The 228,660-nt window shown below is 39.0% G+C and overlaps 1 protein-coding gene and 1 pseudogene across 7 annotated transcripts; both read right to left on the bottom strand.

Annotated features, from left to right (window-relative positions):
- Positions 1 to 5,543: 5,543 nt before the first annotated feature.
- Positions 5,544 to 221,344, bottom strand: SLC44A1 (solute carrier family 44 member 1). Of its 7 annotated transcripts, none has more exons than XR_004484063.2 (18): positions 220,952 to 221,342; positions 169,173 to 169,262; positions 158,311 to 158,453; positions 123,647 to 123,783; positions 110,779 to 110,872; positions 103,752 to 103,921; positions 101,715 to 101,804; positions 96,853 to 96,992; positions 95,471 to 95,657; positions 94,199 to 94,364; positions 93,110 to 93,266; positions 92,338 to 92,421; positions 75,389 to 75,526; positions 68,475 to 68,711; positions 66,560 to 66,640; positions 53,780 to 53,828; positions 52,492 to 52,602; positions 5,544 to 7,574 (listed from the first exon to the last, which is right to left on the bottom strand). XR_004484063.2 is itself a non-coding variant. In XM_033431229.2 (17 exons), the coding sequence occupies exons 1-16, from the start codon at positions 220,985 to 220,987 to the stop codon at positions 53,820 to 53,822; spliced, it is 1,959 nt and encodes a 652-aa protein (XP_033287120.1). In that variant the 5' UTR covers positions 220,988 to 221,342; the 3' UTR covers positions 5,544 to 7,574; positions 53,780 to 53,819. The 7 variants fall into 7 exon arrangements, 5 of the variants coding, with proteins under 5 accessions (XP_033287120.1, XP_049566922.1, XP_033287119.1 ...); XR_007477859.1 differs by having other exon boundaries at positions 52,492 to 52,599; XM_033431229.2 differs by lacking the exon at positions 52,492 to 52,602.
- LOC117201919 (Y-box-binding protein 1-like) lies at positions 160,436 to 164,000 on the bottom strand (annotated as a pseudogene).
- Positions 221,345 to 228,660: the final 7,316 nt, after the last annotated feature.

The following is a 228,660-nucleotide window of genomic DNA, read 5'->3' as shown; positions in this document are numbered from 1 at the left end:
TGGGCATCCAGCAGCCGGGTCCGTGGGGAGGGCAGGGGAAGGAAAGCTCCAGCTCTGGAGATAGATCAGCCTCTTCTCCATCCTGCAAGCATCTGAAGCACCTCCTTATGCTAGCCCTTGGAGAAGCAGCCAGGCTGACAGGCCCAGCGGTCCAGTGGGAAGGAAATGGCTGGGAGGGCGATGTAGTGGAAACATGGGGAAAGCCTGTAGGTACGAGACAGAAACTTGGGTAGACTGTGGAGTCTGGTAGACCTTTACCAGAGAGCCCCCTGGGAACCTTGCTCGCTGTGACTTTGAGCAACTACTCTCCCAGAGCCTGTTTCATCTTTGGTAAAATAAATAATTCTGACTTTGCAGAGCATTATGAAGATTAAATAACGTATTGGGGGCTTCCCTGGTGGCGTAGTGGTTGAGGGTCCGCCTGCCGATGCAGAGGACACGGGTTCGCGCCCCTGTCCGGGAAGATCCCACGTGCCGCGGAGCGGCTGGGCCCGTGACCCATGACCGCTTGGTCCTGCGCGTCCGGAGCCTGTGCTCCGCAATGGGAGAGGCCGCAACAGTGAGAGGCCCGCGTACCGCAAAAAATAAAAAATTAAAGAAAAAAATAACGTTTTGGAAGTGCCCAGTACATAGTTAATGCTCAGTAATTATAGTTATTGGTGGGAAGCTAGAACCTGCTCAGTCTGGACTGAGGGGACAATAGAGACTAGAAAGCTTGGGAAGGTACGATTCAAAATGTTCTTCCCCAAGTGGACAGGCCTCATCTTCCATTTCGATGACTGCAGAGGTTCAGAAAAGTTCAACTGGGCAATCACTCATTGTGAATGAACAAAAGGGAAAAATATATTGAGTACCTATCAGGTACCAATTCCACAGACTGAGAATCAGCAGTGACAAGGCATTTTACATACATATATATATATGTATGTATGTAAAATGCCTTATATGTATATAAAATGCCTCCTTACATTACATCTCTAATGTAAGGAGTTTAGACGTTTTACAGGGAAAAATTACATGGGATAAATGGAATCAGAGAATTGTGTGGGCTTCATGTTCGGTAGGAGAGTCAGGGAAGGCCTCTCTCGGGTCACTCCTGAGAGTGAGAGAATAACTATACAAACATCTGGAGAAAAGCATTCTAGACAGAAGAAACAGCAAATACAAAGGTCCTGAGAGGGCATGGTCTCTATGTTTAAGAAACAGCATTTATCCTACAAGGCTGTAATTATCTCTGTAGATGTGTCTCCCTGACTATACTTGTGGGTCAAAATTTCTTTTACCCATATCTGTATCGCCAGCACAGGGCCTGCCATCTAGTATGCATTCAGTAAATCCTTTTTAAACTGGACAGACATGTACAAGAAAGGGGTTGAAGGGAACAAAAGGAAAAACTAGTTCAGGCCGGGTGGGTTGTTTTTGAAGGTCAGGGTCCAGGGCCTATGTGCACAATTTTCCTCCTGCGTCTGAAAGTAGTGGCATGCAGTCTTGCAGAGAGATGCTCCTTTTCTTGGTATCAAGGGAAAGGAGCCTCCTCTCCAAGCTGCCCCAGTTCCATGAGGAGAGATGAGAGCAGCCAGGCACTCAGCGACTAGCCTGCCGCTGCAGCCACGCAGGCCATTCTCCGCAGTGCACGCGCACTGCAGCTGAGTCAGTTTCCCTTGAGGGAGAAATGCAGCCTCGGGACTGGAGAACATCAGAAGTCAAACCACCCTGCTGTGAGCTCCCCAGCCCTGCACCTGCCTGCCACTGCACGACCCAGTGAAGAAGAAACAGCATTTAGCACTGTCCCCAGTTCTCTTGCTGCAAGGACTTTACCTCACTACTGTCAGGGGGTAACTCCTGGGCACTCTGTGACTGATGGGCTTAACCCCCGAAGGAGGCAGAAAGAGGCTTTGGAGACAGTGAGTCAACAGCTGAAATGCGATCTCCAGATTCTGTCCCAGGCCACATCCCAGGAGCTCACTCCTGGCCCCTTGCCTCCCCGCTCCCCTAGTTCTTTCCCTGCAGCCTAGCCAAGAACCTGCAGCTTTTGACAAGAGTGCTACCCCATTTGACTTCTGCTCTCGCCAGATCTCTGTCTCCTCTGGCCAGTCTGGCTCCCTGCCCAGCTTCCCGGGCCTTCTGGTTTCCCTCATTCTCATCTGTAAACAGCTAGTGTCTTCTAGCTGTGACTTCTGTCTTCCCCGGCCCATACAGCAGGCACTCACCTAGCTGGGCACTAAGTCTGCTGCCTGACCCACTCCCACTGCTTCTGGCCTATGGGCAAGTCCTTTGCCTCTTCACAGCCAAGTCAGTTCAGAAATTTTCAAAATAGCTTTTCTAGTAAACCAAAGCCCTTGTTCTCAAATGTAATCCCCAGACCAGCTGAATCAGCAGCACCTGGTAACTTGTTAGTAGTACAAATTCTCAGGCTTCATCCCCAGACTTACTAAATCAGAATCTCCAGGGGGTGGGAGGGGGGTACAGTAATCAATGTTTTTCGAAGTCCTCCAGGTGATTCTGACGCACACTAAAGTTTGGTCGCCATTGAACTGAGAGAAAGCAAATTGTTTTTAAAAAAAAAAGGGAAAAGGGAACTACAGAAGCACAGAAACAGATGACTTTTCAACACAGGTTTCTGATTCTGAGATAGCATATCTGGTCATAGATATTTATTTGAATGAGGTTCCTCGGCCTTCAGGACTGCCTTTCTGACTAAATCCCAATTTAGGCTAGCCTCAGGCTTGGCACTGCTGATTTAAAGAGTCTGGCAAAATTGTCTCTTCCAGAACCAGGTTTCCTGTTCTCTCTTGCCAGGCATCGCCTGCAGCCCTGAGTTCCCTCATAAGTTCTGGGATCCCCCATCTCTTGGGAGAGAAAATTTCTTCCCTTAAGTTTCTTGCCAACAGTCTTTCCCTTTGGTATAGGGCCATTGCCCTGGAGTCAGCCATCTGAATTTTTTTCTTTCTTTTTTTTTTTTTTGGTGGTACGCGGGCCTCTCACTGCCGTGGCCTCTCCCACTGCAGAGCACAGGCTCCGGACGCGCAGGCTCAGCGGCCATGGCTCACGGGCCCAGCCGCTCCACAGCATGCGGGATCCTCCCGGACCGGGTTACGAACCCGTGTCCGCTGCATCGGCAGGCGGCCTCCCAACCACTGCGCCACCAGGGAAGCCCCAGCCATCTGAATTTTAATCCTGCCACTGCTACTTACCAGCTGTGTAGCCTTCAGTGAGTCATTTAACCTCAATAAGCCTCAATTTCCTTATCTGTAACATAGCGATCATAGTGGTAGTAATTCCCAGTTAGGGTTGTTGTGAGGATTAAAGGAGATTATGTATGCAAAATGCCTGATTTAGACCCATTTAACAAATGGTAGCGGTTACTGTTATTACTGCCTTGTACATCATATCCTTCTGTGCCACCATGGCATGGCTTTCTGCTCCTTGATCTCTGAGGTCTTAGAAGTCCTATTCTCACCCCTAACCAGTTTTCACTGTCATACCTGGCTTTTCTGAAACATAATCACTGGCCAGATGCAGCTCTTTGTTGAAGCCAAATCTTCACCCATTGCTCTCTGTTAATATCTGGCCTGAGTCTTGGCATACACTACATAGCCTCGGAAAACCCTGAGCTTCTCTAAGCCTCAGTTTCTTCAGCTGTGAAATGGGCATCATAACAGTACCACCTGTAAGGGTGGTTGAGTGGATTAAATGAGAGAATTCATATTAAGTGTTAAGCACAGTGTCTGGCATGTAATAAGCATTCAAAAAATATTATCTATTATCATCTCTTCCTAACCACAGAAATCTAACTCATTCTTTTTTTTCCTGCCCCCTTCTGACCAAAAATAAATTCACCCAAAATCCCTGGAACCCCTTGGAACTTGGAGTACTAATTTCTGATCCTATAAGTTCTCATAGGAGGGAAGGGATGGTTCTGGTCTGACGTGAGCTTGTGCTCTAACTCCATACTTGGAGAGCTCTAAGCAAAGCGGGAAGCAGTCAGTGGACACAAATCTGACAAAGGGCCTGGAAACCATGTGAGAAGAGACACAATTAAAGCACCTGTGAGTATTTAGCCTGGAGAGGAAAAACTCAGGGAGGACACAGTCATTTAGGCTTCAAATCTCTCTAGGGCTGTTGTGTGGAGGAGGAATCTGGCTTGTCCTCTAGCCTCCCCCAGATAAGAATTAGACCTGATTTGGTGGAAGCTACAGGAAGATAGATTTCCACTCAACAAAAAGTCCAATTTTCTAAGAGAACCGTACCGAGCTGGGATGGATTTTTGTTTGGTTGGAAGGTCCCCATCAGTGGAGGTATCCAAACAGAGGGCTGGGCATTTCCTTGTCAGAGCTGTTTTAAGGGGATCAGGCACTGGAAAATAACTGGCAGAGATAACCTTTAACATCTTTCCAAACCCTGAAGTTCTCTCATTCTTCAAACTAGAGGCCAGTTACTATGCATTCCCTTTCTGACTCAGCTTTGCAATTGTACTCACCTTTGGAATGCACTCTGAATCTCTTCTCCCCACCCTCACTCTCATAAGATCCATCACAAGAGGTCCCACTTTTCCTGGGAGAGAGCATGAGAGGGGCAGTTAACTAAACTGTAGCCATTATGATGTTACTATGTCACAGTCCCTTCTCCATGAATGATGGCCTGCTTTTATGCTAGGTCCCTGGGACACTGAGATAAGTGAGGTCTGGAAGACACAGGTGTTTCCATCACATCCTACCTTGGCTCTGGAAATGCCCCTGGATTCATCATGTTCAGAGAATGACCAAGGACACAGCAAATTCATCTGCCTCTTGAGCTCCTCTGTGTGAAAGGATGCTGGCCCCCAGCCAGGTCTCTCCAACACAGAGGAACAGGCTCACTGTTCCTAGTAAGAACATTGCTCAGCAGCCCCTCTGAGGCCCTCTGCATATACTCTGAAGATGGTATGGGCCCGATTGAGGCTGCGTGGTTGAGACTAGGGAGAGGAAGGGCCGTTGTGAGTTCTATTTCACTGGCTAAGCTCCAGGACTCTGACACCAGACTGTCTGAATTCAAATGCCAAGTCTCCCACTTATCAGTGGTGTGGCCTTGGGTGATTTCTTAACCTCTCTGTACCTCAATATTCTCATTTGTACAATGAGAGTATTAACAGGACCCACTTGAAAGGGTTGTCGGGAAGATAAATGACAATGTATATACAGTGCTTACGATAATGCCTGACATATGGAAAGTACATAGTATGTGTCCGCTATTATTCTTTTCTAAAATAAACCATTCTTGAGTACAGCACCAGGAAATAATGGTTTCTGAGCCCTTTGATACTGCAGTGCCATTGCAGTCAAGTTCAGATGGTACCATGTCAGCACCTTCTAGGGAAGTCTCTTGAAATCCGTCATTCTAAAGGTCAATCTGAACTCTCTCCTAGCAATCAGAGATTGAAGGGGGAAGGTGACAGGACTTAAGCAGACGGGAAAGGACAACAGGATCCTTCCCAAGCCAAGAAAACAGTCTGAGCAAAGGTGAAAAAGAAGGAGAAGAATAACTAGAGGCAATAGAGATAGGAGTTGAAACAAATGAAAAGAGCAACCTTTAATGTCCAAATACCCGGGCAGTATTAGGAAAATTCTGGAACATATAGGAGATGAAATATTCTCAGCCATGAAAAATTATCTTTATGAAAAATACACAGCAACGTGGGAGAGAGCTTATGATAATACAATTTAAAAACAAAACAAAAACCTTAGCTGGAATAGTTTTTTTCTAAACACAATTGGAGAGTGACTTCTGGTAACTGAAACATTTATAAACTTCTCTTTTGTTTATAACTTTTTGTTTTTGTTGCGCTGCTGGGCATATGGGATCCTAGTTCCCCCACCAGGGATCGAACCTGGGTCCCCTGCAGTGGAAACACGGAGTCTTAACTACTGGACCGCCAGGGAAGTCCCTGTTTATATAACTTTTAGCTTAGGTGAAGAATCAATACATCATATATGAGAAAGCTCAGCCTGGTTTCCTATTATCGCCTACAACTATTATATGTTTACTTTTCTGCTTACATAAAAGTGAATCAAAGACAAGTACATTGGCTTTGAAATATAAACCCAAACTTGGCGTGACTTCCTCGTGATTAAAAAAAAGAATAAGACGGGTGGAGAGAGAGATTCATAGGGGTCAGATTGTTTTGGTCTCTATATTCCCAGCTGGGGTGTTGGAATTTGAGCATTTTGTAAGTGGGAAGCCACTTACAAGTTTATGAGCAGTTATTTTAGGAGACTTGATTTGGCAGGGGAAATCGGAAGGACATGAGTGGGATGCGTCTGGGAGGAGGAGCTGAGTGGGGACCCAGAGGCCCAGACTTCCCCCTTCTCCTCCCTGTCCCTTAACCTCCGCTGGTTGGATCCCTACAGCCCCACCCCCGTGCCCCACTCCACCACCACCAGTGACGGCCTTAGCAGTACGAATCTTTAAGTCGTTTTCTCAGTCAAATGAAAAAAATAATTAATTGGCCTTAATAAAAACTATTGGTTCTCTTCCTAAGTCATCTAAAACAGGTGTCAGCAAACTTTTTCTAGAAAGGCCCAGAGAGTCAATATTTTAGGCTTTGAGAGCCATATGGCCTCTGTCACAGCTAAGCAACTCTGCCATTGTGGAGAGGAAGCAGCCTTAGGCAGTACATAAAGGACTGGGTGTGGCTGTGCTCCCGTAAAACTTAACTTACAGAAAGAGGTTGGGGGCTGATTTGACCCATAGGCCACAGTTTATCAACTTCTGATCTAAAAAAGCATTGTGTTATTTTTCTTAGAGAATAATTCTGTGATTTTTCAGTGCCTCTAAAGCTCCCTGACCCTCCCTTTCAGACACTTCCCATCACATACACTGCCATCCCCACCTCTATTTATGAGAGGAATGCCAGCGATGATATGGTGGGCTAGCGATCTCTGGAGCAGTGATGGGCAAAGCAGCGTGTTAAAGTGGGGGGGCTTTGGATTTCATCTCAATTTGAGCCCTGACTCTGCCAACTGTATGACCTTATACACAGCGCACAACCTCTCTGAGCCTCCATTTGCTCATGGGCAAAATGGAGATAATAGGTTCAACCTCACAGGGTTTTTGTGAGGATTAAATGTTTGTAAAGCACCCAGCCTAACAATTGGCATGGAACTGGCATTCAGTAAATAGTTACTAACCCACACGGGCTCTATAAATAGCTGTCAAACAGGACAGACCCAGCCTGCACGAAGAGAATTCCATTGTGGATCCAGCCTTCAGGTCAGTACTGGCACTGGAGTGAGAGGCAGTGGGATCATTAAACACACGCAAGGCTAGATACGAAAGCAACATAAATTTGAAGAGGCTACTGCCAGACACATTTGTATCAAATGCTTCTGATGAATCATTTATTAGGCAGCCCCACTGTACCAAATCCTCTTGGTGGGCTGGTGGTTGGGAACATGGTCCCAGGCTTCCATTGGAGTAATAAGATCCTGCTCTTCATCCACAGACTCTCAACAGCTGGTGAGCGGGAGAACCTCGTGTAAACAGCCTCCTCTGAGTTCATTCTCCCGGGCTCATGGGACCAGTCACCTTCCCCTCAACTGAAAAATAAACACAACAAGAAAATGAATGCATCTCTCCTAGGGGAACACGACACAATGAGAAGCAATCAATAACAAGAAATAGTGTGGGATCATCTTTAGAGAAGACACTGTGAAATGTAAGAAGGCTAAACACACACACACACACACACACACACACACACACACACACACACATACACGGGTTAACAGACAAGAAAGATCTGAGAACCTGGGTTCATCCTGATTTTGCCTCCTTATCAGTTGTTCATTTCTGGGCAAGTTATTCAACTTCTATGCCTACATTTCCCCATTGTAAAATGAAGATAATCACGGTAAGTTCCTTTAAGGTTTTTGTGAGGATTAAATGCATTACTAAGTAGACAGTGCTTAGAACAGTGCCTGACACTTTGTAATGAATACTAGGTTAGTGTTTGCCATTATTTGGTATCAGTATTACTCATTCACAAAGATGTTTTCAGAATAGCTGAACAACTGAGTCAAACACATAATGAATCAAATTCAAAACTAATCTGAAAAATCTGATTCTGTGGTACAGTCAAAGACCCAAACCCAAAATTCAAATAAAACTTCGGATTTTTCATTCCCATGACTGAGCGGTGGGAGAGGTCAGACCAGGATGACGGGTGTTCCCGTAGTTCAGTTCAATTCAAGGAACAGAATATCCTAATTCTTAGGAAATAGACAATGAAGTAGTTAGGAGTAAAGGGCCATGCTGTATGCAAATTGTTCTCAAGTAGTTAAAAAATATTAGATGTGCGTACATATATATATGTATATAGAGAGAGAGAGAGACAGAGAGAGAGAGAGGGAGAAATGTTTAACAATAGGTGTAACAAGAGTCTATGGTGTTCAGTGTATCATTCTTTTTTTTTTTTTTTTTTTTTTTTGCGGTACGCGGGCCTCTCACTGTTGTGGCCTCTCCCGTTGCGGAGCACAGGCTCCGGACGTGCAGGCTCAGCAGCCATGGCTCACGGGCCCAGCCACTCCAGGGCATGTGGGATCTTCCCAGACCGGGGCACAAACCCATGTGCCCTGCATCGGCAGGCGGACTCTCAACCACTGCACCACCAGGGAAGCCCCAGTGTACCATTCTTATTCTTGCAGCTTTTCTGTAAGTTTGAAATCATTTCCAGATAAGTTTTAAAAAAACCCATTAGGATGGGTTAAAAATAAAAAGAAGCATTGACTCAAGTTTGACTATCAAACAAGCACTGGGCTGCTATAGGACAAGCAGAGGTGACAAGGTACAGTCTTGACAAGACACCAGGAGAGCCTGGACCTGGAACAAGGAAAGTGGTTCTATGACTCAAATATCTAATGGAAACAGGCAAACTAAGATCGTCTGATACAGCTGTCTCCACAGTAGGCTCTGCTTGTCCCCAGGTGCCTAAAACAGGTTGTATGTGGCACTAAGAATAACATTGCTTGAAACCTTTGCCATAAGCTCCATTTTAGGGCTTTAGTCTTAAGATTTTTGTTTACCATTCCAGTTGTCGCCTCTTTGCTGATCCCCCTGCCTCAACTTCTCCCCAACTTCAACCCATTTTGCAAACTGCTCATAGAATAAATCCCTCAACTGTCACTCTCACTACATCACCTCCTCACTCAGGAAATTACAATGGCTTCCTATTTTCCACAACCCAAATCTAAACTTTGCTGTCTTACCAGTTCCATATTTTCTGATTTTTATGTATCTTGGTTTGCAGTTTCAACTTTTTTCCCTGTCGCTGAAAATAACAGAACCTGGGATTCAACTGATACCCGATAGTGGTTGATGCTTAGCTGCAGTCACGTGGCCTGAGCACTAGGCTTATGCCAAAATTGTGATTTGTCTGAGATTGAGATAATAGTTCTTTCCTCCTATATATTTTTTAATTTAAATAAACTTAAATTTTAGAATAGATTCAGGTTTACAGAGAAGTTGCAAAGATAAAGAGTTTCCATATTCTCCACACCCAGTTTCCCCTATTTTTAACATCTTACATCACTATGGTACATTTATCACAATTAATGAAGCCACACTGGTACATAGTTATTAACTAAACCCCATACTTTATTCTTATGTCATTAATTTCCCCTAATGTCCTTTTCTATTCCATGATTCCATCCAGGAGACCACATTACAGTTAGCTTTCCTCCTATTTTTAAATTTTAGAATATTATTTTAAAAGCCAAATGTAAACAAAGTGTATAGTCTAACTGAATAAGATTTTATATGACACTTTGATGCAATATCTTTCCTACTACCTTTGAACATGAAAAAACTCACAGCATCTAACTCATCTCCAGGCGTGATTAGAACGTTTATCCTGAGTTTTCTCTTTGTGTCAGATCCCTTGGGAACCCAGAACAGTCTTCTCAGATTTCATGTCCAAGACTACATCAAATTAGCTAGTCCAAGAAAGCTTTGCTTCCTATACAATATAAAGGAATTCTCTACACAGTAACTCACATGGAGATTCCTGAAATCTCTTGTTTGACACAAACACATGGTGGTAAAATGGGCTTTCACTACCACCTGTGGAAAGTACCTCAGAAACATCACCACTGTATTATTCCCACATGGGCCAGGAATACTAGTGTCCCGTATGGAAAACTATAGTATCAACTGCCCTTAAACAGGCAGAGACTTTTCTCTCATCAGTTATAGGGAGTCTACCTACCCCACTCACAGAGCTCATTAGCTCATGGAGCTAATTAACAGACAATGTTTAATGGCTCTTTCTAGACACCAATTTGATCTGCATTCTTTCCAACACCCTCATCTTTCTCTGCATAGCTGGAGTAGAAAGAAAACTTTCATGATAACATTTAACCAAGTGGCCATGTTTTTCCCATCAGGAGTGGGTAATTTCCCATTCTCTCTCTTAAGGAAGAGAGATAATACCACTTCCTAGAAAAATTTCTTAGATGGAACCTGAATTTAAGTACAATATCCTTTAGCATCCTGCTAAGGGCTAATAGCTATAAAGATTTCAGATAACAAAAATATTTGAAAAGTAACAACAATGCTTTCCAAATGAAATACTTGGCATAGAATTTTAAATAGGCAACATAGGATTTTTATCACTTTTATTAAAAAAATTTTTGATGTTTCCCTTGTCTGTTAAAAAACCCAATATAAAATTAAAGGGAATTTTGAAAAAAGAAAAATTAATTTGTAATTCTGCCATCCTCACATACCTGTTTTCAGGTTTATTACTTCCCTTTTGTCTTCATCCACGGCATGTGTTCCTTTCACCTTGCATTATTTTGTACACATTTCCTGTGTTTCTGGTATTCATGTAATTTTTCAATGGTTACATAACATTTCATTAAGCAGATGTATAATTATTATTTAAACATTTCCCTAATGTGCTCTATGAGGGCAAAGACTTCTGTTTTCATCACCTCTGTACCCTCAGTGTTTAAAACAATGCTGGCAAAAAGTAGACACTCAGTACATATTTGTTGAATAAAAAGTAAATTCAAATGGTTTCAAATTTTTACTCATATATTATTATTATTTTTCAAATTTCATCAGGCCTTCTTTTGACTTGTTAATTTTTCTCACTCTACCTCCATGAAATAAAAACAGTTTATTATGATGATTTTCTCTTTTGTATGTAGACAACATAGAGTGATCAGTTTTCTTTGATGATGATTGGTATGATTCCATGTAAATCCCTTGTGTATTTGAAATGTTTTTATTCTACCCTCACATTTATTTCATAGTTTGTATAGATTATAGAGTTCTACAGTGGAAATCATTTTCCCTCTGAATTTTGAAATTGTCTTTTCATTTTCTATTAGCTCTCAGTGCTCTCTTGAGAAAGCCAATGTTGTTCTGATTCTTGATCCTTTTTCTATACATAATGTTTCTCCCCTTCCCTTCTCTCTTTCTCTCCCTCTCTCCCGCCCTCTGTTCCTCCCCCAACCTCTTTTCCCTGAATCTTCCTCTTTTAAATAACCAAACTTTTTAATGAATACAGTCTTCTCTATCATGTACCTTAATTTAGTAATTTTTTAAAAAGTGTTCTTGCATCTTACAGTCTGTTTCCTCCAAGTCATTTTGTTGTTGTTGTTTTCTCTTTGTTTTGGTCTCTGTCTTTCATGGTAGAGACTTGCCTCAGGGGTCTGGTAATTCTTATTTAAGAATGGGGCACTAACTATATTCAATATCTTGTAATAATCTATAATGGAAAAGAATCTGAAAAAGAATATACTATATATATATAACTGAATCACCTTGCTGTACACCAGAAACTAACACAACATTGTAAATCAACTATACTTCAATTTAAAAAAAAAAGAATGGGGCACTAAAAACTAATCGGAAGCTTTTTATTTTTGGGTAGATTTTGGAATTCAAGAGCTCTACTACAGGGTCATCTCGCTGGGCCATTTAGTTGGAGAACTCTGGGTGTCAACATCTTTAGGTATTTTCCCTTGGCCTAGTCAGATTCCCCAGAGAATAATCTTCCAATCTCATGCTTGGTGGGTGAAGGCCTGGTTGCTAGATTTCTGGGAGCTCAGAGGGGGAAGGAGGCCTCAGGTCCTCTACTTTCAGTATGTAGACTTCCACTTAACCCCCTAATTTTACTATGGTTCCCTGCTTCTGATGCCACCCTACGTCCTGTTTTACCCTCTTCAGAGATTCCCTCCTAGTTGTCTGCTGGGGATGAAAAGGGGTCTGACTTCACAGAATAGAGGATGGTGTCTGGAAAAATTAATTTTTTTAGCATACCTTTAAAAATTTAATTATAACTTAAATACAATAAAGTGCACAAATCTTACATGACTAATGAATTTTTACACATGTATGTATCCATGTAACACCATCTAGATTGACATATAGGCTATTTCCAGCACCCAAGAAGACTCCCTCATGACCCCTTCCAGTCAAAACACTCTCTAAAGTAACCACTATTCTGATATCTTTTACCATAGATTAATTTTGCCTGTTCTTAATCTTGATTTAACCATTAAATCACACTGTGTGTATTCTTTTGTGTCTAGCTTTCTGCTCAACATTATATCTGTGAGATTTATTCATATTGTTTCAAGTTAGCTGTAGTTCATTATTTTTCGTTTCTGTGTAGTTTGCCATCATATGAATATACCACAATCTATTAATCCATTCAACTGTTGTGGAAACTTGAGGTGTTTCCAGTTTGAGGCTCTTAGAAATAATCCTTCCATGAATATCATTGAACTCATCTTTTGGTGCACATGTGCATGCATTTCTGTCGGGTACATAACCAGGAGTGGACTTGCCATATCTTAGGACATATATTTATTTTTAGCTTTTTTTTTTTTTTTTTTTTTTTTTTTTTTTTGCGGTACGTGGGCCTCTCACTGTTGTGCCCTCTCCCATTGCGGAGCACAGGCTCTGGATGCGCATGCTCAGCGGCCACAGCTCACGGGCCCAGCCGCTCCACGGCATGTGGGATCTTCCCAGACCAGGGCACGAACCTGTGTCCCCTGCATCGGCAGGTGGACTCCCAACCACTGCGCCACCAGGGAAGCCCTATTTTTAGCTTTAATCCTACAGCCAAACAAGTTTCCAGTGTGCTTGTACTAATTTATTTTCCCACAAGCAGTGTACGAGAGTTCCAATTGCTCCACAACCGAGTCAATACCTTGAATTTTAGCCATTCTGGTGGGTGGGTAGTCGTATCCCATTGTGGTTTTAATCTGCAAGTCCCCAATAACTAAAGATGTTAAGTATCATTTTATATGCTCGTTGGACATTGGACTATCCTCTTTTGTGATGTGCCTATTCAAGTCTTTTACCCATTTGGGTTACCTGTCTTTATCTTACTGATTTGCAGAAGTTCTTTATACATTTTAGGTGAGTCCATTTTTAAGTGCGTTTTGCAAATATTTTTCCAGTCTGTGGTTTACCTTTTCTCTTTTAATGCTGTCTTTTGACAAACAGAAGTTTTTGATTTTTATAATGTCCAATGGAAGGCTCAATTTTAAACAACTTAAAAAGGAATGATTTCATTTAAAAGTCTGGTCCATCTTTCTGAGTTCACTTTAATTACTGTAATAAAACTTATGCTAAGCAGAAAACCATCTTTGCTCCAGGGTTCGGGATGATGATTCTTGTTCCAGCTGTCATCAAGATTAAACATTACCAGACACAAACTATATTATGCTACTACAGGATCTCTGGCAACAGCAAAGAGGAAGAGAGGGGTCAGTCTTTGGTTGTTCTAGCAGACCATACTGCAACAAAGCTTTGATCTCTAAAGACAGACGGACAAAGCTTCCAGGCCCAGGGAATCATTGTCTCTGCCCTTTTCTTTATACATCACTTGTTAATAATCTGATATCATTTTGGATGTTTTATGCAATCCTGAATATTCCTGTGCCCCCATCTTCAACAAAGTGGAACCAAAAGACAAGTATTTTATTATACACAAACAATAAGATTTTATTACCTTTAACAAGGAGTGGCCTGAACAGATACTGCAGTTGGCCTACTAGCTAATTATTGACAAAGAGAAGAGCTATAATCAATGGTTCACAAACTAGAGCCACCATTCAACTGTTTTTGACCAAAAAATGATAATCTCATACAGTCAACGTACTGTTTTTGGTAACTTTGCAAATAGTTTATGTTAGAGGTAGGCCAGAAATAAAAGGCCTCAAATCAAAGCTGCTTTATCATGCATGGTACAGAGGAGGGGCTCAATAAATATTTACCAGATGAATTTGAGGATGCTGAGATGAGTGTATGGAGTTATATTTGCCTAAAATTGACAAGGTTTCAAATCTTTTAACCACACTATATGGGCTGGAATTCGGGCCTAATTTGTCAGTTTGTCTCTAAGCAGACTAGAGTTCCACCGTCTTTTCAGGTGCGTGTCCCTCTTATGACCCTCATTCTTAGAGGTGATGTCAGTCTCTTACCCACGCCAGGCAACAGGTAAGAAGCATGGGCCAGTGTTCAACTATACTCCAGGTACTTGTTAGAGAACAAAATGTATTCATTTCACTCCGGTATTCATCGAAAACTCAGCAGAGACATGAATTCCAATGGAATAGAACTGCAAGTCCAGCAGGAAACCCATACATCCATAGTCAATTAATTTTGGCCTTGATAAGACTGCCAAGACCATTTCATGGGGAAAGAATCGTCTTTCAACAAAGAGTGACGGGACAACTGGATACCCACATACAAAAGAAGAAAGTTGAACACATACCCTACACCGTGCACAAAATTAACTAAAAATAGATGAAAGATCTAAATATATAAGCTAAAACTATAAAATTCTCAGAAGGAAAAGACACTAAATCTTTACAACCTAGGTAATGGTTTCTTATATATGACAAGAAAAGAACAAGCAACCAAAGAAAAAATACATAATTGGACTTCATCAAAATTAAACACTTTTATGCTTTAAAGGACACTATAAGAAAGAGAAGAAAACAACCCACAGAGTGGGAGGAAAATATTTGCAAATCAGATATCTGATAAGGATCTGGTATCCACAGTATGGAAAGAAATTTTATGCTCAACAACAAAAAGACAAACTAACCAATTAAAAAATGGGCAAAGCACCTGAATAGACATTTCTCTTAAGAACATATACAAACAGCCGATAAATATATGGAAAGGTGCTTAAAATCATTAGTCATTAGGAAAATGCAAAGCAAAACCAAAATGAGATACCACTTCACACCCACTAGGATGGCTACAATCAAAAAGATGGAAAATAACACATATTGGCAAAGACGGAGAAACTGGAACTTTCGTACATAGCTGCCGGGAATGTAAAATGGTGCAGCTGCTGTGTAGTATGGTTTGGCAGTTCCTCAAAAAGTTAAACACAGTTACCACGTGACCTAGCAATTCCATTCCAAGGTATATACCTAAGATAATTGAAAACATATATCCACACAAAAACTCGTACACAAAGGTTCATAGCAGCATTATTCATAAGAGTTACAAGGTGAGAACAACCTAACCATCCATCAACTGATGAATGAATAAACAATATGTGGTATGCTATACAACGGAATGTTATTCAGTCATAAAAAGGAGTCAAGTACTGGTATGTGCTACAACTTGGTTAAACCTCTAAAACATTATGCTAAGTGAAAGTAGCCAGACAGAAGGGTCTACATATTGTATGAGTCCATTTACATGAAATATCCAGAACAGGCAAATCCATAGAGAAAAAAAGTAGCTTGGTGGTTGCCTGGTGCTGAGTGAGGGGAAGAGGTATTGACTGCTAAAAGGCACGGGGTTTCTTTTGTGGATGAGAAAAATGTTCTGGAGTTAGATCATAGACATGGTTGCACAGCTTTGGGACTATGCTGAAACCATGAATAGTACACTAAAATGGTAAATTTTATGATATGTAAATTATATCTCAATAAAAAAGGAGAAAAGAACTATAAAAAACCTTAGTAAGAAATTATTTACGCTCACATGATAAGAACTGTGGTTAAAGCACACAAACACAGACACATAAAGAGACACAAAAGAAGATTTAAACAAAATTGAGATAAAATCAAAAAGTTCTGCATGGGAAGAATTATTTTAAAAATTATTTTCTCCAAATTAATTTATATACCTAATAGTCTTCTAGTTAAAATTGCAGAGGCCTTTTTGGCAGATGGTAAACAGTTGATAAGAGATTTTATGTCAAAGGATAAAAAGTATTATACAGAAAAATGATTAAAAATTTCCAACAAACAAAAGTCCAGGACCAGATGGCTTCACAGGTGAATTCTAGCAAACGTTTAGAGAAGAGCTAACACCCATCCTTCTCAAACTCTTCCAAAAAAACTGCAGAGGAAGGAACACTCCCAAATTCATTCTATGAGGCCACCATCACCCTGATACCAAAACCAGACAAAGATACTACAAAAAAAGAAAATTATAGACCACTATCACTGATGAATATAGATGCAAAAATCCTCAACAAAATACTAGCAAACAGAATCCAACAGCACATTAAAAGGATCATACACCATGATCAAGTGGGGTTTATCCAGGGGATGCAAGGATTCTTCAATATACACAAATCAATCAATGTGATACACCATATTAACAAACTGAAGAATAAAAACCATACGATCATCTCAATAGATGCAGGAAAAGCTTTTGACAAAATTCAACACCCATTTATGATAAAAACTCTCCAGAAAGTAGACATAGAGGGAACCTACCTGAACATATTAAAGGCCATATATGACAAACCCACAGCAATCATTCTCAACGGTGAAAAACTGAAAGCATTCCCTCTAAGATCAGGAACAAGACAAGGATGTCCACTCTCGCCACTATTATTCAACATAGTTTTGGAAGTCCTAGCCATGGCAGAGAAGAAAAGAAATAAAAGGAATACAAATTGGAAAGAAGAAGTAAAACTATCACTGATACTTGATAAAATTTCAATTTTCTTAAATTTACCAAGGCTTGATTTGTGACCAAATATATGATCTACCCTGGAGAATGTTCCATGAGCACTTGAGAAGGAAGTGTATTCTTTTGTTTTATGGATGGAATGTTCTATAAATATCAATTAAGTCCACCTCATTTAATGTATCATTTAAAACTTGTATTTCCTTATTTATTTTCATTTTGGATGATCTGTCCATTGGTGAAAGTGGGGTGTTAAAGTCCCCTACTATGATTGTGTTACTGTCGATTTCCCCTTTTATGGCTGTTAGCATTTGCCTTATGTATTGAGGTGCTCCTATGTTGGGTGCATAAATATTTACAATTGTTATATCTTCTTCTTGGAGTGATCCCTTGATCATTACGTAGTATCCTTCCTTGTCTCTTGTAACATTCTTTATTTTAAAGCCTATTTTATCTGATATGAGTATTGCTACTCCAGCTTTCTTTTGATTTCCATTTTCATGGAATATCTGTTTCCGTCCCCTCACTTTCAGTCTGTATGTGTCCCTAGGTCTGAAGTGGGTCTCTTGTAGACAGCATACATATGGGTCTTGTTTTTGTATCCATTCAGCGAGCCTGTGTCTTTTGGTTGGAGCATTTAATCCATTCACATTTAAGGTAATTATCGATATGTATGCTCCTATTACCATTTTCTTAATTGTTTTGGGTTTATTTTTGTAAGTCCTTTTCTTCTCTTGTGTTTCCCATTTAGTGAATTTCCTTTAGCATTTTTTGTAGAGCTGGTTTGGTGGTGCTGAATTCTCTTAGCTTTTGCTTGTGTAAAGCTTTTGATTTCTCCATCAAATCTGAATGAGATCCTTGCTGGGCAGAGTAATCTTGGTTATAGATTCTTCCCTTTCATCCCTTTAAATATATCCTGCCGCTCCCTTCTGGCTTACAGCGTTTCTGCTGAAAAATCAGCTGTTTACCTTATGGGAGTTCCCTTGTATATTATTTGTTGTTTTTGCCTTGTTGTTTTAATAATTTTTCTTTGTCTTTAATTTTTGTCAACTTGATTACTATATGTCTCGGTGTGTTTCTCCTTGGGTTTATCCTGCCTGGGACTTTCTTCACTTCTTGGGCTTGGGTGGCTATTTCCTTTCCCATGTTAGAGAAGTTTTCAACTATAATCTCTTCAAGTATTTTCTTGGGTCTTTTCTCTCTCTCTTCTCCTCTGGGACCCCTATAATGCGAATGTTGGTGTGTTTCATGTTGTCCCAGAGGTCTCTTAGGCTGTCTTCATTTCTTTTCATTCTTTTTTCTTTATTGTGTTCTGTGGCAGTGAATTCCACCATTCTGCCTTCCAGGTCACTTATCCATTCTTCTGCCTCAGTTATTCTGCTATTGATTCCTCCTATTGTATTTTTCATTTCAATTATTGTTTTGTTCATCTCTGTTTGTTTGTTCTTTAATTCTTCTAGGTGTTTGTTCTTTAATTCTTCTAGGTCTTTGTTAAGCATTTCTTGCATCTTCTCAATCTTTGCCTCCATTGTTTTTCTGAGGTCTTGGATCATCTTCACTATCATTATTCTGAATTCTTTTTTGGAAGATTGTTTATCTCCACTTCATTTAGTTGTTTTTCTGGGGTTTTATCATGCTCCTTCATGTGGTACATAATTCTCTGCATTTTCATTTTGTTTATCTTTCTGTGAATGTGGTTTTCATTCCTCAAGTTGCAGGATTGTAGTTGCTTCTGCTGTCTGCCCTCTGGTGGATGAGTCTATCTAAGAGGCTTGTGCAAGCTTCCTGCTGGGAGGGACTGGTGGTAGGTAGAGCTGGGTGTTGCTCTGGTAGACAGAGCTCAGTAAAACTTTAATCCACTTTTCTGCTGATGTGTGGGGGTGGATTTCCTCCCTGTTGGTTGTTTGGCCTGAGGCAACCCAGTACTGGAGGCTCCAGGCATTTTGGTGGGGCTAATGGCAGACTTAGGGAGGTCTCATGCCAAGGAGTACTTCCCAGAACTTCTGCTGTCAGTGTCCTTGTCCCCATGGTGAGCCACATCCACCCCCCCACCTCTGCAGGAGACCCTCTAACACCAGCAGGTAGGTCTGGTTCAGTCTCCTGTTGGGTCTCTGCTCTTTCCCCCTGGGTCCTGATGTGCGCACTACTTTGTGTGTGCCCTCCAAGAGTGGAGTCTCTGTTTCCTCCAGTCCTGTCAAAGTCCTGCAGTCAAAGCCCACTAGCTTTCAAAGTCTGATTCTCTGGGAATTCCTCCTCCTGTTGCTGGACCTCCAGGTTGGGAAGCCTGATGTGGGGCTCAGAACCTTCACTCCAGTGGGTGGACTTCTGTGGTATAGTTGTTCTCCAGTTTGTGAGTCACCCACCCAGCGGCTATGGGATTTGATTTTATTGTAATTGCGCCCCTCCTACAATCTCACTGAGGCTTCTCCTTTGTCTTTGGTTGTGGGGTATCTTTTTTGAGTTCCAGTGTCTTCCTGTCTATGATTGTTCAGCAGTTAGTTATGATTCCTGTACTCTCGCAAGAGGGAGTGAATGCACATCCTTCTACTCCACCATTTGGAGCCCATCCACGGTCCTCACTTCATATAATATCTTAAAATTATTTACAGCTATTAAGATATATAAAAGATAAAGACATAAAACTGTTAAAAATAGAACATAAATTTTACCTTATTTTTAAGAAGAAAAAAATTGAAAAGATAGATAAGTATTTTACTGATTTAGGGGGTTAAAAAAAGACTTTTAACAGAAAAAAATATAGGAGAAAATAACACAAAATTAGTTATCAATTTGTTTATCATGAAATTTAAATCATTTACAGGTAAAAATATCACTAACAATATTAAAAGACAAATTATACAGAAGGAAAAATATTTTCCATAAATGTAACTGAAAAAGTCCTAATATATAAAAATCTTTTATCCAACAGTAAGAAAAGTAGTATCTCAGTAGCAAAATTGGCAAAGGACATGAATAGAGAATTTACAGAAGAGGAAATAAAAGGGTCGATAAATAAATGCAAAATATTTAATTTGCTAATAAAGAAAGGCAAATGAAAACAACCAAGGACTGTCATCTTTTGCTTTACGTTGATCAAAGGTGAATGAGAATAATGTCATGAGTATCCACCAGGTATGGGAAGACAGGGACATTCATATACTTTAGTACAAATGCAAAGTGGTAGAATCTTTCTAGAGAGTGATTTGGCAAAATGTATCAACCTTCATAAAAAAGTACCCTCACCTCTTGATCTAGTACTATTATTTCCAGAAGTCTATTCTAAGGAAATAATCAGCAGTGTGACAAATGTATCTCTACAGTAAAAGGGTTATAAGTAATCTAAAAATTTAGGGACTTCCCTGGTGGCACAGTGGTTAAGAATCTGGCTGCCAATACAGGGGACATGGGTTCGATCCCTGGTCCAGGAAGATTCCTCATTGCCGCGGAGCAACTAAGCCCATGCACCACAACTACTGAGCCTGTGCTCCAGAGCCTGTAAGCCACAACTACTGAGCCTGAGAGGCACAACTACTGAAGCCTGCATGCCTAGAGCCACTGGGGACAGACACCAAAAAGAACAGGAACCACAAACCTGCAGCCTGTGAAAAGGAGATTCCAAACACAATAAGGTAAGCAAAATGAGAAGACAGAGAAACACAAGGCAGATGAATGAGCAAGGTAAGCACCCACCAGACCAAACAAATGAAGAGGAAATAGGCAGTCTACCTGAAAAAGAATTCAGAATAGTGATAGCAAAGATGATCCAAAACCTTGGAAATAGAATGGAGAAAATACAAGAAACGTTTCACAAGGACCTAGAAGAACTAAAGAGCAAACAAACAATGGTGAACAACACAATAAATGAAATTAAAAATTCTCTACAAGGAATCAATAGCAGAATAACTGAGGCAGAAGAACGGATAAGTGACCTGGAAGATAAAATAGTGGAAATAACTACTGCAGAGCAGAATAAAGAAAAAAGAATGGAAAGAATTGAAGACAGTCTCAGAGACCTCTGGGAAAATATTAAATGCACCAACATTCGAATTATAGGGGTCCCAGAAGAAGAAGAGAAAAAGAAAGGGACTGAGAAAATATTTGAAGAGATTATAGTTGAAAACTTCCCTAATATGGGAAAGGAAAGAGTCAGTCAAGTCCAGGAAGCACAGAGAGTCCCATACAGGATAAATCCAAGGAGAAAATATGCGAAGACACATATTAATCAAACTATGAAAAATTAAATACAAAGAAAACATATTACAAGCAGCAAGGGAAAAAAAAAAACATACAAGAGAATCCCCATAAGGTTAACAGCTGATCTTTCAGCAGAAACTCTGCAAGCCAGAAGGGAGTGGCAGGACATATTTAAAGTGATGAAAGGGAAGAAACTACACCCAAGATTACTCTATCCAGCAAGTATCTCATTCAGATTCGATGGAGAAATTAAAACCTTTACAGACAAGCAACAGCTAAGAGAATTCAGCATCACCAAAACAGCTTTACAACAAATGCTAAAGGAACTTCTCTAGGCAGGAAACACAGGAGAAGGAAAATACCTACAATAACAAACCCAAAGCAATTTAGAAAATGGTAATAGGAACATACATATCGATAACTACCTTAAATGTAAATGGATTAAATACTCCAACCAAAAGACATTGACAGGCTGAATGGATACAAAAACAAGACCTGTATACATGCCATCTACAAGAGACCCACTTCAGACCTAGGGACACATACAGACTGAAAATGAGGGGATGGAAAAAGATATTCCATGCAAATGGAAACAAAAAGAAAGCTGGAGTAGCAATTCTCATATCAGATAAAATAGACTTCAAAATAAAGACTATTACAAGAGACAAAGAGGACACTACATAATGATCAAGGGATCGATCCAAGAAGAAGATATAACAATTGTAAATATTTATGCACCAAACATAGGAGCACCTCAATATATAAGGCAAATGCTAACAGCCATAAAAGGGGAAATTGACAGTAACACAATCATAGTAGGGGACTTTAACACTCCACTTTCACCAATGGACAAATCATCCAAAATGAAAATAAAAGAGGAAACACAAGTTTTAAATGATACATTAAACGAGATGGACTTAATTGATATTGATAGAACACTCCATCCATAAAACAAAAGAATACACTTCCTTCTCAAGTGCTCATGGAACATTCTCCAGGATAGATCATATCTTGGGTCACAAATCAAGCCTTGGTAAATTTAAGAAAATTGAAATTTTATCAAGTATCTTTTCTGACCACAATGCTATAAGACTAGATATCAATTACAGGAAAAAATCTGTAAAAAATACAAACACATGGAAGCTAAACCATATACTACTTAATAACTGCAGAACTTAAAAACTGAAGAACTTAATAACTGAAGATACCTGAAGAAATCAAAGAGGAAATCAAAAAATACCTAGAAAGAAACGACAATGAAAACATGACGACCCAAAACCTATGGGATGCAGCAGAAGCAGTTCTAAGAGGGAAGTTTATAGCAAATACAATCCTACCTCAAGAAACAAGAAACATCGCAAATAAACAACCTAACCTTACATCTAAAGCAATTAGAGAAAGAAGAACAGAAAAGCCCTAAAGTTACCAGAAGGAAAGAAATCATAAATATCAGATCAGAAATAAAAGAAAAAGAAATGAAGGAAACAATAGCAAAGACCAATAAAACTAAAAGCTGATTCTTTGAGAAGATAAACAAAATTGACAAACCATTAGCCAGACTCATCAAGAAAAAACGTATCAATAGAAGACTCATATCAATAGAATTTGAAATGAAAAAGGAGAAGTAACAACTGACACTGCAGAAATACAAAGGATCATGAGAGATTACTACAAGCAACTATATGCCAATAAAATGGACAACCTGGAAGAAATGGACAAATTGTTAGAAATGCACAACCTGCCGAGACTGAACCAGGAAGAAATAGAAAATATAAACAGACCAATCACAAGCACTGAAATTGAGACTGTGATTAAAAATCTTCCAACAAAAAAAGCCCAGGACCAGATGGCTTCACAGGCAAATTCTATCAAACATTTAGAGAAGAGCTAACACCTATCCTCAAATTCTTCCAAAATATAGCAGAAGGAGGAACACTGCCCAACTCATTCTACGAGGCCACCATCACCCTGACAAAGATGTCATAAAGAAAGAAAACTACAGTCCAATATCACTGATGAACATAGATGCAAAAATCCTCAACAAAATACTAGCAAACAGAATCCAACAGCACATTAAAAGGATCATACACTATGATCAAGTGGAGTTTATCCCAGGAATGCAAGGATTCTTCAATATATGCAAATCAATTAATGTGATAAACCATATTAACAAATTGAAGGAGAAAAGCCATATGATCATCTCAATAGATGCAGAAAAAGCTTTCTACACAATTCAACACCCATTTATGATAAAAACCCTCCAGAAAGTAGGCATAGAGGGAACTTACCTCAACATAATAAAGGCCATATATGACAAACCCACAGCCAACATCCTTCTCAATGGTGAAAAACTGAAACCATTTCTACTAAGATCAGGAACAAGACAAGGTTGTCCACTCTCACCACTATTATTCAACATAGTTTTGGAAGTTTTAGCCACAGCAATCAGAGAAGAAAGGAATCCAAATCGGAAAAGAAGTAAAGCTGTCACTGTTTGCAGATGACAGGATACTATACATAGAGAATCCTAAAGATGCTACCAGAAAACTACTAGAGCTAATCAATGAATTTGGTAAAGTACCTGTATACAAAATTAATGCACAGAAATCTCTTGCATTCCTATACACCAGTGATGAAAAATCTGAAAGAGAAATTAAGGAAACACTCCCATTTACCATTGCAACAAAAAGAATAAAATACCTAGGAATAAAGCTACCTAAGGAGACAAAAGACCTATATGCAGAAAATTATAAGACACTGATGAAAGAAATTAAAGATGATAAAAACAGATGCAGTTTTATACCATGTTCTTGGATTGGAAGAATTAACATTGTGAAAATGCCTATACTACCCAAAGCAATCCAGAGATTCACTGCAATCCCTATCAAACTACCAATGGCATTTTTCACAGAAGTAGAACAAAAAAAATCTCAGAATTTGTATGGAAACACAAAAGACCCCGAATCGCCAAAGCAATCTTGAGAAAGACAAATGAAGCTGGAGGAATCAGGCTCCCAGACTTCCGACCATACTACAAAGCTACAGTAATCAAGACACTATGGCACTGGCAGAAAAACAAAAATATAGATCAGTGGAACAAGATAGAAAGCCCAGAGATAAACCCACAGACATATAGTCACCTTATTTTTCATAAAGGAGGCAAGAATTTACAATGGAGAAAAGACAGTCTCTTCAATAAGTAGTGCTGGGTAAACCGGACAGCCACATGTAAAAGAATGAAATTAGAACACTCCCTAACACCATACACAAAAATAAACTCAAAATGGATAAAAGACCCAAATATAAGGCCAGATACTATCAAACTCTTAAGAGGAAAACATAGGCAGAACACTCTATGACATAAATCACAGCAAGATCCTTTTTTGACCAACCTCCTAGAGAAATGGAAATAAAAACAAAAATAAACAAATAGGACCTAATGAAACTTAAAAGCTTTTGCAGAGCAAAGGAAACCATAAACAAGATGAAAAGACAACCCTTAGAATGGGAGAAAATATTTGCAAATGAAGCAAGTGACAAAGGATTAATCTGCAAATATACAAGCAGGTCATGCAGCTCAATATCAAAAAAACAACCCAATCCAAAAATGGCCAGCAGACCTAAATAGAGATTTCTCCAAAGAAGATATACAGATTGCCAACAAACACATGAAAGAATGCTCAACATCATTAATCATTAGAGAAATGCAAATCAAAACTACAATGAGGTATCACCTCACACCAGTCAGAATGGCCATCATCAAAATATCTATAAACAATAAATGTTGCAGAGGATGTGGAGAAAAGGGAACCCTCTTTCACTGTTGGTGGGAATATAAATTGATACAGCCACTATGGAGAACAGTATGGAGGTTCCTTAAAAAACTAAAAATAGAACTACCATACGACCCAGCCATCCCACTACTGGGCATATACCCTGAGAAAACCATAATTCAAAAAGAGTCATGTACCACAATGTTCATTGCAGCTCTATTTACAAATAGCCAGGACATAGAAGCAACCTAAGTGTCCACTGACAGATGAATGGATAAAGAAGATGTGGCACATATATACAATGGAATATTAGTCATAAAAAGAAACAAAATTGAGTTATTTGCAGTGAGGTGGATGGACCTAGAGTCTGTCATACAGAATGAAGTAAGTCACAAAGAGAAAAACAAATACCGTATGCTAACACATATATATGGAATCAAGAAAAAGAAAGGTTCTGAAGAACCTAGGGGCAGGACAGGAATAAAGATGCAGATGTAGAGAATGGACTTGAGGACACGGGGAAGGCGAAGTGTAAGCTGGGATGAAGTGAGAGAGTGGCATGGACATATATACACTACCAAATATAAAATAGACAGCTAGTGGGAAGCAGCCACATAGCACAGGGAGATCAGCTCGGTGCTTTGTGACCACCTAGAGGGGTGGGATAGGGAGGATGGGTGGGAGACGCAAGAGGGAGGAGATATGGGGATATATGTATATGTATAACTGATTCACTTTGTTATAAAGCAGAAACTAACACACCATTGTAAAGCAATTATACTCCAATAAAGATGTTAAAAAAATAAAAGTTAATGGGGAAATGTATATAAAGACCCAACACGATGAGTCACTCATAAAAATGCTTTCAGGAAATAGCAGTTGATATTATTTGATTGTTATTTTTTTAAATGGAAAAGATTTAGGAAGCAAAGTAGTAGTGAAGGCAGAGGAATTATTTCCCGGCCAAGGGAGTTATTTAATTTCTAATTTAAAAATAAAAAACATAAAAGATATTACAATCCTGGGACCTTAAAGGAATGTAAATGTCAATGTAAATCAAGATCAAACATGAGGAAAAATAATAGGAAGAATGCAGTGCACGACGTAACCCCAGCAAATTCTCTAAAGCTTCTTAATAACTATGACATTGCCACCTTGTGGAATTAGTGATGCATTACACATCCGAGGAAATTTGAGTCTTTTTTTTTTTTTACATAGTTGGTATAGAAAGACTAAATTACACAAATATTCTTACAAAAGAAAATAACATGTAACAAGGTGAGATCATACATAAATTGTTCAAGCACATACTTCCTTTAAAAATAAAAAAGTTAACTGTAGAAAGTGATGTTATAGGACATTTGGCGAACAAACAAAAAATCAGAATTCTGTCACTTGAAAGCAATGACATCATTTAAAAATTATTTCTATTATTTCATGCCATTTTCTACTCACTTCTAAGTTAATATTATATAATTAGGATTTTCCATGCTGTGACATTCATCACAATGATTTTTAATGGCTGCCTAGCATTTTGTTGAACGGACGTGCCACACCTGCTTCAACATTCCCTTAATGCTGGACATCTAGACGGCTTCCAGGTAAAATGTCAGTTTACTGCGATGGTTTCTTTACAGGTAGATATGGGGTATTTATTTATTTATAAAAATTAAAATATGTTCTTATGAAGGTAATACACAATTAGTATTTTAAAAGTTAAGCAAAATTAAGAAAATAAACTACAGTCACAATTTTCCAACCCAGATAACCACTGTTACACCTTGCAGAGTTTTTAAACACACACACACACACATATATAATATATACGTAAACGTACATTAGCATACATTAACATTTATAAAAACAAAAACGGGATTATATTACTATATGACCTTTTTTTCATTTAAAATTCTATCATGTGCAATTTTCTATGCCAGTAATACCCATAGAAAACATTATTTTTGTTGACTAAATAGTATTCCATTATATATTGATAGATTACTTAATCGCATAGATGTACTATGCAGTGCTAACTTCTGATATACACATTATGAACACGGTGCTTACAATTTGATGAGAGGGAAACAGGCATTAAACAAATAAACAAGAAAAAGAAATATAGAAGCCTGACTTGTGATGAAATGCCATGAAGGAAAATAATAGATACTAGGAGGCAAAAATAGGGGTACACAAGTTGGTTGCAGAAGGTCTGCCTGAGGGAAAAAAATTGGACTTGAAGGACGAAGAATCTGTCATGTGATAACTGAGAAAGTTCTAAGCAGAGAGAGCAGTATATTTGAAGGTCCTGAGGTGGAAAAAAATTCTTAGGAAGCACTGGAAACTGAAAGGTGCTCACTGTGGCTCGCACTTAATGAGGCTGGGACAGATGCAGCTGGAGGGCTTCTCTGCCATGGCAGGGAGTAGGTACTGTACTTTCAGTCTGTGGCAGTCACATGGTCTGATTTCTATTTTAGAAAGCTCACTCTGCCTGTTCCGTGTTGAAGAATGGATTGCGGGGGAACAGTGGAAGATGGGAGACTAGTTAGGGGAGTACAGCAAGAACCCAAACAGGAGATGCTGGGGGCTTGGAGTAGTGTAGAGGTAATAGTTGGATAGGAGATATAATGGCATGGGGAGTTGGAAGTTGAAATTAATATCCCATCCAGTCCCAAGAGTCAGCGGTAAATATTGCATCCAGGGTGGCTGCTAACATTTTCAGGGCTGAGACAAGAGGACAAAAGAAGACCCTTCTCCCATTCTCTCCCCACCGCTTGCCCTAACACTTGCTTGTGGATACCTGAACCCACTAATCCAAGCTCCAACCACACCACCTGCCATAGCCAGGATCCACCCTTAGGAGGAACCACCTGGAGAAGAGAGCCATGCAGGCCTTGTTTGAGGAGGGAGTTCTGGGGTCCTTTGTGGTCTCAGGGGAAGGAAGTGGGCTTTGGGTTGACTTCTTGCCCTGTGGAAGGGGTCCAGAGGGAAGAGGGCAAGGGTGAGGACCCTGATGCTCAGGATCTTAAGGTGGTGCTGATCCCATCCCGTCAAAATTAACTTTGAAAAACCTCTTAAATTATCCATAAAGTATAGTACAGTATATATGTTTTATATGTAAAATCCTATATCACTATTTTCTAATTCTTCCTTTTCCGTGGCTCTCAAATTAATTTCATCTTCCATGATATTTGTAGAGTCATCAACTCCCACTTGCCTGGCTACTTAAACAATGCCTTTCATAGCTCTTTCGTTTTCCTAGTCATCTCCCAGCGATGTGCAGAGGATACATCTTCCTCTATTGGTGGTGAATAAACCCTTGAAAGCATTCAACCTTCCTTATATATTGGCTTTTAGGCTTGATGGCATCTATCACCTGCTTAAGTTACTACATCTACAAGACGATACCCTGTATATTTTAGAAAACGGCAGGACTCGGAATGACAAGTTGAAAGAGAAGGAGGGAAATTTTAAAATGATTCTAGGTTTCCAGCTTGAGCAACTGGTTTAACAGTGGTGCTATTTTCTGAGAGGAGAAAGACCGGGGAAGAACAGGTGTAGGTGTAACGTAATTCGTTGACCTGATTCTCTATATTTGGATATTTAGGTTGGTTGCGATATCTTATAACTAGGAACAGTACTCTGGTTTACGGCAAAATCTTTTCACACATCCTTAATTTCTAAACACTCAATTTTTGGGTTAAAGGATGTGCACATTCTTTAGATTTTTAATACACATTGCCAAATAAGTTCTAAAAGAACTGTTTCCTCACACTGTTAATATTAGGGTCTATTTTGAATACTGAGGTTCTCAGTATGCTCCCTCTTTTTCTTTCCTTTTCTCCTTACCACTTTTCCTTTGTCCATTCAATAACTAAACTTTTATCAAGTACCTACTATATCCCACACAGGGTCTGAGATAAATCTAGCTTTGTTCCTGGTTGGGGGCTGTGAGGTGACTGGGAGAGGAAGAGCTATAGAAGACGCTAGAGTTTTGAATTGGATGACTTGGATATCCCACCCACAAAATTTTTTCTCTCTGGATAGCAGTCCAAATTAGTTAAAATTCCTTCTTCATTTAGGTTGGTGATGCCACTCTAAGAATTTGGAAGAAAAAATGTTTACCTTTGAGCAGACTGCGAATAGGACACTGAGACCAGGCTTTTCCCCAAAGAACTGTAACTTAGAGGGTATCATTTTCCAATGAGCTTTTAAAGTATTATGAAAAATTTTACACTTTAGCCAATGGCCACATCACTTCTCCAGGCTTTGAGGCAGGGTTGCCCTAGCCAGGGATCTGTCTCCTGGGAGCTGACAGAGAAGGATGGAGGAGACCAGAGGTCAGGGCAGGAGTTCCCAGCATGAGGCCTCTTTGTGCACACTAGGGCCAACCCCCAATGTCTTGATCTGAGAGTATATCCCATACTACTTGGTTTGAACACCTAAGTCGCTAGATTTAACTATGACCTTGTGTTAAAACAGGCACCGGTGGACTTCCTTATTGCTGTAATTCAGATAGGAGTGTCCAACCCAACAACAATATCTTTTCTCAACGGGCACTTAGTGAAAGACTTCATTCAGCACACATAACACCATATTTATTACCAGTCATTGGCGACTTAGGCCCCTTGAAAGGCTGGAAAATAATGGCAGTGTACCTATGTGTCCAAGGAATTAAAAGGAGATTCCTGGAGTATTGTGAACCTAACACAAGCCTTGATCATGAGTACCACTGTTCTCTTTTTAAACATGGGCTATTAGAAAATCCCTGTAATCCAGAGTTCTAACACTTACTTATTTAAGTAACTTGCTAGAGGCTCTTTGACCTCTAGTAAGCTACCTAAGTCTCTGAGTCACTGTGTTCACATCTTTAAAATGGAAACAACATTCTAGTCTCATGATTCTTGTAAGCATTTAAGGAGCTAATGCACCTAAAGCCCATAGTAGCTTTCACTTAGTGAAAGTGTTTAGTGTTTAGTAAGTGGTGGCTGTTTCTGGAACAGTGTACACCATCATACCACATCTGAGTCATAAAATATTAATGCATTTTATTACTAAGACCATCTATTTGAAAGCCAGAGGAACCATTTCCAGGTATTGTTTTATAATGAAAAATAGAGTTTTAAAAGAATTAACAACTGCCTTTTAAAAATATATGATGTGGTTAAATCTTTGGAACTCTAGATATTTATTAGTTTATTCCACATTTGCTGAACACTTTTTATTTACCAAAATTATGCTATATATCTGTGTCTTTCTGAATGGGCTCTTGCAGTTCTTTTCTCAGTAGGATACTGAAGCAATACAACAGCAGATCAATCTAGACCATCCTACTCAAACATTGCACTGATTAAAATCAACTCAACATTCTGGCATTTTGCAGACTTCCTCACTTTGGAAGAAAAGAAAGAGATGTCTAAAAAAGGAATATGTGCTCTTCAGGGGAAGGAAAGAGTCTTTCTAATTCGCTCTCTCATACGCCACCGTACACACATGTCTCCAGGACAAATTAAAGAATGTTGTGATAACTTTAATTTTTGAATCCCAATAGGAGGCCAACATTTCTTAAACAATACAAGTTACAGACAACCATGACTTTTATTTAACCAAGTGCTTTAACTGCCTCCCTCTTCCTAAGAATCTAACAAGGAGTAAAACAGGGCATTTAGTCTCTCCCCTCTCATCATGCCAAAATGTTGGAGGTACTGCAGGCAACAGGGCATATTCCACCAGGATCAGGGGATCCTGGATGGGAAGGGCTCTGGTGAAGGCGGCATTTGTCCTAAATAATGGCAGACAAAAGAGACCTCTGATAAAATGATAGACAGCCTGTCAAATAATACAGGCACCAGCTGTTCCAGAAGACAGAGCAGGGAGCGTGTGGAGGGTTCAAGGCAGCAGACCCTGCTCTCTAACCATCAGGGCAGCCAGCATGGGAACACGATGCCTTCTAAGAGGATTCTGAACCAGTTAGAAGAATTACTAAATTAACTTCTAGTAATAATTAGCAGTTGACTGTACCTGCAAGTTAGGAGATCCAGAGCAATCAGGAAGCTTCCTGCAGTATAGGATGTTCAAGTCTTCTAAATCCCAGATTGGGACAGATCACCTGTCCAAAGGCTTTTTCTCCTGACTTGTGTATTTGCTGATATTCCCTTTGTAAAACTACAATGCAGATACAATTTTCTTTCCTACTCTTTGAGCTTATTAAAAGCAAAATAAAAATTACTTTGGGAAGAGCTTCAAGATGGCGGAAGAGTAAGACGTGGAGATCACCTTCCTCCCCACAAATACATCAGAAATACATCTACATGTGGAACAACTCCTACAGAACACCTACTGAACGCTGGCAGAAGACCTCAGACCTCCCAAAAGGTAAGAAACTCCCCACGTACCTGAGTAGGGCAAAAGAAAAAAGAAAAAACAGAGACAAAGAATAGGGAGGGGACCTGCATCAGTGGCAGGGAGCTGTGGAGGAGGAAAGGTTTCCACACACTAGGAAGCCCCTTCGCGGGCGGAGACTGCAGGTGGCGGAGGGGGGAAGCTTCGGAGCCACGGAGGAGAGCGCAGCAACAGGGGTGCCGAGGGCAAAGCGGAGAGATTCCCGCACAGAGGATCGGGGCTGACCAGCACTCACCAGCCTGAGAGGCTCATCTGCTCACCCTCCGGGACGGGCGGGAACTGGGAGCTGAGGCTCGGGCTTCGGTCGGATCCCAGGGAGAGGACTGGGGTTGGCGGCGTGAACACAGCCTGAAGGGGGCTCGTGCGCCACACCTAGCCGGGAGGGGATCCGGGCAAACTCTGGAGCTGCCGAAGAGACAGGAGACTTTTTCTTCCCTCTTTGTTTCCTGGTGCACGAGGAGAGGGGAGTCAAAGCGCAGCTTAAATGAGTTCCAGAGATGGGCGCGAGCCGCGGATATCAGCGTGCACCCCAGAGACGGGCAGGAGACGCTAAGGCTGCTGCTGCCACCACCAAGAAGCCTATGCGAGCACAGGTCACTATCCACACCTCCCCTCCTGGGGGCCTGTGCAGCCCGCCACTGCTAGGGTCCTGTGATCCAGGGACAACTTCCCCGGGAGAACGCACGGCGCACCTCAGGCTGGTGCAACGTCACACTGGCCTCTGCCGTCGCAGGCTCGCCCCACATTCTGTACCCCTCCCTCCCCGCAGCCTGAGTGAGCCAGAGCCCCTGAAGCAGCTGCTCCTTTAACCCCGTCCTGTCTGAGCGAAGAACAAACGCACTCAGGCGACCTATACGCAGAGGCGGGGCCAAATCCAAAGCTGAACCCCAGGAGCTGTGCAAACAAAGAAGAGAAAGAGAAATTTCTCCCAGCAGCCTCAGGAGCAGCGGATTAAAGCTCCACAATCAACTTGATGTACCTGCATCTGTGGAATACCTGAATAGACAACGAATCATCCCAAATTGAGGAGGTGGACTTTGGGAACAAAGATATATTATTTTTTCCCATTTTTCTCTTTTTGTGAGTGTGTATGTGTATGCTTCTGTGTGTGATTTTGTCTGTATAGCTTTGCTTTTACCATTTGTCCTAGGGTTCTGTCCGTCCGTTTTTTTTGTTTGTTTTTACTTAAAAATTTTTTTTCATAATAATTATTTTTTATTTTAATAACTTTTATTTTACCCTCTTTCTTTCCTTTTTTTCCTCCCTTTTATTCTGAGCCATGTGGATGAAAGGCTCTTGGTGCTCCAGCCAGGAGTCAGTGCTGTGCCTCTGAGGTGGGAGAGCCAAGTTCAGGACATTGGTCCACAAGAGACCTCCCAGCTCCACGTAATATCAAATGGCGAAAATCTCCCAGAGATCTCCATCTCAACGCCAAGACCTAGCTTCACTCAACGACCAGCAAGCTACAGTGCTGGACACCCTATGCCAAACAACTAGCAAGACAGGAACACAGCCCCATCCATTAGCAGAGAGGCTGCCTAAAATCATAATAAGGACACAGACATCCCAAAACACACCACCACACGTGGACCCTCCCACCAGAAAGACAAGATCAGGCCTCATCCACCAGAACACAGGCACTAGTCCCCTCCAACAGGAAGCCTACACAACCCACTGAACCAACCTTAGCCACTGGGGACAGACACTAAAAACAATGGGAACTTCGAACCTGCAGGCTGCGAAAAGCAGACCCCAAACACAGTAAGTTAAGCAAAATGAAAAGACAGAAAAACACACAAGATGAAGGAGCAAGGTAAAAACCCACCAGACCTAATAAATGAAGAGGAAATAGGCAGTCTACCTGAAAAAGAATTCAGAATAGTGATAGCAAAGATGATCCAAAATCTTGGAAATAGAATGGAGAAAATACAAGAAACGTTTCACAAGGACCTAGAAGAACTAAAGAGCAAACAAACAATGATGAACACCACAATAAATGAAATTAAAAATTCTCTAGAAGGGATCAATAGCGGAATAACTGAGGCAGAAGAACGGATAAGTGACCTGGAAGATAAAATAATGGAAATAACTACTGCAGAGCAGGATAAAGAAAAAAGATTGAAAAGAATTGAGGACAGTCTCAGAGACCTCTGGGGAAACATTAAATGCACCAACATTCGATTTATAGGGGTCCCAGAAGAAGAAAAGAAAAAGAAAGGGACTGAGAAAATATTTGAACAGATTATAGTTGAAAACTTCCCTAATATGGGAAAGGAAATAGTTAATCAAGTCCAGGAAGCACAGAGAGTCCCATACAGGATAAATCCAAGGAGAAACACACCAAGACACACATTAATCAAACTATCAAAAATTAAATACAAAGAAAACATATTAAAAGCAGCAAGGGAAAAACAACAAATAACACACAAGGGAATCCCCATAAGGTTAACAGCTGATCTTTCAGCAGAGACTCTGCAAGCCAGAAGGGAGTGGCAGGACATATTTAAAGTGATGAAGGAGAAAAACCTACAACCAAGATTACTTTACCCAGCAAGGATCTCATTCAGATTCGATGGAGAAATTAAAATCTTTACAGACAAGCAAAAGCTGAGAGAGTTCAGCACCACCAAACCAGCTTTACAAAAAATGGTAAAGGAACTTCTCTAGGCAGGAAACACAAGAGAAGGAAAATACCTACAATAACAAGCCCAAAACAATTAAGAAAATGGGAGTAGGAACATACATATCCATAATTACCTTAAATGCAAAAGGATTAAATGCACCAAAAGACATACACTCGCTGAATGGATACAAAAACAAGAGCCGTATATATGCTGTCTACAGGAGACCCACTTCAGACCTAGGGACACATACAGACTGAAAGTGAGGGGATGGAAAAAGCTATTCCATGCAAATGGAAATCAAAAGAAAGCTGGAGTAGCAATTCTCATATCAGACAAAATAGACTTTAAAATAAAGACTATTAAAACAGACAAAGAAGGACACTACATAATGATCAAGGGATCAATCCAAGAAGAGGATATAACAATTGTAAATATTTATGCACCCAACATAGGAGCACCTCAATACATAAAGCAAATACTAACAGCCATAAAAGGGGAAAACGACAGTAACACAATCACAGCAGGGAACATTAACACCCCACTTTCACCAATGGACAGATCATCCAAAATGAAAATAAATAAGGAAACACAAGCTTTAAATGATACATTAAACAAGATGGACTTAATTGATATTTATAGGACATTCCATCCAAAAACAACAGAATACACATTCTTCTCAAGTGCTCATGGAACATTCTCCAGGATAGATCATATCTTGGGTCACAAATCAAGCCTTGGTAAATTTAAGAAAATTGAAATCGTATCAAGTATCTTTTCTAACCAAAATGCTATGAGACTATATATCAATTACAGGAAAAGATCTGTAAAAAATAGAAACACATGGAGGCTAAACAATACACTACTTAATAACCAAATGATCACTGAAGATCAAAGAGGAAATCAAAAAATACCTAGAAACAAATGACAATGGAGACATGACGACCCAAAACCTATGGGATGCAGCAAAAGCAGTTCTAAGAGGGAAGTTTATAGTAACACAATCCTACCTTAAGAAACAGGAAACATCTCAAATAAACAACCTAACCTTGCACCTAAAGCAATTAGAGAAAGAAGAACAAAAAAATCCCAAAGTTAGTAGAAGGAAAGTAATCATAAAGATCAGATCAGAAATAAATGAAAAAGAAATGATAGCAAAGATCAGCAAAACTAAAAGCTGGTTCTTTGAGAAGATAAACAAAATTGATAAACCATTAGCCAGACTCATCAAGAAAAAAAGGGAGAAGACTCAAATCAATAGAATTAGAAATAAAAAAGGAGAAGTAACAACTGACACTGCAGAAATACAAAGGATCATGAGAGATTACTACAAGCAACTCTATGCCAATAAAATGGACAACCTGGAAGAAATGGACAAATTCTTAGAAATGCACAACCTGCCAAGACTGAACCAGGAAGAAATAGAAAATATGAACAGACCAATCACAAGCACTGAAATTGAAACTGTGATTAAATATCTTCCAACAAACAAAAACCCAGGACCAGATGGCTTCACAGGCGAATCCTATTAAACATTTAGAGAAGAGCTAACACCTATCCTTCTCAAACTCTTCCAAAATATAGCAGAGGGAGGAACACTCCCAAACTCATTCTATGAGGACACCATCACCCTGACACCAAAACCAGACAAAGATGTCATAAAGAAAGAAAACTACAGGCCAATATCACTGATGAACATAGATGCAAAAATCCTCAACAAAATACTAGCAAACAGAATCCAACAGCACATTAAAAGGATCATACACTATGACCAAGTGGGGTTTATTCCAGTAATGCAAGCATCCTTCAATATATGCAAATCAATCAATGTGATACACCATATTAACAAATTGAAGGAGAAAAACTGTATGATCATCTCAATAGATGCAGAGAAAGCTTTCACAAAATTCAACACCCATTTATGATAAAAACCCTGCAGAAAGTAGGCATAGAGGGAACTTTCCTCAACATAATAAAGGCCATATATGACAAACCTACAGCCAACATCGTCCTCAATGGTGAAAAACTGAAAGCATTTCCACTAAGATCAGGAACAAGACAAGGTTGCCCACTCTCACCACTCATATTCAACATAGTTTTGGAAGTTTTAGCCACAGCAATCAGAGAAGAAAAAGAAATAAAAGGAATACAAATTGGAAAAGAAGAAGTAAAGTTGTCACTGTTTGCAGATGACATGATACTATACATAGAGAATCCAAAAGATGCTACCAGAAAACTACTAGAGCTAATCAATGAATTTGGTAAAGTAGCAGGATACAAAATTAATGCACAGAAATCTCTGGCATTCCTATACACTAATGATGAAAAATCTGACAGTGAACTTAAGAAAACACTCCCATTTACCATTGCAACAAAAAGAATAAAATATTTAGGAATATACCTACCTAAGGAGACAAAAGATCTGTATGCAGAAAATTATAAGACACTGATGAAAGAAATTAAAGATGATATAAATAGATGGAGAGGTATACCATGTTCTTGGATTGGAAGAATCAACATTATGAAAATGACTGTACTACCCAAAGCAATCTACAGATTTAATGCAATCCCTATCAAACTACCACTGGCATTTTTCACAGAACTAGAAGAAAAAATTTCTCAATTTGTATGGAAACACAAAAGACCCCGAATAGCCAAAGCAATCTTGAGAAAGAAAAATGGAGCTGGAGAAATCAGGCTCCCTGACTTCAGAGTATACTATAAAGCTACAGTAATCAAGACAGTATGGTACTGGCACAAAGACAGAAACATAGATCAATGGAACAGTATAGAAAGCCCAGAGATAAACCCACGCACGTATGGTCACCTAATCATTGATAAAGGAGACAAGAATATACAGTGGAGAAAAGACAGCCTCTTCAACAAGTGCTGCTGGGTAAACTGGACAGGTACATGTAAAAGTATGAAATTAGAACACTCCCTAACACCATACACAAAAATAAACTCAAAATGGATTAAAGACCTAAATGTAAGGCCAGATACTATCAAACTCATAGAGGAAAACATAGGCAGAACACTCTGACATAAATCACAGCAAGATCCTTTTTGATCCACCTCCTAGAGAAATGAAAAACAAAAATAAACAAATAGGACCTAATGAAACTTAAAAGCTTTTGCAGAGCAAAGGAAACCATAAACAAGATGAAAAGACAACCCTCAGAATGGGAGAAAATATTTGCAAATGAAGCAAATGACAAAGGATTAATCTCCAAAATTTACAAGCAGCTCATGCAGCTCAATATCAAAAAAAAAACCAACCCAATCCAAAAATGGGCAGAAGGCCTAAACAGACATTTCTCCAAAGAAGATATACAGATTGCCAACAAACACATGAAAGAATGCTCAATATCATTAATCATTAGAGAAATGCAAATCAAAACTACAATGAGGTATCATCTCACACCAGTCAGAATGGCCATCATCAAAAAATCTAGAAATACTAAATGCTGGAGAGGGTGTGGACAAAAGGGAACCCTGTTGCACTGTTGGTGGGAATGTAAATTGATACAGCCACTATGGAGAACAGTATGGAGGCTTCTTAAAAAACTACAAATAGAACTACCATATGACCCAGCCATCCCACTACTGGGCATATACCCTGAGAAAACCATAATTCAAAAAGAGTCATGTAGCAAAATGTTCATTGCAGCTCTATTTACAATAGGCAGGACATGGAAGCAATCTAAGTGTCCATCCACAGATGAATGGATAAAGAAGATGTGGTACATATACACAGTGGAATATTACTCAGCCATAAAAAGAAACGAAATTGAGTTATTTGTAGTGAGTTGGATGGACCTAGAGTCTGACAGAGTGAAGTAAGTCAGAAAGAGAAAAAGAAATACCGTATGCTAACATATATATATGGAGTCTAAGAAAAAAAAAAGGTCATGAAGAACCTAGAGGCAAGACGAGAATAAAGACACAGACCTACTAGAGCATGGACTTGAGGATATGGGGAGGGGGAAGGGTAAGCTGTGACAAAGTGAGAGAGTGGCGTGGACATATATACACTACCAAACGTAAAATAGATAGCTAGTGCGGAGCAGCCGCATAGCACAGGGAGTTCAGCTCGGTGCTTTGTGACCACCTAGAGGGGTGGGATAGGGAGGGTGTGAAGGAGGGAGACGCAAGAGGGAAGAGATATGGGAACATATGTATATGTATAACTGATTCACTTTGTTATAAAGCAGAAACTAACACACCACTCTAAAGCAATTATACTCCAAAAAAGATGTTAAAAAAAATTACTTTGAACATACTTTAAAATCCTTCCAGTACAACCCAATTGAAAAATGGACAAAAGACTTAAACAGACATTTCTCCAAAGAAGTCATACGGATGGCCAACAGGCACATGAAAAGATGCTCAACATCACTAATAATTAGAGAAATGCAAATCAAAACTACAACGAGGTACCACTTCAAACCGATCAGAATGACCATCATTAAAAAGTCTACAAATAATAAATGGTGGAAAGGGTGTGGAGAAAAGAGAACCCTCTTATTTGGGTTAGAGGGTTGGTGGGAATGTAAGTTTGTGTAGCCATTATGGAAAACAGTGTAGAGGTTCGTCAAAAAACTAAAAATAGAGTTGCCATATGATTCAGCAATTCCACTCCTGACCATATACCCAGACAAAACTATAATTCAAAAAGGTACACACACCCCAATATTCAGAGCAGCACTATTTACAATAGCCAAGCCATGGAAACAACCTAAATGTCCATCGACAGAGGAATGGATAAAGAAGTGTGGCACATATATACAATAGAATACTACTCAGCCATAAAGAAGAATGAAATAATGCCATTTGCAGCAACATAGATGCACCTAGAGATCATCATACTAAACGAAGTAAGTCAGAAAGAGAAAGACAAATACCATATGATATTACTTATAACTGGAATCTAAAATATGACACAAATGAACATATCTACGAAACAGAAACAGACTCGCAGACATAGAGAATAGACTTGTGGTTGCCAAAGGGAAGAGGAGATAGGGAAGGGAAGGACTGGGAGTTGGGATTAACAGATGCAAACTATTATGTATAGGATGGATAAACAACAAGGCCTTACTGTATAGCACAAGTAACTATATTCGATATCCTGTGATAAACCATAATGGAAAAGAATATGAAGGACATATATATGTATAACTGAGTCGCTTTGTTGTACAGCAGAAATTAACACATTAAAAATCAACTATGCTTCAATAAAATTTTTTTAGAAATCACATTTAAAAACTTCTTCAAGTACAAATAAAGCAGGGTAATGTTTCAGCATCATCATTATCTCCCCACATCAGTCACTGTCTTGCAGCCACCCTTGGACATACATTTATACCAGCGCTATTCAAAGTACAAAAGCTGTGCAAACTAGCATGTTTCTCACCAAAAGTTTCTATGCTAACACAAGGGTTCTTCAGCTTGTGAGTCTTTTTCTTTGGTAGCTTTTCAATCTTTTGTCACTTGGCTCTATTTTGACTGTCATGTTCACTGCCATACTGTGTTTATTCACAATTTGCCAATTTCTCGGCATTTCCAGGACATTAAGAGTAGATGAGTACAACAGAACAGAATATGCGCGATGGGAACTGTCCCTGAAATACTGTCCCTTTAAGTCAAAGATTACCTTTGGACCAGATCTTTGAGGGTAATGTTCTTTAGGCTGTTGACTTGGCCGATGAGTAAGAAACCTTGGTCTGTTATGTAATATCTACCAATAGGAAAGTCATCCTTCAGCATGAGTGGCTAAGAGACCCTCTCCTGATTTGGGGGCGGGCCAGTCAGGCACCAGTCTGCTTATCTGTGCAGATGGGGGCAGCCCCGCCCACAGGTCAGGAGAGCCTGTCTTCGGGCATCATATCAGGGTTGTGGTCCATGTCCTGTGGTGAGCAAGTATTGACAGAACTGGATTCCTCTTGGAACTGCAAGGAGGGTGGGTGGCTGGTTAATGACCGTCAGACTCCATACTTGAAAGAGCTCAAAATCTTTTTGTTTTGTTTTTGTTTTTAATTTTGGCCACCCCGTGCAGCTTTGCGGGATCTCAGTTCCATGAACCCGGGCGATGGCAGTGAACGCGCCGAGTCCTAACCTCTAGATAGAGAGATTGGGACAGAAAATCTGTAAGCTAAGAAAAGGTCTCTAATTTAATTAACCCGTTTCAGAGGTAAACTCCATAGAACAGCACAGAACAGCAGGAACTAATGGTCACTTACCACTGTTGCAGTCTGAAGGCTGTGTGCTTCCTGGTCTTTTGATGACTCACTGGTATCAAGGGAAGGATAGAAAAAAAAGGGGGGAAAGCTAACATTTACTAAGGTCCTGCTGTGTGTTGGGCACTGCTCTCAGGTATTCTATACATATTTTTTCTCACTCAATCCTCAAGAGAAGATATTAGCTCCCTTTGCCAGATAGAGAAAGAGGAAAAGTTAAGTGACTTGCCCACATAATGGGGTGGGAGGTGGGGCAGGGAAGGACAAGATTCAAATTCAAGTCCTTTGGATTTCAAATTCCATGCTTTTTTCCTCTAGACTATGCCAAATGGGTAAGGCTATGCATGGCATGGCTGAAGACCAAGAGGAAGGGAGGCGGAAGAAACAAAGAGATTGTGTTTGTCCATCTTTCCTGATTGTGTAGCAGGGCCCCACGGTAAGCACCTCCTCCTGTTGTCAAAAGCAACATGCAAATATATCCATTATCACTTATTATATGTTCAAGGTGAAAAATTGTGCACAAAATAATGAATTGGTTTATTTCGTGCCTCAGGCTCTGAATATAAACCAGAGCTCAGCTTTTGGCCCTGTTAAGGACACCTGTGGGGGTTTCCTGGGGTCTGTGTGATGGGCACTGCTGCGTATGTGGCCCTGTTAGCACAGGAAGAGGAGGCAGTGCAGAAGCTCCAAAATAAAAGGCATGGAGAGCCTGCTCTGACTAATCGCTACAGTAAACAAACAAAGAAACAAACCCAAAACCGCCCCCCACCAAACCTCTGTTATAGTACACAAGCCAAATCTAATTACCAGAATGCTAAAAGTCTTTTCAAATGGGCGGGGGCTTTTTTGTGTGTTGAATATGCATGAAATTCTCAACTACTAGATACAATTTTTTAAAAAAAATTATTTATTTGGATGCACTGGGTCTTAGTTGTGGCATGTGGGATCTAGTTCAATCCCTGACCAGGGACTGAACCCAGGCCCCTGCACTGGGAGCGCGGAGTCTTAACCACTGGACCACCAGGGAACTTTAATCAGGAATTTGGACTCAGTTAAATTTGTTGACCATCGGATAAAAAGGAGGTGCTCTGCTTTGTGTATTGCTATTCCAATGGAATAAACAATCTGATAAAAAGCACATCTTAAATTTAAGCTCTTCAGTGGTTAGTCACAACCTACAGGGTGAAATCTAACCTTGGCAAGTGGGGGAGGTTTGGCCTGACTCCTTGGCCCCATTACCTGTCACTGACTTCCAGCCTCACACTTTATAAGGGCAAATTATTTGGAGGTTACCCCTTTCCTGTGACATTCACCCCGAATGCCATTTCACACCTCTGTGTTTCAGCACATACCAGTCCCAGCTTGGGACCTGGTAATGTCCACATAGGATCTGGAAGAACGAATCTTTCCCACATCTCACCTTCTTCCTTGACTCCGCCCCTTCGTCTCACTGCTTCTCCACATCACACACACTTCCACTGTAGGGACCACGCCTGCACCCTCTCCATCCCTGAGCCCCGAGTTCTCTGAGAGGATGGCTGGCATAAGTAGGTGCTCAGTAAAAAGAAAAAACCAAGATATCATGAAACAATTTTTTTTTTTTTATCTTGCCTGGAGTCATCAATGAGAGATAAAAACTGGCTTCTCACTTTTCCTCTAAAACAACCACAAAGAATAAGTTCCCCAGCCAAAGAGTTCAGTAAATCCTTTCAGAGGAAATCCAAGAGTTGGTAATGTTTCAAGTAAATGTGAAATAAGAATATTTGTTTTAAGAAACATGTAAGATAATTGAAGAATAATATTCAAATATATATTAATTCTACTTGAAGCTAGTGAAAAGAAGATACAAATATAAACGCATATCCCCTAGATACCTGGGGCTTTGGGTATATTAAACATCGCTGTTAGAATTCAGACACTAAAATGCGGCACCTTCAGTATCTGGGCCCCTTAAGAGAAAACACCTGTGTATCAATAGTTTGCGGGGTTGAGCCTTTGCTAATTGTTACTCTCAACCAGGAGGTGTCGTCAGAGACAAGCGCGTTTGTTATGGCTGCCTTCTTGAGGCTGATCACCCAAATCCTGCTCCAGGTGGAATTCCTGCTGCCTCCTAAGATCCTATCCCTCTGTGGAAGCTTCAGCTGGAACAGCCAGTATACACACCTGCAGTTCTCAAAGTGTATTATACAGGAGAATCACTCGGGGGCGGCGGTGGCGGGGGGGGGGGGGGGGATGCTAAAATGCAGATTCCTCAGCTGCAGCTGTGGAGATTCTGATTCAGTAGGTCTGGAGTGGGGCCCGGGGGTGATTTTCATCTTAAGCACCATCTTCTTCTCCCTCCAACCTCCCATTGTGATGCGCTTCGAGAAACACTGATCTGCACCTACATAGACTCAACTCAGAGACAGGCTGGAAGGGGACTCATTTGTTCACTCATTCGTCAAACACCTACTGAGTCCTTACAGCCGGCCAGTCACCACTGGGTACCTTGACAAAGTCACGCAGCTCATCTTCCTCTCTCAGGCTTGAGATCCCCATCAAGGGATCAATCATAGAATCCAGTAAAGACTTAGCCTATCCTTTCTTATGTTCACCCCCATCAAAGAACCTGGCTTCCACCATGATAGGGGAAAAAGCCCCCCTTTCGCGTACAGAACACTGCCATGTTTACAGAAATTCTGCCTCTAAATTGATCCCTAATGGTTATTTTACAGGATATCAACATTCCAATGATTTAGTTAGGAAGGAATCTTATTACCAAGATTCATTCTTTCAAACACAGACAAAAATAATAAATCCATGGTTTTAAAAACACAGACCAAAATAATAAATCCACATGTATCTGAAAATCAAAATGCTGCTGAGTATGTTTCACTGCCATGTTAACTTTGTAAGTCCAAGATAAATAAAAATCCTGGTAGTAAACAGTGGGATAAATTACATTACTATAAATAAAACATAAACTAAAATTCCATTAGAAATTTTAAATCACCATGATATGGTTACCCCGGGGGAGTTGAGGGAGAGCGCCTTCTTAGAAACTGTAATGAAAGTTGCATATCCCACTATAGTTTTTCAGGCTACAGCTGAAAAACACCATCTGTTCAGTGACCAAAACTTACTATGCAACAGTTCACCTATTTTTAACTTTCTGACCATCAGAAAAGTTTTTGTTCTAGAAAGGACTTTAAAGGTCATTAAATCCGACCTTTTACTCTACACTCAATACTGCTTTATAACATCGCAGCTGCAGAAGTGCCCTACAGCCTCTGCATGCATTCTATTCCTCTGTGGGTCAAGAGGGTCACTGCCTCCCTGGAGCTCAGCCCATCTTGGTACTGTTCCAGTTTTTCGCACTTTCTACCTCACATCCTGTCTGATAAGCAGAAAAAGCCAGTTTTGTTTTTTGGTTTTTTTTCCCACAAGAAAGGCTTTCCCCTCTTAGAGCAGGGTTCCTGGATTAGGATGGCATCTCGGCTGCATTGACCAGAAACCTGATTCAGTGCCTTAAACAAGGCAGGGCTTAATTCTTCTTATGTAACAGGAAACCCAGAAGACAGCTCAAGTGAGAGAAGCCGTGGCCTTCTTGGCCACGACTCTGTCACACAGCCACCTCAAACTTCAAGGAAGTATGGGACAGTGGGTATTTTAGCTGGTGACCAGAACAATATCTGGGTTATATCCACGAGGAAGAAGGTTGGGACAGATTTTGGGTAGGGCGATTAGCAGTCACTGCCACAGCCTGAGAGTAGTATCAGGTGACTAATATGCTAACTGACTGATGAAATCTGTCTTTCTAACCATTAGAACCCTTTAGGGGCTTAGGACAGGATTATAGAAACTTTTTTTTTTTTTCTGTAACATCCCTTCAGCTGTTTGCACACAATGATCATTTGTTTTCCTTTTCCCCATCCCAAGATGTCTCTTTTCCAAGTGATGTCTTTTCCAGGCTTGTCTCTGAAAACACTCCCATTTGTTTATATTCCAGGTGCGGCCTGACCTATAAAAAGTAATGCAGAGTCATCTCCTTCCTCCTGCTGTACACCATACTATTATTAACAGAGCCTAAAATCCCCTGAACTGAAACAGCCTGCTGTCAATTCATGCAGAGCACGCCTTGAACTCAGATGCTTGTGGGGAAGGGGTAGGGCCAAGGAGGGCACACATCACTGAGTACTTACCTTGTGACAGGCACCCCACCATCTCCTTTATAAGGCATCCATTCAGAAGACCCCACCAGGCCATATCAACCTCATTTAGCCATTGCAAGGCTGCTTTTATGGACCCAAGGAAGCACTTTACATTATCACTGCTAACCTCCATCCTCCATGCTATCAGGTTTAGTCCACTGCTCCTGAGCTCTGTCTGATTACCCCATGGACTATATATCTAGCATTTTTAGCTCTAAGTCACCTTAATATATGATTATCTTTGGTATTAGTTAGGATTGTGTTCAGCTGTAATGAAAAAAAAAACCCCAAATAATAGCTGCTAACATAAGACAGAAATTAATTCAAAAGTCTGGAACTTGTTAGCCAAGTTGACATGATGTGCCGAAGTATCAGGGATGCAGGCACCTTCTGTCTCGTTGTTCCATCACGCATGTCTTCCAGTGTCAAGGTCACCTTGCTGTCCAGAATGGCTGCTGAACCTCTAGCCATCACATCTGAATTCCAGAGGGCAGGGAAAAGGAAATTGAGGAAGGAGTAATGGCCCTTCCTTTTAAAGACATTTCCTGATAGTTACATGTCATTTGCACTTACATGCCACTGGCCAGAACTGAGTCACATGGTCACAATTTAGCTGCAAGGGGGAGCTGGGAAATGCAGTCTTTGTTCAGGATGGCTATATATCCATTTAAAAACCAGGTGACTGCTGTCATCAAAGATTAAGTAAAAAGATATTGGGAGACAACCTATAGTCTTGGCCACTCCTTCCATTCTTCATCCACATCAGTGGTAAAAACATTAAACTATCCAAGACAAAGGCAAAAAACACCAACAATAATAGGAGATAATATTTATTGAGCATTTACTATGTGCCAGCCACTGCCCTATGCATTTTATGTGTAATAATGTAGTTAATCATCACAAAAGCATTGTTAAGTTGGGCACTATTTTTTCTTTTTTTTTTTTTTTTGCGGTACACGGGCCTCTCACTGTTGTGGCCTCTCCCATTGTGGAGCACAGGCTCCGGACGCGCAGGCTCAGCGGCCATGGCTCACGGGCCCAGCCGCTCCGCGGCATGTGGGATCCTCCCGGACCGGGGCACGAACCCGCGTCCCCTGCATCGGCAGGCGGACTCTCAACCACTGCGCCACCAGGGAAGCCCTAAGTTGGGCACTATTATGTTATGACTCCCCTGAACTGAAACAACCTGCTGTCAATTCATACAGAGCATGCCTTGAGCTCAGATGCTTGTGGGGAAGTTGGGCACTATTATATTATTAATAATAATTATATATTATTATTAATAATATATATTATATAATTATATAGTATAATTATGTATAATTATACTATATTATAGTATAATTAGTATATTATGTATAATTATACTATATTATACTATAATATAGTATAATTAGTATATTATGTATAATTATACTATATTATACATATAATATATATATTATACTATATTATACATTATACTATATTATACATATACATATATGTATACATACATAATATACATATTATACTATATTATACATACATGTATAATATACTATATTATACATACATAATTATATATAGTATAATTATGTATAATTATACTATATTATACATATAATATATTATATATATTATACATATATACATATACTACATTATACATATTATACTATATATATACATATAGTATATATTATGTATAATTATACTATATTATACATAGGGAAAACAGAGGCCTAGAGAGTCTGAAGCCCAAGGTCATATAGTTCATAAGGGATACAAGTGTGCTTGAATTGGAGCTCATGCTCTAATTAATCACTATAATGCATTGCCTTTGGGCAATGTGTGAGAGATGGAAATTTCTGTCTTATTTTGGCAACTGTTGTTTTGGGATTTTTTGTTTACTCACATCTGGAGTTGGCCTCCTCTACTGGAACCTCCTTTGGGTTGAAATTAATTAGCAAGACTTGGGCTTGGTTCTTCAATTAATGACTATTCCACCAGTATACCTGCTCAGGTCTGCTTAGCTCCTAAGAGTCTTGTCCTTTGTAATTTGGATAAACAGGATCAGCTCCCAGAACCAGGCTTATGCTGAAGAAAAATGAGAGATATGACCTAAAAGACAGGAGAGCAAGTGTGGCAGCCCAGCAAACACATCATGGCAGTATGGAGGGCTGTATATAGGAGAGTTCAAGGGTTTTGGGTTGTTTATCTTTTGCTGTTGAGTGTTAGAGTTCTTTATATATTCTGGATACTAGACCCTTATCAGATATATGATTCACAAATATTTTCTCCCATTCTGTGGGTTGACTTCTCATACTTTAAAAAATAGTATCCTTTGAAGCAAAAATGTTTTAATTTTGATGAAGTCCAATTTTCTTTTGTTGCTTGTGTTTTGGTGTCATACCCGAGAAGTTATTGCCAAATCCAAGGTCATGAAGATTCACCTCTATGTTTTCTTCTAAGAAGTTTATAGTTTTAGCTCTTGTATTTAGGTCTTTGATCCATTTTTAGTTAATTTTTGTATATGATGTGAGGTAGGGGTCCAACGTCTTTTTTTGCATGTAGATATCAAGTTGTACAAGCATCATTTATTGAAAAGACTATTCTTTCCTCGTTGAAAGAATCTTGGCAACCTTGTTGAAAAATCTGTTGACAACAGACACACACTTTTATTTCTGTCCTTTTAATTCTTTCTATTCTAATATTGATTTCGATATCTATCTGTATGTCATTATCCCATTGTTTTGATTGCCATAACTTTTTAGTAAGTTTTGAGGTCAGGAAATGGTAGCTCTCCAATTTTTTCTTCTTTTGCACAATTGTTTTGGCTCTATGGGCTTCCTTGTAATTCCATATGAATTTTTGAATCACCATTTCCATTTCTACAAAAAAAAAGACGATGAGGATTTTGAAAGTGATTGCACTGAATCTGTAGATCACTTTGGGTAGTATTACCATTCTAACAATATTTGCTCTTCCAATCCATGAATGTGTGTCTTCTCATTTACTTATGTCTTCGCTCATTTCTTTCAATGGTATTTTGTAGCTTTCAATGTAAAGGTCTTGTACCTCCTTGGTTGAATTTATTTCTTGGTACTTTATTCTTTTTGATGCCCTTGTGAATGGAATTGTTTTCTTCATTTCCTTTTTGGATTGTTCATTGCTAGTGCATAGAAATAAAACTGATTTTTGTGTGTGGATCTTGTATCCCACAACAATGCTTAAATCGTTTATTAAGTCTACTTGTGTGTGTCTGTATGAATTGTTTATGATTTTCTACCTATAAGGTAATGTCATCTGAGGAGAGAGATTTTATTTCTTTCTGATTTGGGTGTCTTTCTTTTTCTTACCTAATTATCCTGGCTAGAACTCTCGGTACAATACTGAATAGCAATGGCAAGAGAGGCATGCTTGTCTTGTTATTGATCTTGGGGGAAAAGCTTTCAGTCTTTCACTATTGAGTATGATGTTAGCTGTGAGTTTTTGGTAAACACGCTTTATCGGGTTAAGTTTCCCCCACTGCTGTCACGGTGATTTTTTTCCTCCTAAAATGCAAATATCATAAAGCACTCCCTTGCTAAAAGTCCTACAGTGAGTCCCCATTTTCTTCAGCATGAAATCAAGTCCCTTAGTATGGCCCAAAGCCACTTCAAGAGTGTCTGATACCCGCTGACTTCTCCAGTTTCATGTCCCCACACCCTAGAGTCACAGACACATCATTTCCCCACACATGCCGTTCCCTCCGCTGGGAACACTACCTCCCTTTTCCAAAAGGCTTCTTTGCCACAGCCCCGTGTCCCTGCCCCTCCTGCCTTCAGGCAGTCTCTGTGTTACTCCTGAGTTAACGCTCAGAGCAGCTGGTACACTAGAATACAATCATCTGCTTACCCCTTTGCCTTCCTAAACAGACTATGAGGTTTTGGAAGGCAAAGACTAGGTCTCTCATTTCTGTATCCTTAGTGAATATAAGACTTCATAAATGTCTTTGGAATAAAGACTACTTTTCTGTTTTATTTATATTAACGAACATGTCCTATAAGTCCTAACAGAGGTGGATCTACATAAGGATGAGGTTACAAATTCAGTTAAAGAATCAGGAAGTTATATGCTTGGACTTTACCAGCTCAGCTCCCCAAGCCCCGTTCGAGAGCCATACGCAGATTATTTTTGTTTTCACAGTAACTTGAAGAATGCATATACCTTCTTCCATCAAAGGATAACATTCTACATAAATCTTACTGTTCTTTCTCTTTAGGTTGCTAGGACACTCAAAGTATTTAATGCTTCATTGTCCTGTAACTATATTAGTCCTAGAGTCTAGCATATTTGTTTCTTCCTGTTTATGTCTTTGCTTTTCTATTTTTATTTTAATAATCCTACTGTACATAAGCCTTTTTGGAAAAAAGTGGAGCATAAATATGTAAATATATATGCTAAAAATACATTGTATGTATTTCTTGTTAGCAGAGAAGCACACAGATTGTTAAGGTGACAATGCAGAAGAGCAGAGTTAGAGCCATTGAGAAAGAGTTTGTCTGCAGTGACTTTAGCTGTACAAGCCATTGTTAGGTTGGGGTCTCTTAAATGAAAACCAGAAATTAGGTAGATTTCCTTCATGAGGGAGTGGAAAAAAATTTTGTTGGCACAGAGAAATATTTTCAGGCCCTCAAACTCTTCTCCAAATGGCTCCTTCTTATCATTACAGAGATTTTGCATCAGACAGCACTGAGGAGAAAAGGTAAACATTTCCAATATTCAGTGAATTAGAGACTCAGAGCCTGGATGAACTTGACCATCTGGAGCAAGTCCCTATCTTTAAATGAAGAAATGGCATACCCCACACTGAGCGTACACCTCCGCGATTCCTCTTCCCTTCCCCCCAGATCTAATTAGTCACCAGGTCTGTAAATTTCCCACTGGGATCTTCCCCTTCCCCCTTCCCCCTCTGTCCCAAGTCTCCACAGGCTCTAGGTCTGATTGAACGTGCAAAACTCCCATATCCTCTCCGGAGTCACCTCTTGCTGCCCATCCATGCATTCTTGGCTTTGGATTTTCTAAATGACTGAGGTGTCCTCGTGTCGCTATATGATGGCCCGTGCTAATGGCCCGTGCTATTCCTCTGGGTAGAATCCTCTCCCTTCCTCCCTCCTGCCCTCTCATCATCTGGCTCATTCCCGCTCACCTTTCAGGATACAGCTCAGGCAGCTTCTCCTAATAACCCAGCACCTCCCTATGTGCTCCTGAAGCACCTTCACTGCTGTCTGTCTCCCTCATTAGGCTGTAAGCTACTTCAGATCAGGGAGTGAAGTTACCAGAGTCCCCAGAATATAAATCCTACTCACCAGAGCAGGTCTCAGGAAATGATTGTTGATCGGACGTGGACACGCTTAGCACACTGCTGTAGACACACTTAGTGAACGTGCATGAAACGGGCCTCACTCATAACAGTTTCCAGAGTATGAGACGTGGACCTCACCAACTTCCACCAGCCTGATGTTTCCCCCTCTCCCACCCCAATTCTTCTACATTTATTAAGTCCTTCCCACTCCTTCCTCTGTCTAATTAAAAAAAAAAAAATTCCTTATTCCATTTGGATTTGACTTAGATTTGTTTTCAAACTGAAAGCCAATTGTCCTAAACACTGTTTATTAAATGAATTCTTTCCTTTCTTATTCATTTTGAGGTGTAGCCTTAGCTCTTATTAAATTCTTATAAATAATAGAATTTGTTTCGGGGAATTTCTCTTCTACCCTATTGGCCTATTATCACTCGGGTTTAGTTGCTGTCATCTTATTATACTTACCTGGGTATTTGCTTTTCAACTTAACTATATTTTTTCATGTTAAAAAACTATAGAGCTTACTTCAAAAAAAAAAGGAACAATACAGGAGTATTTTAAACATATAGATAAGCAAAGAAAAAATTAAATTACCCTAATGCCATGTCCCAGAGATAACTATAATTATCATTTTGATGTAACAAGAGTGGTAGCTGACTTCCACTTAACCATCTTGCCAGATTAACTGACACCTCTAGTCCTCCGTAGAATGTGCTGGCTGATGTCCATAGCAAGCTGAATGGTCCCGGAGGGCAGCCTATGCACTGTTCTCAGCATCAGCGGACTGTGCTTAGCAAGAGTCAGGTGTGCTTATTCCAACATGTTATGCCAGGTGCAGTGGTTATTCAAATGGTATGATTATTTAAATATTATGTACATTGGGCTTCCCTGGTGGCACAGTGGTTGAGAGTCCGCCTGCCGATGCAGGGGACATGGGTTCGTGCCCCGGTCCGGGAAGATCCCACGTGCCGCGGAGCGGCTGGGCCCGTGAGCCATGGCCGCTGAGCCTGCGCGTCCAGAGCCTGTGCTCCGCAACGGGAGAGGCCACAACAGTGAGAGGCCCGCGCACCGCAAGAAAAAAAAAAGTTATGTATATTGATAAAAACAATGAGTATAAAGAGAGTAATTTCTAAGAAAAGTAAGTTGAATGCTTTGGAAAGACTCTATAAAGATAAGATACTAAAAATATTACTCAAATTATGTGTACATGAGAATTATAAACATTGGAAAGAAATAAAAATCTAGGAGTCTATACTCAGTTTGCTTCATTATTTAGCTTCTCTAAATTCTTGACCCATTTAAAGAAACCAGTATTTCACATTTTTACATTTTCTGGTGGTTACATTATTGGTATGTTTAATGCTGCCAAAAAAAAAAAAGACAATACACAACTTCAGAGGACTCAAAGAGTCATAAATAGAATACCTATGACAAAGTTTTGCCAATGATTATTTACTTGTTGTAGTTTTAAAAAACATTTCATTTATAAAGATTCTCCTCCTTAACCAAATTTTTCAATTAACCGATCAGCTACCAGTGCCCACAGACTTGGTTAAGAGAGCATGTATTATACCTTCAGTCATTTAAAAATGTATAAAGATATTGATTTTTACATAAATGAGATCATGCTATAAATACTGCTTTATCCCCCTTTTCACTGACTATATTGTAGACATTATTCCAAGTCATTAAAGATTACAACGTTTTTAATGCCTGCCCAGCTCCTCCTGCTGAAGTCCTATTTAACGTTTCCTTTTATTGGGCATTTAAAACTATGTACCAAAAATAAACAACCCAATCCAAAAATGGGCAGAAGACCTAAACAGACATTTCTGCAAAGAAGATATACAGATTGCCAACAAACACATGAAAGAATGCTCAACATCATTAATCATTAGAGAAATGCAAATCAAAACTACAATGAGATATCATCTCACACCAGTCAGAATGGCCATCATCAAAAAATCTAGAAACAATAAATGCTGGAGAGGGTGTGGAGAAAAGGGAACCCTCTTGCACTGTTGGTGGGAATGTAAACTGATACAGCCACTATGGAGAACAGTAGGGAGGTTCCTGAAAAAACTAAAAATAGAATTACCATATGACCCAGCAATCCCACTACTGCTCATATACCCTGAGAAAACCATAATTCAAAAAGAGTCATGTACCATAATGTTCATTGCAGCTCTGTTTACAATAGCCAGGACATGGAAGAAACCTAAGTGTCTATCAACAGATGAATGGATAAAGAAGATGTGGCACATATATACAATGGAATATTGCTCAGCCATTAAAAAAGAACAAAATTGAGTTATTTGTAGTAAGGTGGATGGACCTAGAGCCTGTCATACAGAGTGAAGTAAGTCAGAAAGAGAAAAAGAAATACTGTATGCTAACACATATATATGGAATCTAAAAAAAAAAAAAAGGTCATGAAGAACCTAGGGGCAGGACGGGAATAAAGACGCAGACCTACTAGAGCATGGACTTGAGGACATGGGGAAGGGGAAGGGGAAGCTGGGACAAAGTGAGAGAGTGCCATGGACATATATACACTACCAAATGTAAAATAGATAGCTAGTGGGAAGCAGCCGCATAGCACAGGGAGATCAGCTCAGTGCTTTGTGACCACCTAGATGGGTGGGATAGGGAGGGTGTGAGGGAGGGAGACGCAAGAGGGAAGAGATATGGGGATATATGTATATGTATAGCTGATTCACTTTGTTATAAAACAGAAACTAACACACCATTGTAAAGCGATTATACTCCAATAAAGATGTTAAAATAATAAATAAAACTATGCACCTTTCTTGATTTCCTCTTCGTGGGACTCACAGAAAACTTGGAGTTTAGTTTTATGTGCAGCCTAGGGTTTCTTATACAGTTAATCTCCTTTTCTCAATTTTCACATGCCTGCTTTAAAAAAAATTTTTTTTTAAAATTTGTGTTAAAATTGTTTCTTGTTATAAGTTGGGAGAATCCCTTCTGGCAGAGAGAATAGACCAAACACAAACCCCTAATATCCTGTCTCCAAGTGTGAGGTTATAGTATGAGTTTGGTTGACAGAAAGCCCTTTTGTTTTGCCTTGAAGGCAATTCCTTACTGTCGCCTCTCTGGTCTGACATAACCGGCCAGAGAGCTTATAACTACCTAGAGAGCTCTAAGACTTCTACTGAAATTGCTGATAAGCCCAGGAAGTGGTCTAATAGCTTAGCTTTGCTTTTTCTGGACTCCTGTATGTAACCTAGGTATATCTTCTAAAATTATTTTTCTCAGGATTTGGACAGTAAAGGAGGCAGAATATCAAATTAAAGGCACGAAGTATTCCTTACCTTCACTGCTACTTGCAACAACTGAAAAAAATTGACAATAATGTGAAGAGGCCTGGCCTTGTGGGTTACTTCCACAACACCTGGTCAAAAATAGGAGGCCAGGGCTTTCCTGGTGGCGCAGTGGTTGAGAGTCCGCCTGCCGATGCAGGGGACACGGGTTCGTGCCCCAGTCTGGGAGGATCCCACATGCCGCGGAGCGGCTGGGCCTGTGAGCCATGGCTGCTGAGCCTGAGCGTCCGAAGCCTGTGCTCCGCAAGGGGAAGGGCCGCAGCAGTGAGAGGCCCACCTACCAGAAAAAAAAAAAAAGGAGGCCAGAGGGCCTCATTAGGATGCTGGCTTCTTTCTGAAACTTTCGACACCTCTAGGAGCTTTGAGCACTATCTGAAGCTGAAATTTCAACCACAACTTATATATTATCCTAAAGTGCACAAGCAGTATGCCTCTTAAAAGAGACCCTGGGGAGGCTTCCGTGGTGGCGCAGTGGTTGAGGGTCGGCCTGCCGATGCAGGGGACGCGGGTTCGTGCCCCGGTCCGCAAGGACCCCACGTGCGGCGGAGCGGCTGCGCCCGTGAGCCATGGCCGCTGGGCCTGCGCGTCCGAAGCCTGTGCTCCGCAAGGGGAGGGGCCGCAGCAGTGAGAGGCCCGCGTACCAAAAAAAAAAAAAAAAAGAGACCCTCTGGATTTTTCTTTATCGTCTAAAATTTGAGATTGAATACAGATTATACTTTTCATAGCCAAAGAGAAAAAGAATATCTGGGTACCTTTTAGGAGATGTGAGGCTTTTCACAGGCTCTTTCATCACTAGGTGGTCTATGGAACAAGAAATTGTGTACGTTGGCATCAGGACCACGCCGCCAAAAAGAATTAACAGTCCAGATTGGTTAACATTCTTTAGTATCTCAAACACCTGTAGTGTCTGAGGACTCCTCACAAATGTTCTCTAACAACTTCTTTTGGCAAGCAGGTATAGATAAATAACTAGGGCTACGATCTGGGCATTGCTCACATTTGCTAATGAAAAGCAGTCTGTACAGCAGCCTCTCAAGAAAAATCCAAAATTAAAAAACAAATTGGGAGAGATTTATTGGTATTGCAAAAGGTCTTCCACTTAAGAACACCCCTTTCTTAGTCCCCAATATCACTTAAAATAGGATTAGTTTTAAATAAGCTTGATTTTTCCAAACTTTTCAAGCTTGTTGAAAAATCAACAAGCTTGGTTTTTCCATAATTTACTGCTTAAATTATGGCACGCCACAGTTTCACCAACTCACCAACTTAGCACAGATCCAGGCTTCCATTTATGTGCAGGGCACTGTACCAAGCACAACGAGTGATTTCCATGGTAAACGTTATCTAACAGGCTTTTCGTCTCTGCCTGATGATTGAATTCAGTTGCAACCTTAGTATTCACAGAGTGACTCGGACTCCAGCTAGGAAGTCTGGCTGGGCAGTGGATGAACTTTGTACTTCGGAAATTAGGTTTTATTTAGTACATTTATGTTTCATACTTCAGGGATCCTAGAACATGCTGAGAGATGCTGGAAAGAAATAGCTGGTCAATTCTAGGGCACCCTTGCCGCATATTGACCTAATCTGAAAACAAGATGTTGCCCACAATCAGTTTCGATTGCAGCACAGCAGAATACGCCACCCCCAAATATGACTGCAGGAGTTCAGGACATGCCGCCTCAAAAAAATGCCACTTTGTTGTATTACTGTGAGCTGAAGGCACTTGAAAAACAGCAAATGTGGGTGAGGTATTCTCTGAACTCTCCTTATCTCACTAGACAGATTCTCCAAAAAGAACTCAGATATCATAAATCCCCTTCTCAGGAGTTTCATCAACCAGGGGAGATTGACTCTTATCACAGGAGAAGAGCCTAGAAGTCGACACCACACCCAGACACACTTTGCCATAAGCTATCATGCCGCCCAGCTATTCCTCTAAGGGCCCATTCATCTTTCCTAAAAATCATTTACTCTCCCCTAAGAGGCCTACATCCTCTCTCCCCTTTCCCTATTAAGATGGTATTTAAATTTGAATTCTAAGCCACTTAGAGGAGTTACTCATTTTTCCTGGGTATCTCACATGTATACCTGAGGTATACATGTTAATAAACTTCTGTGTGTTTTTCTCTTGTTAATGTGTCTTCTATTACAGAGTCTCAGCTAAGAACTCAGAAGGGTAGGGGAACAATTATTTTCCCTCCCCTACACTATTCATCACCACCCTGGGCATGGGAAAGTGCTACAACACAGTAGACAATGACATTCTTTCCTATAAAATTTTATTTATTACATAAAAAAATTCTATACATTTGTTAGACTAAAATACAGTTTTCGTTATAGTTCTGGTAACTGAGTCAGTACACAGAAAACTTAGCATTAGATCAGCACTGTTTTTTCTAGTTCATATTTCTGCACAAGGAAAACATTTCAAAGCTCCATTTCATATAGGCTCATTGTACTCTGAAGCCAGATGGAATTCCATCCAATTCAGAGCTCTTGGAAGTTAATTTCCCAGCAAGATTTGATAACTCCAGAAAGTTAATTGCTTCATATACATATTTTTAAAGTCCTCTGAGAGCACAACACTCTGTAAATTCTGCAGTGTCAATAATGACAGTCACAAATACTACAGGGCTATGACCATGTCTGTGGGGCATGTTCAAGCACCTACATGTTTGTTTCCCCACCTGAATACAGTGTAGTGACACTGTAATAAAGAAATAATAATAAGGAAAAAACTCAAAATAATGCTAAGGTACAAGATCCCGAACCAGGGAATTCATGGAAGACTTAACCATGATCCTACAGTTTGTAATGGACAAAGACCGGACATGATACAAAAATCCATTTTGACACTGTGAATAGGATGCAAATAGCAAAACAAAACAAAACCAAAAAGACAAAAAAGGCCTCAGATTGAGAAATATGTGGCACCACAACATACCTCTTATGCTGGATTTCACAGCAGTGAGATGTCGAAACACACTGATGGGCATTTTCTGTTCAAATCTCCCCATACACTGGATGGGATCTGACTGGACGGGATGTTAGGCTCAGAGCCTGAGAGATGAAGAGCAGGTCCCTCTGCATTGACTGATCTTTCAAACTTGGCTGCTTTATTCTAGGAGCCTATTCTAAACTCAGGAGTTCAGGAAGGCTGTGCCAGAAAGTACTTAAAGTTGGACTTTTGGTCTTCAGAAGATATGCTTTTGTCTTTGGTTGTTTTCCCAGAGCCCCTGTCATTTTGTTAGGTGCCCTCTACACTTTTCTCCCCACTCTTGTGTTAGTTGTAGCAAATCGGATCAGCTAACAACCTCCTGAAGTTATTTCACTGGGTACCACATCTTTAGAAGTGCATTCAATGGTCAAGAATATTCTGAGACAGTGTAACTGAAACTTCATTATGGAGCTCCCAATACCCTTTTATAGGATGGACAAAATCAAGAGAACCTCAACAGCAACATAATCTAGTAGCACTAAGGCAATACAGTAGAAGAAAGGTAGCTTCCCCCCCTGTGATGTCTTTGAAAATCAAAACCAGCCAAAACAAGGGGGCCAAAGATTCTGGGAGAACACTGCTAGAACCCAGAGGAAGGGGAAAATTTACTCTGTAGTCTCTGTCTCCAATCATCAGTCCCAAAGCTGTCCTAGTATTGTTTCATTCCTATGAATCACCTCATACAATTTTGGAAAACAATCCTGGCTTAATGATCCATGTGGTAAATGAAGGAAGTGCTCACATTTTCTAGTGGCAGGTAGAATGGTCTGCAGGATGCTGGCAGGACGTTCAGCCCAGTCCTGTGTCCATTCATTCCTCAAGTCTTTTCTCTTTTTTTGTTGTTTTCTTTTTATTTATTTTTGGCCGCACTGTGCAGCATGTGGGATCTTAGTTTCCTAACCAGGGATGAAACCCACGCGGCCCCTGCATTGGAAGGGTGGAATCTTAACCACTGGACCACCAGGGAAGTCCCTCAAGTCTTCTTTTCAATGCTTACTTTACTCACATAGAATGATTTAACACATTATTCCTCAAAAAATAACTAAAACTAATTTCCTAGCTGATGGGATGGGTGGATCAGATTCCTATGTGAAACTCAGGACATTTCCTTTAGGTCATACACTTCTATGACAAAAAGACATCAAATATAGATACTTACACCGGACTTAGGCCCTTTTCCACCCAATATGGGAACTTCCACCTGTGGTCTCTTCCTTTGCTACTGTGGAAGGTTCAATAGAGCTCTTCTGGGGTTGTGGGGTGGGGAGGAGAGCTGACTTTTCTATTTTCTTCACCAGCCAATTAGGACATTTCCACTGCTTTCTTCAGCTTGAAAATGTAGGTAAGAGTTTGATGTCTGACTATAGGTCATGACCCCCTGGAATCAAATCTTAAAAAACCTCAAATTCCTTTAAGGATGTCTGCCTGCTTTTTCAAGGGCCCAGAGGACACTCCATATAGTGCAGCAAGCTTACCTAATAGTAAGGTGTAAATGTGAAGAAACCCACATGCTCCCTAAAGAAGGAAGGTGATGTGGATGGGGGGAGTGGAGGCACAGTCCCATGGACAGTGGTCCAAAGCTGCTCTAGTGGTGACCGGAAAACACTCAAAACAGGAGGGAACATCTCACTGATTTACGAAGGAGAAAAAAATAACTTTTGAATTTGTCCCCCCAGCATCTGCTCCTCCAACTTTCCACTAAAAATTTTTTGTCAACTATGTACTATGGTAAGTTTGCTAATTTATCACCATCTTCAAATGTTCTTGGTCGTGTTGACAGAGATATATTTTTAGACAGTGATCTAACTGCTAACACTATGCTACAGATGTCATAGCTGAGTGACAATAATAAAGAATCTAGTGTTTTGGTAGACGGATGATTACAGGGATTCCCTATTCATTTCTTCTTGGATTTTCTTGTCCATTGCAAATAATTTGGTACCTTGCCAAAAATTCATCATAGGACACATACATCCTTACACCACCAAGGAAAGAAATCTTACTGTCTTGAAAATTCAGTGTTGACGTCCTGTTTTTCATTCAGATTAGTGTGGTTTTGATTTTCAAAGCTGGTACTAAAAGTTTTCAAGTTATAAAAAGGATTCCAGACAACAAGGTCCTACTGTATAGCACAGAGCACTATATTCAGTATCCTATGATAAACCAAAATGGAAAAGAATATTTTAAAAAAGTATATATATAACTGAATCACTTTACTGTACAGCAGAAATTAACACAACATTGTAAATCAACTATACTTCAATTAAAAAAGAAAATGATTCCAGGTCTGAAATTGTTAAGTACCATCTTAAAAGAATCTTCAGTGGAGGCCTAATCACTACTTTATTTCAAAACACATTATCAAACCAACTTTACAGCAGCCTCAGACTTGTGTTCCTTAGGCCCTGAGGGGATGGGGGTGGGGTGGAGGCGGGCAGTCTCAGGGTCTCGAAATTCTATTAGTATTTTAAATGTTCCTAAGTAGGCTATGTGACTTTGAGAGAAAGGTAGTTCATTGCTTTCATAAGCTTCTCAGAGGGGCCCTTGGTCCCCTCAAAAGATTAAGAACCTGCTTTTGAATATCAAATACTAAATTTGGGTCTTAGCAAATAAAAGTGAAAGATTTCTGAAACGTTTGGAAATTACAACGTTTTCATGTTCAGCTAGATCTTGACTAGACCATGAGTAACCTGAAAGCTTTACTATTCTGAATTCCCTGGTCTAGAATGTTTATTCCTCAGGAAATCATTTATATTGTACAACTGGTATCAAAACTGAAGAAAATAGCCTAATATTTGGGTCCCTAACAACTGCATATCTTTTCCACAAGTTTACTAATGAATTTCTTTAAAAAATATCCAACTTAAATCTTGCTCATTTAATTTAGAAAAGTGATAGCTGTTCATGTGATACTGAAATGGAAGCATCATTTGTCTATTTTTTACACATATAAAAATCAAGGAGATGGGGTGGAAGAAAGCGTACTATAGTATTTCCATAGAAAAGAAAGGTTTTCCACAGAAATTCTCAAGTTTAAAAACGCTGCATTGAAGTTTTTTATAAGAAAGATATCTTCAAAGATTTAAATCTTGGATTAAAAATTTCCTCTTAAATTGAAATTTGGAGAATAAGAATTTGACTCAAATTTATGAAACGTGAATGGAGGAAAGCGTGCTATTTAAAATTTTTTGGTGTGTACAATGTGTTTAGCTTTTTATTTTGTTTTCTAAGTTTGCTAGCTTTATATTTTCTCTTGGCACATTCAAGCATCCTACTTTTTTCACAATTTGGGCTATGTGTCATTAAAAAGATAAGCTTATTCTGAAAGTAGCCAGTGTATATGAAGACTGCCTACTTTTCAAATGGGCTAACATGTATTCCTTAGTACACAAAGATACATGAATATGCATTTAAAGCAAAAGGCATTCTGCACTGTGATTATAGAATACACAAAGCTCTGCTTTATGCATTTACTTACGAACCCACAATTTTCCAATATATATTCACAGACCACATCTTAAAAACTCTAGGCAAGCCATTATAGTGCACTTTTATCTATCAGATGGAGTATATGAAAAGAATACAGAGATTAACGTGGCAGGTGCATTGATAAGCCTCCAGATTCTGAGGATTTTGTTTTTGTTTTTTTAAGTGGCGGTTAAAACGCAGTAGAGAACTTATTGAAAGGTGAAAACTTTAAAAGACCTTTCTGAAGGAAACTTCTCAGAGGCTGTGTTAAAGGCTATTACTGGAAACTCCAAAAATTCAAGAGAGGTTACTGATGAAAAATAAAATAAAATGTTCAGGTCACCATAATTGGCAGCTCTGGTTTCAGAACTGACCCCAGAATTCTACTTTGAAGGCCAGGAGACCTCTTAAAATGGCCTTTATTAGCTATTAGTGGTGCTTGGTGGAAATGGTCGGGGTCTTGAGGGCACTAACATGGCCTCACAAATATTTGGTGCCTGTAGTTTCCATAGCTGTTTTAAGGGAGAGGGTGGGAGGAACATTACTCTGGTTTCAAGGGGCTCAGGACCCCTATAAAAGGGGTCACCTCCTAACCACCCCCTACTGGGGTGAAATCCTGAAACTGCCCTGGGAAGATAAGGGAGCCCTTGGCAGATACCGAGGTCAGTGATATTGGGAACTGGCAGCTTAACGCCCTTGGCTGAAAAAATGACAAAATTAGAGTAAGGGAGCATCTCTACAAAGGAAAAACTTATTTGCAGCTTAATTTTTAAATAGACTCAGTGAATGCCCCCTCCTCAACCATTATGCAAAAAGTTTAGGAACCAACACACAGTTAAGCTACTTATATTGCAGTAACTTAGGACTTAATTATGCTATAGGATAGGATAAAAGCTTTGATCCTTAAACATTAAACATTGCATTAAATGGTTTAAAGGAAGAGCCTGCTTTGAGCTGTGCTAGTCCATGCAGAGATAATACAATCTCAGCGCTCTAGCTAAATTCCTAATGTTTACCTAACGTACTGGTAAGCCTCCCACAGAAGATGGGTCTCTTGGATTTATACTGAAATATAACCTTTTCCCTTCCATATCATATACAGCAGAGCTTACTCTTGAGGCAGGAGCCTAGAAAGTCTAAATCAGGCACCAGAACCTTAATTTTCCAATGGCAGCAACGATCACAATTCTCTTCTCACTGTGATCACCACTGACAACCGCGGATGCTAACTGTAACTCTGGAAGTAGGCGTCCTGAACACAATTTTGAAGATCCACCGCAGACAAAAGACAAAACCCACCACACAGAGCCAGTGGTTGATAAAAGTATTCAGGTAACCACATTTCACAGACGATTTTTGTCCTTCATGTATTCTCACTTGGGCAGAGATGGAGGCAGTGAGCGAATAGCAATAAGGCAGCCCAGGGCCAGCTGAAGAACGGATCACGAGGAATGACAGCGGCAGCAGGTCTATCCAAACATAGCCTCAAAACCTTCAAATATCACTAAAAGCCTCTGTGAGGCTCTCTGAATTGCATCAACAAATGAAGCTCATGAGAGAGTGATAGTCTATAAGTCAAATATCTCTGTGTGTGTGTCTGTGTAATATATATGCATATCTGCATATATCTACCTATATGGCACACATATTCACTTAGGGGAAACAGCCTGGCAATTAATTTGGAACTCAAATGACATGGTTACACATAGAGCATAATTTCTAAACACAATGTTAGTAAAACAAAATTTATTTGTAAAACAGGACCTGTTATATAAAATGGCACACAATCAAGTTATACAAAAATACAAAATTTCTTTCTGATTACAGTTCTAGTTGCAAATGATAATTAGAAAGCATTCCTGGTGGCTTCCAAACAGCTGAGATTGCGAGCATATGGAACAGGGAGCAGCAAGAGTCCATGGTGCTGGGATGGCCAAGTGAGTAGAACCTAATTTCCAAATTCAAGAATTCCACCAGGTCACTTTGGAGGGACACCTCCTAAGATAAGTAGCTCCTGTAATGTCTTCTGTTTTGATACCCATCTTCCATACTTTTGCCAAGCCTAAATTTAGTTCCCAATGTTTCTTAATGCCCACAATCTGTGTGGCTATGAAACAGAAGGTAGACTGAATTTTCCTACATGATTTGCTCTCTCACCTATTTGGATAATTGTTAGTTACATAATTATATTTATTCCATTTCAAATGATATAAAAGAGTACAATGATATCGTTTAGTGACATCACATGTTAGAATGTTAACTTCTGGACAATTATTGTTTCAAAATAGCTACTCTCACAATATTGTTTTCTGTGATCTTGCCAAGACGTGAGCTCCTGTTTCTTTAAAAAATAAAAATAAAATAAAATTCCGGACTGTTATTGCAAATATTCTGAAAAATCAGAAATATTACACGAGCTTTGAAAAGAAACCGAGGCATTTAGCAAATTTTAGCCTAGCTAGAGTAAAGAACATGGATACTTAAAAAAAAATACAATTTACCTTTTGCAGCAATTTAAAGGTCCAACCCTTTGAAAGGAAGCACATTAGCAAACAGCTGCTTATTAAGCCCTAGTGACATTAATTGTACACATTTCCATAATACCGGTCTAATTCACTGTCTAATTCTGGTAGGAGGCAATGCTTTCTTTCAAAAGATTCTCCTTCCATGGAATGATAAAATGCTGAGGCTTTTTTTTTTTTTGTACAGAGCCTATATTTAGTGCAATAAGTTTAAAAAATCTGCTCTGAAATATTTACTTTACATTAACAAAAATAGCTTTTTTTAAAAAAATTGTAACAAAAAGGAGTTATCGCATAAACAGATCATGAATTATTCTTAGCAAATTACACTTTTTTTTCTTAAAGCATTCACCATTACAATAAGCAGAACAATGAAATATTAGCCATTCATATCTGGTAAGCTTCAGGAATTAAAAAACCCCCCAAAACCCAAAACCCATCCCCAAACACAAAGAACGTTCAACACTTGAGGATCAAAACATTAACCAATTCTTCAGTTAAACATTGTAGAATTCTGGATACTTAATGAATTGCCAAGGAGAGGAGCACCTGCCAGTATGTTTTCAGATTTTATAGCAAGCATTTGAATAAAATGGCCATTTAGCCCTAAGCCATTGAAGTTCCTCTGAAGCAGAAGCCCAAGTACCGGAATTTTCAATGCTTTGTGTTTCATGTTTCTCTCCTTTTTTTATTCCTTCCAGCATTACTTAGTCTGCAAACCTATACACAGAAACTTAAAGGCTAAACTTGCTGGGTACCCCAGCTTCCTTTCAAATCAGGCACACAAATGTGTGGAGGATGCTACTAACGTCAAAATGAAAGAAAGACAAAATATAAGAGAAAAGTTTGCATAAGAAAGATTATCTACCCTTTCCTTTTTTACCTACTCTCTTATAGAAGCATTAGGGTAAACTACAAATACCTGAGGAGTTGGTTACTTTTTAATGTTGGCTGACAAATGCATGAGCTATTACGAAAATTCCCATATTGGGTCCACTTGTATGTTTCTAAAAGGAAAATGACATGGCTTCTTTGATTGGGGAAAACTGAATGGAATAACTCCTTATTTACCTGAAAGCATATGCCTAGTCTCATCCCACTAGGACTTATGCATCAGTAAAATAAGGTCTTGATTTTATGCACGCATCAGGGAAATCACCCCTGAATAAACTTTAGACAGAGAATTCGGTACAATAATTTTACCTAATTTAAATAACTAAAGTTAAAATCTCCTCTAAGTTATTAAAAATGTTAATCAGATATGAATCTTAACATTTCCATTAAGACAATTACAATTGAAAACATTAAATGACGGCAGTTGCCTTGTAAAAGCCACCCGTATGAAAGGAGTACATGTTTGACAAAAATAAGCATAAAAAAGGTATTAAATCCCTGTTCCTGTTCTCTGATTTTGGCTGATTATGTGTGTGTGTGTATATACATATACATATATATACACACATACATATACATATATACACACACCCACACACACAAATACATAGTTATGTGTATATATTGTTTTGGAATGTCAATGGGTTCCATAACGGTCGGCTAGGTTCAAGCAGAACTTGCTCCCGAAGCCTAGAAAACAAAGTCATACAGAGTATAATCTTAGACAATTACCATTAAAAGGAGATCATGAATGATGTTACAAATACACAGATGGTCACAAACAGCAATAAAGAAAAATGGATTGAGAATCCTTCTCCCCCAAACCTAAATTCCAGGGTCTGAAATTCCTGTGATTGTAGAAAGTCACACTTCCCTCTGGGTCATCTTTGAGATATGCAGAGAATTCATCTCTAGTCTATGTTGCTATAGTGCCCAGGTTTTTTCCTCCATTTTCTCTGTAAGTTTTTCCTGTATGATAGCGAGCAGATTGCCAGATGTCTCTTTCTTAAACTTCTACATCACATTTGGTAAATTTTTCTAAAATAATTTTCAAAGATTTATAGAAAGACCTTACAAACCTTCAAAGTTTCCTTAACTAGTGAGGCTCTCTCAAAACAAAAAAAGTCTAAGAGGAAAGCTGGAAGTACTTATGTTTAGTTTAGTGATGCCCTGTCAAATGTAAAAATTTAAACCTCGTTTTTCTGAACATTATTTTATAGACTTAAAAAAAACTCATATTAAACTATCCCATTAAGGAGACAGACAGTGAACTCGAACAGCAGTGTTTCTACAGATGCAGCAAAATAGTTATGACGCTCTGTTAACAGAACTTTCATCTATGGGAATAACACGTGAATTAAACCAAGCAAACACAAATAAGCAATCGTAAATTCTACCAATCCCCAAACTCTAGGAGGGAGTTTCTCAGGTACTTCTTTAGGGACACACACAAGATGGTGGTGGTATTACGGGTCAACTCTTAACATGCATACTTCGAAAGAGAGCAGATTTAGAGGTACTGATATGCTTGAAAGATTTAATTATCCTGTGAGCAACAATTCATACATCTCTCATGGGGACTTTCTGAACCACTTAAAACGTTGTTCTTAGAGATCAAATGCTACAATGTCCAAAGGACCAGAAAAACAATGCACACAGAAGATGTATTTTGGGACACGGCAGAGGGCTTTGCCATTAATCTGCAAGCAACGAACAACATAAAATAAAAGTAAAAGTGGAATGAAGATTTTAATGTGGTGTTTGAATTAAGGGACATTAATTTAAAGCTGAAAGTAATATTAGGGGGAAAAAATTTCTACATTTTTGGCTTCTGATAAAATGCCACATAACCTAGGCAATTCTCCTACTATTAATACCTATGAATCAGGGGTTTAGGTAAGAGAAGGTATATTTGCATTCTGGTCTACCACAATTCAGCTATCTTTCCCTCAAGAATAATACAGAAATACATGCCAATTCATGGTCGAAGTAGCTAGTCCTAAACCTCTAATTATTTCTCCCTTTCTTTAAATGCTTGTTACTGAAGAGTGCTTTAATGTACGCTTCAACCACTGGAAAGACAGAAAAGGGGGGGAAGGGTGGTTTACATTTTAAGATTTTATATGTTTTTTAAAAAAGTTTTAGGTTTGAAACCTTATTTTCTGAACAATTAGGACAACCAAGCAGTGGCAAGAAGGAAACCTTCCTCATTTTTCCAGGCTATCTTAGGGTTGGCAGAATTTTCACTGTGGTCCCCCTCAGCCCACATGAAGTAAGAGGGATGCAGAAAGAAAGGGCAGGGAGGCAAGTAACCTGACAGGAGGGATTGGTGATTAGCACCCCTTCCCTGTTCATCCAGTGCTGTCTGATGCACACTTAAAAATAAGAGTTACATGGCCATTCTACACGCTCTTACTTATGATTAGAGTGATCTGTGCCTTGGGAATATAAACATTGAAGTTTTGACTTTATCATCATCAATGCTATTAAGAGCAACACCAAAATAGGCACTGGATGGGGTTACAGAGAACAGTTTATAGCTAAACATTCTGTTGAGGCTTTAATGTAGGTTGAATATGCAGTTATTTTGCATATACATATACCATCCCCCCACCCCCGCAATGAAGCCATTTCCTTCATTCTTACATACTTAAATGGGCTTGTTTTATACTACATATTTCTTAAGTTGGACACCTATAAATCAAACCATTTATTAAAGTATAAAGGAGAAAGAAAAGAGAGTCTTCACCTCTCCTTTTTTTGGACATTATATGCAAAAAGAAGGCACATTGTTTTAAAATTAAGTGCTTAAGGATGTAGGCAATTATATAATATTCTGAAATAAACATGTTATTTAAGAATAATACACTTGTAATACAAGCAGTAATTAGACCAATATAGCTAAAGACATCTGTCATTATGCAGTGGTGAGAATATATATGGGAAAAGCTACTCAGGATTTTCTTATACTGGTTAATTTTAAGTTGCTTTTTTCAAATGAAAGGAGAGTAGTTATATATATATCACTGACCAGAGGTAATTTATCTTTCTCACATTTAAACTGAGGCTGGAGAAGACCAGATTGTCTTTTTGAGTGGGAATGTGGGTGTAGACGGAAATAGCCTTGTTTGCTACTGAAAAATAGCTTAAGAAACAAAGAAAGTACAATCCAGGCAACAGAAGAAAAAGTCAGCAAAGGGGAAAAGACAGCAACATAAACAAACCAATATTAAAAGAAGGGGGGAATATGAATTTCAGCAAGTTGAAAGGAATTGCTATCATCACTTCTAAAATAAGTATCAAACCGTCAGTTCAAGTGCACAACCAAATGTTCAGTCCCATGAAAACTAAACACTGACAGTTAAAAAGAAAAAAATGGAAACTGCAAGTTCACCTCAGGGACAAAAATATCCCCTGCCCCGCCATGAACACTGTTCCTTTCAGCTTACTTTTACAGAAGGTGGTCTCAGTTGTGACAAGAATTCTGCCATCCAAGTGATGGGTAAACACACAAACAGAAAGAGCAGCACGTCCTGCGTGACACAGATCACAAAAGCTTCTCCTGAAGAAGTGCAGTCAGTGAAGAGAGAGAGAGAGAGGAAGTGAAAGTGAAATTCTTGGAGGGTGGCCACCTCCTCATCTCCACCTACCATCGGTTTTAGCTCTCTGGCATCAGCAACACCTCCCTTCCCAGCTTCTTTCATTGCTTTCCTGCTGTTTTCCACAAACTCCTGCAAAACAGGGACCAGATTACATAAATTCTTAGATCCTTTCAGACTTCAGTTGGTAGATGATTTCTAAAGAATATTTACATTTCTGACTCAGTAATGGTAAATGGATGGCCTAAAAACATAGCAATAAGTAATATTTGGTACCACACATAAGAGCAGCTAAATTTGTGGGGATGCAATCTTGATATAAAATCTTTTTTCCCACCATTCCTTGTGACAATCTCACTTAGGCTCAAAGAGATGTCAGTTCTATCTGAAAGAGAAAATACCTTTCGTTTTTTAGAAAACACTATTTTTCTACACTTAGAATATTGTTTTATTTGTTGTGTTACTTTTTCCATATCAAGGTTAAATGGAAAAGCAACAACATTTTACTCTATAAGCCTCCTCTTTAAAATAACCCTAGGAGGTAAAAGAAAGCATTGATACTACTAAGTATAGTATACTGTTTTTACCAAGCCATAAATAAGCTATTTGAAAAAAAAAAAGTCTATCTGGCCTTGAGATTACTCCATAAAGCAGGAAGACAGGGAGTAACAACCAGAACCAGTGGATAGAAGTAGTTAAAATGGGATTATGCCCTGAAGGAAACATTTCTATCCTGTCAAAGTTTATGGAGTACTTCCTCGTTCAATATCCTCATCATTCTTATAGAGAAAACTAAAATAATAAAAACTATATATTTTACTCTGCTTTTCTTCAGTGGCTTAAAAAACAAAAACAAACCTCTCCTTCTAAATGCCTTAATCACACAAGAGATGATGCTTCTAGGTCAAATTCCATTATGAAAATAACAGTTATGACGCTCTGTTAGCGTCATTATAGGATTGGAATTGAGTTAGGATTATAACTGAGATTATGAAAATGTCCAAAATGTAGCTGGTAATGTTCTTAGTAAAAGAGATAATGAGTACCAAATAGGTCAGTTGAATCACTTGGAATTTTCGAGATTGAAAAAAAAAAAGAATCTAGTTTATTTATTAATACATTTATTTTAGATTTAACTAGATAAACCATGTTTCTGGAAGATGGTGTGTTATTTCAAGGTCTAATGTTTAATCTTAAATATTATCCATTCTTGAGATAGGAATATTTTATAGCTTTATTAAAACACATCTTTAATTGGGCAGCATTTGACATTGAAACTAGTATTTAAACCATTTTAGAATGGTTTCTAAATTTTTTAAAAAATTTAATTGAGGTTCTAATATAGGGAAGCTGCAGAGGTTACGTAACTATAAAGAATCTGAATATAATATCTGTGTAAAGGTTCAGATCTTGACTAATGGGAAACAATACCATCTACCAGTCATGGGTCTGATAATCTGTATTCATTACAAAACTCCTTCAGTTTGGCCTGGAATACTTAGGATAATGAGTTTTAACAGGGCTGACAGCAATAATACTTGGAAAGGTGGTGGATGGAGAAATACAGATAGGTACTACAACCTGGGAAATAAAACTTTTGTCTTTGAGTTCTGATTCAGGAAAAGGCACTTAGAAGACTAGCTGTCCAATGTTCCAGTTCAAGGGCTAAAAAAGTCGATTCAAGTGTATCTAACTGGAGAGATGGAGAGAGCAGTATGGAATAGTGTGAACTCAGGACTCTTAATGGGAAACTGCTCTAGCAAGATAGATTTGAAATGGTCTCGTTCATGCCAAGAGGATCTTCTTCCCTGATTTCCCCAAGACTAACCTCATTCACGGGTGCTGAAGGTTTAATTCTGAATTACTCAGTTTCATATAATGGGAATTAAATACAGAGAATAGTCTACAAAATATTTATATTAGTATTTTTATCCTTAAAGCAGTAGAGGGCATTTGAGGTACTTACCATCAGCACTTTATCCATATAAAATTCTCTGCCTGGGCTCCCATCATTGTATTTTGTATCAATGGCAAAACACAAGAACAATACATCCACTACCATTTCGTAAATGGACAGGAAGCAATGAGCGACTAGGAAAGCAAAGAGGCAGACGATGATCAGAGGCAGCACCCATACTGTGTAATCTTGCTGGTAGTTGAGCAGCATAATCCCAGCCAGACCTGTGCTGCAGACTATCAGCACCTAAAGCAGAGAGAACAAAGATCACATTTAATAACCTCCTGCAGAAAACCACTATTTCTTCATCATTTGCAGACTTCTCCATTTATAAATGATGGTTGTATGAGTCCATGCCACCGCAAGTTAGAAAGCATAATCCATAAATACCCATATACATGTACATCATATAACATAAATATCATCCTTGTTGACACTAAAAATAATCAAGTTTTCCAAATGTTATGCTTGTTTCCTAAGACTTCACTTATTCAGCATCTGTGGCAATTTTTAAGATAAATGTATACATATCTTAGAAAAAAAATTATACACACTGTTAGCACTCAGAAGGAAATTATTGACATTTCAGGGTATTGCTATGTATTTTTTCTAAGCATTTTTACATATATGAAATAGTATTATATAAACATATCATTAAAAGCTCTTCATTAATATTTATATATCATAAATGTTTCATAAATATCTATTCAGCTACATATTTACATTTTATGGGTGATTTAAAATTTATTTAACCATTCTCCTATACTTGGAGACATATTGTTTTCAGATATAAATAATGCTGCAACAAACACCTCTAAGAGCTTTTTCTTTGTTCCATATTTTATTTCACATAGAATATGTGGTAAATTTAATATGATTTGCCATGAAGTGTTGATTTGGACTATTTGTGGAGAAAGAGGTTGCCAAACACACTCATGCTGTAAAAATAAAAGAAACAGCCATTTGCCTACTGTCAAGAACCACCTACTCTGATGCTTCAACACTGTACATGCAGCACTTTAAATTTTCTGTGTTCCTTTTAATACTTTTTATTTCAGTTTTTCAATAACTCTATGAATGGCTTATGGCAAACATTATCACCCTCATTTTATAGATTGGGAAACATGCTTAGAGGGGCTAGCTGATCTGCCCAAGGCCACAGAGTAGAATAAAGATAAGATACCATTCAAAAAATGGTCTTATGATGCCAACACCAGTACTCTTTCCAGGTAAAAATTCAGCAAATACTTGGATACTGATATATCACCGTAACAGATTACACTGAATTCTAGCCACACTCTTCCCCAGCCCTTTACCTGGCCTAGCGTCAAGCTTTAAATAACAAAAGAAAAGAAAGAGTTCTCTAGAACCACAGCAGCCTTTCCTTGCCCAGTGCTGAGGACAGGCAGACTGAGAATTCTTCTTTTGCCTTTCCCTCACTATTTATCAACACCAAAACATCTCTCATTCACCATTATCTTAACCAGGAATTATAATGCATCAGAAGATGTATTGGTTAAGCTATAAATTGATCCCTCTCTCAGATGATTTTAGGGAGCAAATCTGGGTCTGCTCCCCTCTCATCATTTTTTGTGGCAATATACCTATGAATCTTCTCTCACAGTGACTTATTTTCTGGGGTGATGTCCACAAATAGCTAATTAGGTCCATTTTTTTTCCCTCTTCTGTTTCAATTTTAGGATGAGTTATTTCTTATACTCTTCTTCAATGTTTTTACATCCACCCTATGGGAGAACTCAGCTGCTTTACACTCTCTCTATGGCACTAAAAGTTAAACCACATTTGAAATGTTAAAGTCAATTATAGGCAGAAGATGTGGCTCAGACAAGTAGATGCTGAGACAAAAACTGTTAAGGTAGAATACTGTCACATGAGAACCAACTTCAAAAACTAGTGACATTTAGCTTAAAAAGTCAATTTAATAATTTACTCCCCAATTTAATTTAATAATTTAATAATTACTCCCCAATATAATGAAAGGGTATCATGCACTCATTCAAGCAGAGGACACATTAGTGGTTCTCAAACTATTAGAGGGGCTGGAAATCCCTTGGGGAGTTTGTGAATAATGCAGATTCCTGGGTCCTGCCCCCAGAGAATCTGATTGGTTTGATTTAATATGAAGCTTAGCAATATTCATTTTCAAAGAACCCTCGGGTGATTCTTAGAAAGTCCACAGCCTATAAGGAGTACTGCTCTATATCACTGATCTCCATGGTAGAGCACACATAGCCCAGAGAAGGTTCAAGAGAATCACCTGGGACTTTTATTTGTATTTCCCATACGTTTAAAATTTTACACTTTATAAAGCATATATTAGTGAAAGCTATACATACGTCATTAATAAATAAATGTAAATATATTGGGGAAATGTGCTCAAATCATTTTTTGGTAATAGGATGTTTGATTTTAAAGGTTTAGACATTCTTGTTATAAAGGATAAATTATTTGTGATGCAGTAGAAGAGATTCATACACAGAGTAGGATGTGAGAAGCAGGAAGAAAAGGATGCTGGTTTTGGAGTCAGAAAGATGTAGGACTGAATCAGTTAGAACTTCTTAGTTTTGTGACTCTAAGCAAGTTCACTTAACTTTTCTGAGATTGTTTTTCCATCTTTAAGAGAGACACAATAGGACATACATCCCGTAATTGTTAAAATAAGCATTCTGAAAGCATTTAACATAGTGACTGGCAAACTTAGCTTCTTTCTTTCTTTTTTTTTTTTTTGTCATCATAAATCTTGCATTTATGATGCCCTTTTCCCCCATGGAACCCATGTTTTGAAAGATTTTGTTTACCAACAAAATAGCATCAACAAATAACTCATATTTTCATTTTTTAATAATTGAAGCCAGATTAAATTGTCAGCTAGAACATCTAATTGTCATAAAAAGTATTATCAAATAGAGGTAAAATAATTTCAAACAGAAGCAAAGAAACAAGATTTGGGGGAATTTTTTGGTATAGTTTTATTGGCAATAAATATGCAGTATGCAATATTTATTAGACTTAAAATGCAATACCTATTAGACTTAAAAATGTTTAAAAAGCTTCTAAATCACTATTCTTAATCTTTGAGGACCCTGTAGGCCAGTGATCATAGGTCACAAGCCACTAAACTAGAGGAGCTAAGGTCTCTTCCAAATCTAATTTACCATTCCATAAAATCATTGGGGCTTCATAGAAATGGAATACATGACACTGTCTTTTGTTTTCTTTCTAAAATCAAGATTTTGAAAATTAAATTTAAAATTTTGAGATATTATGAATTCACGTGCAGTTATAAAAAGTAACAGAACGATTCCATGTACCCATTACCCAGTTCCCTTCAATGGAAACACCTTGCAAAATTACAGTACAAAGTCACAACCCAGATATTCATACTGGTACGACAAAGATACAGAACATTTCCATCACCACAAGCATCCTTCGCTTTAACCTTTTATAGATATTCCTACTTCCCCCCTCCCCTATCACTAACTGGGTGACCACATATATGGTCTCCATTTCTACTGATATAATATTGTCATTTCAAGAATGTTATATAAATGGAATCATACAGCACTTCATCTTCTGGGATTGGCATTTTTCACTCAGCATAATTCCCTCAAGATTCATCCAAGTTGTTCCATGTACTAGTAGTTTGTTCCTGACACTTTCATAATGTTTATTATGATCTACCTAGTTGAACTATCTGATCAAAAACTATTTCTGCATACTAGTAGCCATTAATTTCATTAATTGTAATGAAAGAAACTCTTTAAAAGATTTATTGTATTCTGTGATCAGAACTATATTTTTGGAAAAGGAAAACAAGAATTTATCTTAGTACATTGGAAACCCAGAAGTTTTTTTTTCCCTCTTATCTTTCTCCTTTTTTGATTTCTCAATTTAAAAAGTGTTTACCTTTCATGGTTTTAAAAGTCTTGTTTTTACAACATTAGAAATATTATGTTATTCAAAATTATATTTTTCTGGAAAGCAACTTGGAAATATGTATCAAAAATCCTATTATGTATTTGAACTCATTAATTCTACTTCTAGGATTCTGGCCTCAGGAAATAGGTATTAATGTGGGCAAGAACTGGTATGCAAAAGTTTCACTTTATAATAGTAAAAAATTGAGAAAAGTTCAACTGTAAAAAAACCAAAAGAACCCAGAGGCTTTGTTAAATAAATGATACAACTATATAGACATTTTTAATAAAATGAGAAATGCTCATAATATAACACGAAGTGAAAAAAGGGATACAAAACTTCCTTTTCTACCAGATTTTAAATTCTCTTTATTGACTAGTATATAAGCAGCACCCAGATTAGCCCCTAGTACATTACCAGTAGGCACTCTATAAATATTTGTTGAATGACTAAAAGGTTATGATAAACCTAAAGAAAAAATTCTGACAGGTCATTAGGTTGCTGAAAAACTCAAAGCCAATTTTAAAACACTGTATTTTATCCTGTATATATTTTTCCATTACAAGAGAAATGCATACTTAATATAGAAACTTTATCATATAAAGTTTATCAACTTTATCAAAGTTTCTATCATATCATAGAAACTTTACCATTATATGATAAAGTGGGGGGAGGTGCTTGGAATCACTCATATTTTCAGTATTTCAAAGCAATAGTTATTAAAAATATTTTGAGATATTAATTTTCTTTCTCTTTCTTACGCACATTTTTATGCACATTTTAAAATGGTTCTGTGATGGTCTAGTAGTTTTATTCAGCTTTTCCACTTATTATACACATTATCACATTATAAACTCAATAAAATACATGGTTTAGGGAATTCCTTGGTGGTCCAGTGGTTAGGACTTGGCGTTTTCACTGCCATGGGCCTGGGTTCAATCCCTGGTTGGGGAACTAAGATCCTACAAGCCACACGGCGTGGCTAAAAAAAATTTAAAAAGTTAAAAAAATAAAATAAAAAAACAGGGTTTAAGAGGTGAATAGTCTGTTGATTATTATTTCCAAACTTTACTGTCAGGCAGTAGATTGTTTACAATTAGTCACTACTGTAAGTAATGCTGTATTTAGAATTATCTCCAGTAGTTTACAATCATCAGATTCAAAAGGCTTTAGGGGGGAAAAAAAAAAAGGCAGGCCCAGGGACAAAATTAATGTCAGTTGAGGCAATTATAGCACACAGTGATTAAAAACTTTGAAGTCAGACAGATCTGAGTCTGAACTCCAGCTCTGCCACATTCGAGTTTTCTAAATTTGGACAACCTACTTAGCTCTCTAAACTTTGGTTTCCTTTGCTGTAAAATGAAGATAATAGTAGTAGGTCTCCTTACAGGGGAGGACCAAATATAACACTTCACATAAAGCACTGCCCTCAGTACCTGGTACTCAGCAAGTGTCTCAATCAGAGTTACTAAAATTATCATCGTGATCAAATGTTGCCACTTGGTATAATTTTCTCCCTTATTCTCTATATGTCTTCTTATTTCTCTTTTATTTTAATTGCTCTGCATTATATATGTTTTTATTTGAAGTTGCTTCATATCTTTCTTAGCAGTAGGGGTCAATTATAAATACATAAAAAATGAACAAAAAAATCTGAAGCCTTCCTGAGTTAGTCATATAGCACATAAATAATAGCAATGGTTACTGACAGGGTCAGACCTGTACTCATTCGTTAACATGAATTAACTCATTCAATTTTTACTATAAAAATTATCCTCTTATTGTTAAAACATGACAAAAAAACAAATCCAGGAGTCATAATGTACGTTTAATTACAAATTTTCAAAATAACTATCTGTATGGTTTTATAATTCTTTTTAGATGACAATTGCCTGAGAACTTAAAACTACATTACACAGTGCTAATCAATGCCTTTCTACATCAAATATTTAATTCCCTTTCAAAAACATTTTAAAGGCACAGTGGTTGGAGTAACTTAAGTGTTCAGCAGTAAGAGAACAGCATTTCATGGAACAGTGGCCATCATGATAATGAGTAATTATGAAGATTATCAAAGTAATGCAAAAAATATATATGACAGAATATGAAGTGAAAATAGCAGAAGAAATAGCTATGTATACCAGGATTGTTATACTATAGAAATATAAGCCTGTGAAAAAACACTGGGAGGGAATATAAAAATAAGTTATTAGGTTATAGTGGTGGTGCCGTTTTCTTAACTCAATTTTTCAAATTTTCTGAGTATTTTATGGTTTGAAATATAGATACAAAGATAAAGTGAGTCCTCAATTATAATGTTATCTAATATTTTGCAGATTTTAATAGCACAGAATAGAAAAACACTTTTGAGGACAGTTAGGTCTCATTCCCTAACAGCTCTATTTTAAGGGGTTTATATATAGTAACGATGACGGCTAATATTCATCAAGAACTTGCAATGTATCAAGCACTATCTTAGGTACCCTACAAGTATTAATCAGTCTAACCCTCACAGTTCTAGGGGTTTGGCACTATTATTACCCCAATTTCACAAATGGACAAACCGAGGCACAGAGTGGTTATATACCCTGCCTCAGGTCACACAGCTAGTCAGGCCAGGATTTAAATCCAGGCAGTCAGGCTCCAGATGCAGTGCCCCTAACCATTACATGGACTGTTTCTTAATTCAAAATATGTAATGGGCAAATTACTTAACTGCTCCGTGCCTCAGTTTCCCCATCTATAACATGAAGATAATAACAGTACTTCCTTTACAAATTTATTACGAGGATTAAATGAGCACAATACATGTAAAGTACTCAGAACAGTGCTTGACACATATTAAGGGTTTTATAAGTGCTTGCTGTATATTATGTGACTTTTAGGTTTTTTGTGGGCTACATATATTTTTGAAATTAAAAAGCAACTATACGCATATGCAAAAATTTACTGTCTGTCTCAGATAATATACTTGGTCTTCTTACCTTGCCTAGGAATAACATGAAATCCCCCACTGTGTTGATGGCAGCTACTCGCAAAGCATTCTCCACGAGAATGACAAAGGCGTCCTTCGCTGAGGTGCAGAAGTTGGTGCTGTTGATAGCTGTGGCTGTGTATGCGTTCTGGACAAAAGCAAAAACAATTTTTCATCAGTACATGTAACCTTTAAGATTTAAACCAAACATAGTTAAAGCATAGCTTGTGAAACTAGCTCACAGTTAAACCCATGGCTTTGGTGAGGTACAGATTTAGATTAAGCACAAGGAAATATGAGACATTAAAAAAAAAACCTGATAGGGTAACGAGAGCTTCTCATTTAGCCTAGCTTAGGTCCTTTAAAAACACTGATATTTATTGAAACACACATAAACCTTTCCAATATCCATTAACTTCTTCCATGTATTAGTAAATCAAACCATAATTTAAACTTTCCTAGATATCTTGGGTTCATTACCATGCATATCAGTGATGCATTATTACCACTTCAGTGATGCTTTAAAAGCTGCACACACACACATACACACACACACACACACACACACACACACACAAAGCCATCAGATTGCTGTGCTGCTTTATCTGGAACCCTTCCTCCTTGGTACTTTCTTCTATGCTGTCTTATCTCATAGTTCTTGCAATAGACAGCTGTTTGCTGCCGATCTTATACCCCTCCCTCCTGGGGCAGGATCCTAAATTCCCTTTAAGAAAACAGACCTTCCCCATTCTCTTGGAGTCTGAGTGAGACTGACACTACCTCCAGCTCTTGGGGTGGGCCTTGGTTGATGTAAGCCAATCAACATGTTCTACCTACAACGATTCAGGGATTCGTACATAAACTAATCAGAGCCTATGAAAGTAAAAGATGTTCCCTGGGGCTTCCAGGGGGAAAAAAAGAAGTTTCCTTTCTCTTCCATAGGTGCTCCTGACAGAGCAGCTCTCTCATTTTTCTGGACAGCAAGGTGTGAGGGTACGAATTGCCATGGCTGTTTTGCCAACATAATGGAAGTCAGAACAGGGAGAGGAACCAGGTACTCGCATTGGGTGACAATGTTTGCAAGATCAGGAACTAGCCAGATTCTGGACTTCTTAGTTATTGAAGCTAATAAATTGCTAAGAATCTCTCCCTTCTTCTCTCTCCCCCACCCCCTTCTCACTCTTGCTCTTTTTTAGGCCAGACTGAGTTGGTTTTCTGTCCCTTGTAGTACTGAGTCCCCAGCTGACATACTTTTATTAAATCATACCTGCTTCTGCTGCCCCATGTTTTCCTTGACCACTCAGACTTTTTCCTTCTTTTTTACATTGCATTCTAGAACAGCATTGGCATTTTCAGGGAAATGTGAATAAGTAACATAACATGAAATATGTCTGAGTCTTAGAAGGGAACGTATATGTACTTTGTAACTAAAACTTACGGTTCTAACCAAGAGGGAGGGAACCCAGCCCCCACCATCAACAGCCAAGAGGATTAAAGTTTTACTGAGCTCTGCCCACCAGCGCAACAGTCAGCTCTACCTACCACCAGTCCCTCCCATCAGGAAACTTACACAAGCCTCTTAAATAGCCTCATCCACGAGAGGGCAGACAGCAGAAGCAAGAAGAACTACAATCCTGTGGCCTGAGGAACAAAAACCACATTCACAGAAAGATAGACAAGATGAAAAGGCAGAGGGCTATGTACCAGATGAAGGAACAAGATAAAACTCCAGAAAAACAACTAAATGAAGTGGAGATAGGCAACCTTCCAGAAAAACAATTCAGGATAATGATAGTGAAGATGATCCATGACCTCGGAAAAAGAAGGGAGGCAAAGATTGAGAAGATGCAAGAAATGTTTAACAAAGACCTAGAAGAATTAAAGAACAAACAAACAGAGATGAACAATACAATAATTGAAATGAAAACTACACTACAAGGAATCAATAGCAGAATAACTGAGGCAGAAGAACGGATAAGTGACCTGGAAGACAGAATGGTGGAATTCACTGCCGTGGAACAGAATAAAGAAAAAAGAATGAAAAGAAATGAAGACAGCCTAAGAGACCTCTGGGACAACATTAAATGCAACAACATCCGCATTATAAGGGTCCCAGAAGGAGAAGAGAGAGAGAAAGGACCAGAGAAAATATTTGAAGAGATTATAGTCGAAAATTTCCCTAACATGGGAAAGGCAATAGCCACCAAGTCCAGGAAGTGCAGCGAGTCCCACACAGGACAAACCCAAGGAGAAACACACTGAGACACATAGTAATCAAATTGGCAAAAATTAAAGACAAAGAAAAATTATTGAAAGCAGCAAGAGAAAAACAACAAATAACATACAAGGGAACTCCCGTAAGGTTAACAGCTGATTTGTCAGCAGAAACACTACAAGCCAGAAGGGAGTGGCATGATATCCTTAAAGTGATGAAAGGGAAGAACCTACAACCAAGATTACTCTACCTAGCAAGGATCTCATTCAGATTCGATGGAGAAATCAAAAGCTTCACACAAGCAAAAGCTAAGAGAATTCAGCACCACCAAACCAGCTCTACAATAAATGCCAAAGGAACTTCTCTAAGTGGGAAACACAAGAGAAGAAAAGGACCTACAAAAACAAACCCAAAACAACTAAGAAAATGGTCATAGGAACATACATATCGATAATTACCTTAAACATGAATGGATTAAATGCTCCAACCAAAAGACACAGGCTTGCTGAATGGATATGAAAACAAGACCCATATATATGCTGTGTACAAAAGACCCACTTCAGATCTAGGGACACATACAGACTGAAAGTGAGGGGATGGAAAAAGATATTCCATGCAAATGGAAATCAAAAGAAAGCTAGAGTAACAATACTCATATCAGATAAAATAGACTTTAAAATAAAGAATGTTACAAGAGACAAGGAAGGACACTACATAATGATCAAGGGATCAATCCAAGAAGAAGATATAACAATTATAAATAAGTATGCACCCAACATAGGAGCACCTCAATACATAAGGCAACTGGTAACTGCTCTAAAAGAGGAAATAGACAGTAACACAATAATAGTGGGGGACTTTAACACCACACTTACACCAATGGACAGATCATCCAAACAGAAAATTAATAAGGAAACACAAGCCTTAAATGACACAATAGACCAGAAGATTTAATTGATATTTATAGGACATTCCTTCAGAAAACAGCAGATTACACTTTCTTCTCAAGTGCGCACGGAACATTCTCCAGGATCGATCACATCTTGGGTCACAAATCAAGCCTCAGTAAATTAAAAAAAACTGAAATCATTTCAAGATCTTTTCTGACCACAATGCTATGAGATTAGAAATTAATTCCAGGGAAAAAAACGTAAAAAACACAAACACATGGAGGCTAAACAATACGTTACTAAATAACCAAGAGGTCACTGAAGAAATCAGAAAGGAAATCAAAAAATACTTAGAGGCAAATGACAATGAAAACACGATGATCCAAAACCTATGGGATGCAGCAAAAGCAGTTCTAAGAGAGAAGTTTATAGCTATACTAGCCTACCTCAAGAAAAAAGAAAAATCTCAAATAAACAATCAAACCTTACACCTAAAGGAACTAGAGAAAGAAGAACAAACAAAACCCAAAGTTGGCAGAAGGAAAGAAATCATAAAGATCAGAGCAGAAATAAATGAAATAGCAACAAAGAAAACAATAGCAAAGATCAATAAAACCAAAAGCTGGTTCTTTGAGAAGATAAACAAAATTGATAAACCATTAGCCAGACTCATCAAGAAAAAGAGGGAGAGGACTCAAATCAATAAAATTAGAAATGAAAATGGAGAAGTTACAACAGACATGGCAGAAATACAAAGCATCCTAAGAGAATACTATAAGCAACTCTATGCCAACAAAATGGACAACCTGGAAGAAATGGACAAATTCTTAGAATGGTATAACCTTCCAAGAGTGAACCAGGAAGATATAGGAAATATGAACAGACCAATCACAAGTAATGAAATTGAAATTGTGATTAAAAATCTTCCAAAAAACAAAAGTCCAGGACCAGATGGCTTCACAGGTGAATTCTCTCAAACATTTAGAGAAGAGCTAACACCCATCCTTCTCAAACTCTTCCAAAAAATTACAGAGGAAGGAACGCTCCCAAACTCATTCTATGAGGCCACCATCACCCTGACACCAAAACCAAAGATACTACAAAAAGAAAAAGAAAATTACAGACCAATATCACTGATGAATACAGATGCAAAAATCCTCAACAAAATACTAGCAAACAGAATCCAACAACACATTAAAAGGATCATACACCGTGATCAAGTGGGATTTATCCCAGGGATGCAAGCATTCTTCAATATATGAAAATCAATCAATGTGATACACCACATTAACAAATTGAAGAATAAAAACCATATGATCATCTCAAGAGATGCCGAAAAAGCTTTTGACAAAATTCAACACCCATTTATAATAAAAACTCTCCAGAAAGTGGGCATAGAGGGAACCTACCTCAAGATAATAAGGGCCATATATGACAAACCCACAGCAAACATCATTCTCAATGGTGAAAAACTGAAAGTATTTCCTCTAAGATCAGGAACAAGACAAGGATGTCCACTCTCACCACTATTATTCAACATAGTTTTGGAAGTCCTAGTCATGGCAATCAGAAGAGAAAAAGAAATACAAATTGGAAAAGGAGAAGTAAAACTGTCACTGTTTGCTGACATGATACTATACATAGAGAATCCTAAAGATGCCACAAGAAAACTACTAGAGCTAATCAATGAACTTGGTAAAGTTGCAGGATACAAAATTAATGCACAGGAATCTCTTGCATTCCTATACACTAATGATGAAAAATCTGAAAGAGAAATTAAGGAAACACTCCCATTTACCACTGCAACAAAAAGAATAAAATAACTAGGAATAAACCTGCCTATGGAGACAAAAATACCTGTATGCAGAAAATTATAAGACACTGATGAAAGAAATTAAAGACGATACCAACAGATGGAGAGATAGACCATGTTCTTGGATTGGAAGAATCAATATTGTGAAAATGACTATACTCCCCAAAGCAATCTACAGATTCAATGCAATCCCTATCAAATTACCAATGGCATTTTTTTATGGCACTAGAACAAAAAATCTTAAAATTTGTATGGACACACAAAGGACCCCGAATAGCCAAAGCAGTCTTGAGGGAAAAAAACGGAGCTGGAGGAATCAGACTCCCTGACTTCAGACTATACTACAAAGCTACAGTCATCAAGACAATATGGTACTGGCACCAAAACAGAAACATAGATCAATGGAACAAGATAGAAAGCCCAGAGATAAACCCACACAACTATGGTCAACTAATCTATGACAAAGGAGGCAAGGATATACAAAGACAGTCTCTTCAATAAGTGGTGCTGGGAAAACTGGACAGCTACATGTAAAAGAATGAAATTAGAACACTCCCTAACACCATATACAAAACTAAACTCAAAATGGATTCGATACCTAAATGTAAGGCCAGACACTATAAAACTCTTAGAGGAAAACATAGGCAGAACACTCTATGACATAAATCACAGCAAGATCCTTTTTTGGCCTACCTCCTAGAGAAATGGAAATAAAAACAAAAATAAACAAATGGGACCTAATGAAACTTAAAAGCTTTTGCACAGCAAAGGAAAACATAAACAAGACCAAAAGACAACCCTCAAAATGGGAGAAAATATTTGCAAATGAATCAACTGACAAAGGATTAATCTCTAAAATATATAAACAGCTCATGCAGCTCAATATTAAAGAAACAAACAACCCAATCCAAAAATGGGCAGAAGACCTAAATAGACATTTCTCCAAAGAAGACATACAGATTGCCAAGAAGCACATGAAAAGCTGCTCAACATCACTAATTATTAGAGAAATGCAAATCAAAACTTCAGTGAGGTATCAACTCACACCAGTTAGAATGGGCATTATCAGAAAATCTACAAATAACAAATGCTGGAGAGGGTGTGGGTAAAAGTGAACCCTCTTGCACTGTTGGTGGGAATGTAAATTGATACAGCCACTATGGAGAACAGTATGGAGGTTCCTTAAAAAACTAAAAATACAATTACCATATGATCCAGCAATCCCACTACTGAGCATATACCCAGAGAAAACCATAATTCAAAAAGACACATGCACCCCAATGTTCATTGCAGCACTATTTACAATAGCCAGGTCATGGAAGCAACCTACATGCCCATCGACAGACGAATGGATAAAGAAGTTGTGATACATATATACAATGGAATATTACTCAGCCATAAAAAGGAACGAAATTGGGTCATTTGTTGAGACGTGGATGGATCTAGAGACTGGCATACAGAGTGAAGTAAGTCAGAAAGAGAAAAAAAATATCGTATATTAACGCATGTATGTGGAACCTAGAAAAATGGTACAGACGAACCAGTTTGCAGGGCAGAGTTGAGACACAGATGTAGAGAACAAATGTATGGACACCAAGGGGGGAAAGCCACGGGGGGGTGGGGGTGGGGGGGTGATGAATTGGGTGATTGGGATTGACGTGTATACACTGATGTGTATAAAACTGATGACTAATATAAACCTGCTGTATAGAAAAATAAATAAAATTCAAAAAAACCCCATAAAACTAATACTAAACTTTCTTTGGGTTATTTGTATGGAAATATGTTAATATAAATGTTTCAGACATTACATGAGATTCCTAGAAATCTTATATGTTCTGGTATAATGTTATAAGTCATAATTCTAGTTATTACTTTAAAATGTGTATCTCAGAAATAACTAAATTTCCTTGTCAATTGCATTATTATGAACTTTCATTAAACCTTTAACTGTGGTCATTTTTAAGTCTTTTGTCATTTACACACAATTCTAGGTGTACTCTGATGGTTTTGCAAAAATGTTCCTATAAAAGGGTTTCATCTTCAAGGAATGCATGGAAAAGACTCTGACAAGTACAGGTTTCTGGTAAGTGACTATACTGCTGAACTGAATGAATAAGCATTTTCAGAAATCTAATGGAAAACTGATGAGTTCATAAAAGTGCTAACAAAAGATCAAGATGAAAAAAATTACATGGGACTGAGTGAACTGATAAGGATGATTATAATTTTTGTGACTTTCTGCTTGAATAAAAAAATGTGAAAAAAATACAATGATGTATATATTCATGTATACACATTTAGTGATTTGTGGATTTGGTGTTTTTCATCATTATAATAATAATTTCCTTTTGACAAAAAAAAAAACCAAAAAACTTACGGTCCTGAGAAATTTTTGGTTTTGTGCTGACTTAAGAAATTGTTGGTGAGTCCAAAATATGGAAGTTGTTGGAAAACTGCAGGACACGAAGGGCTTACTTTACACTGTGTTGTCTGAAAAGTTTTAAACATTGAGCCCAGGAGAGATGGTCTTTAATTTATGAATGTTCCAACTGTACGCATGTTAGTTATTAAGAACCTGGTATGAAGATGAGGCTTGAGTTATCAAAAATTTAGCTTGCCATTATATGCTTAATTTTATTGGTTAAAAATGCAGAACTTTTCAGGGCCAAGGAGAGAGTACTGTACTGAGTAGGTCACTACTTGTGGTTCATAAACTTTTTACAGTAATGGAGCAGCAAGAAATTATGTTGCTCTTTGAGAAATATAGTATGATTTTGATATATGAAATTCCATCATACAAATTGGCATAACATCACAATATATTACTATATCAGGTTTGTAGGTCTTCTTATCTTGAAAGTTAATATATACAACATTTTAAGGAAATCATACTATTAAATTGTCCTGGTAACATTCATTTGCTGCTTGCTCACTTATACTGTCATCTGCCAGTGTTTCCTATCAGTTAAAAGGCAGCAGGCACCTAACTGCAGTGGTTCACATTTTTTCATCTTCTACAAAGCTTCTTTTGAAACATTCTGCCAAAGGCCTCATGACATCGAAATAAACTATACTTTTGATCTTGTATAATAGTAACTCGGCTGAAAAATGATAAAGAACTTCCCAAGCCTGATCTATTCTCAAAGAACCCAGATTAGTTCCCACTTCTCACCAGTTCCCTATGTACTCAAGAAAAAACCCTATTTAACAATTTATTCTAGAGAAGAGGTTTTCAAACTACCACCTGTGGGCTAAATCTGTACTTCTGTACATAAGTTTTATTGGAAAACAGCCATGTTCATTTGTTTACAAACTGTTTTGGCTGTTTCCATGTTATGATGGCAGAACTGAGCAATTGTGGCAGGGACTATATGGCCCACAAAGCCAAAAATATTCACTGTCTGGTCCTTTGCAGAAAAACTTTGCTGACCCTGGCTCTAGAGTAATGCCAAGAATCAATACCAACCTCACTTACAGTCTAGGGAACCCACCTTCTCGTCCCTTTCGAAATACAAACCACATTTGCTCATTTCCAGTCTATTAGTACCTTTTCCCACAACTTCCAGACTTGTAGCATTCTTTACTATAATTCTTCAGTTCAACAATTGACAAATGTCCTTGGTGATCTGAGATACAATTTCCCTGAAGAGAAAAACCTTATTTCCCCTATTCTAAGATATGATCCAGGGGCTAATAAGCCAGTTATTTAATAAAAGGTTTTCAGAGGGAAATACCCTACCATATTAACTATATACATACTATATATATGTATACACACACACACACACACACACATATATATATATTATTAATGTTGATGTAAAAAAGCATCATTATAATGTCTAGAATCAAGGGTATTGGATGACCCATTTAAATCAACTAGGTGTTGTCTTAAATCCCACCCCCTCAGTGAGGACGAACAACTCTTAACTATGTTGCTCTCCACTTTCCAGTTTGAACATAACTTTCCTTGAAAGAAGAGACAGAAGCAAGAGAGGATCCACACACCTCCAATCTCTCTTCTCTGTTATCATCAGACCAGCTGAGTCTAGGAGCAGACCCAACACTTCCAAACTAAACTACAAAAGTTTTTGTTTGCTCTCATTAATTTTCAGAAGCTTCAGTTCATTTGACAATTATTATTCTTCCTCTGCTGCTTCTTTCTTCTCTCCCCCACCCAGCTCCACCCATTCCATCTACTTTTAGAGCAAAAGGCTATTTGTAGACATGAAAGGAGGCAATAATGATTTCTTTTCTCCACTCCTCAGTTCCAGGGTTGGATATTCTCATAGAAATTTAGCCTTCTTGGCAATATTCCTACAGATCTATGCAACTCCTTTATATTCAACCTAACTGAAAAAAGTAGGTGGGTATTTTATAAACGTTTTCCCTCTCTCAAGGCAGGAAGATGAGCTGCATGTGATACACAAAGGTCAAGATGACCTCTTCAGGAAGAACAATGTGCTAAAGATCATAGCAGGCCACTGAAATTTCCCTCTGCTTCTATACCTCTTAGTTAAAGGGTTCATGCTAAGGTTCTCAAGAGATTCTGAGTCCTTTGTAGCTTTCCCTAACTGTTCTCTGAGCTTTCTGCAGACCACTTAGTTAAGATTTTTAGAGCCCACCCACCTGCTTCCCAGACCGCCTTCCTGATCTTGAGCTAAACTGCCCACAGACAGGCATAATGATTAACATTTAGCCTGTGCACAACATCTGCTCAGGCAGGGCACAGGCTTAGAGACTATTCAATTCTCAGAAGCAAGATAAAAGATGATCACCATCCAGGAATCTTTTTAAAAGGATGCCTGTTAGTCCAAGTGGTCCCTGCTGTGTGCATTTTTGTGAAAAAGTACTGGTCATGTGGAAGAAAATATGTTAGGGCAGAGGATCGCCAGGCAGGTAACCCAGGCCTGCCTGGCCACCAGTCAGAGAACAGCGTCTACATTTTTACACACTTTCTTTTGTTCACTGAAGGACCTAGAAATTCTCTTAAAGTTTAAAATCTTTACATAATAACTCATAATATGGGCAAGCTAGACAGCAATGGTAGGAAAAGGGGAACAGTTATGTACAATTTTGTGGATCATTATACATTAAATAAAGGAAATGGTAAGTAAAATGATCCCCTTATTTTGAGTGAGGGAATGGAAGGGGTACAAAGTCCAATCTATACCATATATTTCATTCAGTTTGGTTGCAAATATTATTTTAAGGGGCATAAGAATTAAAAGTATGTTGCAAATCTTAATTTAAATAGATTGTCTTTAAAACCATCACTTACCTTAGTTTATAGCATGAAACATGAAAGTTTGAGATGTTTGCATATTCTCTATAATAAACTATACTTTAGTTTTCTTTCAGTTTCACAAAAATGTATATACAGTTGATCCTTGATCAACGCAGGGGCTGGGGTGCCAACTCCCCCTCACAGTCGAAGATCCGCATATAACTTTATACTCTGTGTTTTCTGTGATTCCAGCATCCGTGGATTCAACCAACAGTGGATTGTGCAGTACTGTAGTATTTATTTTAAAAAATTTGCGCGTACGTGGACCCGCACAATTTGTTTTTCATTCTATGTTGATTTCACTACATTAGCATATTAAACGACACACCTACCCATGCCAGTACTGTACATTAAGGACCAAAACAGGATAAGAAGGGGGTGGCACCCCACTCCCTCGAAAAAGCCCTGCCCCTCGCTTGGTAGACTAATGCATGTGCCTCCCCATCATCAGCCTCACTCCTCCTCCCTTTAAAATTAAATCCCTCTCGCCAGGTGGGCGAGAAGTTCATCTGTGATGGCCCCACACAATTTAAAACTATGTTGTTCAAGGGTCAACTGTAGGACACTGTGCATTGTCATGGTAAGATCTAGGTAAACTTAGACTAGAAAACTTCCTCCACCTCTAGGTCATGTGATCTGCCACAAGGTACCAGGCTCAATTTTCTCATGTATAACAGAGGAAATGTGCCTTCCTTTCAGAGTTGTGTAGAGAAAGTGATAATATATATGACGTTCTTTGTATACTATCAAGGATTTAAGTAGGTGCTCAAAAAATAACTCCCACTCATACTATGTAGAGAAAAGCTTTATAATCTTAAGAGCTTATCAGCCAGAGAGCAGATACCCTCCAGTGTTAAATGTACTATCTTCAAGTGGAGTCAAAGTAAATCAAGGCCTGAGTAATCCAATGCCCAAATGTAACAGATTCTAGTTGTAACAATCTTTCTACCTAAAGTGGATTCTATAGGTTAGATTAGATGTACCATAACTTTCCTGTCACATTAAGATAAGCACCTGCAGAAACAAAGAGCAGTTCACAGTTCACTCTGTTTATCTGCAAAACTCTAGCACCTATGCTGTAAATATTTAATAGCTTATTTTAAAAATCTAAAGGTCTTTTTCTGAAGTCACTATATTTTCCACATTGTTTAGCATTGAAGTATGGTTTGGGATTATGGAATTTCATAGTGTGCTGCAAAATGACTTCGGTCTACCCTGCCTCCATGTAAACACTCCTCTCTATTATCCTCTACATTCTCTAAGGCAGTGGCAACAAACTGGTGGCCTATGGGCAACTGACATTGTGGGGTCCAAAGACAACACAGTGTTTGCTTTGGCTCACTCAGAGTTATTCTTTTCTTTATTAGTTGTCAACATTTTAATAGCAGGAGATAAAATGCAAACATCCAGAATTCTGGCTTCTCTTAGAAAACTGGAAGAGTTAGAAACTGTCTATAAATTCTCACATGGCAAACAGTATCTCAGAGCTAAGTAGTGATGGCCCTCTTTGGATGGAAAGTGACCATCCAGTTGATCACTCTCTACTGCTCCCTATTGCTTTAGACCCTGGCTGCTGCACTCACTCACAGAAGTGATGTAACGGACTTCAACCGGCCCTGCAGGGGTTTGTGTTGTCCAGTCCTGCTCCAGGATTTTGACTGTGGGTTGCATGCTGACATCAGGAGTTGACAGCAGAAGAAAGGATAGGAGGAAAATGATGCAAAGGGACCTTAACTAACTCACTGTTAACCATTTCCAGAGAGTACTACACAAAACAGAACTCCAACTGAGAGACTCTGCATGTGAAGTGTGAGCCACAGTGCACGGCACATGGTAAGTGCTCAGTAAGTGTTAGCTGGCATTATAATTAGTATTACGTTTTCAATGTACTCTATTGAATACTCTAAAGATAACCTCAGAGAATAAACAGGTGACTTGACAAGAAATCTTTGAAAAATAAGAATGAGAGATTTGCATCACAGGATACTTGAGATATATAATGAAGTATAATTAAATATTCTAGTACTGTACACCTGTAACTTACATAATACTGCACATCAACTATACTTCAAAAATTTTTTTAAATTAAAAACAAACAAACAGTGCCAGTAGAAGAATAGATCAGAAAAGAAAGCCCAAAGACAGACTCAAGTATGATATGTAAGAGTTTAATACACGATCAAATTGACACTTCACAGCAGAAGAAAGGATAGATTAATCACTAACTGGTCCTGGGACAACTGATTAAATCCCAGATAAACTAAAAAATTTTTTTCCGTTTTAAAAAGGGGGAATCTTTAAAGGAATATATGAAAAAATGCTAGAATAATTATTTGATCCTGAGGTGGAGAAAACTTTTCTAAGTATAAAAGCCAAGTAAGAAACCATGAAAGAAAAGTTGAACAGAACTGACAAGAGAAAATAAAAAATATAACTGCTGCACATTATAAAAATGTAAAAGAAATTAACTGTGGACAGCACTATAGAATAAGATTCACCACTCACTGAGCACATGCTTAGAGCACTGTAGACTCTCTTCATCCTCACGGTAACTGGCACTACAGATACTCTTGTTTTTTAAATTTAATTAATTAATTAATTAATTTCTGGGGCTGCGTTGGGTCTTTGTTGCTGTGCACAGGCTTTCTGTAGTTGCAGTGAATGGGGGCTACTCTTCGTTGCGGTGTGCGGTTTTCTCACTGCGGTGGCTTCTCCTGCTGCGGAGCATGGGCTCTAGGCGCGCGGTCTTCAGTAGTTGCAGCATGCGGGCTCAGTAGTTGTGGCTCGTGGGCTCTAGAGCACAGGCTCTGTAGTTGTGGTGCATGGGCTTAGTTGCTCCGTGGCCTGTGGGATCTTCCCAGACCAGGGCTCAAACCCGTGTCCCCTGCATTGGCAGGTGGATTCTTAACCACTGTGCCACCAGGGAAGTCCCACTACAGATACTCTTATTAGCCCCATTTTACATATGAGGTTTAGAGCTTATCAGACATTAACTGAAGTGAAATACTGCAAACTTTTTCTCAAAGCTAATGATAAGTATTTTAATGAAAGTGGTAGGTAGTTAGACATGAGCGGCTCCTCGCCCTGTCCTGGACGGGGTCATCTTTTCCTCCCTGACCTGGACACGGGTGATCAGAACATGCCCAGAGATCTTCCCTTTTTGCGGTCAAGGACCGCTACGATTCCAGCCTTATGAAGACCAAACAAGACGAACCCGCCAGCACAGGTTGACACAAGCTCACCAAGACCTAAAAGGTGCCTCAGAGTAAAACCCGGGGTTCATTATGCCGTATTTATAATAAATTAGCATTGCGGTTTTTGCCCATGTCCCCCGGGGTTTCGCTTGGGTGCTTGTGGGTAAGCCCCTGCGCACAAAGAGAAAAGTCATATAACCTAAAGCTGTCAATCACCTCGGCAGTCAAATGACGCAAGACACAAGGAGGGACTTTCCACCACTCTGAAAAACCAGCCCTACGACCGTTGCGGGCTGCTTCTGATTTCTGGACGGCCTGCTCCCCTTCTCTCTCTTGGGAGGATATTCTCGCTTTGCTTCATAAAACTGCTGCTGCTTAAAACTGCTCTATGTCTCTCGACTGAGTTCTCTCCTTCGGGAGGTCCAGGACAGAAGAATTGCCGTTTGGCCGGTAACAAAAGTGTTATGTTAGCATGGTGAGATCATGGGTGGTTTTGTTCTTGTCTTGGTTTTCCAAACTCTTCAGTATCTTACATTACATTTATTTTTACAGAAAATAGATTCATTTGTAGAATTACCTTTTGAATTTTCTTTGTCATAGCTCTGTTATCTTAGAGTAAAACATAGGGAGTTCTTTATAAAAAAATAAAATGTGGTGGAGGGAGAGCGATAACACTTACTAGGTATCTACCAAGAGTTAGACACTGTAAGAGCTGATTTATCTGCATTATATTTCATCCTAACCTAAAGCCTGTGAGGACAGGTATATTTTTCTCCACTTACTGAAGAAGAAAACTGAGACTCAGAGCTTTCACGGAGCTTGCCAGTTACACTGCTGGGGATTGAAACACGTCTTCAACATCTCGGCTCTCTTTATTGGGCCTCCCCCCAATTATCCACTGCACCTTCTCCAACAAGGCTATAAAAGTGTGGGCTCAATCCTATGTGTATGGGAAAAGGAACTTCATTTTCAGAAAGCAATGATAAATAAAATACAGGAGACAAAACGAAAGGTGTGAGTCGACTCCATCATCTTGGGGCCAGCTATGGCTTCATCTCTAGCAGAGCACTAAGCTTACAACTGCCGAATGTGTGTGACAGCACTAAAAAGGTCCCTTCTTGCACTAGTAGATCATACTCTTATATCCTGTTTTCTCAAAGTTTAGAAAAGTCTCTGGAGCTCATTTATTCAGTACCACCATGACCCCTATCATCTTAAACACTTCAAACAGATGGGTGCCTATCCAGCTCTGAAACATTTCACAGGAACAAGGGTTAAAAAATTCCACTGGTAACTGGTACTTATGCTTAACCTGTCATGGCAGGAAGTATGCTAATGTCTTCAATATGTTGACCTCATTTCAAATAAAATTCCTATGAAAACAAGGGACATGAAGCTCCAGTGGTAACCAGTTCCCATATCGCAACGCTTCATATTCCCAAAGAGAGCTACCAGGTATGAGTTCAGAATCACTCTCCCTAAACCTTTGCTCCCATATTTGATTTACTACTATTTTGATGCCTCCCTTGAATCTTTAGACATCATGCCTACCTAATGAGGATGCAAAATGGACAAAACCTATAAAAGAAAGACCAACTTGTAATTTGTATATACATCTCAGGACTGCTGGGACTAAACCGCTGACTAATGTTTAGTTTGGAATGAGCTGAAAACTTTGGATGTTTGCACATGGTTACTGACCATCTTGACATGATGTGATTTGTTTTCTTCCTGTAGTATAACTGCACATATCCTTTTTGAGATTCTTAGAGTTTTATATCACTGTCTCAGTCTTTTTTAGTCCAAATATTCATTGATTAACTAATCATTCATTCAGAAAACAGTTAAAGACCACCTACTGTATACCAGGCACTGTGATAGTTTCTGGAGAGACAAAAATAAGTCTTGCCTTTAAGGATGTAAAAGTCTAAAGGATGAGATGAAGTGAACAGACAACTCCCATAGAGTGTTCTTAGTGTTTTCACAGAGGTATGAACTGGTGTTGTAGAAAGTCAGAGGAGGGGCTGGGGTAATGAGGGAAAGTTCCTTAGAGGTGATGCTCAGGAAGAATCATTAAGGATCAGTAAGAGTCAGTCAAGCATTGGAAGGAAGTTATTTCCCTGAACATTCTGGAAACTACGAGAGCAAAAGGTGCCTGTGGGAACTGAAAACAGAGAGCTGAGGTTAGCCCATATGTCTGAGAATAAGCTATTTAGTGACAGATACAAATGTAACGATGATTATCTTTAGTGCATCCATCAACTTTTTTGATGAAGATGACTTGGTCCCAAACCAAATTTTAAAGGACATAATTTTTCAGAATGTTGTGGTTGTTACTAATTATTTTAATAATAACCTTCCAAATGCTTTACATCCATAGAGTATGATGAGCTACAAGAATGTATTTTGCTAATGAAATGTCATACCTACTTTATCATATTAACCATAAAACTCCAATAAAGCAAACTCCAGGCAAGCTCAACACCACCACCACTGGACTCCTACCCTTTGACTACCCGTGAGTGAATGGAAAGTGCAATGCTACCCTGCAATCACTTAAAGGTAAATGGTGAGAAAGTCAATTTTTATCTTTGGTCCATTAGATGAGGGCATCAGTACATTAGAATTGATTTTCAGCGACTAGAGAAAAGTGGTTTAAAAAAAAACAAAAACAAACCAACCCAGATGAACAGAGTATTTCACAGCGAGAGTCCTACATGCTCAGATACAGAAAGACCCACTCCGCTAAGAACTGTTACCCCATAAGTATCAATCCCTCCATTTGACCTTAGAAATAGTACTTCCTTTGATAATATTTTCCAGGCCAGTATCATAGTCTTCAGCAGTTAGACAAAAAACAAAAACAAAAAAAACCCCAGGGCCTACAGAGCATGCTAGTTTTGAACAACAGTAGACAGTTGCAAAAAGGAGCAAGTGTCACAACAGCTTTTCACTAAAGCTTTCAAAAAGCATTAAAAGAATTAAAGAACTGTGGCTAGAGTAGACAGATTCTCAGAGAAAATCAAAGATGAAAGGATGTGAATTAAGGGATAAGAGATAAATGTCTTTCCTGAAAGATGGACACTAATAATATTTTATCAATGTACTACAATTAATTAATAATAAGCCTTGGTAAGAACATATATTACGTTTAAAAACAAGAATATGATTGAAACAGTTATACGTGATCAAGGTACAATGTATAACACCATGAGAAAAACAAAACATCTTTCACTTAAGCTCAATAACTTTATCTTGGAAGAAGAAACAATGAACCTATCTTTGAAAGTGAATGTTAAATGTATTTTTAAAACATTTTACTTGGCACCAGGTGGGGGATGAATTGGGAGATTGGGATTGGCATCTATACACTAATATGTATAAAACAGATAACTAATAAGAACCTGCTGTATAGCACAGGGAACTCCGCTGTACAGTAGAAATTAACACAACATTGTAAAAAAACTATAACCCAATTAAAAAAAAAGAAACATAGAAAGGATATGACAATTAAAAACAAACAAACAAAAAAATAAAAAACCAAAAAAACATTTTACCTGATTTAAATAATTTAGGCACTTTTCAAGACACCAAAGGCAACAAATGCAAGATTTCAGCACACATCGAGCACAAGCATTTTCCTGGAAAGAATGAAAAATGGAAATAATTAAAGACCAAAGAATCAAACCATATCATATAGAATATTCTAAATTTTAGAAAAATAAAAATTAAGAAAAATCACAACCTATGCTTCAAAGCCTCCACACTCACCCTTTTTTCCCTCAAAATGTAATGGCTGAATTATTTTTAATCAGTTCAATTCAACATTTACTTAGTACCTATTGGATACAAGATATAAGGTATATAAGACCAACAAGGAACTTATAATCTAGTAGGAGAAAAAAAAAGCGCTAAACATAACAACAATTAGAATCAGAATATGATATAGATACTAGTGCTATGAGAGTGGAGAAGAGAGAGAGAAGACATCACTTGGGAGGTGAGAGGACTCGGGGGAGGCTTCTAGGAAGAGGGGGCATTTGAGCTAAGCTATGTAGAAATGCATGGTATTTCTGCAGTCAAGGACAGAAAGGAGGTTCCAAGGAAGAAAGCGTGTTGAGTCCACACAGAGGAAGAGAAGCACAGGACATTTGGGGAAACTACAGAGTGCAAGAGTGGGAGACAAAAGGGAAGAATTAGATTCTATTAGGCAAGGACTTTGAAAAAAACATTTGCACTTGGACTTAATATCGCTGGGAACTTTGCTACATGCAGAACTGAAGTTCTGGAATTTGCCCACAGAAAGTCCAGAAAAGGGTTTTTCCTTACCTTTCCTTTGAGCTGACTGTGAATGTACATAAGGATCATTCGTGGAATTTTGACTAATGTGATAATGAAAGATCCTTTCGCCACAGTACCAAGGTGGTAACGAATAAGGCGATTCACCGATGCCAAAATAGGTGTAAATGGCAAATTCCTTTTATCCCTATATAAAAGACCAAGATGGAAACACAGAGATGGTTTAGAGTCCAAAAGAGTGAAAGATTAGTTCATTTTTCTTATTCTAGCTCTATGACAAAATGGCAAAGTAATATAAACGCTACAGATGTACCATGTAAAATTAATGTTTCATTGCTTTATGGTAGTTTCATGGGGTTCTTATGCTGTAACACTTTAAGTTAAATAAAACTGTGCTTTGAAAGCTCTTATTAGCAAATAGTTATGGGGTTAATTGTAGAATCAGATAATGGAACTTAAAAAGATATTAGGCCTGGCACCTCATTATAATAGAAAACTATAAGGCCTATTGTAGTGTATACTCAGCTATGAAGTTAGGAAAGGAAGTCACAATACTTGTTCTGATCCATACAAATTAAAAAGACTTGTTATCCTTTGATGGACGTTTATATAAAGCAAAAGTACATAAGACACTACTACAAGATTCGTTCTTCTGCTACATGTAATTTAAGTGTAGCATGACCTGCGGTTCTAATTAATTTTTTGAGAAAGCTACAGAAGACTATAAAGAATAAAATAATAACCTCCCATTTTCCTACCTCACAGAATGATCAACTACACATTTTGTTATATTCACTTCCAATTACTTTTTAAAGAAATGGAACTCTTACCGGTCTCAGTTCCATTTCCTTTAGACAAAACCACTTAGATGATCTTAAGTTTTCTTTCTTTCTTTCTTTTTTTAATTAACCTACAACACTATGTTAGTTTTGGGTGTACAACATAGTGATTCAATATTTCTATACATTACAAAATGATCACCACAATAAGTCTAGTTATCATCGGTCACTATACAAAGTTACCGTCTTTCTCTGTCTGACTTATTTCACTTAGCATAATACCCTCTAGGTCCATCCATGTAGTTACAAGTTAAGTTTTCTGACAAGTATAAATTCTCACCTAGTAAAATAGTATGTTACCACAGCTCCTGCCACAGTCATCTGTTGACAGGCTAGAATAAATTCACTGATCCAAATGAGACCCACCACATGGTACCACCACATGTATTGCAGAGGCCCAGAAACTTTGAACTCCACAAAGCCTTGGTCATTCTGAACAGCGCTGCCTAGGAAAATATCAAAGAAGGAAAGAAGGAGCACATAAAGCATAAACCAATAAGTATGGCTATTAAATCTAAGAGATTAATCTAATTTCCAACAATATGTCCCTATCCCCAAACCACTGACTTCATGATCACAGTGCTATTACATTAAGGGACCCTCAAAGCCATCATATATAGCTTTTAAAAGTTGTTCTATTTGAATATAGATTTTTGTTTTAATATTTATTTATTTATCTATTTGGCTGCACTGGGTCTTAACTGCGGCACATAGGATCTTCGTTGCCGCGTGCGGGATCTTTAGTTGAGGTATGTGGGATCTAGTTCTCTGACCAGGGATCGAACCCGGGCCCCCTGCATTGGGAGCTCAGAGTCTTAGCCACTGGACCACCAGGGAAGTCCCTGAATATAGTTCCTACCACATTATCAGTTATTTAGTGTAGGCATGAATTTTCAAACACTTCAATTTTTTTTCAGAGGTATTACTTGTCCAATAATTATAGACCTAAATTATTAGCAAAGTACAGAAATTAGTATTATTTTCAATTGGTGATGGTGTGCTGAATGGCCAAAGAAGTTACATATAAGCTTACTATCCTTATACCACTCCTCATAACTAATTCCATTTAGACATACATAACCTTTGATATTAAGTATGGCTACAAGCAAGTCTGGGAGTCTAACTGTGAACTGTATCACTGCTAGCTCTACATAGGTTCAGGTCATTTCCAAACTAGAAAGTCCCAAGGAAGCAAGTTGATCTTTGGCTATAACTGGAGTTTGAGGCAATTCCAGAGCAGCACTGCATTCATTAGTTCATCTTAGAATGAATCCAAATGTCTGAGTCAGTACAGGAACTTACTTCAAATCCATAACCATCTTGAAACTGGATATGATTTCAGGCCCTACCTGGTTTAGACTCACTTTGCTGGGATGTTCTAAAAATCATGAACGGGGAATATGTTATTGAAGAGCCATAACCATTGCTAATTCTGATGGTTGTTAGACCTTAGTCCATAAATGTCTTAAGAATTATACCTCTCTGATGTTTTAAAATATTTTAATGCAAATCAGTTTCATTACTAAAAGAAAGAAGTAACATGTCTTCTTACCGGTAGTGCCGAGAAAGAGAAGTGTCATGATCCAATACACCCAAAACAGGACAAGAGCAAGGAAAGTCCAAAAGGGTTGGAAGACTAGCAGTGGCAAGTGAATGAAAACCTTGCCAGCCACGTGGAACAAGGCGATGGTGAGAGCAACCCGCTTGCGCATGACTAACATTATGAGGAACAAGATAACCTGTAGGACAGAACAGATGGAAAGATTCCAGCTACTGTTTTAAGCAGTAAAAACAGAAACTGAACAATGGTGGAAAATTTTTAACATAACCTTTCATTCCAAAATGGGGATGTATCATTCTCTGAACCCCAATAACGCTTTAACAGTCTGTATCTCTCTTGCAGCCCTTATTTTTCATTATATATTGAAAATGTCTTTTAAAGCTAAACATAAAAGAGTTTCTCAATTTATTAATATATCCTAGATGTATTAATTCTTCTACTTTCCCTTTTTCCACTCGTTATGAATCAAAACATGTTGTTTGTCATCAGGATGAGACTCTTAATTTATTTAAATAGATACATGCTTGCCACTCTGAAAATGGGGGAAAAGACGATATGCTATGACCACAAAAGCACAGAGAACTTATACCTCATCTCCCTTGTTGGAACAAAAGCACCTTACAAGCAGGATCCATGTCAAATTTATCCTTTGTCACTCCCCACTCTGCCCTGGCACCTGGCGCAGAGAACTGTACTTAAAAGATGATTAATAAATATTTGTACAATGATAGCAAACAAAAATCTTTTGGCACCAATGGTTTTGCGATGGCTTTATTTTTAGTTTCTAATGCTCAATGAAAAGCTTGGGATTGCTCCAAGAAGTGGACTGAGATTTTTTTCCCCTTTTTTCAGAGAGGAGAAGGAGATGAACCAAAGATATGAATATAGATTATTGAACCACATGTTAATGAATAATTTTACTGCAATTACTATAATAATTATACTAGTTAGTGAAGCTCACCTCTCTTTTTAAAATAATGTTGTTAAAAGTTTAAAAGGGAAAAATGGGAAATACTTAGTGAATACGTAGATGGAATGACACTAGGTAGCCTATTTCTTAATAGACTTTTCTATAATTACACTATCTCATGACAATAAGATGTATGTTCTTACTAGAAAATGATAATTAATACTCTAGGTGAAAATTCCCTTTCAAAAAGCAGGCAGCACATAATAAAATGTCACATAAAATAGCACTCATCATTTAGGGGAGCCTTCTGAAGCCTTCTGAGTATGTCTTACACTGTGGGGCAGAGATTTCATCCAATAGGGATCATGGTTAGGCATGCAATGGCTAAGCATGAGTTTCTGCTTCATTAATGATCTATAAATTAAAACATAAACCTGAAAGATACACCAAGGCCTGTACTCACTGTGAACACTGTAGCTGAAATGGCATAGATGAGGAGGGCCCGAAGATTGTCTTCAGCTACCTGAAGCTGTTCAGGGATAACTGTTTCTTTGGGAGACTTTCTTTGCTTTGCATATAGCCACCATAGTACACCTGTGCCACCTGGAGACAAAAAAAAAAAATTGTTTTTGCAATAACTGGCACAAGAAAATGTGTAACATAAATCCTCAATTTTCTGGCCCCTTCCTATACATCAACGTGGACTAACACAGCAACAATCCATTTGGCTGGGAGGTGCGTGGCTGTAACTTTTTGCCAGCATAAGGGGAACGCCAATGACTCCACTTACATCTTCCACATTAGGCACTTACAAATCTCTCACTGTATCAAATAAACTTCCTTTAACTGTATTTATTATCGACTCTGAAGCTGAGAGAGAGCCAGCAAGGACAGACACCCCTGACAGGAACTGGTCACGAAGAGAGCCTCAGCGCCTGTTTAAACTAGGGAGCCTACGGGAAGCAAGTAAGGGTTACAGAAATCAGCAATGAAGCTGAGGAAGGCAAAGATCTTCTCTGTTGTACAGTAACCCTAGTGCCTAGTGAGGATACACTCATGCAGTTGATGAAATATTTGTACAATGAATAAATGAAGATCAAATGAGTAGTTCCCACCAAAGGTAGGAACAAAGATAGGAAATCTTTTAGCTAGTGGGAAGCAGCCGCATAGCACAGGGAGATCAGCTTGGTGCTTTGTGACCGCCTGGAGGGGTGGGATAGGGAGGGTGGGAGGGAGGGAGACGCAAGAGGGAAGAGATATGGCAACATATATATATGTATAACTGATTCACTGTGTTATAAAGCAGAAACTAACACACCATTGTAAAGCAATTATACTCCAGTAAAGATGTAAAAAAAAAAAAATAGGAAATCTTTGATAGCTGGAGAGCGGTGGGCACTAGGGATGGGAAGTTTTATCTCCATGACTGGTTCAGAGATTCTGAGATCTAGACTGAAGAGGGAGGCAGACCTGCCTCCATATAAGAGAGCTGCTTTGGACACCTTCATTCAACCCATTCGACAAACACTTTGAGTGCCTACAGCACCTACTGTTCTAGGGGCTGGGGATAGAGCGGTGAAAAACCAACATCAACTCTCATGCAGTGTACAGAGTAATGGGGAAACAAAAAAAACAAGGAAACAAGTGAAAATAGAGTATATTAAATCTAAGAAAAAAGCTGTCAGTAAGGGATAGAAAGTGCTAGCGCTGGGAAAGCATTACAATTTTATACAAGCAAGGCCTCACTGGGGTGAGACGATATTGGAGCAAAAGAATCAAAGACAGGGAGAAAGCCATCTACGAACCTATCTAAGAGTGTTCCAGGCAAGAGGAAACAGCAAGTTCTAAGATGCTGATATGGGCCATGCCTGGCAGGCAAGAAAAGAGGAGGCCACTAGAGCTACAGCAACGAGCAATGGGGAAAGCAGTAAGAGATGTGTGCAGAGAGGGAGCTGGACACCAGGTCATACTGCAAGGCCTCGTAGGCCACGGTAAGGAAACGGAAGATTCAGAGTAGAGATGTGTATGTATCGGTGGATGAGATGAATGCCTGGGAGAGAAGCAACTGGGCTGAGATCTATGCAAATCAACCAGACCTCCATGTGCACTCAGGTTAAGAGTGAATAGTGTCAAAGGGAAATTCCAACTACCTGTCGGCAAATATTAAGCATGAATTTTTCTTCTATGGAAGATGATTAAACAAACCAAAACGACCAAGAGTCTACGAAGAATATTTCAGAGAAAGGGAAAGGCTACTTCCATTTTGGAATCATGAAGGTACAAGAAAACTGTTTGGAAAACTGTTTAATATCCTCAAAAAATGGGATAAAATACGTTCTCTACAAACAGAAATAAAAAGTTGAGAGAAAGCCTGAAGTTCAAGGAAGATAGAATGAGATAATAATGATGACATCAAGGGCATTGTTCATAACATCCACAGTAGATATCATTAATTAAACATTTAAACTTGTGCCAGGAATTAGCACAAAGAGTTGCAACCACATTTAAACACAATGCTATTAAGTGGGTATTATTAGCTCCACTTTGCAAATGATGAAACTGAAATTTAGGAAATTTCAGCAGCATGCCAAATGTCACATACTTGGTAAGTGGGAGAGCTGGGACTCAAATCTACTTTTATTATAAAAGCTATCCATCTGTTATGAACTGAATGCTGTGTCTCCCCAAAACCCATCTACTGAAATCCTAATCCCCAATATGGTATATTTGGAGGTGGGGCCTTTAGAAGATGATGAAACCATAAATGTGGAGCCCTCATGAATGGGATTAGTGCCCTTATAAAAGAGACCCCAGAAAGCTCCTTCCCTCTTCTGCTACATGAGGACACAGCAATCAGATGGCCGGAAACAGGAAGATGGCCCTCACCAGATGCCGAATCTGCTGGTGCCTTGATCTTAGACTCCCCAGCCTCCAGAACGGTGAGAAATAAATGTTTGTTGTTTATAAGGCATCCAGTCTTGTGGTACTTTGTTACAGCAGCCCAAACTGACTAAGACATCATCTAAACACAGAATTAGATTTGAAGGCTACAAACTGAAATGAAAAGGAAGATGGCTGAGAGAAGGAAGACCTACAAATAAGATGAAATTGGGATAACAAAATTAAGTAGTCAAGTACAGACTGACACCAAGGAAAACAAAATCAGTGATATGGTAGATAAACTTGAAGAGTTCTTCCTCAATGTAAAGAAAATGACAAAAGGATTAAAATGATAATTTAGGAGATGACAGCAGGAGAGTAAGAAGGATCTTAAAGAGAAAACCACCAGGATGGAAACAAGAAACAAGTATAGAAATAAAGTAAACTTTTCAAAGTTGAAAAAGATTCCCCAAAAAAAGAGATCATAGGCAAACTAAGATTCTGAACTAGACAAAAATTTTAAGTTGTAAGGATAAGTTAAAAATTATATAAACATCTAGGTAAGTGAGATAGGTTATGGGCACAGGAACAAAATTTAGACTGGTCTCAAAGTTGTTCTCTGAAATGAAGTACAGACATAAGGCAATATACTGTATCTTAAGACTTTTATATGCAACAAATTCAATATTCACATGTGAAGACAAAGGCAATCTTAGATAACCAAGAATTCAGAATATTACAACCCATAAGTCTTTCATGAATAAGTTACTTGAACTCAGATTCCAGTCAAAACAAATATGAACTGAAATTTAGAACTCAAGAATGAACTTTTATAAAAACAGGACCAGTATAACTGAATCACTTTGCTGTACACCTGAAACTAACACAATATTGTAAATCAACTATACTCCAATATAAAATAAAAATTAAAAAAAAATAAAAATAAAAACAGGACCAGTAGTTCTCACTAAAATCAGGACAGGAGAACTTAAATAAATATAATTATGAAACTCCTCAAGGCAAAGGTAAGCAAAATTCTTTGAAAAGATATAGTACAACAAATAATATTTTAAGTTTAATAATAACCTGAAAAACGAACACTCAGAATATTTAACAAGAGCTAAAAAGTGCGAGTGGGCAGAAGAGAGTAGGATTAGACAGGAAGGAAAGTTTATGCTAAATTTAAAGGGGGGGGACCTCAACAAGTATTGTTTCATTTCAGCCTTTAATAATTATAGAATTCTAGACTGAAGAATATTTTCTGAAAATGTATGGGTTACCAACTGAAGAAGTGAAAATAAAATTATACCATCCAAAGCCAGGGTGAAAATAACCAAAGAAAACACAATTCCATACAGCAAAGATAGGGAAAACAAAATAAGGAAGCATAAATTTAAGGAAAACATAAAACATGACATCAGTAAGACCAAACATACCAGGTAAACGTAATGGTGGCAAATTCTCCTACTGAAAGAGTTTCATATTGGGTTAAAACGTTTTTATACTATATACATACACACACACACACACACACACACACACACACACACACACACACACACGCATACATATATATGTGAATATCAAGGTCTGGATTCCAAATGCTAACACTGGTGAACTGAAGGTGGGTCCCTATAATTATGACATTTTTAAAGGCAAAAGTAAATACTCTTTAAAGAGAAGATGTAGCATGTGAAATAAAACTTTTATTTTCTCTCCTATATTTCTATTTTCTACCATGGAAGTAGTTAGATACCATGAGTAGGTATGACATTTATAATTGGGAGGGGGAAATTTTTTTTTAAGACAATAAACACAGAAAACCCAGAAGGTTTCATTAGAAACACTAAAATGAAAACAAAATAGAATGTCAATAGACAGAAAAATGAGTAACAAAATTTTAAACCCCCACCCCGACAGAGTTATCCTGCCAAAATTTTAAACCCCCACCCCGACAGAGTTATCCTGCCAGGAACACTTTTCAACCAGAAAGAATTTCAACACCTTAGAGTGGCTGATTTAGGCCTTAAAAAAGTGCAAGATAAAAAGAAAGGGTCCCTTCATTTGCCAGGCAGGGAGCACTGGAAGAATCAAGTGAAAATTCAAAAGCAGGAGCAGAACAGAGGCTCAATTCCTTTCTTTTCAGTTGTACTCTCCCCCTCCAACTGATATTGACAGAAAAACGTTAGCCCCCTTTTAAAAATATCACTTGCTCTCATTCCAAAAGCCACTGACCTTCCCATTTTATTTGATTTAGTGATCTCACAGTGAACTAACTTAAATGTAATCCACTTGCCTGTCTTTACATTTTATCAATGAATTCACAGGCCTTACAAGAGGAAAATTATTTAAAATAACCAAAACAGTTCTGAATTGAGGGATTGTTAAAGGCAAACTTGAACTCTCAATTCTAATTACTAAAAAACAAAGGAATAAGCAGCTTACCAAGTGAACCCAGGATGAGCAGAATTGTTAAGATCCACACAAGTATTCTTGATATATACCTGATTATCACCATCAAAATCATGGACAGAACTGCAGGGAAGATAAAGAACACACAGAATATCATTTGAAAACTTTAGAAAATATGAAGAGAAACTCTTTCAATTGTTTTCTCCTAGGGAAATAATTTGTTGCTCTTGACAAGTTCATGACTCCAATTTAGGTAAGAAAGGAAACTGGCTGCTTTTGTACTTTGACTTTGGTACTTGTACCACTTGAACAGCATCACTTAAAACCAAAGGCACCTAACTGGGTTTATAAATGACAGAAAAGAATATATGCAAATGTATATGGTGACTCAAAAACAGCACAGAACTGTTGTGGATTTGCCACAGGAAGACATCAAAACTCACATGCAAACATAGATGCTGACACACAAAGTGTAGAGAATGACATGCCGTGTTGGTGACCGGAAAAATTACCACATGTAGACAGACATCAGTTAAATTAGGTGCTACACTTCCTTGAGTCACCTATGCGTTTCAGGACCAACTTCTCTGATGTTCGGTCAACAAGCCAGATGGTATATTATCTTTTTCTGGTTGTTTCTCCTCTAAAACTCCAAGAAATGGTCTGACTCTATAGAATAATATCCTGAAAACTACTGAAGCCAAAATTCCTCTGACGTTACTTCTCAACTGAGGTCAGGGGTCCTGACTAAGAAGCTCTTCAAAAAAGGAGCAAAGCTTAGTTTGAGTTATTTAACCAACTCCTCTACCCACCCCAGGCTAAATTCCAACATGCCAAAATCTTGAGTGAAAATCTCAAAAGAAACTGAAAAGATTTAACCCTTGCACGGGGAAATTCATTTCTGAAATCATAATTTGTTCATCTTTAATTATCTAAAGTCCCATTTCACAAATAAATGAATAAATATCTTAAACCTCAAAAGTAAACCATTCTAATAAAAAATGGAATTCCAATGGCTTAACAACATTATTAACACTATTTTAGGTTTGGATTTTTTTTTCTTGGTTCAAGTATTCAACTATTTCAGAAATCAAAAAATTTTTAAATAAAGCTAGACTAATAATCAAGTTTCCTTGGACCATTTGCAAAGCCAAATAAATGGTTGGGATCTGTGACTAGGTAACATTATTAAGGTACTCACATTTGCAATAAATGTACAGGAACCAAAAACAGATGGGAGCGTTTCAAATATCACAGAAATAGTTTTTCATATGGACAGCATTATTTCAACTGAGTCAAGTACTACCTAAGCAAAAAGAAAATACTCTCTAATGACAAGACAGAAATATAGCTAGACTTCTCAATGACTATAATTGGTGTTAACAGGCATAAACACTCATTTTACTTATATAACAAAATAGTTGTTTGGTTCCTACTACAGTTTACTTCTCCCAACTAAAAAAGTCTATAAATTCTGATATGGCTACATATAGTTCTAGGATAATACAGGGAATTTACATCTTGAAAATAAAATTTATTTGCTTTTATTTATTTTATTATCTATTTACTGACCAAAAAACTAAATGGCTAACAAGTGGAGATTTCCTACTTTTTCAAGCAATACAGATATTAATTGCAGCAATGAAAAAAATTACATAATCCAAACATAATATATCAGAAATCTTGCTCTTTGATGGAAATATAAAAGAGAATATGTAGCCTCTTTTTATAAGCAAGTAAGCCTTTTGGAATCAAAACTAAAAACAAAGGGGTGCTGATATTAGAAACCTCCTATTATCATATTAAAGGTTATTATAGGCTTTGTAATCAAAGTTTGGGAATACACCAGTTTTCTCCAATGAGAGAAAAAGAAGGGAAATGAGTTTCAGATATATTATATTCTTTTAAAAATATGTATCTATTTATAACTATATATATTCTGAAACAATTATTTTGGCTATGGGAAGTTAAACAATTTACAAGTATCCCCAGCAGTATTCATATTTTGGTTAAAAGAACAGTCTTCTACTGCAGTACTATGCAATAGCTAATAATGAGAAAAACAATTACCTAGTGATAACAAGCAAAGTCCCAATATAATTTCTTTGCTGGTCATTACTCCACTAATCAGCCTGTGTAAGACACTATTGTCACTGACAAAGGTGATCAGGGCCTCTGCAAACTTGGCATAGCAGGAAATGTTCACAGGAGCACAGCGATGGAAGAATGGAATAGGTGCACTGGTGACACAAGAAAAAAAAATCAGAAAAAAAATTACTCCTACTTAATATAAATGCCACATCAAACACACAAATGAAAGGTGAATATGACTGCAATACAGTCCACCCTCCACACATCATATGGGAGCTAAGAGCTGTGAGCTTAATGCTATGAAGATGACCGTCATGGGGCATGATGCACATCTTACCACAAGCCTTATCAGAGGGTGGAGTGCATATTCCAACAGAAGACATTACCCTCCCCTTCTGAAAAGAAACACACACACATATACACACACATACACACATACTAAAAGCAAAACCAAACACTTAAACTCCTCAGCCTACACATCTATCAATCAAGGGGCAGATGGCAAAACTTACAAACATATACTTCATTGAACTGAAAATGAATTTTTGCCATAAGCTATCTAAAAATAAAAACAAACATACTTTTGCTTGAAACATGCCACCATTAATAGAGTATTTCTTCTCTCAGAACAGCATACAAAACCTTAGATTAAAAAAGGTATTTGGGGCACAAGCTTAATAACTCATACAAAGTAGTCATACCAAGACATCAACATACAGCATAATATGCAGCTATTTGAAACAATAACTTTGAATACTAATGTATGGAAGAACTTATGATTTAACAGTACAAGGGAAAAAACCCCAAAATTGATATCTAATGTGATGATTACATCTCTGTATAAAAGATATATACATAAGAATGAGAACAGGAAAAAATATAAAGAAATGAAAAATCTCTGATTTGTTAGGGTCATGGGATTCTGGGCCATTTTCTTTTCTTTTTGTATGTTATTATTATTATGAGATTATTTGTGTCCAAAAAAGAGGGAATCAATTATATCAGGTTTATACTGACTGCAGCTTTCAGTTGTGAAGGAACATAGCTATGTATAAACCATGACATAAATATAGCTTGTTATAACATGGTTCCATTTTAGCTTCTGAGAACATGTATGCACTAATCAGTGAGAGATTTTAAGCAAAGCTCTATGAACATGCCCTCAGTTGTGACTTATTTGGATTCTAAAAGAGCCCATACATGCGCCTATGCACAAACACACATTTATGTGTGCATTAAGTTAAAATTTAGTCATTACTAACACGAATCCCACATTGTCAGAATTATTTGTAGGACTATCAGTCACAGTGTAACATAACACTTTTGACTGGACTGAAATAAGTGTGTTCTCATTCTTGATTGGCACTGTATTTTGGTCAAATTAGTGAATAAGATTACGTGGTTGAACACCAAATAAAATCCCAAGGTTTCTAATCTCAGCAAAGCAACTTTGTATAACCCAAAGCAAAACACTACCTTTGTTTCCTTCCTCAAAAAACAATTAGAATATTTCTTATCAAGTAAGAATATAAGTGAACTATATATTGATTTTCCTTAAATGTTGGTACGTGAGCACCGTTGGGAGTAAGAATAAGCAACATCTTCCGTGATGTTAAACTTCATGGAGCAAAATAAAATAATATAATTTTAAAGATCTAGCCTTACCTTAGTTATGCTCTAAAGTAAAATGTATCCAAAAATGATGATGACGTGCATGTTCATTTTTAAAAAATTGCCTTTGTGATGTGTGGGTGTATTTGTATACACCTCCAAAATGGTGTTGGTGAGAGACAATACCAAAGATTTGATATTTTGTCACAAAGTGCAGAAAGCCAGAGCATTCTGAGTAATGCTTGAATTACAGGTATGTAAGTCACCATTTTTTGACCAAAAGTTGTTTTACTAATGATTTAAAAAGACATTAAATTACAGAATACTTTTAGGTGATATGGATTTAGTTAGAAATATTACAGGAAAGAATGAAAAAAGATTAACTAGAAGTTCCTACTCAATGGAGGCTAACTTGGGACAGAAACCTCTAAACTTGACAAATGTGTTGTGACCTACAACTATTTTTTTCCTGATACTGTCTAGATACTGTCCCTGTCAGGTTAATGTCCCTGTCTAAGGACTTTTAACCGTATTTTAACTAAAAGGCTGGTTCTCTGTCCTTCAAAACTAAAGTCCTCTCTGCTCCATGACTGTCTACATCTTCATCTGCTTTATTACCCTACATCTCTGATGTCATCTCAGTTTAACTCAAGCCTCCAACCTTGAACATAAAATACATCCACCTTAAGGATACTGATGTTCTGTTTTTAAAACCCACCAATTTTTTTGGTCCTGCCCCCCTGTTTCCTTTTTCCTGTCATATAACCGTAAACTTTATCCTCTGTCCAGAGGTGGCTCCACTTAAATCTCCCATATCCTAACAGGATGTTGATGTATTTTTATACTCAAATAGAAATATACATCATTTCCAAAAGAGAGTGGAAATTGTGATAAAGAAAAACTGGACTTGGGTTCAAAAGCCCTGGGTGATTCTCCTTACATTACACAGGTCACTTCATCTCTCTTTCTCAGTCCCTCCTTCTGTTAGCTGAAAGGGTAGAAGTAAGTCCTCTATTAAGTCTTTTCACATCTTAATAATAATAATAATGTCTACCCATAAATCAATGATTCTAAATTAGTAGAAGCAGGATGCCCAGCTTTCGTATTTTTCTGCTTTTCATACTTATAATGAGGATAGCTGATTTGAAAAGGGAAAGATTATAGTCTTAAAATTCTAATCCTTCATTTGTATTTAAGAGGAAAAGCTGAGTAATATCAGTTTTGAACTTACGCTTTCAAGTCATTTGTCTACTGTATATAAACACTTGGCCAATTAGAAAGAGTATTTGTACAAGTATCTTTCAAAGAACTGGAATAAAATAACAGTCCCTTGCCTTATAATTCAATCTATGTCAGTTAAAAAAAACCTGACAGCTCTAAATTTAAAGGTATAAAAATAGCACACGCTGATTACACTGTTTAGCTGATGGTCAAAATGGTCAAAAGCTGCTCTTAGTGGTAAGGAATAACAGAAATAGAAGGCAAACAAGACCAAAGATAATATCTGGACACAACAGCAAAAATGAAATTAAATACTTAGCTTTAAAGTGAAAAGTACTAGATTCCCTTGTCATTCTTTTTCTCAACTCTTTCCCAAACAGAAACAACTTGACTAGTCATGAATTATTTTGTTTGAATTATTTTATTTTATTATTTTAAAAAATTTTAGTAATCATGGCATTGAAATGGTTTGTCTTATATTTTACCATTTAAATCCCATGTGATACGATGAATTTAAGATGTTACCTGATTTCATATACCTCTCAGAAAATAACCCTTCTGAGAACCTAGTATATGAGATCACTTCTACTTTAGTGTCTAACCTAAATGACACACTCTGTGCTTCTTAATTAAGAGAACGAGCATAAAGTATTCTATTTACAGTAAGTTTTTCTACCTTTTGAAGCCTACAGAATATTGAATCTTTAAGAAGTCAGTGTTGTTTCATTAGGAACCGATGCTGTTTCACTTTATTGAAACATTAGTCAACAAGAACAAAATGAATTTATAATGAGTCTTTTAAAGATTTTTTTAAAATTAGCCACTCATAGGAAAATTGTATCTTACCTTGGCAAACATATTGCCCATTTGCCTTTAAGTCCAGACTATCACAGTTAATGAGCTCCCTCAAAGTATGATGACAAACAATGCCTAATATCTTGTCCATATGCCTTTGTAAGAGAAGATAGGAGTTTGCACTTCACACAATTATCTTAAAACTTCAGGTTATAAATAAGCAATTACACAAGACTTCTCATTAAAAGTTTTATTTAAGAAAGAATAAAAATAAAGGGTTTTGGCAATATCTCTATAGCACAGCAAAGGGAGGAAATAAGTAATCAAGAATCTAATGGCAATGTGCAGTGATTTTCACACATTTCATTTTATTTCTTTTCTCTCCTCTTTCATTCCTATACTCCCTTTTTTCCCTTCAAACTAACTGTGGTATAGACTTTACAAGACCTTAGATTCAAATTCTGATTCCCAACAATTAGTTGTGTGGCCTTGGGCAACCCATTTAACCTCTTATTTTCTATTTCCTCATCTATAAATTAGGGACAGTATCCTTATAGGCTTTCGTGAGGGTTAAGTGAGATAGTACATATGAGAAACATAATATTGTACTTGGCATCCAATAGATGATTTATAAATGTTAATTCACCTTGAATCCTTCACTTAAAAAATATAGATAATATTTTTTTCTTGGCTATTATTTTCTTATTTCCATATCATGTTAATTCCTCAACACCAAGTACCATTTCTGGCATCTGGAAGTACCAAAATAAATGTTTGATGAATAAACTGAACTTATGAAATCTGTTTCTAGTATTGCAACTTTTTCTAGCTATACCCAAACCTTTAAGCACTGTAAGTATAAGGGCTGGCTAGACTCCCTGTTGCTACTATGTTTAGCATGTCACCAGTAGAGTTCTGAATTTGGATACAATATGGCCCTTTCTAGGCATTTGCTTTTAAAATTCAAAAGCTCTTAGGAATAGTAACCATTTGGAAATTATGTGGCACTAATGTTTTATTGCAAATTAGTTTACAACTGCTTTTCTTTAAAACAGGCACCTTCAGCTGCAGAAGGTTCCTGGGTACCCAGGAAGGTTGGAAGGCTCTAGAATAGTTCCTAAGCCAAATGCCAACCACAATAATGAATATTTAACACATATTATCTTACTTAATCCTTATGACAATTCCATGGGAGAGGTATTGATAGTCCCATTTTACATATGAGAAAACTTGGTTTACTGAGGGCTTAACAGACTTGCTTAAGCTGACAAATAGAAAGTGGTCGAACAGATTTCAGGCCCAGGCCTATCCGGACTCAAAGTTCAGTTCTTTCTGTCCCACTGCTGTGCTCCCAGGGAGACAGCAAAGGAGACATAAAAGATGCTGAGGGCCATTTGCCTGCATCACAGGTTTGCCTAGTGCTGGTCTTCTGGTACATATAGAAAAGTCAATCAAAGCATAGTCCCTACTCTTTTTAAGGACAGAGTTTCTTAAGGACAGAGACTAGGTCTTACTCATCTTTGGAGATTTGGTATCTAACACTGTGTGTGAAACAGGGTAGTGCCCTAAGTTTTTTATTAAAACAAATTTATTCTTGTTTTTTGATCCTTTCACTTTGCCAAATACCAGATGATATTTACAAGATCTTGATTTGCCTTCCTTCTATCAACTGTTGCTTCTCTTTTACCTTCCAACAACGTGAGTTCAGACAAAAGTGATAGACGGTGAACGACTAAGTAAGATGTGAGGATCTTTAAATACAATATAAATATAGTACATAGCCGGTTTTCACACGGTTTAGGTTCATCATTGCATCTTGGATTACTAAAACATTAGTGGATAACCTTGTTAGAAGCCAAGCCTGTCCATCTCTAAAACCCAAGCCCCTAATACTACGTTTTGTCTCCTAGTGAATGCCCTTAGGATGCTGTATGTGAGATGTCCATGAATGTGCAGCCAAGACTGGATCACCCAGGATAACCAGGAACAGGCAGTCCTCAACATGGTAGAGTCAGAGGTCAGAGGTGCCGGAGGATTTGAAGTATGAACTGCCCACCCATATTATACTAGAGCAGAGCAACCTCATTCTCATACCACGGCTTTCTGGTTATCCTTTTATAATATACTTATGCCTTAAAATAGTGACTCTATACTCAAAGTATGCATTTAAAATAGGTTTTAGCAGTTGAATAGAGAACAGAGCTTTTCTTGTTTCTACATTGATAATTTTCTCTATTCAAAGAACCTCCTTTCTTTACTGTCTCAGCCTCCCTAATATTCTCAATTTTCATGAATGGAGTTTCCCTACCTACTGGTCTAAGCCCATAATTTGTAGGTCCCTCCTACTTAGTATCTTTTAAAACAGTCCCATTATTTTTATGTCTGTAGGCTTTAAATTTTAATTTCAATAGCAACTTGACAGTACTAAAAGAGCTGGAAATCAATTAAACTGATATATCCTTTGTCGTCTTTTCAACAGAAAATTTCAAATTCAAGTTAATAAAGCGCAAGTAACACCCATAAGCAAGTTGAAGGAAAGGAGACATAAGATAAGAATTTTAACTAATAGCTTGCTATAACATACTGAGATACAGTAAAAAGTGGTTTTGATTCAATATTCCTGGGAAATACTCATGTCATACATGGTTAGTGATATATGCTAAGGTTCTCAAGATCAGACATGCTCCAAAAACTATATACCTAATTCTGAGGATATATTCCACAATGCTTGAGAATTTATTTCCTTTTTTAAAAAAATCAATTTATAATTTTAAAATTTGCTTTACTTAAAACTACTGTGAGATCCTTCCAAACAAAGAACATTTCTTGTTTCATCTTTGCATCCATTACACGCAGTAGGTACTTAACAATAAATGTTTGTTGATTAAGACAAACAGCTTACTATAGAGAATGTACCTAAAGGATAGAGCTTGAAATAAACTATGGAGAATAATCATTGGCATATTTTTTAAACTTACAAAGAAAATTTTAAAATAATACCAGTAAGTATGGCCAACTTCAAAGAATCTTCGGAGAGTGTGAGACTTGGCTTCCAATTTTGTTGTGGGTTTTATAATGATTCAGCAGCTTTGTATACTTAAAAACTATGGCATTAAAAAAAAAAAAAAGTGAGCCCCCAAAAGAAATTTAAAATAGCTGAGAATGAGAAAAGTAATTTGCCTGTGTGTGTGTGTGTGTTTTAAAATGATGTGAAATTCACAATGTCATTTCTATTACTACTTTTAAAATTTTGTTGTAAAAGCACTGAAACTGGGCAACAGGTATCATCAAGTGACTCTTTTCTCAGAAAAACATATACAGTTTAAAATCTACCTACAAAAACAGAAGTCACAAGATAACAAAATACAATAAAATTTACCTCGCTGGAACAGGCAGTTTGGGGCAAAGAACAGAAGCTTTTGATGATGTAGTATATTCAGAAGGCTTTAGGTCGTAGCTGCATAGGGCTGAGCCTGTTGAAAGAAAAGCTATATGTTAGCTAGCAGAACAGAGTCCAAATAAATTCTTCTATTAATTCACTTTATTTTATTGGTTAATATTAACTCAACATATACAACTTTCAAACATTATAGAATTAATAAAAGTCTGATTTGGTCTATAGTATCAATTCTCAATCATTTGAAACAGATTTTTCTCTGGTAACTTATATATAAATTTTAATTAATAATATTAAGGGTAATAACAATAAGTACTAGAGCTAATTTTATTGAGTGCCATATATCAGGCCCTATACAAGATGACATACAAATACACATAGTTTTTTTTTTAATAAAGAGTCAACTTTTCATTGTAACTGACCAAACTGTGTTTAGGAATGTCTTCAAACAACAGAACCAAAGAAACATGATAAAAATATCCTCTTGAAGAAACCAAGAGTTTTTGCCAGCCCCAGTGCTTCTGAGGGTTAGACTGAAAGCAGCCCATTCCTGAGGCTGGTTCTCTTCCCCACGCCAAGAGCAGGGCTGGGATAGATAGAGGACCTGGCCTTTCCTCCTATTATGCAGTGGGGTGAGCCTCTCCTCTCAACATATATAAAAATTATATTATTTACTATAACTCCATTAGGTAGGCCTTTTTAAGCCCACTTGACGGAGGAGAAAATAGAGGCTAAGAGACAAGGTAAATAACTTGTCCAGGGTGACACAGCTGCTAAGCCAGTAATGCTGGGGTTAAACCCTAGATCTCTTTGACTACGAAACCCATCTTCAGCTACATATGCCATCTCTCCTTCTGATGCTCTCCATTACTAAATATTTAAAATTATTGCATATAGCACATATGCATTCAGATAATATATTACTTTTTCCTTATTTAAAAGGCAGGAAACAGTAACTGTAAATAAACTGAATTAATTGATAAAATCAATAAATTGATCAAAGGACTCCCTGTTTTCAGATAGTTTAAAACAGCTTAAATTCAGTCCTAGATTGGTTATTCTCTGACTATATGGCTAATATATATCTAAATAATACATAAAATTCAAATGGATACAGTACACCCTATCTTTGATAAGTCTTATTTAACTGACCTGCTAATTTTATAACACAGCAACTAGAATACTGTAAGATTCATTGTACAACAGATACTGTTAAATAAGGAGATCTAGGCTTTAGTTCTAATTTTGCTGAGACCTACTACATTATATCATGTAAACTGTTTGTATTTCATTAATTGAAGTGCTTACAAGGTTACTAATTTGGTCAAATACTTCATTACTAAATACAAACAGAATAGCTTTGCATTTATATCATAGCAATAATGAGATTTTGCACTGTATCACCATGGAAAATGTTTAAATTATAATGTGAAGGCAGACTTTAACATTGGATTCATTATGGAAACATCATGTGAGGATGTGAGAAGGAACTAGAAGGGAATATAGAAAAAAAGATTTGTTGGGACAACAAAATTGGGAGATTTGTTTCATTTATATCTGGTCCTTTCAATCAAAAGCACTTTTAGAAAGCCACAAACCTGCATTTAATTCAGTAATGCTGCCCATAAACCAGCAGCCAACTTGCTAAGTGTTTGAATACGTGGGCCTTAATAGCACATTTACATAAATACATGTAGCATCTATTTTATATAAAAATAATTCAAGTAACTTGACAGTGTAAAATATTTTTAAAGAGATACTTGAAAGTTACATGGCACTGTTCTTAAAGTTTCTTCAGCTCTTAAGATAGACTCAATAGAAAACTAAGTTTCTAAAATTGTTTTCAATCATTCTCTTCATTTTAATGACTTTCTTTCTTTTTTTTAAGTTAAACATGAATATTAAGCATCTAACTCTTCTAAAATTAGGCTTTTGTGTTTAAAGACAATGGAACTAGATACTATTTATAGCAATTTTAGAGAAAATATGACAGCAATGGCAAGCAAACATCTTAGATTAATTCTAAAATAACTGGGAGTCCTATTATAGAATTGCTCATGAAAAAATAGCAACTGTGCCAATAACTGCAGAGCACCCAACGTGATCATCAACTTCCTAATCTGAATTGTCAACTTACTTCTTTCAGAGTCCAAGGTGGAATCGATTTGCACAATATAAGAGGCCCTAACTAAAGCATATTGTGTCAGTGCTGTCAAACACACTGCTCCATCTGAATTCAGTGAACATAATCTCCATCCCCACCCTTTTTTCATTTAAAAAAGGAGGTCAGCAGGTGCAACAGAGTTCAATTTTATAAAGACTTTCCCAGGATAATGCTCAATGAAAGGATAATAGCCTTATCTCTGATGGTATTCTGGGACAGAGGCCAGTACTAAATAGATCCTGTACTAAATAGATTAAAGAAAAAAGATCTTTACAATGTGTTAGTAGTAACAATCAGAAGAAACCTTATATTGCTTCCTGCTCAAAGGGTTCATGGACAGAGAAGCCTCAATGAAGAACATTAAAACAACCCAGAAATGACCAATGTTTTACAATTGTTTTTCTTTTCATGTTTATTAGCTAATGCATTTTTAGTGAACTCTTTTAAGGTAGTATTTATTTTATAATTTTTTAATAGTAGAAGTATAAACATATGATGTTTGGTTATAAACAGCAAGACAACATTTTTCTTCTAATGCAAAAATCAGGGAAAAACCATGCTAGAGTAATGAAAAGTCTAAAACAAAAACCAAAAGCTTATCTAAACCACACCAGAGGCAATCCATGCAATTCAGCCAGTGTTATTCAAAGGCCATCAGAATGAGTGATCTTAGGAACCTAACTTGGGTATATAAACATCTATCTTGGTAAACAGTTGCTATAGTCCCCAGAATGTTTAACTACTACAATATATCAAATGCCTTTTAATAGTCAATTATTTATTCTTTAGCTCACTATCACGTATAACAACACCCCTAAGAGGTATGTTTGCATCACCATGCTCCAAACATTACAGATGAAAAAAATGAGTCATACTTCCAAGGCCTTTTAAGCAATCACTGGCAAACTACTAAGAAACAGAGTTCTTCACTCCTAGGCTACAATGCTTCTTCTGTGTCTTTTCTAACAATCATAATCAGACACGTATTCAATAAGCTCCTGGGCAAAAAGCATATGGTCCACAGATACTGCAAAGATAACATGTTTGAAAACACTTTTTTCCATCACCCACTCTCTAAAATCTGCTGTCTCCTCCCGTGTTAATTCTACCCTGGTTAATGGCTCCAGCACCCATAAAATCCCCAAGATGAAGTGTGGAAGTCATCCTATATCTTCTTAATCTACATCTTCCATCTACGTCTTCCCACACTATTCAAAACATTCAAGATACCAAGTCCCAACAATCAGATCTTTCTGTGTTTATTTCAGACCATCACGATCTCTTATCGGGTCAGTTAAACTATTCTCTCAGAGGGTTTCTTAACTCCATCCTGTGTACAACCTTCAGAATGATTTCTGTAAACTGGGCATTAGTTGTATTACATCCCTGCCCTCAGGAAAATTCCAAACCCCTTGGCTTCAAGGCCCTCCTAAGGCAGGCCTCTTCCTAAAACTCCAGCTTCATTTAAGCATAATAAACTACTTATAATTCTTGCTGTTTCACAAACTTCCAGGCTTTTCCACATGCTGTTCTCTCTGCTTGGGCTGTCCTTTCCTAACTAGCATCTTAATGAGTGTTCCAAGTTTGAGCAGAATTTCTACAAACTACTCAAGCTTTACCTCCTCTGTCAAGTCTTCTCTGATGCACCCAAACAAAGCTATTTACTTCTTAGCTCTATTATAAAACTTAGCATATTATTTTATAATTTTTTAGTTTACATATCATCTCTATCTTTAGAATGTGAGCTCTTTGAGAACTGGGACCTTATGCCTTCAAAATATGTGGCACTCCTATCTCCTGGCATACAGACAGCACTCAAAAGCCATCTGGTAAATAAAACAGACAGAAATAATTACTTTTAGTCTCTTATAGTTTGGTGTTACATGTTATATATAATGATATATGCTTTTCAACATTGACTACAAAGTACACTATCTGAAACAGGATTTCTAAACCATGGTATTAATGCAATTCTTGGTTGTATGGGGCTGTCATGTGCATTTGCAGGATGTTTTAGCAGCATCCCTGGTCTCTATCCACTAGATGCCAGCAGCCTCCCTGTAACCTCTCACCCAGCTGTGACAACCAAAAATGTCTCCTGACACTACTAAAGGTCCTTGTGGGGTGGGGGGGTGGGGGTGGGCAGCAGTGGCAGGTGCAAAATCACCCTTAGTTAAGATCTACTGGTCTAAAATATCAAATTATTTGAAACAAAGAATTGGCAAGTTGGAGGCTAATTCTTGTTTAAAAATTTTGTTTGATTTGCTATCTCAATAATACTTGTAGGCTATACAAAGAGAAAAAAACAGTCCTTAAAAAACGGCTTTAGGACTTCACTGGTGGCGCAGTGGTTAAGAATCCACCTGCCAATGCAGGGGACACGGGTTCAAGCCCTGGTCCAGGAAGATCCCATATGCTGCAGAGCAACTAAGCCTGTGTGCCACAACTACTGAGCCCACGTGTCACAACTACTGAAGCCCGTGCGCTTAGAGTCCGTGCTCCACAACGGGAGAAGCCACTGCAATGAGAAGCCCATGCACCGCAACAAAGAGCAGCCCCCACTTGCCTCAACTAGAGAAAGCCTGCACGCAGCAACAAAGACCCAATACAGCCAACAATCAATCAATCAATAAATAAAATTAAAAATAAAGAAAGAAAAAAGAAAATCTTTTGAGGCAGAACAGTTTTCATTATGAAAAACAAATTACATTGCTATGAGAAGTTTAATTAATTTAACCCCTTTCTCTCTAATTAGGAAAGCATTATATATTTACATGCCAGAAGAAAGCAAGACAATTTTCCAATTTCAGTTTCTAGTAACCAGTGAAAAGGATGGACATATTTACAATTCCCAAGAAGCACCATTAACCAGCTGTAGATATGACATCACCTGTCAATCACTATTGGCACATAGTAGGCACACAAGAAATATTTGCTGAGTGAATTAACTTTGGCCATCTATGTACAAGACTTCTACTAGGTATTGTGGAGGACAAAGAGAAGTTTGACTGCCTACTCTAATGCAAGCTCCTTAAAGATGGAGAAGACTGTACCTTGTTTTTGTCTCTCTGGCACATAATTAGTTATTTGTTGAATAAAGGAATTAGTTAAAATTGCATTACTAAATTTAAGGATTTTTTCCTCCCCTTTTTAACAATCAAGTTTCCCTTGCTGGTCTCTGACTTGGAGGCAATTAAATCAGTTGCTACGGTTGTATGTTTCATTCATTTATAAATTGTATCAAGACCAATCTTTTGATTCACTGTGGCCAAAAAGAATACATACTCTCTGTGGTTTAAGTTATAGTGTTACTGCCAGGTAAAAAAAGAGGGTAATAATCTGGTCGTCCATTCATACTAACTCTACACTTACCAACCAGATAATGATAATCAAAAGGCTTGTTAGTATTCATAAATCTTATACGAATGGATCACATAGTCTTTCATGATTTTCAGCAGTGATCACTGAGAAAGCACCAAGCTGCATGGCTCTACTCAAAATGTGAACATGGTCCAACTGGCAGGTCATAAAGCTCTCAGAATTTATACAAAATACAGTACACTGAAGAAGCACTCTTAAATAGGAGTGCTATAAATGGGACACAAACAAAAGGAAAATAAGAATTCTGTCATCTTACTACTGTGTTAGGGAAAACAAAATAAATATTGATACAATAGTTTGATAAGAGTAATACAAAAGAAAATAAGGAATTCCATGTAAAATATTAGCACCAACTGAGAACGTGCAGCCAGCCCCCAACCTACAGGTTATTCTCATTTCTAAACTTTGGTTTAGAATTTAGACTGCATGTGGAAAGAATCAAATGACATGTAAAGCATCTGCCACAGTGCATGACACAAAGTAGGTACCAATAAATGGTATGTTGAAACAAAACGCAGGGCTTAAGTCTGATTTACCTATTCAGACTCAGATGCCCATGCTCAACAATGGGGACAGTGGAATAAAGTGAAGGGTGGACTACAGGCCAGAGGTGGTGGTAGGGCCAGAATCAGGGAAGGGGGAGAGGAAGGGGAAGAACATCTGAGCAGGCATTATGTTCCCTTCCCTTCACCACCTGTCATGGTCTGGCTGGGCTGAGATGAAAGTCTCATGTAAAGCTGAAGTTAGTTTCAGAGGGAGGGTGATTCTTTCCCCCCCTACAATGTATACATTATTGAGTTTTCAAAAATAATGATAATAAAGGAGGAAAGAAACTTCTTCATCAGAAACCGGAGGGAAGAAACATTGCTGGGTTCATGCTCTGCTGAAAATAAGAACTCAGATGGGAGCTCTCACCAGATGGTTTTAGTTTCCTCTGTAGGGCATAAGGTTAGGAAAGAGGAAGAACAAGAGAGCTTAAGAGAATAAAAGGCATGAATAATCCTTGGAGAGTATGTATAAGAGAGATAAATGAATGAATAAGATGAATTATTTAGAGATGAATAAAAAGAACTGATTTCACAGCAATTCTAGTTAGACTGAAGCTAAACAATTTGCCTGTTGGTGGCAACTCACATGGATACAGAATTGAGCAAAGGATAGTATGTTAAGAGAATGAGAAATTATTAAGTGACAATAGAGATGAAGAGGGAAATTCAGTCTATTATGCTTTCAAAAAACATGAATAATTGCTATGTGAGGTCCTATATTAGGGCTTCGATATTCAGAGATGAATAGAGCATGATCCTGCCCCCAGGAAACTCATGCACCACTGCAGCAAGGTGATAAACAAAGAACCAAAGAAGTTTAATACTGAGTCCTTATGGTATTTGGCAACTCTAATTTTTTAAAGGCAATTGTTACATTGTTTTATTCTCTAGCATCATATATTTATGATTTGTGTCTATATAAACTATGAATCAAAATAATAAAATGCACATTTATACACCTACCACTCAATTCATGTACTAAAACTTATACTTTTATATTCATCTGAAATCTGCCTGTCTTTTAAAGCTCCTTGTAATATGGCAGCATCTTCACATAACTAATCTAATTTCCAGCTATTTCTTCCAAGCTTTCTATTCTAGTCAGACATATTTGACAGAAGCATTACACGAACTTAAGTGTCCAAGAAAACATCTCCTCTTTCTTGTCCAAAAGAAACAAAGAATTGAGGAAATATTATTTGCCTAATAAATGCATTTCTTATATTACTACAGGAACTAAGAGCTTTTCCTTAAAAAGATTTTAAATAGTTTGTAAAGGTAATAAAAGTTCACATGAATGGATGGTTAAGTGCTAAAAAGTACCTTCAAACGTTGTCATGGAAACTTAAAACTCTGAAAAGGATTTATATTATCTTTTCATTCTGGCAAGAAAAATGTTATTTTACCTTGCATTTTAAAATAAGGTTTAAAATTATCATTAAAAAAGTTACTACCCCAGGGACTTCCCTGGTGGCGCAGTGGTTGAGAATCTGCCTGCCAATGCAGGGGACATAGGTTCGAGCCCTGGTCGGTGAAGTTCCCACATGTCACGGAGCACTAAGCCCATGCGCCACAACTACTGAGCATACGCTCTAGAGCCTGCAAGCCATAACTACTGAGCCCGCATGCCACAACTACTGAAGTCTGTGTGCTCTAGGGCCTGCGTGCTGCAACTACTGAAGCCTGCACACCTAGAACCCGTGCTCCGCAACAAGAGAAGCCACCGCAATGAGAAGCTCTCGCACCACCACAACGAAGAGTAGCTCCTGCTCACCGCAACTAGAGAAAGCCCACACACAGCAGCGAAGACCCAATGCAGCCAAAAATAAATTAATTAATTAAAGAAAAAAAAAGTTACTACCCTATACAGGGTCCTTCTCTTTCATGAACTTTTAAATTGTGGTACAATACACATAACAAAAAATTTACTATCTTAACCATTTCTAAGTGTACAGTTCAGTTGCACTAAGTACATTCACACTGTTGTGCAACCATCACCATCGTCCATCTCCAGAACTTTTCATTTTGCAAAATCGAAACTCTTTATATATAAAACAGTAACTTCCCATTCGTCTCTCCCCATGGCCCCTGGAAATTACCATTCCACTTTCCGTCTCTGTGAATTTGACTACTCGAAGTATCTCATATAAGGGGAATCATACATTTGTCCTTCTGTGTCTGGCTTATTTCATTTAACATAATATCTTCAAAGTCCATCCATATTGTAGCATGGGTCAGGATTTCCTTCTTTTTTAAAAAAAATTGTGGTAAAAACACATAACATAAAATGTACCATCTTAAGCATTTTTTAAAGTGTATGGCAGTCTTACCTATATGTATATTGTTGTGCAACAGATCTCCAGAAATTTTTTACCTTGCAACACTGAAACTCTATACCCCTTGAACACCATCTTCCCATTTCCCCTTCCCACCCAGCCCCTGGCAACCACATTTCTACCTTTAAAGAATCTGACTACTTTAGATACCTCATTTAAGTGTAATCATGCAGTGTTTGTCTTTTTGTGACTGGCTTACTTCACCTAGCATAATATCCTCAAGGTTCATCCTGTTATAGTACATGACAAGATTTCCTTTTTTTTTTTTTTTTTTTTTTTTTTTGCAGTATGCGGGCCTCTCACTGTTGTGGCCTCTCCCGTTGTGGAGCATAGGCTCCGGACATGCAGGCTCAGCGGCCATGGCTTACGGGCCCAGCCGCTCCGTGGCATGTGGGATCTTCCCAGACCGGGACATGAACCCGTGTCCCCTGCATCAGCTGGTGGACTCTCAACCACTGCGCCACCAGGGAAGCCCGAGATTTCCTTATTTTTTAAGGCTGACTAATATTCCATTGTGTGTATTGATATATACCACATTTTCTTTATCCATTCATCCGTCAATGGACATTTAGGTTGCTTCTACCTCTTGGCAGAATAATGCTGCAATGAACATGAGTGTGCAAATATCTCTTTGAAATCCTATTGTCAATTCTTCTAAAAGTGGGATTTCTGGGTCATATAGCAATCTATTTTTTTCTAAGACTTGATTTTTTTTTTTTTGATTAGTTTTAGGTTCACAGCAAAACTGAGAAAAAGGTACAAGATTTCCCGTATAGGGCTTCCCTGGTGGCGCAGTGGTTGAGAATCTGCCTGCCAATGCAGGGGACACGGGTTCCAGCCCTGGTCTGGGAGGATCCCACATGCCGTGGAGGAACTAAGCCCGTGAGGCACAACTACTGAGCCTGCGCGTCTGGAGCCTGTGCTCCGCAACGGGAGAGGCCGTGACAGTGAGAGGCCCGCGCACCGCGATGAAGAGGGGCCCCCGCTCGCCGCAACTGGAGAAAGCCCTCGCACAGAAACAAAGACCCAACACAGCCAAAAATAAATAAAATAAATTAAAAAAAAAAAAAAGATTTCCCGTATACCTCATACCCCCCACATATGCACAGCCTCCACCATTATCAACATTCTCACCCTGGAGTGGTATGTTTGCTACAACTGATAAAACTACAATGACCAATGATAATCACCCAAAGTCCACAGTTTACATTAGAGGTCATTCTTGGTGCTGTACATTCTATGGGCAGACTCTCAACCACTATGCCACCAGGGAAGCCCTGCCCATTTTTTAATTAGGTTGTAAGTTTCTACTTGCTGTTGAGTTGCGGAGTTTTTTATATGTTCTGGATATTAACCCCTTACCAGATACAAAGATTTGCAAACATTTTCTCTCATTCCATGGGTTGCCTTTTACTCTGTTGATTGTGTTTGACTGACAGAAGTTCTAAATTTTGATGAGTTCAATTTATCTACATTTTCTTTTGTTGCCTGTGTTTTTGGTTCACATCCAAGAAATTATTGCCACATCCAATATAAGGAAGCTTTCCCTTATGTTCTCGTTTAGGAGCTTTGCAGTTTTCTCATGCATTAGGGTTCTTTCATGGATGTTTAACAATTCTCTTACAGATTTGGAAAGTTCCCACTTAAACCTAAATTATCTTTTAAAGATATACCTCTCTGAAATTAATGACTGAGAGCTATATATTTGAGGTCAAAGAACTGTGTATTTTCTAATAGAAATATAGCTGCAACAACAAATGGACACAGATAATAATAAAAATTATCTGCTCCTTCCAAATCAATTTGTACCTCCAGTTTTAAGTCACCAATCCAAAAAACAATATAGATTATTTTGAGAAATTCAGAAATTTCAACTTAGGGTTGCTGTTAAAATTAAAGTGTTTAGGCCCCTACACCAAAGGCTCTCTCTCTATTACAATTTTATAGTTTTCTATTTGCTTTTTTAAATTATTATCTTCTCCATCCTCCATCGCCATGCCTTTTGATGCTGCCATTATTATTACCTTTGAAAATGCCTCATCTAACTTATTTTGCAAACAGCTGCCTCAAAAGCCTAAGGGTGCCTTTATCACTAGGCACCAATCTAAGACGTCTGTTTTCTGAAATAATGTTTATTCATTAATACTCCTGAACACCCACTTTGTGCAAGATACTATGGGTAATACAAAGCTGCAAAACTCACCAGAAGGGGCTTCTTATCAGGGCCTATTAAGGCCATACTCGGTATCATATTCACCCAGGATAGGGGCCTGGAAACAAAGCATAAAAGCAGGGCAGCATGGAGCATTTCTCCCCAGTGGATCATCAGAGCAGGCAATACAGCCAACAAGGAACTAGCTCTTTTCTGGCCCTCCAGATGATATGTCAGGTTCAAGGGACCAAGACACATCTGGTACATCCAAGAGAACTTGTTAGACGTTAGTTCAATACTAGATCATGGTTTTGAATGCCAGGGTAAGACATAGAGACTTTTATTTTATCTTCTTACCACTGATTTCTGAATAAGAGATTAACATGATTGAAGCTCTAGGAATATTAATATGGCAGCAGTATGTAAGGGCACTAGAAGTTAGAGACTGGAGACAGGAAGAGTATTACATTTAATTGGTAGAATAATAATAATAATAATGATGATGATGATGATGATGATATAACAGCAGTAGCCAACACTTTTTTTTTAACAACTTATATTAGCCAAACATTGTTCTAATGATTTTTTCATGTATTAACTCCTCATAACAACTCTATGAGGTACTTTAGGTAAAAATATTATCCCTATTTCATAGATGGGGAAATAGAGGCATGGAGAGATTAAGCAACTTGCCCAGGGTCTCACAGATATTAAGTAGCAGGACCAACATTTGAACCCAGATAATCTAGTTCCAGAGTCTCTACTATTAACCACTCCATGATACCACTTCTCAGAGTACACTACATATGCTCACATATGTAGTGTACTCTGCTCAAATATTCCTAATATTTTAGGAAAACGCTTAAGGAATAACTCATCCATCCCTGAAACCTGATAATGACAGAGCTGATAGTTCTGGTATTAGACTCAGCAAATCAACACATGTGAGGATATCATGTGGGACTAGAAAATGAGAACTTAAAGAATAGTTGGTACCTCTTTATTCAATGCCCACCAAGTGCCCAGTATTCTTCATGCATCATCTCATTTAATCCTCACACCAACCTAAGAGAGGGGCATTATTTTAAATCTACCTTTTTTCAGTTGAGGAAATCTAGGCTCAGAGAGGCTATACCTTCTGTCCCTCATTATACAGCCCATCAGTGACAGAAGCAGAAGTAGAATCCAGATCCCAATCAATCCCGTGTTCTTCCTACTCTCTTATGTGGAGGGCATGCAGCAACGGGACAGGAATACTGCCAGTCTGGAAGGCTGCAGTCCTTCTGCCCTCAGAAGGCTAGCGCCCCCATCTGAAACACTCTGGAGCCATGCCGGTATGTGTATAGTTATGTCCCCAGGGTGCTTCTCCACCCAGCCAGAAGTTACACCAGGTGGATGCCTGAGTCAGCCCTTGTTCCAAGGCTAGAACTAGCCTGTGAGTTTGGGCAGGACTGAGGCGGCTCTGAGGATTCTTATACACAAAATACAAACGTGAAACCCCATGGAAAAATACAGGCTTGAAGGACTATCACTATGCAGCCCTCCACGAAGAGAGGTAAAAAAGAAAAAATTCTCTGAAGGGAAATGCTCTGAGTCATATGGAGCTGAGGATAGCACCTGGAGATTAGCAACCCAAGAGAAGAGAGCTAGAGTTCAGGAAATTGTCTATGCTTGTTTTCTCAGGGAATTCCCATATGTTTAACCTCAGTTTCTCAAAACTTATTTCTTCGAAAAATGGTTAAGACATAATGTGTAATTAAAAAAGCAAAACACAAAATTTGAAAAATGCTGGAATTTTCCTTTTTACTTCATTTTTTTTTTTTCTGAACTTCTCAAATTTCCTATCATAGACATATGTTACATCCAGGGGTAAAAATAAAATAAACTAATTGAAATACTTTTAACCTATACTTAGGAAGAGGGGGAAAACCCCCACAAATTTCCCATAGAGTAGTCTAATAATTCCCAAATACTCAAACAGGCAACATCAAAATCACCTGAAACATTTGTAAAAAATACAAATTTCCAGAGCCCAAAGACCTACACAGTCAGAATTTCCCTGGGTGGGGCCTAGGAATCTAGAGTTTCAACAAGCTCCCTAGGTGACTATAATAATATATATCAAGGAAGTCCAAAAGCACCTTCACTTCTCTTTTTCTTTCTGAGGTTCTTTGATGATTTATTTAATGTTAGGACAAATTTATATTGAAAGGCAAACACAATATTTAACAGTGACTGGACTGTAGACTTGGATGGCCTACTGTCTCACCATTTATCTCTGCAAACTTCTGAACATCACTTAGGGTTTTCAGTTCTTGTCTTGGACATGCTGCTACACACAGTGCTACAGACTTGATCTTCCGGTTTATCAAGTCCAGATTGCATGGATCCAAAAAGAACACGTACCTAAAGCATGAAGAAAAATATTGAGATATTATTTCACAAAATACAGTCTGGTTCACTGCATATTTGAATAAACCTAAGAGCAAAGAACATCTCATTTCCCCTTCACAAATTTAATCATAGATGAACAAACATTTCACAAATCTAATCAAACACGAATTTTTTTAAAATAATTGCTTATAAACATACTGTTAACAGTGGGGATGGAGGAAATACGGGACTCATATTTTTCATGATCTATTTTTCTAATATTTAAAATTTTGCAATGTGTATTTTATAATCAAAATTGTCTATTTTAGTATTTTTAAAATAACTAACTTTAGTTTTATTTTTTTTGACAAAGTTGTATCCCCCAAATTACTGAAATACTGTTATATAACATGAATTATAATTTAAACATAAACTTTAATGAATATATAATCATATATAAAGTGTATCATTATAAAAATGAACATATATTGATATATACAAGGTATAGCCAAGAAGGCTGAGTAGGAAGACCCTGAGATTATCTCCTCCTATGGGCACACCAAAATTACAACAGCAACTATTGATGAGAATGATCTGAAGACTAGCAAAAAAGATTTCCCACAACTAAAGATATAAAGAGGGAATCACAGTCAGATGAACAGTGGGGTGGAGACGTGGTACAGGAAAGATCCACACCTCTCAGTAGGCAACCCACAAATGGGAGGATAATCACAATTGCAGAGGTTCTCCCCAGGGAGAGAGGGATCCGTGCCTCATATGGACGCCCAGCCCTGGGACCCTGAACCAGGAAAACAAGCCTCCAGAACATCTGACTTTGAAGGTCAGCAGGGTTTGCACACTGGAGAGTCAGAGGGCAGTAGGAAACAGAGACTCCACTCTTAAAGGACACACACAAAATCTCACATGCTCCAAAACCCAGCACAGATATAGTAATTTGAAATGAGTCTAGGTCAGACTCACTTGCTGATCTTGGGAGAGCCTCCTAGACAGGTAGGAGGCAATTTCAACCCACCTAGGGACATGATTGCTGGTCACAGCCATTTTGGGGAACTTGTTCTACCATAAGGACATTGGTGCTGACAAGCACTATTTTGGAGTCCTCCCTCTAGCCTATCAGCACCAGAGGCTTACCTGCCCACAAGCTGGTTACCCCAGGCCCAGGACGCCCCCCAACCCAGGACAAGCAGCCAGCCATGCAGGGACCCAACCTCACCATCCGATGGGCCAACACCAGCCCCAGGCACCATAGAGAGCTACCCCAGGACCTACTCCCACCCACCAGAGGGCCAAGACCTACTGTAAGCTATGCTGGGACACAGGCCTATCCACCAGCAGGCTAGCACCCGCCCCAAGACTCACCAAACTTTGCAGCCACCCATGCTGGGAACCAGCCCTGCCCACCAGCAGACTGACATTAGCCCCGGACCCCCTGGAACCCACTGTCAGCCATGCCAGGACCCATGTCCATCCACCAAAAACATTAAACACTGCAGGGGGAAGAGGGTGTTAAAATTGCACCTTCCTTGTTAGAATGTCTTTGAACTTAAGAGACTATCAACTTAAAATAATCATGCATAAATATGTTGTTATATAGGAACCTCATAATAACCACAAATCAATAATCTATAATAGATACACAAAAAAGAGAAAGGAATCCAAACGTAACACTAAAGAGAGTCATCAAATCACAAGGGAAGAGAGCAAACGAAGAAGAAAGGAACAAAACAGAACTACAAAAACAACCAGAAAACAATTAACAAAATGGGAATAAGTACACACATATTAATAATTGTTTAAATGTGAATGGACTAAATTCTCTAATCAAAAGACATAGAGTGGCTGAATTGATAAAAAAATGAAACCCATCTATATGCTGCCTACAGGAGACACACTTCAGATCTAAAGACAGAAACAGACTGAAAGTGGGGGGAGATGGAAAAAGGTATCCCATACAAGTGGAAACCAAACGAAAGCTGGGGTAGCAATACTTAGAACAGAGAAAATATACTTTAAAACAAAGACTGTAACAAGAAACAAAGAAGCATATCATATAATGATCAAGGGATTGATCCAAGAAGCAGATATAACAATTGTAAATACATACGTACCCAACACAGGAGCATTTAAACACATAAAGCAAATATTAGCAGACAAAGGGAGAAATTGACACAGTTTCTTGTATTATTAATTGTTAATTGCTGATTGTATTATTAACACAAGAATAGTAGGGGACTTTAACAGCCCACTTACATTAATGGACAGAAAATCAATAAGGAAACACTGGCCTTAAATGACACATTAAATCAGATGGACTTAACTGATATATAAAGAACATCCCATCCAAAAGCAGCAGAATACACATTCTTTTCAAGTGCTCATAGAACACTGTCCAGGATAGATCACATGCTAGGCCACAAAACAAATCTCAACAAATTTAAGAATACTGAAATCATATCAAGCATCTTTTCTGGCCTCAATGATATGAGACCATAGTTGGTAGAAATCAACTATAAGAAACAAAACTGCAAAAGCCACAAACATGTGAAGGGTAAACAATATGCTACTAAACAAGCAATGGGTCACTAAAGAAATCACAGAGGAAATAAAAAAATACCTGGAGACAAATGAGAACAGAAATACAACAATCCAAAATCTATGACACGCAGCAAAAGCAGTTCTAGGAGGAAAGTTTATAGTGATCAAGTTTACTGCAGGAAACAAGAAAAATCTCAAATAAAAAACCTAACCATACATCTAAAGGAACTGGGAAAAGAAGAACAAACAAAACCCAAAGTTAATAAAAGGAAAGAAATAATAAAGACCAGAGCAAAAATAAAATGAAATAGTGACTAAAAAATGATAGAAAAGATCAATGAAACTAAGAGTGGGTTCTTTGAAAAGACAAACAAAATTGGTAAGCCTTTAGCCAGACTCATCAAGAGAAAAAGAGAAGGCCCAAATAAAGAAAATCAGAAATGAAAGAGAAGTTGCAACTAACACCACAGAACTTCAAAGCATCACAAGAGATTACTATGAACAATTATATGCCAACAAAATGGACAACCTAGAAGAAATGAATAAATTCCTAGAAACATATGATCTTCCAAGACTGAATCAGGAAGAAACAGAAAATATCTATACACTGATTACCAGGAAAGAAATTGATTCAGTAATCAAAAAACTCCCAACAAACCAAAGTCCAGGACCAGAGAGCTTCACAGGTGAATTCTACCAAACACTTAAAGAAGAAGTAAAACCTATCCTTCTCAAACTATACCAAAAAATTGAAATGGAAGGAATGCTTCCAAACTCATTCTATGAGGCCAGCAACACCCTGATACCAAAACTAGACAAAGACGTCACAGAAAAAGAAAATTACAGGCCAATATCACTGATGAACATAGATGCAAAAATTCTCAACAAAATATCAGCAAACCGAATTCAAGACGTTAAAAGGATCATACACTATGATCAAATGGCATTTATCCCAGGGATGCAAGGATGATTTAACATCTCTCAATCAATCAATGTGATACACTACATTAACAAACTGAAAAATAAAAATCACATGGTCATCTCAATAGATGTGGAAAAAAACTTTTGGCAAAATTCACCATCCATTTGCGATAAAAACTGTTAACAAAGTGGGCATAGAAGGAACATATCTCAATATAATAAAGGCCATAAATGACAAGCCCACAGTTAACATCATACTCAAAGGTGAAATGTTGAAAGCATTTCCTCTAAAATCAGGAACAAGACAAGGGTGCCCACTCTTGCCACTTTATTCAACATGGGAGGCCTAGCTACAGAAATCAGACAAGAAAAAGAAATAAAAGGAGTCTAAACTGGAAAGGAAGAGGTAAAACTATCACTGATATCAGATGACGATACTATATACAGAAAATCCTAAAGACACCACCAAAAACTATCAATATTAGAACTCATCAATGAATTCAGTAAAGTGGCAGGATAAGAAAATTAATATACAGAAATCTGTTATGTTTCTATATACTAACAACAAACTATCACAATGAGAAATTAAGAAAACATCTCATTTACAATTGCATCAAAAAAAAAAAAAAAAGCCCTAGGAATAAATCTAACCCAAGGAGGTTAGAAACCTACACTCAGAAAACTCTAAGACACTGATGAAAGAAACTGAAGATGACACAAATGGAAAGATACACCATACTCATGGACTGGAAGAATTAATACTGTTAAAATTACCTTACTCCCCAACACAATCCACAGAGTCAGTGCAATCCCTATCAAAATATCAATGGCATTTTTCATAGAATTACAACAAATAATTCTAAAATTTGTATGGAAACACAGAAGGCCACAAATAGGCAAAACAATCTGAGAAAGAAGAACAAGCTGGAGGTATCATGCTCCCTCATTGCAAACTGTACTACAAAGCTACAGTAGTCAAAACAGTGTGGTACTTGCACAAAAACAGACGAATAGAAAAATGGAACAAAACAGAGAGCCCAGAAATTAACTCATGCACTTATGATCAGTTAATCTATGACAAAGAAGACAAGGATATACACTGGGGAAAAGACAGCCTCTTCAATAAACGGTGTTAGGAACACCAGCCAGCCACATGCTAAAGAATCAAACTGGACTACTTTCTCATACCATATACAAAAATAAACTCAAAATGGATTAAAGATTAAATGTAAGATCCGACTGTAAAACTCCTAGAAGATAACACAGGTAAAGTGAGAGAGTGGCATGGACATATATACACTACCGAACGTAAAATAGATAGCTAATGGGAAGCAGCTGCATAGCACAGGGAGATCAGCTCGGTGCTTTGTGACCACCTAGAGGGGTGGGACAGGGAGGGTGGGAGGGAGGGAGACGCAAGAGGGAAGAGATATGGGAACATATGTATATGTATAACTGATTCACTCTGTTATAAAGCAGAAACTAACACACCATTGTAAAGCAATTATACTCCAATAAAGATGTTTAAAAAAATGCTATTAGACATTGGTCTTAGCAAATTTTTTGGATCTGTCTCCTCAAGCAAGGGAAACAAAAGAAAAATAAACAAATGGGACTACATCAAACTAAAAAGCTTTTACATGGCAAAGGAACTATCAAAAAAATGAAAAGGCTGCCTACTGAATGGCAGAAGATATTTGCAAATGATATGTCCAATAAGGGGGTAATATCCAAAATATAGAAAAAACTCATATAACTCAACATCAGAAAAACAAACAACCCAATTAAAAAATAGGAAGAGGACCTGAACAGACAATTTCCCAAGAAAACATACAGATGGCCAACAGGGATATGAAAAGATGCTCAACATCACTAAACATCAGTGAAATGCAAACCAAAACCATAAGAGATCACCTCACACCTGTCAAAATGGCTATCCTCAAAATGACAACAAGTAGCAAGTATTGGCGAGGATGTGGAGAAAAGGGAACCCTCGTGTACAGTTACTGGGAATATAAATTGGTACAGCCACAATGGAAAATAGTACTGATGTTCCTAAAAAAATTAAAAATAGAACTACCATACGGTCCTGCAATTCCACTTCTGGGTATTTTTCCAAAGAAAACTAATAAAACACTTAATTCGAAAAGGTATATGCACCCCTATGTTCATTTGCAGCATTATTCACAATAGCCAAGATATGGAAGCAACCTAAGTGCCTATTGATGGATAAATGGATAAAGAAGATGTGTTACATACATGTATGTATAATGGAATATTACTCAACCATAAAAAAGAATGAAATCTTGCCAGCTGTGACAACATAGATGGACCTAGAGAGTATTATGCTAAGTGAAATAAGTCAGAGAGTGAAAGACAAATACACATATGATTCCATATGTGGAATCTAAGAAACAAAACAATTGAACAAACATGACAAAACAGAAACAGACTCATAGATACAGGGAACAAACAGGTGCTTTCCAGATGGGCCGGGGGAGGTGGGGGATGGGTGAGATAGGTGAGGGAGATTAAAAGGTACAAACTTGCAGTTACAAAATAAATGAGTCACAGTTACAAAACGTACAGCATGGGGAACAGAGTTAATATTATTGTAATATCTTTGTACAGGTGATAGATGGTAACTACTTATCATGGTGTTCATTTTGTAATATATAGAAATATCAAGTCACTATGCTGTGCACCTGGAATTAACATCATGTTGTATGTCAATTACACTTCAATTAAGAAAAGAAAAAAAAGGGAATTCCATGGTAGTCCAGGGGTTAGGACACCGCACTTTCACTGCGGAGAGCCCAGGTTCAATCCCTGGTCGAGGAACTAAGATCCCACAAGGTATGCAGCAGGGCCAAAAAAAAAAAAAAAATTTAATGGGTAAAAAATATCTTACTGTTTTAGTTGCATTTTTGATGAATTTGAACATTACTTCATATATTGTTCATTTGTATTTTCAATTTTTTTTGTATCTTTTGCTTGTTTTTAAAATTGAGGTGTTCTGCTACTCGCTGAATCATAAAAACTTTGTATATTAAGGGTATTAAATTTATGTTAAGGCTGATACAAGTATTTTCATGATTTGCCAACTGTCACTTTGAAATAGTTTTCTATTTTTGCCATCAAATCTTTTCTGTTTTATTTTTGTAATTAGTTCACTAAATTTTTATGGTTCAAAAAGTAGCTCTCCATTCTCATATCAAATGTTTCATAGAGGGCTTCCCTGGTGGCGCAGTGGTTGAGAGTCCGCCTGCCGATGCAGGGGACACGGGTTCGTGCCCCGGTCCGGGAAGATCCCACATGCCGCGGAGCGGCTGGGCCGGTGAGGCATGGCCGCTGAGCCTGCGTGTCCGGAGCCTGTGCTCCGCAACGGGAGAGGCCACGGCAGTGGAAGGCCTGCGTACCGCAAAAAAAAAAAAAAAAAAAATGTTTCATAGATACAATTTGGTGTACAGAAAAGAGAGAAAAGATGTTACTTTAATTTTCTAAGTAATTAACCAATTATCCTAGTGCTTTTTTTTTTCTTTTTTTCGGTACACGGGCCTCTCACTGTTGTGGCCTCTCCCGTTGCGGAGCACAGGCTCCGGACACGCAGGCTCAGCAGCCATGGCTCACACGCCCAGCCGCTCCGCGGCATGTGGGATCTTCCCGGACCGGGGCACGAACCCGTGTCCCCTGCATCGGCAGGCGGACTCTCAACCACCGCGCCACCAGGGAAGCCCCCTAGTGCTGTTTTTAAAATATTATTTTCTGTTCATAGCATGTTGTCACTCTTCTACACTAGAGGATATGGGTTTATGTTCTCTATTTTGTTTCATTGATTCATCTGAATGTTCTGGTGTTAGTAAAAACAAAAAAATTTTAAAAGGACATATAAACTTGAGCTAATGAATATATAATTATAAAAATGCATTATAAAATTTAATATATAAAGTTGAATATAGACTAGAGGAAAATACACCACCAGTTCAACTACAGTCATCTCTGGATATTAGAATAAAGTGATTTTAATTTTTTTCTTCTACTTTTAGGGGCAGGACAGGAATAAAGACACAGACGTAGAGAACGGACTTGAGGACACAGGGAGCGGGAAGGGTAAGCTGGGACGAAGTGAGAGAGTAGCACTGACACATATACACTACCAAATGTAAAATAGATAGCTAGTGGGAAGCAGCTGCATAGCACAGGGAGATCAGCTCTGTGCTTTGCGACCACCTAGAGGGTGGGATAAGGAGGGTGGGAGGGAGATGCAAGAGGGAGGGGATATGGGGATATACATATTCATATAGCTGATTCATTTTGTTATACAGCAGAAACTAACACAACTCTGTAAAGCAATTATACTCCAATAAAGATGTTAAAAAAAAAGAATTCTTATTTTCTAGAATGAGTGCCAATTACTTTTGAGTTGAGATGACTATAATAATAAATGTTGTATTCTAAAAATGTCCATTTCATATAAACAAAATACTCCCCAAGGGGCTTCCCTGGTGGCCCCGTGGTTAAGAATCCGCCTACCAATGCAGGGGACATGGGTTCGATCCCTGGTCCGGGAAGATCCCACATGAGGCAGAGCAACTAAGCCCGTGTGCCACAACTACTGAGCCTGCGCTCTAGAGCCCACGAGCCACAACTACTGAGCCCACGCGCCACAACTACTGAAGCCTGCACGCCTAGAGCCTGTGCTCCACGACAAGAGAAGTCACTGCAGTGAGAAGCCCATGTACCGCAACGAAGAGTAGCCCCCGCTCACCGCAACTAGAGAAAGCCCACGCACAGCAACGAAGACCCAACGCAGCCAAAAATAAATAAATAAAATTTAAAAAAATACTCCCCAAATCCTAAATTATGTTTGGTTTCCTGTACGTTTATATTTTAGGAAAGAGAAAATTAATTACAAATTACACTAAAACATTTTTTTTAATGTTATAAAGGTAGAAGAGATGACAAAGATTGCAGATGTTATCATTTGTCCAAAGAGAAGGTAAGAGCCAAACACTCTTAACGGAGATAAACAAAGTCTAATATTATTGATCCAGGGAGAGAGTACAAGCAGGGATACTTTCTCCCAAGATAAGAGTTAAAGAACCTCCAGCCCTGGGTTCTACTCTACTGGGTCCATGGAAAGTTTTATAAAATAACGTATCTTCCAATACCTTTCTCACGCTGTTAAACTCTTTTGCTTTACAAAATATGATTCAAATCAGGAAATATAACCGAATACAAGAATTAGGTGAGAAAACTGAAAAGCAAAAAGATAAAGTCAATATATGTGCTCAGATGGATCATATAAAGGGATATCAGGGAAAAAATTAAACAGAAAAAAAAAAGTTGGGAGTGGTGGCTATGACAGACCGGGAAGGCCTTTGCAGGTGGAGTAACCACTGAACACTTCAATGGAGCTGGGGACCAGGAACCCAGCATGCAGGCCAAGTATAAGCTACAAACCACCAAACTAAAAAAAAATGAATTTTTTGCAACTCTGTCAGTGATTCCAATACCATTAATGTTCTACATAGATAAAAGGAAAGGAAAGAAGTCAGGCAGGAAGATGTGGTTTGGAAGTGGATTCACTGATAACAAAGGATCTAGGGCACAGAGAAAACTTTCTGGCACCCTTTGTGTGGAAACAATCATTCCCTTACTAACTCTCCCTCCATCTATCCTGTGCATCTTACTGGGCATGCCCATGCCTGGGACCTTGTGTAATAAACTGCTCAAGCCAGCCACTAGGCACGGAACATGCTGGTCTTTGAGGAAGGTGTCCTAGAACCACTGAATCATTTACCACCACCACCACTAATAATAATACTATTAACAATGAAAATAATGGTAGCCAACATTTACTGAGTACTTACTATGTACCAGACACTGTATTAAACCCTTTATACATATTAACTCATTTATCCTCGCAACAATCCTGTTGTGTGTTTCTAGGTATGTGCTTGGGGTGGAAAGGGTGTGGACAGCAGAACTGGGGTGGGGTACAGGAGTTAACTGTGATGAGCAATGCCTTGAGAAATATCTGGAGAACCTCCTGACAGTTTAAAAAAAACAAAAAACATGCTTGGGAAAAAGGAGAGAAAGCCAGAGGTTTCCAGGGTCTTGCAGATAGCTATATTTATCCTTCTGAGCCCCAGTTTCCTTACCTGTAAAACTGCATACCATCTACTTTATTTGTTGTAATGCTATTGACAACATACATAAAGCATCTAACAGGCAGTATATACTCAGTGATTCATATCATTAAGAAACTGACTTGCCTTTCACAAAATTTACATTTCATAGTAAGGCACTAAATTCAACACCTTCTGATATGGACATAAAACAGGACTACAATATTAGTATTTAGCTTTCATTTGGAGGAAAAATCTGTGTAGGTGTAGTCATGACTGTTAGGGCATTAGCCTTGATAAGAGCTAAGCAGGTCTCCAGAACTGATCTAGCACAAGGCAAACAATATTAAGAGGGAAAGAAGAATTCTACAATGACTATAATACTGTAAAACACTGCACATTTTTTTACCCTGTGTATATGGTTCAGAAGAATCTGCTTCAATAGAACTACAAAAATAACTTTAAATGGTATCCTCAGGAATTACACTCATATACATACACGTCATTAAACTCAAAAGTCACCCAACTCCACAGTCTAAGAACACAATAAACTTAATTCCCTACACATTTCCCATATTCAAATGCATATACCCATAACACATGTGGACACACACAATGTTTAAAATAATTTGTAGGCGTTAGATTTAGATTCTATCAACATTTACTGAATGTCTGGGTGCTGGGAACTGTCACGCTAATGACTTTATTTGATCCTCACAACAACTTTATGAGATGGAGGTCTTAACCTTCCACAGAGGACAAAACAGAGATGAACTCAGTTTTGTAGTAGGGACTAACCACATGGCCCAAGAGAGCTAGTAGGTAGGTGTCAGCGTTATGAAATCAAACCTAGTCCTCCTGATTCTGAGTTTCACTCTATTTCCAATCTGCTCTATCCTTAAAATATTTCCCACAAATACAATTAATAATTTTAACTGTTCTATATTAACTCTGAATATTGTTTCCAGCATTCTGAAGTTCATCCAATCCATGGCAGCATGTCTATAAGTAATTATACTTTAACTAATTGGTATTTAACTGAATATTTACAGAGTAGGAAAAATGCTTCTATTAAACAGACAAATTTAGGCTTCATTAAAACTGCACTTTCTTGCCTTTTGATTTGAAAATGCCCTTAGCCTAGTAAATAAATCCTTAGATTAGTTTCAGTTTTCACTTCAAACAAAACGAACTTTATGGGGCAATTTTATTTTTTTGAAACAAAACAACCAACTCTCAAATAATCATGGCATTGGCAGATTTTAATAACAAATCAACAGATGAGTGTTTTTTAACTGAGAGGAGGCAAGAGATACTGGGTAAAAAGCTATAAAATATTCTAGAAAGATTTCTTAAAACGTCCTACTTCCGCTCTGCCACCAGGCAAATGGATGGGAAAGGGATGGGGCATATGAATTTTGAGAAAGCATCTTAGGCAACTCTAATTACACGCCTTGGTTCCTATGCCCCAACCTTTCAGGGCAGAGAACCACTGTCACAGATAATTTATAAACCTAAGTTCAAAGCGAATTTTCATTGCTATCCTCAGTGAATCTTTTACTAGACCTAGTAATAACTTAAAAACAGCTTGATATAAGCTTCCCATTCTTTAGAGGAACTAGAATGACTAAAATAGCAAAAGTGGGAATGAGAGAAGAGAAGCACCAAGAGAAAAATACCCCACAAATGAAACAGCCCAGACACCTGCAGGCACTGGCCTATACAACACGCACACAGCATGATCCCGAGAAGAACACATTTGCACAGAGAATTGTAAAGCAGCCGAAGCGAGCTTTGAACTTAAAACTTAGGGGAAGGGAGAAAAACGTTCAAACCAAACTGTAGTGCAAACATTAGAGAGGACAGCAGTTAAGACAGATAAATATATATTACGGTCGAAGTGGTTTCTGGGAATTATCGAAGGAGAGAAAAAGATGAATTCAGTTAAAACTGAAATTCTTGAAATGCAATAGCAAGGTATCCCCAAAAGGGGAGGAAAGGAGAGATATCTAAATGAAATATCTGTCTACACAGTGAGCTCAAGGGGACAGATGCACCAAAGATGAAAACAGGGCTATGAGGCAAAGGGAGGGGCACTAACACAGGGAAGCTCAAGAAAAGTGACAAGAGGCACAGAAAGGGGTGACTTTCAAAGCCGTGCTCAGAGCCAAAAAGATGAACAGTGAACAATCTGATGCAGATAAAGGTGCCAGAGAAGGTTCAAACCTAGATTAAACTTCTATTTTGCTGTCACTTTCCTCATGGAAGATAGGGCAAGGTAAAAACAGTAAGATTTACCAAGAATTTACTTTGTGCCACAAAGCATGTGGGCGCTGTCCTCACACGTCCTATTTCAACAAGAGAGAACTGAGACTTACAAGCTGGGCAACTAACCAAAGGCTACACAGACACGAGCCCTGGGGAGATCGACTCCCAAGGGTTGCTCTTTCCACCACTGCTATTCCAATTCAAATTGGAAAGTGAGAGGCTTCCCTGGTGGCGCAGTGGTTGAGAGTCCGCCTGCCGATGCAGGGGACACAGGTTTGTGCCCCGGTCCGGGAAGATCCCACATGCTGCGGAGCAGCTAGGCCCGTGAGCCATGGCCGCTGAGCCTGCGGGTCCGGAGCCTGTGCTCCACAACGGGAGAGGTCACAACAGTGAGAGGCCCGCGTACCGCCAAAAAAAAAAAAAAAAAAAAAATTTGGAAAGTGAGAATAAATGCAATGGAAAGTGAGTTACAGAGCAATCAAATCAGTGAATTAAGATGGGTCAATCCTCTGGAATCCCAGAACAGATGAACCCCTACTTGGACATGACAGTGTTGTCCGTTACGTGGTATGCAACACCCCCATGACAAGGATTAAATAGGTCGATATGAAAACACTTCATTCATTCAACAAACATTATAAGTGTTGACTATGTGCCCACTCCTGGGCTAGGTCCTAGGGATATGAAATTCACAAAAAAACAGGGACTTCCCTGGTGGTACAGTGGTTAAGAATCTGCCTGCCAATGCAGGGAACACAGGTTCAAGCCCTGGTACGGGAAGATCCCACATGCCGCGGAGCAACTAAGCCCGGCACCGGAACTACTGAGCCTGCGCTCTAGAGCCCGCGTACCACAACTACTGAGCCCCCGTGCCACAACTACTGAAGCCCGCACACCTAGAGCCTGTGCTCCACAACAAGAGAAGCCGCCTCAACAAGAAGCCCGCACACCGTAACGAAGAGTAGCCCCCACTCACTGCAACTAGAGAAAGCCTGCTCTCAGCCCGGAAGACCCAATGCAGCCAAAAAATAAATAAACAAATAATTTTTTTTTTTTTAATTCACACACACACACAAAAAAACCCAAAAAACAATTCTTGAATGCAAGTAACTAGAGAAGAAAAGAAAACTACGGAGTCATCTCAAAATCACGTGATATGAGGCAGGGTTTGGATGGCAGAGGAAACGGTGTAATTCCGCAGAGGATATGGGGTTAGAGGAAGCATTACAGAGCAGGAGGCAGTAGCTAAGCCACGTTTTGAAAGTGAGTAGGAATTTTCCAGACAGATGGGGAAGGGAGCATTCTAGGCAGAAGAAACTGCATATGGAAAAGCACAGAAGCATGAAAGAGCATATTTAAGGAATTGCAAATAACTTGAGAAAGTGGACTACAGGATGGGACATCAAAGGGCTATGCACCAAGGAGAGGCAGGAGCTGGAAGAAACAGCCATCCCTCGACTTGGAAGCATCTTTCAATTCTACTCCATTAGACAACTTGCTTTCAAATGGCCACGACACAGTGATGCCCTCGTATAACCAGCCTCTTGGATTGAAGGCCAGAGAGGGGAAGGCTACAGTACCAGCAGCGCGCTGCCCCAGAGATGAGCCTTTGCCATTAAATTGCCTCTCGCTGCCATGGCAACTCTCTGCAGCAAGGCTTTTTGGAGCAAAAGGTGGCAAGCAGATACTGGGTCTGCTGGCCGCCTCCTGCCAAATTTGGCTTCTCTCCTCTCTAATCAGGATGGAAGCCCTGCAGCACTAAAACTGGAAAGCCGGATGAAAAAATTCCTCCGCCGCCTTCTGCTTTAGTGATTCCTGACACGTGTTTTCCCCAGAGGGGAATAAAAATGGAGTCTGATCATTTTCCCAATTATTACCTCATATCAATTTACAATTTATAGCCCCTTTCCACAGAGTATGCTGCCATTAGTGAGTCACACCAAAAGGAAAACAGGACAGCCTAGCAGAGGCTTCTGCTACTGCTAAATATAGACTGCAGAGAACCCCGGGTCTGTACTCCACTCACAGAGGAATTCCGCCCAGAGGAGGTTTCTTACTTCCTGTGTGGGGTGCCAGCACGGCAAATCCAGTCATCCCAGCCGGGGTGGGACCCAATTACCCCACGAAGAGCTGTGTTACACAAGAATAGCGCTACGGGGCCAGCACACTAATGTCGGTGAAACCCCACCTAACCCAACACAACTAAATGCAACATAATTAACTACAACTTTACTGGGACAAAGCTAAGGGGAGAGAGAGAAACAAGCTGAGAGCAGCCATTGGACTTCAAATTTGTAACTCCCGATAGCGGCTGACAGAGTTGTACAATTTTTATAAAGGCCCCGAGACTCCACGAAGACAAACTAGAGAACAGAAAAGGACTGAGGTGAACTGTGGGGAGCCCAACACATGAGGCTGATGACAGTGGTGTCCCACTTTCCCACTGCCCCCCCAATCCCAATGAGAAAATGGTGAAACCGTCCTGAGAAAGAGGTAGTTCTTGTTAAAGCAATGCCTAAGCATGCACCTCACCAACCTCCAAAGAAGCAACTGAACCCTCACCAGCACGGCAGCTTTCTACGCCAGCACCGCCACGGCCCTTGATTCACAGGTCACTGCTAAGAAGAGAAATTTTCAGAGTCCTTCTTGGGAAACTCATAGCACTGAGAGCTGGGAAAAACTTAAAACTATGGAGGAAGACCAGGGATTGGATTGAGGCAGCAACTGATATTCAGAGAATAAATACCTCCCTAAGCTCACTCCCCCCGGGTCTCCAGTCTTTCCTCAAACAGCCCGGCACACTCTCACATGAGGCCTTTGCACCTCTGTCTGCCTGGAATGTTCTTTCCTCAGATAGCAGCATGGCTATTGTTAGCTCCTCCACTTGCTTCAAGCCTTCACTTAAAAGTCACCTTCTCAAAGAAGCCTTCCCTGACCACCCTATCTAAAATGCCATCTCTCTACTCTGATGCACCTTATCCATCTTTCTTGCCTTGCTTCTCCTCAGCACTTACACTCAATAAGACAATGTATATTTTACTTATTTATCTGTTTATTACCTTTCTCCATTGGTAGAGTATTAGCTCCCAGAAGGCAGAGATATTCAACTGTTTAATTCATCGCTATATGCTCACTGCCTACAATAGTGCCTGGAATAAGAAAAGAGCTTCATTCTTATTTGTTGAATTAATAAATGGGTGGCAAGTGTGTAAGATTTTACCAAGTGTGGCAAGAGTAGAGGGGAAGGGAAGGAAGAAGATATTTTAGGTAAAAAGAGACAACTCTCATTCATTCAACAGAAATTTACTGAACACTTTGCCAGGTGCAGGACTAAATAAGCACTAGTGATACAGTGAAAAATAAGACCAACGCAAGCCAGTGTCTCCCTTCCCAGCGTTCATAGCCCAGAGAGTAGGGAGGCAATGACAAAACTGTGTGTAAATGCTTTAACAGAGAAAGGAGGATAGCAGAGGATGCATCAAAAGGGCCCTATGAATGGAGAGTCAGGATAGGAGTCCGGTAGAAAGAAAATCTACAGCCAGAACCTAAAGAGTGAGTAAGAGTTAGCAAGGTGTGGAGGAAGAGGGGTGGGAGCAGGGGGGAAGAGAGCAGCAAAGGCTTATGAAGTGACAGACAGCATGGCATTACTGAGAAAATGGAAAAGGTCGGGATGGTTGATATGGACAGTGATGCAAGAGACAGATGGCTGGACAGCCCAGCTGGAACTAGATCACGTAGGGCCTTGCAAGCGGTATTGAAGATGTCAGAAAGTTTGGAGTTCATTCTAAAGACACTAGGAAGTCACTGAGAGTTCATCAGCTGCCATGGGGAGACTGAATTAAAGATGAGCAAGAGAGAAAGTAAGGAGACTGGGCAGGAGGCTACTGAATCTCTACCAAGAAAGGATGACTTGGACTAGGGTGAGAAAGGGAATGAAAAGGAGACTTCAAGAGCACATAGGCATAATTAAGAAAACCCGATGACTATATAGAGAGAGGGGAAGGAAGAAACTAAGAAGGACGCTTAGCATCTGATTTAGGCCAGGGCGGCTAAGGCATCCCTGGTTTGGGCTCTTGTTCCGTTCAGTAAGACAGAGAACTCAGGAGGAGGAGGACAGTAAGGAGGGATAAAGACCATGTTCCAACTTCAGACAATTTGAGTCAGGGGTGTCTGTGGGGTGTCCAAGTGGACCTAGACAGTTGGCTGTAGTGTTCTAGCAGAGAAATCTGGACAAGAGACAGAGATTTTGGAATTATCAGCATATAAATGATAACCTCACCCCTAGGAGTGCTGGAGATCACTAAAGTGAGTGTATGGGGTAAAGATTCTTATCCTGGGCTTCCCTGGTGGAGCAGTGGTTGAGAGTCCGCCTGCTGATGCAGGGGACACGGGTTCGTGCCCTGGTCCGGGAAGATCCCACATGCCGTGGAGCGGCTGGGCCCGTGAGCCATGGCCACTGAGCCTGCGCGTCCGGAGCCTGTGCTCTGCAACGGGAGAGGCCACAACAGTGAGAGGCCTGCGTACCGCAAAAAAAAAAAAAAGATTCTTATCCTAAGTGAAATCTGTGACCCTCCTGAAGTTGTAAGCAAAATTTGGTACAAATTCACGTGTAGTTTTCTGAAGAGAGACTTCATAGTTCATAGTTTTGAACAGATTGTCAAAAGCCCCCAAAGAGATTAAAACTAAGAGTAAAGTAAGATGAGCAAAGAGCCAAAAGAGGTAACAACATTGCAAAACAAAGGCATGGAACTGGAAACCATGGGGAGAAAATGATTCTCCCGTTTAGCTACAGTGTCTGTCTCCTCCTTATACTTGTCCATTAAAGGGAGAAACAATTGCAAGAATGGTAAACAAGAGTCAGATATCATATTGTGTTCCTTATACTAAACTAAGACAGAAAGCAAATTAAAACAGCCTTTTAAAAATATTTCATAAGAGCTACAAGAAGAAGTTTTCTATTTAATCTAGCTAACTAGAAGAATACCCCTAAACCCAAGTTCATGGTCAACACTACACAAAGGGATGATTCTCAAAATCATCTTGTTCCAGTACTCAAAATAAATCCTATCTGCTAAGAGCCAAAAATTTATTTTCCTTTTTAGTTTTAAGCTTTAATGAGATATAATTTGCTTACCATAAAATTCACCTGTAAACTGTATAATTCAATTCAATGTTTTTAAGTGCATTTTACCAAGTTGTTCAACCATCACCACAATCTAATTTTAGAACATTGTCACCCCCAAAAGAAACCTTATATCTATTAGCAGTCACTTCCAATCCCCCCACACTCCCTAACCCCCAGCCCTAGCCAACCACTAATCTATTTTCATTCCATAGATTTGCCTATTCTGAACATTTCATATGAATGTAATCATGTAATATGTGGTCTTTTGTGATTGGCTTCTTTGACTTAGCACAGTGTTTTTGAGGTTTGTCCATGTTGTAGCATATCTGTACTTCATGCCTTTTGATGGCTAAATAACATTCCTTTGTATGGATATACCACATTTTATTTATCCATTCATTAGCTGGTGCACATTTGTGTTGTTTTCCCCTTTTGGCTATTATGAATAATGCTGCTGTGGACATCTGTATACAAGTCTTTGTGTGGACATATGTTTTTATTTCTTTTGGGTAGATACCAAGGAGTGGAATTGCTAGGTCATATGGTAACTCCATGTTTAATATTTTGAGGAACTGCCAAACTATTTCCCAGAGTAGCTGTACCTTTTTTGTTCCCACCAGCAATGTAAAAGGGATCCAATTTTTCCACATTCTTGCCAAGATTTAACTGTATGTCTTTTTTATTATAACTATTCTAGTGGATGTGAAGTGGTAACTCACTGTGGTTTTGATTTGCATTTCCTTGATGACAAATGATGTTGAGCATCTTTTCATGTGCTTATCGGTCATTGATCTCTCCTCTTTGGAGACATATCCATTCAAATCCTTTGCCCATCACAGATCTCTTTTTAATCTTTGAGAAAGACAGAGTAAGGCAGAGAAAGGTACTAGATACTATCACACATTATAAAAAAATTATATTAGAAGAAAAAATAAGGATAAAAGTAGTGAAGGAAGAGTGCTTAGAAAGTACAGGAGTCAAAGGACTAGAAGTGAAAGAATGACTCCAGTGGGCAAAGAAGAACACCCAAGCCAGAAGGAGAGAGAAGGCTGTGGTCAGAATAGGGAATTCTTGAATCAGGTTGAACTGATTTAAGGGTGATGATGAAGATGAAGCTGGACTACAGAACAGTGAATCCTGAAAACCCCCACTGGGAAGAAATTAAAACAGTTCCCACGTCTAGGGTGAGAATCAATGAGACAGAAGATGTGAAAGTGCTTTGTAAACTACACAAATGTAAGGTTGGTTAAAATAGCTGTTTTCCCCAACTGGGTTAAAAGCTTTGATACGTAACTTTGAAACTTGTTTTAGAAGATGGTAATAATGAAGATGATTATAATAAATAGCAGTTAACATTTATGGTTCCAGGCAATGTGCTAAAGAGTAGACATCATTTATCATACTCATTCCTCCAAAACACCCTAGGAAGTAGGTACTACTATTATCTTCACTTTACAAATGAAGATCTTTAAGCCAAACATATTCATGTTTTTCTCTCTAGTGCAAACCATCCTTGGTTACAGTGTAAACCATAACTGGTTACCTGCCTACTTACAGATACATCCCAATTTCAGAGAAAATCTTACCTATCAGAGAAAAACAACAAATACTATTCTCACTGCATTGCTTTTTTCTTTATATCAGAGAATCGAAGTTTTTGATAATCAAACATGCCTACCTTGGTCCTATTTTATTTCTTTATTGCTTCAACAATGTATAAATGATCTCTCCATAACAAAGGTAAGTACATAATGTTTGTTTAAAAATATTTAACTCATCTTGGGGCTTCCCTGGTGGCGCAGTGGTTGAGAGTCCACCTGCTGATGCAGGGGACATGGGTTCGTGCCGCGGTCCGGGAAAATCCCACATGCCGTGGAGCAGCTAGGCCCGTGAGCCATGGCCGCTGAGCCTGTGCGTCCAGAGCCTGTGCTCCGCAACGGGAGAGGCCCGCATACCGCAAAAAAAAAAAAAAAAAAAAAAAAATTTAATTCATCTGGGATTTATTCCACATGGTATGAGATTAAGATAGAGCTAAATGCAGTTTTCTTCATATTATCATTCAACAATGTTTTTTATTAAACACTGATCGCTTTTCTCATATATTGAACTACTATGAGTTTATTTCTGATATTTCTATTTTGTTTCCATCAGTATTATTAACACACATTCAGGTAGTCTTGTTAATATACTTTGGAATAGATTTTGGTCTTGAATGGCAAAACTCCCTTTGTTCCTCTCTAAGCTACACAATCCTTACTTAGATAATGACAACTATACACACATAACCCTTACTTAGACACTGAGTAACCCCTCCCCCCTACACATTTTGTCTGGCCAGTACACTAATTGCCAGTATTTAAAGATCACTAGGGCTTCCCTGGCAGTGCAGTGGTTAAGAATCCACCTGCCAATGCATGTGGACATGGGTTCACATGGGTTCAAGCCCTGGTCCGGGAAGATCCCACGTGCTGCAGAGCAACTAAGCCCGTGTGCCACAACTACTGAGCCTGCACTCTATAGCCCGTGAGCCACAACTACTGAGCCCATGTGCCACACCTACTGAAGCCCGCACGCCTACAGCCTGTGCTCCATGACAACAGAAGCCACTGCAAGAAGAAGCCCGCACACCACAACGAAGAGTAGCCCCCGCTTGCTGCAACTAGAGAAAGCCCACGCTCAGCAACAAAAACCCAATGCAGCCAAAAATAAATAAATAAATTAAGTAAAATAAATAAAATAAAAATCAGTAGATGATAGGTGCTATGGTCTGAATGTGTCTCCCCAAAATTCACATGTTGAATTCTAACCCCCAAAGGTGATGGTATTAGGAGGTATAGGGGCCTTTGGGAGGTGATTAGGTCATAAGCGTGCCTATAAATTTCTGGCTTCTCTTGAAAAATTAGTATCACTGGGACCATGTACCTACATGCCAAGAATCAGCTAGAACCAATCAGCCACCACCTCCCCTCCTTCATATGGGCACACACATATAAAGTTCAAAGTGTCCAACATTCCCTGTTGTCTTATTCCCAGGCCACCTAAGTGACGAACAGTGTCTGCCTAAAGGCCTTTGAATTGCAACTTCTGGTAAAACCTACGAGTTTCCCTTTTCTGCCTTCAAAGACAGAAAGTTCACAGTTAATTTGATGATCAACTTCAGTAACCACACCTAACCTAGATTTCTGGTCTAATCTTTTCTCTACTTCCATGGTATAGTTCCTGATCTTTATCTTCATTTAATTATCTTAAAATATATGCACCTAATTCTAACCCTCTCAAATAATTTTATGAACAAGAACAATTTTTAAAAACATTTGCCCCCTGAAGTTCTTGCCTGCTCCTTTACTGTGTGATTTATACTATCACTCAAATTCAATTCAACATCCTATTGGTATCTTAACTGGTATTATATTAAATCTATAAATTAACTTTGTTAGTATTGTCGTCTTTATCATATTAAGACCACTCAGCCAGGAGTAGACTATATTTCTCTTACTATTTGTTTTCTTTTTTTCTACTGAAGTATTATAATTCTCTGTATTTGGCCCTATATCTTGTTAGATTTTTTAATAAAACAAGTATTATCTTTTCCATTACATTTTGTCTACTGACAAAATAAATGACTGAATTCAGTTAGGCATATTTTTATAACCCATGATTTAAGCATCTCATCAAGACATGTTTTTGTTGAATCTCCTAAACAGTCAGGATATAGTCCCTTGTCATTGACAAATAGCATTATTTTTCTCTCTATTGATTTACACACATTTCACTTATCTCATTTATATGATTTGTTGCAACTATTTACTTAAAATAATACTATAAAAAAGGTGACATCCTTATTATGTTTAATTTTAAATAGACTATTTCTCCATAATATTGGTACCTGCCACTACTATAAACTCCATAAACTTCCCTCATGCCCTCAGACTTAAAATGAAATTGTTTTCTGACAGAAGTGCCAAGGTAATTCAATGGGGAAGATAACATTTTCAATAAATGCTGCGGAAATAGCTAGATTTTTATATGGGAAAAACAAACAAACCTTGACCTCTCCGCACTGTACACAAACATTAAACATAAGTGCTAAATAAAAAAACTTCCGGAAGAAAACAAAAAAATCTTTGTGACTTTGGGGTACAGCAATGATTTCTTAGAAAACAAAAGGCATGAACTATTAAAAAGACACATTTTTGTGTGATGTTTTTAAAATTTATCTCATGGATAAATTAGACTTCATCAAAATTAAAAACTTTCATTTGTCAAAAGATACCATCAAGAAAATGAAAAGGAAAACCTCATATTAGAGAAATATTTACAGAACATGCCTGACAAAGGCCTTTTATCTAGTATACATAAAGAACTCATAACTTATTAAAACAAACAAACCAATTTATTTTAAAATGTGTAAATGACTTAAGTACTTTGCAAAAGAAGATGTATGGATGGTCAACTAGCACTTAAGATGCTCAACATCATCAGTCACTGGACATATGAAAATTAAAACCACAGTAAGATACCACTACACATGTACTAGAATAGTTAAGATTAAAAAGCCTGATAATATGAAATGTTAGTGAGGAGACGGAGCAGCTGTAACTCTCCTCCTTTCCTAGTGGGAATGTAAAACAGTTTGGTAATATCTTATAAAGTTAAACATAGCCTCACCATATGACTTGGCAATCTCAATCTACGTATCTACCCAAGAGTAATGAAACAGACCTTCATACAACATCATATACACACATTTTCAAAGCAGTGTTATTCACAACAGAAAAAAATGTTAAGCGTGGAAAACACACACACACACACACACACACACACATCCAAAAACTGGTGAACAGATAAACAAAACGTTATATATCCACACAATGAAATACTACTCAGGAATTTAAAAGGAACAAACTACTGATATATTGAACAATATGGATGAATCTCACATTATTATGCTATGTGAAAAAAAGTGAGAAAATACTACACACTGTATGATTCCATGTATATATATGAAATTCTAGAAAAGGCAAAACTATACTGACAGAAAGCAGATCGGTGGTTATTTGCGGACAAGGATGGGGCATGGATTGACTGCAAATGAGCATGAGGTAATTTTCTGGGGGTAAAAGAAGTATGGATTATGATGGGGAGCACATGATTGTATAGTTACCAAAACTGTACACTTAAAATGGATAAATTATTATACGTAAGTTATACCTCAATAAGACTATAAGATATTTTAAATTTCATCTTGAAAATGCATTTTACAAAATGCAACTTAATCTAAGGAGTCCCAGTGGGTAGTAACAAATTTAACCTACTCAGAAAGAGGTCTGGACTTTGCCCTGGGCTTTGGGGAGTTAATCTCTAAGCTTTGTAGAAGTGTCTTTATTTGCCTGGGGATTTAGGTTGAGGCAGGTAGTCAACAATGTGAAGGCTGGAGGTGGGCCTCACCAGATAGGATTTAGGGTGGAAGTTGACCACTCTTTGAAAGATCAGCAATGTCATATAGACCAGGAGTTTTGGATCATATAGTATCAGCCTGACCAGAAGGGGCTGAGACTGAGTCAGCCACATGGGTAATGAATCATGCTTGCATAATGGAGCCCTATAACAATTCTGAATGCTTAAGCCTGGCTGAGCTTCCCAGGTGGCAATACTCCGTGCATATTATCACACATCAATGCCAAGCAAGTAACATGACCTGACTCCAGGGAGAGAGAACAACAGTACAGCTTCTCTTGTTAGCACCTCCTTACAACTGTTTGCTTTTCCTTGTAATAAACTGTAACTGTGAGTGTAACAGACTTCAGTAAGTTCTGTCAGGGCTTCTGGAAAATTATCGAAACTAAAGGTGGTCTTGTGGACCCCTGAACTTGCATTTGGTGTCAGAAGTGAGTGTGGTCATATGTGGACTGTATATCCTCTAACTTCTCAGTTGCCCTCAACTCTCACATCCAGATAAACATAAGTAGGTTGCAAATTGATGACTATAAAATTCATAGTTGAAGTGGTTCATAATAACCTAAAGTATATGACAAAGGTCATATCCATAAGCTTATGTACAATGACAAAATAACAAAGAACTTTTACAGCTGTCTGGTTAACCTGGAACCAACCCAAGTAGTAAGACTCTAGGTTGAGGATGTGCAATCAGTTGTTTAACTTAGACATGTCAAGTATATAACCTAGGCAGGTAACACAGAAACCAATCATCCCTCCCTTGTCTAGGTGTATGCCTATCATCTAATTCTGTTGAGTGGCTTTTTACTTCCTTATTTAGAATCTGCTCAACATTTTGACTTTCAAGTCCTGAATTTCCTATGGCATGCAGTTGGATCTCTTCTTTCAAATTGCTAGCAGTATTATCCAGAGTAAGTATTTTCCTAAAGGAAGAATTTCACTAGCAATACAGACGTTACTTTGTAAAAAGTGTTCTAAAAACTCAGGATAAAGAGGGTGTAATCATGAAATGACAAAAACTATTTTCCAAAGATGCCATCATAAATCTGCTTTCTGAAAGTTTAACTATCATTTTTACAACTTTCACGAGAAACAAATGAAAAATTAGGAAAAAATTGCATAAATAATACAGTAGGTTTCCATAGAACACCATAAATGTTACTGTTTCCAAATGCTTGTAAATTTGTGGGCAAATGAGTCCACAAATGCAAGTTCAAGTGAAGTATCTATCTAGGCTGCTCTTTTTTGTGTCAAGCCAAACTAGGACAGGTGGTAGGCTAATGCTGCAGTCAGAGAGTATTTGACAGGAGGGCACAGAGGAGAGTGCTTTCCCTCAAAGCAAAGGCAAACTCAACAAAGGCTCAAAGTATCTCCATTTGTTCAAACTTATCCCTAAGTGTGGGAATGAGCAGATATCTACTGGGCTGCTCTGAAGAATACCCGGGACACTCCATAAAACCCAGCACAACGGATAAATGTGCTACCTCTGTTCTCCTAAGTTTCTACAACTCCACAAGACAGAGCTGGGAGCTCCTTACTGTGTGCACCAGTTTTCATCAGGCTTTAGGTTGGCCTGCAGAACTCCAACCTGTAGACAATGTTCTTCAGCCAACAAGAACCAAGCTTAGCATTCTAATCGGAATCTCATCCGAGATTCCGGATGAGGTGGGCTCTTGGAGCTGCCTCTTGGGCCAAGAACCCACATGACCATCCATCATCAGCTCCCTCCTGCACCAGCATCACTATGTGTGCCCTCCTTCCACAGATCTACTTTATTTGATTTTTCCCCTGCTAGAATACAAGTTCTGCTCTGAACCCCCAACTCACCTAACTGGGGCTCTAAAAAAATCCTACTTTGAATGACTCTGTTCCTGAACCCCGAGTCATTGGCTGAGAGATTCTCTAACCCACATGGACAATCTAGAACTAAGAGGCAACCCTAAAGAAGGGGAAGTCAAAAACATTGAAGCCTGAGAAGGATTTGACCCACTGTTGTTGAAGGAAAGGGACCATAAGCCACAGAATATATAGGCTACAGAATACATAGGTTCCTCTAGAAGCTGAGAATGACCCCTGGCTGATAGCCAGCAAGGAAATGGAAGTTCGTCCTACAGGCACATGGAACCGAACTCTGCCAACAGCCTGAATGAACTTGGAAGAAGGTTCATTCCCCAGAGCCTCTAGTAAGGAACACAGCGCTGCCAACCCTCTGATGTCAGCCTTGTGAAACCTGGGGCAGGGAACCAGCTGAGCTGTGCTGTGCACAGAATTCTGATTTACAAAACTTTGTTGTTTTAAGGCACTTAGTTTGTGGCAATTTGTTACAGAAGCAGTAGAACTGAACACAATAGTGCTCTCAGTGCTACCACCAAATTGCCTTGTTTTCCTGTCCCCACCTGCCTGCAGTTAGGAACCCAGGAAACTGGAGTCACCCAGCTTTCAATATACAACACTTTTATAGGATGCCCCACACTGCACTGTCATAGTTTATCTGTGTATTTTGTCTTCCTCACTAGAACGCAAGCTCTTCAAGGACAGGGACTGTGAATTCCTTTTTTTTAACTCTAATTTTTTTTTCATTGCCCAAATAATATACACTGATGGTAGAAAACTTAGGAAAAAAAGAAGCATAAAAGAAAATTTAAATGACCCATAATCAACAGTTAATCACACTTAATATTTTCATGTCATTCTATACTTTATTATGTACATGTATTTTTCATATATATAAATAAAAATCACACTATATATACTGATTTATAACTTTATTTTCCCCTTAATAATGTTATGTGGATATTCCACATCAATGGACATAATTCTATACCATCATTTTTACCGTTCCATAGTATTCAGACTGCGCCAGGTCCTCCTGTTATAACCACTCTGGTGCCCTTATATCTCGCCCTTCATAACACTTTTGACAGCTGTAATAACATTTGTGATTATATGATGATATTACTAAGTTCTGTTTGCTCTACTAGATTGTAATTTCCATGAGATAAGAGTGTGCCTATTTTTCTCGGGAGTATAATCTCCAATGCCTAACCCAAAGAAGATGGCCAAGAAATATAATTCATGAATGAATGAATGAATTAAAGCAAACCTCTCTTTTCAGCCATTTAGGTTGTTTCCTATTTTGTTATTCTTAATAGAGGTTTTTAGCACACAGTAGATTTTCAATAAATGTTTGCTGATGACTAAAATAATAAACAGAATTTTAAAGAATGGTGAAGGATAGTCATTCAGTAGGCAGTAATTTGATTTAAGTCATTGGGAGGAAGAGAAATAAGCCCTAGCGACGTAAACAGAAAGAACTGTACATAGCTGATAAAAGGATCCTCAAAGTGGATATTCTAGCAAATTGTATCTTTACTTTTCTAGTCTTTCTTTTTTTCAAACAGAGACAGGTATGCATAGTCAACAAGATTTGATAACTCTTTAAAAAGTCTTCAAAACAGGTCTATGTTTTATATGATAACTAATTTTTTTTTTAAGTTCTTCCTAAAATATATGGTTATACGGCATAGTATAGGCCCAGAAAGCTTGGCAGTCTGGTCATGAGTAGTTTAAAATGTGAACACATTCTTCATATGGGTATAATATCACTACCAACCCCCTAAATAATAAATTAGACATCATAAAAGTTAATAAGCTTTATATAGTATTGTATATCAATTATACTTCAATTAAAAAAAAAAAGAAACCAGGGGGAAAAAGTTAATAAGGTAATTAGCAATCATGGGATAGACTGAACCAGACACTAAACCTACAGAATTCTGAGATTCAGTGGCCACTGAAGTCCCATTCTTTTTTTTGTTTTTTTTAATATTTTATTTATTTATTTATTTGGCTGTGCCAGGTCTTAGTTGCAGCATGCGGGATCTAGCTCCCTGACCAGTGATCGAACCGGGGCCCCTGCACTGCAAGTGTGGAGTCTTAACCACTGGACCACCAGGGAAGTCCCTGAAGTCCTATTCTGTATCCATGTAGAGATTATAAAAATAGACAGTTTCTTTAAAATAAGACTATTGCCTATTAAACAATCAATGATCTTACTAAGAAAGTAACATTGCCAGTTTTAAGCTACATGTTTTTCAATGAATATTTAACACATACAAATGGTAAAAATATACAAATGTGAAATGAGAAAAATGCATTTCATCATTAAAATTCATATTCTTTATCTTACAGAGAAAGAAACACACAAGATTGCCTCCAAATTATTCAAAGCCTTCAGAGATTGTATAGGTGCTTTGGTTCCTTACGAAGTTTCTTTAGTTATAACTTTATTGATTTATATAACCTGCCCTTTCTTCTTTGCATGTTCTACTAAGTTTCTTTCATCTTTAAATGTTGGAAGGGAGAGGCCCCAAAAGTGGAAAGGGTGAGAAAGTAGAATCACTGTGTAGCTTACCAGAGACAGTATAGCATATAATGCAAAGAGCACTATACTAAGCATGGAGAGTGGAGAGCTAGTCCTGGTATTACTGTCTTTGTCAAGTCACTGATGTTTCCTAGACCCCAGTTTCTTCACCTATAAAATGAAGGGGCTCGGGGCTTCCCTGGTGGCGCAGTGGTTGGGAGTCTGCCTGCCAATGCAGGGGACGCGGGTTCGTGCCCCGGTCCGGGAAGATCCCACATGCCGCGGAGCGGCTGGGCCCGTGGTCCATGGCCGCTGAGCCTGTGCGTCCGGAGCCTGTGCTCTGCAATGGGAGAAGCCACAACAGTGAGAGGCCCGCATACCGCAAAAAAAAATAATAATAAAAAAAAAATGAAGGGGCTCAGTGATCTCAAGGGCCCTTCCAGCACAAACATTCTAAGCTGTGGATTTCTGGGGAATGAGACAGTTAAAGAAAAGAAGTAAAACTCACACTAGATACCCTGCTAAATATTATGAAGGTAACTGAAAAAGGTCTCAAATAAAATGCCCCCTATGGATTTTACTCACACATACATGCCATCAACCTCCTCAGACCTCTGCTTCCTGTACATCTTGTTGACACTGATTCATCTGAAATCTGAGAGGCATTTTAGGGCCACAGAGCTTTTATCAGTGATTGGGACTTTAATGGCTTCCTTAGAGAAAAGCCAAAAAGATAAAGAAGAACATTAGATTTGTGCAAAAAAAAAAGTATACACACAAAACATTTGTGTATTAGAGGTACCTTCAGAACCTCTGCAGAAAGATCAATATTGATAAGTGAGATAAGCTGAGAAAACTTCTTAGAGCAACAGAGAAAGTGGACACTAAGCTGTATGTTAGGATTGTTTGCAGAATGGAGAACAGAGTTCTATTAATAATATAATGCCTATATCAAAATGATTAAAAGCAGTTCCCTACATACCCTCACCCGGCCTTATGATAGCCTATGTATACTAAGAGCCACTGCCACCTTGCCTTAGCCTCTCCCATCCCAAGCAACCAGAAAAGGGGACTATCCATGGAGGAAACACAGTACCTCCCCTCCTCCAATCGTCTTACCGGGGTCAACAGAGCTAGATGCTTTGCCCCCATATAGTTCTCATATACACTAATTCAGGTATCTTAGGACTAGAAGCATTTCTGCTTTATCCAAATTGATAAGGATAAAGCAGAGATTTGATGGATGATTTGATGATTTGCAAATCAAAACTATCATGATATCACCTCACACCAGCCAGGATGGCCATCATCAAAAAATCTACAAACAATAAATGCTGGAGAGGGTGTGGAGAAAAGATAACCTTCTACAGTGTTGGTGGGAATGTAAATTGGTACAGTCACTATGGAGAACAGTATGGAGGTTCCTTAAAAAACTAAAAATACGGGCTTCCCTGGTGGCGCAGTGGTTGGGAGTCCGCCTGCCGATGCAGGGGACACAAGTTCGTGCCCTGGTCTGGGAAGATCCCACATGCCGCGGAGCGGCTGGGCCCGTGAGCCATGGCCGCTGAGCCTGCGTGTCCGGAGACTGTGCTCTGCAATGGGAGAGGCCACAACAGTGAGAGGCCCGCGTACGGCAAAAAAAAAACCAAAAAAAAACTAAAAATAGAGTTGTCATATGATCCAGCAATCCCACTCCTGGGCATATATCTAGAGAAAAACATGGTTCGAAAGGATACATGCGCCCCAATGTTCACTGCTGTTTACAATAGCCGAGACATGGAAGCAACCTAAATGTCCATCAATAGATGAATGGATAAAGAAGATGTGGTATATATATACAATGGAATACTACTCAGCCATAAAAAGAATGAAATAATGCCATTTGCAGCAACATGGATGGACTTGGAGATTATCATACTAAGTGAAGTAAGTCAGACAGAGAAAGACAAATGTCATATGACATCACTTATATGCGGAATCTAAAAAAAAAAACTTATACAAATGAACTTATTTACAAAACAGAAACAGATTCACAGACGTAGAGAATGAACTTATGGTTACCAGGGGGGAAGGAAGGAGGGAGGGATAGATTAGGAGTTTGGGATTGACATGTACACACTGCTATATTTAAAAGATAACCAATAAGGACCTACTGTAAAAATAAATAAATAAATATAAATTTTAAATAAGATAAAAATAGATGGGGCTTCCTTTCTGGAAACAATTTCTATAATAATAATGATTCTCTGTCTAAAAATTGACACATACACTCTAAGACTAACTTTATTTTACTTTTTTGTTTTTTTAAAAATTTATTTATTTTTGGCTGTGTTGGGTCTTCATTGCTGCATGCTGGCTTTCTCTAGTTGCAGTGAGCGGGGCCTACTCTTCGTTGAGGTGTGCAGGCTTCTCATTGCAGTATCTTCTCTTGCTGTGGAGTATGGGCTCTAGGCACTTGGGCTTCAGTAGTTGTGGCACACGGGTTCAGTAGTTGTGGCTCGCGGGCTCTAGAGCACAGGCTCAGTAATTGTGGCGCACGGGCTTAGTTGCTCCCCGGCATGTGGGATCTTCCCGGACCAGGGCTCAAACCCATGTCCCCTGCATTGGCAGGCAGATTCTTAACCACTGTGCCACCAGGGAAGCCCTAAGACTAGCTTTATGGTTTTGAAAATGATAGGCAATCTAGAATGTGGCAGAAGAGATATGTTTTTGGAATTGCCAATCAGAGTTCAAAATATATTATTACCATCCCAATCCCCACTACCAAATACCAAAAAAAATGGCTATAAGCCACACCCATGCTCTATAGTAACATTAATACCATAGCTCAGCTATAAATACAAGTCATTTTCTTCTCCGGGCCTTAGCTGGCACTCACAAATATTTGATGCAATGCTTTAAGGAGGTTACCTATTAGATAATCTTAAGGATCCCTTTCATCTCTGGCACTTTATGGTTCTAAGATACATGAGCTTTTCTACGTTGACCCAGCGTCAGAACTTTATTTATAGCATTGTTTCTAGGCAGAAAAGTTTTATACATCTCAAGCAACTGACTTAAAAATCAACTTTGGGAATATAATCCATTTGAAGTTGAGGCCTTCCAGTATCTCATAAAATATTGTCTGCCATGTTCCTATACATCTTTATTACTACAGTAAATATTATTTGGAGAAAAAGAACACATTATAATTAGAATGATTAAAAAAATAAACACAGACTTTTCTTTACTACTATAGAATTCTTACAGTCGTCTTGGTATCTTAAATTTTCTGGTTAGAACAGGTCAAAGACATTTCCCTTCCCATGACTCTCTTGACTTACCTCCTTCCTATTTTATTGCAATTCAATAAGCCCTTATGAAACAATTCTTGGTTTTTGAAATTTAGGAGTCATACAAAACATGGTGCTCCAGGGAGACAGAGCTGGGCAGTGTGGCACTGAGACTCTAAGATGCCCTAATTATCCCTACCTCCTATAATTCAGACCCCTCCCCTTAAGTTTGGGTGGGACCTGTGACTTGTTTCTAACCAGTAGAATATGGCAAAGGTGAGGGGATCTTACTTGCATAGTTACATTACATAAGACTGTAACTTCCATCTTGCTAGCAGACTCTCTGTATTGACTCCCTCCCCATTGGCTTTGAAGTAAGCTGCCATGTGGAGAGGCCCACGTAGCATGCAACGAAGGTGGCCTCTGGCTGACAGCCAGTAAAGAGCTAAGTCTCTCAGTCTAACAATCCTCAAGGGGTATGTGCTGCCAACAACCACCTGAGCTTGGCAGGGGAACTTCCCCAGTAGAACGCCGGCTCTGACCAACACCTTGACTGCAGCCTTCTGAGAGACTCTGAAGCAGGAGTCCAGCTAAGGCAAATCCAGATTCCTGACCCACAGGAACTGTGACGTAATAAATGCCACTAAGTTTATGGAAATATTGTTACCTAACAACTGATCATTAATACAAGCAGATAAGAAGCACAGCATAATTAGAGAACAACTTAAAGGAAATAGAAATCCAAGTATAAAGTTCTGGGATAAAGTTAGTTTTGAAATAGTCCATAGAGAGGGTATGAGACCCACATTTTTTCAAGAATTCTGATTGGCAGAGAGGTAGAGGGACAGCACAGAGGTAGAATAAACTGAATACCATGGACAATAGTATCATTACACTGAGAAACGTGGCTAAGACTGAAGAGGTACATTGGGTCTAGGTCACGGTAGGGCTAAGTGGGCTCATTTTCAATACTGTAGATAATCACACAAAAGGAAAGGCTCTAGAGCAGGGAAATGACAGTAAAAAGTGCTTCAAAGAACTTAATCCTATCACAGTATAAAGGATGGAGAAGATTAGAGATAAGAAGACCAAGAATAGATATGCTGGCACAACAGTCTTCATGAGAGGCCAACAAACATTGGTGGGGGGGCGGGGGCGGCAGCGCTGGGCAGGGGGTTCACATTCATGAATAATCAAAGGAATGCAAATTAAAACTATAAAACACCACTTTGTGATTGATCAGATTAGTACAAAAACTAATAATACTAGCAAAGATAAAACAATCTCAGACACTTTGTTGGTGGGAATGTAAATGGAACAGACTGTATGGAAAGGCACTTAGTGATATGCATTAATAATCTTTAAATATTCAGATCCTTAGACTCAGTAATTCACTTTGAGAACATATTCAAAAAAATAAATAATTTTTTTTTTGCGGTACGTGGGCCTCTCACTGTTGTGGCCTCTCCCGTTGCGGAGCACAGGCTCTGGACGCGCAGGCTCAGTGGCCATGGCTCACGGGCCCAGCCGCTCCGCGGCATGTGGGATCTTCCCGGACCGGGGCACGAACCCGTGTCCCCTGCATCGGCAGGCGGACCCTCAACCACTGCGCCACCAGGGAAACCCAAAAAATAAATAATTTACTCATTCAACAAACGTTTAATTGAGTGCCTACTACATTCCAGGTACTGAGGATACAGCAGTGAACAAAACAGACCTCACCTCTGCTTTCATAGAACTTAGAAGAGACCAACATTTAACAAAGAATCACAAAATAAATGTATAATTACACATTTTACAGGATAAAATGAGACAAATTATGAGCTTAAAAAAGACCTTTCTGGAAAGTAACATTTATACTGAGAGCTGAAGGATGAATAGAATTTAGCCACATGAAGAATAAGAGGATTTTTTTTTTTCTGATAGAGGAAACAATATTCATGAAGGCAAAAAAGAGCTGTATTCAAGATTTTAGAGGATTCATTCATTAACTTATTCAACAACTATGTATGGAGGTTCTAGTAAGTACCAGGAACTAGGGGCTGAGGATAAGGGATGGGAGAAAATGATCAAGGTCAAGTTGAGGTAACAGCAGACAAAACAGATATAAACATTTCTATAGGAATGGAAGGGCATGGTATTCATAATAAAGCCAAAGATGTGTGAAAAAGGAGGAAACCAATGCATTTGGCAGGAAAAAAAAAAAAAAGGATGGAGTATAGGTAACAAACACAAAGATTTTCTACCTCCTCTCAAATCCAAATAGGATAGACTTACCTGAGAAAGATATGTTCAAAACAGTACCATTCATTTATTTAAAAAATTACTACTTATAGATAGAAATACTTAGATGGCTCAGCGCTAAAAATGTTCATATGCAGAGAAGAAGAAGTAGAGATCAAAAATAAATTTTAGGGCTTCCCTGGTGGCGCAGTGGTTGAGAGTCCGCCTGCCGATGCAGGGGACACGGGTTCGTGCCCCGGTCCGGGAAGATCCCACATGCCGCGGAGCGGCTGGGCCTGTGAGCCACGGCCGCTGAGCCTGCGCGTCCAGAGCCTGTTACTCCGCAACGGGAGAGACCACAACAGTGAGAGGCCCGCGTACCGCAAAAAAGAAAAAATTTAAAAATTAAAAAAATAAATTTTAAACATATATACATGAGTTAAGGCATAGCTATACTTGGGACACTACCCTACAAGCTATCCATGAATGTGTCTCAACTGTGCTAAGCATGCAAGGAAAGGGAACCACTTTTTCAGAAAAATAAGCAGGCTTTCTTTTCAAGAGGCCAAAATGTACATAGAATAATCTGAGGATTTGAAATTAAAAACTGATCAAATGAACCTAATAAGCTTAAGGATGAAGTGACAGTTACACAAACTTTATGGTAAGAATATGCTTGGAGTTACCAGCAAGTTAAAAAGGGAGCCATAAGAAAGATCACGACCTCATCTCAGCAGTAGACCTGAGGAAGTAGAGCCCTTTTCCTCCTGTCTCCTCAGTTATCTAAATGGTAATATTTTATGTTTGGTACATGTCAACAGCATTAAAGAGTTACAAATATTTGACACTACCTTCAAAAATATATATATATGCAGAACTCTGTACTATTTTTGCAACTTCTCTATGAGTCTAAAATTATTTCAAAATAAGAAGTTTGGGTAGATTTGCTACAACAAATAACACAAAGCCTAAAATTTGTGTTAATTTCATGAAGCAATCAAAAAGAAGGACAAATGAAACAATTCTCCAAATTATGCTCTGAGAGTCCAATTTTCACTTCTTCTGTTAAGGGATGCAGGTACCTATCAAGAGAAAAGCCCATGGTCTGTCTTGGACATCCACTGCCCACCAGACTTTTGGGGAAGTCATTCAATCTCTCTAAGCCTCTGCTATACCTACCCCACAGGTTGGTATTATATACTTTTTGACTATGGCATACTATGCAAGTATTCATGATCATTATTTAGAATTATTTATTTGAACTGCATTATTCCTTCATTAAATGGATGAATATCTCTAAGATATGATGAACTATTTGGATTTTTTTCAAGTCTTTGCATTTATCAAATGAATCTTCTACTTAATTAGGGGCTCAGATTTAACCAACACATTTATCTAACAGTAAATATAGTTATTATATCCCCCCAAATATAATAGAACTACAGTCTAAAAAATGTTTTTATCTGCTTTAGCCTTTTCCTATAAAGTTCATTAATGGAATTGGTTAACCTGTTACCTTAAAATTAATTTGAATTCTGAAGACCTGTATTTATTTATTAGAGCTGTCTAATAAAGTTTGATGGGGCATAAATACACAGTTTGAACAAACATACTATCATACATAAAATGTTTGATGAAATGTATTTACCCCACAGACATTAAAAATGAAAAAATAGCTCTTTTGAAGAAAAGAGGCGATTAAGTCAGGAATTTCATGAAATCCAAACGCTGAACCTTGAGAACCCAAAAGAAATTTCAAAGTCTGACAAAGAAAATATATCTCTTATAAAATTGGAAATCAATGTGTACTTATAAATGATGCAGCACAAAATGCTTTATTATAACTTTAATGTGTCAGAATCCACTATCCCTCTGCCTTCCATCAAGTACACTCTCAGGAAGAAAAATATTATATTATTTTCTGTGTTTAAATTTAGTGTACAGCCTAAAGGTGAGTCGGAAAACAGAGTACAAGAGTAACCCTCTCAAATCATGCATTTACTCATTAAAACCTCAAGGTAGCCCATTTTAACATGGCACCAAATTTTGTTTCCTGGAAAATGTATTTATAGACCAAAACTAGAAATGATTCAAGTGGACAGTTAAAAAGAAAATAAAAAAACATCATCAGGAAGCATATAAAAATAATATTCCATAAGATATTATCTTTATAACAGTAAGAAAAGCAGGAGGCCCCCTCCCCTTCAAAGTTTCCAGTGTTCACCATTCAGCCAGTCTACTCACTTCCGGTGGGTGTGGTCCATGCCACTGTTTGGTATTGCTTCCAACTTTGCATTTTTCTGCCCACAGATATTTCCATAGCTGTCGTATCCTGACACTAGTCTTGCTGCTGCACCTGTTGCTACTGAAAAGCCACAAATAAATCCCTAGGGGAAAAAAAAACAGAAAAAAACATACAAATAAACCATTTCAATAGCAACAGTCACTACTTGATAAAATAATGAGCTGCTTTTGTCCCTTGAAGGGAACAAAGAGCTATCTTTCCTTTTGCAAACACTATTTCACTGTTTTCCTTGGATTTCACATAAGCGATATACAAAGCAGTCCACAGGGCAACACTATTTGCTACAATAACAAATCTCAAGCTTTTACATCATAAGGTTGTCTTTGCATTTTACAATAATAATAGCAGCTTCTCTGTATTGAACATCTGCTCAGTGCCTGGATCTGTACCAGATGCTTCCCATACATTTTCTCTAATCCTGATGATGGGGAAACTGAGGCCCAGAGAGCATAAATAAGTTGCCCAAGGCCATAGAAGCTAGTAAAGATCAGAGCATAGACTCAGACCCAGCTTTCTTCATTCTTTAGTTTTATTTGGTTGTAAAAGAGTTCTGTTAAATGAACAACAGCAACAGATGAAAGACAAAAATTCAAAGAACAATAGGTATGTGGGTTTTGAATCACTATCACTTCAGTACACACAACACTTCTGTTCCCTTCCTGCAGTAAAGTTGTATACAAGCCAAAGAATTATACCATGAAGCACCGCCACGCTCTGAATATTGGAGACTCGAGGAGAGTGAGGCACTGGGTCCGTGTGCCGCAAAGGTCACTTCATTTCATGGGAATATGCTTCGCCACAGTGCCAAAGGCAAATGGTACTTCCTTCAGAACTGCATCATGCTTGCTAAATTGAGGATGCACTGACCAAAGCAAAGCAATAAAACCCTACACTCAACTGCAGGCTACTGGGCATTAAGAACAGGAAATAAGGTGAGCCACTACTAATAAACTGACTGAATTGGGAGAACGGACGGGGGTTAAGAAATATTCTTGCAACACGGTCATTAAAAAGGCTGAGTTTTTTGTTATCTTTATTAAACTGACGAATGAAGATAGAGATTATCACTGTTTCACTCATCACAGCCAAGTATCATGAATAGTACTTACCTAAGCAGCCCTGCTAGAGCTCAGGTCTACACTGGTAAATACTGTACTCATATGCAATGCCTCAAAGGATTTCCCCCTTAAACCTACTTTCCTAAAAAGGCAAACAAACTCTTTTTTCTAAATAGCTCCTCTATGTTTATCGTGCAGGTAAGGAAAATGAAGGGGGAAGCGTAGAGAGTGTAGGTCTACCTAGTGAAAACGTCTTGAAACTACGCTTTGTAAGAAAGTGGACTTGGAGCAGAGACTATGCCTGATTCGCTACCCTCTCACCCTCTGATCCTTTTGCCAAGTTATTTTACTTCCCTGGGCCTCAATCTACTCACCTGTAAAATGAAGATAATGAGTGTCGCTCTTAAGGCTGCTGTAAGGATTAAATGAAACAATCCAGTAAGGGGTTAAGAATCCTGTTTGGCACATAGTAAAAGCTCAATAAATGTTGGCTCTTACAGTCGCTAGAAATGAGAACATGTTGTAAGGGAAAGACCAAGGGCTTTGGAGTCAGATAAACCTGCCCTGATCAGTGGAATACTGATGAGTCCATTTTCTACTCAGGTGACCTTGGACAAACTTGCTTAATTCTCCATGCCTCACTTTACCCATCTCTAAGTTGGGGCTAAAACCACTTACCACTAAGGCTGCTATGACAAATACCTAAGATAATAATGTAAAGTGTCTGTCTCAGTACATGTTAGTACCCTTCTGCCTCAAAGCACAGCTAACTGTTAGCACTGGAGTTAGGCATAGGCTGGTCAGTATTCACTCATTCACCCTCACCCTGGTTTCCCTCTCCCTCTCCCCTGCCTCCTCCAAGGAGACTGCAGGGCAATTAGTCCCACCTCAGAACTTCAAGCCAATATTAAGACAGGAGAAAAATATGTATACTCCCCAACATACATATACATGTGCAAATCAGCATGCCATTTTTTAAAAATTTAAGACCTTTATTAACACGTGCTTGCAGTTTGTTGACTTTTTTGAAAAAATCAACCTGTAAACTTTTATTACAAATTAAAAATGAGGTTCTTAAAAATCTCAACTTGACCAGATATGAAACAATTTAAAAACCTTTAAAGGTGTATTGAGAAAAACCAGGCTTTTTAAAAAAAAAAAAAAAAAAAAACACGTTTGTCATTACCAAAAAGATACGTCTTTAGGTAAAAATAATAAAAACCTCATGCTGCATAGATAATGCAGATAGCTCTAGTTATCTGGTCAGCAGGCAAAAAGCAAGCACTTACGGTCTTCAGCTCCAATCTTTTGTTCATTGCTTATTGCTGGAATTTCGTATTCATTTCTTCTTGTTGGATGACTAAACCGGATGATGGTAGAGATGGTAAACTGGCATTTACTCAGCCCCGCCCTGCTCAGCCTCGGGAGCAGACAAGCGGACGAATTCTCAGCTGGTGGATCATCGGCTGCTTTTGTCTCTTCGCCACCTTGTGGTTTAGGGTTTTCTGGGCGTCTGCGTCTGTAATTGAAGTTGCGGCGGTACCAATGTTGAGGTGGCTGCTGACCTTGGGTCTCATCTCCTTGATTTTCCTTATCTTCTTCATTGCCGTCCTCTCCGGGCTGTCTCTAGCAAGGAGGGCCCCTGCGGAATCGTGGTCTATAACCCCGATACATATTCTGTCTCACTGGTCTACCTTGTTCTCCTGCGCCCTGGTTGTCAGCACCCTACATCACCTCTCCCTGCACAGGAGGGTTGGAATACTGTGGTCGACGCCCATAGGGTCTCCGCACGCAGTAAGGTGGGCACCTTCGCCTGCGGTAGGGCCGCCACTATTGGGCCTGGCCTTCAGGAGCGCTCTCCGATCCCCCATCCTTTTCCCCGCTCTCACTTATTTGGTAATTCTGCTGGTAATTGCGGGGAGGACCCCTGCGACGTGGAGAGCGTCTATAATGGTTATGGTCTGCTGCACATTGACTGCCTTGCGCTGGAACTCCACCAGGGCCTGTAACATTTGCTGCCTCCGCGTCCTTTTCTCCTTCAACGACATCAAACTCCAGTCTCTCCATCTCCTACGCTGCAAAGGTACTTCCTGGGGTTCTTCTTTACGGCAGTCTGGTGTGCAAATACATCTTCCTTGGTGTCATTCCCGCTGATGAAGCCCTACCCGTTTCTTACAATGAACCATTTTACTGTTCCCAAAACCTTCGTTGCGATGACCTTGTCGTCTCCGCCGGCAGGCGCTGCTGATATAAGGCCGCCTGTGCCGCCGCGGCCTGTGCCGCCGCGCCCTGCGCCGCCGCTGCCCATCGTACAGGGCGTGGTGTTGGCAGCGCTGAGGGCGGCGGGCGGCTGCCGGGTCTCGGCCTCGCTGCTCCTGGTTGCGGCGACGGTGACTGGGGCCCCCTGCAGCAGCTGCGGCTCCTCCCAGGCTGTGATGGTAACTAGGTCGGCGGAAGCGGTGGCGCTGCTCGGGGCTCTCTGGGGTCCGCTCTCCCAGCATGCCATTTTAAGCATATCCTTGAACTTCAAATTAGGAAGCCCTACACTAAACAAAACTGGAGGTGGAGGTAAATATTGGAGGTTTCATGGCTAACTTTTCCAATACAGCTCTTTAACAAGAAGGATCACAGAGTAATAGAAAGGGAATCCAGAAAGTTCTGAATTCAAACCCTCATTCTACCACTTACTACCTGTATAACTTTGATCCAGTTACCTACTTAGATGTTTCCTCCTCATCTCTGACACAAAGTAATATCAACTGTTTCACAGCCTAATGATGAGGACTAAATGAGATAATGCCATCTCTAACTCTAGCTGGTCTGGTACATGGCAGGTGATCAATGTATGGTGCCTGTTAGTGAGAAAGTCAGACTAAAGAGGTTGACAACAGTAACTGGGGACAAACCAAAAACCCCTTCAGTTCTCTATTTTAGACAAGACTTTCTAAGGGGTCAGGGAAAGTGAGAACTAGTGTCAGTCATTTTGTTATGACACAGAAACATTCAGACCACAATTACAATCTTCTTTCATTACTAGTCTAAAATAGGAAGGCCCCTGCATAATTAAAAGGTTATGTTCTTCTTTCACTTTTTATACAAATATTCTTCTTATGTTTATAAGTACTTTGTGTTACAGATTGCCTTAAATGGTTTCTGATTTCCCTTTATGACTATTTTTAACAATACTGTGGGACATGTGGTTTTTGTGCATGTGTGTGTGTTTGTGTTGTTTTTTTAAAAAATCATAAGCCACCTCATATCCCTCTGGGATGTAGGCAGAGTATAAATTATAAATGTTACATATATATTGGTAAAATGGGACACTGACATATTTTCACAGAGGCCATTTAAACTTCTTAGTAGCTTCCCAAAGCGTTAGGGTGGAGAGGGTAAAAAGCTGCAGCAGAGAAGGAAGGAGAATAGGAAGCTAGTAAGATAGAAAGAAACCAAGACTGTTATTCCAGAGACTTCCCATATGGTACAAGTAGTGACAATGGAGAACTAGGCCAAATATAATTAAAAAGACAATCTCCTTTTTTAAAAAAATGTGAAATCCAAATGCAGGAAGCAATACAGTTTCAAATGAGAAAAAATGTGGTACATGAAATTAAAATAGGCTGAGAGAAATTTTACAGAACGCACTCAATAATTTAATGGCTCCGTGAGGCGGATGGGGGCCGTACTCAACAGAAGGAAATCACATTAACTAAGCAAATGATAAGGGGGACGAGGAAAGCTTTTATACACCTAGAGCAGGGAGCAATCACTAGAGAGAAAGTAAGTCTATTAGTAAGGAAGAGAATCCTGGCTAAAATCTTAAAATGACTAAGCTATTGAAGTGCTTTCAGAACTGCTATTTGAAGAGAGAGAGAAGGAGCAGACAAATCTAATAACAAACAGGAGGTGACTCAAATCAGATAAAGGGATGCAGGGATGGTAGATCACAGGCAAGATCTGGCAACTAATAAGTACCTGCTGCCTATGTCAGAGAAAAGACAATTTGCTAATTAAAGAACTGTGCTCATTTCCCCTTCACATCACAGGGTTTATTAGTTCAACTTAAGTAAGAGTTTTGGCTTAGTTTCATTCACTGTCAGTCAAAAAAAGGGACATATTTTATTTCACAAGCTGTTTGAATTTCACACGTGGAGCATTTACCATGCAACTGAGCAAGGCAGAGGCCTTAGTTTCTCTCTGAAGAAAAAAAAAAGTCAACAAAACATGCATGAGGGGTGGGGATGGGGTATGAATATGGCATCATGAAGCATACTTCAAGATAAAAAGATGGGGGAAAAAGACTCAGGCTTACAGCCTTCTCCCGGGGATTAATGAAAATATATCCAGGCTTTTTTCTCAAAGACTTCCTCTCTTATCTCAATCAACACTTGGAGTCAGTCTGCTAATAACTAATTTGTCAGACTTCAGAGTAACACTTGGCTTCTCTTCCTCCTGTTCTGAGAACCCTGAGACAAGGGGGCTATTAGGACCCAGCAGACGGGATAGAATTAGAATGCCTGATGCAGAACTAATACTTATGCAAGCAAATTTCAAAAACAAAGTTAAAAGCTTTGCCAATCTGCCAGATTTCTGGATTTCTTTAAAGTTTAATAGGATACATTACTCTAAGAAAGAGGAAAGGGGAAGTTGGAAGTCTAGGAAATATCTACTCAATAAGCATTTATTGAGCACATAAAAACACAAGATGCCATGCAAGGTACAAAGGGTTATAATACGTAAAGTTCACCCTGAAAGAACGGAAATGTTCTCAAAAGAGAAAAATAATGGGGCATGAGGGAGCAAAATCAGAGAGAGGTTCAGTTTCATGGGCAGCTCGAGCAATGAAAAAGAAAACACAGACAAAGAATATGTACTGAGAACTGAACCCAGCTCTTTTGCAAATACTCATGATCCCAGACAAGTCACTTTAAATTCTCTGGGCCTCAGTCTCCTTACCTGTCATTAAGAATGGACTAGATTAATCTCAAAAGCCCTTTCCACTTCCAAAATGTTATGATTCTAAGGGAAAGTACATACAGAGTAAATTTTTTCAGGGTATACTTCCAGGGAGAAGTATAGGCCCTTTTGATCCACTATAATGACTGAGTGGGGAAGGGGCGGGAGGGGATGTAGATTAAAAGTAAATGGATTTAACTGAACTGTACATTTAAAAATAGTTAAAATAATAAATTTTAAGTTATGTATATTTTACCACAATGATAAAAAAAAAAAGAAAAACCAGAAGATTTAACAGAAAGTAGGTAGCCACTTGGATCAGGTGACCTTAAGGTGATTTTTGGCATGCTGTTCTTCCTATTCTATCATCCTGCCAAAGCACAGCCCATCACACAGGTGACGAAACACTGCAGTGAGTCTTTGAGTCTTTCACTTTGTGCTGCATACTCCACAATGGTTAATGAGGTAGAAACACTATGCTCTAAGAACTAGACTACGGCTATAAAATAAAAAAGGTCCTTGAAAGCAGTCTGCAGGGACGACCTATGCAGACCTATAATGGCTCCTAAATCCAGCTCTAGTCCAGATCATTCTCCAAAATTCCAGCTCTGTATTTTCAACGGCTTATCCCTACCCACACACTGTACATGTCCACAACTCACCTCCTTCCGCATTTCCCCAGACCACTTCCCCTTCCTGCATATGCCTATCTCCGTTAGCAGCACCATTCCTGACTAGACTGCACAGCTAGGATACGGAGTGAGAGGACTCTAGCGTCCTAACTCTGCACTAGAGGAAGCAGGAATGCTAAACTCTTTGCTCAGAGTCTGAAATATTGACTAGACCACATTTAACTGGCAGATGAGGTTACTGTGTCCTACAGGTCCATGTTCTTAACAGCAACTTCTTTCGTTGTTCCCAATTCCGGGCAACAAAGAAGGACTGACTATCTCTTGAGGCCTTGCCTTCTAACTCTTCTACCCTGGGTTCAATGCTGCCGCCACTGTGTAATCTTAGACAAGTTATTCAACATACCACTGTGCCTCCTTATCTGTAAAGTGGGAATGATGATAACAGTTGTATCTACTTCACTGAGCAGTTGTAAAAATTAAATCTATATTGAGTGCAGAGAACAGTACCTAGTCCATAAGTAAGCAGCAATAATGATCAGGGGTAAGTTGTAGGAGATATCTGTGTCTTCTATTTTCCAAGGTAGGTACTCCTGTTAGGACCATCCAGACTCCTCTTTTTCCTGACTTTTGAGGTAAGATGATCTGGGCAGATTGGGTCCAGGTGGATCTCTTTCCTTTCCTCTTCTCACATCTACCTCTACTTGGGACAGAATGAAGTCAGACTATCCAAGGTGGGAAGAACCTTGAGTCCATGTGGGCCAAGCTTCATTCCACAGGTCATGTTTACCAAGGAATTCTTTACTGGGCATAATCAAGTGACTGCTTGGCTACTAACAAAGTAGTACTTTGTTTATCCATCCCACTCTTATTCCTTCATGTGCACCGAAACTGTGGTTTGGAACCTACAAGGAGCTGGAGTAGGATTTGAGCTGAAAAAGCTTACGCAGAACCCATAACACAAGAATCTCTTAGTCATCCTTTATCTGTTTCCCACTTGCCCGCAACACTGGTGACACCAAATATTATTGATCTCGCTCCTTCACTCTCTCTCCTCTCCTTTACTATTTCCTTATTTCAGGTTTTTCACCTCTTATCTGGACTCACCTGAACTGTTGCATCAGCCTCTGAACTGGTGGCCTGAAATCTCTTCCCTCTTTACAATGACTTTACATTTATTTTGGCTACCAGGGCCATGTTTCTAAACCCAGGCATATCATTTCTTGCTTAAAACTCTTCAGTAGTTTATCAGTGCCTACAACAGTGGGTCTCAACACTGGCTGAACATTAGAACCATAGAGATTAAATCAGATTCACTGGGGTGGGGCCCAGGAATGAGTATTTTTATTCTAATACCAGCTAATTCCAATATGCAGCTAGTGTTAAGAACCACTTGTTTACTATCTTAATGGAAAATAAAAATTTAGAAGTACAATGCTACATGTAATTTTTTAGAACAGGGTAAGCATATGTCCAATAATTTCAAAATATTGAATAAGTTCGAATGTGGAAGACGATAGCTCTCACAAAGGCTGATAGCAATTTACTTTGAAAAATACTCTAAGTTCTAGACAAGCATGGAAAAACCTTAAAAGTAAGGGAAGAAATAAAAGAGAAGTACAAGTATTTATGACGAGATGAACATGTATAAATGAAAAGATTTAATGGTGAAAATGAGTAAAAGATGACAAGATCTTAAAATATTTCAGAACTACAGAATAGATACCAAGGAGTGAGCAAAGAACTGCAAGTAAGGGCAGTGAGTAAAGATATAGTTTGAGTAATGGGCTGCAAAGATTGACTATAAAAGCAGAAGCAACTGGGCCACTAGCTGAAAAGAATATAGGCAGAAAGTTCCGGTTCCTATTCTATTTTTGCCTTTCATGGGCAGCAGTATATTCTTAGATAAGCTAATACTTAATCTCACTACACTTTGCCTGTAAACTGGGGATAAAACCCATTTCATAGTGTAACTGGGAGAATTTAGTGAGATAAATACATATATGAAAGCATCAAGCCCATGATAATCCTCAAAAAATATTTGTTGAATGTTTCTCTGAAAGGTACTATGGAATGAAATCCAAAGGCAAAAACAAAATACAACTTTTAAAAAACATACAAAACACATACTCAGAAGACCAAAAAAAAACTCTGGTCTATTGTTGTTCCAGTAAGATGTGCAACAGAACTTTGAGATTTCTCCAGTTTCCACATGGCAAAATTTGATGTTAGCTCAGCTCCAAGATGGTAATCCATAAAAAGAATCATTCCAAAACAAATAATGCTATGCCTGCATTTAAAAGTACACACAGGGGGTCTTAATTACCATCACACTGAAATTAACAGTATATTAATTACCATTGCATTACAACGTTTCAGTAAACAAAGGGCTCCTTACTCTGGTCACTCCCAAATCAGCCTATTAACATTAATGACTGCACTTTCCTGAGCTATTTTAGCACAGAAAATCAAAAGCACCTCGGGTGGCAGGTACATATTTTTATAAACATAATTTTGAAAGGTCAGCTGCTATTTATCCCAGGGTGAAATTCAGGGGTGGGGAGAGGCTGTGGACTAGTTCTGTTAGCAAAGAATGTCCTCCACACTCTGATGCTGCATTTCAGTTGCTACTCCATTAAACTAAGTAGACTCTTGAACAACATCTTACAAGTCCTAAGTTAGGAAATGGGTATTCTGATGTTTTCTAAATATCCTAGATTTGATGAAACTGAGCTGTCTATTATCTTTAAAACTCTCTATTTTACTGGATTTATTATATCTCATCAGAGTTCACTGCTTTCTTTTCCTTGATTCAGGAGCTGGACTGGTGCCTACACTTATGCCCATTAGCCATGAATAGGGTTGTTCTGTGCTTCTCAAATGATATTTTCAAGGTGGGCAGCTGCAGAGAGACACAGAATAGGATTACCTAAAAAGTAGTAATAAATAAAAAATAACAAGATTCCTAAAAAAAAAAAAAAAAGGTATGGGAAAAAGGAGGTTAAATACATTCACACTTGAGTGGAAAAAAAAAGGGTGCCTGAGGTAGCATGATTGTGTTTCCAGCTGCAAAGCCTAAGGAAAGAGAGAACAATACTGTCTGCGTGATCCCCTGATCCCCTCGAGGGAGAGGAAACTAAGTAGCAGAAAAGAGCACTGGCCTGGAAGGTAAAGAGTCCTGGGCTCTGTTCCCAACTCTGCCATTCACTAACAGTGTGGCCTTGGGATGTTCATTATCATCTCTGGGGTCTGATGTTCTTAACGTATATAATGAGGGTGATGCACCAGATGAGGATTTCTAAGTCCTTGCTAGCTCGAAATATCGGCTAGCTCTAAAACAGCTGCTTTCTACCTTTTTTCCAGCCCAGCACACTGGTGGCAGTGACACTAAAGTCCCTGAACCCTGTGTGGAAACCCCTGCAGGGTACAGCGGGGATGCAATCTGAGTAAGCACAGCCCCAGCACTTTGCACTCTGCTCCTCCATCCTCCGCACCCACTGGAAAATCACCAGCTCCCGTGACCTCTGACTGAGAGATGCCACTTATTACAGTAGACACAGCAGGCAGCAGGAGCCTAGTATGGGTCGAAGGAGGAAGAAGCAGGGAGAAGCCAGCCTCCTTCTAGGAAGAACTAAAAGATGTCAGAACTGGAAGCATTGTAGATATCATCTAGCAAAACCTCTAATTTTATACAAAAGAACACCAAGTCCCTGAAAGGAAACTGAATGGCACAAAAATAACCATCAGGTTTGTGTGACTGGGTTGGATGAATACTCAGGACTTGACCCCATGACCATTGCTCTGCTCACCATCCCATCAAGATCATAGTTCACGGATATTTTGGTCAAATGACCTGGCTTTCTGAAATGGGCTAGTCAAAGAGATAGAGTTTCAATTATTCCTTAATTTTGATCACAGTTTTCATGCAAACCAAAAAAAAAAAAAAAGTCAAGGGGTACCAAATACCACTTAACTGTATGGGGAAAAATAACCTGCTTCAATGGTATCCTAGGACTTCCAGATGTAAACAATTCAAGAGGGGTTATTTATTTATTTACAGATATGAATAAATAAATAAATAACAAGTTCCCTCTTCAAACTAACTCCCCGTCATCCCCTCGGATCATGAGTTCAGGTTCTGAGGCTCTGTGAGTTTCTTACCATCCCAATGCAGAACAGGATAAAAAGCAGCAGCCACGGTATGTCTGTGCAACAACGGTCCTCCAGTGGCTTCCATTCTCGTTTGGAGCTCTAATTGAAAACACAAAGAGAGTGGTAAATGTGAATTTTAGTTAAAGTTAGGAAGGTGCAAACATGCCATCGATACCTAGATCCCTGCTTTTCCTGACAAATTCCTATTGAACCTTTCAGTTCAATAGGAACCTCAAATATTTGTCACCTTTCTGTGAATTTTACCCTAACACCCACCTCTCTTCCTGGCCAGGATTGATTCCAATGCTGTTTTGGTACCTCTATTAGAGCAGTTAGCATGCTGAATTATTATTGATTGAGCTGTGCCCCTAGCAGAGCATGAACTTTGCAAGGGAAGAGACCACTTCTCATTTCCCAGCGTCCAACATGATGCTTGAGGGTTCATGGTATATACTTAGTAAGGGCTTTTTTAAATTAATAAACAAACAAATTCTTCCAACATCAATCTTGGTGGTAGCTTTTTCTTTGTATGTCCAGATGCTAGACTTAAAAATGTAGAACGTGCTTTCTACATGTTCTCATCTAGGAAGGAAGCTCTTTAATTATGAATTCCTATTGAGGGGTAGACTCTTCTAAGTCTAATAAAATTCAGGAACAAAAAACTAAATTAAAACACTTTTACAGACAGATCTGGGCAACTCCTAAACCACCATCCACAGATTTTCATTCTGTTTTTAGAAACTGTAAAGAGTTTTTAGATCAAATACAAAGATTCCCTAACTAAAAAGCTAAAGGCATTCTAAAAGTTAACTTGCAAAGTACTGATTGGAATTGAATGCATTTTTTTTTTTCATACAGCGATAGTCTTAGGTTCTCAAATCAGCTCACAAATTCCCTTTAACCAGAATGTAACTGAAATAACACTCTTGAGCTTTCTAATGAACAAAAATCCCTGAGTCTCACACCTTTTCCTGGAAACAGTAAGCAGAGAAGGGAGAGAGAAGGTAGCCTTGGGAAACTTATGAGAAAAGTTCCTGCAAAAAGAAGGCCAGGGCCTCCAGTGGCTTCCATGACAAGATCCAGGAAGCTATCCGGAGAAGGCCTGTCAGTAGGAAAGGACAGCAGCACAAGGTGTGGTAAGAAGATAAGAGAGCCCTCTAGTATAATTAGTACGTAGAGTTCAAGAGTGGGGACCCAGTTCTTAAAAAGGTTTGCTTAGCTTTCTCTCCTTCTAAAACAGTTTTTAACTTTGACAACCTGATGAAAGCTATAGATTCTTTTCTTAGGAGATAAGCATAACTAAGTTGCATAATTTTCTTAAAAGTTTAGGGAATTCAGACCCCAGGTTATGAAACCCAACTTTAAAATACCTGCCTATGGACACTGAGGGCAAAGCGCTGGAGCTACAAACACTCCTTTCTGACCCCTAAATGCTAACCAGACAAATGCCTTTCCCTTCCTCAGTGTCTTATACACTGTTAGTTTTTCACAAACAACAACAAAAACCACCACCCTTGATAGCTTGTTCCCAGACACCCACACAAGAAAACAAAAGAGCACTAGTTAGTCATGGAGAAAAACCTCACGCCAAGGCTCTAACTAGCATTAAAAACCAAGAGCGAGTAGGCAGTGTTTTCCAGAGGAATATAACACTATGGCAACTGGATAAAGGACTCTGTCCTCTCCTTGGCTCTGTCATTAGTTAGTTACATGACTTTAGATAAAACGCTTCATCTCCCTGGGTGGCAGGAAGAAGTGAGATTAAATCTCTTAGGTTCCTTCCAACTCTAAAAATCTATGGTCAGGAATGCAGTTTTGTGAAAATTTGTGCAATGACAAAAAAACTGCAAAAATAATTTGACATTATTCCCTGTGTTATTCAAATAAGAATGCACGCATTGTGGTCTGTGTTTTGGAAGACAGTTGTTCATAGTATGAATAAAGAATGTTTCTTTGTATTAAATAATTTCAAGCTTGAATAATACCCATTATAGTAAAATTACTTACAAACACAGAACTTGGACACATCTTTGAAATTCATTACATTTACTCTAAGGTGATTTCCAGAGCAATGGCTACTTTGAAATACTATACTTGTTTATCTTAACAAACAGTATGTATTAGGGGAAGGCAGCGGAGGGGGGTGCGGACAAGTCTCAGACTGATTGAGCATTTTCTTTATCCACAACTATTTTCTTCGTATTTTTACTTCAGACCAACATTCAGCTTTTAATGCTTAAATTTTTACCTATAACATAAAGAAGGTAGAATTTCATTTTGACCAGAAAAACACAAAGATTCAATATCTCAACAGTCAACTTACTGTGGGCCACTTCTGGGCCAAATACATAGAAAACCTTTCACTGGGGATGAGAAATGGAGAAGGGGTAGGGGTTACATTTATAAAACATAGAGTACAACACGGAGTAGAAGAATACAAAAAAAGGAGGTAGTCACCTCACTCAGATAAAGAAAGGCTTCTCCAGGAGGGGCAGCTTACCTCATAGGCTATTCTGAGGATTAAATGTGAGCATCTGTCACACAGTAAGCACTAATTCTTGGTTATAATTCTTATTTATCAATACTCACTTTTCAGTTAACCTTCTCGCTATTGTAAAAATATCCCTTTACCAGGTGGACCTTTCCACTAAAAGGACAGAAAGAATATTAAATTCACCTTTTCCCCTTCTATTACTAAAATTTTGACTTAATGGTGGCATCTTTCATTTTAGCTACTGTTTTTAATGCTTTCAGTTATTGATTACTATTAAGTAGGCACTATACCCAAAGCTTTATACACATTACTTTCAAAATAGCTCTCTGATGTATGTATCATCCCTATTTCACAGCTAAGGAAACTCAGGCTCAAAAGTTAAGTAATCAGGGGCTTCCCTGGTGGCGCAGTGGTTGAGAGTCTGCCTGCTAATGCAGGGGACACGGGTTCGAGCCCTGGTCTGGGAAGATCCCACATGCCGCGGAGCAACTAGGCCCGTGAGCCACAACTACTGAGCCTGCGCGTCTGGAGCCAGTGCTCCGCAACAAGAGAGGCCGCGATAGTGAGAGGCCTGTGCACCGCGATGAAGAGTGGCCCCCGCTTGCCACAACTAGAGAAAGCCCTCGCACAGAAACGAAGACCCAACACAGCCAAAAATAAATAAATAAATTTTAAAAAGCAAAAAAAAAAAAAAAGTTAAGTAATCAGACCAAGGTTCCACAACTGTGCAACCAGGATTTGAACCCAGGTCTGTGGCCACAAAACCAAATCTGATGAAAATATCATTCATTTTGCACTAGTCAGTAAAGAGCAAAAACACCTCCATTAGTTTTTCCTCACACAGCAAAATTTGGGAGCCAACCCAATAATTTAAAATCCTATAGGCACAGCGAAAAAGAGAGATGTTTTATGAGCCATGAAATTTTTCAAGCAAGTCAGGAAACCCAGCAGTTGAAAGAATTTAATGATTCTTTAACAGACTTAACCAAGTGGTAACTGGATTTAATGCTGTCTGTTTCTTCCAATTAAAATCCACATAGACTTAGCAAAAGTAAAATGTTTTGCAAAAGCACTTTTTAAATGTGATTTTTATCCCTTTCTCAAATTCTACATGAGGTTAATAAAGGCTGTCAATCAATGTTAGGTCCCTTTCCATTCACAGAATCTTACAATTCAGGAACTAAATAGGACCAAAGTAATCATACAGTCTAAGCCTTTAAGTGACCTAGGGAAAGGAAAGGAAGGGACTTGCCTGACTTGCCCAAGATCAATTGTTTTGATCTTCAAAACAATTCTGTTAGTTGTTATTATATATTCCCAGTTTTGCTGCTCTGTAAAAGAGAAAACCAAGGTTCAAAGAAAATAAGTGGAAAATTCATTACTGAAACCTGAGTCCTCAAACTCTAGCAGAGAGATGGAAACTATAAGAAAGAGTTAAGAAAATGCTAAAAATAAAAAACCATGGTAGGGCTTCCCTGGTGGCGCAGTGGTTGAGAGTCCGCCTGCTGATGCAGGGGACGCGGGTTCGTGCCCCGGTCCGGGAGGATCCCACATGCTGCGGAGCGGCTGGGCCCGTGAGCCATGGCCGCTGAGCCTGCGCGTCCGGAGCCTGTGCTCCGCAACGGGAGAGACCACGGCATTGGGAGGCCCGTGTACCGCAAAAAAAAAAAAAAAAAAAAAAACCATGGTAACAGAGATGAAGAATGCCTTTGTCTGGCTCATCAGTAGACTAGACACTGCCAAGGAAAGAATCGATAAATTCAAGGATAGGTCAATAGAAATTACCCAAAGTGAAACACAAAGAAAAAGAGAATGAAAATTAACCCAGAACGGAACATCCAAGAACTACAGGATAATAGCAAACGGTCTAACATATGTGTAATTGGAATCCCAAAAGAAGATTAAAGGGAGCATAGGGAATGAATAAAGAAATAATGACTGAGAATTTTCCAAAAATAACAAAAGAAATCAAAGCACAGATCCAAGAAGCTAAGAGAATCCCAAGCAGAATAAATACAACACACACATGCCTGCATACACACACACAAACACATCCTACACAAACTATATCCAAAATGTTGAAAACCAAGTATAAAGACATAATCTTGATGGCAGCAAGAGGGAGGAAAAGGCACACTATAATCAGAGAAGCAACGATGACGTAAACTTCTTATCAGAAACTATGCAAAGCAAAAAACCATGGAATGACATCTTTAAATTACTGAAAGAATTAAAAAGAAAAACAAAAACATTATTAACTCAGAATTCTATACCCAGAGAAAATGTCTCTCAGAAATGAAGACTTTTTCAATGAAAACCTAAGAGAATTTATCAGCAGCAAACCCGAAGTACAAAAAATGTTAATGCTCTTCAGGCCGAAAGAATATGATACGACACAAACTTGGATATACACAAAGAAATAAAGACTTGTAAAATGAAGTTTTGAAATTTTCCATAATAAAGTATTTTAAAAATAAGCGTGTGAATATATGTGTATAACAACATTCTCATTACAGTCTTCTTGCACACTCTACAAGATTAATAACCTAGAAAGCAGAATTACAATTTTTAATGTTAGTATTAGACCATAAAAAATAAATCTAAGTCAGACACAGCTGATGTATGCCTTATGTTTGTATTATATTCATATCCTTAAAGTTAGGGAGGAACAATATTTAACATCTTCACATTCCTTCCTACATTTTCTACATCATAGATTTAAAAAAATTCTTTTTTCCATAGTATCTTACAGAAGTCATAGTACAGGCAACTATATATATCCTAGACTTCACATTCACTATGAACCCTAATAGCTAAAACCAAGACCTTCTGGTGAATTTGATACGAAAGAGGTGTGTATTTTTTTAGGAAATAAACCTATAAAACGTTTTGTCTTAAATTTCCATGTTGGGAATTCCCAGGTGGTGCAGTGGTTGGGAATCGGCCTGCCAATGCAAGGGACACGGGTTTGGTCCCTGGTCCGGGAGGATCCCACATGCCGCGGAGCACCTGAGCCTGTGAGCCACAACTGCTGAGCCTGCGCTCTGGAGCCCGCGAGCCACGGCTGCTGAGCCCACATGCCACAACTACAGAAGGCTGGGCGCCTAGAGCCCGCGCTCCGCAACGGGGGTGGACACTGCAATGGGAGGCCCACGCACCGCAGCAAAGAGCAGCCCCGCTCACCACAGCTGGAGAAAGCCAGCGCGCAGCGGCAAGGAGCCAACGCAGCCAAAAATAAAATAATAAATTAATTAATTAATTAAATAAAATAAAATTTCCATGTTGTTCCTAATGAAGACACAGTTGTTGAGTAACTGTTTTTTTAGATAATAGTCACACACAAAGATTTTGACAAGTGATATGTTACAATCAGTTAGTCAAATCAGGCATCACTGGAGGGCATCAGCAGTAATAGGGCTGGCAGTGTGGGCCAAGCCAGGGAACAAATCAGGTAGGAAAAGGTCTGGCAGATGTGAATCTAGTTCACAGAAGTAGGCAGGGCTGGCTGGATCAGGAAGATATAAAAGGATCAGAGAGGCAACAGCAACAATCCAGAGTTAAGACAGAAAGAGTCAGCTAGGTCTCAAATATGGAAACAAGTAGGGTCCAAAATCCAGGAAGTCAGAAGATCTAGGCAATACCTAATGGCAAAGATTAAATGCTCCCTGCCCTCTTTCTATGCTCTGCATACTGTCTGTATGACTCTCTCCTAATTAAGACAGATGTACAAAGATTCCCAAAAGATTCTTATCGTAATCTAGTAACAGTATTACCTAATGCTATGAGTCTTTCCTTGATACACCAGATTTTTGTAAACATGGTTTGAAAATAATGAAAAATGTGCTTAAAAAAAATGGTATTGTCAGTTATACTAAGAAGTTACTTAATTTGTCAGGTAATACTCTTAAGCATTCTGTTGGTTTTTCAAATAAATACTGAGCACCACACAAAGAACCTGAGATCCAAAGCCATGTACAATAGCCCCTACCCTTACAGAGCTCTAGTTTAGCAAGACAGGCAAACTAAGGACTGATAATGTGAGTGATGCCAAAATAGAGATGTGTAAAAAGTACTGCAGGAATAGAGATAGGGAACCATTAAGCAAACATTTGCAAGATTTATTGAAATTACCTCATAAACTTCTGAAGCAAACACTAAAAAATGATCCTCTGTTGTCTAAAATAGAATGTGTTTTTGTGCCCAAAACATACTAAAAATTCTCGCTACCTATGATGGCGAAATATTGACTGCCAAATAAGAATTATTCCACTCAGAAATGTTTAGTAGTAAACAAACAGAACATTAAGTTGGTTTAAAAAAACAAAAATCAGCCATTTTCCTCACTTTGTACCCATTAGATTTCTCTGTACTACATTTTATGGCTGCTCCAGTTAGAAAGGAGCCTTTCAGTTTTGGAAAAGAGAAAACGTATCTTCCTTTGTTTTCTGGAACAATTAGTGCAGGGCTATATTCAACTAAGCTACTAGAATAATATTTTCATGTTGATGTCATTGGTGAGATTCCTACTAATACTGAGTTAAGTACTATCTTGTCGCATACATCCAGAGTTGCTATAAATTGGAATTTCTGATGGGCTAAAGAACTACAGGCTCCCTGTCATTTACCTAGTACAACTGTCTTTACCTAGTACCCTGTCCAGCGGCTCTACTTTAGTTTTCATTTCCCAGCTACTCCGTGGCACAACTAGAAAGCCTCTAAAGCAGTCACTGGATGCATCTCCAAGGTCACCGCTACAGACATTTGCGATCTAAGTAAGTACATATGTCTCAAGCACTGGGCTATCTGTGAGGACGTCATTTTGTTCATGCCCATCTGTTTTACACAAAAACCTCCAATATTCAAGACAAACAGTCATACACTCCAAATCTTCAAAGCTCCCTCCAAGGACATACTGGTTCATTAAATTCCCCAAAATGCTTTTATTTGTGCAGAGTAGTAACAAAAGAATAAAAGAGCTGATGTGTATCATATTTGCCACACTCCTGAATAGAGTGAGCAGACCTGATGAAGTTGGGTAGCAGTAAAACATGGAGGCTTTCAACTTTCTGTTCATAGCACCTGAAACTAAAATCTTGTAATAGGATTCTGAAAGACGTTGCCCGTCCTTGGGAAAGCTCTCTCAAGGATTTGGAGTGCATAACTCCTTACAGTTGCCGCAAGTAGCCCATTTCATTCGCTAAGCTTGGCGATGGCAATTCATATTTGCAAGGTAAAAATAAGAGCCGTGATTTTAACAGGCAGTTAAAGGTAATAAGATACATTGAGTGGAAAGATACAGGCATCTGTGTCCAACTGTTTCTCTTAGTTCATGAACTTTATGCTAAATCACAAACATTCATCTATTTAAGGAAAAAGGGGGAAATGGCAACTAGAGCTGCTCTGAGTTATGTATTTACACAGTGACAGAAAGATCATGGGAGATATGTTGCCTATGACTTCATTCTTTCCCTGAATGCCCTAAAAAAAATAACTGTGGGTCTGTTAGAGTTGTCCTTCTTCCATCAGACTTCTCAGGGGCTGTCTTTCTTGCACGCAAGCACATGATAATTACTGGGCAGAGGCCACGTTCCTCCTGTCCTGCAACATAGCTAATAGCATCTTTTACCTCCATGACCAATGAAACATGATCAAAGTTATACAGATAAGCCTTATCTGTAATCCTCTAATAGTATTTCTAACGTGCCTTTCTCCTGAATCATTTGTAAGCAATGTTTTTAATTTAAAATTACTATTTGGTTTTATTCTAATTATACAGTTTTCATGGGCTTCATTCCCCCCCATCACATCCTACAAGTGTCAGAACATCTTCAGTACTTGGTGACACCAAGGGCAGACTGAAAGGACCAGAATTGTACTTTGCACCTCCAACCTGCTACAGTTCAGCCAGTTTCCATATAGCTAACGGATTTACTGACTTTTCTTGCTATACTGTAACCCTTTCTTTTAAAGCAGGAATTCATAGGTACTCAAAAGAGGACTGTCATTCCAATCTTGCTTCCTTTCCTTGATGGAATGGCTAAGAACTGACTTATGAAGACAATGATGACTTATGGAGAAGAAACATGAAGACTACACTGATCATATACATAGCTAAGAGGTGAGTGGAAATGAGTAAGTTTATGTCTTAAATCAAAATTAGATCTCATCTTTGCCAATGAAGAGTTTTTAGTCCATAGCAATTGTGCACAGAAATAAATATATGTTCAGTTCTGTGGCAGTGCCTAAGAACTCTCAAGGGAACAAATACTTATCACAGTTAAATAATTTACAAAAATATAGATTACATTCCTTTCGTGTTCCTATAACACACTGTGTACACACCACCATCACCGTAATTATTATTTCACATTATAATTATTTGCTTCCCCAGTAGATTACGAACTTTTTGAGGGTAAGGATAATGTTTCTATTTTTTGTTTAAATCAGGGATCAGTAAGTACTTAATATTCTTCAAGTGAAAGCCTATTCCACATGAAAGCAGAATCTTACCCTAAGTGGCTGAACATATAATGGCCATTCTTCCTACCTTACTGCCTACTTCGGGCAGGGACTTGTTGGGTTTTATTCACTGCTATATCCCCAGTAGATGAACAGTGTCTAGCCCATAATAGGCTCTCAGCAAATTTATTTAATGGATGAACGAACAAGGTGAGGTCTTTTACCATTCAAGTAGCATAATGTTAGAGCAAACATCCTCACTGCCTCTCCTGCATGAGACCATTTCCTTAAAAAGCATTCTATTGCATCACAGGCTGGCTCCTTTTCCCACAGATATTGTAAAGTATAACATTTCCCAAAGATGTTGGTCAGTAGGTTCTGTAAGAAAAATAAATTCCAGATTTAACTACGTTTTGGAAATGCTAGTTAATGAAATCTAGTCTTTTGAGCAGGACTTCTCTGAGACCTTACTGTGAGACTCTCCAAAATGTATCTGGTCACACAGTGACTGGGAGACGTGAATACAGACAGTGCCAATCTCTCTCACAATACATTTCTGGAAACCAGAGCGTAAGGGTTCATGGTTAGGATTGATGCTCCCACTGAAAAACACTTTCAGAAGTAAAGGCTGGTAGCACTGTTTAAGACTATGCTGAAACTCATAAAAAAGAATGAAACCTTGCCATTTGCAAAAACATGGATGGACGTGGAGGGTATTAATGCTAAATGAAATATATCAGACAGATACTGATATCACTTATATGTGGAATCTAAAAAAATACAACAAACTAGTAAATGTAACAAAAAAGAAGCAGACTCACAGATATAGAGAACAAACTAGTGGTTACCCGTGGGGAGAGGGATGGGGGAGGGGTAATATAGGGGTAGGGGATTAAGAGGAACCAACCATTAGGTATAAAATAAGCTACAAGTATATATTGTACAACACAGGGAATAGAGCCAACATTTTACAATAACTATAAATGGAGTACAACCTTTAAAAATTGTGAATCACTATATTATACACCTGTAACTTATTTAATATTGTACATCAACTACACTTCAATTAAAAAAAAAAGACTATGCTGAAACTGAACGCAATGTACATTGGTTTGACACTTTGGAAAGTAATTTGGTGATACATTTAAAAAACCCAAAGAAATCATCTAAAACATTAAAATAGCTGCACGTGAGATGTCCAATATAGTGATATTATGAGAAAAAATTAGAAATTAACTATCTATAATAGAAAATAATTAAAAATGAGAATGGAATATTAAGCAATCATAAGGATAATTATGAAGACTTTGCACAGTAACATATAAAATGATAATGATAAAAAGCTGTGTTCAAAAACATGGTATGAAATTATGCCATGCTCCGGTGACACAATTTATAAAACAGTATATGCAAATGTAAAAGCATTAGAAGAGGATAGTGCAGATTTTAAATAGTTAGACTTATAATGCATTTTTCTCATTTTGATTTCTATTAATGCTATTTAATTATGGAAGAAATATCAAAAAAAGAGGAATATTAGCTCCCATTTCTTCAGATCATGCTTTTTCTACTTCCTCAGTATAGTGTCAGCTATAAATAGATGCACAATGAAAACTACCAGAATATATTCAGGTCATTCTATCTGACACTTATTGACAGGAGATCAGAACATTTCAAACTTCACTAGAAAGCCATATGCTGATAATCACCTAGGCAAGAGCAAGATTTCTCCTGAAAAATGCAGAACTGGCAACGTCAGAGAGGTAATACACTCTAATAAACATTAGAGAGGAAATCACCAGTGTAGTGGGAGGGAGGAACACATACTTGGGTGTGAATCATAGCTCCTCTTCCAAATAGGAGTATGATCAGCTGACACGATCTTCCCAATTCTAAGGTAAAGATGATTCTCCCTACACCATCCACTGTTGTTTTCAGGATTAAAGTAAAGCTGCTGGCTAGACCAGGTCCTAAACCGTTTGTTAACATCCTTTCCCAAAGAGCTATGAGAAAAATCTCCCTAGGAATCATCTTAAAGAGTGAATTCTCGCAAACAATCATCTCAAACATTTTAAAACTGCTCCCATATTGTATACATTCTAAAATGTGTGCTTGGAAAGTGAAAAATGAGTTGTAAAGGAAATACAACCGGGAGAAATTGAGTGCACAGTTTTATAGATAATCGAGGTAAACATAAGAAACAAATAGTAACTTTCAAATGATAACACAATAAGAGCGACTGAAATGACTTCTTATATCACAAATTTTTTAAGGGAGTTGAAGAAAACATCAATCCTAAAACCACAGTTAACCAAATTATTAAAAAAAAAGTCCATTCATTCAATAAATAATTGTTCCACCTGAGAAGAACTAGGCTGGGACTCCGAGAGCCCATTAGTTTACTTTCACCTTTCTAGTGTTCTCTTGCTAATTTACCTTCCTCATCTCTAGGTTTTACCTTGTCTTTCCTCCCTTCTATAAATAAACAATTCATTTGAGTTCACATGTGAGGGTTGCTGAAATGATAGACAAAAATGTATGTTATTGAAGGTAGAAAAAGGTCATGGATCAACCTTAAGAAGATTACCAAAATAATCTGTTTCATCTGGAGTACTTAATGACTGTAACACTAAATGCAGACTATAGCTAGTATCAGTGAGCATAAGCCATGTGCCAGACACTTTATCCATATTAACTCATTTAATTTTCACAAGCCAGTAAGGTCGATCCTATTATATTATTCCCAGTTTTCTGCTGATAAAACTAGACAAAGAGGGGTTAAGTAAATTGCCCAAGTCATACAGCCAATAAGCACTAAAAAAGCAGGGATGTGAAGCAGGTAGTTGGGCCCTAAGGCCCATGATCACCCCACTCGGCCTTGCTTACTACGGTTAACATATCTTGTGTGGACATAAGGAACAGATTTGTGGTTGCCAAGGGTGGGGAGGGGTGGAGTGGACTGGGAGTTCGTGATTAGCAGATGCAAACTATTACATATAGAATGGATAAACAACAAGGTCCTACTGTATAGCACAGGGAACTGTATTCAGTATCCTGTGATAAACCATAATGGAAAAGAATATAAAAAAGAATACGGGGCTTCCCTGGTGGCGCAGTGGTTGAGAGTCCGCCTGCCGATGCAGGGGACACGGGTTCGTGCCCCGGTCCGGGAAGATCCCACATGCTGCGGAGCGGCTGGGCCCGTGAGCCATGGCCACTGAGCCTGCGCGTCCGGAGCCTGTGCTCCGCAACGGGAGAGGCCATAGCAGTGAGAGGCCTGCGTACAGCAAAAAAAAAAAAAAAAAAAAAAAAAAAAAGAATACGTATATGTATAACTGAGTCACTTTGCTGTACAGCAGAAATTAAGACAGCATTGTAAATTAACTACATGTTAATAAAAAAAATTAAAGATTTTTAAAAATTAAAAAAATATATATCCTGTATGGACACTGTGGATAGATGGGTATTGGAAGGGAGGAGGAAAAGAGGAAAATGAGAGGCATAAGAATTACTGTTGACCCTTGAACAATGCAAAGGTTAGGGACACCTATCCCCATGTAGTCAAAAATCTGCATATAACTTTATAGTCAGCCCCCCCATATCTGTGGTTACGTGGATCCATAATTGAGGTTATGTGCATCCCTATCCGAGGTTCTGTATCTGAGAATTCAACCACCCACGGATCATGTAGAACTGTGGTATTTACTGTTGAAAAATATCTGCAAATAAGTGGACCCACGCAGTTCAAACCCATGTTGTTTCAAGGGTCAAACGCACAGCAAAAATACTATAGTAAATTCTGTGGCTTATTTTATATAAACTGATGTTTTGCATGGTTAATATTTCTTCTTACAGGAAAATTATAGGACATAACCAAGAATAAGATATTATTAACATATTTTGTATTTTGATTTCAAAAATAATGTCCAAATATTACTGTTGATATTTGAAGAAAACACCTGCAGTGGTGTTTAACCGGTGGAAACAAACTGTTGTTTCTTCCTAGCCTTCTGCAACTTCCATCTATATTTTGCATAACACTTGTTTGGATTTCAAGAGTAATAGTACTTAAAATGCTACTTTGCTATTAGGAAAGCACATACAAATGCCCATCAACTGATGAACAGATACATACAATGTGGTAGATCCATAGCATGGAATATACATTTTGGATTAAAAAGGAATGAAGTAGTGATACAATACTACAACATGGATGAACCTTGAAAACTTTATAAGTGAAAGAAGCCAAAGTGGACATATTATATAATTCTATTTATATGAAATGTCCAGAATAGGTAAATCTGTAGAAACAGAAAATAGATTAGTGTTTGCCTAGGACTGGATGGGAGTTAAGGGGAAATGGGGAATGACTGCTAATGGCTATGGGGTTTCTTTGGGGGATGATGAAAATGTTCTAAAATTGACTGTAGTCATGATCAAACCTTGGTGAACATACTCAAAACCATTGAATAGTACACTTTAGATGGGTAAATTGTATGGTATGTGAATTACATCAATAAAGTTGTTATATGTATAAGAAAAATCATGTGAAAAGGGGGTCATTCTGGCCACTCACATATGGAGTTCTACTGATTTCATTATAGACTCCATGCGAACACTTTTAATACAGTTCCATTAGGTAGACAAGATAAAAGCAGAACAATTTAACTAAGGTAAAGAGTTGGGTAACAATGAAATCTGATGAAAGCAAACATTTTTCTGAGAAATCAGAAGTTACAAGAATTACTAGATAAAGTGCTGATTTTCATGTAATAGTTCAATTCCTCTGTAGGGAGCATAAGGGGAAAAGAGAAACAAGGTTGCAGAAAACTGAAATAAAAGGTAAAATAGACCAAGTAGAGAGAGAAAAGTCATCTTTTGAAGAGACCAAAGAACACACACACCAAGGCAAAAACTAGACTGTGGTATAATCACAGCTACAGAAAGAATGTACTTGTCAGAAAAAAGGGACCAGACAGGGAAGGTACACACACAGCTACTATTTATTTAGCACCTCTTAGGTGCCACGATCTGTAATTGGCCAGTTACACTGAGAAATAACGGTCTAAAAGATACACTTTGACACTGCCCTTCCAAATTGTCTTGGGGAAGGGGTACCAGGGCAGCAGACTCTAGAATGCTGAATAGACAATTCAGGATACTGAGCTGCTGTGCCGTGAGTCATCCAGCCTACTCCCCTTCATCTGATTCCATGACGTTAGGCGACCTTCTCACTGTCCTCTGGCTTCCCACAAGTTGACAAGCAGTGTGCATAACATAACTACAGAGCTATAGAAAATAAAGCAGTGGAGCAATAGAGGTTATTGTATATGCAGAGAGTCTGGAAGAATATATATAGACTAAGCTGTGAACAATTGTTATCTCATGAGGTGGGGTCAGAAAGGACTCTCTACTTATACATGTTCATTGGATTTTTTAATAACCACACTACTTTTCTATTAGGAATAAATATGATACTTCTTAAATAATAATTTGCCTTTACCTTAATACTAGCTAAGCTGACAAAAATCCTCTGGTTTGTATGTCAGTTTAATAAATTAGCCTCCTGAGTCGATCCACGTGTCTTAAGACTTTGGTTTACCATGAGTCTACTATCAACGAAAGGATCTACTCTTAACATACTAGCAAAATCAAGTTTCTGAACCTCCAAAGCCCCAGGGCTTGGTGAATTCTAAAAACAATACTTGGCCAAGCTTCCAGGTTCAGCCTGGTAAAACCTGAACCACACCAAGGACCCTGCATTCAAATTCTATAAGCAGAAAATATTAAAGAGCTATAATTTAGAATCCTTCTAGAGAATGTTTCCCAGCATTTCAGCATAGTTTACAAATAGGCAGCTCCTTGAACTGCAGACTGGCCTTAGCCAACTAACTCTGAAAGAAAAGAGGCTGGTTCTATCCTACCACCAACCAACACCCTCTCCCTGTGCATGAATAGATCAGAATCATGGAGAAAGCCCTAGGAGCATGAGTCCTAGGTTTAGCCTGGCCCTAGACTCTGGATCCTAAATCCAACTACATTCCCATCCCCAGCCGGGGGTTTAAAATTAAAGGTCGGAGTACCCTGTGGTAGTAGCCACTGGATGGTGCCAAAATTTCATCATCAGATAACCAGCTGGCCCTCAGCCACCCGAAAGTATGGCCAATTGGTTATCTCCAAATGACTACTGGGTCTATTAATGCTATGCTGTCACGAAGCCCCCAAATCCTACTTCTAGGTAAATCCAGCTACTCAAAATCAAGTTATCAGTTATTTAAGTCTGAAATGGAAAAGAACAATACAAGGGAATCAAGCATTAAATTAACTGTTGGATTAGAAAACTATTGCAGTCCCTTCCAATCCTGAGATACAATGGTTTCACAATCAGCAAAGGTTTCCAGGAGAAGCAGAATTAAGGAAAACCAGTTAAAAACCTAAAGTGATTAAAGAAAACTCACACAAAGACTAGAAACTGCCAAATAAGTGAGGAAGAACACGGAATCATCAAATTAATAGCCCTATAAATGACAGATACTAAACTTGCTGTTTAAAAAAAAAAATCAACCAAGAATAATGAATGTTAATGGACCAACCTTGAATAAATAAATGCTCTGAAAACATGAGCATCTGTAAATCTCCATGCCCAATGAGTCATTAAAATATCCCACTCAGAAGAAACCATTTTTGTCAACCTCCAAAGCCAAGTCTCAAGCTCAGGCAGATGTCATTTATATCTTAACTGGTTTGTATCCAGTTCTGGCAAACTATCTTTCCCATCAGTCAGTCCTCTATGTGGTTGTTAAAGCTACTTTTCTCTTAAGATTAATTATTTATTAACCCCTTAAGAGTAACTACTTTTTTTTCCTCTCTCTCCACACCTTTATTCCCATCTCTATGTCAATTGGTTCTTTCTGTACTGCCCAAAACAATGATTCTCAATCACAGGCTTCAAACAACTATACAACTTCTAACAACACTGCTCCCATCTTCAGTAGATATCCACTTCTCTGAAATCCAGTTAAATCCTGTTTCTTTACACAAAGTCGACCTTATAATAAACCAATCTTCTATTAGAACTACAGATATGATCACAAAGAAACAACCTATTCTAAGATGGTACATTTAAGACTGGGTTACAAAATGACCAGCTAGTAATCCATTGTGGAATAAAAGTGCAAGCCCCTGATAGAATCCCTCCATCCAACATGAGATAGGACTCCAAGGCTCCATACTTTGCCGCTTCCAATCCTGACAATACCATGGCTCCTTGGCTACAATGAGACCCATCTGCGGCCTGCTGGTGTACTATAAATATCACTTAGGTCACCTTATCACTGTCTAGACACAAGCTTTTGTGCTTTCACTTATGAAAACTGTCATAGTAATTGAACAGTATCAAAGGGAGAAGAAAAAACAGAGATGAGAATATAAATATGCAGAGACAGAAAAACACATGCACCACTGCCAAGAATATCATGGGCTTTAGAAGGAGAAGAAATCAAGGGAAAAACACCCTCTGCTCTACTCCAACTCTTCTTTTTCTGCTAAGCGTTTGGCTAGTAACACCTCTCCCCTTAGTCCTCCGCCATTGTATGATTTGGCCCCAAAGGGGCTACTTCTAGAGTAGGTCCCAACCACCCCACCGGGATCTTTCCACCCCAGAGATCCTTTGCAGGTCCAGCACCCCGTGCTGGTGCAAGTCCAGCTCAAGAAACCCTCCACGGTCTAATATAGTGGATGTTTAGTCCTAACTGTCTCCATTGTGTGCTTCCTGGGGAAGGCAGCTTCAAGCAGAAATGTGCTCTGGCCCGGGGTTGATCTCCAGGTGGTTTCTCAGCACGCTCTGGCACGTCTGTGTATAGGCTGCTGCAGCCGGCGTGCACCAGCTCCCGAGCACCAGCAAAGCACATCTCTTCCCAACTCCTGCTCACCGACTTCATGTTGGTAGCCTGGTGGGAGTATTTATATGGTGGAAATCAGCAAATGTGACAAATCTGGGCATTTTCTTTCTTCCCTTACAGAGCTGATTGTTAAACATTAACCAGTACACCACTACTTGTGCCTCAGTTTGTCATCTAATTTGAGTTTTTCTTTTATATAGAAATAAGTTTTTGCATAGCCAAATAAATTTGACTTTGGACCTTTTCTCACTGCTTTTAAACTCTTCAATTATTTGATAAATACTGTTTTCTTCTACTTGTTGATGGTTTCATGAAATTAACTGATGTATGAGTTATCCAAAACCTTTTAACTAAATATCATAGCTAATCAATCGTTGATTCAAAATGGCTCCTTTAACAAATAATAAATTCTTGTTTACACTACGGTCTTACATTTACGCTCTTCCATTGACCTATTTTGCTCTTGTGTCAACAACTAAACAATAGTAGCTAACATTTTTTGAGTACTTCCATGTACCAGAATTTGCTCAGTTCTTTAATTACATTATCTCATTTAATCGCACACTTTACAGGTGAGGAAACTCACGCCTGGAGAGATTAAGTCACTGAGCTATGGTCACATGTCTGTAAGCTGCAAACCTAAAGTCCAAATACTTTCCCTCCAACACCTAAACTCACTGCCACTCTGCTAAACTGTAACACATTACTGATTGCTACAGCGTTTGTATCTGATATTGGTCTCTCCTTTATGTTTACTGCTTTGCCAAGCCCCTCTAAAAATATATGTATTTTTAACCCAGACCATGTTAACTTTATAAATCAATTGGGGAAAAAATGACATCATGTCAATATTCCATTTTTTGCCTCCAGGAACAAAGTATATTCCTCCAGTTCAAGGTTTATCTTATAAATCTCAAGAAAAGTTTTATAGTTTTCTTCATTTTGATCACACATATTTCTTGTTAGGATTATTTCAAAGTATTTTGTATTGGTTGTTACTAAGGTGAATGGGATATTTTGCCCATTATATGTTTCCAACTGGTTATTGTTGACACTTGGGAAAGCTACTGATTTTTGTATACTTACCAAATATAGCTCTTACTAATAATTTTTAGTTGATTTTCTTGGTTTTTGTATGTTGTCTCCTTTCTGATCATTATACTTATTTTTGTTTTGTGGTTTATTGCATCAGTCAGAACTTCTAGAACAATGCTAATAGTGATAGAAGACTTGCTTATGTGCTCCCAAAGTAAAGAGAAAATACTCTAGTGTGTCACTGTCAAGTATAATATTGGCTGTTGGTTCAAGGCAGTGGATCTTATTAAAGATGTAGTTTTTACCTTCTAGCTTTAAAATAGCTTTATAAAGGAGGAGACTTTGAACTTTCACATGTGTTTTGAGTATACCACTGAGATAATTTTAGGGTTTTTCTTACCAACTTCCTATTTGAAACAGAAAAATTCTAGACTATCCAATAGGGAGGTAGGTCTGAGTTTGGTCCTGGTGTGTATGTCAGCTAAAAGGCATCCTAGGTCCGTAGTACGGTCTGTTCTGCAAAAAATGTGTTTCTTTGACACGCATTACCTCACACACAACAGGCAAATAGATGAATGATGTCAGTATAATGAAGAAGCCACTTTGGCTCACGTGCAATTTTCCCCAGCACGTTAATGTTTCCAAGTAGTGAGAATCAAGTTTCCTCATGATTATTAAGAGAAAGCTTTAGCAATATAAGACCTTCAGCAGGGGAAAAAAGCTAAAAAAATCTACAGAAGTGACTTACTTTTAAATGATGGCTGATTTAGTGGCTTTGAAAAAACCATTACACTTTCCTTCTTCTAAGCTACCTGTCAAAGGTGCAAATGCAGCTGAAAAAGCTGCAGAGACATTGCTCCCTGTATTAAAACAATGGATTAATTAAGAAGGCTCTGTCCTGGACCAGATATTTAATTCTGATGAAAAGGTCTCTGATAGAAGGAAATATCCTATAAGACCTACTTCTCAAAGAAGAGAGCATTAAGCTCCAGGGTTGAAGGCTACAAGATTTTTCTGACTGTGATACCGGATGCGAACATCAGTAAACTGTACTGGGCTTTTTGTTTGTTTGATTGTTTCCCTTTGTACTTCTTTTAGGACTATACTTGGTTACAAAATTCCTTAGTTTTAAGTGTTCTGTCCCAACTCTATTTCTCCATCAGCCCTGTTGTTTTTAGCACCTGAATTTGCACAACATGAGTTTATTTTATTTTTAAATTGTTGTTGAGGTTTTAATCTTGCTGTTTTTATTTTCTCGTATTTTCCAGGTTCACCTGTATGGGGTGGCAGAGAAACATCTGCATTCCTCCTAGAATCATCGGGTCTAATGCAACCTGCTTATCACAGTGCAGCCCACTTGAGATTTGAGATTTTTTTTTTTTTAACCCAGGCAGCTAACGGACACGAAGTACCTGCCATCAAGGAATCTACGATAATTGAGTTAAATATTAAAAAGTTTAAATCATTTTTCATAGATGGAGTACCTGCAGTGAAGAGAGGGGGTGTGCAAATTTCTGAAGTATATTCACGTGAAGAGGCTGGCCACACTCGGGCTCCACTGTCTCATTTACAATACACATCTGTCACCAAACTCCTGATATTCTCCTGCACAACCTGCTCCACCAACAGCCTTTCCCTTCTCTGTAAACAGTAATTCCACCTTCTCAGGCGTTCAGACTAAAAGCCTTATTATGGCCTTTCTTCCTCATGCCATATGCCCCATTCATCACGAAATGCTGCTGTCTCAACCTTCCAACCATGTCCAGAATCTGACCACGTGTCCTCACTTCTCCACGGCTACCACCACTATCTCTCACCTGAGTCACTGCAATAGATTTCTCTCTGCTTCTATCCTTGTCCCCTCAACACCAGGTTCAATAAGATGAAGCCCTTTTCCTCAGAAAGCCAGATCACGTTATTCCTCTGCTCAAAAGCCCGCAATGTCTTCCAACCTCACTCAGATCAAAAGCCAAAGTTTTTATAATGGCCTACAAGACCCAAGTCGCTCTGGCACCAACCACCTCTGACCTGTTCCCTTCCCTCCACACACTGCTCCAACCACTCTGGCCTTGTAGCCTCTCCAGCCTCTCAGGCCTGCTTCCATCTCCTGACTTATGCACTTGCTGTTCCCTCTGCCTAGAATGCTCCTCTCCTAGGTAATCAAGGTGGCTTGCCCCCTCACTTCCTTTAGGTTTTTGCTCAATCATCACCACAGAGAGGCTTTTCTTGACCACCATATTGTAAATTGCAAATACACACACACTCCCTATCCCCCTTCCCTAACTTACTTTTCTCCACAGCAGAATGCACCTTCATCTGCTAAACTATGTATTTTACTTATTTCTGTACCTGCCCTGTCCACTAGAAAAGAAGCTTGATGTTCTCTGCGGCATCCCCAGTACCTAGAATAGTTCTCGCTCAATAACTACTTGCGGAGTGACTGAGTAAGGTTCACTGCATGGTGTGATGAAGGAGGTGACAAAGACGACTCCAGGTTATGGCCTTCACCATCACAAATTCAAGGAATACTTGGAGGAAGGTGAGCAGTTCACAGAAATTTATTTTAATGCAGTCACGTGGCTAGGTTGTGAAAACTTGTTTAAGAGATTTACTGAGCCCCTTCCTCAGATCAAGGACACTTGAAATGAAAGGGTTTTGAGTGGTTCGACTTGTCAGACACCTCAGCGACTCACAAGATTGTTCTTCTGTAATGTGGCAAGACTTCTGAACACAGCAAATCTGAGACTGCAGGGGGGAAAAAAAAACCCAGAAGCACTGCTGATATGACCAAGGAAATACGAGCATTCTGACTAAAACTGGACATGTGAATCAAGCAGCTGGAGAATGCATTCACTGTCCACAGCAGATCAGCCCCACACTCAACGAAATCATTGCATTTAAAAAGTGAAGAATCTTATATCAATTTCAAAAGAAATTCACACATTTTAAAAAGAAATCAGGCTGTCAGTATCTGCGGTTGCCTTTGAAGGTCATCCCTTGGGGATAGGCTGGAATCATCACGCATTTGTCCCACTGGCATGGCTCACATTTTCATGAACAAAATGCAAGAGCTGAAAGCAAAATCCGACCAACAAAAAGTCAATATTCATGACATTCTGAAGATGAATTCGCAAAGCTTAGAACAATCCTAAAACTTCTCACATGTGCTCAACTCGGTTTTCTATCCCTGATGCTGTGAAAACCTATTCTTTTTCATGAAAGTGTTGAAATCAACCCTGGAGCTACCATCTGTGATGTAAACCTAGAGTCATAATAAATTGAAATATGCCTCACTACCCACCTAGAGTTGCAGAATATGGTTGTTTCTTAAGCGTCACTTTCCTCTTATTAGATCAAGAACACTATACGAGTAGCTCCAGGCCTGTAACTGCACTTTGGGGATTAACACGTTTACTCAATTGTTTTTCAAACTGACTTTGATTAATTTTGAAATCATATTATAGATCTGTTTTATTTCATTACTGTTAAGAATTTAAACTTCACATGGGCCCACACATGTATGGATTTCAAATTATGTAATTCATTACTTTAAAAACAAAGGCACTTACTTTTCAGTACTTTTCAGTAGGGACAAGGGAATGAAATATAAGGACTGCCTGAGAAACTGTCAGAGACTGAAGGAGTTAACTAAGGAAACATGATGGCTAAATGCAATATGGGATCTGGAATTAAATCCTAGGATAGAAAAAAAAAAAGGACAATTGTGGAAAAATTAGGAGAACCTGAATAAAGGCTGTAGTTTAGTTAGTGGTATTGTACCAATGTTAATTTCTTAGTTCTGATAAATGTACTATATCATGTAAGATGTTAACATTAGGAGAAGCTGGATGAAGGGAATACAGGAACATTTCATACTCTTTGCAACTCTTCTGTAAATCTAAAATTATTTCAAGGGAGTTCCCTGGTGGCCTAGTGGTTAGGATTCTGTGCTTTCACTACTGTGGTCCGGGTTCAATCCCTGGTCGGGGAATAGAGACTGAGATCCTGCAAGCCATGTGGTGTGGCCATAAATAAATAAATAAAATTACTTCAAAATTAAAATTAATTCTAGATTTAAAAACTCTAGAAACACAACAAAAATTTTTAGCCATTTTAGGGTGATCTATTAAAAAAAAAAGCCAATGCCACAAAGATGGTTTCATTTAGTTATTGATACAGAATCAAGGAAGGTTACAGAAATCTGGAATTTCAGCTACTCTCAATATGCAAGTTGTCAAAAATAGATTTGACAACAACAACAAAAAGTCTTCCATTGCTCTGTCACAACAAAATATAAAAGACACATAAAAGAAAACCACCTCAAAATAACAAAAATGATCACATTTATATAGACTTGAAGTGACAACGAAGATTAGAATAAACCATTATTTCAACTAACGTGGGATATGAAGGGCATTGTAAATTTGGAAGGGAACTAAAGCATATAGTGGTTGTTTCTATGTGCTGGAATTATAAACGACTATCTTATCCTTTAAGCTTTTCTTTACAATGGCCGTATAAAGATTTAAAATCTGGGCTTCCCTGGTGGCGCAGTGGATGAGAGTCTGCCTGCCGATGCAGGGGACACGGGTTCGTGCCCCGGTCCGGGAAGATCCCACATGCCTTGGAGCGGCTGGGCCCGTGAGCCATGGCCGCTGAGCCTGCGCGTCTGGAGCCTGTGCTCTGCAACGGGAGAGGCCACAACAGTGAGAGGCCCACATACCCCCCAAAAAAAAAAAGATTTAAAATCTGAACAATAAGCATAATACATTTTGGTATTAGTCCACGTGATACTGAGATAAAATAACAGGAAGCTATTTCTGATCCTGCAAGCTCTCACACTCTTGCTCCGCTTTTGTCCCCTCTCACCTGCAATGGTTTAGACTCTGACCAGTTCTCCCCTTGTCTACTGCATCAACAGTCTCCCTACACTCCTCCACTGCACTTCAGTCTATTTTTCCATTCTTATTAAGCTATCTTCCTAAAATTCAGGTTACAACACATCACTTCTCTGTCGAAACAAAACCACAGAAACTCTAATGTCTCTACCTATTGACTAAAGAAGAAAAAACCCTTCCACAAACTCAATACCCACCATCAAGCTTCCTCCAAGCCTCTGTTCATGCCCTTCTCATTAATAAAATTACCTACTTTAACTAACATTTGCTGAGTGCTTATTTTATGCTAAGCAAAATGCTAAGAGATTTACATGTCATTTTTTCCCTATAGTCTTCTCACCAACCCCTAGGGGTAAGTGCTACTACTAAATGAAAAAAAGTCAGAGCTTTTCCTAAGGTTACCTGGCTAGTAGGTGGTGGTGTAAGAACTTGGACCCCAATCTCTAAGTTTCAAAGTCCAAACTCTGAACACAATCTTCTTGCCAACTTCTATCATTCCATCAAGTCCCAGAACAAATGCTAACTTCTACTACCATCCCTAATTCCTCCAGGTGGAAGCGATAAGCTTTTCCATGGACCCACACGCCTGTTTAATTTCCTTTTATAGATCTTATTTCATCCTGCCTTATATGTAGGAAACAATATACATGTCTAAATTACCCATTAGATTCAAGAGCTTTGAGAACAGGAACAGCTAAATTATTATCCTTCACAACTTGGACTCACGATAATGCCATGGGTTAGCAGAACTGAGTAAATGTCTATCAAAGAAGGAAATCGTGTTCAGAGAAACTTAGACTTCTACTTAATTCTCCTAGTTGTTCACATACACACACGTTTGAACTATAGACACCAAGAATTTCACCGAATACAAAGAACACAGATTTTGAAGCTCGACAAACCTGTTTATAAATCCCGGCTCTACTAAAAAGAAACTACTCTCTGACCTTGGGGGCAACTCACTTAACCAATGTGTCCTTAATTCCTCATCTATAACACTGAGACTAACGATAATATGTGTAAAACACATAACACTATATAGCAAGGTAAACTTTTGATAGGTGTTTCTTATGAGAACTTGTTTCATGCCCAGAATGACAGGACCCTCTTTAAAAAGGGTCAATATTTCTATAGATAGATGACATGAAACACTTATATAACAAGATCCAGGATGGTGTATGATTAAGTGCTAAGTGTTCAGGGATGGGAATGATCAGTGTTGACTAAAAAGAAGGCTTCTTGGGGACTTCCCTGGTGGTCCAGTGGCTAAGGCTCCACACTCCCAATGCAGGGGGCCCGGGCTCAATCCCTGGTCAGGGAACTAGATCCCACATGCTGCAACTAAGAGTTCACATGCTGCAACTAAACTTCCTGCATGCAGCAAGGATGATCCCGGGTGCCGCAACTAAGACCTGGTGCAGTCAAATAAAAAAATTTTTAAAAATTAAAAAAAAAACTAGCATTGTAGTTCGTAACCTTTAAAAGAAAGAAAGGAGGGAAGGAGGGAGGGAGGGAGAGAGGAAAGAAAGAAAGAGAGAGAGAAAGAAAGAAAGAGGAAAGGAAGAAAGAAAGAAGGAAAGAAAGGAAGAAAGAAGGAAAGAAAGAAAGGCTTCTTGAAAGGAAAGAATATGAGCTGGCTCATCAGGATAGGACTTGGACAGAAAGGAGAAAAATTCCAAAAAGGAGACAATCATAAGTAAAAGCAGGGAGGCCAGAGTAAAGATGCTCATTCAAAAAGTATGCCTCCAGTACAGTTCTTGCTCAGTGGACAAATGCCAGATGAATAAACAGAGGGCAGAGTCCAGAGAAAACTATGAATCTAATGCTGGTATAAAGGATATTGTGCTAAACAGAATAAAAGCGGGAAAGGAGAACCTTCATACTGCTTATAGGAAAATGAGAATTAGTGGTTTATCTAATGAATGCATGAATACGAGTTTGCTATAATGAGCATAAGCAAAGTCTTACCAGTGGATAGATCCTTTGTTTTTTATTAGCTTTATTCACTACTTTTAACTCTAACATCAATGTCGGTATTCCCACCCAATCCTGTCTTTTAGCGGTGTGAAATGTATTTGTATGCACAGAGAAATAATAACTTGGAAAACTATTGTATACGTTCCCATGTGACTGAGGGTGTAGATAAAATGCAGAAGACATAGGGCTGAGGGTTCCTTACAAGTTAAAAATGCTGTTTGATTCTGAAGACCATCAGAACTAGGAAAAGTATTTTATTATTAATATTTTACTCAGAACAAAAAATGTAGGCACATTCTGTTGAGGGAAAAACAAAGCAATGCCAAACTGCTTAATGAACTATGATATTGATATATACAATTGTATGGACTATCACTGCTCTGTGATGGCTGGTAAGGAATCAGACAATATACACAGAACATAAGGCTTTTTCAAAATGGACTCACACCTTCAAAACTCCTATTACTTGAATGAAATTCACTCAGTTGCAATTTTACACAAATCATCCACCATGAAATGATATAGAGCCCAGCATCCTGAGTTTACATATGGATTTTTCAAATCAGTGGGCACCTGTTCAATCAGAACTGAAAAAACAAAAAACACCTAGCTGACAAGTTTTTTTTTTTTTTTTTGGTCTCACTGTGCAGCTTGAAGGATCTTAGTCCCAGACCAGGGATTGAACCCGTGCCCTCAGCAGTGAAAAAGCGGAGTCCTAACAACTGGACTCGTCAGGGAATTCCCTGACAAGTATTAATAAAGCGAAATGTAATCCACTCATCTCTGCAGTCCATATTAACCACAGTGACAATAAGGAATAACACCCCTACCTCTAATTCATCAACATTATATGTCCTAGAAATAAATTTGGGGTAACTCTTACTCTAATCAAAATTACCAGCCAACAGGAATAATTTATGCCAAATGGAGGAGGCCCTTTTGAGAATTACCATGTTAATGGTGAAAATATGAGAAAGAAAATTAAAAACTAAATATGTTGAATGGAATTATTGTATTTTAACATAATATTTAATGTGGTATAAAATAATGTTTATTTTTCTTTTTATTACCTATTTTCATTCATATGTCACGAGAAAGGCCAGAGGCTTTGAATTTGCCTGTATCCCTTAGCAGATGGGGAAGGCATACTTTCAGCATACGTACTAGCCAATGCTGCATAAATTGCATTGTTTTTCAATTGGCCCACAGGCCATTAATGGAATTTGAGATACCTAAAAAATAGAGGAAAGGAAATAACATAAGACCTGTGTTCTAATTCCCACTCTGCTTACCAGCTAAATCTTTTTAGACTTTTGACTTCCATCAACTTGTTTTCTCATCTGTAAATAGGATAGTTATATCTAACACAGGACAGTTAATGGTGGCTCATTTTCTTCTTTGAAGGACACAAAGTGTCCCCACAAAAATCAGAGGCAGTTCTCTGACTGGAAGGGGGTGCATGAAGATGCCTCTGCACAGTACTGCACTGAAAATTATGAAAGTATTAGCTGTCTTATCAAGAACGGGGACTTAGAGATACCGAGGAAACCTAATATTCCACAGGCCCTCACTGCCGGGTATAGGGATCACAAGTTATACATGGCAACAATGATGTGGGAGATGCAAAGAAGACAAAAAATGAATATCCACAGTGCAAACTCATATAAGGTATGCAATAAAAAAATTATACAAGTCTTTTTTTTAGATTAATTGAATAGAAAAAGTCTGATTGGGATTGACATATATACACGAATATGTATAAAATGGATAACTAATAAGAACCTGCTGTATAAAAAATAAAATAAAATAAAATTCAAAAAGAAAAAAAAGTCTGGCCTGGGCTTCCCTGGTGGCGCAGTGGTTGAGCCTCCTCCTGCCGATGCAGGGGACACAGGTTCGTGCCTCGGTCTGGGAAGATCCCACATGCCGCGGAGCGGCTGGGCTCGTGAGCATGGCCGCTGAACCCGTGCGTCCGGAGCCTGTGCTCCACAACGGAATAGGCCCGCGTACCGCAAAAAACAAACAAACAAACAAACAAACAAAAAAAAGTCTGGCCATCTAGATTCTTGGAAAAATTAAATCTTCTTATCAGAATTCAACTCAACATTGAACACCTATTATCTGCAAGCTACTATATAGGGGCTATTGAAGACAGGAGAAAAAATTAAAAGTCCCTTACCTCCAACTAACCAATACATAAAAAGAAAAAAAAATAATTCCTACAGTAGAAATACAAAAGTATCATGAGACTAGAGTACAGGCTCTCCATAATCCTGAGCCTAACATTTAAGGTCACAATTTACCTTTCAGCCAGATCTCACACTATAGATAAACAATGCTCCAGTCATTCCAAACCACTTTTGCCAAACATATTAAGCATTGTATGCTTCTGTGCTTTTGCTCACACCATTCCTTCAGGCTAGAGTTCCTTTACTCCTACTGAGGTTATTATTCATCCTCAAGACCAAATTCCATTCCATTTGCTTCACAAAGCCTTTCTCACACCAAGCTGGAATTAAGGGAGGTGACTAAAACAACAACAAATGATACCAGGAAACAAACAGAAAGAAGGAAAGGAATGCAAAATCTGTACCAGAGGAGCTAGAAGGTAACTATAAGACTAAACATTCGTCAGACTCTTCTAGAAAAACATCATCCCATGCTACAAGAGAAAATGAACAAGTCTAACAAGGTCTGGAATGACGAATCCAAGAGGTAAGAGAAAGCTGTCAAGCTTATGGGATAATAAAAGTGACAAAAAACCCAGCAGCAGAAATCTGAGAAATGTATCTAGGGATTATGAAACCTAAGGCCTTAAAGCCACAGTTGGTATTTTCATCTATTATTCCAACAGGACTAAGAAGTATATGGAAAGTTAACCATTGGTTACACGGATGGCATCAAAGAACAGAATTTAGGACTTCCCTGGTGGTGCAGTGGTTAAGAAGCCACCTGCCAGTGCGGGGGACACGGGTTCAATCCCTGGTCCGGGAAGATCCCACATGCTGCGGAGCAACTAAGCCACAACAACTGAGCCTCTGCTCTAGAGCACGTGAGCCACAACTACTGAGCCCACGTGCCGCAACTACTGAAGCCCACGCACCTAGAGCCCGTGCTCTGCAACAAGAAGCCATCGCAATGAGAAGCCCGCGCACCACAACAAAGAGTAGCCCCCGCTCACCGCAACTAGAGAAAGCCCGCGCACAGCAACGAAGACCCAATGTAGCCAAAAAAGAAAAAAAGAACAGAATTTAGTTTTTTACAATCTTAAGACACTGCAAAGATTAAGCACTTTACCAGGGGGCACCTGATTAAGTCTGGAAGAATGCCTTTGCCCAGAAACTGGCTTATCTCATCAGAAGTTCTCAATAGAAGGGTCCTGAACTAAAAATTGAAGGTAGAAGAAACAATGTAAACTGATACTATAACGCATCATTCATTCAACAAACACTGACTGACCATCTATTTCCTAGGTGCCAGGCCGAAGTATAACACTGGGGATACAGCAATCAACAAAATACACAAATCCCTGCTCATGGAGATTATGGAATGAGAAAGCCAATAAAAATACATTAATGGGGGCTTCCCTGGTGGCGCAGTGGTTGGGAGTCCGCCTGCCGATGCAGGGGACACGGGTTCGTGCCCTGGTCCGGGAGGATCCCGCATGCCGCGGAGCGGCTGGGCCTGTGGGCCATGGGCGCTGGGCCTGCGCGTCCGGAGCCTGTGCTCCGCGGCAGGAGGGGCCACAGCAGTGAGAGGCCCGCGTACCGCAAAAAAAAAATATATACATTAATGATTTCAGGTGATGATCAGCTTAAAGAAAAATAGAGCCAAGTAAAGAAAAAAAATGACACAGCTGGGCTGGAAGGACTGTTTCCGAACCAAGGGAGCAAGTCTGGCAGATCTGAGGGTAGAGCCAGAGAAGAGGGAGGGCCTGACAAGGACAAGCCTGCAAACAAGGAACTGGGCCAAAACATAATGAATTAAAACAATGGTAAGAAGGGAGGAGAAGAGGTAGGCAGAACCAGATAAAGGTAGAGAGGAAGTCTGGATATCATATTTAAGTGTGCTGGAAGTTACTGGAGGGCTCCAAGCTCAGAGAGATGGGATCTGAGTTGCTTTTTGATCACTGAGGCTGCTGTGTGGAGAAAGGACTACAGGCACCAAGCACAAGATGCTAACTCGGAAAGGGTGATGGCAGCAAAGTTGGCACATGTCTGATACGATATGTAAATAAAGAGCCTAGGTGAGAAAAGCCAAGAAGCAAACCAATTTATGCCACAAAACGCCCCCAAACTTCAGGAATTAGTGGTATGTGATATCTCTGGAACTAGAGGTGACAGTGGAACTACAGATGGGAGGATTCATGAAAGGCTGTTTAAGAGCTGTGAGACTCTCTGTGCAGGTAGGCAACTAACTGTCCCTCCTCTACCCAGAAAAGTTGCAGACAGGGGGGCAGAAAACAAAAGGAATAAGTGCAAGTGTACACAGTAAATACTGAGACCAACTTCCACTCCAGTGTTCTTTCCCTGCTTGGGTCCCAGAACTCTGGCAGCCAGATTAATACCCACCAGGAGGCTAGATGAGACTTCTCTGGGGAAACCTGACCAGTCTAAGAGAAAAGACCAAAAGATAGCTACCCTGGGTGTTTCCCAAGGAAACTGGCCAGCCAGACCACCCTACAGTGAATCCCATAGTCAACAATCCCATCCCCAAATGAATACAGTGCTTTTTAGCAACATTTTGAAGCCCAACACTTAAATAATGAGCAGATAGCTAAGGATCACCAGACATTTAAGAAAATCTTTAACATGAACGCAGAGACAAATAGAAGAAACTAAGTTGGAAGAAACAGATGATGCAGACACGGAGAGAAGAGAACTTAAAACAAATGCACACATATAGCACAGAGAGAGAAGAACAGATGGTGCAAAAATAAAAAAAGAATATTGAAGAGAACAATGTAAAATACCATACGAAATTAAGAACTCAGCAGAAATAAAAATGTAATAGGACGAAGATAAATTGAGGAAATCTGATTGAATATGGATTAGAAGACAGGAGTTCAGAAATGAAAGAAAAGATAAGAAAATTAAGGAACAGGGGAAACATCGGAAGGAATAAAAGAAGAATTCAGGAAGAAATTTCCCAACTGCAAAACGTAAATTTCCAGATTTAAAGACCCCAGTGTCCAGCATATCGGATTAAAACAGATCCACAAAAGGCACGTCACTGAAAAATGTCAGAACATGGGTCACAAGGAAGATCCTAAATGGTTCCAGAGAGAATTAAACATGTTTAATACAAAAAAAAAGGCAAGAATCAGAATGGCATCAGACTTCAACTGCCACCCTAGCAGAAAGAAGACAAAGGAAAAACTCATTTTAAATTCTAAGAGGAAATAATTTCCAATCTAGAATTCTAAAACCAGCCAAATATTAAATATGTATGAAGTAAGAATAAAAATATGCAAGGTATCAAAAAAATTACATGTATCCTTTCTCAGGAACCTACTAAAGGAGGTATTTTACCAAATTAAGGGAATAAACCAAGAAAGAAAACACCAGGACAGGAACACTGATGAAAGAAATCAAAGGCTAAATAAATGGAGGAGGACACCACATTCACAGATTGGAAGACTCAATATTATTTGACAAATTCTTTCCTAATTGATCTACAGTTTCAACACAAGCCAAATCAAAATCCCAGCAGGATTTTTTGGGGTAGATATTGATAAACTGATTTTAAAATGTATTAAGGAAAGGCAGAAGAACTAGAATAGCCAAAATAGTTTTTTAAAAAGATAAAAGTTAGATTCACACCACCTGATTTCAATATATACTATAAAGCTACCATAATCAAGACCATGTGGTATTAGTTAAGACAAACAGATCAATGAAAGTTCAGAAATAGGGACTTCCTTGGCAGTCCAGTGGTTAAGACTCCTTGATCCCAATGTAGGGGGCACGGGTTCAATCCCTGGTCAGAAAACTAAGATCCCACATGACACACGGCACAGCCAAGAAAAAAAAAAAAAGAGAGACCCACACATATATGGTTGATATTTAGAAAAGGTACAAAGGCAATTCAATGTAAAAAGTATAACCTTTTCACCAAACTGTGAAACTGGAATAATTAGACAACCATATGCAGACAAAAAACAAGATCCCAACCTATACCTCAAACCTTATCCAAAAATGAACTCATAATGGATTCTATACCTAAGTGTCAAACGTGAAAATAGAATATTGTAGGGCAGTGTGTCACCTTGCTGCTTAGCTGCGGAAGTGATCTGAGGGTCTGCTTACTCCAGTTACAGACTATCAGTTAGTTCTGCGGTTTTTCAGCCTCTCTTCTCACCCACGCCCTCAGAGATCCCTGGGCCTTAGATTCCTGGTGTTCTGAGTCTGTATTTATGCTCTGCCAAGGAGTTTGGGGAAGGAGCAGAGATAAGTGCCTGTGTTCAATCCACCAAGTTGACTAGATTCATTGGTTTCATTCCAAACACATGTTTTGAACTTGCAAGACCTTCGAGTTTGAAGGCAGAATACAAGTTTTCTTCCTCCAATTCTATTTCACCGTTTTTTCTTCCTTCCTTTCCTTCCTTTATTTTCCTTACACAGAGTTGTAAAATAAAGAAAGCTACATAGCCATTTTTTAAAAGAAACAGTTTTCTAGGGGCTTCCCTGGTGGCACAGTGGTTAAGAATGTGCCTGCCATTGCAGGGGACGTGGGTTCGATCCCTGGTCTGGGAAGATCCCACATGCCGCTGCCACAAAGCAACTAAGCCCATGCGCCACAACTACTGAGCCTACACTCTAGAGCCCGCAAGCCATAACTACTGAGCCCACATGCCACAACTACTGAAGCCTGTGCACTCTAGGGCCCACATGCCACAACTACTGAGCCCACGTGCCACTACTGCTGAAGCCCGCACACCTAGAGCCTGGGCTCTGCAAGAGAAGCCACCGCAATGAGAAGCCCGTGCAACAACAAAGAGTAGCCCCCGCTCGCCGCAACTCGAGAAAGCCTGCGTGCAGCAACAAAGACCCAACGCAGCCAAAAATAGAAGTTTTTTTAAGTACATGGGTTCCAGATAATCAGGACACCAGCACAAGAAAGACAAAGGAAATCCTTGGTATGATGTGAAGAGAGATCTCAAACTGATAACTTTGAAGCAGGTCTGAGAAGTGGCCAGCCCAGATTGGAGCTATAGGAAAGGTCTCATCAGGAAACTGAAATTGAAAGATTATCTAAAGCATCTGTGCTGACTCAAAGAAATTCACACAACCCAGCAAGAATGTAGAGGTCAATTAGTCCTCAATAAGTACACAGAAAACTAGGTAAACAGCAACACAAGACAATTATCATCTCTAAGAGCAACACAGGATTATGGAGGAATGATGAAATACTACATGACTCAGCTGTGAAGAGCATTTACATAGTCATAATGGAAAGACTGAACATCAATCCAAACAAAACTGTATTTATCTCTGCAGTAGGAAAAGGGAGACTGAAAACATGTACATGGAATCAGGGCAAAGAATCATTTGGAAGAGAGCACAATCTTCATCTTCCATAGTGGAGGCCAAAATTAATGCTGAAAACTGAAGAATCAGGTGGTAGCAATATAAGCATGTTAAAGATACAGAGGGAAATAGCAAAAGATTTAGTTCAAAGAGTTAAAAGTGATAGCCTCAGGACAGCAGAAAATGGGGGAAAGGCTTTAAAAAAAAAATAACAATCCTGCTACTAATGTTTGACTCTTTAAAAATATATGCATGGGGGGCAACCCTGGTGGCGCAGTGGTTGAGGGTCCACCTGCCGATGCAGGGGACACAGGTTCATGCCCCAGTCCGGGAAGATCCCACATGCCGCAGAGCGGCTGGGCCCGTGAGCCATGGCCGCTGAGCCTGCGCGTCCAGAGCCTGTGCTCCGCAACGGGAGAGGTCACAACAGTGAGAGGCCCGCGTACCGGACAAAAAAAGAAAAATATATATATATATATACATACATATATATATGCATGGGGTTTCCCTGGTGGCGCAGTGGTTGAGAATCTGCCTGCCAATGCAGGGTGCACGGGTTCGAGCCCTGGTCTGGGAAGATCCCACATGCCGCGGAGCAACTGGCCCCGTGAGCCACAATTGCTGAGCCTGCGCATCTTGAGCCTGTGCTCCGCAACAAGAGAGGCCGCGATAGTGAGAGGCCCGCGCACCGCAATGAAGAGTGGCCCCCGCTTGCCGCAACTAGAGAAAGCCCTCGCAGAGAAACAAAGACACAACACAGCCAAAAATAAATAAATAAATAAAATTTAAAAAATAAATAAATAAAAATATGTGCATGTACAGCTTTGATAAAAATAAAAATTAAATAAACTTTAAAAAATTAAAGCCTAAGAAGAAAAATAAGGGGAGGGGCAGAATAGTACAGGATCTGGAATCATGACGCTTAGAAATGGTTATATAAACTAAGGGTTTTTAAGTTTAAATGTACACACACACACACGCAACTTGGCACACATTAAGGCTGATTTCAGTTGTTTTGCCTTCAGTTGTTCAGTTATTCTATATATCTAGTGGGTGCAGAATCAGAACCAACAATAAAGTTACATGGACAGTGAGGTCAGCTGTGCAAAGAAGAAATTTCTCATAACTACCTCAAAGTAGAGTTAACTGTCTCAGGAAGCAGTGAGTTCTCTGCTGACGGAGGTATTTAAGCAGAGCCTGAACAAAACCACTCAGTGGACGTCATACCCTCGTAGGCTGGAATATAGGCCTCTAAGTCCCCACCAGCTGGGGGATTCTGTAAAAGGATTCCAGGTAATCATCTCCTTTGAATTAGTACCTTCTGAAGTGGGACTAGAAACACTGGTAGGTGAAGCAGCTGAGGTACTTAGGACACATTACAAATCAGGGACTTCCCTGGTGGTGCAGTGGTTAAGAATCTGCCTGCCAATGCAGGGGACAGGGGAACGAGCCCTGATCCGGGAAGATCCCGTATGCCATGGAGCAACTAAGCCCGTGCGTCACAACTACTGAGCCTGTGCTCAAGAGCCCGCCAGTCGCAACTACTGAGCCCACATGCTGCAACTACTGAAGCCGGCGTGCCTAGAGCCCATGCTCCGCAACAAGAGAAGCCACCGCAATGAGAAGCCCACGCACCGCAATGAAGTACAGTCTCCGCTCGCCACAACTGGAGAAAGCCCATACACAGCAACAAAGACCCAATGCAGCCAACGATAAATAATAAATAAGTTAATTAATTAAAAATATATTTTGGAGCAGATGAGATATAAAAAAAAGAGTAGAAGAGAAAATGCATGTCTGAGTGGGAGAAAGCTGGAAGAGAAACAAGCCATGGTGTGATGGGTGTTAAGAAATGAAGAATCCACTCTGGGTCCTGTGGTTTGATGGCAGTGGGACATTAAACAGGTCACAGTGCCCAGTTAGGTAAGAGACCTTAGGGCCATGGCAAGAGCACCTGGGCTTCCTGGCAGAGTGAAAGGGCAGAGACCTGCGGTTCAGTCACTAGATGCAGACGAGCTGCAAGAGAGCCACCTGAGATTAGAGAACAACAGCAAAGGGACACTTGATTTGTTCTCCTTTAAATAAAGTTCCTAGAACCTAGTGCTATCAAAGAAAAAAAATCGCACCTCAGCTTCAACGCTGGTCATTTCAACGTGGAAATTAAAATATTAAACACATTATAGGTCCCATCTTTTTTACGGGACCACCTCAAGAGTGTGACTTGTCCACAGGCTTCAGGGAAGCTTTATGTTATTTTCTACTCAAGGCCAGTATTTTTTCTTTCACTCTGTCTAATAAAATACTGTCATGACTACAGAGACAATAAATTTATCCCAAAGTTTACTAAACTCCATCCTTACCAGTTAAGAGCTGACATGGATCATACTTTAAAAAATGTCTACGTTCCCTCAGGACACTTTTGTAGTTCTAGTTCTTAGTTTTAAAACTTAGTTTGGAATCTACCAAGAAATTGTCAGTTATCAATTAAATACTGAAATTATCAGTATTTAATTAAGAAATTTAATTAAGAAATTATCAGTATTATGGGGTATTACTGTGTACCCCGTAAAACTGTGTGACTTTTGGCTACTTAAGAAACAGACCCAGGTGAGCCCCAACACTCTGTGGACGCCCCTCCACCTTCCCTCCGTTAACTGACTGCACACTTCTAGACGGAAAGTCTCCTTCTTGGTTGAATCCAGTACTTAGCACCCTAAGCAGCGTACTGGTCAATAAATGCTGAACCGAACCAAAGCATGTGAGTAGCCTGGAATTTCCTCTTTATTCTACTAACATTCTTGATTTTCTTTTTTTCTTTTCAGTGCCTTCCCCTCACCCTGAGTACCAGTCACAGGCACGGGTCACTGCTGCAGGCTGCTCTTCACCCTTCTGGCCACACTTTGAACAAAGTAAGTCGGATTTGTAGCTCTACCCACACTGCTCCCAGGCAGGCATGAGAAGATGGGCCAGAAGAGCTTTCACTGTACATCCTGTACTGTGGGCCAGTAAAAAAAAAAAAAAGAAGGGGGGCACAGGTGGCAGCAGGAAATGTAAGCCTCTGTTCTTATAAATCTATTGACCAGGTCTGATGAGGCCCACTGGTCTCTAGCTTATGATGTGCTCTTTTTTTTCCTGACTGGCTAGTATTAATGTCTTACCAAGACTTCATTATAATGTGGGAACCCATGCTAACAAGTTCAGGTTCAAAATCACCAGAATTAACTTAAAACATTTCAAATAGTGGCTTAATTTTCAGGTTCATTCCCATTTCCTTCCATTGACAGGTTACCTTTGTTTTAATAGTAATTTTGACAAGAATCATTAGCATCATCAACTAAAATTCTAGTCTCTGAATACCCCATGCCCCACCACATATATTCAATAAACATTTATTTGGGATCTATTATTTGCGTAGCCCCTGTAATATCACCTCTGTCCTGGATTCTTCCTCTAACAAAAGATAGTCAGCCTTTGATGCGCAGGTGCCATCTGCAGATGTCCATGTGGAATGCTGAGCAATAACTACAACTACGCCTATAGTCTCTACCGCAGACCCCAGGCAAAAGGAGAAGAAGACCCCAAGCGCAGATAGCTGGTTCCCTCTCTAGCTGTTGGCCCAGCTGGCCTCACAGCAGTTCTATTCTGAAGTTCCAAAGTTGAAGGATCCTTTTGTAAACCCTTAACCTTCCCAACTTCTTGGAAATCTCAAACTACAAATCTGAGAAATTATTCACATGAAACGCTTTTACATTTTCCTAATATACTTGAGGGACTTGATACTCATCTACATTATTTTGCCAGTACTGGAAAGAACATGTTGAAGTTTGTGATGTGCTCAAACTCAGCTTCAAATCTGCTAATCGCTTCCGACTAAGGGTTACCTGATGAACAACATTCTTGCTACCACACTCACTTTTGTTCTCACTTGAGGAAATTGAGAAGGAATATTTCAAGCACTGTTTCTCAAAGTGTGTTCTGTAGGAGAACAGTTCCTCAAGATGCAATGAAAAACAATAAATTTTAAGGACAAATGAATTGACTGAAGGTCAATTAAGCCAAGTTAAACTGGTTTCAGGTGTGGGGATGTAGAGCTTTTAAACAGGCTGATAAGCACTGTGGCTCCACAAACTGGGGGAGTGGGGTGGGTATGGAATGCGCAGGAACTTCCCAAACTTTTCTGACCTCAGATCCCCTTCTTGGAGTACCGTCTTGTAGCCCTGGTGCTACAGGAGCACATATTTGGGGAAACCCTGCTTACAGTATTCTTATATAAATGGGATGGCATGTGGGGCACCACCTACAGAGCAGAGAGCCTAGTGAGCAGTAGGTTATGGGGAAATGTTCCTTCCCCCCAGGAGGCTCCCTACCCTGTCTGCTTGTCACTACCACAACAGAAACGTGTGTTTACACTTGGTCTTGGTTTACTTTCTCAGATTAAACTATAAACCTTTAAAAATTATATCACCAAAACTAGAATTGCATCTAATTTTAAAATGAAGTATCTTATTAAAATATTATTTCCATACCTTCATAACTGAAATCTACTTCTACCACCAATGTCCATTCCGAAATGTTTTTCTTGATGTAAAAGTAGGGCTAGTTTCAAAATATATTTAATATGCTAGACTTTAAAACTTGATGTTTTCAGAACTGTCTTCCAACACTTGAAGTTTTTAGCATTTATGAAAATACAAAATCACATGCAAAATCAGTTTGAAAACAACTGAGGTTTTAAAGTGCAGTTTGATTCAAACAAACAAAAAAAAAACTCCAGCTTTGCTCCAGTGGTAAAAATCTCTGCCTTTGTAATTTGATCCCCATGTGCATGCAAATCATTTGTGCCACAGTCTTCCAACTTCACCATGGCCATTTTCTTCACCCTTTCCTTTCTTACTGCTCTCCTGAGCCTTACTGATACTATTAAATAACGTTAGTATCAATTACATTAACCCTTTCAGAGGCCATGGGTCTCCAAAGACTAAATATATAAATATATATTCCTTATTAAAACTGTATTCTTGAGAATCTGAGTTATGGGGAAAGGACAGAATTGTGGTCACTTTTAGCAAACTTACTGCCATGATAGACTTGTTCAGACTTAAGTTCTTAGAAGAAAATGCAGAAGGGCCCAGGAGGAAATGCACAGCAGTTAAGGGTCCCAGGAGTCTTCAGTTTATAACCACCGCTTATACAGACCCTGCTGCAAATTCTTACATTCTTACCTCTGGTTTAGGGTGCACTGACTGAAAACCAACACCCACCCCACCCAAACACACATACACTTTAAAGCCAGAGTAAATAGTACACACAGTCTCTGCATTTCAGTGACAGAAACGTGGTATCTAGGCTACATTTAATATACTATTTAAATATAGCTCTCAGTACAGCAGAAGGAAGGGAATGCAGTGCAGCAGGAAACGCACATTTTGAACTACCCCAGGCTTTACACTACTTTGGGGGCCTTGGGGCAAGCTGCCCAAGCTTCTGCGCCTCAGATTCTCTTTTTTTTTTCAACTGAAGTATAGTTGATTTACAATGTTATGTCAGTTTCAGGTGTACAGCAAAGTGATGCAGAACACATATATATATTCTTTTTCAGATCCTTTTCCATTATGGGTTACAAGATATTAAATATAGTTCGCTGTGCTATACAGTAGGTCCTTGTTAATATATCTTATTTATAGTCGTGTGTATATGTTAATACCATACTCCTAATTTATCCCCTCCCCCTTCTCCCTTTGGTAACCATAAATTTATTTTCTATGTCTGTGAGTTTATTTCTGGTTTGTAAATAAGTTCATTTGTATCACTTTTTTTCTAGATTCCACATATAAGTGATATAATGATATTTGTCCTTCTGTCTGATTACTTCACCTAATACGATAATCTCTAGGTCCATCCATGTTGCAGCAAATGGAGCCTCAGTTTTTTTGTTTTTGTTTTTTTTCTTTTTTGGCCACACTGTGGAATCTTAGGGATTCCACAGGGATTGAACCCGGGCTCCAGGCAGTGGAAGCACCGAGTCCTAACCACTGGACTGCCAGGGAATTCCCAAGCCTTAGTTTTTTAATCAGTAAAATGGGGCTAACACTGATACCCATCTCAGAGTTGCAAGAATCAAATGAAATTTATTCTATGAGGGCAGACAACTAGGGAATGAAAGCAGGGAAAACCCAGTGGTCTGCTCTCATATTCCATGCCCTTTCCTTCCCCTGGGAGACCACCCATCCTTACAGCATCTCCTTTATGCATATGACTTAGAACATTTTCTGAAATCCAGTTCTGGATCTTCAACTGCCTATGGGAAATTGCTACATGGAGTATTAATATCATCTCAAACTCAGTTCACACAAAATTAAATTCATCTTCCCCTCCCCATATTCTAGTCTCCATCTCAACTCCCATGTCTGTCAATTATAATACCCTTCTTCCATTATACAGTATTCTAAACCGGTTTTATCCCTCTCCATTATCCCACATATCCAGATTAAGTCAGGAGAATCCGTCCTATTTCAATTCTATAATGTCTCTTCTGTTTCCCATTTACACTGTTGGTTCAAGTTACTGAACGGTTTCCAGGGTGGCCTGTTTCCCTTTCTCTGGCTTCAGGCATAGGCAAGGCTCCGATTACTCCTTACACAGCTCTGAAAAACCCTCCATGGCTGCCCATTTCTCTCCCCTTGGAATAGTAGTCTTCCCTACATGTTACATTTCTCTTTATTCTGGCCAGGTCTCCTTTCCAAATGGACACGCAGTCAGTTAAAGGCTTCCTTGCCTTTGTTCGAGCTGTTCCTTTCACTGAAATGTCCTCTCTTGTCCCTGCTTTATACTAAAATCTGTCTATCCTCCCACATTTTCTAAACCCATCCTTCAAAGCCAAATCAAGGATGATTTTCAGGAAGCCCACTCTCCAACTAGTCCATCCTTTCTTAACTTCTCCAGTGAACTCCTAACCATCCAATTTAGCCTCTCCTTATTGCTGTTCATTTCACCCTTAACACTCATCTTCCAGACACAGTTTAAAATTTTTGGAAGTCGAGGTCCCTTTTCCAAAACCCAAACACAGGTTTTAGGGGGGTATTAATGGGTAGGAGAACATCTAAGAGCCTTAGTTTACATTAATATCATAATGTCTAAGATATTTTCATGGGGTGTGCAGTTTGCTACAAGCCTGTGAGATAGGTGTTATTATTGTTCCCATTTTACAGCTGGGGAAAATGAGGCACAAAATGTTAAAGAATTTGAAACCCACAGCCAACATCGTCCTCAATGGTGAAAAACTGAAACCATTTCCACTAAGATCAGGAACAAGACAAGGTTGCCCACTCTCACCACTCTTATTCAACATAGTTTCGGAAGTTTTAGCCACAGCAATCAGAGAAGAAAAGGAAATAAAAGGAATCCAAATCGGAAAAGAAGAAGTAAAGCTGTCATTGTTTGCAGATGACATGATACTATACACAGAGAAACCTAAAGATGCTACCAGAAAACTACTAGAGCTAATCAATGAATTTGGTAAAGCAGCAGCATACAAAATTAATGCACAGAAATCTCTGGCATTCCTATACACTAATGATGAAAAACCTGAAAGTGAAATCAAGAAAACACTCCCATTTACCACTGCAACAAAAAGAATAAAATATCTAGGAACAAACCTAAGGAGACAAAAGACCTGTAGGCAGAAAATTATAAGACACTGATGAAAGAAATTAAAGATGATACAAACAGATGGAGAGATATACCATGTTCTTGGATTGGAAGAATCAACATTGTGAAAAATGACTCTACTACCCAAAGCAATCTACAGATTCAATGCAATCTCCATCAAACTACCACTGGCATTTTTCACAGAACTAGAACAAAAAATTTCACAATTTGTATGGAAACACAAAAGACCCTGAATAGCCAAAGCAATCTTGAGAACGAAAAACGGAGCTGGAGGAATCAGGCTCCCTGACTTCAGAGTATACTACAAAGCTACAGTAATCAAGACAGTATGGTACTGGCACAGAAACAGAAAGATAGATCAATGGAACAGGATAGAAAGCCCAGAGATAAACCCACGCACATATGGTCACCTTATCTTTGATAAAGGAGGCAGGAATGTACAGTGGAGAAAGGACAGCCTCTTCAATAAGTGGTGCTGGGAAAACTGGACGGCTACATGTAAAAGTATGAGATTAGACCACTCCCTAACACCATACACAAAAATAAGCTCAAAATGGATTAAAGACCTAAATGTAAGGCCAGACACTATCAAACTCTTAGAGGAAAACATAGGCAGAACACTCTATGACATAAATCACGCAAGATCCTTTTTGACCCACCTCCTAGAGTAATGGAAATAAAGACAAAAATAAACAAATAGGACCTAATGAAACTTCAAAGCTTTTGCACAGCCAAGGAAACCATAAACAAGACCAAAAGACAACACTCAGAATGGGAGAAAATATTTGCAAATGAAGCAACTGACAAAGGATTAATCTCCAAAATTTACAAGCAGATCATGCAGCTCAATAACAAAAAAACAAACAACCCAATCCAAAAATGGGCAGAAGACCTAAATAAACATTTCTCCAAAGAAGATATACAGACTGCCAACAAACACATGAAAGAATGCTCAACATCATTAATCATTAGAGTAATGCAAATCAAAACTACAATGAGATATCATCTCACACCAGTCAGAATGGCCATCATCAAAAAATCTAGAAACAATAAATGCTGGAGAGGGTGTGGAGAAAAGGCAACACTCTTGTACTGCTGGTGGGAATGTGAATTGGTACAGCCACTATGGAGAACAGTATGAAGGTTCCTTAAAAAACTAAAAATAGAACTACCATATGACCCAGCAATCCCACTACTGGGCATATATCCTGAGAAAACCATAATTCAAAAAGAGTCATGTACCAAAATGTTCATTGCAGCTCTATTTACAATAGCCAGGAGATGGAAACAACCTAAGTGTCCATCAGCGGATGAATGGATAAAGATGTGGCACATATATACAACGGAATATTACTCAGCCATAAAAAGAAACGAAATTGAGCTATTTGTAATGAGGTGGATGGACCTAGAGTCTGTCATACAGAGTGAAGTAAGTCAAAAAGAGAAAGACAAATACCGTATGCTAACACATATATATGAAATTTAAGAGAAAAATAATGTCATGAAGAACCTAGGGGTAAGACAGGAATAAAGACACAGACCTACTAGAGAAATGTACTTGAGGATATGGGGAGGGGGAAGGGTAAGCTGGGACAAAGCGAGAGAGTGGCATGGACATATATACACTACCAAAGGTAAAATAGATAGCTAGTGGGAAGCAGCCGCATAGCACAGGGAGATCATCTCGGTGCTTTGTGACCACCTAGAGGGGTGGGATAGGGAGGGTGGGAGGGAGGGAGACGCAAGAGGGAAGAGATATGGGAACATATGTATATGTATAACTGATTCACTTTGTTATAAAGCAGAAACTAACACACCATTGTGAAGCAATTATACTCCAATAAAGATGTAAACACACACACACACACACACACACACACAAAATGCTAGAGAATTTGGCCCAAATAACCCAGCTGGTGACAGAGCCATTCGGTCTGGCTATACAGCCCACACTCCTGCCAGTACAAGATGGTGTTTAATTCTCAGATTCTAATATCCTTTTAGAGCAGCAGTAGGGAAAGGATTTCTTTAAAGGATGGCAGAAGGCTACTTACCCATTAAGGGAGGATCATTTAGTTGGGTATGGTGAAGTGAGACACATATAGCAGACTAAATTCAACTGAATTTTATATTAAGAAAATTTTACATCAGCAATATTATGCTTAAACTATTTTGCTACTACAAATAATGCCACATGTAATGTCATCTAGCATTTAGTAGACTTTTGGATTACTAAAGGGTGTCAACTTTTTTATGGCTTTCAATGTATGTCATCAAACAGTGTCCCAAGAGGGTCATACCATTTATTCAGCAAATCAATAAAGTATACTTGAGTTGAAACCACATGAGCAATTAATATTATTCTGTTAACTACCAAAGTTACAGACAAAAGTGGTGTCTATGTACCCTTAATTTGATTTGATTATTAGCAAGACTGAACATATTTACATATTAGTTTACTAATTCTCCTTCTGTAAAGAAGCAATTTTTATACTGTGAGAGCTCTTTACATCATAGAGGTATTCTAAATAATGATGTGAATCTTCAGTTTTACTATTGCTATACCAAAAAACAAAAAAAAAAAAACCAAAATTAAACAGGAGGAAAAAAGACACTCTCTTTCTCCTCTTCTATGCTAGTATATTCCACTCAGTATTACGGCCCCTTAAGTGCATCAGGTAGGGGTAGAAAGAAAAGGGACGAAAAAGAAAACTTTAGGGGAAAGGAGGGAAAAAGAAAGAAAAAATGAGTACCAATCGGACAGAGATAAACACACAAAGAAGTGAGAAGAGGTAGAAAAGGAAATTGAGAGCTTGAAAGGGAAGAGGTTATAGTAACCCCCAAGGTTCTCTTGGGTCTCCCTGGTTGTGGGAAAACTGATTACCTACTTAACCATTATTCCAACCTTAAATGCTCTTCTTTATCCAGAAGCTATGCTTCCCTCAGAATGGGAAAGAAGCAGTGGGGGTGGGGAAAAGAGAAAGACGGGGATTCAGCAGTGGCTAGAGCAGTAGCACTGGGGAAATAGGAGGATAACTGTGTGACTTTCAACTATGAACTGTGAGGTTTTATAATGGAGCTATAAACAAAATGTTAGGAAACACCATACAAGTGTGATCTTATAGGCAGAAGAAAATGACAAAACTATGTAAGCAGATACCATTGGCTGCCTACTCAGTCACCACTCTCCCCAACACCCCCAAGCCTTAGTGGCGGAGTCCTAATTTCGCTCTGGTATTGCTCCACCCTCCACTTGACTCAGAGGGAAATCCTGGTTAGTCTAATCCAATCAGAGTGCCCTTGCCTCCCCCTTGCTAGAGATTGTTTAGGGATGAGTATGCAGCCCTCCCTAACTCCTACTGAAAGAAAAAGCACTGGAGATTGGCAGATCGGCGTGAGTCTGTCAGAGTCACATCCATCTTGGGATCACAAGGGGAGCTAAGTGAGGGAAAAACTAACTTCCTTAAATGACAAAAAGAGACAACTCAGGTCCTTGTTGACATCATCAAGCCACTGAATTAACCAAGCTGGAAGCCACCCTACCACGCAACTTATAAGAGGTAGTAAGTTTTCCTTAATGTATTAGCTATTTAGATTTAAGGTTTTTCATTTCTTAAAGCTGAATCATCCTTAAGTGATTCATAATGAAAAATCTTACTAGATCATTATCATTACCATTATCATAATGCTACCAAAAAAAAAAAAGCAAACTTTAATACCTTCCCTGCTACTTGAACATCTTGAAGTAAACATATATTTTCAATTTTTCCATCTTTTTGCTGTTTTCCTTATTTTACATTATACAAATGTATCCAGAAATCAAACATGTCTGTTCAGCAATCTTCAGCGTATCTCACAACCTTAAAAATTAGGATAAAAATAGCTTTTAATAGTTTCCTTACTAAATAAATGTCTAAATATTTGATTGCAGGATGTTATAGAGAGCAGCTAAAAAAAAGTAATATTATTAAAAAAAAATTCCAGTAGTTTATCAACCAAATGTTTTTTTAAGTAAATCTTACTATACAGCTGATATGAAATCAGAGAGGAGTCCATCAGGGGAAAAAAAACACCCCCTAACTTACACCTCTACAAGTACACATGCTTCACACAGGAGACGTATACCTGCAACAGACAAGCTGCTTAAGACAGCTGCTAAAACTTCTGTTGAGAATCTTCTTCGAAAGTATTTGTCCTTTTATGGAATTCCCTGGCGGTCCAGTGGTTAGGGCTCAGTGCTTTCACTGCCTGGGCCTGGGTTCAATCCCTGGTGGGGGAACTAGGATCCTGCAAGCCGCCAGGCACCGTCAAAAAAAAAAAAGTATTTGTCCTTTAAAAAAAATTTTTTTACACTGAAGCCCTTAGCTTCTTATTTTTCTTTTTAATTAATTTATTTATTTTTGGCTGTGTTGGGTCTTCGTTTCTGCACGCGGGCTTTCTCTAGTTGCGGCAAGTGGGGGCTACTCTTCGTTGCGGTGCGTGGGCTTCTCATTGCAGTGGCTTCTCTTTGTTGCGGAGCAGTCTCTAGGTGCACAGGCTTCAGTAGTTGTGGCACGTGGCTCGCGGGTTCTAGAGCGCAGGCTCAGTAGTTGTGGCACATGGGCTTAGTTGCTCCGTGGCATGTGGGATCTTCTGGGACCAGGGCTCGAACCCGTGTCCCCTGCATTGGCAGGCAGATTCTTAACCACTGCGCCACCAGGGAAGTCCCTAAAATTTTTTTATATTGAATTTTATTTATTTTTTTTATAAGTAACTACTTTTCGTTTTTTAAAAATTTCTTGCTTTTATTTTTTTGGCTGGGTCGGGTCTTAGTTGTGGCACACAGGGTCTTTGTCAGTGTGCGGGCTTCCCTCTAGTTGCAGCGTGCGGGTTCTCTCTCTAGTTGTGGCGCACGGGCTCCAGAGCGCGTAGGCTCTGTAGTTTGCGGCACGTGGGCTCTCTCCTTAAGGCGCTCGAGCTCAGTAGTTGTGGCATGTGGGTTTAGTTGCCCCCCCGGCATGTGGGATCTTAGTTCCCTGCAGGGATCGAACCCATGTCCCCTGCATTGGAAGGTGGATTCTTTACCAGTGAACCACCAGAGAAGTCCCTATATTGAATTTTAAAACATCAGAGTCACTATGGTTGGAGTTTATCCACATCCATCCATGAAAGGAAAGAGATTTGAACAAATTCACTAATTTGTTCCAATATTTCACGAGCACCTACCAGGTACCAGGTACCAACTAAGCACAGAGAATAACAGCAATGAACAAAGCAGTCATGGTCCCTCTCCTCATCAACTCAGTCTAGACCAGGGGTTAGTAAATATTTTCCCTAAGAGCCACAGAATAAATGTTTACACTTGCAGGCCATAAGGTCTCTGTCACAACTAACCACTCAACTCTGCCACTGTAGCATAAAAGCAGCTATAGACAATGTATAAATGAATGCATGTGGTTTTATCAATAAAGCTTTATTTGCAGACAATGAAATTCAAATTTATATAATTTTTATGAAATAAATTTCTCATGTAAAATTCTTCTTTTGATTTTTTTCCCCCATTTAAATAAATAGATACCATTTTTAGCATTCTTAGCTTGCAAGCCATACAAAAACAGGTAGCTGGCCAGATCTGGCCCATGGGCTGTAGTTTTGCCAACTCCTAGTCTAGACATTAACTGCATATTGCTTTAGGTGTTCATAGGGAAAATACATAAGGCTGTGAGAATTTAATGAGGAGACATGGCCTGGTTTGAAGGATCAAGGAAGCCTTTTCCAAACAAGTGACTCTGAGGCTGAAACTTAAAGGATGAGTATCAGGCAGCCAAAGGCCAGGGAGAAAAGCAAAGAGCCTTCCCAAAAAGTGAAAAACATGTGCGAAAGCTCTAAAAGAAGAATACAGTCTCCTGAAGAATCTGTGAGGTTGGAGCAAGCACAAAGAGTAAGGAGCAGCATGGTATGAGGAGACAATGATGCTGAAGAGAGATGGAGACCAGCCCATGCAGCATTGTTGGCTAGGGTCAGTGATTCTGGTCTTTGTCCTAAGAGCAATCAGAAACCATTAAAGGGTTTCAAGTAGGTGGGGGACACAATCCCCACACAGCTTTGGATTTTTTTTAAAGAGATCACTAAGACTGCGGTGTGGAGAAAAATTAGAAGGAAGCATGAATGAATATGGGGAGATATGGAAGCAAGGTTCTGGCCAGAGATGACAGAAGCTTAAACTAGGGGGCTGGTAGTGGAGTTTAGAAGGCAAAAGAGGCAAGATATGGTGGCCAGGTATGGAATAATGAGAGGCAGGTTTCCTATGTGCCTCGGTTTTCCAGTTTCCACACCAGGATACTGGTATCATTCAGTGAACCAAAGATACTGAAAAAGATGTGTGTGTATGTGCCTACAAATTTTGAGTTCAGTTTTGACACGCTGAGTTTGAGTTGCCTACAAGACATTCTAGTGGAAGTGCTAAGTATAGCTCAGAGGCCAGGAAAAAATTGGTTTCAGTTCAGTAGTTCAGTTTGGGAATTGTCAGCATATGTACTGTAACTGAAACCAGAGAAGGAGATGGAATTATCTAAAGAAAGGGTGTGTAAGCGTGGGTTTTAACCTTGGCAGAACATGAAAATCACCAGGGGAACTTTAAAAAATACCCCTGGACCAATGACATCAGAACCTCTGAAAGGAGGACCCAGGAATCTGTGTTTTTACAAGTTCTCTAAGTGTTTCCTATGTGGAGCCAAGGTTACCAAGATAAGAAGACTTAAGACATTAAGAATTAATACTAACTATAGAAAGCTCAAGAGATTAAGTGACTAAGTAGGTTTCTAGTCCTAGCTACCTCATAATGTATCTCTCTGACCTTAGACTACTTCTTATCTCTACATTCTAGTTTAGCTCAATAGAAAAGAGAGATAGTAGGCCTAGTTTATCTCTAATAAAGATAAACTAGAGCTCCCCAAATCTGAGCCAAATTATGAAATTGAAATATTTACTTCTTCTTTTTTGGGGTGGGGAGGGTTGGGGAGGAAGGAGACAGTAAAATAGCTACTAACCAATTACCTGTAATAGAATAGAGAATATATTTCTATAAATAAATGTCCTTCAAGCCAATAACATTTCTAAATGATAGGATTAACACATCAGATAGTATTTGGTAGTATTTGTTAAGCCTGGGAACTTTTTAACTGGACTAGTTTTGCTGTACCACATGATGTCGTTCTCCAGCTAGTAACTGCAGCAAGTTCAAAAAGGCATGACTTTAACTTGGACATTCCTTAATTCAAAATGTTATTGAGTGGACCTTTTCTAAAGATAAAATGAACTGCAATTTATGATATGGGAAGCATGTATGTGAACGCAGAAAGAAAAGCATAGGACTCACATTCAAAAGACCTGGGGTAAAGTTTGGATGGATCCCTTAGTAGCTCTGAGACTTCAGCCAAGTCTCAACTAATGTCCAAGTCTCAACTGCCTCCCCTGTAAAACGGAAGTAAAGTCAACTTCAGAGTTACTAGAGAAATTAAAACATGAAAATGGCTGTGAAAAATAGGTATACAAAAAGTCTCACCATTTTTACATTACTTTCCAGCCAATTTTAATATTAACTTTGACTTACATTATTTGGAGGAATGGATCTTCTATGCTAATAGCATAGTATTCAGAAGAAGAAGAAAAAAATAAATTGTCTTCATGCTGTGTTTTTTTTTATTCCAGTTAGAGCAGGTCTACTTCGCTGGACAGTCTTCAAATTTCATTTTTACCCTCTGACTTCAAAGTTCACAAAGCAGAAGGAGACTACAGTACTAATAAAATTCTGTTAAAGAACAGTTAACATTCTCAAAAGTTAACCAGTATTTGTGAACCACCTGATTGTTTTTCATTACTCCTGAGACAAGATATGAGAGCTAGAAAAACACAGTTAAATACTTAGCTCTCAATTTGAAGACATGGGACGAGACCAGAGACAAGACCAATCTCTCCTAAAGCCAGAGAGATATGAGGGGCAGTTTGTTCAATTAGAAAGATTCCGCTCCATCCCTCTCACAATTTCTAAGGTTAGAACCAAAGGACACAGAACTTCAGAGCACTTGCGAAATCTCCTGGCCTCCAAAGCGCTGCTGTGAGAAATGATGATCTAGCCATTAACGACAAAGACTTTTGGCAATTTGCTACGTAATCCTTCAAAAGCCTCCTTCATTCAAACTGGTTTGTCAATGGGAAAGAACATTTCATAAATCTGAAGATTTACAACTGAACTTTGAAGTTTAACATTACAAGAATAGAAATTATGTCAGGTTATAACAGAATAAACGAATTATGGAGAGTTGGGAATAAATTTTAAGAATCTTAGGGAGGATTAGTGCTGTAAAAAGAAACTCATGACTATCTCACTTTTATGTTCTCTTCAAAGAGATTTTTAGGCAAAGGCTATCATGTATTGGCTTGTGTTGAGCAATTACTAATATTAGCAAGTAACTTGTAGTGGCCACAAATAAAAAAAATAAGAGTTCTATAAGAGTTCTATAAATATATCTAAGAGTTCTTAAGATTCTTAGAAACACATATCTGATACTGCATAAATAATTTTGCCAATAATTTCTTCCTTCAACAGTAAAATACAAGTAAGTATAGAATGTGATGCTTTTCTTTTATCTAAATCCAAAAACAGGATAATTATTTTGATGGCAAATTATGATAACCAGACACTGACAAGAAAATGAAAATAATACCAGAACAGGCTACAAGAGATGAAGCAGCTTGGAAGTCAATAAACTCTTTTATGAGAGTCTACAACATAGCAAGAGACTATGAGGGAAAATAAATTATATGTATTTCAAAAGTGAATTCCTACTACAAAGAGGAAACACACTATATTTACATTGATAAAACCTGCCAGGGCTTGAAAGTTGCTGATGATACCACTGAGAAAAGCTAAACTGAACTGCAGATTACCTCAAATCGCATTGTTTTGATGTGCTGTGCAGGTTATCATTAGAGTTTGCAGACAAGCTCTTTTAAGATGTTATAGCCACTGCTCCAACTAAAAAATAAGCACTGAGCAGAGCACCAGGAGAAAAGAAAAAACCTGCTCAATTTTGCAAACTGATGGTACCACTGACAGAATAGGAAGGAATGTGGGAAAAGCAGGTGAATTTTAACTTAGTTGAAATTTGAGCTTTGAAGAGGGTGGCGTGGTGGCATTACTCAACCAGCTCATGGAAGTAAAACAGCACATAGTTCGGGGCTGGATTCGTATTAAATGTTATTCGCCAGCCAAATGTTCAAATGTTCCAATCTGTGTATCTATATTCTCTTCATTGACTACTGCTGAGCAACTTATTATGTACAAGGTATAGTGAGGCACTGCAATGGATACAAACATGTGGAAAATAAAAACAGTTCCTATACTCAAGAAGTTTACAATTCAGTAGAAGGGATGAAAGAAACATTCTGCCTGAAAATACAATTGAGGCCTCTAAGAGAGGTTCAAAGTGATGTGGAGGTTCACATTTAGAGAAGATGTGCAGCTGCATCCCTATTTTGTTTCAACACAACTCATACAGATACTATATTATCCTAACTGGTGATGCTACTGAAAGGAGCATTAAAATGCAGCAGATTGGTAACATTTCACAAATTAAGAATGATGCCAAAATCTCAAATAAGGAAAAAGAAAATGATGACCAGCTCTTTGGCACGAAACCTCAATGCTCCACTTACACTACAAGTCCCTAAAGCTGCTGTTGATTGGTTATAGGAATCCACAGAAAAAAAAATGCACCCTTCGGAGTGCATGACATGCATCTTGTCTGTAGAGCACAGCATGAAGGAAACAGTGGCTGCAAGAGGAGAAAGAAGAAAGGAAAATATATGGGACAGCATTCTGAAAAGTAAGATGTGGAGCTAGTCAAATGCAAGACCTGTTAAGCAGAGTTTTGGTCCAGCATCCATCCCTTCCAAATTTAATTGATTAAACACTGAACAAGCCATCCATAAACTATCCAATACTGTCTTAAAGGCATTTCATCTCCAAAAGAGGATGCAAAATAACCCAATTCTTAAAAGAAAGGCGACAGGAAAGGTATCTTTTTGGTGAAAATAATATTTAAGTAAATATTAGACGAATAGCACCCAAGTAGATTCCTCCCTCTCCCCCAAAATCTCTGACCAGTTGAAAGGTACTGTGTGATTCCACACCTTTATCTGTTAATATGAAAACTGTGGTCTACCGACCTCTCCTTCCTAACACCACTACATATAGTTTTTCTCTGTTATTCTAACTGAACAGGAAGGTTTAACTAACTAAACCAGTCAGCCTGACTATGATCCTAATAGGAAAAGAAAAAAAAATCAAAAAAAGAGTAAGCAAACACCCAAAAAAGAAGTAGACAAATAGGATGGATACTTAATAAAACATAAATGTCCTCCATTCATCTGCAATTCTAGTCATTTTCTAACAGATCTCAGATTTTCAGAACAAGTATGCAGGTTATTTAAAACTGAGTTATATATAGTCATTTAGAAGCAGCAAAACACTTCTGGCATTATCACAGGTGCTAGATCTCTGAAGGAATTTTTTTTTCCAAACTAGCATTTTTCTTCACCAAGAACGGACCAGCCTTTATTTCTAAAAACAAGAGCCCTTGTATCCCCCCAAAACAAACAAATCAAAGACCACAGTTACATTCTACACTAATGAAACTGTGAGATTACATCCCAGGCGTTGTCAGAGCCTATTTTTCATACACCACCACCAGACAGTTTGATGCAGTATTCCTGATTGCTTTTTATCGTATTTGTAAATACACTCACTAATCCACTAAATTAGATAATTTACAAACAGGTGCTCTTAGTTATTAGTGGCCAGCAGTCAAGTCCTATTACGTTTGATCCTTATACAGTTGTCTAAACATTTCTATCCAGGTTAAGGGCTCGGATCGGCAAAAGAGAGGGAGGTTAGCGAAATGTGGATGGGGGCAGGGTAGAAGCTGGGAGAAATCTCTGCATCTCAGCCCTCAGCGACAACACTCAGCCAGTGCACACAGAAAAACTAAATTCGGCACCTCTTCCTCCTGTTACACTGGCAACAAAGAGGGAGTCTCCGTAACGATCCCGTCACCCACCAGGTGCCCAATCTCCTTCTCAGCCCAATCCCCGCGCTCCCGCAGGGGCCTCGGGGTGCGAAGAGGCCGCGGTGCCCGGGGTCAAGGCACAAAGGGGGGATGGGATGGGATGGGGTGGGAAGCGAGCGGCTAGAATCGGGGAAGCGGGTCGTAGAAGGGCTCCGGGATCCGCTTAAACACTTGAACCCGGACGGGGGGCGGCGGGCAAGAGAAAAGGGACAGAATATCTAAGAGCAGAAACTGTAATAAGGTGGGAGAGGGGTGAACAGCCCATACTGGGGGTACTCCTCCAGGGAGCACAGAAAATAGTCTGTGGATGGGGAGGGGGAAGACTCCAAGGAGGTAGGAAGAAAGGAACCAGGCCCGGAAGACGAGGGAAGGGGGTGCCACCAGGGGCAGAGAGCAGACGCCCTTATTGCCTCTACCTGCGGGCTGGCGGGACGGGCCGCTCAGGTGTTACTGGGAGGAGGCGGCCAAGTCGGCAAGGGGCTGGGCAGAGCTAGCGGCGCCCTGGGGGCCGCGCAGAGGCGCCTGCGAATCGGCAGCCCTGGGAGCCAGCGCGGGGGCATCTTCGGGACAGGGGGAGGCGGGAGAGGGAGGCGGGAGTGGGGGTCTCTGGAGTGCACGGTGGGTTGAGGGGACGCTCGCAGGTAGTGGGAGGCTGCGGGCGCCCGCGGCACGCGCGGGGAGGCATCCGGGCGGGCGGCCGGGAGGCGGGAGCCCCTCACCTGCGCGGCTGAGGAGGCGGAGTTGCAGCAGCCCATGGCGGGGCCGGAGGAGCCCGGAGGCGGCGCCGGGCGCGCAGCTACGCCCCGGAGCCCCTCGGCATGCGAGCCGGCGGGCGCCCGGAGAGGGCGCGGCCTGCCTCCGCACGGCTCGGCGGCGGCGGCGGCGGCGGCGACTCGGGCGGCGGCGGGTACTCAGGAGGCGGCGCGGCTCGGTGCGGGCGCCGACCACATCCCCCGGCGGCGGCGGTAGTGGCTGTGCGGCTCCCGCTCCGCTCCTGCTGCTGCAGCTGCTCCCCAGCGGAAAGGGGCGGGCGGCGGCGGCGGCGCCTCCCCCTGTCCCCCGCCTCCGGCCTCCCGCGCCCAGTCCCTCTCCGGCTCCCTCTCCCCGGCCGCCGCCTTCTCAGCGCCGCGCGCTTCTCCCATCAGACTCCCCGCCCCCAGTGCAGCGCCGCGCGGGCGGCCGGGCGAATGCGGCCAAAACGAGGCCGGGCCCTTCGGCGCGCGTCGGAACCTGCGCGGTGCCGAGCCAATTTAGCGGTGGCACCGAGGCAGAGCGCTACCTCGGTGCGAGAGGGCGCCTGAGGCTGGGGCGCCGGAGGGCTGGACAGGCTCGCAGCCGAAATGGGGTCGGGTTGCTTCCGGACCTGGGAGGCACGGGCGAGGCTTGCGGAGCTGCTAGCCATCCCCAGTAGGCACGCAACCCGAGGACCCCGCTGGTTTCTTACCTCTCAGGTGGCTGATTTTATCCAGGGGAAAGCGTACGCAATACACCCCTGCAGAAGCAGTAGGTGATTGAAGACAAGGAGAAACAAGCAACTGTTGCTACTCGCCCCATTTTCCTGATGTGGAAACTGAGCCTTGAAGGGCACCAAGAGCTTAATGGAATGCGCCCAAGGTCGAAATTGTTATAAAGGGCCGAAAATAGGGAAAAGGCAAAAAAATTCTACAGTTCTGACAATTCAGAGCCATATTGGATCTAAACGAAACTTTTTATACAGAATAGTCCACAAAAAACAATAAGCGAGTATTAATTTATCATGTTAAAACATATGTATACTGAGGGCACACTAAGTTCCAGTAATTTACAGGCACTGGGAACAAAGAGGTGAACAAAAGAACCAAAGTTTCTGCTCTCTTACAAGTCCCTGTTGTTACATGAATACGCTATGCGGTATCAACAAGTTACAGTAGGTGCGGTCACCACCTTCAAGAAGTCTACAACCCAAGTCCTTGAGAAATCGTGTGAGATGAGAACAGTTAAAATGTGGCAGGAATAAAACTGAAGATCCTGCTTAATATTAAGAGAACCACTTATGAGGCACCTTTTTATGTTTCTTTTCATCCTGTCAAAGAATGTCTTAAAGACAGAATCAGAAAAGAAGAAAAAACGAAAGAGTATTTGCAAAGGAGACTCTAGAAGGCCTGACTTGCCAAATGAAAGACAGCAAGTTTTAAAGACTATTCAGAGACAAAGAGGAAAAAAATAGCACAGAAGTAAATTAACGTCACATGCCTTGAAAGGGAATCTAAGCAAAGGAAATTCAAGATGGGAACCTAGGGACAGCCAAAGAAAAGGCCAAAGAAGAATTCCCAGTTGGTGTGTTTCAATACCATTTCCTAGGTCTGTGACCAGGGATGCATCACTTCTGCCTCTTTCTCCTGGTCTGTGAAAAACGGGTAATAAGGATGACCAGGAAGGGTTGTTGTCAAGATTAAATACTATCTGAAAGTAGCTAGTAGGACGGTAAGGACTTAATAAGTACTGCTTGAGATTATTCTTCCTCTGCATTCTCCTTATGTTCCCTTCAAATTTGATCAGAGGGTCCACCGTACCACTGGGCTGGTGAATCCTAAGTGTGTTACTAGTAACCATTAGGCCATTAAATAGAAGTGAAAAAAATAAAACTTTAATGGCTCTGGTCCCAATTCTGACTGTAAACTCCACAATTAGATTGTAAACTCCCTGAGAACAAGGGAAAACATTTTCTCCTTTGTATCTTTCTCAGCTCTCTCAAATGTGTGTTGAATTATTCAATGCAGCCAGGAATAAAAAACTTTCCCTTGAGATTTTCCCTCAAAGCCTCAAAGTACATCTTGTTTTTAACTGAGGGAGGAGGCTGAAAGTAAAATTACAGTCTTGAACAAGAAGCCATCTGTCTTCCTTCTTTATAATCAAGGAAAGGGCAGTTGTTTCTCTTAGCAGAGTCAATATGGGAGCATTTCTCTCAGATTATAAAAATCTTTTTGGCTAGTGTAGTTATTCTACGTAGTAGCTAGTGCTTATTTTGTAATTAGAACTGCAAAAACTGATAAATACATAACAGACTGTGACAGTGCTTCAGAAAAAAAAAAATGCATTTCACTTTTTTGGGAGGTCTCTTTCCTCGACAAGGATGATGGGTGTATATAATTGAAAGGGAGCACATTCCACTGTGCTTGATCTGAATCCCAGTTTTCCCTTTAAGGGTTAATGGAACTAAGAGTTCTAAGGTTCTGCTAGGTGCTTTGTCAATATACTAATTATGTATATATGCACCATATATGCATATGAATGTTATGTTTTTAAGTTATACCTTGTCATTAGCATGAAAGAAACTAACAGCTCCCAAATTGATGTTCTGTACCTTCTAAGAATGAGTCTCTTTCCCACCCCTCCCCCTACCCAAAGACGCCTCATAAAAGGAATGATTTAGAGGGGGGCAAATTACTGCTTCTTTTCGTTCTTTCTCACAAACAAGCACACACAGCATTCAATGAAATTAAATTACAGCAAATTCAGAAATCCTGAAAGGGAATTTTTTTTCCACTAGCTAGTGATCAGGGTACTGATCTTAACCACCATGAGGTGTCATCAAGCCAAACCACTTGGGAAAGACTTGGGTTTGTTTTTCTTTTAAGAAAAAGGGATGTTAAAAAAAACTTATGTAAGAACAGCATCTGCACTAACCAGGATAAAATTATAAGGTCTATCAATCTTGATGCTGCAGGGTAAAATCAGATCACCAGCTGAGCCAGCCAGAAATGCTTCCCAGTGGTCTAGTATTGCATAATTGGCCATGTGAATTCCAGGGTTTCCAGCTTCAAATGGGGGGTTTGGTGCCGGTCACTCACCGAGGGAAAACACTGAACTAATGGTCTTTCCGGAGATTTTAATAAAGCCCGACTCATCGTTCACATGATTTCAGGTTTGGGGGTAAAAGAAATATAAATGCATCCATATGTGTGTATGTCTATAACTGCTCAGAAAAGTCCTCTATTAAAAACAAAATTTTTAAGCATGGCATTTGGTGCTTTGGCTGTGTTATTTACATTTTAGCACATACTGTGTTCACAGCCGCATCCCACACGAGCACATTTGCCTCGGCAGAGCCCTGGCTACCATGTCCGCCTCACAACCTCCTCCTTCAAGCTATTCGCATATCACCCCTGGGAAATGCTCCAAAAGTGAGAGCTAATTGTAACCAAGGGCTGGAACTGTTCATTCATTACCAGAGATGCAAGAGCAGGTCTCTCTTTGAGAAGACTGAAATGTATCCCAGCGTCCTAGTTAAACCCTGAAGTTAGGAACCCCTGAAAAGAGCTTCCGTGAACTCAGGCATGTGGCAGAAAAAAGACAACATTGTTCCCAGAAAGACTCCAGTGAGAATCATAATTCCTTAGCTGTGCAACTTTGCTCCTGCCCACACTTGTAAGTTGATGTTTCTCCAGTGTTAATTAATAAATCTGGCTTTTATTTATTTTTACTGGGATTTCCTTTGCAAGATCAGACAACATATAAGTTCTCTAAAAATACTTGCTGTGAACTTGTGTTCACAGGGGTGTGGCACTTCCCTATTACTTTTCTGAAAGACATTTCTTTTAAATCTGTAGTTATTCATTCATTCAATTTTTTTGTTGAGTCCCTCTTATGAGCTTAGCATGTTTAAGTATCATGTATGCAAACATGAGTCCCAGGGATCTGACCTAACATATAACTAGTGTTCATTTTTATTTTGGGTTGATGGGTGAGGAAGGAGGGGAAGGAAGGCAGGATTATGAATATTCATTTGAGAAGGAAAGAGGCAATTTGTAAAATAGAGAAATCCATTTATTTAACAGTATAGTTCTTGAGCCATTATAATGAGCCAGATACTAGCTAGATGCCAAGGATTCAAAGATGAATGAAGGACATTCCTCACACCCTTAAGTCGTTTTACATTTTAGTGAGGTGGAAAGACATTTAAGCCAAGAATGAGAGTATGTTATGTTTAAATATAATGAGAAAAATGAGTCCACATGCTATATAAGCTCAGAAGCCACAGATTATTTTGTTTGTAAAAAAAAAAAAATTGCTGCATTATGTTTTTTCCCGTTCCCCTTTTTTTCTTACCTCCACTAGACAAGTTCCCACTGTGTACCGTAAACCTAGAAAAGAGCTCGGTACCCAGGAATGTGTCATAAATATCTCTTCAATGAATGAATGAATTTTCTCAGTATGAGTTCCTGGAAATTTAGATTTGTAAATTAAATGCCTACTAGAATGTCTCAAAGAAAAGTTTATCTGAAACATTAAACAATTACTTTTTTTAAATGTTTGGCTTTTTTTTTCTATAAAGCAATTGGAATAAAAAATATTTCCTTCTATAACACTAGAAGTATGAAAGTGTCTTTCTTTGGAAGACACTTTAGCCTAACACCTTAGTAAAAGACAGATAGGATCAATTACATAACCTTTTTAAAATTCCTAGATGCAAAATATTCTGTAAATAAACACAACCAACAAACAGATAAGTAATACTTGCAAAGCAATATGTAAATGGTTTACTGCTGTAGTCTGAATGTGTCCCCCAAAAATCATGTGTTGAAATCCTAACCCCAAAGATGATAGTAGGAGGTATAGGCCTTTGGGATGTGCTTGGGTTCATGAGGATGGAACCCTCATGAATGGAATTAGTGCCTTATAAAAGAGGTTCCAGAAAGCTCTCTAGCTCTTCCACCATGTGAGGACACAGTTATGATCTGTAACACAGAAGAGAACCTTTGCCAAAACTTGATATGCCAGCACCCTGCTTTTGCACTTGCACACTCCAGAACTGTGAGAAACAAATTTCTGTTTCTCAAAGAAATTTTTTATAAGCCACCCAGTCTATGGTATTTTGTTAGAGCAGCCTGAATGGATTAAGACATTTATTATCCATAATACTAAAACAACTCCTACAAAAAAAAAAAAGAAAAAAAAATGGGCAAAGGGCATAGCAGACAAAATCTACAATGAAAGAAATACAGGGACTAATAAAATGTGAAATGCTGCTCAACTTCACTAATAATAAAACTGTAGGTTAAAAAAATTAGGAGCTATTATTCCTTACCTAAAACACTGGCAAAGATTTAAAAACTTGATAATATCCAGTGTCAGAGAAAGTCACAGTACTCTCATATACTATTCATGGGAATATACTTACCTCTTTCTGAAGAAGAATTTAAGAATTTATACCAAACTTAAAAGGCGCTTTTATTTATTTATTTATTTTCATTTTATTTTATTTATTTATTTTTTTGCGGTACGCGGGCCTCTCACTGTTGTGGCCTCTCCCGTTGCAGAGCACAGACTCCAGATGCGCAGGCTCAGTGGCCATGGCTCACGGGCCCAGCCGCTCCGCTGCATGTGGGATCTTCCCAGACTAGAGCACGAACCCGTGTCCCCTGCATCGGCAGGCGGACTCTCAACCACTGCGCCACCAGGGAAGCCCAGGTGCTTTTTTTTTAAATCTCAGCAATTCTCCCAGGAATGTATCCAACAGCAATATACTCTTGTTTTTAATAAGGAAAAGTTTGGGAAAACCTAAATTTCTACAAAGAGAATATTAGTTAAACAATTGGTTAAATAATAGGAAATACTATACAGCTGTTAAAAAGCATGAGATAGATTGGTATTTACTGACAGAAAGATAACTAAAATATGTCATCAACTGAAAAAGCAGTTTATAAAACAGTATTGTGATGGAATCCTGTTTATGTGAATAGTTTGTACGTGTGAGTGTATGTGTTTGCAGAAGAGGTTGTGAGGAATATGTACCACTCTGTTAAAGCTGTTACCTTTGGAGAGGGGATGGGGGTAAACTGGAGTGAGATAGGGCAAGACAGAATAACTTTCTGAATTATTGTTTATTGTTTGTAGTTTTGACAAAAGCAGGTATTGTTTTTTAAACTATATTAGAATATTTTAATAAAATAACTGCAGGGGAATGGGGTCCTCACAAATGACCTGTTAATCATGGAGAAAATATGGAGAAAGAACAGATCGCTATTAATCAATGTTTAGGAAAGGTATTGAGCTGGTCCCTGAACAGTAGATAGGTTCAAAGGCACAAAATGACTTAAGCGAAAGTGCAGGTTTAGAAATAAGATCTGGGAATTCCCTGGTGGTCCAGTGGTTAGGACTCTGAGCTGTCACTGCTGAGGGTCTGGGTTTGATCCCTGGTCAGGGAACTAAAATCCCACAAGTCACATGGCACGGCCAAAAAATAAATAAATGAATAAATAAGTAAGATCTGTTGGCTGTTCCAGCTATCCATTGTTGCATCACAAACCAAACTAAAACTTGGTGACTTAAAACAACAATTATTTATGATCACCTCTCATAGTTCTGGGGACTGAGTGGGCTCAGCTAGGCAGTTCTCTCTTGGGCGGCTCTTGTGATTGCAATCAGACAGTGGACAGGGCAGGAGTCATTTCAAAGTCTTCTCACTCACATGTCTGGTATAGCTGATGCTGGCTGTTGGCTGTCAGCCAGAATACTTACCGTGTGACCTGGGTTGCCTTGCAGCATGTAGCTGGGTTCCAAGAGTGAGCATCCCAAGAGAACGAGGCTGACACTGCATTCCCTTTTATAACCTAACCTCAGACAGCAGATAGCATGACTTTTGCTGTAGTCACAGGTCCATTAAGATTCAAGGGAAGAAACTACAGATGCCACCACCGCCCTAACCCCAACTGAAGAAATGTCCGTGTCACGTTGCAAGGAGAGCATGTGGGATGGGAAGTTGGGAAGCAGTGCCAGGAGCTCTCCAATTTGCTATGGTTCCCAACACTCTTTCAAGTCTCTTCTGACAGGAGTCAGCTTCTCCCATCTACTTTACCCACTGGCATCCATAAGCCTTGGAGTCTGTACTTCCTACAGACAAAAGGAGCAGGAAATTTGGAGCAAAAAGGTAATAAAGGGAGCTTTTTGCTTTAAAAAGATCACTATGATGATATCTTACAAGGAGGTCTAGAGGAAGGAGAGATTAAATAAAAACAGTGGGTGCTAAAGCTGTTGCCCCTACTCATCAACTCCCTGCTCAATTCAGCAAAATGATGCCTAAGTATGATTGACAGGAGTCCTCCATATTCTTACCAAAGCCTTCAGTCTTCAGCATGCTCTCAATGGGCCTCAATTCTTATAGAACCAGATCCTCCTATGCCTGGCAGGAAATTACTAGGCCATGGGAAGTAATTGAACTTTTTGAGAATACCAAGATACCACTTTGGGGATACTAATTGGTATTTCTCCCACTGAGCAAAGGACATATACTACCTGGGAATGAAGCCTGATTTGACCACCGACTCACTCACTTCCCAAGTGTTCCAGTAGTTTGTCTCCTAGTGTGGAGCTGAAGAACAAAATGAAAGAAAAGGGGAGGGGGCAGGCTGTGAGGTCTGGCTGGACTAGCAATTGGAAGCTCAGCTAC

The sequence above is a fragment of the Orcinus orca genome, chromosome 6, assembly GCF_937001465.1.
Source record: "Orcinus orca chromosome 6, mOrcOrc1.1, whole genome shotgun sequence".
NCBI classification, from domain to species: Eukaryota; Metazoa; Chordata; class Mammalia; order Artiodactyla; family Delphinidae; genus Orcinus; species Orcinus orca.
Note: the sequence above shows the minus strand (reverse complement) of the source record. Positions and strands in the feature narration are given on the sequence as shown.

Excerpts from the sequence above, each read along its gene's own strand:
- SLC44A1 (XM_033431227.2), bottom strand. The coding sequence starts at position 220,987 with ATGGGCTGCTGCAACTCCGCCTCCTCAGCCGCGCAG. Across the intron at positions 169,263-220,951 it reads CCGCCTCCTCAGCCGCGCAG|AGCTCCAAACGAGAATGGAA; the intron begins GTGAGGGGCTCC and ends GTTTTCAATTAG. Across the intron at positions 93,267-94,198 it reads GTAACATACTATTTTACTAG|GGATAAAAGGAATTTGCCAT; the intron begins GTGAGAATTTAT and ends TCTTTTATATAG.